Source organism: Narcine bancroftii, chromosome 8 (assembly GCF_036971445.1).
Source record: "Narcine bancroftii isolate sNarBan1 chromosome 8, sNarBan1.hap1, whole genome shotgun sequence".
NCBI lineage: Eukaryota > Metazoa > Chordata > Chondrichthyes > Torpediniformes > Narcinidae > Narcine > Narcine bancroftii.
In genome coordinates this window covers 17,140,802-17,417,970 of record NC_091476.1, presented here as the reverse complement: position 1 = coordinate 17,417,970, position 277,169 = coordinate 17,140,802, and the positions used below count along the sequence as shown (strand labels likewise).

Below are 277,169 nucleotides of genomic sequence, written 5' to 3'. Positions count from 1 at the left end.
GAAGTAGCTGCTGAAATATAATTTCAATGTGGAAAAGCTAGAAATATCAAATTATGGTTTGATGCAAAGGGGAAAAGGGAGAAATAGAGGGAAATCAAGATGTTTCGGGGGGTTTCTCAAATAGTTAAATAATGCTTCTCATTTATAAGAGGTGATATAAACATTTCACTGGCCTCAACTGAAAGAATGGATTCAATTTTCCACCACTTTGCAGAAAGGATGCAAAGGCATTAGAGAACAGAAACTTTGCCAAGAATAATTCTTGGAATGAGGCATGGCAGTTCCAAGGAAAGGCTTTAGAAAGGTCAGGGGGGTTTTGGACAAGAGAAGGGGACAATTTATAGACAATATGATGGATAGAGAGGATAGTGGCATGACTTAAGAAAAGAATTTACACTGCATGTGGTTGGAATCTGGTATGCACGGCCTGCAGATGTGGTGAAGGTAAGTTCCACTGCTGCTTTCAAAGGAAGTTAGATAAATACAGGGTTGAGAAAAATTTGCAAGGCTCTGGAGAGAGGACTGGTGGAATGAACTGGAGTGTTACTCTGGGAGAAAGCCAGCATGGATATGAAGGGTAGAGTGGCCTCCTTCTGTGCTGCAACCATTTTATGATTCCATGATACTCCCTTCTCAACCATAATAAACATGTCCATTAATCTTTTGAGCATTTCTATCAGAGATATTGAATGCACTTAGACGTAATTCATTGTTTATACTAGGGGAATGGTGTTAACATGTGTTGAAGACTGTTTTAACCCATTCCAGACATAAATGATTGACAAATTGGACCAAGAGGATGGGGTAGGTTTCATTGAAAACTTGAAATTGCTATACATTATAGAGCAAGGTTTAAAAAAAATAGTGTCATTAAAGCTGGACCAAGGAGCCTGAAGAATTATTCACAGTACCTTCTTCCTCCAATCTATTGGTTATAAATTAGTTTTTCATGAGATGTAGGTTTGTAGCTAAATAATGAAACACGCATGAATTGAGCTTTTCCCTATTCATAGCCATAGTTTATTGATATTAATCACATGAAGGACATGCAAATGGAAAGGAGCTCAGATAATTAAAAAGTATTAAAACAAAATTGGTTCCAAATTTTGCAATAGGCAGTACAATGATTTGTCTCACTGACACACAAGTGGCAAGCTCAGAGTATGTGATGCAAAGTGATCATGGGTACACTCACTCTGGAGACCATCAGACAAGGCTATGGACACCTTGGTTCAGGAACCTGCTCATACCTTAATGAAGGGCTCAAGCCCAAAATGTTGTTTACCTATCAGTACCTTTGCTATATAAAGTACACTATTTGACCTGCTGCATTTCTCCAGCATTGCATTTTTACCTCTTGTGTAATAAGTGGTATAATTTTGAAAAGGGACAGATAGAAAAATAATTTAAACTGTACTGCGGAGAGTTGTGACTTTAATCTGAAACTATAGCAGAGGTTTTACATGTATGCCGATGGCATCCAGCTCCTATCTCACAAACACGTCACCAGATCTCTCTTCTGATTGAAACCTTGACACCTCGTAGTCTGACATCCAGTAATGAATGAGAAAAAAATTTCTTCTAATTAAATATTTGAAAGATACAAGCCATGGTGTTCAGTTCCTAACAGAAACTCCATTCCCGTTCCAGGAAGAAAAGTCCCAATCTATCCAGTTTCTCCTGATAATGCAAACCCCGCAGTCCAACAAGATCCTCATAAATCTTTTCTGCACTCATTCCAGCTTCACATCCTTCCTGTGGTTGGGTAACCAAAACTGTGCACAATACTCCAAGTGAGGCCTCACCAAAGGCCTATACAGTTGCGTCATGACTACCCTGCTCCTGTACTCATGGCCCTGAATGAAGTTGAGCAACACCACTTAATTGATCATTAATTTTGCTTTAATTAACATTACCTGGGCTTAATAAATCCAAGATGCTGGTGTTGAGAATAACAAACAATGATATATAATACTTTAACCACTTTTCTAGCTGTTTTCAGTATTTACTGTTAATGTAATGTCAGGGAATAAGGGTGGATTATGTTGGATGTATGAAGCAAGGGAGATGGTGAAGATGTGAATTTCAAACTATTTTGATATGTTACAAATCCTCAGCCGAGACACTTTTATTTCAAAACAGGATAAGAAGTTCCTGTGCAGATTTTAATCAGCGTCTGGCATGCAGTCCACCATCAGTCTCAGCCCAGGAACAGTAGTTACATTTTTTGTTAAAAATATGAGATCCAGAGTTAAAAATCTCTGTAAAATTGGAAAGATGGAGCTACTTGGTTCCTTTGCCATGGAGTAAAACAAGTTAGATCATAAAAGCAGGGGGATAGGAACAGCTCTTGTACACTGCCTAGTGGTTGAAATTAGAGCAATGGAATAGTGTACTCCCTGTTCTCCTGACTGGCAATAGGTGCTGCATAGAGACTCTAGCTCCTTTCAGGTGACCAGAATACCCTAATGTAAAGCCACCTATTCTACCCGAATGTGGCTGTCGGGAGGCCACCTGAAAGCGGAAAACCTGGCCCCGCCGAGTTCTTACCCAACCCTCCTCGGGGAGGCATATTCTCTGCTTCCGAGCAATCCCCCAAGGCACCTGAAAGCAGCAGTGGCTGCTAGGGGGCAAGCTGATGATGTCATAGTGACGTCGTCAGCCTGAGACACTTTGGCGCGATTTTTGAAAAACTGGAGAGTGGGCAATGCTCGGCATTACCAGTACAGTCACATTTTTTGGCACGTTAGAGGCATTTCTCTTCTCTGCTCCGGGCCCACCATGATCCTGTGTTCCTTTCTGCTTCAGCCTCGACACGCTGCAAATGATGTCACAACAGCGGGCAGGACTACGCCCACAGTCGACAGGAGCCTGCGTTCACTCCGAGGCGCCTCTCCTGCAGCCGGCCCTTTCAGGTGCCAGAACAGCACCTTCAGCCCTGCCACTTGAACATCATTTCGAACACACCCACGGCCGCTTCTGCAGGTGCATTCTCAGAGCGATTGCACCTGAAAGCAACTACCGAAAGGCGGGAGGGTCAAAAATTCCAGTAGTCTCAAATCTATTCACTTGTTGCCCCAAATTCCAGGTAAGTGCCTTATGAATATTAAAGCCCACAAGATCTAATGAGATGAGTCAAGCTGGTTCAGTTGGACCCAAAGAGTAAGGAATATCAGGAGTTTCAGTGACAAGAGATATCTGTAGTGGAGTTACACAGAACCAAATGCTGGAACCTTTGCTTTTAAAGAAATAATGTGGACACATGTAGGAGCCATGATTAAATTTAAATTTTCAATTTATACATACGGCACGGTCACAGGCCAAATAGGTCCATGAGCCAGTGCTGCCCAATTACACCCAATTGGCCTACACCCCCAATACGTTTTGGATGGTGGGAGAAAACCAGAGCCTCTGGGAAAACCCTCGCAGACACGAGGGTAAAAACTCCTTACGGACAGCAAGAGATTTGAAGCCTGGTCCCAATCGCTGGTGCTGTAAAGGCATTGCACTAACCGCTATGCCAAGCATGCTGTCAATTACAAGATTTGAAAATGGTATCAGGACTGGCAATATGGCCAACTGTAAGGAACAGGACAAAGTTCAAAACATTCAAAGTTCAGATTTATTGTCAGACTACATACATGACATCACATACAGCCCTAAGATACTTTTTCATTTTGGCCAAGCAGAATTTCTACTTATTGGTAGTGTAGAAAACTGTACTCAAGAAAAGGTATGTACAAAAGAGAGAAATGCAAACACAGTAAGAAGCGCAAACAAACTGACTGTGTAAAACAGAAAGTAAATATTCAATAATAAATAATGAGCAGAATCCTTAAATGAATCTCTGATTGAGTTTGATGTTGGAGTAGAAGCTGTTTCTGAACCTGGTGGTTCCTCTATCTCTTTCCTGATGGTAGCAATGAGGACAGAATGTGTGCTGTGAGATGTGGATCCTTAATGATTGCAGCTGCTCTCCGACAGCAGCGTTCCCCGTAGATGTTCTCGATTGCAGAAAGAGGTTTGCCTGTGATGTCCTGGGCTGTGTCCACTACCTTTTGAAGGGCTTTACACTCAGGGGTATTAGTGTCCCCATACCAGACCATGATGCAGCCAGTCAGCGCACTTTCATCATACATCTGGAAAAAAATTTGCCAGGACTTCTGATGTCATATCAAATCTCTGCAAACTCCTCAGAAGTTAGAGGCGCTGATGTGCTTTCTTCCTGATGCTATTAGAGTGTTGGGTCCAGGAAAAATCTTCTGAGTTAGTGACTCCCAAGAACTTAAATTTGCTCACCCTCTCCACCTCTGATCCCCCCATGATAACTGGATCGTATACATCTGGATTTCCCTTCCTGAAGTCAACAATCAGCTGCTTTGTTTTGGTGACATTGAGTCCAAAGTTATTGTTGGTGCTCCATTCAGCCAAGTTTTCAATATCTTTCCTCGAGGCTGACTCATCATCTCTTTTTATGCAGTTCACTTCCGTGGCATCATCAGAAAATTTGTAGATGGTGTTGTTTTCATACCGAGCCATACAGTCAGAGGTACAAAGTGAGTAGAGCAGGCAGCTAAGAACGGAGTACTGATGGAGATTGTGGAGGAGATGTTCTTACCAATCCTAACTGATTGTGGTCTAAAGGTAAAGAAATCAACAATCAAATTATACTGTGGGGTCTCCAAGTTTTCTGATCACTTTCGAGGGAAAGGTGGTGTTGAATGACAAACCAAAATCGATAAAAAGCATCACGATGTATGTATCTTGGCTGTCCAGGTGTTCCAGGGTTTTGTGTAGATCTCTGAGAGTGAGATGACATCTACCATGGACCTGTTGCTACAGAAGGCAAATTAGAACGAATACACGTCATTCCTCAGACAGGAACTGTTATGTTTCAACACCAGCCTTTCAAAGCACTTCATCACTGTGGATGTGAGTGCCGCTAAATGATAGTCATTTTGGCAGATTACCACACTCTTACCAGCCTGTTTGAAATAGGTGGGTACCACACCCTGATGGATGTTGACGTTATCCGTGAATACATTGGCAAGCTGGTCTGCACAGGTTTTTAGTACTCGGCCAGGTACAGAGTTGTAGATTACAGGAAAAAGCACTGCTGAGAAGAGCAAAAGAAAGTGGCATAAGTGAAAGTCACTCCAGTGAAATATGTGAAAAGGCAGAACATAAAGAAATGGTGAAGCGCTGAATGTTATAAAGAAATCATGGGACCCTGGAGGTCTGAAACAGCAGGATTAATTGATAATGAGATTGAGAAGACAAATTGTGATGTTTGCCTTTTTTGGCAAAGAAAATTAATATAGGAATTTGGGTAAACAATGACCTGCCATTTCAGAACATTCAATGTTGACACTAGAAGCCAAAATATTACACGAACATTCCATTGAAAGAGCACCTAACATCCTTTACTTTAATAAGAGTTGAAACCTCAAGACTGAAAGAATGATGTGATTTTAATCAGGCAAGAGACCATACGATATTCATCACTTTGACTCAATTGAAAAAGCTTGCTTGGTAGTGCTGCAACACTCCAATTCCATCTCCCAGGACATCCCAATATCCAAGAACTTCTGAGGTTTTCCTACCCGAAATATCATAGTGTGGACCCTGTCACATCATCTTCTTTCTGCTAAAAAGCTTTCACAGACAAGTCTGAATTTGTACTAGAGACGCAAATGATATTATCATTCAGGAAGAAACGATTTTTTCTGGAAAAGTAAATGACATTTGGTCTCTTTAGTTTAAGTTAGCAACACAGCACAGCCCTTCTGGCCCATGAACCCACACCACCCAAATGCACCCATGTGATTAATTAACCTCCCACTCCTGTACATTTATGGAAAATGGGAAGAAATTGGAATGCCTGGAGGAAACCTACAGACAAGTGAAGAATCTACAAACTCCTTACAGACAGAGTCACATTCGAGCCTGGGTCACTGGCACTGTAATAGCATTATGTTAACTGCTATACTAACTAATATCTTCAAGGCAGATTCTCTGGCTTGGAGCTTAGCACCAGAGCACACAGAACCGAAGCAGAGGGATGCACATCTTCCATGTCCCTGAAGACATTTTCTTTGCAAGAATATCGTTCATCAATATCTGCAAGAGTCACACCAAAATCAACACCTTTCTATGGCAAAGGCAAATTTGTCAATATGACTTGATGAAGCAGCTCTTGACCTGGTTTTCTAACTTTATTGACTGGCTTTGCAAGTATCATATGGCTTCTTTGTCCATCTAATTTGTGAGAAGCATTTCTTTGAATTTCCAAGACATCTTTTCTCACAGCCTCTCAGAAGGGCCACTTATTTTCATTCCAAAGTATATCTTTACCATCTAGTGAGAAGCAAAATAATGGCAACAAAATCATGGTCTGCAAAGACAAAATCTGTCTCTGCTTGGAAGTGGATGCAGACTATTTAGACTCTTGAGCCTTTTCTACCATTTTCGGAGATCACAGCAGATCAGCAAGCATATTCCACTTATCTCCCCCTTTCCTCATATTTTATTACCTTTGGTTCATAAAACTCTCTGTCATTTTCATATTTTAAACTAACAATCTTTTATTTTGAGGAAATCTTTTATTTCTGGTTTTCGACCATCCTCTCCGTTTCCTAACTTCTCTCCTAAAAGGGATGATCGTGCACTCTCCAAGCAGTGGAAGGAAGTTATTTCTACCCATCATATCTCATAATATCTGGAAAAATCTCAAATCAGCCCTTAAAATGCTGCATAAAAATATCCAGTTTCCATTGTTCTGGAGAATTTACAATGCATTTTCTCCAAGGCCAATTATCCTTCATAAGTTTCAATGCACCAGATGGGTAAAACCACAGCTGCAGCATTACTTGGATGCACTTGTGCATCTGCCTTCTATGTATTTGTAGGTCATGTTAGGATCATTCTGCTAGAATTCAAGCAGTTAAGTGTTGGCCTCCAAAAGAGGTTGTGTATTTTTGATTTGTCCAAACCACTTCAACTTGAAGCAAATGTAACTTAAGCTGAAAGAAGTGGCATCATTTCTTTGATCCTTTGTAAAGGATTTGGTGCCAGTGCTCCTAATAACTCCAGTGAAGGGGAGTATCACAAGGCTAGTTTAAAAAAGGGGAATTGATTCAATATGACTCATTTTATGTTATTCTAAGATGTATTTCTACCTCAGTTTTTAGCCTACTGAAGAGTCTTCAAACTGACCAAAGTGGAGGATATCAGATAAAAAGTGTGGAAAAAGTAAGCCCAAAATATCACATTTAAATTAAATGACAAGAGAGGCACAGTAAATGCTGTTCTGATTTGTCCAACTGACATTGAGAATCTCCTCACACAAAAGGTGATGGACACTTTGAAGCTAAGGGGGGCTCTCAAATCGGTCACCATTTTCTTTATCATTGGGCTGGTCAAATCAAATCTATTAAAATGAATATATTACCTACATTTTTACATCTTTTTTGGGCTTTGCCTGTTTTTATTCCTAATTCTTTTTTTTTTATTTCCTTGACTCAATCTTATCTTCTTAAATATGGAAGAATAAACATTCTGACCTAAATAAAGTCTATTTACAAACATTTAAAAAGAATGGCGATGGAGCTTTACCAAACTTTACGTTTTATTATTGGACAGTCAATATACAAAACTTTATATTATAATAGCTGTGAAACTGTCCAATATGAATAACTCTGAAACCTAATTCTGTTACAAAATTTGCTCTCCTTTTCTCCTCTTGGATCCTAACTTCCTGTAATCTCTAAATAAATTAACTAATAATCTGGTGGTTAAACAAACTTTGAGAATATGGGTACAATATAGAAAACATTTTAGTTTAATGAGATTTTCCCTTTCTAGTCCTATTTTTTTTCTAATTATTTCTTTAAACCTTCCATGTCGAAGGGAGTCTCACTTCTTTTGAGCAAGTTTCAGTTAAATATGGTCTACCAAATACTCATTTTTTTCATTATCTACAGATTAGAGATTTTTTTATGATCTCAATTACATACATTTCCTAAGAAGACTGATAAGAATTTAATTGATGTAATTTTAATCTATAACCTTGGTTCAATATCTAACATTTATGCTGTGTTGTTGGGAATAAGAGGGGCCCCTTCTGATAAAATTTAAAAAGCCTGGGAACAGGACCTAGTTTTTAATTCTTGAAGAAACTTGGACTATAATTTTCAAATTGGTTAATTCTTCTTCTTTATGTCCCCATCACTCTCTCCTACAACTTAAAATAGTCCAAAGTCAAACCATCTCGTTTTTATGGGATGTATCTCTTTGTTGTGATAAATGCAACAATGGAGATTTCATTAATTCATATGTTTTAGACATCCCAGAGACTTACTGGAATACTGGATACTGAAATAGTGGATCGATGTATTTCAAATTTTTTTAGTACTTTTTAAAGTTCATTTAAAACCTAATCCCTTAACTGCTTTATTTGGTATTGTTGGAGAGAGTGACATACTTTAATGGCATCTGAGCTAATGTATTAGCTTTTATTTCTTTTATGGCTAGGCGGATTGTCTTGCTCAGATGGAGGGATGTTACCCCTCCTAATCATTCTCAATGGCTATGTCACGTCATCATGCTTAAACTTAGAGAAGATTCAATGCTCAATTTCTGATTTGAATGTAAATTTTCAAACACTATGGGGACCCTTTTTGAATTACTTTTATAATATTTGATTTGTTATGAAGGTAGAAATGTTGACTAATGAGGTAATTTATCACTGACAAGAATTCTGTTTTTCTTTTTTTTTGGCCCAACAGCTTATTTCTTGGTAATGGGTTTAAATTTTCCTTTTTAAAAATATAATAAAATAATATCAACACAATATAATCATTTTGATTAAAAAGTGGAGTACCTTGGATGAAATTATATGGACATATGTTAAAATTTAAAAAGGTACATTACACTTAAATTGTATGTACTCTGTATTTATGGATGTGAAATTTCAATGTTTATAAAAATATTGAAAAAGAAAGAAAGACACAGAAGCTGGCTTTCAGAGGTTGTAAAGACCCAGTTTGATTTATTTCTGAATGAAAATAAAATTGCTTAGATTCCAAACTAATTGTTGGAATGAAGTAGAAGATAAAAAGTGTATTTTATCAATGTGGTGTCACAGCACCATAAAGACTTTGGGTAGGATTTTTCAAAGAGTTTAATATTCTGGTAAGCAAACAAGAACAATGTTTTTTATATTATTCTGAACAATCCATATCCTGGCTGCATATCAAAAAATTAAAATTAAGATCATTTCCTTCACATGCTCTTCAGCTATTAAAGATAGCAATAATTCAGAATTTCTCTACCGGCATCATCTACGGCTCCTAGAACGCTTCCACTAGCATTGTCTCCGCTCCATCCTCAACATTCAATGGAGCGACTTCATCCCTAACATCGAAGTACTCGAGATGCCAGAGGCCGACAGCATCGAATCCACACTCCTGAAGATCCAACTGCGCTGGGTAGGTCACGTCTCCAGAATGGAGGACCATCGCCATCCCAAGATCATGTTATATGGCGAGCTCTCCACTGGCCACCGTGACAGAGGTGCACCAAAGAGGTACAAGGACTGCCTAAAGAAGTCTCTTGGTGCCTGCCCCATTGACCACCGCCAGTGAGCTGATCTCGCCTCAAACCGTGCATCTTGGCGCCTCACAGTTCGGCGGGCAGCAACCTCCTTTGAAGAAGACCGCAGAGCCCACCTCACTGACAAAAGACAAAGGAGGAAAAACCCAACACCCAACCCCAACCCACCAATTTTCCCTTGCAACCGTGCCTGCCTGTCCCGCATCGGACTTGTCAGCCACAAACGAGCCTGCAGCTGACGTGGATGTTACCCCTCCATAAATCTTTGTCCGCGAAGCCAAGCCAAAGAAAGAAAGAAATCAGAATGCCAAAAACAAAATCAGGAAGTTAATAGTCAAACATATAGGCATATATCTCTGCTATCTTCGCATCAGTTTTCTCCTTGCAGATTCTGTTTAGAATAATTCAGAAATAGCACTGATCACTGCAGTTTCTGATATTATCATATCACTGATTCACCATAGCTTGCATACTCAGCAGTAACTTTCTTTTTCACAAAAGTTTATACTGCATTTATTTGAAAAATTAAAATAACATTGAAAGGCATAATAACATGAAAATTTTCTTTCTTTATCACTCTTCTGTATCTTCAGAAATTAAAAATAGGTTTAACTGAAGTTTAGATTTCAACTGGCACTGAAATGCTGCCTTAATAATGAAGAAATTGAACGTAATGAATAGGAGCATGAGTAGGCCATCTAGCCTGTTGATCTTTCTCTGCCATTCAATGAGATCGCAGGCCCATGTGATAATGATAGGCTCATCTCCACCTAACCTGCCTTTTCCTCTCATCTCTTAATTCCCCTACTATGCAAAAATCTATCCAACCTTGTCTTAAATATATTTACTGAGGCACTGCTTCCATGGGCAAAGAATTCCATAGATTCACCACCCTCTGGTAAAAACAGTTCCTCCTCAACTCTGTCTTAAATTTACTACCCTGAATCTTGAGGATATGTCCTCTAGTTCTAGTCTTCCCTTCGGTGGAAACAACCAAATTACCTCTATCTCATCTATGCCTTTCATGATTTTATAATTTCTATATCTCCTCTCATTCTTTTAAATGCCTGTGGGGGCACTCCCAGATGACTCAATCGCTCCTCATAGGCTAACACCCTCTTCTCTGGAATCAACCTGATGAATCTCTTCTGCATTGCCTTCAAAGTCAGTCCATCCTTCCTCAAGTCAGGAGACCAGAATTGCACACTATTCTCCAGATGTAGCCTCCCTTGTACCTTGCACTGGTGTCTCCTAACCTTCCTGCTCCCAAATTCCATCCCTCCAGCAATGAAGTCCAACATTCCATTTGCCTTATTGACAGCCTGCTGCTCTTAAAAACCAAAGTTTTGCAATTTGTGGCCAGGCACTCCCAAGTCCTTCTGCATGGCAGCATGCTGCAATCGCTTTCCATTTAAATAATAATCTGATCTTCCATTTTGCTTTCCAAAATGGATAACCTCACATTGACCAACATTGTACTCCATCTGCCAGACCCTTGCCCACCCACTTAACCTTTCTATATCTCGCTGAAGAATCTCTGCATCTCTGAACAATTTGCTTTTCCACTCAATGTTGTGTAGATGCACTAGACTCTGTCCCCTCTTCCAGATCATTAATGTATATTGTGAACAGTTGCGGGCCCAACACCAACCCCTGCAGCACCCCACTCACCACTGATTGCCTACCAGAAAAACACCCCAGTATCCCAACTCTGCTTTCTATTGGTGAACCAATCCTCTATCCATGCTAATACATCACCTCCAACTCTGCGTCCTTTCCTTATGTACAAGTCTTTTAAGTTGCACCTTATCGAATACCTTCTGGAAATCCAAGCAAACAACTTCCAAAGACTCTCCTCTATCTACCGTGGTCTTAAGGAATAGCCTTCAGAATGGCATTGTAGGTCTCTGATAGGGCCCAAGGTTCAAAATATACCAAACTATAATTTCTCTCATTTCAGCAATCATTATATTCATCAGAAAAGTTTGCTCCACACATTCATCATTTTCTGTGTGAATAATCATCATAAATAAAATCTGAAAGATCGCAAATTGTTCATGAATTGTTCCATTTTTAACTAAAATGACCAGATAGGAATTTCAGTACTGCAGGTGATTAAAAGAGGGAGGCAGAATGATGAAGAGTTTGGCATTTAAGCTTGTTTCATCCACATCTCAAAATATTTGTTTGGCCTTTTAAATTCATTAACCTTTATTAAACCTGTTAGTCGTTTGCAGTACATTGAATGAGCTTCACATTAGGTTAAGGCCAGTTAGTTCTGAGACAAATCAATCAAAGACTATTATGTAAAAGTGGGACTGGTGTCCAGGGTGATGCATTTTGGAAGTAGTAAGGAAGCCAGGAATATTAAGGAACAGAGGGGCCTTCATAAAACAAGTCCACAGATCTTTGAAGGCAACAACAGAGGTAGATAATGTGGTCAGGAAAACATATGGGACACTGACCTTCATTAGTCATGCCATCAAATTCAGAAATAGGGAGGTCATGCTCCAACTTTACACAAACCGTCAGCTGCAGGAACTGTGGAGCAATTTCTTCACTGAGAAGGTAGTGGATCTTCAAAAATTCTCCACTCTGGAGGCCCAGTCATTCTACTCATTCAAAAGAGAAATCAATATATTTCTGGATACTAAGAGATTCTCATGCTTTTTTTACAATAAGGCTGCCTGAAAGATTTTCCTCGAGGCTTTTTATTAAAACAAAGCAGTTAACGTTCTTTGCAGTGCATTTACTTTGAACCTGATCCAGTGAAGTACTAGCTGGATACATTTCCTAAGCTGTCAATCATCTTTTATTTGTTTCAAAGCCCCTGCACATTGATCACCATGTTAATCGATTGAGTCACTGCCTCCTAGCCATTGCTTCCATGTGGGAGATTTGCTACCCTCCACTTTTTTTGTGGCTGTAAAATAATGGAGTTTCATAGCATGATTGATCTATTTGGCTCCAAGAAATACAATTTAGAATCACAGGTTTTCCAGTTACTCAAGAAAGGAATGCCCTCCTTTAAGCATGACTGCTTCTCATTGAGATGAATGTTAGTAAAGAATTTCTCGCTCCATTCTCAATTAAGTAAGCTCCCAGAAGAATGTCAAACACTAACAAAGAGCTCATCACAAATAACTAACTAGGCATGATTCTGAAAGTTGTGTAACTACAGGTCTGTAAACATATACAGTACATGGTAGAGTTAGCACAGCTCTACAACAGTGCCAGTGACCTGGGTTTGAATCTGGCACTGAAAAGAGTTTGTTCGTTCTCTCTGCGACCTGTGTGGGTTGCCCTCCACTTTTTCCTCCCACCCTCCAAATCCTACGTGGTTGCTAGTTGAATGGTCTATTTGGGCTTGGTGGGTTGGAATGGCCCATCACTGAATGAGATTAAAATTTAAATTAATTTAATTAAATTAATGGTTGCAATCAAAGGAGAAAGAACAAAAATATCATTCTGCATCAATACAGCTTTTAACAAGCAGCACTCCTTGGGTCAATGCTGCTCTGGTGTGATAGATTCCAATAAACAAGTTGTAAGCCAATTTGTGTATGATGGAGCATTTCTGGAAACTGGAGAGTTGCAGTTTGTTTGCGATAAGTAGGGCAATCATTTCTTAAGCAACTGGAAAACTGTGATTCTAAATCATGAAATGAAACACCATTATTTTGGAGCCACAACAAAAGTGAGGGATACAGAGCAGGAATGTCATTCATTTTTCAGTTGATGTTTTGCTCTGCAATCTTTGTTGTTTCGCTCTGAAAGTATAAAGCAACTGTGACTGCAACTACAAACTGCTTGCCTTTGTAATTGTGTTACTAAAACATAAATTCAGTTACAGATGATTGACCTCAGCTGAATGCAGATGAGATACAAATCTCTTTTGCAACAACACTCTGCATTATCAAGTGCTTTTAAAATGGAAATATGGGTTCTAAACCTCATCTTCCTGTTACATACATATCATATTATTAATGGCACATTACTTCATAGTAATGATTACTGGAGGTGATCTACTTCTCTTTGCTCTAAATTGAACTGAAAATCCAAACAGCAGCCATGTGGAACTCAGGGAAAAAAAACTTTTGCTTACTTACCTTCTCTTGAATTTATTATTAGTTGGTAGGGCAGGAAGTCTTATGCACACAGAGGTCAACAAATTGCCTACGACGTTGGTGAGACTGCACCTGGAACATTTTGAGTAGTTCAGGCCACCAACTATGGGAATGATGTCATTAAGCTGGAACGGGTGCAGAAAAGGTTCATCAGCAAGTGTCAGAGACTGGTGGGCTTGATTTACAAGGAGAGGGTGGATAGGTTGTGATGGTGCACCCTGGAGCAAAGGAGACTGGGGTGTAACTTGATAGTTCATAAAATCGTGAGGAGCATAGATAATGTGCCTGATCACAGTCTTTTGCTCAGGGTGGGAGAGTCTAAAACCGGATTCAAAAGATTTTAAAATGAGAGGGAACATTTTTAAAAGGGGAACTGAGGGGCAGGATTATCCACAGAGGGCGAGCATATTGAATGGGCTGCCAGAGGAAGTGATAGTGGCAGGTACAATTGTATTCTTTCAAAGATTTTTGGACAGGCTAATAGATGGTTCAGTGGGATATGTGCCAAATACAGGAAATGGAACAACCTCAGGAAGGCACTTTGGTCAGTACGAACAAGTTGGGCCGAAGGGCCTGTTCCTGTGCTGTAAAACTCTTGACTTCAACAAAAATTTTGCAGACCTGAAATGAAACCTATTTTGTCATAAAATTTGAAGTTATGAGCTACTGTTGTAAACGCAGTCAAAGACAGACTCCAAAGTTACCAATTTCCACTCCCAGGTGAGAGGAGGTCCCATTCACAGCTGGTAACTGCATTCAACAAATTACTAACTGAAAAGAGTGCCTTTGAGTAACCTGGACTACTGAAGAATTTAAACATGGAAGATTCAAAGCAGTGTGGCAGTAGGGGAACACACTACTATATTTATAATATTTATTGGTTTAACATGTTCCCCCAACAGAGAGCAGTCTTCTAAGATGCCTGCACTGACAGGATAAAGTTTTTGTATGAAATATTGAACAATGGTTCTCGGTTAATATTGCTCAATCATGGATGGCAAGTTTATCCCCAGTCCCATATTTCCGATGGTGAACACACTTCAGAATTACTTATTGGGTTGTACATTTGGTTGTATAAACTTGTCCCAAGTTTGTGGGACATCTTGAAGAGACTTAATAGAAGCATTATATTTTATGATATCCAAATGAAAACTATGCAGATGTACTTTTAAGAACATTAGGATTTGTATCATTAACATTTTATCCCAAACTACAGATTAAATCTGTGACCTACATTATTGTTTAGTTTCGTATTGGACTGGAGCGTGCATCCACTGTTATTTCCTATATTGAAATGTTTTGCTGAAAGAAAAATCAGCAGTATCTGTACTAAAATGTTTTATGTGCTTGGATTCATTTTTATTTGCAACAAGGACTCAATAAATAGAAGAAAAAAATAGCTCCTTCACAAGAAACACAGCCTGTTGTTATCACCATCCTCAGAGTAATGCTTTTTGGCAAATATTACTTTGAAGCCGCTGGCAAAAGTTGTGGTGATACACCTCTAGCCTACTACAGGTGGCGACCACTGTACCTGCAGGAAGATCACTGGAGGACAGACAACACCTGGCCGGCTGTCAATCAGTCAACCTGAATAGACCAAACCCCACCTGGTCAGCTCCCAATTAACTGCCCGGGATATAAACCACATCCGGCCCCTCTCGAGGTCAGTCACTCGGGAGCAAGGCACAGCTAGCCATAACAGAGACTTTAAGCTGAATAAAGCCTGTTGTTCCACCCTCTGAATCTTGTGTCGGCCTACTGTCACTACAGTGCATCACAAAGGTGTAACTGTACAAATTTTGTATCAACATATTGTGTAACCCTCCACGGCACTCCAACTGTGACAACATTGTTCCTTTAAAACTCCTCAATTGTTTAACAAGTCTAAGCGCAGTAGAAAAGTTATTAATAAAAATGCTGCGTGTGGCGCGCTGTTAGCCAGAATCAGACACACACAAGGCTGTACAACAGGCTTTAATCCACAAAGACTTCCACAGAACCAGGCTGGCTGTAGCTGCAGTAACTCTGAGTGAGCTTCGGGAGGCCAGCGCAGGCTTATATCCTGGAGGGTGATTGACACCTGACTGGGTGGGGCTTGATCCCTTCAGGCTGACTGATTGACAGCTGGCCAGATTTTGTCCTGTCCCCTTACTCTCCTGCAGGTACAGTGATTTCCCCCTGCAGTAGGCCGGTGGTACACTCCTGCAGGTACAGGTGTTGCCCCCTGCAGTAGGCCGGTGTGTGTGATGAGATACTAAATTAAAAAAGAGAAAATTATGGAAATAGCTGACAAATTAGTCTGTACCAGAAAGAAATAGTGTTACTATTTCTGGATTAATTATTTCTTTTTACCTGAAATACTAACATTCTTTTTCTCTTCACACTGAAGCTGCCGAGTTATTCCAGCAATTTCAGGTCAAAATAAAACTACCTTGATCATTAACTTTTTTTTTCATTTCCCCATGGCTATCTCCCGACTTACAGTATTTTATTTCAGACTTTCTGCATCTGGAGTGTTTTTGTTTTGTGGTAAAAATTTACAATTGACTATCCTGGGATGATCCAGATAACTTTTGCTGGGAAGTCATGACTTTGATGGAATGTTCTGCGAATATTTACAGTTTGAGTTGAGACAAAAATGCCCAGGATTTAAAACTGAAAAGTTGATCAGAGTTCCCCCTGCTCCCCCATCCCCCCTGCCCCCGAGTCCTAGTTCAGCAATTCTTGAACAGAACAAAATATTTGACATTTTCTGACTTTGGTTCAGAACAAGTCTTGTGGGAAAGATCAAATCCCTCACTTAAAAATAATTCTCCATCTGTTCTTTCTGATTTATATCCACAGGAAGACATGGGGTTATTGAAGACTCCGTAGAGTCTTTTGCCCAGCCATCTTCAGCTGCCTTATCAATTGCCTTCCCTGAAGTGCAAATATTCACTGATGGTTCCATACACAATTCAATGGCGGAGTTCGACACTCAACATTACCAAAACTAAGGAGCTGATTATTGACTTCAGGAAGGGGTAAAGAGGTGTACAATCCAGTGATTATTGGTGGATCAGAGGTGGAGAGGGTGAGCAAATTTAAGTTCTTGGGAGTCACCATCTCAGAGGATCTTTCCTAGAATCAACACACTAATGGCGTGATGAAAGCACATCAGCGCTTCTACTTCCTCAGGAGTTTGCAAAGGTTTGCTATGACACAGAAACCTTGGAAATTTCTACCGATGTGCAGTGGAAAGTGTGCTGACTGGCTGCATCATGGTCTGGTATGAAGACACCAATGCCCCTAAACGTAAAGCCCTGCAAAAGATAGTGGGTTCAGCCCAGGACATCACGGACAAAACCCTCCTCACTATCAGGAACATCTATAGAGAACACTCCCATGGAGAGCAGCAGCAATCATCAAGGATCCAAGCCACACGCTTTGTTCTCAGAGTTTGTACGTTCTCCCTATGTATGCGTGGGTTTCCTCCAAGTGTTCCAGTTTCCTCCCACCCTTCAAAATATACAGGGGTTGTAGGTTAATTAGGGTACTTGACCAAATGGGCTCAAGGACCGAAAGGTCAAATTGGAAACTTGACCATAGTTTGTAGCCAAGTGGTCATTGAATGATAATGATGCCAATAAATGACTGACTAATCAAATTATTAGACATCTAAACTGCCTTGAATAGGAAAAATAATTTGAGAGGGGAGATTATTTTTTCTTGAACTCAGTGACATCATCCTTGTTCAATGCTCTCTATATCCAGGTCACCACAGACCATAAACTGCACTAGTCACGTATCTACCATGCAAAGCAAGTCAGATATTTAATATTCCATGGTAAATTCCCAAAGCCTTTTTCCATCATCAGTAAGTTGATGTTTTTCATTTGTATGAATTCATCCACGTCTGGGTAAAGATAGCTGCATGATTGGCACTCGATCCATGAAGATAAACATGGATTCCCTTCTCCACTGTGGCCATAGTACAGGAAAACACAAACTAAGTTACAGGGAAAGGTTAAATAGGTTTGGACTTTATTCCCTGGAGCATAGAAGAATGAGGGGAGATTTGATCAAGGTATTTAAAATTATGAGGGAGATAGACAGAGTTAATGTAGATAGGCTTTTTTCTATTGAGGGTAGGTGAGATACAAAGCAGAAGACATGGGTTAAGAGTGAAAGGGGAAAAGTTTAGGGGAACTTCTTCACACAGAGAATGGTGGGTGTATGGAAAAAGCTGCCAGCTGAAGTAATGAATGTGGGCTCAATTTTGACATTTAAGAAGAATTTGGACAGGTACATGGATGGGAAAAGTATGGAGGGCAATGAACCAGGCAAAAGAAAAAAATGGTTCAGCACAGACTAGAAAGGCCAAAGGAGCCAGTGTCTGTGCTGTCATGTTCGATGGTTCCATCTGCAAGATTCACAGCCATTCTTCCATCAGCATCTCTCCAACTCGTATCATCTACCGTCCACAACAGTAAATGTAACAACATTAGGCACCAAACAATGTTTCTCTCCAGGTCACATGGAATTATGGCCACTGTCAAAATCCTGGGATTCCCTACTTCACAGCATGTTGTGGCACCAATGAACGGCCGTGCCAAAAGTGGCATTTTCATCCTATCTGTTATCTACATCCTGTTTATACGTTAGGGATGGTGATGAACCAGTGCCAAAATGGTTTCCTGGTGCTGTGTTGAAATGGCTGCTCAGGCATAGTTTATCTGCTGCCAGATGTCAGTCTTTACTCAAATGAAAGGTCATATCCCTAAATCAGCAGGTGAAGCGTTCAGTTCCACTGTGTTTCCTCAACTCCCAATCCAGAGTGCCACTTTAATGATGGGCTCGGGAAATGGATTTATGACATGAAACAGTTCTTCTAGTTAAACATGATCAATAAACACAGAATATCTGGCAGGACTATGCTGGACACAAATTATCAGCCACTTTTGTTGGACAAAACAGCAATTCAAGGATCTAAGACACTTGTTTTTAACTTTATTAGGCTATCCAGAGGATATAAATAACCTTTACTGATTTCCCAGAAAGAAAAGATCAAGAATGAGTTCAGTCAATGTTCGAAGGGCAGCTAAAATATTAATTTGCTAATCATTTTCTCAGATTAGGGTATTATGAAACAAATTATGTTTGCTGGCAAATTAGTGAAGCATCTGTGAATTAGCTTCTGAAATCAACTAAGGGACAGGAACCAATGTAGGATGCAGGTTAGTTCTAGTGTTTGGTATGAGGCTGGACATCTCTTCAGTCAAAAGGCACTTTCATGGAAAGAAAAAGGCCGACTGTAAAGGCAGAAATTCTCCGCCCTTACGTCAGGAGACTTACCTGTGGCCAGCTCCAAGGTGCTGACTGCAATCCCTCTCGGGGAAGGATAAGTGGCGGAGTGCTGGGCTCCAACGCCTCTCATGAATGTACAGCTGCTGCAAGCAGCTGGTTAGGGGCTGGCCAATGACACTGTCAGCCCGCGACCCACCTCGCCACTCACCCTTCTCCCTCCATGACTCCCTCAAGGCAGGGGCAGTTGGCAGGAACCATCAGGGCAGGGGTGGCCGGCGGAAGCCATCAGGCAGCAGGCGCCATCAGGTCACCATCAGGTCACTATCAGGTCAGGGGCCATCAGGGGGCAGCCGGTGCAGGCTGCGACACCCCAGCCAGCTGCTCCAGCACCTCATGGTTCCACTTTGGTTTTTGGGGCCGTTCTTTGTGGTTGAAAACGCAGCAGAGCAATGGTCGTCTTCCCTACCCATAATCTCCCAGACAGCTGGAACTGTTCTGGGAAACACAGAGCGGTTCCCGCTTTGCGGGGGATTGTGGGTAAGGAAGACGGCCATTGCTCTGCTCCGTATTTATGACAGGTGGCACTACAGCACCAGTCGCCCCGCCTCTATTAGCTCCGGAGGGCGCTATGAGGCGCCGCTCGACATAAATTCAGTCTTTTAGGACTGCTCCATGAAAGGTAAGATTTATGTTTTCCCTCCGCACTTGTAGCCGGTCTCCAGGTAGAGGCCTGGCATGGAAGGGCCTAAAGACTTCAAAACATTGCTGAGTGGGAAATGGTGTACTTTGTAAGATTGTTGTAAACACACCAAAATGTTGGAGGAACTCAGCTGGTCTATTCAGCATCTATACGAAACAAAGGCCTATTGCCACCATTTCGGGCCTGACCCCTTCTTCAAGGAAATATCAGAAAAGGCAGAAGCAGGATATATCAGAAAGTCTCAAAATTCAAACAATGAGGGAGGAATCCAGACCGACAAAAGATGTTAGGGGATATGATTAGGGACTAGGTGAGAACTTATCACATCTGCATGAAAGGAGACAGAGAATGGAGAGACGACAGTGGGGTGGGGTTTAACAAAACCCAGAGAAGTCGATATTAATGTCATTTGTCGGAGGGTGCCCAGTCGTTAGATGAAATGTTGTTCCTCCAATTTACAGGGGGGTTTCCATCTGGCAGTACACGAGACCATGGACAGAAATGCCAGCAAGAGAGCACGATGTAGCGTCTGCAGCCGATCGTGTTTCACTCTACTTTGTAAGATAGAATAAGGAAAATAAATTTACCTAAGAAATATTGGGATTCATTCAAGTTTTGTCAGCTGTTCAGCATTTAGTGACCAAACTCCACCAACAATTTGTTTGCTGCTTGCCGCTGTCAATCTCAACACTGAAGAAGAAACTTGCTGGAGTTCTGTAGCATTCCTACTAAAGCAATTGTTCTTTAGGCTGATGCCAGCTTCATTCAGGCACAAAATCCTCCACCCAAATCTTCAAATGGATTTTTATAACTTGGCGGATTAACCTTTACATGGTTGCTTTCAATTGTTCATTTTTTAAAAAAATATATTTTATATTTCATTCTTAATGGTCCGATCCAGGCCCATCAGAATATTTGAAAAGTTTTAACAATTTTTAAAGACGACAAAACAAAGGGCACAACTTTGTCTTCAGCCAAAGTTTCTCAGAGGAGTTTGTTCTGTGGATGGGGTTTATTTTGGGAGCACAGTTTTATTCTGCCTCGGAACCCCCTAGCCTGCAGGATTCACTTTTCAAGCTCAGACTAAGGTCAAATTATGCGTACATTTCAGCGATATGTGCAAACAAAGCAAGTCAACAGCAGATGCACTGCAATTTGTTCTAATTAATGTATTGCATCACCCAGAAAGTGGAACGTAACATGTTACCAAATATATTTCATTTTAAAGTGAAATATAGACAACCAAAAAAAAATATTCACTGCTCTGACAGGACAATCAACATCTTTCAAGAAATACACAAAAATATAATGGAAATCAGAAATTTGCAAATTCTAGAAAGCTGAAATAAAATCCAAAAATGCTGGAAAACCTCAACAGAGTGACAGTATCTGTGGTATTGGAAACGTGTTTCAGATTGAAGACCTTTTGTTTTTTCCAAGTTATCTACTTCTCTTACCAAAAATGTTGTTTTTTTTCTAGCATTTTTATTTCAATAATTCAAGGATTGAACTGAACACAGGAAAAGTACTGAACCAGTAGTCATTATTCCACCCTCTGATTTTCTGTGTATACAACACTAGGGCCTCTCATTGGGCACAGACAGGAATAGAAAGTTTTGCAGCAATCCAAAGGGAGTGCACCTTCAGGAAAACATGAGATGACTCCAACCTACTCGTACACGACATGCGTCACCTGCTCATGTTCCTTCAGCATGATGCTGCCCGCAAACCACTTCAGCCCATTTACGATAGTCTTTTTCAGGTCTTACAATGCCACCTGAAGACTTTTGTGATGACAAGAATGGAAAAACTGACACGGTTTTCATCAACGGACCATGTTCTGCGTCGGACCCAGAGTCAAAGGACCAGTTGCCCCCTTGCCAGTCAGACCGTGCATTACCTGTCTTGCACTATCGTACAGAGTTGGGCTGAACTGTCAGCACCTCTGGATCATTACATAGCAGGACGGTTCCAATCAGTCATCTCCTTGCATGGCTTGGAAGGTGAGGGGTAAGTGGTCACGTACTTGCCTTCGTCAGGAGCGGTGGAGGCCACTGTTGATGATGTAATCGATCCGCCGCACATGAGTAATGGCTCACAGGAGGGTGAACCCTAACAAGTTCACAGGCAGTAGGCCCCGACAGCGTACCTGGCAGGGTACTGAAAATCTGCACCAACCAATTAGCCGGTGTTCATGGACATTTCCAACCCTCTCATTGCTGCAGTTGGTATTTTCCACCTACTTCAAAAGGGCATCAACCTTCCCGGTACCCATTGCCTCAATTACACCTCCAAGCAGCACTAACTTCTGCTGTGATGATATGCTTCGAGAGGCTGATCATGGCCAGAATTAGCATGCATCTAAGCAAAAATCTGGACCCACTGCAATTCACCCATCATCACAATCGCTCCACAGCCCATGCAATATCACTGGCTCTCCACTCAGCTCTGGATCACCTCAAAAACAGCAATTCATGTATACAGCTGCTCTTCATCAACTGCAGCTCAGCCTTCAATGCTATTATTCCCTCAGTACAGGAGGGAGATAGATCAGCTCTTTGAATGGTGTAACGACAACATCAGTAAAACCAAGGAGATGATTGTGGACTTCAGGAGGAAGTTAGGGGAACATGACCCAGTCCTCATCGATGACTCAGTGGTGGAGAGGGTCAAGAACATTTCTGGGTCATACACTTGATTTTAGCCAGAAGGCCGAAAAAGCTTTTTGCTTCAAATTCCTGGATATCACCGTTTCCGAGGATCTGTCCTGGAGCCTCCACATTGATGCAATCACAAAGAAGGCTCACCAGTGGCTATACTTTGTGAGGTGTGTGAGGAGATTCAATAAGTCACCAAAGACTCTCATACACTTCTACAGGTGTACCATGGAGAGGATTCTGGCTGGTTGCATCACTTATGTAGGCACCAACTCTCAGGACAAGAAGAGGATTGTTAACTCAGCCTGTGACATCACAAGGAACTAGACTCCTCCATCGAGGACATCTGCAAAAAAGCAGCGTAAGACACCCCACCTAGGCCATGCCCTCTTCACTCTGCTACCATCAGGAAAAAGGTACAGGAGCCTAAAGACAAGCACTCAATGCACAAGGACAGTTTCTTCTTCACTGCTGTCAGATTCCTGAATGATAAAGAACCATATACACTGCCTTACTTTTTGTGCAGTATTATTTCTACTGTTTTATATTACTGTAGTAAGATGGTAATAATAAGAATGTTTGCACTATAATGCTGCCACAAAACACCGAATTTCATGATTTGTTCATGACAATATAACCATATAACTATTTACAGCACAGTCCTACTAGTCTGTGTCAAACATCTTCTCCCACCTAGTCCCATTGACCTGCATTTGGCCCATAACCCTCCACACCTCTCCCGTCCATATACCTATCCAATCTTTCCTTGAATATTAACATCAATCTTGCTTCTACCATCACTGCCAGAAGTTCATTTCATACCCCCACCACCCTCTTCGTGAAGAAATTCCCCCTTAAGTTTCCCTTAAACTTTTCCCCTTTTACTCTCAATCCACATCCTCTTGTTTGAATCCTCCACACTCTTAGTGGAAAAAGCCTATCCACATTGACTCTATCTGTCCCCCTTATAATTTTAAATACCTCTATCAAATCACACCTTCTACACTCTAAGGAATAAAGTCCCAGCTTGCTCAACCTTTCACTGTAACTCAAACCCTGAAACCCCGGCAACATTTTTGTAAACCTCCTCAGCATTCTCTCTATACTGCTTATATCCTTCCTGTAAGTCGGCAACCAAAACTGCACACAATATTCCATATTTGGCCTCACCAATGCCTTATACAATTTCAACATTACATTCCAACTGCTGTATTCTATACTCTGATTTATGAAAGCCAACATACTAAATGCCTTCTTCTCCACCCTATCCACACGGGATTCAACTTTCAGTGAATTATTTACCATGAATCCTAAATCCCTTTGTTCCACTGCACTCCTCAATTGTCTACCATTTAACATGTATGTCCTATTTTGATTAGTCCTACCAAAATGTAGAACCTCACATTTATCAGTATTAAACTCCATCAGCCATCTTCTAGCCCACTCTTCTAACTGTCCTACGTCATCCTGTAAGCTCTGATAATCTTTCTCGCTGTCTACAACACTGCCAACCTTTGTATCATCTGCAAATTTACTAATCCAATTTGCCACCCTATCATCTAGATCATTAGACAAACAGCGGTGGACCCAGTATCCTGAGGCACTCCACTCAACACTGGCCTCCAATTTGACAAACAATATTCCACCATTACTCTCTGACATCTCCCATCCAACAATTGCTGAATCCATTTCACTACTTCATAATTAATACCTAATACTTCCATCTTCCTTACTAACCTCTTATGGGGAACATTATTAAAAGACTTACTAAAGTCCAAGTAACAACATCTACCGCCCTCCCCATCAATCTTTTTAGCAACCTCCTCAAAAAATCTATATTTGTTAGATATGATCTACCACGTACAAAACCAAGCTGACGACTCTGAATCAATCCCTGGTCTTTCCAAATAGTTGTATATATCATGTCTAAGAACCCTTTTCATTAATTTACCCACCACTGACATCAAACACACAGTCCTATAATTACCAGGTTTATTTTTGGATCTTTTTTGAATAGTGGAACAACATTAGCCACCCTCCAGTCCTCCAGGACTTCTCCAGTGGCCAGTGACAGTTTAAATATTTCTATCAACACCCCCACTATTTGTTCACTAACTTCCCTTGGGGTCCTAGGGAATATTTTGTTAGGACCTGAAGATTTATCCACCTTGATCTTTTTCAATATAGCCAACACTACTTCCTCATTAATTCTTATATTATCCATGAGCTCCCTACCATATTTCTTCACTTCATCTGGCTCAATATTCTTTTTCTTAGTGAATACTAAAGAAAAAAAAATCACTTAAAATTTCACCCATCTCCTCTGCCTCTACCTGCACCCCCCCCCCCCACCCCATCTTCAACGGGTCCAATTTTATCCCTCACTGTTCTTTTTCTTTTAATGTACCTATAGAAACCCTTTGGATTTACTTTTACTTTTCCTGCATACCAGCTTCATATCACTTTTTAGCCTTTCTAATTTCCTTCTTAAGATTTTTTTTACACTTCTTATATTCCTCAAGCAGTTCATCCATTCCCTACTGTTTATACCTGTTGTACACATCCCTCTTTCTCTGAACCAAGTTCCCAATATCTTTTGAAAACCAAGGCTCCCTACAGTTTCTAAACTTTCCTTTAATCCTCACGAGGACATACCAACTCTGTACTCTCAGAACTTCTCCTTTGAATATCCTCCATTTCTCTGCTAAATTTTTCCCTGAAAATATCGCAATCCACACCCTCCAAATCTTTTCTCATCCCCTCGAAATTTGCTTTCTTCCAACCAAGAATCTCAATCTTTGGCCCACCTCTATTCTTTTCCATTACTAGCCTAAAACTAATAGTATTGTGATCACTAGACTCAAATACACTTAACAGACACTACCCCATCCAGCCCTCTTACTGTATGGGTGTCCCAGTTAATGTTCGGAAAGTTGAAATTTCCCACAACTACCACCATGTGTTTATTACACATATACACAATCGCCTTACAAATTTTCTCCTGTAATTCCCTCAGCCCATTTGGTGGTCTATAATACACTCCCATTAATGCATTCATGCCTCTGACTCTAACATACATTGGTGTGTTAAGCATCAGTATACGGGTGATGGATCTCAGACACAGGAGAAGGGAAGTAAGAGATTTAGGATCACCCGTGTGTCAGTGAGCCAATGAGAAGTTCAGAGAAAAGAATTATTAGGTTAAATATATTTTATTGGTACCAACATCATTTTGGAAACTTGGAATTAACTGAAATGTCAAAGAATTTCCCCTTCCTTAATTACCAAAAAGGAAGGATTATTGATTGAATCATCTTTCTGTAAGCTATCATGTCAAACATAATGTTGGTGGCATATTAATTTACAAGAAGATTTAGCTGGCTTGACAGATGAGTTCTTCTATAAAGAGCCTATTCTGTAAATGAGATCTATTGTCAAAACACAAATTGTATTACTCAAATGACTGAAACTACAGGATGGAGTTCCTTTTATCTTGGAAAGAACAGGGTTTTTGATGAAAATTTCCAGCAAGTCATTTAGTTGAAGAAATGGGCGTGAAATATGATGCACCTGATGACTAAGAATTTCAGGGTCAATCTGGTTTAAGAAATATGAGTATAAAGTCATTTAATTTGTTTCATCTGGTACTAATAATCCCACAAACAATTTGCTCTTCTGCCCCCACCCCCACCCCACCCATTTTATGCTCAATACATTTCCTTTTCAAATATTCACCTATTTTTTTTTAAATTCACTTATCTTCCTCAGCTGGGCCCTTCAGGATGGTGAAATGAGTAATCATCAAAGAGAACATATTGTTTAATTTATTCTCGTTGAATCATTTCATTGACTTCACGAGCTTAAATATGCAATTTCTTGCTTAGTTCAGGAGAAGCCACCCCCCAGGGCTCAGCTCCTCATCTGGATATACAACTGCCAGCAGGAGTTATTAGCAAGGAAATCAAATCTGCAGAATTGTTGTATTTTCTTTGCTCCTATGAAGAATTGTATTCCCTTAACTATTAGTTTTAGCTAGTGACCCGTTTACTTTCTCCATTGTGATATTTGTCACAAAGCCAGCTTTCATCCCTGTGTGACCTGGGTGTGAGTAAAAACACAATACTGGAGAAACACAGCAGGTCAAAATGTCTACTTTATATAGCAAATATAAAGATATATCTGCTACATTTCAAGACTGAACCCTTCATCAATGTATCAGCAAAATGCAGGCCGGAGCCTGAGAAAAATGGTGGAGGGAGAGGAGCACAGGCCCATAGGTGAGGTAATAGGTGGATAAGGGCACAACAGCAAACAGGGGAAGGGGGGAATAGTTCTGTGAATGGAGTGGGAAGGGGATGGAGAGCTGGAGGAAAGGAGTCAGAGAAATAAGAGGGGAGAGGGAGAATGCCGAGTGGTCTAGCAGAAGCCAGAGAAGTCAATGTTAATGCCATCCAGTGGGACAGTGCCCAGATGGAATATGAGGTGTTGGTTCTCCAATTTACTGGTGGCCTTGGTTTAGTAATACGAGACCATAGTCAGACATGCCAGTGTGGGAGTAGGGCACAGAATTGAAATGATTGGCCACTGGAAGATCCCCGTCATTGATGTGGACAGAGCAAAGATGCTCAGGAAAGTGATTTCCCAGTCTTTGTCCCATCTCTCCAATTAAAGAAGGCCACAACAGGAGCACAAGATTCAGTAGAATCGCCAGGGGCGATTTGTGGAAAGGGATGAGTGGACGAGAGAGTCATGGAGGGAGAAGTCCCTTTGGAAAGGGGAGAGGGGAAGATGTGTCTGGTGGTGAAATCATATTGTAGGTGGCAGAAATAACAGCGGATAATGTGTTGGATGCAGAGCTTGGTGGGGTGGTAGGTGAGGACAAGGGTTATCCTGTTTTTGTAGCTTCTCATGGTGAATGGGCCAGGGCAGATGAGCAGGAAATGGAGGAGATGCAGACAAGAGCTGAGTTGATGATAGTAGAGGAGAAGCCATGTTTTTTGAAGAAGGAGAACATTATTGATGATCTGAACTGGAAGACCTCACCTTGGGAGCAGATACAACAGAGATGAAGGAATTGAAATAAATCCCCTCCTTCCAGGGGACTGGGATTGAAGAAGTGTGGTACAAGTAGGTGTGAGAGTCGGTAGGTTTGTAAAAAATACCTGTGTAGTGCGCGTCAAAAGAACCAAAGACTTGTTGATCCAAACCAAGGCTTTTATTAACTAAAAGAATGGAGCATATCACAAGTAGGTCGACCAGTCCAGAATGACCTGGTCTGGCTAGGAGCAATCCTTTTAAGACCTGCCAGTAGGTGTGGCTACACTCTCAGCCAATCACAGTCATCCTACACTACCATCTGTACATATGTACATATACACATTGGTGATAGAATCTGTACTATTATAACCTGTAGAAAGTTTGTCTCTGAGAAGGAGGTAGAGAGATCAAGAAAGGGAAAGGGTCACTGGAGATAGACCAAGTGAATTTGAGGTTGGGGTGAAAGTTAGCAGCAAAGTGACTAAATTCGTGAAGCTCATCATGGGTTGTTAACTTTGCTTTCCTCTCCACACAGTCTACCTGACCTGTCATGTTTATCCAGCATTCTTGTGAGATTTTTTGTTAGCGGGGACCTGCACTCCAGAACTAGACATGCCTCCAGCAAAGCTCATCAAATGAAATCTGAATGCTAATGTGGAAAAAGTAGGAATGGTTCAAGGGGGAAATGTAATAGCATTCAAGTCATCCTGTTGGCTTTGGAATTGGTATCCTCAGTGCCCATGTCACACAGACTAGGAGGAAGTTAAAGCATTGTATACACTCAGTTTTTTTCAAAATATATTGAAATGTTAATATATGAATACTGCTTTTATGATATTATTAAAGCTGATTCAGTGTGCAAAAAATCTATGCAAATACAATTCAATATGCGTAAGAAAAAAATGTTACTACAGTATTAGAGAATGGAATGTTCTTCTTGCCCCACCCATCAACAGAATATGTCAGTTGCACCATGCGCTGGAGGCAAATCAGTGTCTTATCATTCATTTGTGGGATAATATATTCACTTCACTGTCTAAAAGCATCAGATGCACTGGCATTCCATCCAAATATATCTGTATACAAGGTGGTGGTGAAGCAGGAACAACATTTAAAAGGATTCTTGAATGAGTATGGCAGAGAAGTACATGGAATTAATGCAGTAACTGGGATTAGTATTGGGAGGCACTAAAAAATGAATGGAATAAATTGGGCAGCACATTTAACGTTGCAATTAGCATACAGCTATTACAGTGCCAGGAACCTGGGTTCAAATCACTGCCTGCAAGGGATTTGTACATTCTCCCCGTGGCTGTGTGGGTTTCCTCCCGCCCTCAAAAACCATACGGGGTTCATCGGTGCTGCATGGGCTTGTGGGCCGGAAGGGCCTGTAAATTATAAGTAAAAATTCAAACTCAAATTAAAAATTGACTAGATCTGTGTCCTATTCAAGGCTACTTTTTCTAGAATTCATTGTGCAGGTCAGTGATGAATTCATCATATCCAGATCTCTTACCCTATGCACTGGTTTCAAACCAAAGATTATTGCATCCAGGGTTGAATTTGCCTGAGTGAAAGCAGGATTGAGACAGACACAGAGAAATAACTTTCACCTTAAGTGTCTGAGGAGTAAAGATCAATGTAATTGATAATCAAGCAGGATCTATTATGGGCAAGGAATTCATTTTTAGTTCACTGTTAAAAGGAAGGTATGGAGTTTAAATTTGATCAGTGATTAAAGAAAAATATATAGAGACATCAAGTACAATCCATGAAGAGTTTGGTTCAATTGGAAAATGCACCTTCCAAAAATGGTCTCCTGGCCCACAGCGGATGCAAAATGAGATTACAGTTGTGAATGTTTCAATCCAATGTCTCACTTTTATTGACAGTGTAAATTTATCTGAGGTAGCAAACATCAGTGAACATTTTACCATCCCAACTGAAGCTTTGCACATCCATTCCAAAGAGAAAAAAAAAGTTAAATTCATGCAGTGACGGAAACCAACAATTTGAGAGTCTTTAAACAGGAACATTGGCAGATGCTCGGGTTGTAGTGCAAAACACAAAAGTGCGGGAGAAACTCAGCAGGTCATGCAGTATCTGTGGGAAGTAAGGGGGTAACCAATGTTTTGGGCCTGAACCCATCATCAAGCCTTTCAGGCCTGAAACGTTGGTTATCCTTTACTTTCTATAGATACTGCGTGACCTGCTGAGCTTCTCCAGCACTTTTGTATATTACAATGCATTTTCCTGTTGCATTACAACATTCATTACAATTGATCACAAGCCAAGCTAACTGTGTTTTTTTTAAAGTAAATGACTTGCACAACAATAACAGAGTGGGTTAAATGCAAAAAAATGCTCTTCCATACTTTCCCAGCTCAGGTACAACGTGGATAAAATGGCCTCTCCTGTTAGACTTTATGAATTACACCTGGGTTTCATAACATTCATGGAGGTTTACAATTACTTTCGAAAGATTACATCCCTGTCGTTGAGTGTCATTGATCAAACTTCAAAAGGTGAAGATATTCCTGATCGTCATCCATTCATATATAGGCGACACCAGATAACAGATAAGGCCTCAAATGAGCTCAGGTTTGATGTTCCCTCTGATCATCTGGGCAGCCAATATCTATGGAACTAACTGCAACTCAATGAAATTATCAGGATTCGAGGCCAGACATTGATGGGATAAATGATTAACACACATTGCTTCTTTGTATTGCATTCTTAAGCAGGCCAGTTGCAACCTGATTATTTGTCATTACAAGAACATGGAAATGATTGAGAAATGTTACCCAGCCAGTTAGAAATTGCAGCAACAAGGTGAAATTAAACTGCTTGGTGATCCTGCAGCTACAAACTTCAATAAACTCACACACTCTTCAGCAGACATTTTCACAAAATATTGTGTATTAACATAATCTATTAATATAAACAAGACATTTATCTAATAAGCACCCAAAGCAGAACCTCTATAACAGCTGCAGAAACTGTCATCCCTCAAAAATCCACATTTTTCATGGCAAACTGCCAAAGTTTTCTTCTTTTAAAAGAGCACATTCAGATGCTGACGGACACAATTTCATTTTCTATTGTGAGATCACCAATCACTCACCCAATTGCTGAGGTGTGTCTGCTGTTGAAAGAGGGAGACACAAAAAAAATGACTTGGAATGGGGACACAGCTAGAAATTAAATCCAGCACCAACCCTTTTGAGTCCCATCTTAAAAAGGATTCAATACTTCTCAGAATAACATGACAACAGCAAACCAATTTAAGTGTAGACACGTTGCTGCTAAAGTTTCAGGGTCAGGATCCACACATGAGATCACATACAACACTGAGATCCTTTTCCCTGTGGGTGGGGCAGAATTACCACTTATTGGTAGTAGGGTGGCCATTCCAAAGGAGGACATGGCCATAGGTTACTATATATATTGCATTTGTTGTTTTTGCAATACCGTTTAAATCTTAGAAAAAAAGTATTTTAAAAAACTGTGTACAGGTAGAACTCGACTTCCAACCTACACTAGTTACATCCACCCGCACATGCAATCAAATTTTTAAAACTCTTTATTAAAACTACTGTGCAAGATCATATTTTGTATTAAAAGTACTGTATAGGGTGGTTCCCACTCCCATTCCCCACAGCAGTCCAAGGTCTCATTCCCCAACTTACGACCAACCTGGGTTACAACCAATCCTTCGGTCCCAATTATGGTCATGTCGGAGAGAGAGTCAGAGAGTGAGTGTGTGGTAACCTATGACCACGTCCTGCTTTGGAATGGCCACCCTCACCGACTGAGAGGAAAAAAATCAATAAAGTGAAAAAAAGTCATTAAACGAATATAACTGAGTTTGTCATTGAGAAGTCTGATGTTGGAGGGATAGCAGCTGTTCCTGAACCTGGTGGTGCAAGCCTTGTGGCATCAATACCTCTTTCCTGGTAGTAGCAATGAGAACAAAGCATGAGGTGAGTAGTGTGGATCCTTGATGATTGCCGCTGATGTTCTGACAGTGAGGAGAGTTTGGCCAGTGATGTCCTGGGCGGTGTCCACTATCTTTTGCAGAGATCTATGTTCAGGGGTATTGGTGTTCCCATACCAGACCATGATGCAGCCAGTCAGCACATTTTCCACCACATGTCTTTAGAAATTTGCCAGGATTTCTGATGTCATTCCAAATATCTGCAAATTCCTGAGGAAGTCAAGGCACTGATGTGCTTTCATCACAATGCCATTTGTGTATTGGGTCCAGGAAAAATCCTCCAAGATAGCAACTTCCAAGAACTTAAATTTGCTCACCCTCTTCACGTCTAATCCACCAATAATCACTGGATCTTACACCTCTGGTTTTCCCATCCTGAAGTCAACAACCAGCTCCTGGGTTTTGGTGACATTGTGTGAGATGCACCATTCAGCCAAGTTTTTAAATCTCCTTGCTGTATGTTGAGAAGAGTATCAGGTTCGGTGGGTTCACAGAAAGAGGAGTCTGGACACTGTGGTGATATGTAATTACACCACTAGGTCACCAGGGGTCATCCCGGTGACCTTGTATATAAAGCAGTCCAGAGCTACAGTCTAGCCTTCCATGTTTGTCTTGCAGAGAGACAAGACCTCTTAGTGTACATATTAGTTTATTAAAGTTGTCTTATACTCACACTGCTGGTGTGGTTATTGTCAGTACAATTTGATAAACTAATATGATAGCTACTAGGAGGAAGCTGCTTCTGCTCCAACGCACATTTCTGACCACCTGGAGATTCTTCCTGAGGAATGGAATCCAGGAACGACTAGCACGCACGTGCTACCGAGGATAGAGACAGTGAGGAACCACTGTACTGGAATCGTGGTGGAATCCAGGGAAGACTACAGAAGTACGATAGGGCAGGTCAGAAACGGCCAAGAGCCTTGCCTGCCCGTGGGTTCGCCGGTACAGGCGCCACTGACCCTAAACCCCAGTCCAATCAGAAAGGGGCCACTACAAGTGTGGGTGGAAGCATCTCCACAAGTTGTGCTCCCGATCACCACGTGTGTGCAGAATTCTCAACCACTCCAGAGCCAGGGAAAGCAGACACCACTACCGTCACTCCCTCAGCTGCAGTTTCCCCAGTACCACAGAGACCTGACGCTACCGCTGGGATCCCCCCTAAGCCCACTGCAAATGTCCCAAAGCCAGAGACTCAGCCAACAGCCCCAAGCACCCAGGTTACTCCTCCAGCAGACACAAGCCCCACACAGGCTCTACTAGCAGCTCCCAGTACCCCAGGGTCCACCCTTGCTACACCTAAGGGACCAGAGACTACGGCTTAGCCATGTGCTGCAACCAGACAGGCTGAGCTCGATCCCAAAAATCCCGGAGCCAGCACACACTTTGGCCACTGGCAGAGATGCTTTCTGAATTACGTGGAGGGTGCTGAGGCATCGGATAAAGAGCTATTAATGCTGCTGTTAGCGCAGCTGGGAGACCACCCTTAGTCCCTTATACAGGATGCCAGGTCCTACCAAGAGGCAATGAGCATTACAGAGGCATTACAGTAAGGGGCATAGTGAACTCCACTCCTGGTACAGACTTATGACCAGGTCACAACAAGTAGGGGAGTCTGCCAGGGACTTTATACTCTCTCTGAAAGACCTGGCAAGAGGCAGCAACTTTAAAGCAGTATCAGCTCAGGAGTATGCGGAAGACCTTATTAGGGACAGAATTGTTGCGGGCATATGGTCCACTGAGACGAGACATCGATTGCTGGAGAAAGGAATGGTGGGGCTAGATAAGGCAGAGGCTATTGCAGAAGCTTTAGAAAGCACAGGAAAGAATTGGAGGAGTACTCACAGGACCCTGGGGCTTGGACACACTGCTGGACTCTCTATCCCCACGAAAAGAAAAGTTTGCTGCCTCACAGGAATCCACAGCAGGAGCAGCACAACTTGAGGGTCCCAAGTCCTTTTTCTATGGACAAAGAAAGCACCCCAGAGCCCTCTGCCCTGCCAGAGAAAATGTCTGTTCCAACTGTGGAAAACGTGGGCATTAAGCAAAAGTCTGCAGAAGCCCCAAGGCCACAGCCAAGGCCCATTCTCATGCTAATGAGAGGTGGGAAAGCTCTTCTTTCTCCACAGACAAACAGAAGAAGAATGCCATGTGCAGCCGGCCATCTTGGACAAATGCTACAAAGCAGAGGACACAGTCTTCAGGAGATGAATATGACGCCGAGTACTATCGGATGAAAGGACACACTAGACTTGCTTCCCTACGCATGAATCAGGTGAGTCCACTGTGTGCATCAAAATTAATGATGTGAAGGTAAACTGCTTAATAGATAGTGGAAGCACTGAAAGTTTTATTGACCAGGGGTCAGTCAACCACCTTACCCTCCCCACACGCCTGAGTAAGCACCAGATCCTGTTAGCAGCCAGCAGCCTTGCAGCTGAGGTAAAACAGTTTTGCAGGGTTACTCTAGAAATCCAGGGCACAAAATACGAAGGGTTTAAATTACTAGTACTCCTTCACCCCTGTGCCCCGGTACTATTGGGGTTAGATTTTCAGTGCCAGTTAGAAAGCATTTACAATAGTGCACAACGGGCCTCACCCCCCACTACGCCTTACAAAGAAACAACACTGCAGCCTGTCTGTCCTGGACATAGAACCCCCTCCGCACTTCACACACCTGACCCCAAAATGCACACTAAAGAGCAGGAGGTACAGCCCAAGGGATAGAGCCTTCATTAGTACAGAGGTCCGCAGAATACTACAGGAGGGCATCATAGAGCAGAACACCAGGCCCTGAAGAGCCCAGGTGGTTGTAGTAAAGTCAGGAGAAAAACTGTGCATGGTAGTGGATTACAGCCAGTCAATCAACAAATTTACACAACTAGATGCCTACCCCCTGTCACGCATAGCAGACATGGTTAACAACATTGCGAAGTATAAGGTTTTCTCCACCATAGACCTGAAGGCAGCATACCACCAACTGCCCATTAGAAACAGCGATCGCATTTACACGGCATTTGAGGCAGACGGCAGGCTGTATCAATTTCTGCGACTTCCCTTTGGTGTCACCAATGGAGTGTCCCTGTTTCAGAGAGAAATGGACCAAATAGTAGATGAGTTCCAACTGAAAGCGGTGTTCCCCTACTTAGAAAACGTGACAATCTGTGGCCACACTCAGGAGGATCATGACACGAATTTAAAACGCTTCTTCCAGGCATCCGAGGAAAGGAACCTAACGTACAACAGGGACAAATGTGTCTTTAGCACCATGAAGTTGCCAATCCTGGGCTACATAGTGCAGAATGGGGAAACCAGCCCAGACCCAGCCCGTATGCGCCCTCTCCTAGAGCTCACAGTGCCACACACGCTGAAAGCACTAAAAAGGTCTTCGCTTACTACGTCGACAGGGCCCAACCACTTATAAAAGCCTCAGTTTTCTCACTGTGCCCAGCAGCCACCAGAGCATTCAGAGACATTAGGGACCATATCGCTAAAGCTACCGTCCCATTTCAAGAAGAAATGGATGCATCCGATGTTGCTCTGGCAGCCACCCTAAACCAAGACGGATGACCGGTGGCCTTTTTCTTGTGAACCCTACAGGGGTCAGAAGTAAGACACGCAGCAGTAGAGAAGGAGGCCCTAGCTAGCCATTGTGGAAGCAATAAGGCACTGGCGACATTATCTGGCGTGCAAACACTTCATCCTCGTCACGGACCAATGGTCAGTGGTTTTTATGTTCGATAACCAGAACAGGGGGAGAATTAAGAATGACAAAATCCTGCACTGGTGGATAGAATTGTCTACATTTAACTACAACATTCTATACCGCCCCAGGAGACTCAACGAGCCCTCGGATGCGCTGTCCAGAGGCACTTGTGCCATCCTTTCCTTAACCACATGTCCCAGTTGCAGAATTTGCACAATGAGCTGGGCCACCCGTGGGTCGCTAGACTGTTTCACTTCATTAAAACCTCAAACCTCCCATTTTCAGTAGAGGAATGAGGTCAGTGAACAAGAGCTGCCCCATCTGTGCAGAATGCAAACCGCAATTTTACCGGCCAGACAAAGCCACCCTGATAAAAGCTACCACACCTTTTGAGCACCTCAGCCTTGATTTTAAAGGCCTGCTCCCATCCAATAATAGAAATGTCTATTTCCTAAACGTAATAGATGAATATTTCCATTTCCCCTTCGCAATCCCGTGTTCTGATGGATCAGCAGCCATGGTTATAAAATGCCTCCAACCCATCTTCAGCATATTTGGGTACCCGAACTACATACACACAGACAGGGAGCTGCATTCATGAGCGCAGAAGTACAGCAGTACCTGTACGAGAGAGGGATTGATACCAGCCGCACTACAAGAGGGATTGCTACCAGCTGCACTACAAGGGGGAATGGACGTCGAAAGGGAAAATGCCACAATCTGGAAAACGGTCCTCTTGACTTTAAAAGCAAAATACCTGCCTGTTACTAGATGGCAAGAAGTGTTGCCAGAAGCCCTACACTCTATACGTTCTTTGTTGTGTACTGCCACTAACATGACCCCACATGACCATATCTTTTCTTTCACAAGGAAAGCCACGATGGGCACAGTGCTGCCTAAATGAATGATGACACTGGGACCTGTTCTCCTCCAGAAGCACTGCAGACCCCAACGAAGCGGATCCACTGGTGGATCAAGTGGAGTTGAGGCACGCAAACCCTCGGTATGCCTTCGTCACATTCCCAGATGGAAGAGAAAACTCGGTGGCCACCAGGGTTCTCGCGCCGGATGGATGTGTGAACAACACGGAAGAAACACAGATGTCTACAGATCAACAAGGAGCGCAGTAGCAGTCACTAGAACAGTCGTCCATCGAGTCACCCCAGAGGACTATACCACCCACCCCACAAAATATCACCACCCAGACTTGATGGCAGGACCTAATCCCATACAAGAGGATCCCCAGCCCACACGACCAACCAGTAATTCCCACTCCTACACCTCCACCAAGAAAGGCCGAAAGGCAGACTGCACTCCCCACCCCTATACCACTACCGAGGAGGTCCAGAAGGAAACGGAAGCCACAAAAAACTTTGGACTTATGAACTTACAAACAAGGGAAGAAGGACAGGGGGAGGGGGGGGGGTAACAATTTTTTAGTGGGGGGTGAATGTGGTGATATGTAATAACACCATTAGGTCACCAGGGGTCACCCCGGTGACTTTGTATATAAAGCAGTCCAGAGCTACAGTCTAGCCTTCCAGGTTTGTCTTGCAGAGACAAGACCTCTTAGTGTACTTATTAGTTTATTAAAGCTGTCTTATACTCACACTGCTGTTATGGTTATTGTCAGTACAGACACAAGTGTTACAATCACACAGAACTTTAATTAAAGGAGGAAAAACCCAACACCCAACCCCAACTAACCAATTTTCCCCTGCAACCACTGCAACCGTGTCTGCCTGTCCCGCATCGGACTTGTCAGCCACAAACGAGCCTGCAGCTGACATGGACATTACCCCTCCATAAATCTTCGTCCGCGAAGCCAAGCCAAAGAAGAAAGAAGAAAAGAAAGGGAGACAAACAGGGGAGAACGCTAAACAGTACTCGATTACTATTTCACTTAAGCAACGGTATAGACATTCACCTCGAACCTAGGTTGGACTCAGACAATAGTGAATCTAACTCAATGTGCTCACACACACTACCAACAGGGACTTTTACACACACCCAGTTCCCTGTACCGATGGAGGTGCAGCTCCATTGCAATATTATGGCTCAGCTTCACCTGCAACAATTCCAGCAATGTCCACGGTTGCGACCTGGTGTGGAGCAATATCTGGAGCATGGACCATGAGGTGGAGGGAAGGAATGTGCTGTGAGTTGGTGTTACATACAGTGCTAATCTGTGCTTCTTGCCAATAATGACCCTAGGTGATTTAAATTAGCCAATAGCAAGGTGGCCAGAGTCTAACCTTAATTAGCAGGTGATGTAACTTCTGATTAAATTTCAGACGGGGAAGACAAGTGACCACCTGCAATCCACAATATTCCAGACAGGCAGGGAGGCCACGTTTCCTCCACACACAACATTCCACCCCCCAGAAGCCACATTTACTCTGCAACAACTATGAAGATAATCAATAACTATGCACACGTTATGATAAAAAAGGAAAAGAAAAAAAAGCACATTAAAAAAACAATACCAATCAAGTGGATCAATACACAAGTGTCTTCTGTATGCTGGACAAGGCACAAGGCACATTATCAAATTCGATTACAACACCTCATCAGCCCCCCCGCCCAACCCCACTCGAACCAAACAGGGTCACTGTGTTTGAGATGGAGCAGGGAGCTGTTCCCCAGTGCCAGAATGGAGGCTAGAGAAAGAAATTTGTCTAGTTACCAACTCGCATGGCTGGTTTCTCCACCTTGGCTGTCAGATGTGAGCACCCTTACCACCAACGTCCGCAAGATCATCCACCAGGCTCCAGAGCCCTTTCTTGGCTTGGGCACTCCCTAAGTGCAGCATCCAGATGGGTAATTGCTATGCTATCCCTTGGTGAGGTAGACTGGCAAACGTATATCCAGGGTGTACCCTGGCTAGCCTGTTTCCCTGGGATGTCGTCCGACTCCAGCATAAAGTTCCTGCTCGCGATCTCTTTAAACAGGTGCCACAAATGCTTGTGTTGAATCCCTGTAACAATATCCGGGAGGAGTCAGGACTGAAGGTTAGCTAATTTGTGATTTTAAATTAAAGCTCCCGAAGCCTGCATCCCATGAGATAGTTGTTTCTGATAAAGGGAGGGCCTGGGCGATGCTGCCTTTGTCAAATGAAACAAAATATACACAACGTTTATTTCTATTGTTTGATCAATGACACTCAACTATTTATAAATTATAACTTTGAATCTATGACTCTCTACTTATAAAATGCAACTTCAATTCCATGAGTGTGCTTAAAGACATCATTCCTACAGCTCAGGCTGATTAAAAAGGAGAAAAACAACACAAATGATCCATTACAGAGTCTGTACCCAATATGCAAAACAATAGATGCAATCGAATGTCCAATGCTGAGGTTTAGGTTTCCATGGTGACAGCTCTTGCCTGTCTTGCTGAGAGTTCGTTTCATAATAGAATACAAAAGCTGTTTCTTGCTGGTTGCTAGAATAGTGCCAGCTGAAATGAGTGATGGGATCACAGCAGTCTGTTGAGATGAGTGTTTCGTAGACCCTCACATCGAGAAGAGGAACAGCTTGAAAGGTAGTCTTCTCCTGTGTGTGTGTTGGGGGGGGGGAGGGGGGGAGGGGTGTTTGGGAGACCTCACAAGATAGATTAGTGAGGGGCCACCTCTGCTGGGGGAAGGCCAAAGGGGAGGCTGGTCCCAGTCAGAGTAGATGGTGTATGGGAAGCTCCACCCTACAATGTTCTTTCCAGAGAGTGTACACGTCTCTGTAGGTCACCAATGGGGTGACATCACTGAACTTCACCTCAGCCCTGCTCCGTGTACTCGGATCCCTCCAGGAGGATAACAGCTTCCCAGACTGTTTACCCAGTTGCCAGTCCTATGGAAGGGCAAGACTACCCATCTAAGGTGCTATGATAACCAAATACCCTGCCAAGGCACCTTGATGCTCTCTGGGAAGTGCTGCTCACAGAAGCTACCCAGTGCCCATTCTCTAATAACCCATGTCACCAAGCCAACAGTGTGCCACTGTGGCCAGCCATGTAGGCCACATTCTATAGTAGGGCAAGGAACCTGGACCAGACCACAGTCGCCACCTGTATCCAATTGTCTGTTGGGCAGACAGACTGCCATGTTCACTTCCCTCTGAGAGATAAGGAAATTGAGGGTCCCCTCATCCCACAGACATAGCAGCAGCATGGCTAGGTGTTTGCCTGGCTGCTGATGGAATTGGTCCTCTCACCCAGTTAGATCCTCGTTGGACTAGTCCCGGAACTCCATAATTTCACAGTGACCACATATCTGCCCACCCGAGGTCCCCCATTATTAGCTACCTCCCTGTTTTGGTGGGTCAACAGGGGGCCCTCGTGGCAGGTCTGGGATCGCATGGTCACTGGTCGGGCTTGAAATGGCTTTGGCATGCAGGGAGGAGGATGTGCATTGTGGGTCTCAGTTTTCTCATGGTTATCATCATCCATCCACACATACCCACCCCTCAACCACATGCAATACCCTCCCCTCACTGGATAATGGCTCAGGCTTTTCCTAGGACGAGCTGCGAGCCAGACCAGCGAGCTGCTTGCAGCTGCTATTTCAATTAACTAGGAAGTTGCCACTATGATTTCTAGGTTGGTCACTTGTACTTACTTGGGCGATCTGCACCATCTCTTGCAGTGCACATCAGTGATGCTGCAGGGATTCTGTCTCCCTACTTGTGCCCTGATTACTTAATTCAGGCACCTAAGTATGGATATCAATAACCAGTGATCCCCACAACTCCCCCTGGCCTCGGGAAACCCCACAAACCCCAGGTGGGAGACGACATGGTGCCCTATCTTTTTTCATAGGTGTCTAACCTGTTGAACCAATCAACTAGCATGACTTGCCAACTATGCTGCCAAACTGGACCCCTGATGGCCATCAGTCCACCTGGGGATTTTATAATCTGATCCCAGGCTTCTTTCCCTATCTGTGGGTTGCCTCCTGATGCCCCATTGATGTGCAGGTATATAATCACACATGCACCCGAGAGGACACCCACATTTGTTAACACGATCTCCACATTGTTAGTACAATCTTCCGCTTCCACATGGTTAAGACTCCACTTGTGTACAGATAAAATGTTTTGAACCCTACTCACTGCTCCAATTGTAGTGTTGGGAAGAGTTTCAGATCTGGTGGGTTCACAGAAAGAAGAGTCTGGACACAATTGTTACAATCACACGTAACTTTAATTAACACATGAGAGACAAACAGAGGAGAACATTAAATGATACTTGATTACTATTTCACTTAAACAAGACATTCACCTCGGACCTAGGTTGGACTCCAACAATAGTGAACCTATACTTGACATGCTCACACACTTGTGTACATATACTACAAACAGGAACTCTTACACACACCCAGTTCCCTGTAACAACAGGGGTGCTGAGGCACAACTCAGTTTCTGTGCAGTGTAAACCTTACCCATGACATTTCCACCGAATGTCCACAGTAGTGACCTGGCATGAAGTGATGTCTGAGGCTAGGACCACGAGACAGAGAAAGAATGTGCTGTGAGTTGGTGTTATATTCAGTGCTAATCTGTTCTTCTAGCCAATAATGACCCTAGTGAATTAAATTAGCCAACAGCAAGGTGTGCACTAATGGGTGTCTGGAGTCCAACCTTGATTGATAGGTGATGTGACTTCCAAAGGAGTTTCAGACAAGAGGACACTTGACCACCCGCATTACACACATCCCAGACAGGCAGGGAGGCCACATATATAGGGATTAGAGCAGGGAGTAAGAATGCAGGTCTATGGTGCTTCAGCACTGAGAGATGGTGGAGGAATGTTTCTAACAATCCTCACCGATTGTGGTCTGTAGGTGAAGAAATCCAGGATCCAATCACACAATGGGTGCTGAGTCCCAGGTCTTAGACTGTGCTGATCATTTTTGAGGGGATGATGGTGTTTTAAATGCCAAATTGTAGTCAATATTGAGCCTCCTGACCTATGCATCTTTGCTCTCCACGTGTTCCAGGGCTTTGTGTAGAGCCAGTGAGATAGGATCCACCTTAGAACTGTTGCTACCAAAGGCGAACCAGAATGGATCCATGTCGCCACTCAGACAGGAGCGGATATGCTTCAACACCAGTCTTTCAAAAGACTTCATCACTGTTAATGTGAGTGCCACTGGCCAATAAGATTACCACACTCTCCTTGGCACCACAGTGTAACTGATGCCTATTTGAAACAGATGGGTATCAGATGCAATTAGCGACTAGTTGCCTCAATTTAACATTTAATAAAAATACTTCTAAATTGCTCCAAACACTCCATTCACCACGTTTTTGGCCACCTGAAAAGTTATTTTCCCTAACATTGCTGTTTTTATTTTGTATTCATTTTTTTTAAAATAAATCACACACACACAAAAAAATCCTGTTTTGTCACAAGGATTCCTTGCTGTGCATATAATAAATAATCTATCCAATATGTACACTTCTTAAGGAGGTTGAGAAGGGCAAAGCCTTCATCTTGACAACTTTTACAAGCATGGTGTGGTAGCTGCAAAGCACTGGACTGGAGGTCAATCCAGAGGAGCATTAAAAATGGCTGAGAATAACACTTTCCCTGTTTAAATTGTAGATTTTAGCAGAGTTACAGGGCCTTTCATCCCTCAAGCCCGTGGCACCTCTTTACGCCAAACTGACCTACAACCAGGTACAATTTGAAAGGTAGGAGGAAACCAGAGCAACTGGAGGAAACACATGAAGACATGGAGAGAATATATAAATTCCTTACAGACAGCGTCAGATTTGATTCCCAGTCCCTGGCACTGTAACAGCATTGTCCTAACCACTATGCTATCCTTTGACAATGTATACCAGGAATGTTAATTTAAATAGGCCCCAAGGAAATATTAGGGATCAGTACCATCCATCACACAGGATCTTTGACCTACCACCATCAGGAGTATCAAAATCTGGACTGCTCAGCTAGGAAATAGTTTCTTCCCACCAGCAGTGAGATTGATGAACAGTATCCTTAGGTAACAGTAACTTAAGGTCTTATAAATGGGAATGCGTAAATTATTTTTATTTTATATAGTGTATAGGTGTGATGATTGTGTGCAGTATATTATGTGCATATGTGTGTGCAATGCAGTCCAGTGCTGGTGCTTCAAGAACGGTCAGGTGACAATAAACAAACTAAGTCTTTGCAAAGTCCTTGTGCCGTCATATAATAAATAAAGCTGGTCTGTGAATTTGTCAGTTCCAGTCTAAGCCATGAACGGGCACGAATTTCATAGAAAACTCTTACTACCCTCATGCCCCCCTCCTCTCTGGAAATCCAATGAACTCCTACAAAGAGCTTGGGTGACCTACAAATGCACACATTGCAGGAAACTACAAACTCCTCAAACACATCTGAATTCTTACCAGAAATTATGTAATGTATTATGTCTGCGTTGGTGGTTTAATCAATTCTATGTAGCTGCATGGGAAGTAGAGGGGGTTTCCACTAATTCATACATCAATGAATAGAGCTTTGTTCCAGAACATCAACAGGATCTCACCATCTCTCTCCAATGAGCATACCCTGGTTCAATGCCAAGTGACTGTCAGCTTGAGGTAGAAATTGCCTGCACTGGGACCAAAGGTTTCAAAGGCAATGATGATATATTCCAATTACACTCTTTTTAAGTACAACTGCCAAGTATTCAAGGCAGGAATAATTGATTGAAGCAGGCCTAAGCATACCAGACCAGAGATTAAAATATACAACTTCCATTCCAAATACACAACTGATGCAAAATTTGGTGCCAAAGATGCCCAAATGTATCCTCCACCTCACGACTCTGATATCAAATTCACCAACTATTTCCAATATCCCTCTCCCCTTTCTGGATCCCCATCTCCATCTCAGGAGGAAAATTATAGACATTTATTATAAACCCACCATCTCCCACAGCTACTTAGACCACACCTCCCCCATCACAAGCATCACAAGGGACTCCATCCCTTTCAGTTTCTCAGTCTCCACTGCATCAACTCTCAAAGAAGCTTTGCACCCCAGGACATCTCAAAGTACCTTTTCTCACCCCCCCCCCCCCCACTGTAGTTGGAGCCCTCACTTAAATTTCCTCCATTTCCCACACTATGCTCTCACCCTGGCTCCTTCCCCACACCCCCTCCCCCCACCAACCAAATAGGATCAGAGTTCCCTTGGTCCTTCCTTTTCACTCTACCAATCACCACATACAGTACAGCATTCTTCGTCATTTCCACCATTGGTCACATCTTTCCTTCCCCCTTTCCCCCCCCCCCCCCCATTTCTTCATGATTCCTTGGTTCACTCTTCCCCCAACTGCAGGGGAAAGTAATTGTCTCTGCACCTTCTTTGTCACTAGCATGTAGGGATCTAAACAGCTTTTAGGTGAGGCAGCTTCATATGTCCCTCCTCTGACATCATTGGTGTTGTCAATGTTGCCTCCTCTACCTTGATGAAACCAAACATGCATTAGGCAACCACTGTGTTGAGCATCTTTATTGTCCACAAAGCCCAACCGAAGCTCCTGGTTGCAAGTCATTTCAATTCCTTTTCCCAGTCTTACATCAACTTATCTGTCCTTGGCCTTCTCCATTATTAGAACGAGGCCAAATGGAAACTGGAGGGGCAGCAGCTTGTATCATGTCTGCATAGTCTAAAAACCAACAAAGTGAACATAAAACTGACCTACATCAGGTGACCCTTTCTGTTCTTTTCTTTCTTCTGATCCACCTTGGTCCTCTCTCACTCATCCTTCTTTCCAGACTCCTTTCTTTTTCTTCCCCCATATGGTTCCATCTGCCCATCTTGTTGCACTCATTTATCTTCTTGCCTTGGCAGGTTCCATAATGTACAGCCCCTTGTTGACTGCACTTCTCACCTACCACCCTCGTCACCACTCCACCCTTCTCTCTCCCACCTTCCTCTGACTGCCTATTAGCTTTCCCGTATTCTCACGAGCTCCACCTCCCCCTTCCTTATCCTGCCTAGTGCACCTTTACATCCCCCAGTCCTGATGCAGGGCCTGAAATGTCAACCCATCCCAGTGCCACCACAGATTCTGCCAGATCCACTAAATTCCTCCAGCAGTTTGTTTTTCTTGCTTTAGATTCTAGCATCTGGAGTTGTTTCTGTCACTCTTGTTTTCATGGATTTTCACCCAGGTTTTCCCGAAAGAATTGACTTTTTGGTGAGGCACAAATACACTTGTTCTGTAGACCAGATACCTCAAGAGAAACCTCAATTATCTCTTTTTTTTTCTTCCTACTACAGCCCTCCTCCAAGTATCGCTCCACAGGGCAACGAAACATGCTGCAGGGGATCGGTGGATCTGGTAGCATCCAAGGAGAGAAATAGCCAGTGACGGTTTTGGACTGTGACCCTTTAATCACAACAAAAACAGGATGGGGAAGTAACAAGCATAAGAGGTGGGACAGGGTGCTGGGAAGAGGCGAAAAGATAACAGGTGAGCGGGCTGAAGATGGGAGAGGTGGAAGGATAGGTAGAGAAGACGACCAGTGGGGTTTTGTGGGTACTAACTCCTTGTTTGAAAGATGATTCTACAGATGTCACCTTGAACAATAAATGTTTGTAGTTTTCCAACAACTCAATCCGGAGACTTGACCTCTATTTTTGGACCACAGATGTTAACTATTTAATTGTCAACTAGCTATGACTTTGGAAAGGGTACAGAAGAGAAATACAGTAAAACCCCTGCTATCCAGAATTCAAGCCACCAGCAGAAAAAAATAGGTTAAAAATACAGAAATTTAAAATTGGCACCTCGCCATTAGTTTGACAATCACCCAACATGCATTCTCAACTAGAAAATTCGGCACCTACCAATCCCTATAGGCACCAGATACCAGGTTTAACTGTACCAGGACACTCCCTGACTTTGAGGGTATGAATATACAGGGTAAAGAAATGGGGGGGGGGGGGGGGTGGTATGCATCATGTGAGGAGATATTTTCACCGAACAGGATGCCGAATTAAACAATATCATGGGCCACAGAGCCTGTTCCTGTACCACAATGTTCTAACAGTCTATAAAGATGATGACATCAATACAAAATTGTTTTAGCTCAGATGAATAAACCACCTTGGGGTGGGGACAGCAGGGGTTGGAAATTGCCTATAACTTTACCCATTCATCTATTTACAACTCCCAATTGATAGTTTCAGATTACAGAGGGTCTATTATATCATGCACTTTAAAGAGAAATCAATAAACCAGAAAATTGTTTAAGGCAGGGTGGATAATTGTTGAATTTCGACAGCCTGTGCTGTGATACATTCCAAAGACAAATGACCTTCAAATGTCAAAATCAAGTAGAAAATCATGGAAATGCTCAGGAAGTACTAATGACAACTCTCTCTGCCTTACAACGAGCCAATATATCATGCATGTTACATTTTTAATGTATTATAATAGGAACCTTGAAAAGTTAACATTTCAAATCAGAATTGTGTATCTGGGCGTACTCATGGATGAAATAAAGTTTGTATACAAGTAATTTGGAGGAAAAAAAATGAACATTTACCTTCATTTCCAAAGAGTCTAAGAGATCCAAAGAGATTGAATACAAACATATAATAGTCCAGGTGTGACTATATAGGGAATTGGTATCATACCTGGGATTTTTATTTTGCATGGAAGTTTGGTCTCCATACTTAAGAATGTTTGTTGAAGAATCACCAGTTTAATTCCATGAAAGAGTTCTGCTGCAAGTTTGAGCAGGCTGTGCCTATATAAAGAAACATGAGGCAAGTGAAAAATGCAGGATCCTGAATGAGATTGACAGGGCTAATGCTGAAATAATGAATCCAGAAATAGGAACCTGCTTTCAGAACTGAGAGTCGCCCATTTAAGGCAGAGATAAGGAAGAATTTATTCTTTTAGAGGGTGTGAATCTTTTGAATTTCCCACCATAGAAAGCTTTAGAGGCTGAATCACTAAAAATAATCAAGGATATTATAGATTTAGACTATGGGAGGATCAAGTTTTATGGAGAACAAGAAAGTGGGGTTGAGGCCTGGATCAGATCAACCAAGATCTTACTGAACAAAGAAGCTAAGGATCCACAAATCCCACTCAACTTCTATATGTATTTTTCCCCTTCAATCACACAGTATGAGAACTAAGCCTGATCCTTCCTACACGCAACAAACACATCCATTTCGTGGTAAATGAAAATAGATATGGAGCAAGATTAGGAATTCTTTCCCCTTCACCACCCAGGGATACAAAGGATAATGTACACCCCAAATTAAATCTGTTTACCAGAACAAATTGAGAATTATTGCTGGGTCCTTCCCAATATGTATCATCCAATATCATGTTAAATACCATACTGTGCAACTGAGTCATTATTGGGAATCGAGTCGTTTTTTTTTCATGTTGTGCTCTTCTGTGGCAAGAATTCAAACTTCTGAAGGGTTTATAACAATAGACCACAGCAATAAACTTTAATTTCTCATTTCTGTCTGTATTAAAGCATTTGTAAAACTGTGTCTCCCCCCCTCCCCCCACCACCCCACACACTCAAATGCAAACAAAAAAACTTCAAGACTGAATCATATTAATAACAGTTACAGGAAAAGCAGACAAATAAGGAGAAAAGTATTTCCATCATGGACTAGAACATAATGTGCGTATTTACAAAAGAAATTTCATGTTACATTTAAGGCTTTAGAAATCCAAAAATATTCCCTGCAAATACCAGAGGCACCATTCCCAATTGTTTCTTACAGATTATGCTGATTCCATGTTAGTAGAAAGACCTGATCTCTCCACATCCCTCCTCACCAAAAATAATGAAAGATATCTATGTCTTGAATTTGAAACCAACCCTGTCATATTCCATCTCATTTCCAACTTTATTGGTATTATCCTGAGATTTCATTTACATCATTGTCACTACAATACAGTATATACCATATTGGTACCAATGCCCATAGGATCTCTGGATGCAAGCAAAATAGTTCATAACTCTGAACACTACAAACACAAGAAACTAGCGCTTCCAAATTTAGTGATGTAACTCAATGCATTGCCTCTATCTTTCCTCATTGTCTAGAATGATTTTGTCCAAAAAATTGGTGAATGAACTCTTTTGTCCAAGTTACCCAAAATAGCCTAGAGCTAATTCTGTCTCCAGATTTTTCTTGTAGTGGTAAGCAACTTGGACACTGCTAGAGTACAAATTAAAAAGTATCAAACATGTGATAAATGGAGGTGTAATCCACCAATGGAATTAAGTGCAAAACTGTTCTTGCTTATAATTTATGTCAATTCTAAGTCTTTTACAACACATTGGCTATAGAGGCACTGGATCGTTAAGCAACATAGACTCAGCGATAAATCTTTACAAGATGGCTTTCAATACGAGAACATTTACAACTGGAGCCAAAAAAGGCAAACAGAATTGCAATAAAACTGCAAGAGATTAAAAGTTCCGGAAGTCCAGATCGACCGAATTTTAATGGTTACTTCCTTAGAGCACTTTATTTAATTTTGCTATTATTCAGTTAGATTTAGAAAATACAGATGAAACACAATTTTCTTTACTGAGAGAATCCAGAACAACCAGCGAAATTCTAAATTAAATGTAAAACTTCATCCCATTTGGGAGCGGAGCAGCTTTTTTCTCACAAAGCATAGCAGAATTCTGGACCCCCCCCCCAAAAAAAAACAATTGTTCAAGATTGAAGTCAGCAGAGTTAACTAATTTGGAATACATGAAGTAAAATAAAATTGATGAGCAGATATAAATGAATAGTGACCATAATCTAGGGAGAAAATGGCCTCTTCTACTTCTGAGCTCTTAGCTAAACAAGATACATTCAATTAATTTATCTTTGTAGTTCTAAATAGGATTCAGGGAATAAATACATTCACTTGTTAGAATGTCACTCTAAAGATTAGATTTTTAACCCAGGACTAGTAATCTCTGTTCTAAAATCTATTGTGTGTGTTTAATCTGCTTCAGGATCACACTTTAATTAATAAAAATATTACCAGTAAATTGATTTATAGTTTATACCCCACACAAATACATTTCAATCCCAAAGTTAAGATTTAAACAGAGATAATGAATGGTGAGAGAGAGAGAGAGAGAGAGAGAGAGAGAGAGAGAGAGAACGAATGAACTGTGAGTTGACAGTGGAAAAACTAATCATACTTATTCTCACAGCTCTGTTTTTGATCTTAACCTTGTATGTTCTTCATTCTTAAGTGGCTAACCTACTCGCCTTCACACCCATTTTTAGAGGCAAGATCCACCATTATTTCATGGAATATTCCAGATCCAGACAACAGCATACATGTATCCTTCCTCATCTCCCTCCGGATCTTTCAGCCTCTAATCTCTTAGCCAATTTTCCATCTACAACATCGAGAAATCTGATAATCTTAAAGACATTAATCAGTCACTTTGTTATCTTATGTCAGAAATGTTCCAATCTCTCACAAATGAAATCACTCATCCTAGGAAATAACTGGACAAATCTCCTCTATATGACTTCTAGGATCTTCATATTATCCCTGCCACTATATTCCAGTTGACAATTTATTAGCATGGTATAAAGTTACAGCATGGTCCCATTTTGTTTTAATGCAAAATGGTAGAATGTAAAAACAAAAAAATTATCAATCTACCGTGGTGCACTTTTAAAACTATGTGTATAAACACATTTTTAAACATGGTGCCACATATACTATGCTATGATTTCTACATCAAGAATCTTTTTCCCCCTCCCCCAACACCTTTTTACCAGTTTGTCTGCAATGTTCAATATTACACAAAGCCTTTCTTTTCAAAATTACTCTGGTTGCAGTCAGTAACTAGATACTGCAATCGAGTGCTTTTGGAATACTGAAATAATTGATAAAACAAAGCAATGTATATACTCAAAAATTGTAGAGTTGGTTCAAGAAAACAGTGTTGATGAGCTAGCATGCAAAACAATTAGCCAGAATTACACACACAAATTTCAATGTGATAAAGATGAATGTCAATGTATGGGCCACTTTGCATGTTTACGAAGTGATACATTTTCCTTTGCAGATCTTAGAAACTTCTATGTCAGATTTTTTTTGCTCTAACAATACAATTCCAAAGTAGCTAGAATCTGGGAAACACTTCCTCCATTCCAGTAATCTCTGAGGAAGAGGCTCCATATTAAAAGATAGATATGCATTGAGATTTAGAATTGTGGGAATGAGGAGCTCAGGTAGCATCCCCGATACTCATGTTGATCCTCACAGCAAAAAAAAGCTTGTAAACCTTTACGGTGGAATAGATTATTGCTTAGCCTTCTAACATGATTCCATAACTGTAATAAGAAGTTTTCCATTATTTATTTTTCCAAAACTACAATGGTCTTAAAAAAAAAAATTGCCAATTGTTTTGCTCTAAAATAATCAAAGATTCTCAGGCTTTTATTTGAAAGAGGGACAATTCTTGAGAATAAACCATACCATTGACTAGCAGATTAATCTTACTGTTTTCTTAGAAAAATAATTTCTACATGTTAGATTCAGCTGATGAGTCCGTTAACTTCTACAGTTAAAATAATACAAATGAAACAAAAAATCTATGGAGGGAAGCGTGTTCAGTTTTCACCTTTCCCTTCCACTAGTGTTAAATACAACTCCCATCATAATGATTTATCTGGCTCTGTATCCTGGACAAGTTCATACTTTTTTTTTAAAACTTTGCCCCATCTATCATAGCACAATGGCATCTCTAAACAAAACACTATCCCCAATTCACCTCTGGAAGGCACCATAACTTTATAGGGGATAACTATGTGCAATAAAGATCCCCAAAAACATTGTATAAATTTCCTTTCCACATGTATACTAAGGGAGTAAAACTCAATAGATTTATCAGCTTCTTAAACCCAGTCCTGATATGCACATCACAGCAGTCATTGGAATGTTGACTAGAACCAGAAGTTATGACTGATTTCCTATGGTTTTGTTAATCATAGCAAATCCAATATGAATATTTTCTGTCTTAGTTTAGTCCACAATGGAATCTAAGATTTTAATGATCTGTAGGGTTGAGTAAATATATTAGTAAATTCCTCCAAAAATTTCAAAACTCAGCAAGAGAAAAAGATTTTTTTGTCCTCAGATTAAATCTTCCATCCCCCCCCTTCCCATTCACAAGAATCTCAAGAAATGTAAAATTCTTCAATTTTAATACAATCAATTTAAAAATGTTTTGGGCTAGACTGCCAAATTTCAATTTCTGTTAAATTCCTCCAGAGCTGGAAAGGAAATAACCTAATGGCTTTAATCAAAGGAATAAAAGAATTCTGCTCTTTAAGAGTCTTTAAATGCAGTTCCACAGCTTCAATCTTTTCCCCCTGAAGTCCACAAGAGTTAATTTTAAATCACCTCTTTCACAGGTTGTAAGAATCACTGTACATTCAATAATATACAGTACAAACTAAATATAAATTTGTCTTGATCTCTTTGCTGCATAGTGGGCTGCCTCTCAAATAAACAGTCTCCAAAAACCATACAGAAATGATTTTGAATCACTCCGGTTTCATGGTCCTCGCTGTCAAGATAACTGCCTCTCATGCCGATGCATTGGAGATGATCATCCAACTGATGACAAAGTAGAAAAGGAATATTGGGTAAACAGCAAGGGCCTTGCGATTAGATGGCTGGCTATCAGCCAGAAATGCTGTTGAGGCTAGGAAAGACAAGAAAATTAATGAGAACATTCATCTTAATGAAAACAAGTCTCTAAATATAATTTTCTTGATCTTTCGCAGAAAATCCGATTGTAAAATATCCCATGCAAAAAAGATAGGCATTTCCCCAGATCAACCTAGTTCTGAAGATGCCATTTGGTTGGTTTCTCAGATCTACTGGCAGTAAAGCACATAGCATGTTTTGTTGTTCATATAACATTTCTGTATCACTTAATAATACTTTATTTATTCTATTTTTAGATTTGTAGTCTTTTATTTCAGCCTTCTCCTCAAACTTATCACTTTACTAATCCTTCACTAAGTAATGGATCAACAGGAGAGAGAGCAAGCAATACAAGGACAGTAACCCTCCAATAGCATTCCAAGTTAACACTTTTTACAAAGAGTACTCGGGTGCTTGGATTGTGAAAAGTATCCATGATTGTTAGGGATACCTGCTTTCAAAAACTTTCCAACAGCATCAGAACAGGCCTACAATGTGTGCGCCAAACAAGATGCCAAGTTGAACTGTATACAAGTCTGCACATGATCTATATTACTTCATATTCGTATCAAAGCCTCAAATGCTTCCACCACCACGCCTGGTAGCCTAATCCAGGTGCCTTTCATTCTCTTTTTAAAAAAACTTCCCCCACACATCTCCTTTAAATTTTCCCTCTTACTTTAAATGCATCTCCTCTAATATATGATATTTTTACCCAGGGGTGGAGGGTGGAAATCTGACTCTGTCTCTCATCATTTTATAAACTTCTATCCGATCTCTCCTTAGTGTCTGATCCTCCAGAGAAAATTTGTCCAACTTATAGCTCATAACCTCTAATCTAGGCAGCACTCTGAAAAATCTTTTCTGTACCTCCACACCTTTCCAAATCTCCTCAAAGCCTCAACATCTTTCCTATAATGGGGTGACCAGAACTTAACACAATATTCCATGTGTAGCTGTATAAAACTTTGGTTAGGCTGCATACGACTTCCATTCTCATACTCAATGCCCTGCCAACGAAAGCCAAGTATTCCATATGCCTTATTTACCATTCTTTCTACTTGTATGGCCATACCCTTAAACCACCATGCTCTCTCTGCACAACTATCCCACCCAACTACAAAGAGAACTTTTAATTTTCCTTATCCTCTCTACTTCACGTATGGCATTGCCGCAGAAAAATATAGATACAATTTGTTCTCAAGATTAAATCTTCCGTCCCCCTTCCCATTCACAAGAATCTCAAGAAATGTAATACTATCTGAATAACTTTTTTTTACAATATAGAAGGTAGGAGAATTTGTTGGGTCGAATGTGACTCCAAGAGAACACTTCTGGAAATAGACTCAGAACCTAGAAACCCCATCACTCCCTTTTGTAGATATAACTTGACTTTAATGTCAAGTTCAAATGATTGGATGCTATGAAGCACTAGTAGAATAAAGATTGCACCAATACTGAGGCAATTGATTTCCAAGTGAGCTGGCATGTAGTTAATTTTTTTTTTTTTAAAAACCAATATATTCACCAAAACAAAAGATAGCAACAACAGTTTAAGATCAAGTATGACAAGAGTATACTAAGCATTAAAATAAAAGTATGATCAAAGAAAGATATTAAAGCAATTCAGTGAAATGGTGGACAAGGCAAAGCAGGGTTAAATATTGAATATATTTTGTCTTAAGCTCTGCATAGAGATTGCAAAGTAATGAATGGACTCATTTTACTGAATTTTTTTTAAAAATCTGCATAATGAGGTAATCAATTACATACTCAAGCATTCAAGAGTGAGCAATGGCCAGAATACCACAAGAACACACTTAGCAAGCTGCTAAGAACGCAGAAATCCAAGGATTCACAGCAAATCTCATTTCCCAAATGAGAGGACCCAGCTTCTGCCTCACTGTCAATTTACAAGAATCCGAGATAAACTTAATTTGAGCAATTGCAAAATTGCCCTGGAATTTAATTTTTTGGAAGAACAGTTTAATTATTTCACTCCCAAATCAACTTAAAGTCCAAATGTCAAATATGCAATGTTTATTTTCCACGTTTTTTAAATTGAATGTTTTCTGGAATGTTCTGATAATTCATCCAGACAACTATTTCATTATAATCTGCTTTCCTCCTCAGCTCGTTAAACTGGGATTTAAATTATGATAAATTTTTATTCATTAATTTTAATTTCTAACATCTGTTCCAAGAATTCTGAACATCAAATGCCTAAATTCGAACCTGAATAAATGTATAAAGAAAGCAAGTTCCAAGACAATAAATTTTGTGAGTAACTCTTTTCCTCTTCAGTGAACTCATCTTTTTTTTTGCCCAGTGTTAACTGCTGAGAATTTTGGCAAGGCGAGGCGGAAAAATGGGAAATCAGATTGTATCCTACTTCTTTGGTGCAGCCAATAACAACATGCACAGCCCACAGAAAATGGGTTCAGATCAGATTTCCCACTTTGATGTTGATTTACTGATGCTGAGTATGTCTGTTAATTTTCTACAATGTCCAGTTACTTGAAGGAGGCAGTTAATTACTTACCAAACGTCGACCAGCCAAATGCAGCCAGCACAATTATAAAGCGAACTATTACCACTCCCATCGGGATTTCTGATGTGCTTGAATGAGGAGCCAACCGGATGAGAGAGCAGATTATCAAGGCCACAGTAAGTGGTAATATGCAGTAACCTAGCACACAAAGGCTTTGAAAGAAGGAGCTGGGAAGGCAAAAAAAATTCTTATCAGAACTGCATTCTCAATCTTCTCAGAACTTCTTTCGCATTTTTCCTTTCAGCCACTGCCCAGAACCTTCAGGAATCCAGAAATCTTTTTCAGCGTTCATTTAAAATGATAAAATCCATTTACAAAAAAAAAACCCTTCATGAGGCTCCATCAATAATTCATGTAAAATCAATGTTCAACTAACACGCTCCTTCCTGTTTTATATCCCATTCTGTGCCAAGTCAGCTGGTATTGGGCAAGGTTAAAAAAATGCCACAATCAATAAAGGAAATGAGAAAAGGGAATGGGCAAGAACAGTCAAGATTCCTGATCCGAATTAAAGAATCGCAGAATGCTATCCATGTTGGTTGTTTGACCCTCAGCAACACATAATTCAAATGCCTTTTCCCTTAAAGTCCTGCAAACATTCTCTTCCCCTACCTTGCCAGTTACTGACAATCCCTCTTGAAAGTCAAACAAACTGGAAGGCAAATTATTGCAAGGCCAAACAAATCCTCACTGCATAAAAAGGTTTTTCTTCACATTTGAAAAAAAAAAATCAGTGTCATTCCATCCCCCCCTTAATGTTTCCACCAATTAAATCAATTTCTCTATCAAGATTATTAATTATTTGTTAACATCTCTATCACATCTCCTCTGAACTTTTCTATTCCAAAAGGAGAATAATTCTGCTTTTCCATTTCTAAGACATCCTGAACCAGTGGAACCATTCAAGTAAACCTCTCGAGAGCCTTCACATCCAAACCTTCCCTCCCTAAAGTGCAGTGGCTGTCAAACCAAGTAATCAAGTAATGACCAAACCTCATTTTATAAAAGTTTATTACAATCTCCTCCCTTTTGGACTCTACCAAAAGGTAGAAAGCCCTGAAACTCACTTGCTCTTTTTCAAACTACCCTCCTACATTCATAAATTTTACATCTCTCAAGATCTTTATCTGCTCTAGAACTGTATCCTTTCTCATGTGATCCAAATGCACTTGGCATTTCTCTGCATTCGATTTCATCTGCTACATATGCTTTCCAAATATTATTATCCACACCGCAAGGCATTTTGTTAATCTTTTCAGATATTTCCATATACATTTCTATAAAGTGTAGAAAACTGCATTACATGCAGTGAGTAGAGCACAAGAAGTTTTTAAAAATTAATTTGCAATAATGTCTCAAAATGTGATTTGTGTCTTGCTCAAAAGGATATTTTCTGTGAGAAATAAAACCAGGGGTAAGATCCAGACAATAGGGCTGAGAATGCCTTAATACTAAATGTGGGCATAGGAAGATCAGAATAATACAAAAATTATGATGCAGTTACTCACAGTAAAGCCACACTGTGGCAGTGTACATAATGTATACCCACAGGCTCAACACATTATGAAGAGACACTGTTCAAATAAAAAGTCTTCTATTGTTATGGATTATTACTCAGGTGCAGTACAAAACCAAGTGACCAATATACATCTAGCAGAGATATTTGTACTAGGTGTGTGAGTATATATAAAATATGCATTACACATTACACATACACACGCAAGAACACACACATACAGATTACGAGCCTATGTTTCCACTGTAGTTCAAAAACATCCAATTCACTCATGAGCGTGAAAATGAACCAAATTTATAAGTATTACATAATAAAGTAGTCTCAGTGTACAAAGTCTCTTTTTGTTTAATCTTCTTCAGAAGGGGTCAGGTTTGAAACATCAACTGCAGCTTGCTTTCTATTGACGTAGCATGACCTGCTGAGTTTCTCCAGCTCTGTGTACTGCACCAGACCCCAGGATCTGAAGCTTTCAGATTTACCTACATGCAATATGAGCTCTGCCAATATTCATGGCATTAGCTCCTCTAAACTAAAAAAAACTATTTATTTTCTGCCTTTAACATAGGAAATACATGCCCCAAAGAGCATCACAGATCAGAAAAAAGTTGGGAAGAGGTGCAAGAAGAAGAGTGGCTGCAAAAAAAAATTTCAGATAGGAGGCGGAGTCTTGGGCTACCTTGGCTTCCCTAGCAGGGTGGCAAGATTGGGGAAGATGGAAAAAATGAGGAGGTCAAGTGGTACTAGAAAGTATTGGAGAAATAATGTGGAGCTGTAAAGGGGATTGAAACTCAATAAGTGTAAAACTCAACATGATGAGAAACAGTGAATGTTGGAAAAGTGGTTAAGATGCACGTTTAAATAAACTGTGGTTAGAGTTTGGTGAGATGATGGAGTAATACAATATAGATGTGGTAAAAGTTTTGTTCTTTTTTTAAAGTGATTGGAGTGTCGTAGATGCAAGAGCAAAAATGGAAATATTTTTCTGAGGGCTCAGATACCCCTATTCCAAGTAATTTAATTCCTAGTTTTTAAAATCTGATTTCCTGTACCATATACCAATTCATGTATTGAAAGAATAGGGACAAGACCTATACAATGCAATAAACCACATTTCCAAAATGCACAACAGCATCCACTTGAAATCCAGTGTCCTCTCTCTGCAAAGCACATGCTCCCTTTTGACAAAATTCAGCCACAACAAGGGAACTGCAAAAATACACAGTGGCATTGCAGCAACAAAAAAGGCTTAAACACACCATTTTTCATTAGTATTTAGCCTGCGGGGTTCACTTAACACAAGGGTGGCCACCTTTAATTTTTAATTTAGACATACAGTACGGTAAAAGGCCATTTTGGTCCACGAGTATGTACCGGGGGTGTAGGTTAATTGGGCAGCATGGACCCATGGGCCAAAATGGCCCGTTTCCGTGCTATATGTCTAAAATAAAAATTAAAAGTTTGTCCATCCTTTATTTAACAGTATTCAAATTAAAGAGATAGAAACAGATATACAAGTGTAATTTAACAAAGATTGCAATTCACTAGTACAAATAACTAATGGGTATACAGCTAGTTAAAAGCCTGTATAAATGATCTGTAGCAGTAATCTGGAAATTGTAGCAGATAAAAGTTGCTGTGTAATGTGTACCTACATAATAATGGAACAAATTAATTGCATGCTGTCTGACTATGGACTCAAGTTGGAAAAAAAAGCAAGTCTGCAGACACCGTGGTTGAAGTAATGCTAGAGAACTCAGCAGCTCAAAGAGTTTCCTTTATATAGCAAAGGTAAAGATACGTAGCCAACATTTTGGGCTTGAGCCCTTCATCAAGGTGTGGACAAAATGTGGACAGGTGCCCGAACAAAATGATGGGAGTGGGGGAGGTTGGGGGGAGAGAAGAGAGGGGCAGTGGGAGGAGCACAGTCCCACAGGCAGGAGGAGAGGGTACACCAGCAAACAAGGGGAGGGAGGTATGGCGAGGAAAGGGTTTGGAGAGCTGGAGGAAAGAAGAGGGAGGGATGGAGAAGAGAGAAGAACAGGCTAGCAGAAACTGGAGAAGTTGACGTTATTGACTCATTTATGGAAGAAACAATGAGAACATCCTAATAAACCTTTGCAAATCAATGCTATAGAAACAATCAAAATTGACCTTGTAAAATAGGAAAATAAATAATTGAAACAGCATCATTCCAATCTAATATTTACACACAATACCTGCTGTAAGTAAGCAACCAGTCTGATTTAATACTGTACCAAACATACTAAGAATATCATCTGTACTGGTAGTAATAGGAAGGTTGAAACTTTTAAACTTCAATGTCCTAAGTCTGGGTAGGGAAAAAAACAAACAAGTCAAGCCCCCACTTCCTGAGGACACGAAGAACAACTACCTGAGAGTTGCTGGTCCCTGTGGATCTGCAGCTGAGTGACAGACTTTATAGAGGACGAAAGAAATCTGGGGGGGGAAAACTCACATTGTGCCACCAAGCAGTTTAGAGTTTAATGTAATGACGACTGCGCCAAACCACACGATGACAAACACCTCAGCAAACTGTGGACCGCTGTCATGTTTATTTTCAACGGAATTCCCTTGCAACAACCTGCAAGAAAGACAACAGGTCACTACACCCCAATTTGCAGTTACGGAAATTAGATTTTTTTTTTTTGCAAACCATGGACATGATTAAAAGCTAATTCAAACAGATGGCCTACAAATATCCTGCTGTTTTGTAAGTGTTACGAGCTCAGAGGACCCCAAAACCCACCAGCAATAGATATTCACTAAGACAAATGGTTACTTATACAAAAGTTGCCTTTAATTATCTTTAAACATGAAAATAGAATCAAAATTTAACTTATCTTAACTAACCTAACTTAATTCCTTTCTAATTCTAAGCGCACATCTGTGTAATGTGTGTAAGTTCAGAAAAGTTCTTTTGTTCACAGTCCAATCTCACTTCTCATTCCTCCAAGTTCACTGGTTGCAGCCAATTCTTATGCTGTGCATAGAATTTAACATTTATAAAGTTCACAATCCTTTGGTGCTTGAAAGGTAAATGGTTAATGCTCAGGAAGGTTCTTGTTGGTTTTCAGAGAGAGATTTGTTGTACATTTACTTCTATCAGCCACTTCAGTATCTTGCTGACGAAACTTGCCCCTTCAGGGTTCCCCAGATTATAACCTCTTTCTTTCAGGTCACGACAGAGTTATTTTTTATTTCTCTTATTCCAAGTGAAACATTAGACAGCCAGTCCTCTCTTCTTGCATGAGCCATAAGAGCTTTGACCAGGCCATCTTCCAAACGGGCTTGTCCTGTTTCAGTCCCAGCTCTTCTGCTGGCTGTAACACTGCACAAGTGATCTCTGTGTGTGTCTCGCTCACACACAGAGAGAAAAGCCTGTTTCACTCTCTCTGCTTGCAAAACCACAAGGCCCTCTTACAACAGCTCCGGACAGAAGTGGCTCCAACAAACTCTCATCTGTTGCCTTTTGTAAACAACAATCCATTGACCACTCTTCAAAGCTCTTGCAAAAGATGTGGAGCTGATATGTCTAGCATTAGCAGAGCTCCAGTATTTCAAATAAGATCTGTTTTAAAGTGTTTGTATGTAACCTACTCCAACAAACCTTTCCCCAATTTATCTCCCTAAAACATATCTATATACTCTGTCATATAAGCAATTGAAAGAATTGATAGGAAGGGCTGAGAAAATGGGGTTAACAACCTCAGAAATTAAAAGTGGAAGGGGTATATACCCCTAGAAGAGTCCTGTGGCTGAAGAAATAAATAGGACATGTAATGGTACAGTACATGCAAGGCAAAAACTAATCAAAACCAAAAGATACACAAATGTAGAACATGAATACTTGACACATAGCAGCAAAGCCGAAAGGTGCAGCTGTATAGACTCTAAACAAGAGAGCTGTAGGGAGGGCAGAAAACAGCCGATCAGTCTTGGCCTTCAGTGATTCGCATCTTACATTAATAATCCAGAGGAGCACGCAAAATGTAAGAAATCCAAATTTACCAATATAAGGAGGGATAGGTCAGAATGTTGCAATGAGGATATCTGGACTTTGCAACAAGATACAAACAGGTTCAGGGTTGAGTGGGAGGTTCTCATGTTACAAGGTAAAAGGGTAGACAGTTAAAAACTATGGTGCACAGAAATGGATTGTGGAAGAAGGCGCATCTCCAGAATTCTCAAGCACACAAGATTGTTGAGGCTAGATTTATTTTTTTTTTTTTTTTTTAAAAAAAAAGAGGAATTGGACAATTTTTTTTGAAAGATCAAGAAATTGGGGGCTTTGGAAAATTGTCACAAAACGGGTGACAAGAACTGATATGATGGGGAAGGTTTGAAGGGCCAAATGGCCTATTCTGTTCCCATTGTCTTATGTTCTATTATAACAAGGTTTAGAATCAATAAATATTCTGACTTGTGCAAGGACATTACTTACATTGCTAACAAAACACATAGTACGAGAGGTCCCCATAAATCCCCTGTAATAAAGAAACAGAGGAATTATTCACAATCATGTACAAACCAGATTTTCTATATTAAAAAACATCACTCCATCATTTTAGATATACAGTATAAGTCCAAAAATCCAGACTGCTCGGGGATTGGCTTGGTCAGTACTTTTAAAATTAAAATTTAAGGAGAATAAAGAGATAAATAAGTACATTTTGATAGTTTATTCATTAGCAAATACAGCATGCTTCATTTATCAAAGTGAACAGATTTAAAGAAAAATAAACACTTAAAATGTAAATCACATTTTTTCCACTACAAAGAGTGCAATGTTTGAAATTATGTTTAAAATTTAATATTGTAAAAGAAAAATACAGTATACAAATGAATAACTTTGTGATTACTTGTATTTAAGCACGGTTACCCACCCACCCATGTTTGAGAGTCCAGACTCTCAGGTGGTCCAGATATTTTGGGACTGTCTCTGCAAATACCTCACCCAGTTTGCAGAAGAGATTCCAGACTCTGTCACTCGATTGAAAGGAGTCAATTTAACATAAGGCGGTTAGAACCCAGCCTCCTTAATTATTTTGAAAAATCAAACTGACCATGAAAACCATAGGTCAAAGGTTCAAGATGGGGGGGGGAGGGAAATTTAACATGAACCTAAGAGTCATTTTCCCCCAAAAAGAGGGTGGAGGGTGGATGGAATAGGCTGTCAGAGGCTGAGGCAGCAAAATTGCAATGTTTAAGAAAATAATTGGACAGAGTCATTAGAGCAGGGGTTTTCAAACTGTCCCCCTAAACTCACATTCCACCTCAAGAAGTAGTCCCTATGCCACAAGTGCGCTGTGATTAGTAAGGGAATGTGAGTGGTAAGGGAAGGTTGAGAATCACTGCTCTAGGCCCAACGGTTACTGAAATATTTTACTTCAGAAAAATTGTCATTAGCCCATTTCCTTTGGAGTTATGAATCCATGCTCATAACGAGTCAATTAGGTACAATTAAAACAGTGTTTACAAACTTTTTCTTTCCACTTACATATAACCTTAAACAATCCCTTACTAATCACAGAGCACCTATGGCATAGGGATTGTTTAAGGTAGTATGCGAGTCTTATGGGTCAAAAGCAGGGAGGTTAGCGTGGACAAGAGAGGCCAAAGGATCCGTTTCCACGCCATATGACTAAATCACACCATTTCAGATATCAAATAGTTCCAAATTTTAAACCAGGTAATTTTTACTTTATCTAGCTGATTGTCCTGGAACCACATATACTAATGGATTATAGTACCAGAAATTCACAGAAGATGAGCCCTATATTCACTACGAGACCAAATTCTAAAAGGTCTCCTGTTAACCCATTCCTATCAACTAGCTCACACAATATAGTTTGCCATCAACCTTTGAGATACAAAAGTACCAAATTAACCAACAATACAAACATTTCCCCACAAAGATATGTTCCATGACAATTTGTTCAAGAGGTTCTGTTCAATTGTACTCACAGTCTCGAAGGAGAGTGCTGCTCTTTCTTGGGTACATAACGTGAACAAACTTCTTCCCAACAGCCTTCAGGTCTCGCATCTGAGAAACAAGGGAAAAGTAGATTTATAACAAAGAATATTTGAAATCGTACTAATGCATTTAGGTCAGACATGTTATGACTGAGAAAAGTACTTTTATTATGTAACTGTTTATATTTAAATTAAAAAAACAATCTGGAAGAATTAAAATTAGTAGAATCATAGAGATTTATGATTCAGAAGGCAGCCAAGTAGCCCATCGTGCCCCTTAAAAGCCTAGAATGAACATTGCCTTAACCTATTTTGCCACTATTGATCTAAAGCCTCACAGGTTTATGGCTCGTCAACTGCTCATTCAGGTTCATTTTGAAATGTAGTAATGTGTTCTGCCACCACTAATCTTTTGGGCAATGAGTTCAAAGACCTTCACCATTGACAAAGTCAAGTACATTTTTCTCAACTCCCTTTTATCCTTCCACCAATTAACTTAAATCTATGTCCCACTATTGATCTAAAGCCTCACAGGTTTATGGCTCGTCAACTGCTCATTCAGGTTCATTTTGAAATGTAGTAACGTGTTCTGCCACCACTAATCTTTTGGGCAATGAGTTCCAAGACCTTCACCATTGACAAAGTCAAGTATATTTTTCTCAACTCCCTTTTATCCTTCCACCAATTAACTTAAATCTATGTCCCAGTGTTACCGACTTCTCTGCTAAAGAAAAGCCTGCCTTAGCCTTTAGTGCAATTCCAATATTACTAAATATCATTACAACTTATAAGATTGTTCAATATTTTTGTACCAGACATTTTTTTTCTTTTTTTTTTAAATGGGTAAACAAGTCTTGCAATGATTTTCATTATTTTCTATCTCAGAGCTTCATTAAAATCTAGAGCCAATGAACGGTTTAGGAAGTAATATTACACCATCACAAACAAACTAGCTAAAATATATTAAATGAGCTGTTCCCACTATTCCATCTGTTTTTGTTGAAGAAGGATGTTTAACAATCACCTACTCTACAAGAGGTGCTGACAAAATTTAGCTTCATGGTTTCTCTTGGTCAAATCTCATTGAACAACTAATTTTCTTATCCATGCTGACTTCCAAGTTACTTTATTTCAATTCCCCCATCAACCCCCCATATATATATTTGATTTTAAATGACTCAGCTTCCACAATGGCGGATTAACCATTATGATGAGTAGGCTGAAGCGTAGGGGTCTGGAAAGTAAAGGGGCCCGTCACAGGCCGGAGCAGTGCTGCCAGAGCAGAATTCTTAACATGGGGCACAGCAAGAGAAATATCAGTGTTTTTACCCACTATGCAAAATGCGTTGCAGAAACTGTTCCATCTCACCCGCCTTAAAAATACACAAACTGAAACTAAACCACATGATTTCTCATATGAAATCATCACACGCAGTGCCCGCCCAATCATCCCCACTCCCTATCTTCCACCAAAGCTCAATTTCAGAAACATCACTCTCTTGGACCCACCTTCAGGCTAATCATCACCACGTGTCCCATTCTCCCCATTTGGATTCTGCAATGAAAACTGTCAATAATGCTCCATCACACCTGCACGTTGGGCATCCTGAGGGGGAGGGGAGACCGGGCTTCTTTTGCAAAGTTAAAACACGGAAATGCTGGAGGAACTCAGCAGGACTCGCAGCATCTACAGGAGGGTAAAGACTCTTAACTATCACTATATTTCTGTGGGGCTGAAGTTTACTTTTTTTTATATAAAAAAAGATACTCCCTTCTCCAGTGTCATTTTGTATCAACTTTTTTTTTAAGAACTGATTTTATTTATCCTTCTGTAACTAACATACTTTTCAAATTATTCAGGATTAGCAGATGGCTTCTGTAAGGCAAAGTTTTGTTTGACTTTAATTAAGCTTGGACATTTTGACATTAGCAGGTAAGGCTATCACAATTTATTCACTTTATTATGAAGCGAGAAGTGGTGCTTCAGGCTGTCTTGCGGGACCCTGCATTCGAGACAGCAGCTGTTGATGTATCACCTCAAGCTGACCGACACGGCACCATGGGCGCTGGAGGCTTACCAGCGCTTGGCAGTGAGAAGCAGCAGATGATGGGATGGAACCTGTTGCCCTTTCAGGGTAGTGGAGGCAGGTAGTCCCAGGGCTGGGGACCGAACACTAATACCCTCGTGATCCCCGATCACCATCCGCTCCCAGTCCCCCTCTGTCACCCGGTCGGTTTCCCCCAGTCCCGTTGACTCACTGACTCAGTCATCTCTGGTAAGCCTCCAGTCTCCAAAGTGCCATATCAGTCAGCATGACGTGATAGAGCGACAGTCACTGTACCGAATGCAGGGTCCCACATGACAGCCCAAAGTGCCACTCCTCGCTTCATAGTACCGCCAAGAAGCAATTTTAATCAATGCTTAATATTTATTGCACGAAAACCAACAATATTATAATAAATTACATGCCATATCTGTCGCCAAACTGCAGATGCCAAATATTCAAGGGAATACTAAAGTCTTTTTTTTTGCTAAAATGTCCAGCGTCCAACTGTGGGCACCAAAATGGCCGATTAGGCAACTAAGCACCAACTGGTGAATTCCCAGCACATAAATTTAGAATTTGTGAGGGCATCTCGGCAAAAGGAACAATTTCACTTTATTCTATTCAACAAAGGGTGGGGGTCATGGGACAGGGAGCAAAGTCGAGAGAGGGGGGAAGTGACTTACTAAAGCTCAGTCTAGGTGCCCGGGTGGTAGTTAATCTGCCACTGAGCTTCTAATAACAACAGGATTGAAATGGAATTAATACCAGTGGAACTCTTAGCATTACTAAATCAATCTCAAGAGCACTTAATTAATTTCCAAGCCAGCGATGTGTAACTCTATTTCTATATATAGCTTAAATATTATTGTATAAGAATATCACACAATGTATTACTGTTTTTTTCTCTCCAGAGTACATTACAACCTGTTGAAATACCTGCTTGCCTCATCCTCTACACAATTAGAAGACAACTTTAAATTTTCTCCCTCTTACTGATCAGAAAAACCTGCAAAAATATTTGATTTTACATTTATCTCCTCACTCCCTCTCAAAGCAATCAGACACTGTCTACTTCATTATCAAGCACTCAAGATTCTTTCAAGTGATGGACATTAAATACACATTTTAACCAGTTAATTTTATGACATGTCAATAAAAATCATACCTTATTATTCAAGTTAACCAAGATTAGAGGTAGAATGTGTTGTGCAGAAAAATAAATGAAAATAGGCAATATAAATCATTGAGATATTCTAGAATCAGTCCTGTCATGCATTTGAACAATTATTTTGATAATTGAATTAGATTAGAATTTGAATTGAATTTGATTAGAAAAACAATAAAAGACTTCCTGGAAGACTCAAGTGACAAAATGCATTATTGCAGCCAGTATTTATAACTTCAGACTATACTGCAATAAAGTACTGGAAAAATAAAATGGGCAAATTTTGTACTGGAAAAATCAGGATACATCACCTGCAAAAAATCTTTGCACCTTTTAAGAGTCATTCAGACCTTCTGAATCAATCACAATGACAGCTACACTGTAGGTGATAAAAGCTTGTGCAGAAAACATTCCTTCAATTATTTAGTTGACAAAAACAATAGAGAGGATCCCAGTTTCTAGTGTTGGCCCATGCTGAATTAGCTGATCACAATGAAAATACCAATTACAACTCTACCTCTGGGATTAAAAAAAAAATCAGCCAGCTTCCTCGAACTATTTTCCAATAATGCCTGCTGGAACTGTTTCAATGTGAATACTGGGCATAATTGGAATATTTTCCACAGATAAATAATGGGTGATATTAAAAAATTACAGAAAATATTTAGCATTCAGAGCAGCAACATCAAGGCATGAGATTCCATCATCAGTAAAAGACAGTTTGGGAGAAATACAATAATACTTACAATTGTGTCCTTGACAGGTTCATCCAGAGTGGAGTAGTCATCCTCCTGAGAATGGGTATCGACAGGAACTGTGATTTGTCCCTCCACTGGGACATCATTGGATATTGACACATCAGCCAAATCTGAAAACTAATGCCAGAATGAGATCATCTGCATATTTTTAAACTTAGAAAATACTAAACAATTTTACTAAGTCATCTTCCTCCCCAAATCTAACTATGAACAGTTCAGCTACTTCCTTGGTTAATACATTTCTGAATAATTATTCCAAGATTTTTTAAAAATCTCATTTACAGAGTGAGGCTTCAAAATCCTGCAATTCATTTACAAATACAATCTACAATGAGAGTTTTGTTTTACTTTAAATAATTGCATTTTTTAAAGAATTTTGAGGAGCAGGGCCCACTACCCAATAAATTCTACAGAAACAAAAAAGCATCACAACAAGGCAGTGTCATTACAAAAGATTCAATTGTTTCACACAGAGCTTCAGTTACCCTGCAATATGGTACAATATTACAAAATTTAATTGGAACAACTCAAAAGCACGAGTACATTCTTTAGATCTATGGGACATTCCAATGGTTTGGTGCCACAAGAAACATGAACATGCAGGATCATCTCCGTTTAATGCTGAGCTAAGTCAGGGGTTTGTAGAAAAGTAAAATTTCGGCGATGGAGTAGTGGCCGGACGGTGAACTCCAGCCCTCTCCAGAAAAGTCGGGAAAAACAAGAGAAAACACAAAGGCACAGAAATAAAAGTTACAAAAAAGTGAGTATAAAGGTGGAAAGAAGATGGCGACAAAAAAAGAAAAGTCGAAAGCAACGGTAAGAAGAGAGGAAGAGAAGACAAAGGAGGGAAAAGGTGAAGGCCTTACCTGTCCGAAGAGGCCCGCTGCGGAGAGAGAAACCCGCTCCCTCAGGTCGGTAAATAATGGACTACAAAAATGGCTCGCAGAGCCGAACAAAAGTGCGCAACCGCGCATGCGCGAAGTTTCGCGCATGCGCGATGCGAATGAAAAAAAACACACCGACGGGAGGGGGGACCAGCTGGGGAGTCGATCTCCACAGCCGGCAACGACAGCTGCAGAACACCTGCAGCAAGAAGAGACCACAGAAGACAATAGAAACAAGATAGAAGAGGAGGAAAGGGCACCAAAGAAACAACAGATGGTCAACCCAGAGGAAGAAGAAGAGGAAGAGTATGGTGAAATAGAAGAAGAAAAGAGAGGCAAGGTAAAGGATATACTTGCTCTTATTAGAGGATACATGGAATCATTTAAAGAATGGCAAACACAGGAATTTAAGGATTTAAGAAAAAGAATAAACAACACAGAGGAGAAAATAATTAAAATGGAGATGACCTTAACAGAAATGGGAAAAAAAATGGACAAGATGGAAGAGCGGGCAGTAGCAGCAGAAATGGAGGTAGAAGACTTAAAAAAGAAATTGGAGAAATCTAATAAAAAAACTAAAGAGACACAAGAACTACTAGCTCAAAAAATAGATACAATGGAAAACCATAACAGAAGAAATAACATAAAGATAGTGGGCCTTAAGGAAGATGAAGAAGGCAAGAATATGAGGGAGTTTATAAAAGAGTGGATCCCTAAGACCCTAGGATGTCCAGAACTACAGCATGAAATGGAAATAGAAAGGGCACATAGAGTATTGGCCTCTAAACCACAACCACAACAAAAACCAAGATCTATTGTAGTAAAATTCCTAAGATATACTACAAGAGAAAAGGTACTGGAGAAGACAATGGAAAAAGTAAGAGAGGGCAACAAACCACTGGAGTATAAAGGGCAAAAAATCTTCATTTATCCAGATATAAGTTTTGAACTCCTAAAGAAGAGAAAAGAGTTCAATACAGCAAAGGCGATTTTATGGAAGAAAGGGTATAAATTTATACTAAAGCATCCAGCGGTATTGAAAATATTTATTCCAGGACAACAAAACAGACTATTCGCGGATCCAGAAGAAGCACGAAAATTTGCAGAACAATTACAAAAATAGACTGAGGGAGGAAGACGGGTAATGAGAGTTAAAATGATCACGACTGATATGTATGTGGGTAAAGACAAAAATAGACTGAGGGATGAAGACGGGTAATGAGAGTAAAAATGATCACGATTGATATGTATGCAGGTAAAGAGGTATAAGAGTGAATAGAGACAATGAGCATACATGAATGTATCTGTACTTAGAAGAAAATATAGATAGTATAGACAAGAATTAATAAGGGAAGGTAATGGAATAGAGAGAATAAGGAGGGAATTAAAAGAGGGACCTTTGTGACATATGAAAAGTGAAATCTTTTCTGGGGGAGGCGGGGTGGGGGGAAATAGCGGTCACTGCACAATCAGTTGACGCTTGCGAGTGGATTCGCAAATCCAAATGGAGAGGGGAGATGTGGTTGTCCGACAAGGGATAAAGGACAACTCAGGAGGTGAAGGGGAGATTGGGGATAAATAAGATAGAAATAGGAGAATAAGGAAAATGTTAGATGTTGTAGGAATGTTGTCTTATAAAGAGTTGAAAATAAGAAAACAGAAATGGAAAAGGAGGAAAGGTAATGATGGAAAAACGGAAAGAGAAGATAAACAAAATATAAAAGGGCTACGCTGAACTATATGTCTTTAAATATTAATGGAATACATAACCAAATTAAAAGGAAGAAACTACCAAATTTAAATGAATAAATGTATTCCATTAGAAAAAAATAACATATTGGTTAAGAAATAATATTGAAATATTCGAACAAGTATAGGAGCCTTACATTAAATACAATAGCGAAAACCTACCGGGGACAAACATTACCTAAGTTGATGGAAGGAGAAGGAAAGAAAAGAATGGACTCAGTAGAATTTCTGGTGTAATTTTGTTGAATGACAACATTGTCTGACTGGATTAATGCAACCTAGATTGTATACCTAAAATGGATGAGAGGGGGGGGGTGGGGGGTGGTTTGGGAGGAAAGGGGGGGGGGGAGAAAAAGTCACTGTATATGTGTGAAAAGAAATAGTGTATATCATGGCTAATGTGATTTATGGTGTGAAAAATAAAAAAATTTTAAAAAAAAAAAAAAAAAAAAAGTAAAATTTCAGCAATGTGAGGTACTCTTTCAAGGCACCTCAGTGAAAGTCTAAAAAGGACAGAACAAGTAAATCAGGAACCAGAAGTTCAGGGAATGTTATTTTTTTATGACCCCCATACATATGCAAGATAAAGTTGGATATAACATTGAGAATAAAATGGACACGCACAAAAGATATCTGAAGGAAGAAAACACAATAAATCAAAACGGTGGAAGGCAACTTTTCATTATTGGAACCACAGATTCAAATTTCTCTGATTTTGAAATGAGATCATCTGGAAAATGTCATTTTATGGAACAAAATTATCTTATTTGCAGTAAGATTTGATAGAAACATTTCTGCCCTACCTAGCCCCAAAAGGTCTCTGAAGAATTTGGGATTGTTCTACGTTCTCTCTTTCATTATCATACATCACACAGTAAATAAAATGAGTCAATCACAATTTACCTATCACAATGTAATGTTTACATGAAATCTTTACTGACTTTAGTGTTCAGTTGCAAGACACTGAATTTAAATGTATTTTCCTAACTGTTGCACCAGGTGACCTCAGCCAACAGACTTGGAACAGTACTGTAACAAACTTAATCACCTGTACAAGAGAACAATGTTTTGTCCATTCTTTGACTTGGCTTCGCGGACAAAGATTAATGGGGGGGTAATGTCCACGTCAGCTGCAGGCTCGTTTGTGGCTGACAAGTCCGATGCAGGACAGACAGACACGGTTGCAGTGTCCTGGTGCGAGAAAGAGACAAACGAGATGTGCTCCACACCAGGGTCATGCCCAGCACAGAATGCCACACTGACCACCAGCTTGTTCGCTGCAAGCTCAACCTTCACTTCAAGCCAAAATCCAGGAACAGTAAGAGGTTCAATGTTGGAAACTTGCAGTCAGACGAAGTGAGAGGAAACTTCCAGGCAAACCTCAAAGCAAAGCTCGAGGATGCAATCCGCCTCACGGACTCGTCCCCTGAAACCCTCTGGGATCAGCTGAAGACTGCCATACTGCAATCCACTGAAGAGGTACTGGGCTTCTCCTCCAGGAAAAACAAGGACTGGTTCGACGAAAACAACCAGGAAATCCAGGAGCTGCTGGCAAAGAAGCGAGCTGACCACCAGGCTCACCTTGCAAAGCCGTCCTGGCCAGAGAAGAAATGAGCCTTCTGTCGCGCATGCAGCCATCTTCAGCACAAACTCCGGGAGATCCAAAATGAGTGGTGGACGAGCCTCGCCAAACAAACCCAGCTCAGCGCGGATATTGGCGACCTCAGGGGTTTTTACAAGGCTTTAAAGGCTGTGTACGGCCCCTCACCCCATCCAAAGCCCGCTGCGCAGCTCAGACGGCAAAGTCCTCCTCAGCGACAAGATCTCCATCCTCAACCGATGGTCAGAACACTTCCAATCTTTTTTCAGTGCCAACCGCTCAGTCCAAGAATCCGCCCTGCTCCAGCTCCCTCAACAGCCCTCAAGGCTAGAGCTGGATGAGGTCCTCACCCGGGAAGAGACATAAGGCAATTGAACAACTGAAAAGTGGCAAAGCAGCAGGTATGGATGGAATTCCCCCCAGAGGTCTGGAAGGCTGGCGGCAAAACTCTGCATGCCAAACTACATGAGTTTTTCAAGCTCTGCTGGGACCAAGGAAAGCTGCCTCAGGACCTTCGTGATGCCATCATCATCACTCTGTTTTGTCATTATTTCTTTATTATAGCAGCAGCTAAGATTCCAGAACCATTGCCAAATTAGGATTGTAACTGCAGTTCTTCACACATTCCTAGAATGGTCCTTGTATAAACATGTTGAGTTAAATGAGCAGATGAAAAAGAATTTGCACAATTCACATCATTTGTTGAAGGTTGATTCAAAACTGCAGCCATGAGAAGAATACAGTTTGTTTTTTTTTAAAGCTTGCAAAGATTAAGTAGACAAACCAGTTTGGCACTTAAAAGCTAGAGGAGAACTGGAAGAGTAAAAATTTACTTAAAAGTGCCTCACTGGCTGCCCATGGGGGAGAAACTGGAATAATTCTCTCTCTGCAGTGAATTTGTAATTCTTATCTGAGCTAACACCAAAGTGTCAAAAAAACTCAGCAGATCCTGTGGCATCCATTGGAGGCAAGAAAAAGCACCAAAGTTTCAGGCATAAGCCCTTCGTCGAAGTATGTGCAAATTTTTGCTCACAGACGCTCCAGGATATGCAGAGATTTTTCCAGCACTGTTGTGGATTTAACCATAATCATAGCGCCTGCTGAGCATTTTTCCCCCACTGTATCAGAGTCGCTGCATTTAGCCTCACCACATCCGGCCTCAACCCCAAAAGTCTTTACTGTCAATCATTGCTTATCAGCAACTGAATTCCATGCATCACCCGACCTTAGGCTTTGAGACGTTATCCTTGTCCAGTTTGAAGCTCTCACCACAGTCACATTATGAGAAGAAAAACTTTCATCCACCACCCTAAATAATTCTTCTCCTGAATTGTTCCAACAGAAAGTTTCTCTATCCTAACAACTAATTAATTCAAAGACCTTCAATCAAATTATTCCTTAGTCTTCTGCATTAGTTCAAAGTCTCTGCGCGCAACTTGGCCCAGACACCCAGAGCAACCGTCCTTGTGTCTGGTCCGTAGGATAACGAAGCACACTCTTCACGGAACCACCTTTGCGAGCCGACACCATTCATGGCGTAGAGTTATGGGTCCTTTGTTCATCTTCCCATGGCTCCTACTTGAAAGTGCAGCGAGGACAAATTCAGGTCGCTCACTGTTAACGATGAAACCAGGCCAGTGCAGGGGGGGGGGGGGGGCAGAGGATGCCCATCAACGTGTATCCCAGCAACAGCCAGCACCTCCGCTGAGTGGGCAGTCAGCACCCCTGGGCGCGGCCACCTCCACCTCCCCCCTGATCGCAACTCTCCCGGACATATGATCCTCAACCCCCGCCCGAATCCTTCGCCGCGCCGCTCAAGCTTTCGCTCACTCACCAGCGGCTGCTTGGCCTCACTCTCCACCTCGGCCATCTTCAGCCCCGCTGACATGGAGACCACGGCTGACGTCACACAAGCGACCGTTTCCCGGTCACTGCTGACGCCCACAATCTACGTCATTTATCCGCCCGTCTCCAGCCCGTGACGTTCAACGACGCGTGGAAGAAACCAGCGGTTCTCGAAGTGGGTGCAAAATGACGTTGTGAAGAAGAAACTTATTGCAAAGCAATACCCAAAATGGTGAAAATATTCAGCAGGTCAGGCCGCACCTGTAAGAAAATAAACTTCAGGTCAGAGATCATCATAAGGACTGAAAAGGAAAAAGGATCTTATAAAACTGCAGGGAGAATGAGGAAGGGGTTGTTTCTGGGGTGAGGGTGGGTTGGGGTGAGGGGGGGAAGAACTGCAAGAGATTTGCTGCCCACCTGTTTGGATCCCAGGTGGTTGGGAAGAGAAGGAGAAGTAATGCAACACTTCTGCTTGCAAGGTGTGAGAAACACGGCTCACTGATTAAATAATTTCTCAGAGTCAGTAGGTGAAGCGATTTTATCCAACGTTCTTGCCAGAGCGGGTGTTCTTCCGACAAGGCACACTCACTGCTATTCAACCTCCTCTTTTCATCCACTTCTTTGTGTTCATAACCACTCCTTTGTTGATTTAATTGGTTAACTGAGTAATTGATAGGTTAGTTTGACCTATCAAATGCTGGTCCTCTCCTCATCGTAAAGCCCGCCCTTGTTTACTTCTCCCATTCCCATGGCACCCCCCCAACTCTTATTTATTCTTATCCTTATTGGGTATGATGCTTTGTCACAGGTTCCCGTTCTTTCGCAGTTTTCTAATATATCAAGTTGGCCTTGCTTGCAATCTCTTGCAGGAACTGTCCTTCCTTTGTATTGTAGCAGACACTCTCCCCCACCCCCTTTTCTTCTCTCACGTCTCATCTCGGTACAGCCATTGTTAACATTGATCATTATGTTTTGCTGAAACATCACTTTGGGTAATTCCCACAAAGGGAAAATGCCATAACAAATTGGCATTTTGGTGGAAATGGAAGAGAAGAGAAAGGTCCGTGCAAAATGCTGAAAGGGGGAGTTGACTTGAAGGTGTGTTCCGTAATGGTGGAAGGAGGTACTGGAGAATGGATAGGGTCATGAGCTCAAGGTCAAGGTTCAAAATTGGCAAGTTTATCATCCAACTGTACCAGTACAAACAGCTTTCTTCAGTCCAGGGTACAAAACAGTGCAAACTCACATGCAGACAAGTGGAGCATACATAAAATGTATGCATAAATTGAAAATAAACATTGTTAATAAATAGTAAAGCCTTGTTTTCGCAGTTCATTCAACAGTCTCGCTGCCTGGTGGTTCTGGCTCTAATATTTCCGTATCTCTTACCTGATGGGATAAGCTGGAAGATGCTGCACACAGACTCGAGGGACTTTACGAGCTCTCTTTAAACAACAATCATGAGAAATCACATCGATTGAGTGAGGGAGACCTCAGTGATCCTCTCTGTTGTTTTTGTGGTCCTGTGGATTGACCCCATTCAAATGTGATCTGAGAAAGTGAATGGAGTAGGTGGAGATATTCAATGTGAGAATAAGTTGTGTTGGTTCAGGGGCACTTGTTGGACCTCTGCTCAAGTAAGATCTGATGACCCTATCAGATAATCCTGAATGAGGTGCAAAGTGATTGTACATCCATGGTAAAGATAAATCTTCTGGAACCAGAAACTGGAAATAAGTGGAGAACACAGATATAAGTGGGACGGAATAGTCAAGGATGGAGAAAATGGGTTTGCTTGTACAAGAACAGGCTGAAGTAATGGATTTGCCTGCAGAATACTTTCATAATTTTCTGTTATTGTTTTAGATTTGCAGCATCTGCAATTTTAAACATTTACATTTACAAAAAAATGAACTTCTTCCAGGGTGATAGAGGTCCTTTCTGATGTTGGTTGCCTTCTTGAGACAACATCTCACATTGGTAGTCTTCAATAAATGGGAGATCAGAGTGTGTAATGGACTTGGCTATGTTTGCCATCTTCTGTGTTGTTGGGCACTTGAATTATCAAACCAGGCCATGATGCAACCAGTCAACATACTTTCCACAGTTCACCCTCAGAACTCCATTGTGATGCAATCACTAGGTTCACCAGCAGCTATACTTTGTGAGGTGTTCGAAGACTCTTTAAAACTTCTGCAGGTATACCATGGAGAGCATTCTGGCTGGTTGCATCGCTGTCTGGTACGGAGGTGCCAATGCTCAACACAGGAAAAAAAAAGGTTCTTAACTCAGCTTGCAACATCACGGGCACCAGTCGTAAATCTATTGAGGTTATCTACAAGAGACAGTGTCTTAAGAAAGCAGCCGCTATCCTCAAGGACCCCCACCATCCAAGCCATACTTTCTTCACTTGGCTACCATCAGGAAAAAGGTACTGGATCCTGAAGATTAGGACTCAGCAGCACAAGGCCAGCTTCTTTTCCTCTGCCATCAGATTCCTGAATGAACATTGAACCACAGACACAACCTTACTTTGACTTTTTCTTGCACTATTTTATTTTGTAAGGTGGTTTATAGAAATGTTTTCTTTGTGATGCTCTAAATGGTTTACTTATCTTTAAGGTCTCCTGACAGTCTGTGACCAACAAAAGACAACTGCATCTCTGGGCCCCATGGTGGAATTTAGATTATGCATACATTATTCTCAAAGTAGGTTACTGATACTCAGCCTTGCATAAGCAAAAGCATGGTTTAAATCCTCCATTACATTCCACCCCTTGGTCGCAGTCTGTCACCTTCGAGACCTAACAAACATTTGAGTACAGAAGAAGCGAAAAAGAGAAACCATAACTACAATAATCACAAAAATAAGCAATAATGCGAGCAACCAACGGAGAATAGTGTGGCCCAAATGTACCAGTTAATCATGAAAACATGTCCGTTTTAGATTGGTCACAGTGTTTGAGGTATCGAAAGAAAACAGAGACACACGCCGAGAGCACTTCAGTTTATACAAATCTTTATTACTAAATCTAAAGCTGATTTCAAACTACAATATGCAAGCCCTTCCCAATTATACTTATCAACGCCTGGACTGGTCCCAACTGCCGAAGCGAGGCAACGACCGCACACTTGTAGTAGGTTGTCAGGGCGCCCGTAGCAGCTTCTCCACCTCCCCCAACCGGGACGTTGGTTGGACTCTTCTTGCTGAGAGACGTTTCCACCCCTCAGAGAGTCTCAAACTTCTGCAGCTGGACCATGACTTATATTACCCAAAATTTGTTTACTTATAGCCCATCACCCCTGAATAAATGGTTTACTTATTATCTTCAAGGTCTCCTGACAGTCTGCGACCAACAATAGACAACTGCACTCTGGGCCTCATGGTGTAAATTAGATTATATCTGCTAATTCATATGTATCTCTGGGCCCCATGGTGGAATTTAGATTATGCATACATTATTCTCATTCTCAAAGTAGGTTACTGATACTCAGCCTTGCATAAGCAAAAGCATGGTTTAAATCCTCCATTACATGCTGCCACAAAACAATGAATTTCTTGACAATAAATTCTGATTGCAGTTTGATATGCCAAATGTCCTCAGGTTCATTAGAAAGTAGAGGTGTTGGTGTGCCTTTTTCATGGTCGCCTCACAGGAACTTTCTAATCCTTTCTACCTCTGTTCCATCAATGTGGACAGGTGTGTGTCCTTTGGCCCTCCTAAAATCCACAATAAGCTCCTTCATCTTGAAGTTGAGAACGGGATTGTTGTTCTGGCCCTACTCAATTAGATTCCAATCTTCATTCTATGTTGTTTCTCATCATTCCTGTTATTTAACCAGCAACAGTGGTGTCATCAGTGAGTTTATGGATTGTGTAGGGGTGGAACTTGGCTGCACAGCTGTGTGTACAGGGAACAGAGGTAGCTAAACACCCAGCCTTAAGGTGCCCGTGTTGATGGTCAGCAAGGAGTAGTTGACGTTAGTGATCCAGACTGACTGGGGTCTGCTGATGAGCAAGTTGTGCATCCAGTTGCAGTTTCGGACCCTCAATGTGTGGCTGCGGTAGGGGGGGGGGGGGTGCAGAAGCTTTGGAGGTGAATCTACAGCCACTCGGAGACCCTGGGGGAACACTTACTTCTCTCTCAACTCTAAAGCCGGATGCAGATAATGCACCGTCAGACGCGGCTGGGGGAGTGCAGCTGGGATGTTCAGGTGGCCGCGGAGAAGACGCCTTTCTGTCACCTGAACGTGCCGGCTTAAGGAGAGCCGCGTCTGAGCAAAACGCTGGCTCCCGTGGCCCGAGTCCCTCTGCTGCTTTCAGGTGCAACGGGGGATTCTCCGAGCCGGAGAATATACCCACAGGAGGAGGGTTAGGTTAGTGAAACTCATTCCACTCATGACCCCATCTGCACTTCCCTTCCTGCACCCATTATAAATATAAATGCTTGCCAACAATGAATTTATTTAAACATTTCGCCCTATTTCCACCCCATTCACCCACATTCCCCGCCTCGTTTCGATCGGTGGGAGGAAAGCGCTGCCCCGGGGAAGCCCCACCCAGACACGGGGAGAAGGTTACCCCCCCCCCCCCCCCATTATCTCAGCTACCATTCTTTCAAATGGTTGGCAGGCTGAGCAAAGATCTTGAAACTAAACGATGAAACCCATCCTCCCCCTCAACCTGCAAATAAGTCCCAAAGGAACAAGTTTCAGATGCACCAGGGCAAAACGCTGCCAAAGGTCATTGACGCAAAATTCTTCCATTCTTGATGGCAGAAACCTCCCAAAGAAGTTATTGCAAAGAATTAGACTTTGTTAAGTGATGCATCTGCTGCTCACCTCTTCCGGAAATGCGGCGGTTGAAGTTGGCGCTGTGTTCCGCATGAGCTGGTCGGATGCACAACGTCGGCACAACAACCAATGGCTTTGCAGCCTGTGGCGTAATTATAATAATTTATGCGTTTTGATTTCAATTTTAATTTGTCGAAAATAATCCATTTTTATTACAAAATACTTTGTCAACATTGATGTTTAGTGTTGATTCTCAACTGTATTGTCGCATTACAAAAACTAGCCGGGAACTTGAAGTGGTTACGAAGGTCAAGCCTTATATACGTCAGGGTTGCGCAAACGTCGGTGTGTGGGGGGAAGCTCACTGTAGAGGTCACGTGCTGAGTGTCCAATCACTCATTCATTGCTCCTCCTCGGGGAAGGTCTGAGACAAGAGCCAATTACTACCCTAGCAGGGTATCACCTGATGAGGGTGAGGAAGTTACCAGGCATATGTGGTCTGGGTAGCAGCAGAAAGCAGGAGAAACAGTCAATGATTGGATACATTCTGATCTGATTGTGGATGCAGCTTCTACCCAGAGTGGGAACGGCTTCCGGCTGGCTAATTGAGTTCAATGTGTGAGATGAGACAAGGAAGCCTCACAACCCAATTCAGACTACTCTCTCCCCACACAGCTTTTGCTGGTCTTAATGGGGTAATGTCCACGTCAACTGCAGGCTGACAAGTCCAATGCGGGACAGGCAGACACGGTTGCAGCAGTTGCAAGGGAAAATTATACTTTACTGTGAGAATTGGGACCCTGCTCTGCAGGGTTCAACTGTCTGGTCTTAAAGCCGATGGCTCTGCGCAAACTTAAAAAAAACTATTAAATGGGCCAAGTGTTTTTTTTTAAAGAAACGTGCAACCCAAAAAGTACCCTGTGCTGAGCAGCATTCCATGAGGAGTTGCAGACTCTGGGCAAATCACACCAAAAATTGGAAGAATACCTTAGTTGAGGGACTCAGCAGTTGGAGGAGTCACATATGCTGTGGGCTACTGGTGACGCTATTGAAAGACCCATAGAGGCTTTGAGCTGCTGGAAACTAGCTCATGGGAACTAGGTATCATAATCAGATTTCAAAAGGGTGCTGAGGGCAAGAGGGGCTCCCAAAAGACCTCAGGTACTGAAGGTACCTAATCATATCGAAAGTTTGGATTTGGAGCTCGGGTTGCTGATTGAACTGGAGTCTGTGCAGCTGGAGGTGAATCCATGGGCATTCAGTATCTCTTAAGGGATTCTCTTTTGTTTCTCCAATTGTGAGGGACACTAGACAGTCCTCATGGGAACCCTTTGTTTGCCTTATAGCAGACAAATGTTGGGAGTATATCGTGTAAATTACATTTTTAATGTATTATTACATGACAATGAAAGGAACCTTTGAGCCTTCGAGCATAGATTTTCTTTACAAGTACCTGTTCCACTGCAGAAAGTAATTATTTGGGTGCATATGTACAATTGTTCAATGTGTATAATTAAATGTGAGCCTGCAAGCTCACACCAAGACACAAGAGAAACTTGTCCGTGAACTACTCTTTGCAGATGATGCCGCTTTAGTTGCCCATTCAGAGCCAGCTCTTCAGCGCTTGACGTCCTGCTTTGCGGAAACTGCCAAAATGTTTGGCCTGGAAGTCAGCCTGAAGAAAACTGAGGTCCTCCATCAGCCAGCACCCCACCATGACTACCAGCCCCCCCACATCTCCATCGGGTACACAAAACTCAAAACGGTCAACCAGTTTACCATTTCATCAGATGCAAGGATCGACAATGAGATAGACAACAGACTCGCCAAGGCAAATAGCGCCTTTGGAAGACTACACAAAAGAGTCTGGAAAAACAACCAACTGAAAAACCACACAAAGATAAGCGTATACAGAGCCGTTGTCATACCCACACTCCTGTTCGGCTCCGAATCATGGGTCCTCTACCGGCACCACCTACAGCTCCTAGAACACTTCCACCAGCGTTGTCTCCGCTCCATCCTCAACATCCATTGGAGCGCTTTCATCCCTAACGTCGAAGTACTCGAGATGGCAGAGGTCGACAGCATCGAGTCCACGCTGCTGAAGATCCAGCTGCGCTGGATGGGTCACGTCTCCAGAATGGAGGACCATCGCCTTCCCAAGATCGTGTTATATGGCGAGCTCTCCACTGGCCACCGTGACAGAGGTGCACCAAAGAAAAGGTACAAGGACTGCCTAAAGAAATCTCTTGGTGCCTGCCACATTGACCACCGCCAGTGGGCTGATAACGCCTCAAACCGTGCATCTTGGCGCCTCACAGTTTGGCGGGCAGCAACCTCCTTTGAAGAAGACCGCAGAGCCCACCTCACTGACAAAAGGCAAAGGAGGAAAAACCCAACACCCAACCCCAACTGCAACCATGTCTGCCTGTCCCGCATCGGACTTGTCAGCCACAAACGAGCCTGCAGCTGACGTGAACTTTTTACCCCCTCCATAAATCTTCATCCACGAAGCCAAGCCAAAGAAAAAGATAATTAAATGGGGTAAATTATTCCAGAACCTTTATACACATTTATTTTGTATTATATTTTTATGCATTTATGTGATTTTCTGGGGGGAATCATTTTTTCCAAGACTCATACAAAATATTATTACATACATTATACAAATAGTATTTTAAAATTACAGAGTCTCATATGATTTCCTAAATCTCAAATCCCCCCAACCAGCAAACTGCTAATATTAAAAAGAAGGGGTGTTTGAGCTGCCTTCATTATCTTGATCTTCAAGAAACCAACACTATTAACCTAATTATATTACTTAAACCTATTTGGGGAATTTAATTATATCCTTAAGCCAGTATGATTCAAATAGAGTTGCCATATTTTAACGAACACATATTTCTTTCTAAGATTATGTTACCTTTTCCCGGGGGGGGTGGGGGCACAACTTTAATTTGGGGGGAGTTGGACTTCCATGTAACCAGCTAGACATTTCCTGGCTATTGCTGGTGCAATCCTCACAAACTGTATTTGCTAGTTTTGTGCCAATAACCATATAATTGCTCAATGATTACAGTTCTGGTTCCAATGGATAATCCACTTCAAGAATTTTTGTCAAATTTCTGCCAAGTCATACCAAAAGGATCTTACTTTCATGCATAGCCAGGTTGAATGTATAAATGTTCTCTATCACACCTAAAACACGAGTCCAAATTTTCAGATTTTAAACAGTATAATTATTTTGAGGTGTATAGTATAATTGGTGCATAAAATTGATTTGTACCAATCTATATCTGACAATTATGTCATATTATTAGAGCACAATTTTGTCCTTGAATCCTTTTCCCCAAGTCTGTCTCCCACCCTTCCCTTGATTTGGGCTATTGCTCTGCAATAGGAAATACATCATAGATCCAAATTCACTCATGACCCCCTTTGGAAGAGGAGCCTCCACATCACTGCACATTGGCAGGGTCATGGCTAGTCCTAAACTATCTCTTCAAAAGATTTTAATTGAAGAGAGCAGAAGAAAGTTGTATTTGGCAAATCATATCTATTTTTTAGCTATTCAAATGTCATAAATTGTCCTTGTTCATTACAATCCTCAATACACTTGACCCCCTTACAGTGCCAAGTATTCAGTATTTTATTGCCTAATGTCATTGGTATTAACTCATTTTGATACAAGGGTGTTTTTGAAGATAACCCCCACATTTAGACCCATGCATTTAATAGTTTGTTGCCATATCTAAATTATGTGTTTTAGAATGGGGTTAGAATTGTCTTTCCAGATAATAATTTAATATTCCCTTTGTAAATTAAATCTTCTGATATCTTCTCACCCACCATCTGTAGACCAATTTGACCCCAATCAGGAATATTCCCCCCCTCAAAAGAAATGCCATAAATTTTGATTGGGCAGCCAATAATATTTTTATTTAAATAGGTTAATCGTAGTCCACCCATTGAATAATCCCAAATAAGTTTTTCCATGGAGACTCTTGGCATCTTAGAATTCCATATAAATTGTTTGACGTGCTTGATAAGTCCTTTTAAAAAAAATTGTTGGTATAAGAATGTGCAAGGATTGAAAGAAATATTGCAGTCTTGGCATCACTTTCATTTTAATACAACTGATCCTGTCCATCAAAGTAATGGGCAAGCTCCTCCATCGACGTAAATCCTCCTCAACCTTTCCAAGCAAGGGGTGGTCATTCAATTTATATAAATTCCGCAGGTTATTGTCTCCCCTTATCCCTAAATATTTAATACCCCCTTGTGGCCAAATTTACTTCCTTGTTGCAACTGTCTATAATCTCCTTTTGTTAGGGGCGTCATTTGGCTTTAAATTTATGCGATTATTATGTGCTGTGAGAAATGTATTACATGTTAACACCATGGTCTGAGAAAATGTTGTTTTGTCTGGCTGTATATGTACAGTCAGATGACAATAAATTCACCAACATCACCATCAATTATACACACATTATGTTCAGAGTTTTGTTCTCCTTATTGCAATAAGATGTACTGGTCTTGGAGGCACAGCAACAAAAAAAAATATTGGGGCAGAGGGTAATTTTGTGGGAAAAGTGATGAGAACCTTCCCTTTATCTCATTTCAGACATGAAAATTAATTAGCCAGCCAGCAGCATTCCCACTTTGGGTCGAAGCAACACCCACAGCCAAACTCATCTCATCACTAGATTCTCTACAATTTGGACTTCACTCCCGAGAGTGCAGAAAATGAATAGTGATCTCACTGAAATTCTTAAAGAGCTCATCACAATGGATAATGAGTTGTTTTTTTTTTGGCAGGGAACATGATCATGACAGCGGACCAGCAAGCTGCACAGCGGGTGAAGGACCCACATGGACTGCGGGCCATTGATGACTTGCGGTCAAAGAATTCGAGCAGATTGTGGACTACTGGAGACTGGTTCATGGTAACGAGGTATCAGAATGGGGATTTAAGAGGAAGCTAAGGGCACAGGTTTTTTGTTTCAAGATTCAAGATTATTTTATTGTCATGTGATAAAACAGAAAATGTGATATTACACAAAATTTCCTTTAGTCTGCCGTAAAGCAGACAAGGATTCGCTGTCAGCAGAAATTGCCCAGCGCCCCTTACAGTCAGAGAAAGGGAAGCAAAAGAGAGATCCCCTCGCCACCCAGAGTTACTGAATGTCCATAGGTTCACCTCCAGCACTCCCACCACCACACAGCCTTCAATCCAAACCATCAGCAACCCAAGTTCCAGACCTCTGACATGATCAGGAAGGCTCAGTACCTCGGTTGGCTGTAGTCCAACCATTTACAACCAGTCCATTTACAACCAGTCCATTTACAACCAGTCCATTTCAACTGTGAAATATTAACTGGTGTCCAGAAGAGAATTACTATAGCATTGACGCCAAGAGGGAGCATTTGCCAGCATCACCTCCCCCCCATCCCAACCACGCATGGTGACGCATCCACCTGCAGGCCCAGCCTTTAGCACAAAACGCACAAAACTTTATTCATTAAAATATACTTTTAAATATTAAAATTTCTTGTTCTCTAAAATAATTTAAATGAAATACAAACAGAAATAGGAAAGGAAAAATATTTACGCTTGTGACGTCAGAAGGGAAGTTGTGTGTAATGCGTGCCACACGCATGCGAACGTGACGCCTTACCGCAGCATCACATTTAAGAGGGGCAGGGGGAGTAAGGTTGCGGCAGCATGCGGAAGCAGGTAGGCACTGCAAGCAACCCCCCTCCCCCACCGCCCACCGCTGAGCGAGTTTTAGAGCAGAAGAGCATGCCCCACACAGATATCCAATCCCCCGCCACACACTTCCTCTGGCGCCAATCCTGAATTACCATGAGTAATCCAAAACTTTTTCTGCTTTACAAGAAAGTAGCCGTTTCATATTGATCAGTTACAAGACATGCTTCATCTGCATTTCAGAGGACAACCATGCCAGTGGTTCTGGAGTTACACATTTACCAGGTAGGAATGGAAACTTGCTTCTTTCAAAGGCAGGAATGAACCAAATGAGTTTTGTGACATTCTAGTAGCTTTTATAGTCACTTGATTGATACCAACTTTTGTTTAAGATTTATGTAATGTCTTTTTTTTTTATTTTTATTTTTTTATTTTTCACACCATAAATCACATTAGCAAGATTTATGTAATGTCTTGAATGTGGATACTTCAGCTGCTGCTGAGGCTTAAGGAGCTCATTAGTCCACGCATCTGGTTAGTACTTAATCACTATACCACCATGTTCATGCTCCAATATTCCATTTGATGAGTGAAATCTATGGCCAGGCACATGGTGATGAGACTTCTGTGTCACTGTGATTGGTATGTTGTATCATTGTGGTCTGAGCAACATACCTACAGGGGCAGAATGATAAATGCTCCTTACAATCCTTCAAGGCATTATGGTTTTAACAGCAGAAAAGTGTGATCTTTTTGAAAAATTAGTTTAATTTTAACAGTACAAGGTGCAGAGAGCCTACTGCAATCAAAGATAGCATTATGTGACTTTTTATTACCCTTAGATTATTTTCACATACAACATTAGATTTCAGATTTATGGTCAGAGTATATATATATATATATATATAATATATATTTAGATATATATATATATATATGACATCATATACAATCCTGAGATTCTTTTTTCTGTGGGCAAAGCAGAATTACCACTTATTGGTAATGCAAAGAAAAACTGCATTTAACGTACACATGTAAACAAACTGGCTGCCATATAGAGAGAAAAAAAATTAATAAAGTGCAAATGTGCCTGACTAAATTTATTGATGAGGTGTCTGATGGTAGAGAGTTAGCAACTCTTCCATAAGGTACAAGTCTTGTGGCACTGACCCCTCTTTCCTGATGGTAGCAGCGAGAACAGAGTATGCACTGGGTGCCTTGGATCCTTGATTATTGCTGCTGCTCTCTGTCGATGCTCTCGATGGTAGGAAGAGGTTTGCCTGTGATGTATCCACTACCTTTTCCAGGGCTTCATGCTCAGAGATATTGATGTCCCCATAGCAGACCGTGATGCAGTTGGTCAGCACACTTCCCAACACACATCTGTAGAAATTTGCCAGGGTTTCCGATGTCATACCAAAAGTCTGCAAATTCCTGAGAAAGTAGAGGGACTGACGTGCTTTTTTCACGATGCCATCAATGTGCTGAAATTTTTTGGAAAATACTGCATTCAATGAATTTTTTTCAGGAATCTGACAAAAATGAGTAATATTTGGCACAACTGTTTCTTGGCCATTTCTCAGAATAATCCCAAGACAAACGCTTTGAAGGCAATATCACACAGATTGCATTTGGAGAAATGTTTGCTGTGGAGCTTTCTCTCCTACTGATTTAAAGGAACAGGCACATGAACACAGTCACTGGGCCATATGCCAGGTCACAAGAACTCAATGTGAAATTATAGATGTACAGGAAATTCTTGTTCCCAAATGGGAGTTGAAGTATCACATCTGGCAAAGTGGCAACCTTCACATGCAAGTATCACATCCTGAAGGTCAATAGATTATTTATCAGAAATCGCATCGACCCCAGTCTTATCCTTGTGTGATGCCCACAGAAATGTACTCCCCGACTTATAACCAACTTGATTTACTTCCATCACACATATGACCAAATTTAAAATATTTATATAACAAAAAATATAAAATTTATGCAGTTTATGTTGTATTGGAGTTCAGATGGCGCATGTGCATGACTTAAGAACCCTGATGTTAGTGAAATCACACCCTTTACTCTCATGTATGCACCAACCGAACTCAAATTTGTGAACACTCATGTATGCGAACAGGAATCAAGATGGCCACATCCAGCCTATGAAACTTGGAAAGCCGACTAACAAGTTTGTCAAATACAGCAAAAATCTACGATGAAAAAATATTTGATTAAAAAGTTTGCTCCACACGCTTAGGCAAAATTCCGACAAATTTATTCTGAGATATGACCGATCCTTCAGTCCCAACTCTGGTTGTAAGTCAGAGAATATCTGTACTGCACGGACATCTCTGGAACATTATCACTGCCCTCTTTCCAGACTTTGCATTTTTAATGTGACTTTCCATCAAATCAGCCAACACTGTAAACTGGAAATCAGACGATAAGTCCACAGCAGAATGAATTAACATTATATTCATGTACCACTATTTTCTTTGAAATACTAGTTTCTCGAAGTAATACTTATAGGTAGCAAATTTTATTTTTCAACACTTTTGTAGAGAAATGCACTTGCCTTTTGCAGGACCAAATCCAACCACCAGAGAACAGAAGAAACCCTCACTGAAACATGTATTTCTAATACCATATTCACTTTTGATGTTCATTCATATAATGCTCGTGTCACTATACAAATTAATAGAATCTTACAGTAAATTAATGCAATCGTCTTGAATTCTTTCATCATATTATATCTTGCCCCTTGGTCAGTTTTTCATTTTTCCTGAAATCACCGATAACATTAACAGCTAGTGGATGGAGCTCTCAACTCCATTTCCTCTATTTCCTGCACATATGTTCTCACTCCCTCTCATCTTGGAGTAGAATAAAAACATAGTTCCTCTGATACTCCCCTTTTCCTCCACCAGCTTTTGCATCCAGTGCCTTATCCTTCACAATTTCCACCAGTTTCAATATGATCTTCCGACCAGACCCTAATGCATTTTACAGTTCGAGCTCACACTGTGACTCTTCCATCCCACCCTCCATTCCCCGTCCCTCAATATCTTCCCATGCCACCGGAGGTGATGCAACCTGTCCCACTTCCCTTCCCACCATCCAGGGATCTAAACAATCATTCCAAGTGAAACAACAATTCACTCAATTTCTTCGAGTCGAGTTCATTGCATTCACAGTGTGCCTCCTCCTTCACTGGAGAAGCCAAATGCAAATCGAATGATCACTGTAAAGAGCACTTGTATTCAGCTCACAGGGTCACAGAGATCTTCTTGTTGCAACCTATTTTAGTTCTCAACCCTGCAGTCCGCAGTCTTACCTATTGTTATTAGTGACGCCCAGCATAACTCAGAAAAAAAATATTTTATCTTCCATCCATTACAACCTTCTTTAAAATGCCTCCCTAACACTCAGCCCTTGTGCTCCTTTGATTTGTCTTAGTTTACAGGTACTCCCTGACTTATGAGCGTAATTGGGACCAAAGGATCAGTCATATTTCGAAATGGACACAAGTCAGAATTTTGCCCCATGTGCTTGGAAGACCAATGTCTTAAAGCAAACTTTTTTAAATCAAATGTTATATTTGACAAACTACAGGGCATATAAAAACCAAAGTGTGCGTACTTACTTTGTTAGTCAGCTTCCTGGGAACCAGAGGCTGGGCACAGCCATCTTGATTCCTGTGCGAGTCTTTGGTTGGCACAGTGGGTTCAATATTGGAGTACAGTTGGAGCATGTGCAAGAGTTAGGGGTCCTCCAAGTACAATATTGTCACGGCGCGTCACTCTTTCATGCTCTGTATCCCTGCTATAAATTTGGTTGTATGTGCGGATGGATGTAATTCACATAGGTGGCAAGTCGGGGAGTACCTGTATTTGCTTTTAGTTTTTTGCCTATCACTTCACTGCCTCAACGCACCCTAGCGTTATTTTGAAAAGTGACACTGTTCCACACTTAGCCCAGTTTTGCAGAAGAATCATTAACTGGCTTCTCATTCCACATAAGCTGCATGACAGCCAAGTTTATCCAACATTTTCTTTTGTTCGATGACACTGCTTTGATCGCCTTGCCTCAGATAAACTGTGGACAGGACCTTGTACACCAGTCAATGCCTTTGCTTGTCACTGCAATACAGAGACAGCTGCCTTCAATTACATTTATTTTCTTATAAAAGTTCAAAGAAGTCACATATCAGATCCTTCAGATGTTTACACAAAATTTCCCAGAACACTACATGATTGTGAAATTTGTACCATTCTGAGTATACAAAGAATTCAATTATTCAAGTAAAACAAGAATTTCCAGAAGGAAATATTTGAGTTTTGTAACTACAAGGACCTTCAAATTCTATTCTATTTGTGTGGTGGTACACCACCGGCCTACTGCAGGGGGCAACCTCTGTACCTGCAGGAGTGTAAGGGGAAAGGACAACACCTGGCCGGTTGCCAATCACTTGGCCTGAATGGATCAAACCCCACCTGGTCGGGTGTCAATCACCCTCCAGGATATAAGCCTGCGCTGGCCTCCCGAGGCCTCACACACAGAGTTGCTGCAGCCACAGCCAGCCTGACTCTGTGTGTCTTTGTGGATTAAAGCTTGTTGTACAGTCTTTACCTTGTGGGTGTCTGATCCTGTCTAACAGCGCACCACAACTTGTATGTTTCTTCCTGTGACCAACCAGAAACAGCTGGGGAACTTTCTTTCTGGGTGACTCACTTGTAAAGATTAAACAAGATTAAAAGAAGTAAGAAATTAAAAATGTAAACAAACTGACTGTGCAGTACAGAGAGAAAAATAAAATCAATAAAGTGCAAATGTCAGACTTAAGGACTAGAGTCCCTAATTGCATTTGTTGTTGAGGGATCTGATGGTGGAGGGGTAGCTGCTGTTCCTGAAGCTGGTGGTTCAAGTCTTGTGGCACCTCCTGATGGCAGCAGTGAAAACAGCAGGTGCTGGGAGGTGTGAATCCTTGATGATTGCTGCTCCTGTTCCCTGCAGATGTTCACAGTGGTGGAGAGGGTTTTGCCTGTGATGTCCTGGTCTGTACCCATTACCTTTTGCAGGGCTTTATGCTCAAGGGTATTGATGTCCCCATACCCAGACTATGATGCAGCCGATCAACACACTTTCCACCACACATCTGGAAAAAGGTTTCTGATGTCAAACTTCCACAAACCGCTAGGAAGTAGAGGCGCTGATGAGCTTTCTTCACTAGTGTGTAATGTCCAGGAAGAGATCTTCCAAGATAGTGACTCCCAAGAGCTTTCGTTTGCTCACCCTCTCCACCTCTGGTCCATCAATGATCACTGGATCGTACAACTCTAGTTTACTTTTTCTGAAGCCAACAATCAGCTCCTTGGTTTTGGTGACACTGAGTGTGAGGATGTTGTTGGTGCACCATTCGGCCAAGTTTTCAATCTCCCTCCTGTAGGCTGACTCATCTCCCCGTTTTATACAACTGCTAGCGAAATTGTAGATGGTGTTGTTGTCAGACTATGCCACACAGTCATAGGCATATAACGAATAGAGCAGAGGGCTAAGAACGCATCCCTACGGTGTTCCGGTATTGAACTTAAGGTATCATAATTAAGGTCCTCAATGATTTCATCCACAGTAGTCCAGGAATACTGAGTTCTTTAGAAATTTCCCATCACTGTACTGTATGTACTCAGGACAAACTTGACATAGAAACTTCTGTAATTTGTGGTCCTGAAATCTACAGCCTTTTCTAATTGAGATATTAGGAGAATTTAAAGTGCAAATTTTAAATCACAAATTTCAAAGACCAGGTTCTGATGAAGTTTTTTATTTTGCTTAATGAAAATATTTAATTTGAAATGGTAGGAATTTGGTCCAAATGATCTCAAAGAGAAACAATTTGTTAATTTATAGTGGGCTGCCAAAGGGTACAGCAGAATATAAAACCGTCATGAGCTGAAAAATGGAAGATGGGCATTTAATCTGAGCAAATTAGAGATAATTTGCTAAGAGTGTAGGAATTTAGATGAACTTAGAGCATGGATCAGTACATGGAATTGCAATGTTGTGGCTGTTACAGAGACTTGGCTGGCGTGATAACAGGATTGTCTGATGCAGGTATCAGGGTTTATGTATTTTAAAAAAGATAGATTGAGAGGTAAAGGGGGGGGGTAACATTACTGTTTATGGATAATATCACGGTTGTACAAAGGGAGGATGCTGTAGAGGGAGTGTCTACTGAATTGGTGTGGGTGGAGTCAGAAATAGGAAGGGAGCAATCACTGGACTGGGGTAGTCTATAGGCCTCCAAATAGCCCTTGGGATATTGATGAACAGAGAAGTAGGTAGATTTCAGAATGGTGCAGAAATTACAGGGGTGTAGTAATGAGAGACTTCAATTTCCCTAATATTGACTGGAACCTCCTGATTGCGAGGGATTGATGGGGCAGAATTTGTCAGGTGTGTCAAAGAAGGTTTCCTCACACAGTATGGGGACCTGCCGACGAGGAGAGGCCATACAGGATCTAGTACTGGGTAATGAACCTGAACAGGTGACAGAACTCTCCATGGGGGAGCATTTTGGTGAGAGTGACCACATCAGTGTGAGCTTAATCATAACTATGGATGGATAAAAGCAGACAAAATGGGAAAGAGCTTAATTGGGGAAAAGGCTAATTACATTGGGTGAGGCAGGAACTAGGAAGAGTAAATTGGGAACAGATGTTCTCTGGGAAAAGCACAGAAGTAATGTGGAGGATGTTTAGGGACCACTTGCGTGGTGTCTGGATAGGTTTGTCCCACTCAGGCCCTTCACCCCTCAATGTTGTACTGACCTATATATTCCTACCAAAAACAAAGCCCTCCCTACCTCATGACCGTTTATTTTTCTTTCAGCCATGTGCCTGTCAAGGAATCTCTTAAATGCCCCAAATATTCCAGCCTCCACGACCATCCCTGATAAAGCATTCCAGGCACCCACAACTCTGTGTAAAAAAAAAAACTTTCCCCTAATTTTCCCCCTAAACTTTCATCCCTTCACTTTGTACAGTTGTCCATTAGTGCATGCTACTCCTGTCCTGGATAAGGCAGTTTACTTTTTCTACGTTCTACGTTAATATGCAGGAAGTGAAGGGATATTGATCATGTGCAGGCACAGAGATTTAGTTTAATTTGTCATCACGTTTAGCACAAATATGTTCTGACAATAAGATACTTTGAAAAATACTCGTTCCAGGAATACTGTTGCAAAATTGCTGTCAGAAAATCATATTTGAAACAAAATACATGATTCTTGATACTAAGTTTAACATGGAATGTTATAATTCCCCTTGGTTTTCCATTTGATAGTATTTATCACCTGTCAACTGTATCACTCTCCGGTGATCCCCACCCATGTTAGAAAGCATTGGTTGCCATGATTCAGACAACTGCCTGTAGCGTTTTTCCCAACTATTTCTTCACTTGAAACTGACAAAGCTCTTTTATGCTCCTTCCTTTTGGGTAAACAAGATCTAGTTTAATGGTGGCATTACATGAGCACATGATAAAGCTCAACTGTTGTCTGAGAAGTAGGTCAGTTGTATCCCTCCCACAGTTGATAAGCCCTGCTGATTATTTAATCCTCATAAATAAAGAATAGCTACTTGGTGATGGCTGTACAAATGTTAGTGTCAGGTGCCTTCTGCTCTTCTCACTACAATTTTCAATTAGTTACCCCGAGTTACAAACCATGGCCCTGAATTTATAGATACAGTTTAATCCCTGCAGTTATTTTGATCAAATGAGTTATCAAGTGTACTAAAATCCTACGCTCTCACTCTTGTACAGCTAAGTTTCTGCTTGCAAGTATATGCCCATTCATGTGATACAGAATATTTTGGGTGGATGTAAGAGTCAGCAAGCTCAGGAGAAAATATTTGCGGAGAGGGAGCGACATTGATACAAGTATGCACATGCATTTTAAGATAGAGTATTGATTTCCTTTCATGTATGTAAAGCAAATCCAATGCAAAAGTCAACTCCACCTTAATAAAGCTCCAAATGATCATGAAAGTAGCAACAGCTCAAAGCTGTGATTCACAATCATAAGGAAATTATAGGCGTGGACCCGTCAATCAACATTATTTCCCTATTCTGAATACTTAGGATGCAACAATTATTGTTTTTCTTAAATTCGTCAATCCACTCTGAGCGCTTTGACTTATTTTTATACAAAGAAAAACATCTGAATGCTAGACCTAAAGTTACTTTGTGTAACTAAGTTTATGTCTCCTTGTTCTCAGAACTTAAAATAATTAACCTCTCCACGCAATTCATCATTTTATACATCTTTCCAAGACCACCTCTCGGGAAATTCGGTATGTCACAGAAGACTCTTGTAAACTACAGGTGTACCATGGAGTGCGAGCATTCTGATTGACACCTCTATACAGGACAGTGATGCAACCAATGCTCAGGCCAAGAGAAAGAAAACTCCAAAGGGTTAGCAACTCCGCCCATGGCATCACGGGCACCAGTCTCCACTCTATCGAGGACGTCTACAAGAAGTGGAGTCTTAAAAAAGCAGCCTTTTATCCTCAAGGTCCCACACCATCTTGGCCATGCCCTCTTCACTCTACCGTTGGGAAAAAGGTCCAGGAGCCTGAATACGAGCACCTCAGCAACACAAGGACAGCTCTTCCCCGCTGCCATCTTCTTTCTTTGGCTTGGCTTCGCGGACGAAGATTTATGGAGGGGGTAAAAGTCTGCGTCAGCTGCAGGCTCGTTTGTGGCTGACAAGTCCGATGCGGGACAGGCAGACACGGTTGCAGCGGCTGCAGGGGAAAATTGGTGGGTTGGGGTTGGGTGTTGGGTTTTTCCTCCTTTGCCTTTTGTCAGTGAGGTGGGCTCTGCTATCAGATTCCTGACTAAACACTGCCTTACTTTGACTTTTTTCTTTTTCTGTCATGTGGTTTATATAAATGTTTGTACTGCAATACTGCCACATAATAATAAATTTCATGGCATGTTTATTTAAATGTAGACAATGCAGCACATTAACAGGACATTTTTGTCCACGAGTCTGTGCCACCCAATTTACACCTCTTTTAACCCTACACCCCAGTACGTTTCAAACGGTGGGATGAAACCAGAGCCCCCAAGGAAAACCCACCCAGACATGGGGAGAACATACAAACTCCTTACAGACAGCGCAGGATTCGAACCCAGGTTCTGATCGCTAACACTGTAAATGCATTGCACTAAGTGCTATGCCAACCGTGGCATGTGCATGACAATAAATTCTGATTCTGATGTTCTCTGTCTAGGATGGAGTTGGAAGTTGTATCAATGCAAGATAGGAGGAGGAAATGAAGTCTGAAGGCTTTTTAGAAACAGGAGGTATGTGGAGAATCTGAATGTGGGATTTTCAGAATTTTTACAAAGTCCAAGGAAGAGACAACAACCCTTTTACAGCATGATTGTTCTAGGTTGCTCTACCACAGGTAAACAGGAGGACAAAATATACTAAAAGAGCATTACATGGGGAAAATATGGTTCTATGCACATAGTTCTTGGGAGTCACTATCTCAGAGGATATTTTCTGGACCCAACATACTAATGGGATTGTGAAGAAACCACATCAATGCCTCTACTTCTTCAGGAGTTTGTGGAGGTTTGGTAATGACATTGGAAACCCTGGCAAATTTCTACAGATGTGTAGTGGAACGTGTGCTGACCAGATGTATCATGCTGTGGTTTGGGGACATCAATACCCCAGAGCATAAAGCCCTGCTAAAGGTAGAGGACACAGCCCAGGACATCACAGGTAAAACCTTCCCCACCATTAAGAACATCTATAGGAAACATTGCCAATCCTCAATGATCCACACCATCCAGCACATGCTCTGTTCTCGCTGCTACCATCAGGAAAGAGGTCTAGGTGCCACAAGGCACATACATCCAAGTTCAGGAATAGCTGCCATCCCTCCACCATCAGACTCCTCAACAACAAACTCAATCAGAAACTCATTTAAGGACTCTTACTTGTTCACTTAATTGATTTTTGAGCCTCTATATTCCACAGTTTGTTTACTTTTTTTTAACATATATATGTTGACTAGTTTTCTTTGCATTATCAATAAGTGTTAATTCTGCCTTGACTGCAGGAGAAAAGGATGTCATGCATGTACTCTGACAATAAATCTGAAAAATGGCAAAGAAATAATTCCATTGGTGAAAGGTATGCCTGAAAGTACATTGTTTAATTTCCAAATTGATTGAATTTAATCCAGAAATGCTTGCAATCTTGTTTTACACTGAAAGTAACTGATTTTCATTTACAAACCACTGCAGAAACTGGGTACAAATTAATTTACATGCCCTTTAGCCTGACATAAATCCCACCATCATCTGTACTAGAATTCTTCAATGTAAGTGGAAATGGTTCATTTACAAAAAGGTTCTGACAAATTCAGCTGTGGACCTTTTGGGGGGGGGGGGGGGATGGAGGATTTACACCAGCTTATGCAAGAAGGGATGCAATTGCATCAGAAGACATAATGTCAATTCCACCATGGGGCCCAGGGATGTAGTTGAATAGGAAGACATTATCTAATTTACACTATGGGGCCCAGGATGCATACATATGAATCAGTAGACATTATCTAATTTCCACCATGAGGCCCAGAGATGCAGTTGTCTATTGTTGGTCACAGACTGTCAGGAGTCCTTGAAGATAGATCATTTGTTCAGGGAGATGGGCTGTGGGTGGGCAGCTTTTGGGTGGTGTAAGCCATGGTCCCACTGCTGAAGTTTGAGACTCTCTGAGGGGTGGAAATATCTGGGGGAGGTGGAGAAGCTGCTACCGGCGCCCCGACAACCTACTACAAGTGTGCGGTCATTGCCTCGTTTCGGCAGTTGGGACCAGTACAGGCATTGATAAGTATAGTTGGGAAGGACTTGCATATTGTAGTTTGAAATCAGCTTTTGAATTTGTAATAAACATTTGTATAAACTGAACTGCTCTCCATGTGGGTGTTTAATTTCTTTCGGTAGCTCTAACACTGACCAATCTAAAACAAACAAAGTGAGAGGTACAAGTTTACCCAGGACGGGGCGGGGAGGGTAAAAAGACAGCCATTAAATCAAGGAAAAAAACCCCCACTGAATTGGGAGGTAGAATTATCAGGAAATTCTTTGCAGCCCCTCATCCTGTTCATTTGATGAAAATATTCATTCCACAGGAAAAAGAAAATTCAAATAAAAAGTCTTGGAAAATGAAGGATATTGTAATATTTGTTTCCTTGTTCTGTCACAACCATTATTATTTGTGTTGGAACAAAGCTGCTGATGGATTCCTGGAGCCTCACACAAGTGGAAATTTGCAGCATTATATACAACTTTCACTCTGACAGAAAATCAGGGATGATTTTCTCCTGAAGCATTGCTAAGTACAAACAGGCAATTTACAATTTGAGGGGAGGACAGGAACAGATGAAAAAAGCTTCCAGAAGCAAAAGCTGACTACCCGAGTTGCATTCAGATTCCTGGAATGGGATCAGCACACACTTGCTGAAAATGTACAGCAAATCTTGCGTGCATCACATCCGGCAGAAAGAGAATAACAGCTTTTGATACTATAGAAGACCCAGCTTGGACCATCAGAAGGTCTTTGAGAGAATATCTGTCACATAAAAGATGGAAGTGGTCTTCAAAATGGGGTTTGGGAAGGGAATTCTGAATAGTTATCAGTAGTGCAATCAAAATTATTGGGTAAGAAATAGAAAGCTGAGACAAAGTTCCCAACTGTCTTGTTTATGTGTTGTGTCAATCTTTTTTTTTTTTTTTTTTTTTTTAAATTTTTTATTTTTCACACCATAAATCACAATAGCCATGATATACACTTTTTCTTTTCCACACATTTACAGTGACTTTTTCTCCCTCCCCCCTCCCTCCTCCCAAGCCACCCCCCCATCCCTCCCCCCTCTCATCCATTTTAGTTATACAATCTAGGTTGCATTAATTCAGTTAGACAATGTTGTCATTCAACAAAAATACACCAGAAATTCTACTGAGTCCATTTTTTTCTTCTCTTCTCCTTCCATCAACTTAGGTAATGTTTGTTCCCGGTAGGTTTTCGCTATTGTATTTAATGTAAGGCTCCCATACTTGTTCGAATATTTCAATATTATTTCTTAAACTATATGTTATTTTTTCTAATGGAATACATTTATTCATTTCTATATACCATTGTTGTATTTTCAAATTATCTTCCAATTTCCAGGTTGACTTGTGTTGTGTCAATCTTGAAGTGAACCCAACAAGACGAATCAGACATAGGGGGTCAAAACTCGCATAACATTGTTATCCACCATCAATTTGGAGAAAGATGAGCATCTGTAACAAAGTTAAGCTGATCTCAGGAGCCAAAGTGCAGAGCAGCAAAAAACAATCTGATTTTTGTTTTGTCAACTGGTCTCTTACTGAATCTTTGGATTGATTACCTGAAGGTCATGGAAATATATTAAAGCTTCATTGTGTTTAGTCACAATGAAACAAACTGGAGTGTGCAAAATATTTTGTGTTGCTGTAGGTGGCACAGGTGTGAGCCACACCAAACTTCTGATACCGAAGTCTCTCTTTTTTTAAATTTTTTTATTAATTTTTTTATTTTTCACACCATAAATCACATTAGCCATGATACACACTTTTTCTTTTTCACACATATACAGTGACTTTTTCTCCCCCCACCCCCCCCCTACCATCCATTTTAGGTATACATTCTAGGTTACATTAAACCAGTCAGACAATGTTGTCATTCAACAAAAATACACCAGAAATTCTACTGAGTCCATTCTTTTCTTTCCTTCTCCTTCCATCAACTTAGGTAATGATTGTCCCCGGTAGGTTTTCGCTATTGTATTTAATGTAAGGCTCCCATATTTGTTTGAATATTTCAATATTATTTCTTAAACTATATGTAATTTTTTCTAATGGAATACATTTATTCATTTCTATATACCATTGTTGTATTTTCAGATTATCTTCCAATTTCCAGGTTGACATAATACATTTTTTTGCTACGGCTAGAGCTATCTTAACAAATCTTTTTTGTGCATCCTCCAAATCAATTCCAAATTCTTTGTTTTTTATGTTACTTAGGAGAAAGATCTCTGGATTCTTTGGTATATTGTTTTCTGTTATTTTATTTAATATCTGATTGAGATCTTCCCAAAATTTTTCTACTTTCTCACATGTCCAGATTGCATGAATTGTTGTTCCCATTTCTTTTTTACATCGAAAACTTCTATCAGATACTGTTGGGTCCCATTTATTTAACTTTTGAGGTGTAATGTATAGTCTGTGTAACCAGTTATATTGTATCATACATAGCCTCGTATTTATTGTATTTCTCATCGTTCCAGAACATAATTTCTCCCATGTTTCCTTTTTTATCTTTATATTTAAATCTTGTTCCCATTTTTGTTTAGTTTTACCATTTGTTTCCTCATTCTCCTTTTCTTGCAGTTTAATATACATATTTGTTATAAATCTTTTGATTAACATTGTATCTGTAATCACATATTCAAGGTTACTTCCCTCTGGCAAACTCAAACTGCTTCCTAATTTATCCTTCAAGTAGGATCTCAATTGGTAATATGCCAGCGCTGTATCTCCAGTTATATTGTACTTATCTCTCATTTGTTCAAAGGATAAGAATCTACTTCCTGAAAAACAATTTTCTATTCTTTTGATCCCTTTTTTCTCCCATTCTCTAAAGGAAAGGTTATCTATTGTAAAAGGGAGTAACTTATTTTGCGTCAATATTAGTTTTGGTAATTGATAATTTGTTTTATTTCTTTCTACATGAATCTTCTTCCAAATATTGAGGAGATGATGTAATACTGGAGAAGTTCTATGTTGTACCAATTTTTCATCCCATTTATGTAATATGTGTTCAGGTATCTTTTCCCCTATTTTATCTAATTCTAATCTCGTTCAGTCTGGTTTTTCGCTTGTTTGATAAAAATCTGATAGGTATCTTAATTGTGCGGCTCTATAATAATTTTTTAAGTTTGGCAATTGTAAGCCTCCTTGTTTATACCATTCTGTTAATTTATCTAGTGCTATCCTCGGTTTCCCCCCGATACCGAAGTCTCTTGAGCCACTTTTCATCTGGATATTGAGAATGGATCATGTCCACAGTGAAGTAATGATCAAACCTCCAAAGAGGGAGAAAATACCCACAGGACCTTCTATCTTTGTGTGTATCTACATCAAGCTGAACAGGGAACCTGGTGTCACTATGTTTTGAGTCTCTATCTTTCCTTAATTTTGTGAAGGACAGTTCTGAGCATATTGTCTTCAACATTTCATTCATTTAAATCATGGGGTACCACTTATCCCTCTTGGAAAAGTTTATGTACTAATAATACCTTTAAACAGAAGTCAGTAGAACAGTAGACTGAACAGAATGTCCTCAGGGCACTGCAAGATCAGGAGATGGTGGATCCAGTCAGATGGATCCCCGAGATTGTCAAAGTAATTTTAAACCATGTCTCAGACCAGAACATTCAAACATCAAACACTTTCTTGATTGGCTGATGGTGAAAAAGGCCCTTCCATATGTTCCTTCCTGTATAGCTTGGACCTCATCATCACTGCACATTGCCCTCAAGGCTACTACAGTGGAATGAAACCATCATCTATTTACTATGGAACATATGTTTATAAGGGAGATCTGAAAAGAGATCCAATGGTTTTTATTATGGTTCACAGTAAAGGACACACCAAAATCTGGTGCAGCTACTGCAAAGAACATAGACTAAGGCTCTCCTGTGGAAAAAAAATCATTTGGAATGCAAGTTAAACAAAATATTGATACTATGACGTACAGTAATTAAAATCTTGCGAACAAATCTTTGCAGTTGTGAGAATGGTATCATATGAATGCACTGAATATTTACAAATGTTTTGAATTGATTTTTTTTGGTGAAAAAGGATCAAAGGAATTTTGAGATTTGGTAGGTCACTGAAACATCTCGAAAATTTCTACATGTCCACTGTAGAAAGCATTCTGGCTGGCTGCACCACTGCCTGGTACTGAGGCGCCAAATCTCAGGGAATAAACTCCAGAGGGTTGTTAACTCGGCCTGTGACATCACAGACACCAGACTTCACTCCATCGCCATCTACATGAGGCAATCTTTAAAAAAAATCAGCCTCTATTCTCAAATATCCCCAACACCCTGGCCATACCCTCTTCACTCTGCTACCATCGGGAAGAAGGTACAGGAGCCTAAAGACGAGCCCTCAGCGGAGCAAGGAAGGTGTTAGATGGTTATAATATGAACGTTTGCACTATATGATGCTGCCACAAAACACTGAATTTCATGACAAATTCTGATTCTGAAGAATGGCACCTGAGGGTCAGCCTTTTGCAAAGATCTGACAATGCTGTGAAGCTGTTTCTCTGACTGGAGAGGATGGAACAAAGGGGCAACATCACTATAACAAGGTGGGGTACTATAAGGATCTTAAATTTGTCCACCCATACAACATATTCTAGCTCCTTGATGCATATAAAATCAAGTGGTGAAAATGAGTAAAGGTGATATTGAATGGCAGAGCACACCCAAGGCCAGATTCTGCTTCTATTTTAAATTCCTTTTTAAAAAAAAACACTGCATAAATACGAGCATAAATATGTTAGGGTGGGTACTAAATAATGTGTTTACCTCAAATAATGCAGAAATGTTTGAATAGGAGGTTTAAAATTTGAGCTGCATAGCTTCCAATAAATCTGGATACTGGCAAAATGATGTTAAAAAATGCACATCTGGAGTATTTGAAAATTAATTTCAACAATCTATTTATTTAGTCTGTAGTAATGCATCATGCTGTGAACAGACCGATGTCTACCAGATGTCAAAATGTTAACTTTTTTCTACCTAAAATACAGTGAGTAATCACTGTGGACAATGGTAATTTCCTTCTCCTGTTACTTAGATACTTCCTGATTCCATTCATAATAAATGTCTGTGCACTTCCTTAACATCTTGCTGGCCATTGTGCTGAATATCTTTTGATGGGATTACCATGGAATAATGTAAATGACATAAAAGGAACACCTGTATTTGTACAATGTTTTCCCATCCTCAGAATGTCTCAAGAGACCCGATAGAAGTGAAGTATTTTTGAAATGTTGTTAATGTTGTAAAACAGTTAATGCAAGTTTCAACAAACAGCAATGTTGCAATGGGTCCATGCATCTTCTGCTAGCCACACGACTCTTGAATGGCAAGCCTCAAGTAGGCTGCAGACTGACTGGCCGTTTTTTTTTGTTGGCCTTCTGACACATTGTTCTTTCCGAACAGCATTCCACTATTTTCAAATATTTCTGATAAATCACACATATGGAAACAATTGAAAAAAAATACAAAAAGTGTAAATTATTTTTAAAAATTGTAATTAATTTTAAAGTAATGCTACATGAAACTGCCAACAATCCTTGACCTTCTTGGCTTGCCCTATTTGCCTGTATTTGGTAAAACTGAAAATTTTTTTAAAGTTTAAAAGTGTATTTTAAAATATTAAATAATTAAAACATAAAAAACAGCACAATAAAGAAAAAAATCTTAAACAAACATATCTGTTAAACAAAAATGGATAACCCTATTCAAATGAAAGTAAGAGAGCTAGATGGGCATTTGAGATTGGTGTGAATCCCAGGGATCAGATACTCAACTTACAGAACATACCCTGACTCTGTGCTCATGACTGCAGCCAGCAATTCTCCACTGGTGAGCAGTGCATTCCAGCCTATTCATGGTGTTGTTGCAGGATATTTTTTTGCCTAGCCACCATTGAGATCTTGTCGTTCTTTGTTAACAGTATTATAATATATGGCATCATCCTGAGATGACAGACAGTTAACATGCCAAATCAGGAAATAACTTGGAACACAGCATGAAGAAATTAGTTGTCCTAACTCCTGCAATGGAGATGTCTAGTAACCAAGAGTACAAAGCATTAGATTCCAACTGACCACTGGATTTGGTGATCCTTTACTTTACAAGTGAAGTTTAAAATCTATTGATAGTAATGTTTATTTAATGAAATCCAAGACATTCACAATACCCAAAAACAACCATACTGTATGATCATGTTAACCATTCTGCATAACATTGTCAATAATTCTTGTGACCCCAGTTTGTTTCATATCAGAGTTTTGAACATTAGATGTTGTCATCTTACTATAATGTCCATTAAACGGAGTTAAGATATTAACCCAATTATTGTCGATGTGATGAACCCCATGACATAAACTGAACTGTACTAAATTTTATTAACTAAATTAATTGTGGTACATCAACGCAGTAATTAGGATGGACAATATGATGCAAGGCCACATCCTCAGAACAGATGCAACAGAGAAATTATGAGAAAAGGAGTCCTTAAAAGGGGCAGGAGTGGAAAAGGTATAATCCAGGCATTTTAAAGAGTCCATGAGTTTGCAAAAAAAAATCTGTAAATAGTTAGTCCGCTGAGATGGAAAGAGAGGTAGCAAGGAAGGGGAGGGAAGTGTCAGGAAGAATCCAGGTATATTCAAAGCCCAGACAGTTAATTTAAAAATTGTCAAGTTTGGTGCAGGTACAGGAGTAGTTCTTCATCTCCAACCTTTCAAATAAAATAGATCAGAACTTGGGATATTTGTACAATGTTCAGATCCACTTGAAACATGTCATATACTGTGTTTAATTTAAAAATTCATATCCTAGCTTTCAAATTCATACATGCCTTTAATTCCTCTCCATCTTTGTCGCATTGAAACTTCGAACCTCTGCATTCTCTCAATTTTGAAATGTTGTGCTTCCTCCATGCCAGCCCCCAAGGTCCAACCCCCCCGAGGTCCAACCCCCCCGAGGTCCAACCCCCCCGAGGTCCAACCCCCCCGAGGTCCAACCCCCCCGAGGTCCAACCCCCCCGAGGTCCAACCCCCCCGAGGTCCAACCCCCCCGAGGTCCAACCCCCCCGAGGTCCAACCCCCCCGAGGTCCAACCCTCCGAGGTCCAACCCTCCGAGGTCCAACCCCCCCGAGGTCCAACCCCCCCCCGAGGTCCAACCCCAAGGTCTATCTGTGTTATCAGCTGCCTAGGTGCATATCTATAGAATTCTTTCCCTAATCACTGCCATTGAGATCACATTTCTGTGATTTGTGGCTAATTTTGTTTGATAGTACAGTACGATTGCCGCCATTCACAAGTACCTTGAAAAAATTGACTTGCTTGAGACTCTGCATTAATGCTAACACATCATCATATTTTGTCGTCCAGTCAGTGCAATCTAATGGAATTATTTATTGTAGTGACTTGTAGGATGTGCTGTTCAGGCAAGTCAATCCATACAGCACATTTATTTGGCTTGGCTTCGCGGACGAAGGTTTACGGAGGGGGTAAATGTCCACGTCAGCTGCAGGCTCGTTTGTGGCTGACAAGTCCGATGCGGGACAGGCAGACACGGTTGCAGCGGTTGCTAGCGAAAATTGGTGGGTTGGGGTTGGGTTTTTCCTCCTTTGTCTTTTGTCAGTGAGGTGGGCTCTGCAGTCTTCTTCAAAGGAGGTTGCTGCCCGCCGAACTGTGAGGCGCCAAGATGCACGGTTGGAGGCGAGATCAGCCCACTGGCGGTGGTCAACGGGGCAGGCACCAAGAGATTTCTTTAGGCAGTCCTTGTACCTCTTCTTTGGTGCACCTCTGTCTCGGTGGCCAGTGGAGAGCTCGCCATAGAACACGATCTTGGGAAGGCGATGGTCCTCCATTCTGGAGACGTGACCCACCCAGCGCATAGTGCAAAAGTACAGATAAACAGTGTCATCTTTTAAAAAGGGTAGGGATGGGTCTTTTGATGAACTGGCAGCTTTTCAAAGATGGGGCGTTGTACATTGCTCCTGAGGTCTTGGCAGAGGAGTCGAGGGACTTGAGCTGCGAGACCTCCAGGTTGGATACGTTCCAGGTTGCATCCCTAAGAGACCGAGGAATTTCTGTCGGCTTTCTTGGCCCGACCCTGTCGTTCTCCCTGACCTGTCATGGTGTTCAGTGACGCCCCTCTCCGTGACGTGGAGTGAGCCAGCGGCAACCCACTCCGTTTCATTGAGAGGAAAGGCGGGCGAGATCGCGCTCCCTGGCTACTTCATCGCAGCAAAGCTAAACAGTGAGTTAAGAATCGGGACAGTGGACTGATTATTGTTGGGAGTTTGGGCTTGAAAACGTGGCGGTGAAAAGCGAGACTTCGCCGCGCTCGATGGAAACGCGTTGGGCGAAATGCGAATGAATGGGCTGATTGGAACTGAGTGGTTGAACCGGGCCCCTTGGGAAATCTCACTCGTGAGAGCGAGCGGGACCGATGGGCAGGTTCGCACCGGACTGTGTTTTTGGCGCCGAAATGAGAGCGGCCCGTTTTATTCACGATCACTCGCTGCTTCCGAGACGTTCACGTGTCGTTTGGATATTCATGTGCATTGACCGCGGAAGGAAGTTTAAGCTTAAATGCGTTTTCATGCAAGTCCACGTCAGGATGCAAATCGCTCCGATGGTCTCGTCGTCCTCGCACCTCGCGGTGTAACAACCCTTTGTTTAGGGGAGGAAAGACGTTAGTTTTGCGTGGAGCGGCAGCGGGACCCCCCCCCCCCCCCCCATCCTCCCCTCCGAGCAGCTGTGCTGGAGGCTTGTTACATCAGCCTGCCCGTCAGCGTTGACGTGTCCGTCCGTTCCCCCCCCCCCCCCCCCCCCAGCCGCCAAACCCATCCACAGTTCGGTAGCTGGCCACAAACACCTAGCCCGGCCAGCATTTCAATCTGGTCTTGCTTTCCGCATGGAAGGGCGGTCGCGTCTGATGCAATTCATCGAAATACAATAGCGTTTGCGACACGTGGATTGGCTCACGGGGGGGGGGGGGGGGGAAGCAGTGCGCTTGTAAGAGAGGAAATGCCCCCCCTCCTTCCCTCCTCCCCCCCCACTTCCCCCTCCCCCTCCTCCCCTCCCCCTCCCCTCCTTCCCTCCCCTCCTTCCCTCCCCCTCCTCCCCTCCCCCTCCTCCCCTCCCCCTCCTCCCCTCCCCCCTTCCCTCCCCCTCCTCCCCCCACTTCCCTACCCCCAAACCCCCTCCTCCTCCCCCATCTCTCCCCCCCACCCCCTCCTCCTCCTCCCCTCTCCCCCTCCTCCTCCTCCCCTCTCCCCCTCCGCCTCCTCCCCCCTCCGCCTCCTCCCCCCACCTCCTCCCCTCCCCCTCCCCCTCCTCCTCCCCTCCCCCTCCCCCTCCTCCCCTCCCCCTCCTCCCCCCACTTCCCTACCCCCCAAACCCCCTCCTCCTCCCCATCTCTCTCCCCCACCCCCTCCTCCTCCTCCTCCCCTCTCCCCCTCCTCCTCCTCCCCTCTCCCCCTCCTCCTCCTCCCCTCTCCCCCTCCTCCCCTCTCCCCCTCCTCCCCTCTCCCCCTCCTCCCCTCTCCCCCTCCTCCTCCTCCCCTCTCCCCCTCCTCCTCCTCCCCTCTCCCCCTCCTCCTCCCCCCACCTCCTCTCTCCTCCCCTCCTCCTCCTCCCCCCCCTCCCCGGTAAAGGGGGTGCCTGGCTCTGTTGAGAAAAACTGACGCAATCGGAAAATGACACACACAGAATTACACGGAAATGAGCCAAAAAACGCCTCACCTGGTCACACCAAGAGCTTGCGGTGGAATTTCAGCACCTCTGGAAAACCTCCCAGTCACTCCCTGATCTGGGCCCTTCCTCGTGTCCTTTTCAATTCATGTTGGAATCCTTCAGTGGATAAACTATGCATTGGATGGGAATGAGCCGCACCCACCTCTCTGTCCAGCTGTAAAAACTGACCCCGCACTCGCCACCTCAGCTGGTTCGAGTTCGATTTTGAATACAAATTCATCTTATAACGTCGGATTGAAAAATGCATTACAACATTTTACTGAGAGCTTTGGAAAAATAAAGATAAGTAATGCATGGTCTGTCTGTCACAGAGCAAGACGAACGAGCAGCAGTTGCCTTTGCAGGAATGCTCCTTGTACTTGTACTAACCGGTAGAAATGCCAGTGTTTGATATCCCTCAATTTTGTCCAGAAACCCGACATTTCTCCACATGAAAGCAGGAGGGATTGGACGTGCACAGAGTTGAAGGGAAGGGCAAAGTCGGGATGGGGGTCCCAGGCGCAAGAACGTTATGATTGAATGGTTTTTGATGCTGTTCAAGAGGGAAGGGACAGCAAATTAAAGTGGGCTGGGATTGTGAGCTATTTTCTGAGTTCGAATTCACCACTTGGTGGATTTTTCAAGGGGAATGCAGGGGTGGCCCAACTTGCTTAGCGCAAGAGCCACATAGGATAAACTACAGATATTTGAGAACTGCAAAGCATGAAAAAAATTACATTCTCTTAAATTTGCAACATGTTATAACTAAAGAAATCCATGTACGTAATTAAGATGCATGTCGTTTTTACAGCGCTAATAATCATTAAAATATACCTACCATATATACTCGTGTAATCGTCAAACTTTGTGGACCAATTTTTAGGGTAAAAGTTAGGGGGTTGACTACTTTTGGCCGCGGTCAGGCATCATTTGGGGCCTCGGGAGCTCGGACGGGCAGGCGGCCGAGACCCGGTGGTAAGCCCGCGTTCGAGATGTCGGGAGCTCCGATGTGCGGGTGGTCGAGGCGTCAGGAGCTCAGATGGGATGGCAGTCGGGACGTCAAGAGTTACGGCGGGCGGGCGGCTGGGGCATTGGGCGCACGGATGGACGGGTGTCCAGGGCGCTGGGCGGGTGGCCGGAGCGTCGGATGGGGCAACACGGCCACATGAGCCACCATCTCGCCCACTAGCACTACACGGCCAAAGTACCTCCGTGAGCTGCTCATTCATGTCAAAGAGCCCCGGTTTTCCACCCTGCAATTTTACATTTTTATAAGCTTATCAGACCCTATTTGTTAATTAAAGCATTTTGTTATTGCCTACAAGGTCATTAGTTTCCCATAAACAAGAAGCAATGACAAACAAGAACCTTCTCCCTTAAATAATTGGATAAAAACATGAATTGTCACCAAAGAGAAAGGTAAAATTATTCTGTGATGTAACTTGGAGATGCTTGTTTGGAGTGGACCCCAGGACACATAGCCAGTGGTTGCATGGTTATAGGTTTGCACCTTTATTTATATTAACACTTACATTGATACCAAATCAAATCCTTGTGTTGTGAGTGTGGGTTGGGCTAACCTACTTCCCTGGATGAATGACTGTAATGCATGTTATAGATGGCATGTCATGCAAACACTGGACCGCTGCTGGAGGTGCGAATGATTTTGAGTAGCGAATGGGTTGTTGATCAAGTAGGCTGTTTTGCCTGGGATAGCGTAATGCTTCTTGAGATTAGAAATGGGAATACTTTCACTGCTGGTGGTTGAGCTTGATTTTTTTTTCTTTCACTCACATGCCACTTTAAGTAATCCCTATGCAATCGGTGTTCTGTGATAAGTAAAGGGGTTGTTTAAGGTGGGATGTGAGTGAGAAGGGAATCACTGCTCTCGACCCAATTGTTACTGAAATATTTTGCTTGAGAAAAATTATCGTTCGCCCATTTCCTTTGGGGTTATGAAACAGTTCACATAATGAATCAATTAGGTATGATTAAAACAGTGGTTTTCATCTTGTTTCTTTCCACCCACGTACCATTTTAAGCAATCCCTTACTAATCGGAGTATTAACGGCATAGGGAATATTTAAAGTGGTATGTGCGTGGAAAGACTACCAGCCCCCCCACATCTCCATCGGGCACACAAAACTCAAAACGGTCAACCAGTTTACCTATCTCGGCTGCACCATTTCATCAGATGCAGGGATCGACAATGAGATAGACAACAGACTCGCCAAAGCAAATAGCGCCTTTGGAAGACTACACGGAAGAGTCTGGAAAAACAACCAACTGAAAAACCTCACAAAGATAAGCGTATACAGAGCCGTTGTCGTGCCCGCGCTCCTGTTCGGCTCCGAGTCATGGGTCCTCTACCGGCACCACCTACGGCTCCTAGAACGCTTCCACCAGCGTTGTCTCCGCTCCATCCTCAACATCCATTGGAGCGCTTTCATCCCTAACGTCGAAGTACTCGAGATGGCAGAGGTCGACAGCATCGAGTCCACGCTGCTGAAGATCCAGCTGCGCTGGATGGGTCACGTCTCCAGAATGGAGGACCATCGCCTTCCCAAGATCGTGTTATATGGCGAGCTCTCCACTGGCCACCGTGACAGAGGTGCACCAAAGAAAAGGTACAAGGACTGCCTAAAGAAATCTCTTGGTGCCTGCCACATTGACCACCGCCAGTGGGCTGATAACGCCTCAAACCGTGCATCTTGGCGCCTCACAGTTTGGCGGGCAGCAACCTCCTTTGAAGAAGACCGCAGAGCCCACCTCACTGACAAAAGGCAAAGGAGGAAAAACCCAGCACCCAACCCCAACCAACCAATTTTCCCCTGCAACCGCTGCAGCCGTGTCTGCCTGTCCCGCATCGGACTTGTCAGCCACAAACGAGCCTGCAGCTGACGTGGACTTTTTACCCCCTCCATAAATCTTCGTCCGCGAAGCCAAGCCAAAGAAAAAAATGTGCGTGGAAAGAAAAAGGTTGCGAACCACTGGTTTAACCCTGACCACCAAGAAGGACAAGGGTGCCAGACACATAGGAACATCATACATGCAAGTTCTCTTGAAAGACCTACACTTACCTGATTTGTAAGCATACTGCTGATTTGTCATTGCTGGATCTAGAAATCAGTGGTTTTCAAACTGCCCCTTTAAAGTCATATTCCATCTAAAGCAATCCCTATACTCTGCGACGAGTAAGGGATTGCTTAAGGTAATATGTGAGTGGGAAGAAAAAGTTTGAAAACTACTGGATTGACTGATTATGTGCACTGTTTCCTAACTCCAAAGGAAATGGGCCACTGACATTTTTTCTCAAGCAAAATATTTCAGAAACAATTGGGTCTAGAGCAGTGGTTCTCAACCTTCCCTTCCCACTCAGAAACCACCTTAAACAATCCCTTACTAATCACAGATTGCTTAAAGTGGAATATGAGTTTAGGGAGGCAGTTTGAAAATCACTGGACTAGATCCTGGAAGTCCCTGTGGGAGTACCTTCACCAGAAGTAATGCAGCAGTTCACCACCTCATGAACAGCAATTAGTGATGAGCCACAAGGGCTGACAATAAGTGATCAGATGGCAGAAGTGAATGTGGAGAAAAAAATTAAGCCCAGTCTTTAACATTTCAGCAACAAATTTTTGTTTAAGAAATATTACCATAGGCAAAATTCAATTGTGCACAATCATTGAGGAGCACAGCTGATTTGAACTTGTAAAAATAATTTCCATCTCTTGAGAATATACCTGTTTGATTTAGTTTTCAATTGCAAAAGTAAGCTTACAATATCTAAGTCAGTAAAGAATTATATTATTAATACTGTGCTAGTGCCATTTTACATCCACATATAGTCATTTGTTTAGTGTAAATATTTGATCATTTTGTTACCTGAGAATCGAGGGTTGTTGACACATCAGACATTCCAGGTTATAAAGCATCCAGGATATTTCCAGTGCTGTAAGTTGGACCTTTGTGCAGATTTTCAGGATCTTGAAATAGTAATACCTATAAGACAGGTTCCAGGTAAATATTTTGGTTTAATCAATATGAAGCCTTTTAGTGAAATAGGTGATGTTGGTGCCTCAAGAAAGAGTTTATCCTATGTGGCTCAAAACGAGCTGTGATTTCTGCAGTTCATTCAGTGACTCTTGACAAAAATGTCCCAAATGATGTTTGCATTGGAAGAAGTTGGGACCAGGTGTGACGATTCTTCTCCTGAATGCCCCCCACCAAATACTTAATGAATAGGATAAATGAAGGTTTCTAACTGCCGAATATTTTTATTGGTCCCATTGCAACTACTCAGCTACACCACACTTCTCAGTGACCAACTGATGTGGGGATCTCCAAGTTCAGCATCTCAGATGAGAATGTTGCATCAGAATGAGCTGGTATAGGATGAACCTGCCTTGTGTAAAAGGAAACAAGCCAAATTTAATTTGGAGGGAAATAAAAAGAGAAAATCCAGGAAACACTTTTGTGAAACACTACGAATACTCTGTTTTGTTTTGGTCACCTGCACCCAAGGAAGTATTTGCCTCAGGGTCACTGCAGTAGAATGAATGACTGAGATTGGCCAATGGCCACAGAAGTTTATTGAGACATTCAAAATTGCAAGAGGGCATCCTCATGAATCTGGAATCAGGTGATTTGTGCAAAATAATTATTTGGCCACTTAAGACGGATGTTCACATGGAGGGTTGTAAGCCTTCAGAATTCTCTTTCTCAGAGGCCATCGGTATTCTCTTGTTCAATATGTGCAGAGTTGAGGTCAATGGGTATTAAGATAGATAAAGTATACTTGAGGTACAGGTTCAGCCAAGATCTTACTGAATAGCAAAGCAGGATTGATGGGTAGCGTCTTCTATTATGAAGGAGCGAGGACAAGTTAACACTTTGTGTGGAGGCCACCTGTTAGGTTCCATTTGGTTCAAGAATTATCTCTGGATAAAAATGGAAATCTTTTGATCCATCAGAATTCCACCATGTCTCTGTATTTTATTTTTCCCCTGGCTTCCTCTTTCAGCATTCTTTACTGAAGACAAAAAAGACTGAGGATACTGAAATTTAGAACAACAACAAGAACAGCAGAAGAACTCAGTGAGTCAAGCAGTATCTGTAGAGAAAAACAATGTAAGTGGATGTTTTGGGTTGAGACCCTACATATGAGGGGGATCAGGAAAGATTGCCATTATAAAGTAGTATGAAGGATGGTGGGGGTGGGGCATCTGCTCTGACCACTACTCCTTTTCCCATAGTGGAACAGAAATAGAGTTCCCTTGGTCCTTGCCTTTCAGCCCACCAGCCTGCATATTCAGTCTATCATTTCCATCAGGTCTAATGCAATCACATCTTCTCTCGTTCTGTTTGCCAAAGGGAAGGCGCCACACTCTTCAGGATTCCCTGGTGTGCTCGTCCTTCCGAACCTGCCCATCCCTGTTCCCAGCACGTCCCCTACAACCAGAGGTGTTTCACTTGTCCCTTCACCTCTTCTTATGTCACCATCCAGGGATCTTCCAGGTTTTCCTGTACCTGGACCTCTTCCAAACTGCATTCCATGCTCATGTTGTGGCCTCATCTATATTTGTAAAACTAAACATAAGCCGCTTTCAGGTGCATTTACTTCAAGAATGTGCCTGCAGAAGCGGATTCAGACCTGTGTAATAGTCGTTCAGGTGGCAGTGCTAAAAGTGCAGTGCTGGCCACCTGAAAGGGACAGCTGGACGGGAGGCACCTCCAGCTTCTGTCCCTTCAGGCTGTCAGGGTTGGGGCAGCCGGTCCAGACTGTACCACTCTGATCCCACTGCTATGCCCGCGCCGGCCGCCCCAGCATCCCACACCTGCCGCCCCAGCGCTGACAGCACGCGTCGACCACCCCACAGTGAGGGGACTGATACAGGCCAGTTGGATCAGTGTGGGGACAGCCCGCGGTGGCCACCCCAGCGCTGACAGCCCGCGCTAGGGGGGGGGGGCAGGGGCAGCAGGGATGAGGACTGTCAGGCGCTTGCCAGCTGATTGTCATCCGCTTAGCAGCCGCTCTCAGGCAGCTGCATTCAGGTACCAGAGGGGACCTCAGTGCTCCAGCGATTGTCCCTCCCGGAGGAGGGTTACCAAGTGCACTTCGCAGGCGCCTCCTGTGCTTTCAGATGGCCTCCCGACAGCCACATAGAGGTCAAATATTGGGCTTTACAACGGGGTATTTTGGCCAGTGGACTTAACTCTCCTTCCCTACTCCCTCATTGATCTGACTTCAGCCTTCTCCTTTGCTACAGAAATGTGACATGCAGATTGGAAGAATGACCTTTCATATTCCACCAGGGTAGTTTACAGCTCAATGGTCTGAACTTGAGGTTTTCAATTAGACATAATCCAGACACTCACCCGCAGTGCCCTTTTCCACACACACACTCGACTGTCCACCTTGTTTTCTTTTCTCCTTCCTTTGTTCAGCTCTCTCTGATTTCATCATCCCCTCCCCATCTGTTTCTTGCCAGTCTCCATCTCACCCCCTTCTTTTTAAAAATTTTTCACACTATGAACCATATTAACCAAAATACACACAAACATTTCCCTTTTGAATATACACAGTGTCATTTTCTCCCCTTTTCCCCCCTCCCTTCCGTCCCTCCTTCCCACCCCCCTCCCCACCCACTTAATGTTCAACATACACAATACAATAAACCCATTAAACAATGTCATCACACAATGAAAATAAACAAGAAAATTGTGTCATCTACTTTTACACATTGGGTCAGGTCATTTCGTCTTCTTCTCATTCTATCATTTTAGGGGGTGGAGGTCCGCAGTAGGCCCCCTCTGTTGTGTTCCATGTACAGTTCCCAAATTTGTTCGAATACTGTAACTTTATTTTTTAAATTATATGTTATTTTTTCCAATGGAATACATTTATTCATTTCTATGTACTATTGCTGTACTCTCAGGCTCTCTTCTGATTTCCAGGTTGACATTATACATTTTTGCTACAGCTAAGGCTATCATAATAAATCTTTTTTGTGCTCCATCCAAATCAAGTCCAAGTTCTTTATATTACTTGGAAGAAAGATCTCTGGATTTTTTGGTTTGTTGATTTTTGTGATTTTCTTTAATACCTGATTTAGATCTTCCCAAAACTTTTCACTTTCTCACATGCCCAAATTGCATGTACTGTTGTTCCCGTTTCCTTCTTACAGCAAAAACATCTATCTGATACTGTTGGGTTCCATTTATTTAACTTTTGGGGTGTGATATATAGCCTGTGTAACCAGTTATATTGCATCATGCATAACCTCATGTTTATTGTATTTCTCATAGTTCCGGAGCATAGCTTTTCCCATTTTTCATTTTTTATCTTTATGTTTAGATCTTGTTCCCACTTTTGTTTGGGTTTGCAGCTTATTTCATCGTTCTCTTTCTCTTGCAGCTTGATGTACATGTTTGTTATAAATCTTTTAATTATCATTGTGCCCGTAATCACATATTCAAAGCTGCTTCCTTCTGGTAACCTCAGCCTGCTTCCCAATTTGTCCTTCAAGTAGGTTTTCAGTTGGTGGTATGCAAACATTGTACCGTGAGTTATACCATATTTGTACTTCATTTGTTCAAAAGATAATAAATTATTTCCCAAAAAAACAATTTTCTACTCTTTTGATCCCTTTTCTCTCCCATTCTCTAAAGGAAAGGTTATCTATTGTGAAAGGGATTAGTTAATTTTGCGTCAATAATAAATTTGGTAGTTGGTACATTTGTTTTTTTTTCCTTTCTACGTGAATCTTCTTCCAAATGTTGAGCAGATGGTGCAGTACTGGTGAACTTCTATGTTGCACCAGTTTTTCATCCCACTTTTAAAGTGTATGTTCTGGTACTTTCTCCCCTATTTTATCCACCTCTAATCTGGTCCAATCTGTTTTTTCCCTTGTTTGATAAAAATCTGATAGCTATCTTAATTGTGGTGCTCTATAATAATTCTTCAAGTTTGGTAGCTGTAAGCCTCCTTGTTTGTACCATTCTGTAAATTTATCTAGCGCTATCCTCGGTTTCCCCCCTTTCCCTAAGAATTTCCTTATTATTTTCTTTAGCTCATTGAAGAATTTCTCTGTTAAGGGAATTGGTAACGATTGAAATAGCTATTGTATCCTTGGGAAGATATTCATTTTAATGCAATTTACCCTTCCTATCAGTGTTAGTGGTAAATCTTTCCAATGTTCTAAACCATCTGATTTTCTTCATTAGTGGCTGATAATTTAATTTGTATATCTTCATTAGTGGCCTATCTAGTCTAATACCTAGGTATCGGATTGCTTGTTTTTGCCATTTAAATGGTGATTCTTTTTTAAACTTTGTGAAATCTGCATTATTCATTGGCGTCCCTTCACTTTTATTCCCACCCCCTTCTTTACTGCTACGGTCTTTCCTGTTCCCTTTCAGACCTGATTTCAAGTTTGTCAACCGTCACAAATGTTGCTTGACCTGCTGAGTTCTTTCAGCTATCTGTTTTGTCTCTGCTAAAGGCACTTTATCATGCTGAAACAGAGAGTTAGTCTCTAGTACTGAAGCCAATCGGCCATTCCTCGTGGGGACACTGAATTGCTGCCAGTCATTCAGTCTACCTGTCGGGCTTTCTAATAAGATATTAGTTGCATTCCGTAATAAAGTACTTTACATCTTGCGACAGCAGCTGTTGTGCTTGAGGAGCTTTTATAAATATTTTTCAAAATTAAATAGGCCACGGATCAAAAAATTTATTCAAGAGTCATGTAGAGAATAAACAACACAATTGACATTGAAATTAACTTCAGTACTGATGCGCTCTCAATAACTCCGAAGACTAGAAGTTACCTGAATGATAGGCTTTTATTACCATAAACAGAAGGCACATCTCATGTTGCTGACTTGAGCTTGTTCTGGGGAGGGGTTATAGTGTTGCTGCCTTTATTAGAGGAATCAAGGGGGAGGAGTCAGCAAGGGACAGGCCAGCCATACACATACAAACAGTATTAACAGTGGTTCCACCACAAGTACGACCTCTCACTGGATTTAAATATCAGACACAATGTTTCCACTGCTCTTGTGTTTCAAGGGCTCTAGATTAATCAGTTTGGGATTATGTTATCTTGACAATTTACATTACAAAATCATTATATCTGAGGTCTCCCCTTACATTTCCTGCCAAAACTTTCACTTGACATTGAGCTAAACAATTATTCAGTTTGTTGAAGTTAACTTTGTATTCCCTCGGTAATCACCCTTGGCTTAAAGAACTGAGCATTCTGCTTCAGCTAAAATCGGGTTTGGCTATAGTATTCACAGAAGTCTCCTGGTAGAAAGGCTCTGAAGCAAAATGTCTCATGGCTAGAATATATTTCAAAGCCATTTATGTTGAAAACCACCTTGATTTGTTAGCATTCTTTCAGGGAGGAAATCTGCTGGATGTTCTCTTTCCTAACCAATCAGTGTGGTTTGATTCTTAAATGCCTTCTGAAATGCCTTAGGTAATTATTTCGATCAAGAGGAAATGGGAGATGGCTGATAAATTCAGACAGGCCTTGAAAGTGAAAAGATGAAAAGAAAATTTCAGTTTCCCACCTTCAGAAGATCATACACACTTTTGATTTAACACGAACTATTGCCTGTGTGCTGATGTGAACATCAACCTTTTGTCACATTTTTTTGTCAAGTCTACTTTTGCTATAGGTATAAGTCTGGATTTTTTTAATGTCTGGCTCTGAATCATGGGTCCTTTACCGGCATCACCTACGGCTCCTAGAACGCTTCCACCAGCATTGTCTCCGCTCCATCCTCAACATTCATTGGAGCGACTTCATCTCCAACATCGAAGTATTCGAGATGGCAGAGGCCGACAGCATCGAATCCACGCTGCTGAAGATCCAACTGCGCTGGGTAGGTCATGTCTCCAGAATGGAGGACCATCGCCTTCCCAAGATCGTGTTATATGGCGAGCTCTCCACAGGCCACCGAGACAGAGGTGCACCAAAGAAGAGGTACTAGGACTGCCTAAAGAAAGCTCTTGGTGCCTGCCACATTGACCATCGCCAGTGAGCTGATCTCGCCTCAAACCGTGCATCTTTGCGCCTCACAGTTCGGCGGGCAGCAACCTCCTTTGAAGAAGACCGCAGAGCCCACCTCACTGACAAAAAGACAAAGGAGGAAAAACCCAACACCCAACCCCAACCCACCAACTTTCCGCTGCAACCGTGTCTGCCTGTCCCGCAGAATTACAGCAGTAGATTTGAAGCATAGTTAAGACTTATTTGGGGGTAGTTACTGGAGAACTACTGGCTGTATCTTGTTCATCACTTGGTTCTCTGTCAGCCAGACTTTTGGCAGGAAATGAATCAGAAGATAAAATTCTTATGGATATTGTAAACTGTAGCAATGCTCCTATATCCTGAAGCATAATTAGGAAGAAATGTTTAATCCTTTACAATGTAATATGTTATTTTGTAAACAAAAATCAATTGGATCAACCTCCCATTCCTTATCCAGTAGTAGCATATATACCAAAGTTCAGCTCATTGCTATAGGAAAGTGTAAGTTTCAAGACCGTAGGGAGTAATGTGACTTATTAAAACCATTCTCCTGATGTCAAAGCAGCTGCTCAAACCTGTTATATTCTGGATATGTCAATGCATGGAATAGCGGAGAGAGCAGAGATGGCACAGAGAGCGACAAGTGACTGAAAGAGTGACTGGATGAAAAAAGAAGCTCAGCAAAAGGTGTGATCTTGCTAAGGTACTCAAGATCATTTTCTGACTTGAACCTCAGTGGAAAGCAGCGTGGGAGCCGTCTGTACTTCAGGAAAGAAATCTTTGAAATCTACCACAACTACTTTAAGCACATCTTCACCTTTTAAACAGTGGGAGAATTGTGCAACGGGTATAATGATAATCATAGAGCGAAGGTGTAGGCCAATTGACCATTTTTAAGTGGCCCCAAATGAATTTTAAAAATAAAATGGAATTTGGCCAGTTAGAACATAGTCTTCAACAATTATGTACATTGCTCTTATTTTCAACACTTGACGCTGCCGCAGAATTAAATAAATATATAAAAAAGCTGAGCAGTTTTTTCTTGCAGTGTAAACCTGCCTTGTTTTATATTGTTTGGCTCATGGCTCCTTATATTTTTCTGAATGTGGCCCACAACTGTCATCGACTAATGAATTTTTTTTGTCCTTTCTGTTCATCTCTCACACACCTCGAGGTAATTGCAACATCTTGATTGAAGAACGTCATTGCTAGAGTCTTTTCATGGACAGCTGACCACAGTCTTATACTTTCCTGCCAGAGAGTAGTTTGCAGAAAAAGGATGCAATCTTTTGAAGATATGGTTACTGTTGATTTCACATCGCTCTGTGTGTGTACCCATCCACTCAGTGAGACTCCGCAATTAAATGGGATTACATTTTCAAAATCCAACTGTTGTGTGACCATGGGTAACAGGTTATTCAGTTGGATGCCCAGTATTCTGGCAGGAGATAATGTTTCAATCTATGGCAATCCACTCTGTCATCTTCCATAGACGCAGGAGGCAAACTAAATGGTGTCTACAGGGGATCTGGGTTATTTATTGACATCATGAATGTCAATAATGATGGTGTTATTATCAGCATTTACACGGCCTGATATCAGGGGAAAACCACTCCAATAGTTGGAGTTTCACGTCACACCAAGGAAAGTGATTGTGTTTGTTGAAAGTCATATTACTGCATTAGTTCTTAAGCTCCTTCAACAGTGACATTCCTTCCCTCATAAGAAAACAAGTGGGAATGTTTGCCATTGACTGAATAACGTTCAGTTCCATTTACTAATCTAACAACATTCCAAAAGCTCGAGAACATCCTGACTAAGGCAACCTGGTTGGATTGTACCCTTCCCACGTCCACACAAACTTTTAATCCCTCCAGCACCAGGTACTGTGGGTACTCTTGTACTATCTGCAAAATGCACAGCATTTAATCACCTCAGCTATTCGAACAGCATTTTTCTAAGCTGGGATTTCTACCCACCAATAGAGATGAAGATTTCAGGCCCATGGGAACACTATTAGCTGTATGTTTCACCCATCACCTTCCCTAATCACGTGCCATCCTGACTTGGAAATGCATTAACTTCACTTAATGAGTGGGTCCAAATGCTGAAACACATTGCCCTGTGGGAGCACCTTCATCAGAAGACTTTACTTGTTCAAGAAGGTTCTCCAATATTCAGAAAATGGCACTTGTCCGGTCCACCAAAGATGAGCTATGAGAGATAATTATACGTAAATATGATGTACAGGTGTGCCAACATTCTTACTTGATGTAGCCACACAAGTATGTAAGATATACCAACAACAACAGGATAAATTACATTTTTATGAGAAAAGGTTTGGCCACAGTCTATTCAATATACACAATGGCAGTGAGTCTCCAACCCACATTTTGAGTTGAACCTGTGCAGGACCTAAGTGATTTATTATTTCTGTGTGCATTTTATCTCTTGTTATTATTCAGTTATACAAGCTATATTATCTGAAACTTTTTTCAGTTTTTAACTTGAGGCGGACTCGCATGACAATTTTTATATTCAATTCAGTTGGTATAAAATCCAATGTTTGTGTGTTTTCATCTAAAACTTTAAGAATATTCACCAGGATCAAAAGCTTTTCATGATAAATCAGTACATTATTAATTGTCAACAAACCTTGAAGAGGAAGTACAGTAGCAAGGGAGCAAAAATACAAGTAAACTTTCCTGTAATCCAATGACCCCCATTGCATAAACTTATCTCTAATTGACTTCCTTCTGGCAGAAAGCTAAAACCTTCTTTTATCCTTGTAGCCATTTTGAATCAATCAATTATGAGGGAAATGTCTCAGTACATAATGTCTCAGTAAAGCAGTTTGCCATTACCAGAGGAATGAATGGCATGCAGATCTAAAGGATGTAGGAACTTTATAAATGGATAATGTTGTTTGAGAGCTTTAGTGCAACCTTTATTTTGTGCTTAAAAAAAGCAGGGTGGGAAATTTTTAACATGAACGTGAGCTTCAAAGAGGTGCTGCTCTAGCTTCAAGATACCCAAACGCTTGGGCACAGTAGAATAAACCTTGCGTTCCAATTTGTGATCAAAGGCTCTCTTGAGTCTCCTTCAAAAGGGAGAATGTGTGTTGGAAATTTGGGATTATCTTGGATGGGAGAATATTAAACAGAGGGTCTGAGTGGTTGAGTGGGAAATGGACACGTTGTAGAATGACATTTAGTTAGAGGTGGAGGCTTCATATTGAAGAGGGAATTATAAGACAACCTACTCATTATGCTTGTGAACTTCAATCCAAGTTTGTGACAAGTCAGGGATCTCGGGAATGATGTTACTCCAGCATGTGTTTCAGATCATTATTGAGAAATTCATCAGAACTGGGGGAAACCTCCGATGGAACATGATCACTCCGAAACTTCTCTCTGCACAGGACCTGCTTGATCTGAGTATTCTTATTTCAGATCTCCAGCCTCTGCATTTTTTTTATGACTTCAGAGGAGTACAGATTAGAGAAAACTATTATAAAAACAGGTACACACCAAGCTCTTAGTAGAGACTCCGATAGCTCAATGGTTAGAGAGCATTGGTCTTGTAAACCAGTTTGATCCTTGCCGTGGCCTCATTTCTGTGAGGGGGATGCTGGACAAAGTGGCAACTCTTACAGTAGATAAAGTTAAAGAATTTTACATGTTACATTCTAAATATCGTAAGTTCCAATAATGGAAGCTTTACCTTTCCATTCCTACCCTTAACATTTCCACCACAAGACTACTCAAAAGGGAACCTTTGTGCCAGGTTTACACCTGAAATAGCATCTCATGAAGCTTGCCGTGAGATATTGTCTGATATGGCTCCTCCGAAGCATCTTAGAATCCTTGATTTGTATTTGTACTAGCTACCCTTATTAGATTAATACTTACAAGACTGCATGTTGTTGCTTGAGTGTTCAGTCCTGATGTGATACACTGGCTCATTAAGAAATGGGAATGCATAAAAAAGATGGCATGGGGAGTGATTCTTGGCAAAACCTCACAAGAAAAAGTGACTCATGCTCAATTACATTCCAAACCAATGTTATAGCTTGTCCTGTTATTGGTTCTAAATGAATGAAGGAGAAATTGCAATTAGAAATGAGGGAGCCATTTCATGTGAGGATTTTAATAGTGTGCCCGAGGGATGTGTCACCAAGATGGAGATATTTTTAATAGTAAACAGAAAGTGAAGATAATTTGTGAACAATATGCTATGGAGAGTATTAGATAAATAGACCTTACAGCCCACTGCGCAGATCATCAAACATCTTTTTGCGTAAATTCCATTTTTCTCCCCGTATTGCCAACAGCTACTCCCAGATTCTGCAACTACACGCTACTTACTAGGGACAGTTTACAGTGGCCAATTAAATCACCACCCTGCATACCTTTGAGATCTTGGAGGAAACCAGAGCACCAAGAAAGCATGCAAGCTTCACATAGACAGCATTGGAGGTCAAGATTAAATTGTAACTTAAAGAATACATTTCTACTACCTACACCTCTGCGCCTTCCCATTGAATTAGAGTCTTTTTTATCTGGCCCTAAATAAAATGGTACATACCCTGTTAAGTAAACATCTTGATGCAAGTTACATTTTGTACCTAAGGAATCTTTCCCTGCTTGGATATTGGACTTGAGATGTATGTAATATTTGCCTCTTTCTGGGGATCCGATGTACCACTCCCGCCATTCAGGAATAAACATCGTAAACAGCAGTTTGATGGCCTGATCAAAAACCACTTTAATCATTTAGCAATCTAACAAAACGAGGGAAAACTTCAGCTTTTCAGTTTGTTCATGACTGCTGTCTGTGCTGGAAGGCACAGGCATGACTGCACCTTGTATGGGAAGAATCAGGCTCAGCTGTGACTCTTCCTTGCACACCTTATCCCTCAGCCCTTTAACCGTGGGCAGATTTCAAGTTTATTTAATATCCAATTATACAAGTACAACCTGATGAAACAGTATTCTCCGGTCCTTGGTGTAACACACTGCAAACACACATACAGACAAATGATACATATGCACAGTACTTGTATACAAATATTAAAAATACAGAAATATTATTGTTAAATAGTTGATTTATGGAGAATTTGTATAAGCAGTTCATCAGCTGTTCAGCAGTTACACTGCCCATGGGAAGAAGTTGTTTCTCAGCCTGGTGGTGTTGGATGTGATGCTCCTCTATCTCTCCCCCAATGTGAGTAGCTGAATGATGCTGTGTGGGGGTGGGGTGGTGGTGGAAGAAGGGGTCCACAATGATTTTGCATGCCCTCTTCAGTAAATAACATCAATGGAGAGGAGACCCCAGACATCCTCTCTGGCACTCTTATGGTCCTATGGATTGATCTACCATCTGATGCTCTACACTGTGATGCAGCCAGACAAGATGCTCTTGATAAAGATCTTGTAGAAAGTTGACAGGATGTGGTGGCTGGTAGCCTTGCCCACCTCAGTCTTTTCAGGAAGTGGAGTCATTGTATTTTCCTGACAAGTGAGGAGATGTTTTGCGTCCAGGGTAGGTCACTTCTTAAATGGACTACGAGGAACTTGATGCTTTCCACTCTCTCAACTACTGAGCTATTAATGTGCAATGGATGGTGGTCAACCTGATCTTACTGAAGTCCATGATCATCTCCTTCATCTTGTCCACATTGAGTCTCAGATTGTTTACTCTTGCACCACTTCACAAGATTTTCCACCTCTTTAGTGTGACTCATCATTGTTGCTGATGAAACCAACAACTCTTGTGTCATCTGCAAATGTGATGACACTGTTGGGCCTGGTGAACAATAATAGCAGGCAGAGCACAGCCCTGAGGTGCAGCAGTGCTCAGCAGGCTGATGCTCCACATTCTGCTGCCAACCTGGACAAACCAGTCTTTCCATTAGGAAGCCCGGAATCTAGTTAGAGAGTGGGTTGTTGAGTCCCGGCAGGGACAGTTGACATCTTTACACAGAAACTTCAGAATTATTCTGAAAAAAATTAGTATACTTCCCTCCGGTATGTCCCATGTGGTCATTTACACAGAGGCACTTTTACACAGCCTTCCTGTGTTGTGGAGTTTGTCGGAGGGAGAACATCATGTTCATTAGGCCTGTTTCTTACGGAGTGGCTGTGGTCAATTTACACTGCAACAGCTCCATAAAAATGTGTAGGGGTACGAGTGGAAAAATTACAGGATGGAATTTGTATAAAAATTTCCGTCCTGACATTCTTACACTCCCATCAGAGCAGAAATTTTCTGCTGTTTAGTGGCCGTGTAAAAGTGCCTAGTTTCTCCACCAGGCTCTGGAGTATGTTCATATTAAACACCGAGCTGAAGTCAATAAATAGTAGGCTGGCAATATAAGGCATCGTTCTCCAGGTGGCACAGAATTGAGTGGAGGAACAAGGATATAGCATCATCAATGGAACAGTTCCATTTGTAGGTGAATTGAAATGGGTCCAGTCTCTCTTGGACGTAAGCTTTGATGCGTTCCATCACCAGCTTTTCATAATGGTGGAGGTGACTGCCATTGGGTGGTAGTCATTGAAGCCTGTGACTATCACCCTCTTTGGAACAGGGATGAAGGTGGATGTCTTGAAACCCACGGGGACGATGAACTGCTGCAGTGATGTGTTGAAGATGTCTGTAAGGACCGACTGTTTATGTTATCTGGTCCCACTACCTCGTGTGGGTTCACCTTGGATAGGGTTCTCCTCACCTTGGCCGCGGCTATGCAAGGGGCTCATTCATCAGGGGAGACGGCGCCATCTTTGGCATCAGCCTGCTGTTCTTGTCAAACTGTGTGTAGGTGTTCGGTCTGTCCAGAAGGGAAGTGTCACTGTCTTTGACTCTCCACTGGCCAGGCTAGCTTTGAGTTTGCTATCCCATTGGTATAGGTTTATAGGATGAATGTATGTGCCTGTATCTAATTGTATCAAGACCTAAAAATACCCAAGCGTGGATCAGAAATTAATGTTGGGCTCATTCAAAGAAAGGTAACTTCTTAAATTGTTTCTTGTTTCAATTTTGAAACTTCTCAGAAAAAGTGATGCAATATCAATTACTGTAAAACTACTTCCTTTTAAAAGATTATTTCTGGAACAACGAAATGAAAATCACATGCCCGCATTACCCAAATCCCATTTAAAGTTTTCAGTTTCCTCAAAGATAATTTCCTCAAGGATCAGTTATCTGTGCTGTTGGTTTCTTATTTTGTCCTCATCTTAAACATTTGCCTACTTGTTTAAGATTCCTCTACCCTGGGAGAAAGGCTGTGACCCTCATAAATTTATACACCTTTATAAGTCACCCATATGCTCCAGTGAAAAATGTCCCAACCTCTCATTATAATTCAAGCCCTCCAATCCTAGTATCATCCTTGTAAATCTTTTTTGCTCCCTAGTTTAAATACACACTGTAGCTGCGCAGCCAGAACTGTGTAATGCTCCATGTGCCCTCATCAACATCTTGTACAGTTGTAATATGTCATCCCAACTCCTGTTTTCAATGCCCCAACTAATGAATGTAAGCATCCCAGGCTTTCTACTAATGTGGGGATTTTTGTTTTTGTTTTCAAATTTACTATTAACATAATTGACATGTTCTTCATTTTTCTAGAATTGATCAATATTGGAAACCACTCAGTTAAGAACATATGCTGATTCACAATGACTGCACAATTTTTTTTCCATTCCCATTAAGGAATTTTTGCCAAGGAATGGCATTAATTGCAACTTTCAAATTTTAAAAGTTTCAAAATGTTATACCTGTCACCAAATTGGAAGCAGTCTTTTGCCTGTTGGAGATTCTGCAATCGCAGGCTAAGAAATATTTACTGGTAACTAAATAGATTTTTGTGGAAGTATCCAGGATTTTTTTTGTTGCTTATTTGGATAAATCCTAGTGAGTCTCCTCTGTGGAAATTGAAAGTAAGCAACTGTCTTTGCCCCATTTACAGCATTATATTTCCCATCCTTACTGAGTTGTATTGTCAATGTCAGTCATAGAACCTATAATAAATATAATGTATGGGGTTAAATCAATATGGAGTAAAACACAAACATATGTAGAGACTATGGTTGAAGTAAAAAGACACAATGCTGAAGCAAGTCAAGAAGTCAAACAGTGTCCTTTATACAGCAAAGGTACATGACCAATGTTTCAGGCCTGAGTTGCTTGTTATGGCCCAGAGGACCCCAAAACCCAGCAGCAATAAAGATTCACCAAGATAAATGGTTACTTAAACAAAAGTTGCTTTTAATTATCTTTAAACATGAAAACAGGATCAAACTGAGCTTATTACTATTAACAACCTAACTTAAACCCCTTCTAATTCTAAGCACACGTGTATATAATGTGTGTGTAAATTCAGAAAAGTTCTTTGATGCAGTCCAATCTCACTTCTCAATCCTCCAAGTTCACCTTCACCTGTATCATGCAATTCTTATACTGTGCACAGAATTTAACATTTATGAATTTCACCAGGCTTTGGTGTTTGAAAGGTAAATGGTTACTGCTCAGGAAGGTTCTTGTCGGTTATCAGAGAGAGATTTGTTGCTCGTTGGACACAAACTGATTCCTTCCGATCAGCCACTTTAGTGTCTTGCCGAAGAAACTTGCCCCATCAGGGTTTTCCAGATGATAAACTCTAAACTGTGGCACCAGACCAAATCTTCTGAGTCTGTTCATCTGTTGCTTTCCAAAATAATAATCCATTACTCCACAGCATATCCAATGAACACCTACTTGTGAAGTCCTTATAGGCATTCTTCAAAGTTTTTGCAAAGGCACTCGGAACCTGGACTGTCTGGCTTGAACAGATCTCTGGCATTTTAAATGAGATCTGTGTTGTGAAGTGATTGTTTGTGACCTACACTAAAAAAAACACAATTTATTTCCTTTAAAACATGTCTATATACAAATAAAATATAATCCGTCTCACCTTCATCGAGGGCTCAAGCCCAAAACTTTGGTTATGTATTTTTGCCGTTGCAATATAAAGGACACTGTTTGGTTTGACCTGCTGAGTTTCTCCAGCTTTGTGTGTTTTTAAATCAATATGGAGCTGCCAATAACACATTGTTGTCATGCAATCTGAAACACTGTTCTCCTTGTTGAAAAAACTGGTGGCAAAGCAGCTTTGATGTAATCGGATGTAACTGCAATATACTCTGCAAAGGATCAAGTAAGCTTTGAAATATTTCTCAATGAATCAAGTGTTCTTGTCTGCGTTGCAAAGAGCCCTCCCTCTCAGCTTGGAGAGGTGGATTTAGTGACTCAATACTTCCTTTAACTGGAAGTATAAACTAAACGGCTTCACTTCGCAATTAAATAAGGACATCAACCGACAGAAAAGGCAGCTGCAAAATCTGTGGACTCATTGGGAGATTCAAGAGGAGTGAAGGTAGTAACGAAAATTTGAATACTTTAAGAGAGGTGTACACGTTGGGCCAGGAACAGCTGGTCAGGATGTGCTGCATGACGAGGTTATTGTGAATTTAAATCTTAAAGGGAGATGCTAGAGATTTGCCAGCAGGATAAAATTGACAGTGAAATTAACAGGGTTTTTGTTGAACTCCTGAGCACTGTGAGAAAACCAATAAGATCATTTGTCAGGTCATATTTTTAGATGTGGCTTGTGACTAATGGACCTAACCAGAAAACAAGCTTGAAAATCAGCATTTGAAGGCAGTGTGGGTGCCTTGGAGTACATTAGAGAGCAGCTTTTCACCTGGTCAAACATTTATTGTCAGAGTACACACATGATATCACGTACAACCCTGATATTCTTTTTTCCTGCGGGTGTGGCAAAATTACTACTAATTGATAGTGCAAAAAAAACCTACATAGCATAAACATGTAAACAAACAAAGAACTGTAAACAAATAACAAATGTAAACTGACTGCAATACAGGGAGAACAAAAAGAAAGTCAATCAAATGAACAAGTAAGAGTCCTTAAATGAGACCCTGATTGAGTTTATTGTTGAGGAGTCTGATGGTGGAGGGGTAGCAGCTGTTCCTGAACTTGGTGGTGTGTGTCTTGTGAAACCTATACCTCTTTCCTGATGGCAGCAACGAGAACAGAGCGTGTGCTGGGTGGTGTGGATCCCTGACAATCGCTGCTGATGGAGAGCAGCAGCGTTCCCTGTACATATACTCAATAGTGGGGAGGGTTTTGTCTGTGATGTCCTGGGCTGTGTCCACTTCCTTTTGGAGGGCTTTATGCTCAGGGTATTGGTGTCCCCACACCAGACCATGATGCAGCTGGTCAGTGCACTTTCCACCGCACATCTGTAGAAATTTACCAGGGTTTCTGGTATCATTCCAAAGCTCCCCAAACTCCTGAGGAAGTCGAGGCACTGACATGCTTTCTTCACGATGCCATTGGTGGTTGTATCAAATGGCAAGTAATTGTGTAGGAAAGTTGAAAACTCATTGAGGAAACGCAGTCTAACGTGTCCTGCTTCTTTGTTTCTTGTAGTGGTTAAAGAATGTGTAGTAGTTGCTGTGTATAAAGGTGTATCCTTAAGATGAATTATTTAAAATATTTAGGTTGTCTTGGACTAAAGGCAAATCCGTGTATTAACTGACCTTTTACTCATTTGCAGAGATGTTTTGGGTGTTTGGCGCTGGGCAGACTGTACAAATGTTCCTGGGGTGCAACTACAGAGTGAATCAGAGGAATATTGTTCCTTAAATGGATCTCTACTCAAAAAAAAAATCTTTAGTTGCAAAAGTTTTTATTTTGTTACTTGGGTTTGTTGTGTCTTCTACATTTGTGATCATCAGATTTAGACAGAATGATGAAACTTTGCATATTAGGATGTTTATATGGAGCCTTAGTTGTTTTACTGGAAAGGTGCCCTTGAGGACAGCTCGTGCAGAACTTCCTTGAACTGTCCAAATTGCTAGCTCATCTAAAGATAGGGAAGTAGATAAATGTCAAATTAATTGTGTGTTCGAGTTTTTGTATTTTGTATATGGTGTATCTTGCTACTTATTCCAAAATCCTCTACCCTTCTTCTGGTTTTAATGATTAAACAGAAACTCTTCCAATTCTAACACCTTCAGGTGTTAAAAACGGTTGATGTTTCCCATTTGTAGTTAAAATATTGTACATGTCGATGATAAACAGACTAACAACTGTAATTAAGCAGCATGGATTGGAACTTAAAATTTTGTTGAGCACAAGCTAGAACAAAATAATAGAAGTTAATCAAATAATGAACCATGTCAGACAGCAAAATTTTCATTTCCTATATCGGATTGTGATGTTGCTTGTCTCCTCACTTCTTCAACCATCTCTTCTAAATTCTGTTTTTCAGATCCAACTTTGGTACCTTTTAAATTCTTTTTTTTTTTTTTTTTTTTTTTTTTGGTACCTTTTAAATTCTAATGCATACTTTTTTAATGTTGAACATGGCACAATGGCTATCCTTAGCACAGACTCCTTAATGTAAAAAAAAGACTGATCAATAATCTAAGTTGTTTTAATATCAGCACATTATTTTGAATCCAGCTGATATGTTTCTACTCGGTCTCTGTCTTTATCCCTCATGTTTTATTTTTGAATTTTTGTTTCTACCATGTGTTTGGGTGTACCACATACAAAAACAACTCAAAGTCAATCACTGTGTTAGTTAAAGTCACCTGATATTCTCCTAATCCTACTCAGTCCATGACCAGATCCTTTCTGAATGGCTTTGTGATATTTTGCACGTGTGGATGGTGTGAAAATTTTAAACAGTTTATCACAGATGCTTTTTTTTAAATACAGCGCATCAATTAATATGGCAAACAAGATCTTGAAAACTTTTGGAAAGAAGTTGATTCGTAGAAGAATTGTTGACTGCAACACAGATGAAACCCGTTTTGTCAGATGCCTAACAACGTTGGACCTAATTGCCCTGGGGGTTGGCAGTACTCTCGGGGCAGGTGTGTATGTTTTAGCAGGTGAAGTAGCCAAGGACAAGGCAGGTCCTGCTATTGTCCTGTGCTTCTTAATCTCTGCGCTTGCCTCTGTCCTTGCTGGCCTCTGTTATGCTGAGTTTGGAGCCAGAGTCCCCAAGACTGGATCTGCATACCTCTACAGCTATGTCACTGTGGGTGAAATATGGGCTTTTATAACTGGATGGAACCTGATCCTATCATATGTACTAGGTAAGTTTGAGGTTTTTCTGTACTTCCTCTTCAAACTGGTTCAGGGATTAAAGCTGAATTTCGGTGTTTAATTTTATGCTCTTGTAATGCGAAGGATATAAATTTTGTGTGAATTTTCCTTGTCATCCACTGTAAATTGAACTAAATTGACATTTTGCAGCTTCTTTGGCCCACTAAATACGGAAGGTGATCAGGAGAACCCTCATTGAAAATCTACTCTGTTAGTTAAGTTGATAAGAAAGGTCACTAATCAAGGATTACTGTATTATTGAAAATGCATTCATACCAAAAAGAAATAAAATTGAGATTTGTGTACCCTTTTGGATGAATCTGAAACATCCCAAGGTGGAACTCTAAGAGTGGAAAGCTCCCAGTATTCTTGCCAGTATTGATTAGTTAATAAATCCAACAAAATGCAAATAAATTGGATCATAGCTCATGTGGACTCTTCAATGTGCAAATTTGCTGCAGTGTTTTCCTTTGAAATGATACTGCAGGTACACAATCTGGAACTCTTGGGGGACAGTGTGTTCCGAATTTTGGATTTTTCCAGATTTTTCTGCCCCCCTCTCCTGCCCGACTCGCGCTGCCAGTCTCTCGCCCACCCGACTCGCGCTGCCGGTCTCTCCCCCTAGCCCGCCTGACTCACGCTGCCATCTCTCTCCCCACTTTCCGGATTTTGGAGCTTTCCGAATTTTAGATGTCCGGATAAAGGATTGTGTACCTGTAGTTGCGCAAATAAATTACAAATTGGTTGTAAACAGTTTGGGGACACCCAGAAGACTTGAAATGGGTTTTATAACTGAACTTAGTTCATATTCTCTGTAACTAAACTATTTAATGCATTGGAGTAGATGCTTAAAAGGTCTGAACACAACACTGGAAAATAAGGAGCTTATTACTGAACACAGACTTACTCCTTTTGGAGCACTGTTTATAATTCTGTTCCATGAGAAATAAGCTTAATTAATATCAGGACTGAAGGAGGATGTTAACATTCATACTGTAAAGAAAAATGGATTAATAATGACTGGAGAAGGACTGAGTTGGAATATGCTGAGTAATCTGAGTTGTTAGTTTATTTGGGTAAAAAAAAAGTGATTGAAGGGTAAAAGAGACCAATTTTTTTGCCCTTGGATTTTGGCAATGGCTGATCTTGTTGGTCAATGTATAATTTGATGATGTGAATTGTGCAGTGGAGAGAGTTTTTGTGTCTTTCACACAGAGCAATATCATTGCCGCAGAATGGAAAACTTGTCTATTTCAGCTCTCCCCTCAATCCCATGTTCAGTGAGATTATAGAAATAAAGCAGAAAGCTTTTCTACTCTCTGCCAACCAGAACTGACATTGTCTCTTGCTTCTCAGGTACAGCTAGTGTTGCTCGAGCATGGAGTTCCACATTTGACAGTCTCATTAATCATAAAATTTCTTCCTTCTTCGGAAACTACCTGAACATGAACTCTCCAGGTGTGCTTGCAAAATATCCAGATATTTTTGCCATCATTTTAATCTTGCTTCTTACAGGTAAGGCACCAATCAAAATACATAGTAGTTGTGGCAGTTAAAGAACAACTAGTGTGTCTGGGCCTAATGTCATTGTGCCCAGCTTGTAAGTTTTAACGGGAAATTGCCAAAACCAATTTAGCAACACAAACCACACAAATAGTGAAATTTCCTTTCATCTTATTTTGCTGCCATTCCAAGATTAATTCTGTTAATAAGGTGGATTCAAAGTTCAAGATTCCTTTTATTGTCACATGATAATACATCAAAGATGTAACATACAAGATATATTTAACTTTTGTCTGCCATAAGGCAAACAAAGAGCCACCATGAGAATTGCCCGGCGCCCCCCCAACAATCGGAAAAAGAAGCAAAAAGAAAGTCCCTTCAGAGTTGCTTAGTGTCCATGGATTCACCTCCAGCACTCCTGCATCCTCTAGCCACAGAGATCCCTGTTTGATTCATCAACAAACAGAGCTCTAGATCCAAACCTCCAATATGTTCAGGAAGTCTTCAGCACCTGAGGCCCTTTGGGAGCCCTCTCTGATCCCCATTTCGATAGTTGGTTCCCATGAGCCAGCCTCCAGTAGCCCATAGCCTGTGCAGGTGCTTCGACCGCCAGGCACCAGCAGCCACTGAGCCCCTCGCTAGTCCACTGCTGTAGTCACTGTCTTGTAGGGCCATCTACTCTTGCTTCTTCTTCTCAATGGGGAGACAATTTTGGAGTCCTGCACCAAGCCACTTCTCCCCAGAGTCTACAATCCCTCATGTCCACTGACAAGCATAAGTGTTACCATCTTGATCACAAGGCTGTGGTTGCATGATTTTAGTTTTAAAACACCGTCGCCTCCTCCCACAGACCATTTAATACCTGTACAGAGATCCCGGCATTAGGAAGGGCAGTTGAACCCTTCGGAGCAGCGCTTCCTTCACACATTTATTGCTAAAATTTACTTTCTCTAAAATGAACTCCATCTGGTATTTATGTGTCTTTAGTCTTAAACCAAGTACCCGACAAAAGCCGAGTAGTTTAGAATTTGTTTTGCTTTTTTTAACATCAAAAAGTGTTGGGAGACTTCATTTCCTGCCCCACCATGCATACCCATCTGCAGAAAACAAATTCTGATATTGACCAACTCCTGTTTGCATTGTTCCTACTCTCCCTTCTGCTCTTCCCAAGCAAATTTCTGGGTTTGTGGTCCACTAAAAATAAAAAAAAACACCAATATTGTTAAAATAAGGGGTGGCGTGGTTAACACAACAGTGATTCAATGCTAGCAATCAGGACCAGGGTTCGAATCCCCTGCTGTACATTCTCCCCATGTCTGCGTGGGTTTCCTTGGGGTGCTCCAGTTCCCTCCCACTGTTCAAAACGTACAGGGGTTCTAGATCAGATGTAATTGGGCCTGTTACCATGCCCTATGGCTTAATTAAACAAAATTGTGTTGTTATATAACGTCCAATGAAATTATTTTGTCTTTGTGTTTTTAAAAGGTCTTTTGGCATTTGGAGTGAGTGAATCAGCACTAGTAAATAAAGTCTTTACTGCCATAAACTTAATGGTCCTGAGTTTTGTTATTATAAGTGGGTTTGTGAAAGGAGACATCAAAAACTGGCAGTTAACAGAGTCTGACTACAATGAAACCTTAATCAACAGGTATGTTCTTCTCTTCCAAAGTTTAGTTTTGGAATTCTCTCCCCTTTCACTTGAAAGTGATTTATTTTTGACCCCCAATTTAATTAATATTTTTATTTTCAATCTGCTCCAAAGGGTTCAACTGCCCTTCCTAAACCCCAGCGTAAGCCTAATAATATCAGTTGCATCACAGTTCTAGAGAGCCTTCCTTCAGATGGTGTACTTCATCCAGCATTCAGAATTCCACCCCCTCCCCATTATGCAGCTACTCAGGGTTGCTGCATTTAAGGAAGCCAATTTAAAAAAAACATACATGTGGTTCCTTTGTAGGGTTTGACTGCGTTATAGTTAGAGATATGGACCCAAATTTTCTTCATCTCAGCTTCAGTTTTCTAAAGGTGATAGTGAAGAAAATACTTATTAAAATCTAATGGTCTATGTGCAACTGTGATAATGGGGGGACATTCTATTTCATTTCAAATCTTTTGGAAATTAATCTAGATGCCTTTTAGCATTTTTCACTTCCTTTCGTGTTTGGCACTAAGAGAAATTGTATCAAGCAGTGATGTTGCAGAAATTTTCGGTCCATGACAGAGAAGCAAGTGACACCTGGAGAAAATATTTCTGATTCTCCTTAACCACATTCAGTACCATGAAGGCAGTATCATACAGATATTGGGAAACACAGCTGGCATTAATTTTAAAAAAATTATGCTACTACAAATGTATGAAAATCGTTTCAAATATATCAATGATCAGCCCTTGGGTAAGAGCTCAATGGCCATCCACCCTTTGGTCCATCTTCATTAGAATCATAAATGGGATTGAGTTTGAACCTTTTTGCACCTTTCCGCTGAATCCAAACTAGCTTGTTTTTGGGGGGTTCAAATATACATGAAGGGATGCTTTTGGAATGTGCAATTGTTTAGTTATGTGTTATTTTTATACACAGGTACATTAATAATATAAATATTTTGTTTGTGTCTTTCTTAGCACTGAAACTGAACCAGGAAAGTTTGGTTCTGGAGGATTTGCTCCTTTTGGAACTTTTGGAGTTCTCACAGGAGCTGCAACGTGCTTCTATGCCTTTGTAGGATTCGACTGTATTGCATCTACAGGTACAGACCAAAGTTTTCTGCAACTTGGGTGCAATCTTCTGAAAGTAATAAAGATGAGGTTTTAATGCCTATTACACAGAGCTCATGCTCTTGCATATCAACCCCAAAGCACATGATGTGTCACCTTGATGTTGGAGCTTGTGAAAATAAAGTCTGCCCAAATGTGCAGAGAAGCCTAATTATTATGAACTAGCAGGATACCCGGCATTGCCTGGGAAATAAAACACTCAGTGTTGACTATATGATTGAAACAAAATACCCAAAATACTTGGGTCCTTGGACTTTAAATGTTGGCATGAAGTCCCCTTCTGTGATGATGTTGGGTCCAAAAGATATCATCTGAAATGCTGAGTTGTAGGCTCTGATCATCTTTAGGAAATGTTTGGACTCTGCAGTGGTGACGAGCAGCAGCCTTTTCAATAGCTGCGGAGGCTTGGCCAGTAGAGGTATGCTCGGTTTTCCAATGGAACAACATATCAACAGCATTTCACCGTTCCACTTCTTTGCTGCTCCACAGTGTTGGCATACCTCTGACATGGAGCCAATTCCAACTATAATTAATGGAAGAATACTCAATGTCAACTGAGTAATTGAATGCAGCATTTAGCAAGTTGGCTGGAGTAAAGGGTGCTGCCCTTCGGCTGGTGGCTTTTGTTCTCATTGCTTGTTCTTCCTCAGCAGACTCTTGTTGTCTGCTCATGGAATGCCTGGCGGCATCGGCACTGAGGTGGGCTTGGCATTGTTCCTCAGTTTCCTGCTGCCTGCTCCTTATTTGGAGCCCTGAGCATGGAGGTGGGCTTGTTGTTGCTGTTCAGTTTCCTGCTGCCTGCCTGTTTCCTGTCTGGAAGCCTGAGCACTGAGACGGTGTATCGCTGCTGTTTGGTTTCCTGCTGCCTGCTCTTTGTCTGGAAGCATCAACAGTGAGCCGAGACTGATGCTCCTCTACTGTCTCTTGCTTCTTCCTTTGTCTGATTTTATGGGCTTGTGAAGAGCTTCTGCCAATGTTCTTCTCTTTATTGGGGCCCATATTGAACTTGGTTTGGCCACTTTGTTTTTTATTCTGTATGTACATTGATGCGCAGCACTGTAACTAATTGAGGTGTCCCTGGTGCAAGTTGAATTTTTTTTTTGAACTTCATATGACCTTAAACATTAAATTCAATGTGGTCATGACATTCAGCACCAAATGTTACCCCTACTGAACCCCCTTGGACATTTTTAGAGTGCTCCATATTGATTTGCATGAAGAACAGACAAAAAAAAACAGACATACATGCACAAATATATTTCAAGTCAAAACCCGAATTGTTAACTTGCACAATCTATGTATTTCCGTCACCTCATGGTTTCATGTCAGGTTTTTAGCATTCCTATTCCATTACTGTGGTTTTGTATTAAATTTGTTTTTGTGTTTGCTGTTTTTAGGTGAAGAAGCAAAAAATCCTCAGAAGTCGATTCCTATTGGGATAGTGGTTTCCCTGTTGATCTGCTTTGTGGCATACTTTGGAGTGTCTGCTGCTCTCACACTTATGATGCCTTACTACATCCTGAACAAGAAAAGCCCATTGCCTGAGGCCTTCCTGCATGTTGGCTGGGAACCTGCACGGTACATTGTGGCTGTTGGCTCCCTCTGTGCACTCTCCACCAGGTATACAGAATTTTTATTCAGGGAAACTACTCAGTGAACCACTAAAAAGATTTTCCTGTCAGCTTCAAATAAATTCTTCTGAATAATTCAGTGGGTTTAATCAGCTAGGAGCTGAGCCATACAGATAAGTGCTCAAAAAGCTTTTTAAAAAATAAATACCCCTGGAAGCTAGACAACAGAAAATGCAAGGAAAAATCCCCGGAGTTCTGATAGGTCATGAAGCTGAATCATTAACTTTGTCTTCCCACAAATACTGCCTGACCCGATGAGTATTTCCAATGATTCTTTTGAATACTTTGTTTAAAATTTTAAGCCACATTACATTCAAATATAAAAATTCATATAGAGAAAACAATGTGGTATGTACCAAATCCATCCTCCCCCCACTCCCTCCCTCTCCCTATTACCCCCAACCCCAAAAATAGAAGAAAGAAAGAAAGGAAATATAACTATCAATTATATAATTAAATGCCACGGAATAGGATAACTAACCACAACGTGCTGAACAAAGTTCAAAACTTTAAACCCATATAATCTAAATAAGGGCTCCACATTTTCCAATTTAAAAAAAAAGAATTATATTTTGGTTCTTTACGTGACCAGATCTTGGGATATGCCAATTAGTGTCTCCAGGGTGTTAAATTTGTTAATAATGTCTTTATGGAGGAATCTGTGGGAGTGATTGCTCATCAGTCCTAACCATGGTGCTGGTTTCCCCTTTCATGATTTCTCATTGTTAGAAATGTGCTCATGTCACCATTGTCGGCAGTCATTGTCTTTCCTTGTGACTCCTTACAGACAGCAAGGGATTAGAATCCCAGTCTGCTGCTGTAACAAAGTTGCGCTAACCGCACTACCCCGCCAAATAATGCCAGTAGCTCTAGTTCTAGAATCTTGTGCATCTGCAACCAAAAGAAACAAATAAGACAGAACTTTTTGTGTAACAAGAGCACACAAACTTAGAAATGAAGTAGGTTCAACACTGAGTGGTCCTGATCTCTTTACTATTGTCCCTTTCTCTCGTCTAGTTTACTGGGCTCTATGTTTCCTATGCCGCGTGTCATATACGCAATGGCTGAGGATGGGTTGCTCTTCCGCTTCCTGGGGAACACACACAAAAAAACCAGGACGCCAGTGCATGCAACCATTGTTTCTGGGATTGTGTCTGGTGAGTAGAGAATAAAATCAGCATCCTAATGAGCCATTTTACAGTGAAACACCACTCTCCTGGTAGTTGGTCAATTTTAATGAATTCCCTGCTCAGTAACTAAAAATGCAAATGTATGGTAGTTAGATGATGAAACCTGTATCACGTTTGTGCTGTTCCACGGTGTGCTCTCATTAATGTGAAACTCCTGTAACTTTTCTTGAAACATTTAATAAATATTATTTTGTTTCACAGAGGTTGAAATGACCAAATAAATGAATCGATCACAGTGTATCCACGTGTAGATGTGTTTGAAGTCACATTTGTTTTTGTTTTGTTCATCAGCTATTATGGCCTTGCTCTTCGACCTGGATGTTCTAGTTGATCTCATGTCTATTGGTACATTACTTGCTTATTCCTTGGTGGCAGTTTGTGTTCTTATCCTCAGGTGAGTGAAGTGGTTCTTCTTCAGCCAGAAGCTAACAACTTATTGCCATGTTACTGCAAATATGTTGCTGATAGACAAAAATAATTTTTCAGACACAATTAATATTGTGTTATTATTCATTGACGGGACGAAGATCAGAATTGATCGCCTTCATTGATTGACCTGGTTAAGATGGCAATGTCATCTTAAATTACTACCGTGCATGTGGCCAGTTGGATTAAAATTCCCATTATTTACACCCAGCAACAATGAAACAGCAGCAATATATGTAAAGGTCAGAATAGTGTGTAACTGAGGAACTTCCAGGTGGCATCACAAAGGTTTAATTCTAGCTTTATTCTGTTCCCAGATATCAGCCTCCTCAGCTTATGAAATCTGATTTGTATGAAATGACTCCATTTGGAGAAAGCAAAGCCAACCTGGAAACTCAAATCAACAGTGAAAATGATCAAGATGAAGATAAAGCTTTGATGTCATTAAAGTTACTATTCTACCCAAAAGGGAAAAAACCCACAAAAAGTTCTGGATTAATAATTTACATCTGTGTTGGAATTCTTTGTAAGTACCCTGAGATTGAAACACTGTGACTTTTATGTGGAACATTCTGTGAAAATGATCTTTTGATTGCCAGTGATATCACTGGTTCTGCTTGTAAAGAATGTACTCTCCTTGTGCCGATGCAGATAATAGAAATTGATATTTATGGTTTACTTGTGGATTTAGGATCCAATTATTAAAAGGAATATGGGTGTAAGTTCATGCGGGGTTTGGAGAGCAGCCAGGGCATTTAATTGTTCAACAGCTTGACATTTTATTCCCAAGGTATTCCTCCTGTGGAAGAAAGAATAATCACGTGTGGTTAGGGTAAAATATTGTTTGTGAGTAAATCGAAGTATTCTCTAGGCCTTGTGTGTGCCACAAAAAGTCAGCCTGGCTTAATTCAACACAAGTCCAATTGTTATTTTTTTCCTATTGATTCACATTGTCTCGCATCTAAGATTCCTGTTTCATTATTTCCATTTCAGCAATCGTCTTGACTTGTATTGCCATTATTATTGCCAAATATCACAGGGAAATATTGGATGGACAAGTCCTCTGGGTAATGCTGCTTGGGACACTTTGTCTGGTGGTTGCAGTTATTACGTTTGTGATCTGGAAACAGCCACAGAGTAAAGTGCCACTTACTTTTAAGGTAAATCTTTCAATCTTCGTAATCACTAGGAACAGTGGAAAGTTTGCCTTAGTTTTTGCACCCTAATTTCAATGTTCTAGTTTAAAATGGCCATGAAATCAATGAAGAAGCAAAATTAGTTCCCTCTTGAATGGCAGACAATAAAAATTATAGAAATATTCAGCAGGTCAGGCAGTATGTGTGGAGACAAAGCCAGAATTTGAATGAATGCAGAAAAGCTATGTGAGCCAAATAGTTCAAGCATGCACAGCATTTTGATTCTGTGAGAAATGTTGTTTTAATAGTTGAGAGAAAAATAAAATCAGTATTTTCCCTTTGCCCTTTCAGGTACCATTCCTTCCCTTCCTACCTATCGTCAGTGTCTTTGTAAACGTTTACTTGATGGTGATGATGGATTTGGGCACTTGGACGATGTTTGCAATTTGGATGCTTATAGGCAAGTATAAATGAACTTCTACCGACTTATCAGACTCACTGTATAAGTAAACCATTAAAATAGTACAGAAAGTAATACTGTGAAATTCATCATGACCCGCTTTCTGTTTTGAAATTAAATTTAAAACTGCAGATGTTGTAAGTGTGAAATAAGAAAAAAAATGCAAGAGACATTTGGGCAGCATTTGTGGGAAGAGAAACTGAGGTTAAGAACTTTTGTCGGAGCTAGGAAGTCGAGAAAATGTCAGGTTTAATTTTCAGAATAAGTGTTTCAGAGGTGGAATGTAAAATAGGGTTTGAGGGTGTTAGCTCAAAATAAGCCCAGACCTCCCCCCACCCCCCCCCCAAAAATTTGCTTTTTATTGTGTAAAATGTGCAGTCAGAACAATCATCTGACTTTTTACCATCCAAGATAGCATGGAATATTCACAGCACAAAATGGCTCTTCATCCAATTCTATTATCTCAGTCCTATATTCCTTCCTCCCTTGAATATTGACCAGCCACCACTTAACTGTGTCCATGCTCACATCACCTTCCATACTCTCAACACTGTTTGGGTAAGGAAATTTCTTCTGAATTCCCTTTTGTTTGATGACAGTTTTTAAATGATGGTCTCAGTGAAAACATTCTCTGCATTCTACAGCACAGAAACAGGCTCTTTGGCTAAACCTCTCCATGCTTACCAGGCTAATCCCATCTGTCTGCATTTGGCCAATATCCCTCTGAACCTTTCCTATCCATGTACCTGTCTTATCAATATTACAATTGTCTCCACCTCTACCACTTCCTCTGGCAGCTTGTCTCACATTACCTGTCGAAATAGATGCCCATTTGGGTTCTTTTAAAAATATTTCCCCTCTTGTCTTAAACCAATGCCTTCTAGTTATAGATTCCCTGCATTTGGGAAAAACTATTTACCTTTTTCTATGTCCCTCATGACTTTAAAATAACTGTAAACCAACATCTACTTCCCTGCCCTCATTAATTTACTCTTATCAGAACCTTTAAATAACTTATTGAGTTATCTATTTGCAAATTCAACAACAGTGCTTCAGGTTACTTTTCCTGTTTTGTAAGATATTTCTTATTTCCTGATAGGAATAAAATATTTTGAGAATTTTTCTGAAATGTATGTTGCTAAAATCTTTATTTTTCTCTAGGCTTTTTGATCTACTTTGGTTATGGAATATGGAACAGCTCCAAGGGTCAGAGTCCCTATTGTACACCTGTGGACTCAGGAAGCCAAGAGAAAATGGAAAAAATGCAAGAATGCAACACTTTAATAAGTGTTGAAAAATTCAAGGAAGCAGACACTGCATGAATACAGAAAAACGTACGAGAGGAAAGATCCCTGCAAAGTTAACTTCCTTCCAAGTAATCTTCGATGATGCAGTTTTTTTTTGCAGAAGTAGCTGTGGCTGCTTTACATTTTGGCTACCATTAATTAACCAGTTCTTAAAAGTACACTTATCGATATACTTGGGGGTAGCCTTGTCAAAGGTTCAAGTGTACTCTTCAATTTTTATAAAGGTGATCTATTTTTTGAAAAAAAAAATTTTAGCTTGTTCCACATTTCTAAAAATGTGCATATTATAGAAATGGAACATACATTTTGCTGTGTTAAAGTGGAAACAGAAAATGCATTGAAATTACATTTTAGTTTCTATGTACCTACAGTGGGCCAGACCATTAGAAGTGGTGAATCACTGAATCATTAAATGACTTAGGAAAATAACAATCCCAGTCTCAAGTATTCCCTGTGATGAACCTCTCATTTTACCAGTGCAGGTGAAACCACCACTCGAAATAACCTTGGAACTCCCCTACTGTTTTTGGGAAAAGTCCATGCCCAGAGTTACAAATTAAATACATATGCACATTATTGTTATATCCTGCACATTTCAATGGATCTGTTTTTGCAGTGTTTACCTTTCAACATTTGTTACCTTCTAAGTCCCTTGAAATATTGCTTTTGTTTTTACAAAGAGGATGCTGTTTTATTCGGTTTCAATTAGCACAGATATTCGAATATGGGTAGTGGTTGCTCAATCTGCCTGTAAGATTGAAGAATATCACAGCTGTATTCTGTAAAATGTGACTGTCTTTGTGATACAAAGTTGCTCTTCAATATTCACCATAAAAGACAAAGTTATTACAAATGTATATACCCTCTCCCGTTGTTGTGTTTTAAATTTTACGAGAGTGGGAGAGGATTGTTGAAAATGTTTGTCAGCCTGTGGTTGTAAATTAGATCTAAGCTTGCTCCAGGGCTAGTCTTATAAGTATTTTTTTAAATGCAGACATGGGAGTTTGCTTGTATATATTTAATGTAAATGTTCAAATTTTGTAGATATATTTTGCATTAAAATCAAAAATCATGATTTGGGGAAACAAATATATGTATGTATGTAGTTGGGTCTCTATCTCTCATGTTGAAGCAGAAGGTTCGGAAGCGAAGGTTAAGAATGTTACACATTTTTTTTTAACCTGCTGAAAGGGAATATAACTGCTTTTGCTGGTTCACTCTAATGAATCATTTATTGAAGTAAAACCAGTTAGGGATTTCTCGCGGACAACTTATCAGGAGTGTTCATTTTGTATCCTCCCCACGAAGGCACCAAAATAAATATCTACTTCAATGAGTTTGTCACACTCAACAACTGAGAAAATTGCCCTTTTTAACGTGTAAAAAAAAAATTGGTTCTGCTGTGAGAAGCCATTCACAAAGATGAACGATGCTTCTCATTGCAAAATAAAGTTTGCTTGCTTCACTGCAACTGACTTATTTGCCAGGGATTTTACCCTGAACAAATACCAACTTAGCTTCTTTTGTTTTTATTTGCCTAGTTATTTTTAATATTTTTTGTATTTTTAAAACATAACAGGTATTTTAAAAGTTAACAATTCTAACCATTTGTTAAATTAGCACCTGCTGATGTTGTGCTAATAGGATGGTGTTTCCAATGGTACATGTAAATCTCGATCAGAACCAAAGATAATCAAACCATCATTTTGTTTATAATTTTTTTACAATTTTCTTGTTTAGCTCATACAAAATTAAACGATTCTTTGCAAATGCAGTATTTTAAATAAGATTTCTTATTACTTTGAGGCAATAGGTCACATGTTGTGGATAACTTGAAAATCCATTTAAGACAAGTTACTGGAACATGTAACAAATTGTGTATTTGTCTCCCCATATAACATTTGAAAATACTAATAATCAGTAAAATTGTATATATTTTTTGAAGTGCATTGGCTTTTGATCAGTCAAAAATAAATGGATTCTTCTAATGTCAGGATTTATTTATTAAAGTGACTTTTTAAAGAATGTTTTATTTGCTATTATGTCTTTTATTATTTTATATTATTTTTATTATGTATTTTAGTCTTTGAATACAGAGAACTACCACAAAATCTGGTGTAGTTCCACAATAGCAGGAGAAACTGGGGATAACCACAGAACCAGAGGAGTTCGATTATACGGTCATATTGACAGAATTTTTCAAATATGGACAGTAGCTGCTGAATCTGCCGGTAACAAGAAAGAAATTATAACGTAATTTTGTTAAACTTTGCCAAACTGGGTGTCACCGGGAAGAATGAAAATCAAGTGTCTTGCCCATTACAGGACACTACAACTCAACCACTGTTGTATTTCATTATTCTCCAATTATGATTTGGGTTATTCTGATCGTGAGGTTATTTACCTGCTCTATATTTATTTCTCATCCAACAAACTCTCTGCTCACAAGAACATTCATTTTTACTGTGATATTATTCCTTTTAAGAACTCGACATCTTTTGCCACAATAAAAGGAAAACTAATTTTATGTTTGTTTTTGAGTTAATATCTACTTCATAAATACATTGTTTTATTTGAGAAAAAAAATTGATGAATTTGTGGATTCTGTCATTGTTCTCATATCAAATGGAATACTTTGTCCCGTATACTACATATCTAAAAAGTTTAACAGAAAAATCACGTACCATATATTTTGGCGTATAAGTCGGCCTTGAGATAAGTAGGGTCCCCATTTTCATGATTTTATCATTATCAGGCACATGTCGACTCTCCAATTTTCTGCAAGGAACGTGCCAGAGACTGAGGTCTGGGCTTCAACCCAAACTTTGTTACAACACCCCAATTGTCAAGTAACAATCTGTAAATTAAGCAATTTTTAAAAAATAAAACCCCTTTGTTTTGTCTGGGAAGATGCCAAACGAAGCTGGGTCCAAGTCTTTAGCATCAGCTGCAATCGGAGTCTTCTCAACTTTGGGTGCGATGCCATCCACATCAAACAGTGCTTGGTATAGGAACCATGGCTTCATATCAGCTCCCAGGCAGGAGCGGGGACCTCAGCCTCTACGAGGAAGATGTTTTTGGCGGTGGGAAAGTGTCGGGGAGCGGCAGTGCCATCAGTGGGGAGGTACTTGGGTCGTCTTGTACGCCAAATCTATGTCGTTTTTTTAAAAAGTTGACTTTAAGGTCTCATTTTTGATTCTGGCGTACTAATCAAACCCTGATTTTTGAGTACTTTTTGAGGGTTTCAAGATTCGACTAGTACACCAAAATATACGGTAGTTAATTTACCGTCACTGCTGCAGGGTCAGATTTGTATCTGTTCACTGGTAATCATCAACTCCAATGCTGTACCTCTCATCAAGAACATTATGTGAGCCAGTTTGATCGCAGGTACTCTCCTGGTAAAGATGCGCGTTGGCTTCTCAAAAGCAAATGTAGAAAAGTTTTTTTTAATTTTGGGGTTTCACTGAATTAGCAGATTTGAGCCATTCTGTGACTCAAGTTCTTTCAGAAGGCTTTAATAGACCAAAGCTGAGATGATAAAATCAAAGAACATTTATTTGCTCTCATCATCCAGTGATAATGATCACACACACTTAATGATACAAATTAGTCATGGTTTCACTGAGTAATCTTTCAATATCTAATTTTGTATCACTTTGAATGAAAACAATTGTGGAATCATATCCCACTTGCATTCAGCAAAGTTCACAAAGTAAACAATGGGAAATTGCAAAACCAATGGATATGGTTTCCAGCCAGCAACTAGTCAGTAAATACTTCCAAAAGATAGGATGAGAAAGATTTACTTAAAAAGTCAAGTTACAACAATTGTTCATTGCAAACAAAAGTATTATTCAATTTTGCATTCAAGTGCAGTAAACCAATAGGTCTGAGTAAAATAAAGATCAGCAAATCATTTCAAATGGAACATGAAAGCTATTGATTTGCTTTAGTGAAAAGTACAACAAAAGCCTACAAAGTTGTAGATAGTAATTTATGCACTTCCAATTAAACATTAAATTATACTTTCCAAAACAACCAAAAAAAAAATGGAAAAAAAACCCCCAGAAAATTATGGGAACACTGAGCAGATGTCTTGGGGAGACCAGTTGAGTGTTTTAGGTGGAAGATCATTCATGAAAAATTGATTTGGGACAAAATGTTTCTCTTTCCACAAAACAAATCTTTCACATTTGTTGGCATTTCCAGCATTTTCTGCTTTTACTTCAGATTTGTAGCAGTTAGATTACAGTTAAAAACAGTATCAACTTCTACCGTCGTGTTTTGTGTTTCTCTCTACGTTGGTGTCTGTCTTCATCTTTATATCGATCTTCATCTCTTTGGCGTTTATGATCCCTTTCCCGACTTCTGTATCGCTCCCTGTCTCCACTATGCTTTTCTCTTTCCTCACCCCTCTCCTCTCTTCGCCTGTCCCGATCTCGACCTCTTTCCCACTGCCAATTATCCCTTGCTCTATCCAGTTTGTCAGCTGGTCCTTCAGTGTAAAATTCTGCTTTCAATGCTGGCAGGCTGAAAGGCTTCCTAAACGGACGATCCCGCCCACCAAACCGCAGCTGGCCAGATTCCTTTTTACCTCCTAAGCCTCCACCAAATCTCCGTGGAACCCAGCCTTTCAAAGTGCGTTCCAATTCAAAATCCACAAATATTTCATTTTGGTCCACCACTAATTTATTGCTATCCCGATGTGCCTTTAATAATGAGCGTTCATCCTTGTATTCGATGAAACCATAGCATTTGGAAAATCCGGTGACAATGTCCCGCACAAGCCTCAGTCTACGGATGTCTCCAAATCGTGAAAAAGTATCTTTCAATTTTTCTTCAGATGTCTGAGGATTCAATCTAGCAACAAAAAGGGTCAGGTGGGGATCTCCTATAACACCCTTATTCGGTCTGTATGTGGCTGCAATTGCCCTTGAGACAGCTCGGTCATGGGGCTCTTCATCTGTGCCATCAATGCTTCCAGCTTTTAGTGGGTTGTACTGCTTCGCAATTGGAGTCCAAAATTCACTCATCATGCTGAAACACAAACAAGTACTGAATTAAGCGACAAATATTTTTTTAATTATCAGTGTCCCACTCAATTAAAAATGCTTGCATCCAGGTTGTGATCCCAGAAAACTGGTACAAGCAGATACAGTATCAATGTAGGCAGAAATTGAATGCTGCATTGACCCTGTGCAGAACCACCAATCACAGAAATGGATGATAAAACTGTATCACAGTTCAAGCAACCTTTCCTTCACATATTAATGATGCATGATCTCTTCAATAAACGATATACTGGAACTATGAGCACTTTACAATTCCCAGTCCAAAAAAAAGTAATGAAAAGCCACTTTTATTTCCTGACATGAAAGACTGAGATAGTTCAGGTCAGCCCTGCCTTAAATTCAATCCCTTCTATAATTTACCACAGACCATTGCCGTAAGCTGAAAATGTTTGTCATTGGCTATTGTGCTGAAGGTGTTTGTCTTTGCCTGTTGGATTGATTTTCCTAATCATTTCAAATTCATGTTTTATTAAATCTCTCGGTTGCTCGAAGGTTATCATACAAATGTGAAAAAGGAGCACAAATATTATTTGCACCAAATTCCTGCTAGTTCAGCCAAACCATCAAGTACTTAGTGAAAAATCTACAACAGTATGCATTAAAAAAGTTTATCAATACAAAATATAGATAATAAATATTCAGTTAGCATAGTGCAGCTTTGCGTCGACAACCAGTGACTACAAAGGGTTTTATGAAGCCCTGTGAAGGCAGCGTACTGCCCGTTGCACCAGAGTCCCTTGTGCTTTGCAGACAGCCAGGTGCTCCTCACAGACAAGGTGTCCACCGTGAACTGGTGGTCGGAACATTTCCAGACTCTTTTCAGCACCAACCACATGATCCAAGACTCAGCAATTCATTGTGTCCCACAACAGCCAGAAAAAAAAACAGAACTGGACAAGATCCCAACCCTAGAAGAAATTGTCAAGGCCAGAGAGCAGCTAAGAAGTTGTAAGGCAACAGGAGTCGATGGAATCCCACCAGAGGTTTGGAAGCATGGGGGCCCAGCATTACACTCCAAACTCCATGAGATCTTTGTCTGCTGCCGTGAACAAGGCATTACAGGAGCGCTGTGATGCCCTCGTCATCGCTCTGTACAAGAACAAAGTTGTCTGCTCCAACTGCCGGGGGATAACTCTGCTCTCCATCGCAGGAATAAACCCTTGCGCAAGAATTCACCTGAAAAGACGGATGGCCATCACTGCAGAACACCTCCCTCCCAGTCAGGGTGGCTTCAGAGCCAACAGGAGCACCATCAACGTGGCATGTGTTCTCAGGCAGCTCCACGTGTACAGAACAAGGGATTATTCAAATGGTCGCCCTACCTTGACTATTCAGTGAAGCGACATTCCATCACTTGGTTCAAGTCCGAAACATCCACTCCTTTATGCTCTCCCCGAATGCTGGGGTTCTCCCAACACTGCACAGGACCCCACCATCGGCAGATTTCGTGATGACTAATGTTATCCCTTTTGAGGTAGCAGGTGGGCATTAAAACAACGCGGTCAAATAATATATCCTCTGCATCTGAAACCAGGAAGCTTGGCTCCCATTGAAAATACTGTACGTGGACGGCGGAAGGCACGGTCAGGAGCCGGCAACGCAAAGGTCCTCAGGTTTTGTTGCAAATAAAGATATATTTGCAACATGTGTGCATTAAATGCAACAGAAGCAGAGTTGGCGGGAGGTGCGACGTCCCGCTCCGGACCCCTGGGAGGATGCACACCGAGAGCCACTGCAAAGGCCGGGCGGTCCGCCCGTTCTGCCTTCCCCCGACCCGCGAGTTGGTGGCGGCCGCAGGAGATTGTTCCACCCGAGCGCTGGGACTCGAGGTTGCTCTTTACTGTTCCGCCGGTGGAGGGAAAATGCGACAATTGATGATCGATTTGTTGCACACATTCAGTCCATCAAGATTTTTACTTGCTGCAGCTGAATGAAGGCTTTGCAATTATGGGATGCATGAAATCACTGGACAGAAAGAGATAATAGTAGATCATAAATATTCTGTTTCCGTGGTACAAGAAAAGCAGGGTTTCATTAATGCAGACAGGCCTTTTTGTGATTTATGATGAGTGAAGGAAGTTTCAAGAGCTTGATAACCATTGGAAATAAACTATTCTTGAGCTAGAGGTGTTGGACTTCAGGCTTCTGTACCTTCTTCCCAAAGGTATCAGTGGAAAGATTTTGTGACCAGAGTAATGGGAATCCTTTACGGTGTTGGCTCCAAGTGCTTCACTTAGATGTTTCAATGGATGGGATGTCAATAGGTGTCTTGACTCTACAAAGTAAAAACACATTGCTGGAGAAACTCAGCTGGTCAAAATGTCCTATAGCAAAGATACAAAAGATATATAAGCAATGTTTTGGACATCAGATTTGAAAAAATGTTGGCAGGAGCTCAAACAAAATGGTAGGGCGGAGAGTCAGGGGAAGAGCATGGTCCTGCAGGCAAGAGATAATATTAGTGGATGAGGGAGCGAGGGCACAGCAGCAAGCCGGGGGTTGGGGTGTTTGAGGGATGGCTCTGTGAGTTGAGAGGGAAGAGGTAACGAGCTGAAAGAAAGAAGACAAATGGAAAGGGGAGGGAGGGAGATGGAGAGTAGGCTAGCAGAAATCGGAAAAGTCGAAGTTAATAATGCCATCCAGTTGGAGGGTGCCCAGAGGGAAAATCTAGTGTTGTTCCTCCAATTTACAGGTGGTCTTGGTGGAATAATACAAAGCAAAGGTGCTCAGCGAAATGATCTCCCAGTATCTGCCCAGATTCTCAGATGTAGAGAAGGCCACAAAGGGAGCACTGGATGCAGTAGATAATTTCCACAGATACACAAGTGATGTATTGCTTCACTTGAAAGGTCTGTTTGGGGCTTCGAATGGTGGTGATGGAGAAGGTGTGGGTGTAATCGTGTCATTTCCTGCAGCCACATGGGAAGAGGTCAGGGCGAAATTGGTAGGGAGGGATGAGTGGACAAGGGAGTGGCAGAGGGAGCAGTCCCTGAGGAAGGAGGAGAGGGGAAGATGTGTCTAGTAGTCGGATCATGTTGTAGGTGGAGGAAATTACAGAGGATAATGAGTTCGATATGGAGGCTAAGGGATGGTAGGCAAGGGCAAAGGGAATCCTGCATTTGTAATGTCTGAGGGCAGGGGAGCCAGGGCAGATGTGTGGGAAATGGAGAAGATGCAGGCGCCTAAAATACCTAAGCCTAAGGTAGACTTAACTAGGTTTGCTACATTCTGCAACCTTTTGCAAATTTAACTGGGAGCTTGGGTTGGCCAGTGTGGATAGAATGCAGATAGAGCTTCTGGTTGCATGCCATTTCCACTCTCTTTCCCATTCCCACACCAACCTGTCCATCCTTGGCCTTCTCCACTGCCAGAGTGAAAGCCACCAAAAAAAAAAGAGGAACGACACCTCATGGAGTGAAAGTCTGCAGATGCTGTGATTGTAGTAAAAAAAACACTAAAAATGATGGAGGAACTCTGCAGGTCACACAACATCCACTAGAGTAAAGATATATAACCAATGATTCAGCCCTGAGCCTCATATACTACCTGGGCAGTCTCCAGCCCAATGGTATGAACATTTAAATTTTCAATTTTAGGTAACATCCCCCTCGAACTTCTTTCATTCTTCCCCTCCCCAATGACCCTTTCCCACCCACCCGCACCTTGTCTCTCACCCAAACTGAACCCCTCCTTCTCCAGTTCCATCCACTCATAATTCCTGTATAGGATTCTACCCTCTCCCCTCAGGTCCATTTAGTCCCATCCTCCTTTGCTCACAGCTCTCATTTCACCACTATTGTCACCTTATCTTTGTTTGATTCCACCATCATCAAACCTTATATGACTCATCGAGCTGCACCTGACCACTTTTTTTCTCGTCCCTCTCTTCCTATAACACCTGCCAATTAATTGCCTCTGTCTGTCATCATTCACCTCTCCCTGGTTCACTAATTTCCCCCCCCCCCCCCCCACCACTGTCTGACCCCTGTCCACATTATACTGGTTATCTATACTCAGCACTCTTAATCTTGATGAAGGGTTCCAGCCCAAAACACTAACCATTCTTTTTCCCCACCCATGCTGCTCGATCCACTGAGTTCTTCCAATAGATTATTTTTTGCTCCATATTCCAGCATCTGCAGTCTTCCTTGTGTCTTCAGACATTCTTATCTTGGCTGAGAAATGCAACATTCGAGACTGCCTGTTACCCCTTCAGCCAGCTCGATCCAGTTTACAGCAGACTGACACTTGGCAGAGTGACAGGAGAGAGAGAGACCACACAGACTTCCTTCCTCAAAGGAAGACCAGTTTCAAGTTCAAGTTTATTATCATCTGATTTCAGATATATACACACATACACAACCTGACAAAACAGCTTCTCTCCAGACCAAAGTGCAGGCACAAAAACACACACTACATAAAGATCATATCTGGGATGATTGTCACACTTACAGAATACGGTTTATCAATCTCCCCCCTTGTCAGAAGAAGTTATTCCCCAGCCTGACAGTCCTGATTTTGATGCTCCTGTATCTTCTTTCTGATGGTAGGGGGTTGCAGATCAAAGTAAATGTTATCTATAGAGGAAAGGAAGACCACAGTGATCCTCTCAGCTGTTTTAATGATCTGTGCAGCTACCATACCACACAATGATTTAGCTAAATTTGGCTAAATTATTGTGTTCCTGTCAAAGGTTGTCAAGATGGGGGTTGATGGCTTTACTTCAGCCTCCTTCGGAAGTGTAGGCATTGCTGGATCTTCCTGACTAATGAAGAGGTGTTGTGAGTCCAGGATCGGTCATTCCTTATATGCAGGCCAAGGAACTCCGCTTTCCACGGCACAAACATTGATGTGTCGTTGTGAACCATTGACATTCATTCTCCTGAAGTCCATAATCATCGTCTTTGTCTTGTCTCTGTTGAGACTCAGCTTATTGTTCTTGCACCATTTTACGAGCCTCTCCACCTCCTCTCTGTCATGCGACTCATCACAGTTCCTGATGAGACCCAACTAAATCTGCTGATTCTCTTGGAACTGAACTTGGCAGTGCAGTCCTGAGTCAGCAGGGTGAACAGCACCGGGCTGAGCCCATACCTCTGAGGTGTGCCAGTCTTCAGTGTCATGGGACTTGAGGTTTTGTTGCCAACCTCGACAGACATCTTTCCGTCAAGAAGTCCAGAATCCAGTTGCAGAGTGGGGTGTTGAGTCCCAGCGAAGACGCTTTATCCACCGAGTAATATGTGTTAGAGTACAGATTGTAGTCCTGCTGTAAAATGCCACAAATCTCTGTAGTCCATAGAAACGATGCTAGTAGACTGAACCTCTGCTACACTAATCAGGCATTGGATGGCTGTTGCTAAGGCTTAGATGGAAACTGCATCTTTGTTCGATCCTGATGTGCACAAATGGAGTTAACCAATAGTTCCAGGCTGGAATGGATGGGCCGTAAGTTTACATCAATCTCTGAGCTCCGATTTGCTGCTGAACACCTCCATGCTGCTTAACAATGACACGAGCCTTCAAACAGGCTTCCCAATGCATATAATTGTGGGTCATCTAGCCTTCATTTTGAACCAGCCCTACCCAGTCCCATTTAGTCATCTGAACCCCTTGCAGCAGCACTCCAACACGGTCTTACTTTAAACATTCTTCTCCGTGGATGGTCATCTTGTTGTGGTGGAAAAGCCTGTGTGATCCTGTGATCCCAAGAATGATACCATCTGGAGCTATGCTCCTGGTAAGGTCACCCATGGTGGTAAGGCCGATGGTGAGGTCCCTGACAAAGAACAATCCAACCAACTCCTCCATGATGGAACAGGCGAACGAAGTTACTCCGAGTTCAACAGCTGTGAAGGCAGTTGAAAGCTGCAACATATCCATCAGCTCCAATCATTGTGGTTTTCAAGCCATTGAAATTAGTTGATTGATTTGTGAAGTATCTTGTGCTTCTTGGAGTGCAACATCAAGTACACTTTAAACAAATACGCGCACAGGAGTCTTCGCACAGTGGATCAACAGAACGAAGGCCATCATCATCGACGAGAGATAGGCACAACTTCAAACATTAAGAAGTGGTTGTACGAATGAGGTATTTTTTCATTTTAATTTAGACATACAGCACGGTTTATCGTTCATACCACGTTCACATGGTAAAGACAAGATAGCGTTTCTCCAGGACCATATTTACATAAATATTGGTTAGAATAGAAGTTAAACACATTAAAATATTAAGACTTCTACAGGAATAGTGCACAGTACCCTATCCCCAAATATTCTAGGAGTTCAGGAATCTGATGGCTTGGGGGAAAATGCTGTTGCCCAATCTGAACATAAGGGCCCAATTGTTGCAGTACCTCCTACCAGATGGCAGAGGGAGAACAGTTTACTTGAGGGGTGTATTGAGTCCTTCACAATGTTTGCCTTTCACCTGCATCGAGTGTTGTAGATGTCCTTTATGGTAGGAAGAGAGCCCCCCCCCCAATAATCTTTTCCACTGATTTCACTAACCTCTGCAGGGTTTTGCGGTCCGTGGAGGCATAGCTTCCAGACCAGGCGGTAATCCAGTGGCACAGGATGTAGAATGTAGTGAGGATGGAGGGTGGGAGATGAACTTTCCTCAGCCTTCTCAGGAAGTAGAGGCGCAGCTGGGCTTTCTTGGCTATGGAGCTTGTGTTAAGGGACCATGTGAGGTTCTCCGCCAAGTGAACTCCTAGGAACTTGATACTCTTGATGACCTCAATAGTGGAGCCGTCAATGATCAGCGGAGCGTGGTCTCCCCGGGCCCTCTTGAAGTCGATAACCATCTCTTTTGTTTTATTAACATTCAGATACAGGTTGTTGGCCTGATCAGTAAGAAGGAAAAGTCAGCGTACGGAGATGAGGCGCAGTCGCTAACGGACTGGCGAACTTGATGATGTGGTTCAAGCTGTGTTTAGCTGCCCAGTCAATGGATCAACAGAGTGGACTCAGCACATAGCCCTAGGGGACCCTGTGCTTATTGTGATGGTCTTGGAGATGCTGTTTCCAATCTGGACTGCCTGAGGACTCTCTGAAAGAGGGAGAGATTGCAGAAGGAGGTATTTAGACCCAGCAGGCTCAACTTCCTTATCAGGTACTGTGTTGAATGCTGAGCTGAAGTCAATAAACAGCATTGGAACATATGAGTCCTGGTTTTCCAGGTGGGTGAGCGCTAGATGGAGGGCAGTACCGATGGCATCATCTGTAGTACGGTTGGGTCTGTATGCGGACTGCTGGGGGGGGGTGGGGCGGATCCAGTGTCGGTGGCAGGAGGAGCTTGATGCGCTCCATGACTAAGTGTGACAGGGCGATAGTCATTGAGGCAGGACACAGACAACTTCTTTGGCATGAGGACAATGGTGGTTGCTTTGAAGCACTTTGGAACCACGGCGCTTCTCAGGGAGATGTTAAAGATGTCAGTGAGAGCATTTACCATCTGAGCTGCACATCCCCTGAGCACTCTACCTGGAATGTAATCTGGTCCAGCAGCTTTCCATGGTTCTGTGGAATGACCTTGCTTAGCTCCCTCTTCACGTTGGCCATTGTAAGACCCAGCACCTGATCATTTGGAGGAGAGGTGGTCTTCTTCACTGCAACATCGTTTTTCACCTCGAAGCGAGTGTAGAAGTTGTTCAGTGTGTCTGGGAGGGAGGCATCACCAGCACAGGCAGATGGTATAGTTTTGTGGTTGATGATGTCTGGATGCCCTTCCACATGTGTCGCAATGTCCTTGCTGCCAGTAAGTGAAAGCGAATGCACTAGGCATGGGCATGCTTTGCTTCCCTGATGGCCTTAGACAGCTTGGTTCTTGCAATAACTAGAACTACCTTGTCGTCCGCTCTGAAGGCTGCATCTCAGTTCCTGAGCAGCACACGTAACAGGCCATTTTGGTCCATGAGTCCGTGCCGCCCAATTTACACCCAATTAACCTACACCCTGGTATGTTTTGAACAGTGAGAGGAAACTGGAGCCCCTGGGGATAAACCACGCAGTGGCCTCTCTCCCCCCAATCATGGCTGCGACCTCTCTCTCTCAGAACATGGCAGTGACCACTCTCCCCACTTTTGCAACAGCAGTACTTCAGCCAGGGGTTTCCCTGTGACACACACACGCAAGTGCTAACATCATCTGAGTAACTGGGCCGGCCATTTCCCTTTTCAATTTGCGGAGCAGGATGCCCAGGTACATTTTACTGGGTTCCCTGACCACCTCTGAGGTGGGTTTTGACCAGGTTGACCCAGATGGACCCTTTCAAATCGCCATGCACCTGGGTCGCTAACCATGCAAATTGCCGGGTTAACCCTATTTTACATGGTAGTTTGAATGGGCCTAGTGACTCTGGAGGGGCTCTCTTTTGCTTCTCTTTCTCGGACTGTAAGGGGGCGCTGGGCATTTCTGCTGATAGTGAACCTTGTCTGCCTTACATTAGACTAAAGAAAATTTTCTGAAATATTACATTTTCTGTTTTATTACATGACAATAAAAGAATCTTGAATCAGAAAGTGTGATGGAAGCAGAATCAATTATGACAACACATGCATAAGTAATTGATGGTTTGGAGTTTATAAATGACGCAAACTTCTTTGAGTATGAGCCACCTACACACTAAAAAAAATCAAGAACCCCCTCTCCAACCATACAAGAAGAGTGACTTCCTCACGATTTGCTGGTGCCCCTGAAACTATAAATGAAAAGAACATTCAGCATCTTCAGGAAAAGAAAGTGAGAGCTCAAGGTGTTTTCACGAATTTCTGAAATTTAGAACGTGGGAATCGAATTTCTGCTGCATGGAAACTTATGTCATCAAAAGTTTAACATGATGTGTTATGCATGCAAAATGAATGAACAATGCTTATGAAATGAAAGGTTTATTCATCTGTGTTGAATCAATTACACCTCTGTGATGTGATGAATGAATAACAAGATAGTCTTTGTTCAGTCACTCTTATCATTCAATCACATAACACTTATATAAATTAAAGCTATTGAAAATCCTTTCGTGATATTTTTGGAGGCTGCTATTGTAATATCATTGTTCAGCTGAGTACTTGAATTCCTTAAATGCTTTGTATTCAGCAGAAAAATATAATAATTTGATAACCACCGCCAGTGGGCTGATATCGCCTCAAACCGTGCATCTTGGCGCCTCACAGTTTGGCGGGCAGCAACCTCCTTTGAAGAAGACCGCAGAGCCCACCTCACTGACAAAAGGCAAAGGAGGAAAAACCCAACACCCAACCCCAACCAACCAATTTTCCCCTGCAGCCGCTGCAACCGTGTCTGCCTGTCCCGCATTGGACTTGTCAGCCACAAACTAGCCTGCAGCTGACGTGGACATTTACCCCCTCCATAAATCTTTGTCCGCGAAGCCAAGCCAAAGAAAGAATGAATAATACCATATACAATAATTGAATGAGATGAGAAATTCCCATATCAAATGCTGACAATGTAATACTGATACATTTTGTGTGTCAGAACTTGAACTGCAGTTAAAATACCTGAACAACAAAATGAATGATCATCCTTTAAGATGATTTATCTAAAATAGTAATGGTGCTGGGCTGTCATGCTATTGTATTTGGGATCACATTCCCTGCATCTTTTCTCCAGAAAGTAGTGTCTAAGATAGTTTGCCTAAGTATTCCTATTGTCCTCTAATATCTCATTCAAGAAACCATTCATCCTGTATTAAGGTCAACAGATCATTTCACTGTCCATAATGCACAGCCAGATCTAAAGCTGGAAAACAAACATGGCGATCTCTTGTGGTTACATGGAATATTAATGCAAAACTACAGGAGGATCAACAAAATCCAACTGTAGACAAGGATCTCCACATTGTATAAATAAATCCAACGATACATCATCTGCAAATAAATTAATTTTATGTTCTTCTTTTCCAACTTTAATAGCTACAATGATACAGACCCATGCATGAGAGACTCCAATTCTAGTAATCTTATTCACAAATTAAAGAGAAGGTTGGATGTGTACGTGGAGGAGAGGGGGTTGGAGGGTTATTGGCGGAGAGCGGGAGGTTTGAGCTAGTGGAGTTGTTCTGGTGAACCGGTGCGGACTCGAAAGGTCAACCTGACCTGTTTCCGCTCCGTAAATGGTTATATGGTTAACGGCTCGCAGTTCTTCTTTAATTTAAAAAAAAGTCACATTTGATTCACCTCTAGCATTCCGAGCTCCTCACAGTCAGAGAAAGAGAAGCAAAAGAGAGCCCCTCCAGAGTCACTAGCCTCAGCAGCTGCACATCAACTGAACTCCACATCCAAACCTCCGATAGGTGTCTGAAGCCCTTCAGGAGACATTCTTGCCCTCAGCACCTTCTCGAATCCTGGTTCTGATACCTGGTTACCCATGAGCCAGTCTCCAACAGCCCACAGCCTGTGTGAGTCTTTCAACAGTAAGTCACCGTCACCTATGTGGGTTCTTCAGCCACTGAGCTTTTTGCTGTCTGCTGCCAATAGTCACTGTCCAGCAGAGTAGCCTCTTATGGTTCTCTTTCTCAGTGGAGGATGTTATCCCCGTTTCTGATGCCCTGCAATGGTCCACGAATGCCCCCTGGAGTCTGCAACCCCTCGTGATATGTGTGCACAGGCGCTGCCATCCTGAGGGCACATCCATAATTGCAGCATTTCTTAAAAAACCATCAGTTCCTTCAATAGGTCATTTAAAGCCTGTATGGAGCTGTCATAATTGGGATTTGGCAGTAGGGCCCTGTGGAGCAGCTCTGTCTCCACTCCTCACTCTCCCAGGCCGGCACAAGCGGCAGTGTGCCAATCTTTTAATTACTTGGGACATCTGCATCAGCAGAGGGGATTGGACTATTATAGAATGCATATTCTTTTTCACATTGGAAAAGAAAGATCATACGCAGGGATTGAAGCCTAGTGATTCCCAAGTAGGCATGTAATCCTGCTGGATTTGTTATGATCATTATTAGTGTGTACTGGGAAGCTGCAACAATGATCTGTACATTGTACTTAAGATGATGAGAATAAACTCTTAATTCATTTCAATTTTTGTAAAGCAAAAATATCAATGGAAATGGAGCAAATATCATTAATGAGAGATTTTGTATACAAATCAGGCAATGGCCAACCAAATGGCAGAACCGATTCAAAGGAATAAACAGCCTCTTATTTCTGCATTCCACGTCATAACAAGTCAACGGCAAATACCATCTCACTGGCTCTCCATTCTGCATTAGATCACCGAAACAAAAAAAAACCTACATCAGGCTGTAAAACACGGTGATTGAAGTAAAAACACAATGCTGGAGAAACTCAGCTGGTCAAACTGTGTACTTTATAGATCAAAGATAAAAGTACATAACCAACGCTTTGGGCTTGAGCCCTTCAAGGTGTGGGAAAATGTCAGCAAGCATCCAAACAAAATGGTGGTGGGGAGGAGTAAGGTCCCAAAGGCAAGAGGTAATAAGGGAGGGCACACCAGCAAGCAGAGGGAGGAGGGATGGCTGTGTGAATGGAAAGGGAAGGGGGTGGAGAGACAAGGGAAAGGGAAGGGAGGGAGAAAGGAGAGTAGATTAGCAGAAACCAGAGAAGTCGATATTAATGCCATCTGGCTGGAGAGTGCCCAGACGGAAAATCAAGTGTTGTTCCTCCAATTTATATAGGTAGTCTTGGTGGGATAGTACATGAAGCCATATGAGTAAGGGAGTGAGACACAGAATTGAAATGCTTCGCCACTGATGTGTACAGAGTGAAGGTGCTCAGTGAAGCGAACTGCCAATCTGCGTCCAGTCTCATGACGAAGGCCACAAGAGCGGTGGATGTGGTAGATCACCCTCGCGGATACACAAGCGAGGTGTTGCTTCGCTTGAAAGGTCTGTTTGGGGCCCCGAATTGTAGCGAGGGAAGAGGTATGGATGCAAGTGTGGCACTTCCTGTGGCCGCAGGAGAAAGTGCCAGGAGTGGGGGTTTGCTATTTGTTGGAAGGGTGAGTTCACGAGGGCCACTGAGCACTTTTACTGTCCTCATGAGTGATAGGGCCAGCCATTTCAATTCTCTGTCTTACTCCCATACCATGGACAAGATTCAAATAACAGAAGAGACTTTACTTACTGATGTCTTCCACCATCTCATGGAAACTGTGCGTGCACACACGTACGCCCCACAGTGGTGCACTACAGTGAGAAGGGGGTATTCTTCCACGGTTACAAAACAGTTCACATGATCCTGACTACATGCTGTTGGTTTTTGGGAAGGGGAGGTCGAAAGACCCTCGATGGGAATGAGATGGAGAGGGCAATTACCTTCAAGATCTTGGTCTCTTGGAGCCAATACATTAGAAGCAACCGTGAAAAAAGGCACATCAACACCTCAACTTTGGCATTTAACTATCAAACTCCTGCGGGCGAAAGTATCCGGGCTGCTTGCCTACCCTACCTCGCTGAAGGCCAGCTTTTTCCTCTCTGCCATCAGCTTCCTGGATGACCCAAGGACTCCGGCTCACTCCCGACAAGACCTGGCACTCGCGAGTGCGTCTGAAACTCCACTTCCCAGAACCCCCCGGATATGACGTCGGGTTTCCGGGGTCGACGGCCGCCGTGTCGCTAGGTACCCGGCCCGCCCGGGCTATAAACGGAAGTGGAAGGCAATGGGTGAAGCCTTCAATTCGAGCTAGTTCAATGGCCCGCTGAGAGGGAGGGAGCGAGCGAGGGAGGGAGCGAGGGAGGGAGCGAGGGAGGGAGCGAGGGAGGGAGCGAGGGAGGGAGCGAGGGAGGGAGCGAGGGAGGGAGCGAGGGAGGGAGCGAGGGAGGGAGCGAGGGAGGGAGCGAGGGAGGGAGCGAGGGAGGGAGCGAGGGAGGGAGCGAGCGAGGGAGCGAGCGAGGGAGGGAGGGAGCACTCGGGCGTGGTTTGGGGTGGGGACCAGCCTTGTCCCAGCACTTTCCGTGCAGGTGGAGGTCCGCCACGGCCGGCGGCGCGTCGTTCCCGGGCGGGGAAGGGGACGGCTCCGGGTCCGGCGTTTGCCGGGTCTCCCATGCAGGCCGCCGGCTTGCCTCCAGTGCGAACACTTCCACGCTGCCGAGGCGGTTCCTTCGGGGGACCGGGACTTGTCTCCAGCCCTGCCTTCCGACGCAGTCGGTCCTTCTGCCTTCGTCTCTAGCCTAGAAAGTTTCTTAAAAAAACTAAAGCACAAGATGTCATCTGCACCTATTGATAGGGTAGGTTTCTGTTTAGAATTATAATTTGGTTGTCTTATTGAGCAGTTTCACAACTTTAAAATATTGGTGGTTAATTGAAAGAGGAAATAAACTCCCCAAGTCTATCTTAGCTTGTGAGAATGCATGGAAATTGTTCTACCTTTAACAGGATTCAGAAAGAATATGCTGGTCATCGTGGTGTTTAATTACAGTTTGAAAATTGCCTTGCGGTGACTGATGATGTGTGGAGTTTTGCATGTTCTTCCAGTGACTCCTTTTCCTTTGGATACTGAGGTTTCCACTAGCATCTCATTGATTTACAGGGTTTTTTTTTGTGTGTTGTTGTTGTTGGAGGAATTGGTTTCTGTAAAATAGTGTAGGTGGTTTGTAAGCAAACGAGTGGTGCGAGGCGTATGTGACAATAGATTACAGGGAAGTAGGGTAGTGGGATTGATGGATTGCTCTGTGAGCTGGCATTGACTTGAATGTTGCTTCCTGCCTCCAAAGAATACAAATGAGGCTGCTGTCAGAATGTTTATTTGATATCAAAAAGGATGTTGGGCTGGTGGAAAAAGGTCAGATCATCTGGAAGATGGTGAGGATTAAAGGAAATTAAGATTTTCTACTTAGTGCATTGGGAAACTTATAGGGTTGAAAGGGGTGGGGTGGAGGCGGGGGAATTTCCCAAATAGTTGAAGCCACTAGCAAACTTCACGTAAATACAAGTTGTGGAGAATTCTCTCTATGGGAACAATGGGTGATTGAGGAAGCACCATTGATTTGGAAGTAATGGTTATTCCATGCTAAGTAATTAGACAAGGAATGCTGAAAATTGGGATGACCATTAGTAGTCTGCATCTTGAATAGCTTTTAAAAACTTCTTAAATTTTATTATACAATAGTCTATGGTTTCCTTTTATTGAGATGAAATTACAATTGGGCTTCATAATATAACTCTCCAGGTTACAAATTATTTGACTTATGAAAATCCAACTTTCTGCTGTACACTTTCAAAGCATTTTGCAAGCCAGAGATGGTGGATGCTATCTCAGTGGCTCTACATTAAGGTCTGGAACACCTGGACAGTAAAGATGCATTCATCAGGATGCTCTTTATTGACTACAGTTTGGCATTTAACACCATCATCCCCCTCAAAATTGATCAGCAAACTCCAAGACCTTGGACTCAACACCCCACTGTGTAATTGGATCATGGGTTTCCTCCCCTCCAGACCTCAATCAGTGAGAACTAGTAAGAACATCTCCATCAGTACCAGAGGAGCCCAGGGCTGTGTTTGAAGGCCACACCTATAGCTGTGTGGCTTGGTACAACAATAACACTATCTGCAAATTTGCTGACTATGCCACAGAAGTGGGTTGTACAAAGAAAGGTGATTGTTATATTTTGTATTGATCTGTTTTAAAGGAGGCAGGTTTTTTAGTGTAGGTCACATGCAAAAACTTCAAAACTGATCTCATTTAAAATGCCAGAGCACTGCTCAAGCCAGGCAGTCCAGATTCTGGTTGCCTTTACAAAAACTTTGAAGAATGCCTATAAGGACTTCACAAGAAGGTATTAATTGGACATGTTGTGGAGTGATGGATTATTGTTTTGGAAATCAACTGATGAACAAGCTCAGAAGATTGGGTCCGGTGCCACAGTTTGTGTGTGTGTGTGTGTGTGTGTGTATACATACAGTTCAGCAGCTGGGACTAGAAAATGACAAGGTGGCAAGCTTGAGGAAAAACCCCATTTTGAAGACTGGTTGTGAGTTCTTAGTTCAGCCTGGTCAAAGCCCTTGTGGTCCATACAAGAGGAGAGGACTGGCTGCATAATGTTTCACTTGAAATAAGAGGAAAAAAGGAACTCTGGTGACCTGAAAGAAAGAGGTTATCATCTGGAAAACCCTGATGTTCCAACTTTCTTTGGCAAGGCATTGAAGTGGCTGATCTAAAGGAATCCGTTGTGGGTGTGCAACGACCAACAAAACTCTGAAAACTGACAAGAACCTTCCTGAGCAGTAACCATTTACCTTTCAAACACCAAAGCCTGGTGAAATTCATAAATGTTAAATTCAGTGCACAGTATAGGAATTGCCTGCAACCAGTGAACTTGGAGGAATGAGAAGTGAGATTGGAGTCTGAATCAAACAACTTTTCTGAACTTGCACACACACTACATACATGTGCACTTAGAATTAGAAGGGGGTTAAGTTGGGTTAGTTAAGTCAATAGTGATAAGTTAGTGTTTCTGTTTTCATGTTTAAAGATAATTAAAAGCAACTTTTGTTTAAGTAATGATTTGTCTTGGTGAATTTCTATTGCTGCTGGGATTTGGGGTTCTCTGGGCTCATAACTGGAGCTTGCTTTCAATGTCACTAAAACTAAGAAACTGATTGTTGACTTCAGGAAGGGAAAGTCAGAAGCACACAATCCTATGATCATTGGGGTATCAGAGGTGAGCAAATTTAAGTACTTGGGAGTCACTAATTTGGAAGATCTTTCATGGACCGAACACACTAAAAGTACCTCGAAGAAAGCATGTCAACACCTTTACTTCATCAGAAACTTGTGGAGGTTTGATATGACACCAGGAACCCTGGCAAATTTCTACAGAGGTGTGGTGGAAGGTGTGCTGACTGGCTACATGATGGTCTGGTATGGGGACACCAATATGCCTGAGCATAAAGCCCTGCAAAAGGTAGTGGACGCAGCCTAGGACATCACAGGCAAAACCCTCCCCACCATCGAGACCATCTACAAGGAATGCTGCCACTGGAGTGAAGCAGCAATCATCAAGGATCCACGGCACCCAGCGCACGCTCTGTTCTTGCCACTGCCATTAGGAAAGAGGTTATTGGTGCCATAAGATTCGCACAGCACGTTCAGGAACAGCTGCTACCCCTCTATCAGACTCCTCAACAACAAACTCAATCAGGGACTCATTTAAGGATTCTTTCTTGTGCACTTTATTAATTTTTAAAAAATTCTCTCTGCATTGCATATTCAGTTTGTTTAGATTCATTGTCTGTTTACATGTATACGGTATGTATAGTTTTTTGCACTACCGATAAGTGATAATTCTGCCACACCCGCAGAAAAAGAATCTCAGGGTTGTATGTGATGCCATTTATGTACTCTAACAATAAATCTGAAATCTGAGTATTTATGGTATACATTGCATATTGGTTTAATTATGGGTAGTGTTAGGGTGATTATTTGTTGAAATAAACTATATATAGAGAGATGATATGGATCACTTTATTTAAAAAAGAATCTGCTTATGAACACTTCTCAGGGATGGAATTATTGTATAGCCTAAATAATGCCAGTATATTTGGTTTATTTGAGTTCATTACTCTAAATAAAGAAATGTGGTACTTGCATTTTGTTGTAATGTAACATTAGTATGTAGACAATAAGCTTCAGAAGCATTTCTTGAACTTTCAGGAAGCTGGCTGGTTAGGCAATGTATGCAGTACCATCTGTCACATTCTGTTATGCAAAGTTTGAGCTGATGTTGTCGATCTGCTGTGTTTCCTGCTACTTGAGCTTTTGATCAGTTTAGAAAGTTGGAGCAGAATTACAAATAGATTTTTGTGTATTTTGGATAGGTGAAATAATTAAAATCTGACCCCTGTGGTTTTGTGCCCATCTGCCTGTTTCAACCACTGTTGAAGGCAGAGCTGTCAGATATAGAATAATTATATGTTTTTCAAACTTTGACTTTATTTCTGTAACTTTTGAAGTCAAGTCTAATACTTTGCAGTACTGCAGTTTGAAATGTAAACTTATTGAGAGGAAAGAAATCTTTTACTTTTTTAAACTCCAGTTACTTAAGTGTCTTGAACAGAAGCACCAAATTATCTCCTGGAGCGACTGATGGTAAAATAGCTCCAATGAAGAGGCTAAACATTTTGGATCCCTATTATTTGGAATATAGAAGAATGAGGGGTGTCCTTACTAAGATCCTGAGAGAGTTGATATTGCAATCTTTGCACTCATGGGTGTGTGTTAAAGAAAGTCTTGTAGTTACAAGAAAGGAGGACGGGCATTTAATGTTAAATCCATAATTTCTTGGTGAATTTCTGGATTCTTCAAGGTGGAAGTAAATTGTTGAAATACCAGGGAATTGAGGCCAACAAGCTGGCATAGAAGTGTTGAAGCCTGAAGTCTGATTCTTGTCACAAAGAAAAATCCATTTATTCTTCTGCTAAAATTATTCATTGTTCAAATTGCTGTCATCTGTCAGTGACTTTTCAGTGGCTTCTATCAACAATCTTTTCCTTCAGTTTTTAATTTTTATTTTTTGCTTAATATTTTTTCCTAAGAATATAATTGGAGCATACCCACCTTAAGTGGACATGACATAGAATTTGGTCCATATATTTCATGGTTTCTGTGCCAATATCAGCTTTTGCTCATCATCAAGGTCATATGGAACTTTCTGTTTTAACATAGAAGTGTGTTCAAATTGTCAATTCAACTGGGAAAAAAAAAAGTACCTATGTTTTTCAGTTACAAAAATGTTGCAAGAGACTTCCCATTAGGTAAATGGAAAATTGAGAAATTGAGAACATTTGTTGGGTAATTGAAGATTAATTTGAGGGTTGGTTGTAAAGACCATAAGACATAGGCTGAATGGCCTGTTTCTGTTCCAGTTGAGTCCACCCCACCATTTAAGTATGAGTTGATCCATTTTCCCACTCAGCCCACTGCCTTTGATGCCCTGGCTAATCAAGAACTTATCAATCTCTGCCTTGTGTACACCCAATGAACAACAAATTCCACAGATTTATCACCCTCTGGCTGAAGAAGTTCCTCTGCATCTCTGTGCCAAGCAGATGCCCTTCAATCCACAAGTTGCACCCTCTGACCAAGACTCTCACACCATGGGAAACAACCTTAATAAATCTACTGTCCATGCCTTTCAACATTTGAAATGTTTTAATGAGATTCTCTTTCCCTTCCCCACACCCCATTCACCTAAATTTCAACAAATGCAGGCCAAGAATTATCAAATGCTCCTCGCATAATAATCCTTTATTCCCAGAATTATTCTTGTGAACCTCCTTTGAACCCTCTCCAACTGGGTGGGAAGAGATGTAACAAAGCAGAGAAATTAGAAATCCAGAGTGCTCTAGAGAACTGCTTCTGAGACTTTTCTGGTTCTGAAGTACTATATTCAATGATGAATTCAAGAGTTAAAAGTCGTGTCTTCATAACATGGAGCAATGACCTTTACAGGATGGGAGATTTGGATTGTTGCAAGAGGAATGATCAGATCAGCATTGTAGTAAGGTGAGAATCTATCACTAATGTCACTCATGCATGAGTTGAAATGAAACTGGTCTTGGTACCATTCTACAAATATACATTTTTATACTTAAATTTATTTGGAATCCAGGGGGCATATTGATGCAGCTCATAGACCTGCTGCCTCACAGCTCCAGGGGCCTGGATTTGATTCTGAATTCCAGTGCCCCCTGTCTGGCGTTTGCACATTTTCCCTGTGATTATGTGGGTTATCTTCAGATGCTTTGCAATTGTCTCACATCCTAATGATGTGAGTCTGTTTGTTAATTAGTCTCTGTAAATTTTTCCCTCTTGGGCAGGTTAGTTTAGATTTGGTGTAGTAGGTACTTGATTAACGTTGTTGATTTGGTGGACCAATTGCCCTCTTTTGATGTATAATCATCTCTGACAGCTTATGAGGCAGTTTCCAGCATTTGAAGAACTGGCTTTAAGTTTTGTCGTAATCAACTTTTATGAAAAACAACAGCAGAACATTTTAGAAGCATTTAGCAGGCGGAGAAGGAATTGTAGAGTGAAATGAAGTCCATACTTTGGATCAATGGCCTTTTCTGTAAAATGCACAATTTGTAATGGATCTGGTAATGGGTGCATGTTTTTAAAGAAATTAGCAAAGTATTCTGTACATAATTTTTAATGGATCATTTTAAAGAGAACTTTGGAGGGGGGGGGGTGGTGTGTGGCAAGTCTCATTCTGATCTTGGTCGGATTGATTACTTGCTTGGGCATCAGATGTGCTTTGTATTCCAGACAGTAATCTCTTTGCCAACTCATGTTGTGAACCAGAAGGAAGGTTCAATGTTTAAATATCCGAATAATTCAATAGTAATTAAGTTGGGTCAAGGGTATGTAATTTAAATGATTGATTAATTTCTCAATGGAATCTAGTCACAGCAATGTCTTACTTTGGTATTTATTTCCTTTTTGGCAAATGAATAAAATGAATTTGTTGAATGCCACGTAGGTCACTTCTGTCCCAGAGTGGGATTCCTAACTGCTTAGATGCACTACTTAAATGTCACTACATCTATGGAGTAAAGATTTTCAAATCTATTTAGAAAGAAATGGGAGAGCAGTCTCTCTCCACTACAGTTGTTCAGATCCCATTGGTATTGAGTTTATAGATTTGACAGTTTCAATTTTAGCATCATTGACTCGACAATAGTGTGTTGAATTATTTTAATGAGCTTTCTCAAATCTAATCTTGCATTCTAGTAGAAAAGAGTTTAGTTGGCGTCCTTCTCCCTTTGAACTGAGAATCAACAATTATTGAGATTTGCTGAGGGTGTCTGAATGTGTGCCCACCAAATACCATTTAACTTTTCATAGAAGCTGCAGCTCCACTTGCTGTAAAAAGTGTAAATGTATTTGCAGCACCCTACTAATCACAGCTTGGATGTGCACCATCTTGCAGTTACTATCCAATTTTGACGTTCAAAGAATCAACTGCTCATTTCTTTTGAATGTTAGTTGCAGCTGTCAAAGCTCAAGCACGTGCTTTACAGTAAATTGATCTAGTTTTGAATTTGAAATGGCTTGAGCATGGCAGTATCTTCTGATTTGTCAACTGTCAAAATAAGGGCAGTTGCCTCTCAGGATTACTTCTCAATTATTAGATAGAAATTATTGCCAGGAGAGAACTTTGTCAAAGATGTGTTGATAAGGAAGTTTTAATCACTCGAGCACATGCATTGCCATCTGAATTGCTGTGCAACAGTTTCATGAAGTATTAAATGGAAATTGCCTCCATTGGTGTGAAGCTATGGAAAATTACCAATATCTTTTGTCATTTTTCAAATATTGCTTTAACCTTCTAGCATCTAAAATGCTTACCACCACCAAGGTTGGTGGGATAGCAGTTTAGAGCAGAAACCTCAACTAACCAAATCCATTGCCTGCAGTTAATAACATTTCAAAATGGTATTTTCCCCTTGGGTTTGGATGCTAAGGAGAATTTGGGACTTTGTCAACGGCACTTATTCTCGGATGTTAAATTTTAACTGCCAGTTGACTAGTTATTGCTGAACAGTTATTGGGTACATGTGATGCATCTGAAGCTGAAGTGTCTTGGCAAAATATGAAAAAAAACTTTTGCTGTACAGATCATAGTTTTTAAAAAAAGCTTTTAATGTGCAATTGTCTTTTATGATGAGGTGAATAACTATATTCCACCTCTGAACATAGTTCTGTAGTAATGCAAACATATTTATTTCATCCAATACAATTGTACCCAAAGTTGAGTAGGAATTGGATATTTTCTAATGATTGAATTCCAGAATGCAGTGTTGTAAATCCTATCCTTTCTTGGACAGTTCCTTGATGGAGGATTACTCCCTTCTGGATTTGTGGGTTACGAGACGGCTAATGAAGCCAATTGGAGATTTATGAACTCTTCTACTGATTTTTGGAGGGGTGGGGGGTGGTAGCAGTTTGAACTAGTGCACTTTCTGCCACCTAACTAGGTCATTGTGCTCTTAAAGCATGGCCTTCAGGCTCTCAATAGCTCTTGTCCGATCCACTTTGAATAGCCATGTGCTGGAGGTTTCTTGGCATTGGGATGCTGCATTTCGTCAAGTTGCACAAAAAGATTTTCTATGTCCACCTGATAATGTTCTTCTACCACAAATCTCAAAATAAATTCCGTGACTGGTGTCTCCTGTCCATTGTAGTGGACTAAGAAGAACTTGGGTTTCAATACCATGGGTGCGGTTGAGGACTGGAGAAATGTGGAAAAAGTAAGTGTAAAGAAGTCAGAGATAGTGGATTGGTAAACTAGGTGGAAATTAAGCATGATGAACAGTGCTAGTTGATTTGGCAGATGCCAGACAAAAAAGAGAGGGAGCTAATAAAACAGTGATCCGATGGAAGAGGATTAGTTATTCAGGGTCGAAAGTTTGCCAGTGCTGGTGGAATCTGATATGGTGGAATGATAAGAATATCAGATGGCAACAAGGGGGGAGAGAACCAAAGTGGGGGAGGGGGGAAGGGGGAGGAGATGCTGAGGATGGATTGGGGCAGGTGGGAAAGGAGACAAAATGGTGGCAGTGAGAACTGAAGTGGCATGGTTATGAGACCTCTCTTCTATATGCCTTCTCTTTCTCGCCACCCTATCCCTTTCTCCCCACAGGATTTTTCCACACTCTCCTTTCTCTTCTCCTTTCACCCCTAAAACAACCCCCTGTTCCTCTTTTCATCCACAATTCTACCATGAATTCCTTTTGTACTATTTGAAGAACCCACACATGTCATAACTGTCAGGGAGCTGCTGAATCTCCTGTTCTCTTCATCCACCCAGTCTTTTAGGTTTTCTGCTAAACTTTTGCTATTGTTTTCCACCCCCCCCCCCCCGAATAAAAGAAAAGCTTTCAGGGAAGCGAAGAGCCTCTTCATGGGTACCAGTAATGACAGACCAGGGTAGCTCACAGCCTATGGCTGGTTAGCATCACCTATAGGCTTGAACATTGACAAGTTGTATCTGAGCATTGTGTGGGAGCCTTTAAGGGATTTTATGGCAAGGTTTCCATTGACTTTGGGGCCAGGTTGTTGAATGCATCAGTGAAAGGTGAGGATTTATGAAGCACTTTAAGACTTGGTGTTCTTTGCTATGTGAGAGTAGGTATTATAATTGTTTCTGAAGAGTGTAAATCTCTCCACTCACGAATGTTTGATGTCATGTTCTACAACCTGGCCTTGTTTGCCTGAAGTATAACTGTGGGCTCTTGCTGGCATCTTATCCCCATCATATTTAGACCCTTTATTCATTTGAAGTTGGTATATCAGCAAGTTATTAACCATGAATTTGGATGGCATGTATTTCAATGGAACCTAAAACCTGTCTTACTCGAGTAAGCCCAAGTAAGAGAATTTATGGTATATGTTTCAGGGCAAAAAGATTGTTTGAAATTTTTTAATGAGGGGAGAAAATGAGCACTAGTTTTAATTAAGCCTCTGATTTGGCAGGTTGCCAGGCTGTCTATTGTATCATAAAGCCAACTGGTTGGCTTCCCCAGAGTATTAACTTCAATCGTCAGCCACTCTCCTCATCTCTTGATGAAATACATTTGCCCTGCTGGTCATACCATGTGCCATCTGCAAGTCCTAAGTGACATTGATAAAATGAGCCTTGGGCTGGTCAGTTATTTAGAATGGATTTGGAATTTCCTTTAACTCTTCACTTTTGATTTTAGCCAAGGCTGGACTGGAGCATTTGTATCTCAACACACAGCTTTAAATGTTTTATTTTTGCAAGTGATTGGACATGTAGGACATGGTCTCTAATCAAAATGCTAACTGCATTTCTTCATTTGCTGAAACGGTTCCCCTAAAAGGGTCACTGTATTGGAGCTTGAGACATTTTGTTGTCTGGTTGTAACAGATGGTACTGGAAGGAACTGCAAAAAATGGCTGTGATTTAGCTTGAACCAATTATTTCCAGATGTTTTGCTTTTGTCTGTGTACAGTCAATGTCACTAGTTTGTCTCTTGGTTATGTGGCTCTGTGTTAATCATTTCATTTCCTATCCTCCTTTTTAATACTCAAGCCCAAAAACTGAAGTGAGAACATGCAGTCCATAAATTTTAAAAATGCTTCCTTTTGAGTAATAAAACCTTGCAATGCAAAGTCAGCATTCAGTTAATCTTGGTATTCTGAAAAGAGACAAAGAAAAATTTTATGAAGAGAATTCTAGATCTTGAGTTTTTTTCTTTCCCTAAAGCCTCCCATATTCTTTAGTGCACAATCTGAATTTTAAAACATCCACATTCTTTGCATTCTCATTTAATCGGTCATGTGCTAATGTCTTGGAGTCATTAACAGTAGAAAGGTTGATTACTGACATTTTTCTCCTCTGGGATATGTCAATGGGGCATTTAGGCATCTCTTTGTGTTCAACGTTCATTTTTCTAGTGAACTGGAGTTGGAAGGAGAGTGTGGATGCTGGACAGTTTAAGAAGGTGAGAGGTATAAGCTGACCAGCCATTGTGGAAAAGGCCATTATGTGAGCGGGTCAGAGTTGGAATAGTGAACTGAGGCTTTAGGTCGAGATTTTGGCAAGAAGTGGAGACTAAGGTAGGTCTGGTCTGGTGAGAGTTTATTCTTTGACCTGTATTAGTGTTAAGGTAGAATAGTCAGAATGGCAACCAGGTCAGTCGAGTGTTCACCTTGTGAGATGTGGGAATTTTGGCAGACTTTCCATCTCCCTGGTAGCTACATCCGCATGAGATGCGTCGAGTTGCAACTCCTTTCAGACAGTGTAAGGGAGCTGGAGCTGCAGCTTGTTGGCTTTCAGTTCATAAAGGAGAATAAGTGCATAGATAAGAGCTACAGTGAGGCAGTCACACCAGAGCTGCAGGAGGCGGGTAGCTGGGTGACTGTCAGGGGAAAGCAAAAGCAAGGATACAGGTAGTGCAGGGTACCCCTTGTGGTTGTTGTCTTCAAGAAGAAGCATACTCCGATGGATATTATGGTTGTTGGCTGGGGGGTGGGGAAAAGAGGGGGAGAAAACAACCTACCAGAGCAAAGCTGTAGTGACCAGGATCTCTAGCACTGAGCCTGATCCTATGGCTCAGAAGAAAAGGAGGGATAAAAGGAGAATGATGGTGTTGGGATTCAATAGAGGGGCAGAAGGGAGATTTTATGGGCATGAAAGAGACAACTGGACGGTTTGTTGCCTCCCAGGTGCCAGTGAGAGTAAGAATAGGATGATATGGCAGATGAATGTGTGGCTGTATAATTGGTGCAAGGGACAGTGTTTCAGGTTGCTGGATCATTTGGATCCCTTCTGGGGATCTGTAGAAAAAGAATGAGGTACACCTGAAATGGAGAGGGACCAATATCCTGGTAGCAAGATCTGTTGGAGCTGTTAGGGAGGGTTTAAACTAGTTTGGCAGAAGGATGGGAACAAGATTGATAGGGCAGATAATAGAGCAGATGATGGGAAGGTTGATACAATGCAGACTGAAACTGTGAGGAAGGATAAGGCAATGGAGTAGGATAAATAGTGAGTTGGAAGCGTTTAAATGTGTTTGGGAATAAAGGAGATGAACTTAGGGCATGGATCAGTGTGTGGAATCATGATGTTTTGGCCATTAGAGACTTGGCTGACTCAAGGACAAGATTGGCTAATGCAGGAACAAGGGTTTCGAATGGATAGGAAGGGAGGTAAAAGAATGATGCAGAGTGGCATTTTTAATTGGGATAGTATCACAGCTACAGAAAGGGAGAGTGTTGTGGAGGGATTTTCTACTGAGTCGGTAACAGGAAGGGAGTGATTACTATATTAAGAGTACAGAGGAGCAGATAGTGGACAGATTTTGGAAGTGGAAAAAAAATAACAGGGTTGTTGTTATCAGAGACTTCAACTTCCCAAATATTGACTGGGGCACTTCTTCACTGTGAGAGATAGATGGGACAGAATTTGTTAGGTGTGTACAAGAAGGATTCCTGACAGTATGTGGGTAAACTGATGAGAGGAAAGGCCAGACTGGATCTAGTACTGGGCAATGAACCTGGTCAGTGACAGACTTTCAGTAGGAAGCATTTTGGTGAGACTAAAACTCACTGTCCTTTAGCATAGCAATGGACAAGGATAGTAGACAAAATGGTAGTGGTTAATTGGGAAGGGCAAATTACGATGGGTTTAGGTAGGAACTGGGGAGAGTAAATTAGGAACAGATGTTCTTGGGGGAAATCCCCAGCCCTGAAGTAATGTGGAGGATGTTAATGGATGACTTGTGTGGGTTTCTGAATAGGTTTTTATGACTGAGACAGGGAAAAGATGGTAGGCTAAGGGAACAGTGGTTGAGAAGATGTGAGATGACTAGTTAAGAGGAAAAAGTAAGCAAAACAAGGTTTAGGAAACACAAATTGGAAATGGCTCATAAGAATTTTATAGTAGCCAGGAAGGAACTTGAGAAAGGACTTGAGAGCCTACAAGGGGGAATGCATTTTGGAATGTCAAGCTTGAAAGTAGAGTACATGGTTAATGACTGGGGTTCAAATCCATAGATCTAAAGGTTGCAGCTCTGGTTGATAGGGTAGTTACGAAGGCTCATGGTATGCTTGCCTTCATAACCCTAGGCAGGTGGGGGTTGAGTTCAAGAGTCATGAGGTAATGTTGCAGCTCTACAAAACTTTGGCTAGACCATACTTGGAATATTGTGTTCAGTTCTTGTAGCCTCATTACATGAAAGATGTGGAAGCTTTGGAGAGTCCACAAAAATTTACCAGGATGTTGCCTGGATTGGAGAAGGTGTCTTGTGAGGCAAGGTTATCAGAGCTCAGTCTTTTTCTCTTTGAAGTAGAGAGGTGACTTAATAGAAGACTAAAAGTTTGAGAGGCATTGATAGGTTGGACAGCTAGCACCCTTTTGGGCTGAGAGTAGCCTCAGTTTCAGGTGAGGGGAGAAAAATTTAGGAGAGACATCAGGGGTAAGGTCTTTTACATACAGTAGTGGGTGCCTGGAATGCATTGCCAGGAGTGGTGGTGGAGGCTGGTACAATATAGATATCTGAGAGACTTGGGCAGGGATGTGAATGTAGAAAAAAAAAAGAGGGTTATGGGTGTGAGGTAGGGAAGGTTTAGATCAGGGGTGGCCAACCTTTCATTTTTAATTTCGACATGTACCATGCTAATAGGCCATTTCGGCCCAAGAGAATGTAACGGGGTTTAGGTTAATTGGGCGGCACGGACTTGTGGGCCGAATGATTTGTTATCATGCTGTATGTCTAAATTAAAAGGTTGGTCACCCCTGGTTTAGATTGTTTAGGTTTATATAGGGTGGTACAACCTTTTGGTCCAAAGGGCCTGTGAATGGATGTGCTCTGTGAATATCATATAATCATATAACAATTACAGTACGGAAACAGGCCATCTCGGCCCCTCTAGTCTGCACGGATTCTTAGGGGACAAATCATTTTGTGTACTGTTAATTAAAAAAAGGAAAAAACAAAGAAAGATCTGAGTTAATTAAACAGATCAACAATACACAAACTAAAAACTCAGATGTTTACAAAAAAATGGATTGAACTTAAAACTAAATTTGATCTTCTCTCAACATAACCAGTTGAATGCCATCTTTTGAAATCTAAAAGTCAATTTTACATTCATGGTGATAAATCTGGTAAGTTTTTAGCTCAGAATTCTGGCTTTCTTAGATATCAGAATGCTGAGGGTCCAAAATATGGAAATACTTGAAATGTTTGATATTGTGGCTGTAGCTTGTTTTATTTTTTGAATATTTTAATTATAAATTTTAAGCCACAATATCAAACATTGCATTAAATTGAAAAATAAATCAAATAATTATAAAAGTGGTGTGTATGTATGTACACACCCACACATTTCACTCTTTATTTTCTCTCACCCCCCCCACCCCAAAACCCCTTTTTATTTAAAATATATATATATATATAAAAGAAAGGAGGACTGGAGAATGTATCCCACCAAATTGGCTGTTCAATGTCCTGGGATAGAAATGGGAGTTTGGCTTTTCACACTTGTCCACTCCTAACTTGGACACTGAGTGCTTTCACACTTTCAAGGAGCCATCCCCAGGACCATTGAGACACTAGAGAGGATGATTTGGAGACCTAACATTAATACAAATGGACATTCAGTTGACCTAAAAATCCTTCATTCATCTGGAAATGAGCCTGAATGCGAGACAGGTCTCAGAGAACAAATGACTAAACTCCTTACTTGCACTCTTCACTGGGTGAACAACTCTGCTTGTGGTGATACAATATTGTATGGGGGGGTTAGGTGGGTAGGTGAAGCTGTGGGAGCCATTGTTATTTAGTTCAGATTCATTGTATTGGATCAAACATAGACAAGTTAACAAAGTCCTAAATGCCATCCATCAGCTGATTTAAATCCGTGCTCTTCCATGTTCAACAATCTTTCGAAGCAGTGCTGAAAGCACCCAAGCCACAACTTGGATAGGAACTTCACTGACCATCAATAAAGTGACTTGCTCATGGCCAATTTGGTCAGCAGTAAGTCCTGAAAATGATCTATCTGACTGAGTTCTGCAGAATGTTGTGAGCAAATCAACATGAAGGATAAACCTTGACCTCATCCTTGCTGATCTGCTTGATTCAGTGCAGTTGCCCATGATGTCCTGGGTGCCAAAGTAGACCTTGTAGAAATAAAGCTGTCTTTGCATTGAAGATATTTAAATAGCTAATGGGATCGGGTATCTGTAAGCACATGCCTTTCATCAGGCAAGGGCCAACATGTGAGTGCTTGAGAAAGGAATTTAAAAAAAATTGTAACCATGATCAGCCATAAGTGTGAATGATCTACCTTGGCTTCCTCATGAGATGACTGTCAGCACTAGAAGTCAATCTTCAGCCAATTCTCTCTGTAATAGGAGAGTTTGAATCATTTGTTCAAAACTAGACAATAGAAGCCAATGAGAAATTGTGATTGAAATGTACACTGGCAAGCCCTCAAGGAATGTTTTTTTTTCTGATAAAAGGATGTTTTATCTGAACTGAACTGCCTAAAGAAATCTCTTGGTGCCTGCCACATTGACCACCGCCAGTGGGCTGATATCACCTTAAACTGCGCATCTTGGTGCCTCAAAGTTCGGCGAGCAGCAACCTCCTTTGAAGAAGACCGCAGAGCCCACCTCATTGACAAAAGGCAAAGGAGGAAAAACCCAACACCCAACCCCAACCAACCAATTTTCCCCTGCAACTGCTGCAACCGTGTCTGCCTGTCCCGCATTGGACTTGTCAGCCACAAACGAGCCTGCAGCCTACCCCTCCATTAATCTTCATCCACGAAGCCAAGACAACGAAATATTAAAATCAGAAGGCATTTAAAACTGAAACAAGGAAAAATGGCTTCAATCAAAGAGAAATAAATGTATTGAAGGCTGACGAGTGAAGGTTTTGTTGGTGTTCATTTTATGTTTGGCATCTCCAGAGGGTTCCACTTCATAAAGGAGTGGATAGAATGTTGCCCGATAATGGAGAGTGCTTTCCTAAACACAAGCTTCATGTTGGTATCTGTGATACAGTCGGGTGAGACTTCTAAGATGGTGATTGAGTTCCAACTGGAAAAGGTACTCCAAGCTCAAACATGATATTTTGCAGATGCCTCCTGGTCAAGTTTGGAAGTTGGTATTTGTGCTTGTTAATGCTGGGGTTAGATATGGTCAAGTATTTTCTCTGATGAGACCTCCAAAACAAACCTTCCTTTGTCATAACTTTCTCTCTTGCTCATATTTCAGCTGAAGGAGAATACAACCATTTCCACCCACAAAATATCTTTAAATCAAACATTTTTTCCTCATGAAATTAGTTTCTGTTGGAAAAACTTTTATTTGAATTACATTTCAGATGCAATAAATCTTTTAATGGCATGTTCAGGATTCACTCCTAAATCACTGTTGAAGAGACCCAAAGTTGATGATCTGAACAATCCATAATTTGTTCTTGTCATAGTTTTTTTGTTTGATCTCTGGAATCTTTCCAAGGACTTGCATCATGCTGGACACATTCTCCACACATTCACCTTGTGCAGCATTGTAGGAACCATAAATATTTTATACCTGCTTTCCTGTAAACATTATACAGGTACAGTCATTTTGTTGACTCCAGGGTACCCAGTTTATTTGAAATGAATACCTTACATTTTGGCATACAAGTAGAGTCTTGAAACCCTCAAAGCACTCAAAAATCAGGGCTCAATTGTTTTTTTTTAAATTAAAAATGAGACCGTAAATTCAACTTTAAAAAAAAACCCATTCAACGTAGATTTGGCGTATAAGATGATCCGGAAGTACCTTCCCACTGCTGGTGCCTGCCGCTCCCGCCCGGAAGGCTGACAGGTAGCTGTGGTTCCTGCACTGAGCACACTTGGTCAGCAAGGCAACTTCTTTGATGCGGACAGCATTACACCCGACTCCAGCTGCAGCCAGTGCTGAAGACTTGGACCCAGCAACGTTTGGCATCTTCTTGGCCAGAAGCAAAGGGTTTAAAAAAAAACTGATATTGTAATCACTTGCTTAACATTTTTGGAGATTGACTTAAATGCCCGATTTTATGATAAATCCATGAAAATGAGGCTGAAAATGGGGACCCAACTTATCTGAAGGTTGACTTGAATGCTGAAATATATGGTAGTTTCTTGGAAACTATTTGCTCTGTAGTGCTAAGATTCTGTATTACAAATTATTTTATTGGAAGCTTATAAATAAGATTTTCTTCTCCACAAATCTGTGCAGAGATTGGTTCTACATCTATTAACTGCTCTGCTTGTTTTCAACTTTGAGTGACAAAATGTACAATCATCCATTAGATAATTGTTAGAATGGGGTTTAAGGTGATGGTAGTTATATTTCCCTCTTCGTAAATTTAGATTAACCTGTGAATATTAATAGATGCCAAATGAATGGGGAAATAACAACAGAAAAAGCTGGAAATACTTTGGTTAGGCAGTAGTTGTGAAGAAAGAAAGAGAGTTAACATTACAAGTCAACAAAAGATCACACTGAAAGATTAAATTCTACCAAAGCTGCATGTCCTTAAGACTTCCAGTTTTCTACTTCCATTTCTGAGTTTTTTGCTTTTAGCAATAATAATACTGGCTATTTTTCTTGTTTCCTGCCTGCTGTCTACCTTGGATTATTAGATTTGTATTTCTCCTTTTACAATCCAAGAATTTTTTTGAGGTCACGCAGTGCACTAGAGGGTGCATTTACACAACTAAAGCATTGTTGTCTCCAGTTTCTTCATTCTTTGACAAAAATAATTGTCAAGTGGAATATTGATTATTTACTCGGCAGTTCACTTTACCCTTTTCTCCAATCCACAGGTAAATTTGCGCCTTATTTTAGTTAGTGGGAAGACGCAAGAGTTTGTGTTTTCACTGAACGATTCTGCTTCGGATATTGCCAAACATGTTTATGAAAACTGGCCTGTGGGTAAGCATTTCTGGATGGTTTACAAGGTTTTTATGATTAATGTGCCAGATGTCTGATAATATTCCACAAAACAATTTTGTTTTGGGGTCCAGTATTGGAGGTAAAACGAGGGAAATTTGTGATCTAACTGCCACGCAAGTAGTTTTCTGTATTGTAGTGTTTTGCAGATGATTTATTGGTGAGCTTTTTCAGTACATTTATTAACTCGTGTTAAAAGCCTAGCATACCACTGGTCTTGTGATCCTGGAGTTAAATCTGATGACATCAGAGGGTTTTCAATCTGTTAATACAGGGAGAAGCAGATGTACAGTAGTATTTTTAGTAAGAAAGGAAGACGTGTACTGATGTCTTTTGCGTGACACTAATCAAATGTAAGATTTAACTTTGATAGCCTTGAGCGTCAAAACTTTTTAAATCTAAATGCATTATCTATTGAATAAATGGGTCGTAAAACATTTATTGAACAGCTTTGACTAAAAATGCTATACCTACACAATTTTTGCAATGGAAATCTTTGGGAGTACTTGACCATATTGTAACCCATTGATCTTGGAAGAATCTATCATTTTAAACCTGTTCTAAGATATTTAGGAGCAGAAATAGGCCATTTAGCCCATCAAGTCTGCTCAGCCATTCCATCATGAGCTGGTCCATTCTCCTTCTCCCCTGCTTTCTCCCTAAAAGATCTGATTCCCAGACTATTCAGATGCCTATGAATCTCTACCTTAAATATACCCAATGACTTGGCCTTCACATCCACACATAGTAGCAAATTCCAAAGGTTCACCACTCTTTAATCCTCTGCATTTCTGTATTAAATGGGCGCTCTTCAGTCCTGAAGTCATTCCCTCTTGTCCTAGACTCCTACCATGGGAAACAATTTTGCCACATTCGACTTTGTCCAGGCCTTTCAACATTTGAAATGCTTCTGAGGTGTTCTCTCCCCCCACTACCAGTGCTTCTGAACTCCAAGGAGTACATACAAAGAGCCGTCAAACATTCCGAATGTGCTAATCCCTTCATTCCAGGAATCATTTTTGTGAATCTTCTCTACACCCTCTCCAGTTACAGCACATCTTAGAGCCTAAAACTGTGCAACGTATTCCAAGTGTGGCCTCACTAGTGCCTTGTAAAACCTCAACATCACACCCTGCTCCTGCATCCTATTCCTCTAGTTATGAATGCCAACATTGCCTCCCATATTCACCACAGACTCAACCTGTGGTTGAGAATGACCTTCAGTGTATCCTGCACGAAGGCTCCCAAGTCCCTTTGCATCTCTGAATTTTGAATTGTCTACCCCTTTATTCCTTCTAAAACGCATGACCATGCACTTTCTGATATTGTATTTCATTTGCCACTTTACCCCTTCTCCTAACCTATCTAAGCTCTCTGTACCTTGTTTCCTTAGCACTACCTGCCCCTCCACTTTGTATCATCTGTGAACTTGCCCACAAATCTATTTATTCTGCAATCCAAATCATTAACATCACCACATTAAAAAGAAATGGCCCCATCACTGACCCCTGTGGAACATCACTGGTAACCAACCAGAATAGGACCCCTTCCTACAGTTTCCTGCTGATCAGCCAATGCTCTACCTATACTAGTATCATTTCTGTAATTCCATGGGCTCTTGCCTCATGTGCAGCACTCTGTCAAAGGTCTTTGAAAAATCCGAATTTACTGCATCTCCTTTGTGTCATCTACTTGTGGTTTCCTCAAAAAAAAATTTGCAGTAGGTTTGTCAGGCAGGAGTTTCCCTTAAGGAAACCCATGCTGACTTTAGCCCATCTTGTCATACACCTCCAGGTATTCCATAACCTCATCTACTCCAATAACTTCCCAAACACTGATGTTGGGCTAACAGGTCTTTAATTTCCTTTCTACTGCCTTTTTAAATAGTGGAGTGACCAAAGCAATTTTTCAGTCCTTCAAAACCATCTAACAATTCTAGGGATAGTGATTATGGGGACAGTTTTCGCCCATCTTTGCAAGGCAGTAATTTGTAGTTTAACGTGAGCATCACTGCATGGCCCACTCCTAATTTTACTTGTGGATGATGAGCAGCTGTTTTGAGTTGTTGTTACCTTAAGTAAGAGAGAGCTGCAGCCCCAGAGGAGAAACAAGAATGACAATTTTTTTTTTGGTGGCGGCATGATTCTTTCTCAGGAAATTGACATTCTAGTGAATGTTTCAACCGAATGGGATTATTTAAAACTTCCGCAGAGACCGGTTAGAGCACAAACTTGAGGTTGCTATAGATCTGTCCACCCTATAGATCATAGGGTGAGACTGAAATGTTTAATTCTGAGAATGAGGGTGCATGGAAAAATCCCTTTCCAGTGATCATTCTTCATGTGCCCTTCACAACAAGTCACAAAGTTTCTCAGAGGGAATAATTGATTTTTATCCTCTGTCAGCCTGTTCAATAGCAGTGATCACTGGATGGTAATTTGAGAGGGCAGGTCCTTGCAGTGTCTGTCATGTAGAATTATATATTTGTCAGAAGAGTGTAATCAAACTTTTTAATACACATTTCTCAACCTTTTTAAAACACTTATTTCCTTCTATCATTTTCTTCCTCAAATTAAGATGTCGTCCCACCCTTAAATCATTTGCAGTTGATAGGTCAATGTCTTGTTTAAAATCAAACTTGCTCTGGAATGTATTTGCATAAGTATACATATATACACACATATACATATATACATACATATGTACGTACGTAGGTACACACAGAGATCATGGTAACAGATCAATTCAGCCCACTAGTCCATACCACCTAATTTACACTGGATTAACATATACCTCTACATTTTTGAATGGCTGATCGCTGGTGCTGTAAAGGTGTTGTGCTAACCGCTATGCCAACTGTGCTGTCCAAGGTGATATGTGAGTGGTGGGGGAAAAAAGCTGAGAACCACTCGTCTATATACAGGTCTGTAGATTTGAGAAGAGAATGAAAATGCTGTTGTGTATTTAGATATATATATAAAAAATTTTTTTAAAAAAGTTATGGTATATTGGATGCTTAATTTGTTATGGACCAATTTTATTTGCTTGTAGGTTGGGCTGATGAACAGGTCAGTAGCCCTAATATTCTTCGGCTCATTTACCAAGGAAGGTTTCTACATGGAAATGTCACATTGGGAGGTAAGTTTATAAGCTCTCTGTGGCACTACTTGCAGTATAAACAACTTCTTTTGGAAGACAAGGTCATGTTGATGGGAGCATAGTGTATATTTTATGTTGAGGATAGAAGCCTCTATCCTCAAGGACCCCACCCTCCCCACCACCCAGGCTACCATCAGAGGCAAAAGATGCAGGTGCCTGAAGACAAGCACTGAAAGGCAGAAAGACAGCCTCTTCCCCTCTGCCATCAGGTTTCTGAATGATCAATGAACCATAGAAACTACATTTGACTTTCTTTTCCTTGCACTATTTTTGTAATGTCGTTTGTATAAATGTTAGCACTGGTGATGCTGTCACAAAATGATGAATTTCATTGTATTCATGACAAGAAATTCTGATACTATAATCTAAGATGTATAAGACTACAAAAACAACAGCTTTGTTTATCCAGAAACTGTCTGTGGGTGGACAATGTATCTTGATCTTGCAAGTAATATTTGTTCCAAGAATGAATTAAGATCATTCACAATGACTTTGATCTTTACACATTAGCAAGCATAGCTGGTCCCTGTTTTCCTCCTTTGCATTTAGCATATGACACTTTGCCTAGTTAGATCAACATTCAATTTATTTTGCCCATTTATTTAAGCTTCTCCTGTCCCATAATTTCCTGTTCCTAACATATATCGACATGCTGCATTATTCTTGCAATTTTAGTCTCCATACCCAAGGCAAGATGCATGTGCCTTGGAAGTTCTTGGGCTTGGATTCTTATCCTATAAGGAAAAAAAAATTAAGGCTTGTGTGACTTGCACTCTCTGGAGTTTGAATGGTCTTATTGAGGTAGAAAACTCAGAACCTGAGATGTTTCCACTCGCTGCAGAACCTAGAACTGTGGGAATAGCTTATGGAGTATAGATGATTATTTCGGACTGATGTGAGATGTTTAGAATTGTAAACTGTAAAATTTATCTGCTTGTTCAACGCCACCCAAGTTCTGAGCATGCTGGACCATGAGGTTGATGTAATAATAATTTGTTCTCTGGAATGGAGATCCATGCACTTTTAGATATTAAGAAATCGAGATCACTCTGGGTGGGTGGGGAGGGGAGGGGAGGGAGTTTATGAATTGCCTGTGATATTATTGAATCAAGAATAGCTCAGTGGGAGTCTGGAATCTCCAATTACATTCTTGCCCAGTTGTCAAAGCTTCCAATCTTGTTGCATTCTCTTGCCTTTCAATCAGTTTTCAATATGTGTGGTAAGATTGCATGCAATTGCAGGTAATCGGGTATAAAATGTCATCTTAACATATTCTAAAAACCTTCTTTCACAGCCCTTAAGCTTCCTCCTGGAAGGAGGACAGTGATGCATTTAGTTGCTAGGGAAACTTTGCCAGAACCCAACTCCCAAGGTAAGGTTGTCACTTCATATGCTCTCACAGCTGAAATTGTTGAATGAATAATTTTTTTTTATTGAAAAACATTTATTTCTCTTTAGCAATTTCATCTCCTGGAAGCAATAATTCTTGATGTAGTATGATTCTGGGATCTTGACAAATCAATTCAGTTTTTTTAGTAAGTCTTGTCTGAGGTAACTTTATTTGATCCTTGAAGTCGTATACAAATTTGATTTTTGTAACCTGGCTTCATCTAAATGACTAGATTTATCCACTTTCCAACTGTCAGTAAATAATAAATAGGAAGTTGACTACTAATTTGTTGCTTGTGTTGGCTGAGATTGTTGACCAGTTTTTTTTTTGTTTTTTGTTTTTTGCACAGGTCAAAGAAATCGGGAAAAAATTGGAGAGAGCAATTGCTGTATGATCTTATGAAAACTACTTTCCTTGGACTGTCCAAAGGCTAGTCAAAGAACACTTTCTGGAGAAATTTTAGAATTTTCCCAATGATTAACACTTGCTAACTTGAGTGTTTCTCATAATCATGTTAAGGATTTATCCTATGGAAGAGGAACCACTGCAGAAGAATGTTCGAAGTTAATATTGTACAAAAGAGAAAATGTTGCTGCTTTGGAAGAGCAGTAATAACATAGGAGCCAAATCTCTCTTTACTTTTCGGGGGGGGGAGGGGAATTTTTCAATTTTCTTCCCCTTCCAATTGGAAGCACTGACTAATTAGATGCAACCAACCTTGTGAAGGTGACTGAATTGTGTGCTGATTGAATTTTAAGACTATGCTGTTTTTACCCAATGTTCAATTATAAATCTCGCTTCAAAATTGCTAGTTAACTTTCACCCCATTGAATTTCAGAATGAGGCCAATTGTGGAATCTGCTATTCAGTAGGATAAAGTGTTTCTGGTTGCTAGGATTTGGATAGCTTGAGTCGAGAATTCCAAGTGCAATTTCAAGGAGTAATTTTTTAAATTTCATCCCTCAACAGTCACATCAGATGAAGAATTTGGGATATGCTTCACATTTAGTATAATTGTGGTAGCTGTGCACTTCAGCAAACATTACAGCTATTTCAATATGTGTTCTTGGTAATGGGTGGGGTTTATAAAAGAAAAGAAAAAAAGTTGGGTAATATACAACCTTGTTAAAAGTGCCAGGGAACTCTTGATGGTCGAGGAAAATTTTTGGAAATCTGTTTCATGTTTGGGTGCTTTGGGATGTTCAATTCAGAGTTATGTCAGTCAAGAAATCTTGCTTTTCTGCTTTATAATTTGCATGCCGGAAGTTTTCAAAAGAAAAACAATACTGTTGATTCTTATAGAATGAGTTACTGCTGTATTAAATCTCAAAGATTTGTTCTTTTTTTTTCCTTCAATAGTTCTAGAATAGACTAGTATTGATTCTGCATCATTGCATTCCAGCTATACTGCATGAATGTCTTGCTATAGGTTCTTGGATTACTAAAAGATGGGGGAAAAAAAAATCATGCAACTTGTTTCTCAGTCAGATTCCGAATTGTTTCACAATTCAGTTCGATTACGACTGACTTGGACTAACGTCATTTAGATATCTTATTCCCACTCTGCAATGTGTTTAAAATCTCAATCTGTGAGATTCATTACTCAACGCTCTGTGCCATATGTCTATCTTTGGGCCCTTTCTCTTTCACAACTCCAGTGTAGCTCTCTGACACATGCTACTTCATCCCCTGGATCCATTCCTTCCACCAGAATTGTGGAAGTAGCTTCACCAGAAGAATGAGCAATTAAAAAAAAAAAAGTGGCTCGCCATTACTTCAATGTTGAAGTTGAGCAATAAATGCCAACTTGTCAATGATGAGTCACTGTAAATGTGTGGAAAAGAAAAAGTGTATAGCATGGCTATTGTGATTTATGGTGTGAAAAATAAAAAATTTAAAAAAAAACAAAAAAAACTTGTCAATGATGCCAGTAGAAAAAAAATGAACCATTGAAGATGAATAATTTTAATATGTAACAATTATTTTGCTTACTTATTTACCTTCCCTCTTGCCTCTTAATCTATAAGCACAGCACAGTTAGTAAAGCGGTTACTGCAATGTCTTTACAGTGTCAGGGACTGGGGTTCAAATCCTGCACTGTCAGTAAGGAGTTTATACTTTTTCCCTGTGTGGGTTTTCCCCAGGGGCTCTGGTTTCCTCCCACTGTTCAAAATGTACTGGGGGTGTAGGTTAATTGGGTGCAAGTTGGGCGGCACGGACAGGTGAGCCAAAATGGCCTATTGCCATGCTGTATGTCTAAATTTAAATTTAAAAAATTTAATTAGGGTAGCACGGCTAGCGTAGCGGTTAGCGCAATGCTGTTACAGTGCCAGCAACAGGGATCCAGGTTTGAATTTTGTGCTGTTTGTAAGGAATTTGTACGTTCTCCCTGTGTCTGCATGGGATTCCTCCAGGTACTCTGGTTTCTTCGCACTGTACCAGGGTTGTAGGTTAATCGGTGTAATGAGGCAGCATGGGCTTGTGGCCCGAAGGGGCTTGTTACCATGTTGAATGTCTAAATTTAAAAATGTAAATTTAAAAATGAATGTTATCCTGGATCCTGTACCTTATCTAACATTTTCAAAATTTGAAAGTTGAGTGTCACTTTGCAACTGTGCATTAAATCCAAAGGCAGAGCCTGACCCGGCACAAAAGAATGATTTCCATCCTTCCTAATCTTTCTAAACCATTTTATATCATTGGTATGAAGCAGATCATCACCAAATTTGTAGCAAAATTACTAGTTGGTATTTTTCCCAAACTGGCATTAAACTCCACCTGATAGCTAAATTCGTTTTCAATACTGACCCATGGTGTTTGGTTTTCTTATCTGCTCTGAGTCTGAAGCATGGACATGTTTGGATCATGGCAGAAGTGATGCACTTAGTTTTGCTTGCCTTTTAAACTACAGAAGAGAACTTCGGCTGGTTTCTCAAAATATTGCAGCACAACGACACTTCAAACAGGCCCATTGCTCAAATTCTAGGATTGTTTTGTATATTTATAATGAAATTCTCAAGCAATAGAACTAATTTTTAAAAATTGGTTTGTTTTTCTTAATGCATTTGCATTTAATTATCTAAGCTTTTTTTAATTATTCCCATTTCAGGATTTTGTTCCTTTTTCCCCCACTAATCCCTCCGTGAAGTGGCAGGTGGCTCTCTCATGAAACTCTTGTGTATGGTGAACAAATGAAAAGTAGGTTGTAAAGAGATTGTTAGCTGGAATTCAGAACACTTTTTTCCACCCACATGAACTGACCTGTCAAAACCCTGAAGAAATTGAAATTTTAATGTTTCCATTTTCTGTTGTTCAGATTCCTGAAGTCGGAAAATTATTTAACAAAGAGAAACTATTTAGTTAACTAAATTGTGAATAATATATAACATTTAATAATTGTATGATTGAATGTAATATGGGTATATATTGGTATAACATTTATTTCTGTAGATGGATTGGATATGCCTGCTTTTAAATAATTTTGGAGTTGCTAAAATGTGTAAAGCTTAATTATAACCAAACTCTGAATTGTGTGTACTATTGTGTATCCTGAAGATTCAGGCATGCTGCAGTGATTAAATATTAGAATTTTTCCCTTGGTCCAGGTAGCTATTTGTGGTCTGTGGGTTTGACTGATTGGCTGCAATGACAACTGGATCTTTCAAAGTGGTCATTATTCTTATTCACTTATGCAACTTGCAACTCAACCCAAGTGCATGGTTGGCATCACACTTCAAACATGGCTAAAAACAGCTGGTCAAAATGTAGTCTTGATTCACTGCTAAATATCTCTGCAATCTAGATGTTTGATCTATTTAAATTCACTGGAAACACCATTCTTTCTGCACATCGTACCCTTGATGAAAACACCAATTTGAATTCATTCCAACTTTGACCTTTTATCTAATGCAAATTAATCATTTAGATAAAGTTTTTGGTTCCTGCCTAAATGGACCCTTATTTACTTATTTTCCTTCATTTGTCAGATGTTTTTGCTCACTAACCTGTTTTCCAACTTGCTCTCCTACCTATATTTATCATCAATTACCTTGAATGCCTTTATCCAAGTAATTTGTATGACAATCTAGGACATTCACATTTCTCTTAGAGTGAAGGGTCAGACATGCAAGCATAGAGAAGCATTTTTTGGGGGAAAAAAAAGGATCCTCTGGAATTGTGGTTAATTTTGTGTGGAGTCACAGGAGATAGGCAAGGTTCTCAATGGGTACCTCTCTTTGACTATGGAGAAAGATGATGATTGGGGAACTTGGGCCAGACAAAGTAGTGCCATGAGAATGGTCAATTTTACAATTGAAGTGCTGAAGGTTCTGATGTGTATAAAGGTAGACAAGTCCCCTGGGCCTGAGCAAATCTATTCATGCACACTTTGTGAAGCTGGAGGGGAAATTGCAGGTGGCCTAACATAGATTTGTGAGTTGTCATTCAGTAAAGTTATAAAGTCATGAGAGATGTGGTGCCAGAAGACTGAGGGGTGGTAAATGTTGTGCCTCCGTTCAAGGGCTATGGGGGGAAAGCCTGGGAACTATAGGCCATTGAGCCTAACATCTGCAGTTGGTAAGATGGTAAGAGTATTCTGTAGGAGATCTACATGTACGTAGATGAGGGCTAATTAAGGATCGTCAGCACTGTTTCATAAGTGGGAGGTCTTGACTTACAAATCAGATTTTTGAAGCTATGAACAAGAGTTGACAGTTGTCAACTGGAGTGGAGAAGGATGAGGAATGATCTTCTATAGGTTTAGAAGTCATGAAGAATAAATCAGGTGAACAGTCTTTTACCTGGAGTAGGGGAAAGCTGTAAATAAAAGATGATAGGTTTAAGGTGAGGAGGATTTAACAGGAGCTGAAGGGTAATTTTTTTTACTCTGAGGGTGGTAGGCATATAGAATTGGTTGCTGGAGGAAGTGGTTGAGGCAGGTACTATTGCAACATTTAGAAAGAAAAAATGCATGGATAGGTTGAGAGGGACAAAAGTAGGCAACCTGAGAGCCATTTTGGTTGGCATGGGTAAATGGGGCAAAAGCCCTGTTTCCATGTGTTATGACAATGGCTTCATGTTTTGCAGCCAATATTGCATGGAATTGGTGACATTTACCCACAAACACCACCATGGATGTCCTTATTGCAGGAATGTATTGCCAGTGACTTCATTCTTTCTTTTCCCCTCTGATGTTATCTCCCAATGTGGTTCACAAAAAAACCTGGTGGAATTCATTTGCGCTTGTGCTAGTGAATGTGCTCTTGAATCCTGCACTTGGTTAGACTTGCTATGATGTCCATGAGCCCCCCTTCATTTCATTGGTGGTGGTACAGCTACACAGAAGATTGCATTGGTTATATTATTCATGTCCTACATCTCAATGTTGCTTGCTCCAGAATACTCTTGGTTAGCATGGAAAAAAGTAAATTTGGGGGATGAAGACAGTGGTCCCCACTCAATAATTCAGGCAATTGCAACTGTAGATTTGGGGAATAAGAATCAACCAGATGTGGTGGAAAGAAGGTTGGGGGGGGGGGGGCGGTTATAGAAATACTGTTTCCTTGCTCTTTGCTAGTAGCCAATCTTCCCTTGTCCTAAAGAAAAGCTTTAATGATGAACTAAATCATTCTCTTGTGAATTTATGATTAACACATTTTGAGTCAAATATTGGGTTATAAAATATAGAAATGTTTCTGACTTGGTCCGTTTCCCTTCTGCGCTCTCAGCAATAATCCACCCTTCAACCAATTGTATCACTATTTCTCTCAATGTCTGTCAGATTTTGTTTGATCATTCTTCTTTGAAATGCCTTTTAGACTATTTTGCAAAGTTTAAAAGTTGTATCATCTTTGATTTAAAAATATTTTTGATTGGAGTGACAGATGCAATAAATTTGTGGTGAACCTTTAAGATTGCAGCGAGGCATTGAAGTTCTGTGGTTGGGAATTGCTCAGATTTAATACTGGCGAATAAAGGAAGCAGTGAAAGATGGTCCCAATCCCTCTCTATTTTCTCTTTTGTTGCATGGTAAATTTTGTTTATTTCAAACAGTGGACACTGCAGCTGTGCCATATTCTGTTTTTTTTGGGTCTTTTGCACATGGCAATTCATAAAAATAATTTTAGCACATAATAGGCAGTTGTCATCTGAAACTCCTTTCCGTGTCTGATCATGTCACACAATTAAGATTTAAAACAATCTCTGGGGTTATTGTAATGGGTGATTATGTTGGGGAGGAAAAAGATGCACACTTTAAGCTAATTTTTCTGTTCTATTATTTTTGCAAGAATATAGACTGATTAGAGATGAGCAATTGTGTCAACTGCCCACTCATGTTAACCACCCGACCTCGTGTTATTGCTCATTCCTGTGAAAATACTAAATGTTTCTTTTATCTGAAACCTAACTGGAGTGGGAGTCTAACCAGCCTCGTTTCGCTAATTAAAATTTCAGTGGCAACTTTTACCACCCATAGAAATGCAAAGATGAAATGATTACACAGACCTGGAGCATTTCCCTGTTGGAGATTATAGAAAAGCTTGAAGGGTACTGTATATCCTTGTGTAATGGTTAACCCTTTTGTTTAGTTGTGGCCCAATCGCCCATTGGAGCTGCCCATGCTCCAAACATGGACTTAGCCACCCAATCCCAGCCACCTGACTCTTGACGCCTTGAACAACACAGGTACTCAAACGTAGTGTGTGTAAAAGTTTGACCCTCCCCAAATTTGACGCCAAAAAATAAGTTCCTAAAACGTGACTATTACATGAATATATGGTACTTTTCTCCAGGGCAGTTACCTCCAGGTGGAATAAATACTAGGTGATCTAGCTAGGAGAGGTTGAACTAATGCTTATAAAGTTAACAAAATTAATATTTAGTACTTTTATTTTCTTGTGGCAGAGTTTCTCAAATGTTAAAGCATCCCCAGCTGTGGGAGTTCATTTGTTGCAACTAGTAACTTGATGAAGAGACATTTTAATAACCAAAGTCTGTATTTGCCTCAGCGAATGCATTCCAAAGACTTCTCTATTCCCAATTATCATGGGGCACATGACCCTTATCAAATCCTGTAATGACAAGAAATAATAGAGACCACGCCATTCAAAAGAAAACACTAAAACGAAAATAAAAGGTTTTAGGGAAGTCCGACTCCCTGTTAACACCCGCACAATGCAGTTGCACTCCCCTGGAGAAAAATCACATATAATGGCAACTTGCATTGGTATTCTGATTGATGATTGTCCCCCTTTTTAAATAGGGATAACGCCAAATTATCCCAGAGAGGCCAGCAGTGCGACGACAGAAATGGGGCTTGGCGCAGACGCCGCACCTGCCCTTTTCAGGTCCTTGGTTTTTTTTCCCTTTTTACGGTTAAAGACAACCGTGGAGCCTTTACCTTGTTTGCTTGTAAGGTTTTTGTTGCACTGACAAGGAGCGGCCATTCATCCTGCCTGGCCACGGCCAAGGAGCGGCCATTCATCCTGCCTGGCCACGGCCAAGGAGCGGCCATTCATCCTGCCTGGCCACGGCCAAGGAGCGGCCATTCATCCTGCCTGGCCACGGCCAAGGAGCGGCCATTCATCCTGCCTGGCCACGGCCAAGGAGCGGCCATTCATCCTGCCTGGCCACGGCCAAGGAGCGGCCATTCATCCTGCCTGGCCACGGCCAAGGAGCGGCCATTCATCCTGCCTGGCCACGGCCAAGGAGCGGCCATTCATCCTGCCTGGCCACGGCCAAGGAGCGGCCATTCATCCTGCCTGGCCACGGCCAAGGAGCGGCCATTCATCCTGCCTGGCCACGGCCAAGGAGCGGCCATTCATCCTGCCTGGCCACGGCCAAGGAGCGGCCATTCATCCTGCCTGGCCACGGCCAAGGAGCGGCCATTCGTCCTGCCTGGCCACGGCCAAGGAGCGGCCATTCGTCCTGCCTGGCCACGGCCAAGGAGCGGCCATTCGTCCTGCCTGGCCACGGCCAAGGAGCGGCCATTCGTCCTGCCTGGCCACGGCCAAGGAGCGGCCATTCGTCCTGCCTGGCCACGGCCAAGGAGCGGCCATTCGTCCTGCCTGGCCACGGCCAAGGAGCGGCCATTCGTCCTGCCTGGCCACGGCCAAGGAGCGGCCATTCGTCCTGCCTGGCCACGGCCAAGGAGCGGCCATTCGTCCTGCCTGGCCACGGCCAAGGAGCGGCCATTCATCCTGCCTGGCCACGGCCAAGGAGCGGCCATTCATCCTGCCTGGCCACGGCCAAGGAGCGGCCATTCATCCTGCCTGGCCACGGCCAAGGAGCGGCCATTCATCCTGCCTGGCCACGGCCAAGGAGCGGCCATTCATCCTGCCTGGCCACGGCCAAGGAGCGGCCATTCATCCTGCCTGGCCACGGCCAAGGAGCGGCCATTCATCCTGCCTGGCCACGGCCAAGGAGCGGCCATTCATCCTGCCTGGCCACGGCCAAGGAGCGGCCATTCGTCCTGCCTGGCCACGGCCAAGGAGCGGCCATTCATCCTGCCTGGCCACGGCCAAGGAGCGGCCATTCGTCCTGCCTGGCCACGGCCAAGGAGCGGCCATTCGTCCTGCCTGGCCACGGCCAAGGAGCGGCCATTCGTCCTGCCTGGCCACGGCCAAGGAGCGGCCATTCGTCCTGCCTGGCCACGGCCAAGGAGCGGCCATTCGTCCTGCCTGGCCACGGCCAAGGAGCGGCCATTCGTCCTGCCTGGCCACGGCCAAGGAGCGGCCATTCGTCCTGCCTGGCCACGGCCAAGGAGCGGCCATTCGTCCTGCCTGGCCACGGCCAAGGAGCGGCCATTCGTCCTGCCTGGCCACGGCCAAGGAGCGGCCATTCGTCCTGCCTGGCCACGGCCAAGGAGCGGCCATTCGTCCTGCCTGGCCACGGCCAAGGAGCGGCCATTCGTCCTGCCTGGCCACGGCCAAGGAGCGGCCATTCGTCCTGCCTGGCCACGGCCAAGGAGCGGCCATTCGTCCTGCCTGGCCACGGCCAAGGAGCGGCCATTCGTCCTGCCTGGCCACGGCCAAGGAGCGGCCATTCATCCTGCCTGGCCACGGCCAAGGAGCGGCCATTCATCCTGCCTGGCCACGGCCAAGGAGCGGCCATTCATCCTGCCTGGCCACGGCCAAGGAGCGGCCATTCATCCTGCCTGGCCACGGCCAAGGAGCGGCCATTCATCCTGCCTGGCCACGGCCAAGGAGCGGCCATTCATCCTTCCTGGCCAGTAGGACAGGGAATCTCAGGGTTGTACCTGATGTCATGTATGTACTCTGACAATAAACATGAATTTGAATTCTGGAAAGGAGCAGAGGCCATGGTGGCTCCCAATGCTTCAAGCTCCAGCGACAGGAGAAAGCAGCTGCTTTCTTCTGGGAGCCTGCCCATCTTTGGGCAATGCGCAACCCGACCCCTCCCGGGCGCTGCCAGCCCCCCCGCCGCCATTCTTCTTTCGCTTTTCGGACATTTGCAGACCCGCAGCCACTTGCACGGAACCGGATCTGACTCGAAATTCCGGAAAAAGGCGCACAGTAAGGGATCGGATGTCAGAGCTCTGCTCCAACCGGGGTTGCGGGCTCCGCTTTGAACCGCACGGGAACACCCGCGGTGAGTCCAAGCAGCTCCCCACTGGAATTCGTGCCCGGAGCCGCCCTCGTATCTGTGGGCCATTCCCAAAGCTTGGGACGTTTCAGTCGTCGCCGGATTCGCGGCCACGTTCCTTTCTCCGGCCCCCCCGCCTCCCGCTCCGCCCCCCCCCCCCCCCCCCGCCTCCCGCTCCGCCCCCCCCCCCCGCCTCCCGCTCCGGCCCCGCCGGCTCCCGCTCCGGCCCCGCCGGCTCCCGCTCCGGCCCCGCCGGCTCCCGCTCCGGCCCCGCCGGCTCCCGCTCCGGCCCCGCCGGCTCCCGCTCCGGCCCCGCCGGCTCCCGCTCCGGCCCCGCCGGCTCCCGCTCCGGCCCCGCCGGCTCCCGCTCCGGCCCCGCCGGCTCCCGCTCCGGCCCCGCCGGCTCCCGCTCCGGCCCCGCCGGCTCCCGCTCCGGCCCCGCCGGCTCCCGCTCCGGCCCCGCCGGCTCCCGCTCCGGCCCCGCCGGCTCCCGCCGCTGGCAAGTTCCTGCACACGGCGGTAACTCTTGTACCGACGTTCGGACTGTAGAAATATTTATTTCAGTGCCTCGGGCAGCTGATGGTAAATATACCCCGGAGGTTTGCACTAGAGTATTTATATCCTGGCAATCAGTTCTACCTTGACGGAGGTCACTATGAACGCACAAGGCATGGGGTCCGTTGACTGCGCGCAAATTGCCTATCGCATTTCCTCCAGCGGCACCGGTGACTCGAGTTCATTGCTGTCAACTTTTTGGGGACGTCGGAAGTTTAAAGCTCCTCAGAACTGCAAATCTATTGCTGCATATATCATATATTTGTTCTTTGACCGAATAAATAAAGTTTTTGAGAAAAAAAAGAACTGCAAATCTGAATACCAGCCTTCAGGATACATGGAAGGTTTCACTAGTCAGCATCCTAGAAGCAGATTAATGCTGCAGTGGGAGAGAACCCAGAATAATGTACTCTTCCAGTCTGCTTGAGTAGTATTTACATTAAGAAATCTGTTTGAAGGCCCTCTCTTGCAGGATTCTGACAAGTTAGAGTTTGGAGAAAGTACATGTAGATTGTGAGAAGAAAAGGAAATTTCAAGTGTTTTAGGTTTCAAAGTTTAAGTTATGGTTGAACTGTTCAATGTGCCTCACTTTTGTATTGGCCTCGGATAAAAATCATTTATTTCCTCCCCCTCTCTTGGATCAATGGTGCCTTTAGTACAAATGCTCCTGTGAGACCTTGCCCTGTTATTTTAGTAGTAGTCTGCCCTTTTCACCATTGCAACTGGCTCTTTTTGAAATATTTGACTTTTTCTTCAACAGATGCTTGCCGTTACCACCCGGGGGTCCCCATATTCCACGATGCACTGAAGGTAGGTTCAGCGATAGGAAGTACACTCTTTTAGGAGATGCTGCAAGCTTGAAATGGGTGGAATCTGGTTCCACTGTTGCTCCTGTTTAGCTAAACAAGCAGGACAGTGATCCCTGACTTCCATGTAACTTTTGTAGTTGTAGGTTTGCAGTCGAAAGCCAGCGGAGCCATACTCCATCACTCCACATCCAAGATCACCCACCTCTTGCAGTCTTCATTAGGCTTGATATGGTTAAAAGAAACAGGCCAGACAGATTTCTCACAACTATAGACAATGTGTATGGTAATGAAAAGACATGCTCTAATGCAGCTTGAAAATATTAGTAAGTAAAGTGAGAAAGAAACCAGACAGCTGAGGTAAAATCAGCCCAGTCGCTTATTTCTGCTCTGAATACATTTGCTCAGCTCAATGGAGTGTTATTGTCAGGACAGTCTGCTTGGCTTTTACCCTCCATATCTGCTGGTTGGGTGTCATGCTCTTGTTAGGAAATTGGAAGGACTGCATGATTCTGTACCATGGACCTATCGGGAAGCTAAATCCCCAGACTTTTATTCAGTTCCACTGGGTCCTATGCAATGTGTAAATGATTTGACAACATGAAACTCTTCAATCACTTTCGACCTGATTTGAATTTAGCAGGGTGATTATCCTGGGTAAAATGCTTGAGTTTTACCTCCTACTGGCCTGCATTTCTTTAAAGTTTTAAATTAAGACATTCAGCGCCGTGACAGGCCATTTCTGTCCACGAGCCTGTGCCACTCAATTATACCTAATTAACCTACAACCCCTGGTGTGTTTTGAATGGTGGGAGGAAACCAGAGCCCCCAGAGAAAACCCACACGGAAACTGGGAGAACGTACTAACTCCTTAAAGACAGCACAGAATTTGAACCATGGAGCTGATCATTGGTGCTGTAACTGCGTGGTGCTAACCGTGCTGCTTTAGAAACCAGAAATTAACAGGTTTTTCTAAACTTTGCTACCTAGTAATCCTAATACTAAAACTGGAGAATACTCCATGAAAATGGAACAACAATAATGTATTCAGGATGAACCTCTGACTGGGTCTAGTGGTCCAAACCTTCACGTATGTGCCTGGTAGTACAGTTTATTTAAATTAATGCAGCCCTAATGCTCATCAGATCGGGTAGGTGGTTAAGGAAATCCGGGACGATTCTCATGGATTCTTGTTTAACAGGGGTGGTCGTGCTGCAAAAAGAAGACGACTGATTTTTCAGAATTTCTGGCAATACCGGTAGGTAGGCCTCATTTTTCTCATAAAAGTATAATCTCAGTTGAAGACTGATAGAAATATTAACAACATTTTCAAATAAATAGTGGAGCCAGTTTTCATTCCTCATTGAGTGTGTGAACTCTCTCCAATGGAGCATGTACTCAGTTGTATTTGTTGGTCAGGCAATTATTAAAGTTTTAATGCACAACTGAGGCCTCTCAGCTTTGCATCTCTTTGCCCCCTGAATTGCCTGTGGCTTTGTGCTCGACCTAATTGATACGAAGGACAAATTATAGGACTGCAAGCCTTTATAATGGCGCCGTACATTTTCTACTCATCCACTCTTTTGTTTAGGTTTAGATGTTCTCTTGCAGAGGGCAATTTCTGCCAAACTAAAACTAGGCACCGGAGATGGCAGAAAATGTTCACCTGGGGTGGAATATTCCAACACTATGGAGAGACTGGAAAGGTTGGTTTAATTTTGCTGAAAGTGTAGAAGGCAGAGGGAGGACTGACTGAGCAAAGATGATGAGAAACCTCTGCTTTTCTCAGAGGGGCAGCAGAGGTTTAAGGTAAGGGGTTGAAGATTTAAAGGTGGTGAGGACATGGTGGACTGAAGAGGCTCTATTCCATGCTGTATGACTCCAAATCCCAAAAACAAGAGAGCAGGTGTGCTGATAGAATCATTTTCATTTGCCATCACATTCACAAATTTCATGTGTAGGTGTCGTTCTCCAATGTCTGTATGAGACAGTTGCATTTTCCATAGATAATATTTCACATCAATATGTGTTTGTTTTTCAGCATGAGTGAGAGAAGTAAGAATAAGAACCCTTTGCTGAATTACCTTGCCCAACTAATAATAGTTCCTTCACCACCCTGCCAATAATTCAACCTTTCAGTCTCTTATTGATGGATGAACGAAATTAAAATCTGCCTCTCTTCCCATTTATTCCAGTGGCATTTAAGATCCAGGTTCTACTTCATAAGCTACCAATGCATGAAGCATTTTGTGGCCTCCCCATGCTCCCTGAAATTATTGAGAGTGCCTCCTGGTTCAACTATGTTTCCAGCTCTAAGTGAGAATCAACAATCACATTTTGTGCAGTGCAGTCTTAAAAAATGAATACCACGAGTGTCCTCACAACTTGATTTATTGCACTTATCTGAGCAAACAATAAACTGCTGAAGAAACTCTGGGTCAAGCAGAATCCATGGGTAGAAATGGTCAGTCAACGTTTTGGATTGGGACCCTCTATTGACTCCTTCAGTACTTGATCTTTTGTGATATTAATTACTTTTAAGTTCCTCACTGTTATTAAATCTTTGTGCCCTGTTCATTCCAGCTGTATTTATTGTGTGCTGTATAGTGAAAATTACCACAAAATATTTGTTCATATGTTATTTCTTTCCTCCCCATTATAATTGCTTTCACAGAATTTTATTTTTAGTAATTACTGTTCTCCATCGACACCTGCTTTTTAACGTTCATGTTTAAATTTGATTACTTAGAGTATTTTAAAGTGGTGATTTGCTTTATTTATTGAAACATCCATGCTGCATCTCAGGGATGTACCAGAGGCCACCACTCCAATGTGAAGTCACCAGAGCCCTTGAAAACAACAGTAACATGTACCAAGGATGGAAAAGAAGATCTGAAGCCAGGGACTGGCACAGAGAGCATCATGAAGGGTCCCAAGTCAGCAGAACTGATGATGAAAGAAAGACCAAGGTACCAACATACACTCTAATGTTATCTTTAAGCAGACACACCCAACTAATATTTTCTTGACTCTTATTGAAACTAACAGCCACGAATAAAACAATCCGATGAATGACATGGACTCTGCCTACTTAGTACTGAATTGTTGAACCCCATTTGGGAATACTGCATTAATGATCTTGGCTACTGATTTTTCCAATTGCATGAATATTTCTGTAGGATTATTAATCTTATTCAATGTACCTATTCAGAGGGCCAAATTTCCCATTGATGCAAAGAGGAACCATGTTCTGTTAATAATTAAAATAATGTTGAAATAGAGTGGAATTTTATCAGGTAGCTATTGGTATTAGTTCTAAACTCGGTGTCTGATAGAGCACCAGTGTTTTCCTCTACGTTAAATCCCTGCAGCAGCCAAATTTGGAGCACTTTTTGAGTCATGGTGCATAATAGGAGAGCAGGGGGATTATTCTCTGTCTCACAGCTCCTGACATAATGAGCTGGAATGAAATAATAGTTAACCAAGGTTTTAATTAATCTTGGAAGGCAGGGTAAAAGAATCATTGCTACCTCTCCACCATCAGACTCTTAAACAACAAATTCAATCGGACTCATTTAAGGACTCTTATATTGCACATTGTTTTTTGTAAGTACTAAATATTTATTTATTTATTTGCACCGTTAGTTTGTTTATATTTCTCTGTTTTGTATACTTATCTTTTTCTTGAGTGCAGTTTACACTATAGATAAGTAGAAATTCTGTCTCACCCACAGGAGAAAAATCTCAGTTCTGTATGTGATGTCATCACAATAGATTTGAACTTGACATTGTATCTATTCGTTCTACCCCTGATGTGGGGATACTTGTATGAATTCCAGATTGGTTACCCCATTCGTCACTACTGAAATTCAACACACTGAATAGCGAAAATTCACTTGTTAAACTAGTAGATCTGGATATCTTGCCTGATGTTTCTCTGTTAAATATTATTCTAACAGTTCAGATGAACCAATGGTAAAACTGCCTCAAAGAGTCTCCAAGTCATTGCAAGAGTCCTTGGACAAGCTCAGTGAATCAATTCAGAAAACAGACACAAAGAAAGGTAAACTCTTGAGAACCAGTGAATGTAAATTAGCATCTGAATTTCCCCCCTCCCCCCAAAAAAGGCAACAAGCCATTGCATGAAGAACCTGCCTTTGTTGCTTTGGAAGCACCAATGGACAGCAGGGCTCTGCACTCGGTTTGGCACAGAAGAGGGCAGCAGAATGGAGGCCAGAGTTTTCAGCCACATTCCGAACACTAAGTCCAAACTAATGAAGAATAATGGCGCACGTACCAAGGAATGTTCGGGTTCGGGGACAAGGAGCACGAGCAAAAATCTATGCTCTGTAGGGTGGCTCTAAGGGACGTACCAGTGTATAAAAAAAGTGCCCTCCTGCTTGAGAAGAGGATAAATATTTAAGAAATTGTTGTTAAAAATGAAGTGCACACAGGGGAGGCCCAGAGAGAATAGCTGAATATGAATAGTGTCGGTTTAGTGATGACCTTTTCAAGTCAACAGGTCAGTGTTAATTAGTTAAATACAAACTTGGATGAATATTCTGATATCTTGTTGGATTTCCTTAGGGAATCACTTTTTAAAAAGTGTTCCATACAGTGAATAAATAGGTCCTTGTTCATTTGGAAGGAATGGAATTGGAAAACTAAAGGCCTTTTCTTAGTCATCCATTTTTGGTTTGTTCGTGTCTTTACTTTGTCAGCATGTGATTTCTTTAGACCAGAGGAAGATTTTTTATAAATAACGTAATATTTCAATGGATTATAAGGGGTGACCACTTCTCAGAGGAGTTAATGTTGGAAGCATTTAGTGGCAGAGTTTTAGCATAACTCTTAACCAAGTTATGCTAGCAAAGGATTGAGGTAAATTTGTAATGCCTTTTTCAGAGGACAGCGTCGATGGCGGAGTTGAAGTTGGAACTTTGTGTAAAAACAATGGCTGTCAGAAGGTAAGCAACTCACACTTACTTCTCTGCAAGTTGAGACCTCTCTCACCTTTGAGTAATTTATCTCTACAGTCCTGTGGTACATTTTTCACTATCGTGTTAGAGCTGATGAAAAATGGCTTTATTTGATTTTTTAAAACTTTTGAATATTTTATAAAATATTGAATATTTTAAACCACAACAGTAAATTTCATTCAGTAAATAACTTTCAAAAATTATACATGTGGTATCCAACTATGCAGTTCCACATGCTAGCTCTCAATCCCCAAGTTTGTGTCTGATTTTCAAGTTGTTTGCTATCACTTCCTCAAACTGCTGAAGCAATTTGATGCATAGTTTCATTTTGGGTCTTATAGCCCTAATATTACCCAACAGAAATAGCATCAGATCCCGTGGGAACTTAACCCCCGTTATTTGTTCCAAACATTTCCAAATTCCAACCAAAAATGTTTCAAAGTAAAAATGTAAAAATGATCAAATTTCTTGTCCGCATCTAAAACATAAATCTTTTTTAATTTTTGAGGAGTCAAATATAACTGATGCAAAAAATTGTATTGCACCAACCTATATCTAACATTAATAATTTTTATCATATTATCTCAACAAAATTCCATCTAAATTCATCTAAATCTCGACTTATGCACCCCTATTTTGGGGGCTTTCTTTTGAAGTAAATTATACATTACAGAGATAAATCTACTTGCATTATTATTACAAATCAATAATTCCAGTTCACTATGGTTAGGTAACATCAAACTCGAGACTTATTTTATCAGTCAAAAAAGCTTCAACTTGATAATAGCAAAAGAAAGTATTATCTGGCACATTAAATTTATTCTTCATTCGTTCAAATGTTATAAATTTTCCAGCTTCAAAATAATCTCAATATCCATCCACATCCAAGTCCTCAAAAATTGATTATCCATAGAAAATGGAATGTCTATTTTGACATAAAGGCATTTTTCCTGAAATGAAACCTCAAGCATCTATTTCATAATCAATTTCATTCCATAATTCAATCATACTTTTCAAAACAAGTGTATCTCTACTTCCCACGAACAATTTAGAATTCCACTTATAAATAAATCCTGTATATTAATTTCTCCTTTTTTACTAAGTTCTATATTAAATCCAAGCAGGTATTTTATTTACATCAAACAAAAATTAATAAATCTCAGTTGGGGAGCCTAATGAAAGTTATTAAAGTGGGGAAGTTATAAACTTCCAAGTCAATTTTTCCAAAGAAACTCTAATCATTTTTCCCTTCCATAAAAATTTTCTAACAATCCTATTCAAGTCCTTTAAACATTTTGAGGAATTGAGATGGGGATTGACTGAAAAACATATTGAACTTTAGGGAAAATATTAATTTAATACAATTTACTCTATCTACTAACGTTATTTAAATCCTCAATTTTATTAAGTAATGATGAATAATTTAGTTTATATAAATTATTCAAATTGTTATGGACCCGAATACCTAAATATTTAATTCCAGCATCTGGCCACCTAAATTGAATGGCCTTTCTACATTGAGTATAGTTACCCTTGACTAATTACAAAGTATATGAGGTGATCTCATTTTTATGAATTCCAGACTCTGAGTCTTTCTATGTGAGAGTTATTCTGAGGATTTTTCTGCACTTTCAGGTTCTTGTATTTTTACAGGATTTTGTAAGGAGTTAAATCCTGTTTTCTACCTCCTATTCTTTCTCTTCCAGTGAGATGGTGACATATCAAGGGTCCAGTCTGGATCTAATCCATTTTGGCTATCTTTTTTTCTTTCATTGATGAACTATTATTTACCATAGTATCCATCTTTATTTTCCATTTCAATTGTTCAGTATTGTTGTTGGTTCTGAACCAATCTGATATAGGGGAACTGATTTCTCCAAACAATTAACACCACGATCTTGCTCTCCATATGTTTGGGCAGCATAACTTTGGTATTTATCTGTCTTAAATAGAGATCTAAGTTATCTCCTGCTACCATGGTAATGGTCTGCAATGCTTCTTTCTATCGAGGCCCTTGATGTGATTGAATAAGTCTTAGAGTGGACCCTTTTGTTTCATATCTTACGCCAGCCAGCTGGTCCCTTTCCCATTTACAAGGTTCCCAAAACTTTGGGTCTTTGAAAATGAGCAAGAAGAAATAATTTTTAGTTTGTAAGGTCTTTCCAAGTGGTGTTCCTGTTTTGTTTTTCTCTGACAGACATTTCAAGGGCCAGCCAGCGACAGAGAGATGTGCAGTTTTCATCCTGGAATACCCATCTTTCATGAAGGGTAAGTTTTTCAACTTTACAATTCTTCTTAAGCTGTTAAAATGTGCAGACTCTAATTCCATGGACATTTACAAGTCTTGCAACATGCTTTGCATTCATTTGTGTGTAAAGCAGTGAATATCATCAGATCAGACCACTGCAGGAGGGGATATAAACTGCCACCTCCCAAACTTATTTCCCAGGGATGTGGAAAATTAATTGTGATGAATGATTGTTTTTTCTCTCCAATTAACACTCATGCATACTTCAATGAATGATACAAAGATTTCAAAATGTATAATTGAAATCTGCAGGAACAGAGCAGAGGGAAATATGGACTAAAGGGTATAAATGACTCGTTGGCAAGAGTGGGATGGCAAGCAAGAGGATTAATACTCTGCTAGGGAACAAGCCATGAAAGACCTCAACAATGAAGACGGTGTTTACATCCGGTACCGCACGGATGGCAGTCTCTTCAATCTGAGGCACCTGCAAGCTCACACCAAGACACAAGAGCAACTTGTCTGTGAACTACTCTTTGCAGATGATTCCGCTTTAGTTGTCCATTCAGAGCCAGCTCTCCAGCGCATGACGTCCTGTTTTGCGGAAACTGCCAAAATGTTTGGCCTGGAAGTCAGCTGAAGAAAACTGAGGTCCTCCATCAGCCAGCTCCCCACCATGACTACCAGCCCCCCCCCCCCCCCCCCCCCACATCTCCATCGGGCACACAGAACTCAAAACGGTCAACCAGTTTACCTACCTCGGCTGCACCATTTCATCTGATGCAAGGATCGACAAAGAGATAGACAACAGACTCGCCGGCAAATAGCGCCTTTGGAAGACTACACAAAAGAGTCCGGAAAAATGACCACCTGAAGAAACACACAAAGATCAGCGTGTACAGAGCCGTTGTCATACCCACGCTCCTGTTCGGCTCCGAATCGTGGGCATCACCTACGGCTCCTAGAACGCTTCCATCAGCGCTGTCTCCGGTCCATCCTCAACATTCATTGGAATGACTTTATCACCAACATCGAAGTACTCGAGCTGGCAGAGTCCGCAAGCATCGAATCCATGCTGCTGAAGACCCAACTGCGCTGGGTGGGTCACGTCTCCAGAATGGAGGACCATCGCCTTCCCAAGATCGTGTTCTATGGCAAGCTCTCCACTGGCCACTGAGACAGAGGTGCACCAAAGAAGAGGTATAAGGACTGCTTAAAGAAATCTCTTGGTGCCTGCCACATTGACCACCGCCAGTGGGCTGATATCGCCTCCAACCGTGCATCTTGGCGCCTCACAGTTCGGCGGGCAGCAACCTCCTTTAAAGAAGACCGCAGAGCCCACCTCACTGACAAAAGACAAAGGAGGAAACACCCAACTCCAATCAACCAATTTTCCCTTGCAACCGCTGCAACCGTGCCTGCCTGCCCCACATCGGACTTGTCAGTCACCAACGAGCCTGCAGCAGACGGGGACATACCCCTCCATAAACCTTCGTCCGTGAAGTCAAGCCAAAGGAAAGGGAACAACCCAATGCTGGGGGCATGGCTTCATGGTGCTTATCTATAATCTTCAGCACTTCAAATCTGCATTGCCCTTGTGTCATTTGCAGTGGCTGATTTTAATGCTACCTGACATTATGGAATGAGATGTCTTTGGCAAGTCATAAAAGTGAGAAGAAAATTGCTATGGATTGGTGAGAGGGAAGAAATACTGGAATTATTGAGGGAAAGGAATTATTTTTTTTTAAATTTTTTATTTTTCACACCATAAATCACATTAGCCATGATATACACTTTTTCTTTTTCACACATATACAGTGACTTTTTCTCCCCCACCCTCCCTCCTCCCAAGCCACCCCCCCACCCCCCCCTCATCCATTTTAGGTATACAATCTAGGTTGCATTAAGCCAGTCAGACAATGTTGTCATTCAACAAAAATACACCAGAAATTCTACTGAGTCCATTCTTTTCTTTTCTTCTCCTTCCATCAACTTAGGTAATGTTTGTTCCCGGTAGGTTTTCGCTATTGTATTTAATGTAAGCTCCCATACTTGTTCGAATATTTCAATATTATTTCTTAAACTATATGTTATTTTTTCTAATGGAATACATTTATTCATTTCTATATACCATTGTTGTATTTTCAAATTATCTTCCAATTTCCAGGTTGACATAATACATTTTTTTGCTACGGCTAGGGCTATCTTAACAAATCTTTTTTGTGCATCTTCCAAGTCAATTCCAAATTCTTTATTTTTTATGTTACTTAGGAGAAAGATCTCTGGATTCTTTGGTATATTGTTTTCTGTTATTTTATTTAATATCTGATTGAGATCATCCCAAAATTTTTCTACTCTCTCACATGTCCAGATTGCATGAATTGTTGTTCGAGGGAAGGGAATTATTGAGGTAGTATACAGCAGTCGGAAATTGGGGATCAAAGGAAACAAGGAAAGGAGGACATTGGAGAGACTGGCATTGCAGTGAAGGATGCTGAGAACATTAGATAAAATGCACACAGCATACCCTTGTGGACTTGTTATGAGCTTATTATAGACCAGTACTTAAGGATGTAATGTGGCATGGTAAGTAATTGACATGCCAACAAAGAGTTCAAAAATGTAAATTAAACCTAATGTTATATGACAGAAAGGTAACAAGTTTTTAATCTTTCGTAAAAAAAATATTGTGACAAGTTTTGGCCCACAACATTTGGATAAATATATGATTAGAAATACCTTTGAGGAATAAAGGTCATCAGTGGAAAATTGATGTTAAAGAATGAAATTGCTCAATAGACGTCAGCCGTTTTAGAGTTTTGCTTGATTTACTTTGCTGAACATTTACTCTCCAGATTGAGTGATTTGGTAGAGAGTAGGCTTGAGAGATCAATGTTTGGAAGTCCACTTCTTTCTGATTTTTGTTATTTCCTGTAGAATGAAATATTGGAGCTGCTGTAAGATAAAGACGACTGAATTTGATGAGTTCCTTGAGCAGCCTGGCTGTGTCAGGAGCAAGCATATCTGGAAGAAGAAAGAATCAGTAAGCTCGTCCCTTAGACTTTCACAATATTTTAGAGTTTCTTCTTCACGTTGTTTTGGATGCTTGAAACCACTCTAAGCCTTTCTGCTATCGACAAGGCACAAATTTGGGATTTAGTGGAATACACTCAATTTGCATGAATGAGATCAGAATATTAAAAATAATACTCATTTATTGTTTACACTTCATCTATGCCTTACCAGCATAAACATTCATCACCAGCTCACCTTGACTGCCAAGAATATCATTGTAAATTGTAGTACAGTAATAATACCTCACAAACACCCACCACATACATGACACAAGGGAATCCCACTACCTCCTGTACAAAACTGACTTGAAAATGTATAATTATTTCTTCTTAATGGTCCAACGATACTGTGGGAATCTTCAGTGGTCCAATGAAGGAGTCCTCTTTGAAAGAAATTGGGGATGGACAATCACAAGTCTTGTCATGTGGAAACTAATTTAGCATTTTGATTTATTTAAAAAAGAACTTCTAACCAATCTTGCTTACATGCCCCAATCTTTCTGTTTTAGGATAAGAAACTAGTCAGCTGTCGGCATGACTGGCATCAGACTGGGAATCTGGTGGTCCTCACAGTTTATGCAAAAACTTCTAATCCGGTGTACAGCTATGTAGATGCTAACCAGACAATGGTAAGTAAGCCACGGAAAGAAAAGGGTTTGCCTCAGTGAAGAATTATGCTAAGAATGTTATGCAAAAGCAATGAATTTGTGTTAATCTATCATAAGATATCAGTCATATCTTCTGCTTGTACTATAATGGTTATAGTCAGTAGATGTATTCACACATTTGTAATGCTCCTCTGTCAGGAAGTAATTATAAATGTGAAGAAATGGTCTAACTGCTATCAGAAAGTTGTTTTGTATCTAGCAAACACACTAAGCACAGGCTCAATTGACTGTGAATTTTGAATCAAATCTCTTCCAAAATCTCTTTGCATTGAAGTTTAGACTTTCAGTCTATTGCTGCTTTCCAGAAAGGGAAACTTGAAGTCTATCATATTTACTTGTATTTTATCTTTTGCAGTTAACCGTCCATATCATGTTTGAAAAAGATAAAATTTTTCACAAAGTATTAAACCTGTGGGGTGTAAGTATTATTTTTAGATTTTTCATTCTCCCTACTTGTCCCTTTCAAGGGTCTTTTCACTGGCAAAGAAGTGAAAAGAAATAATGCTGCATGACCCTCTGATCAATTACAGTTTGGGGTTTTAATGAATTCCAACTGACCAGCAGAGGGTGATCACATCACAAGTGGTTTCAATGTACAATGAAATTCTGCTGACCTGGACCATGGAGTGTCTGGTAGTGCTGGGCGAGCAGATTTCCAGACCACTGGTTGTAATTCTAATTACTACCCAATTACATCTATATTTCACTTTTTTTTTTACATGTTGCTTAATGGTTCAAGTCAGGATAAATACATTCTCCTTTGAACCTAGTGAATGTAAAGGGAGTGGGAAATACAACTGCACTCCACTCAAAGTCCAGGCCACAGACTGTTCTTGCACCCTAGATCCCAGCTCATGCTCTGGATAAATGAGTGATTCAGGTATTGTCGAGTCAGCATAAATGTAGACATTTTGTTGAACAGTTAGCACACTTTATTTTCAACAAGATGGTGCACGCGCAAATTGAACCACGCCCTTACCACGTAACTTGCGTAATCCCATCACCTGCGCATGCATGTTCTGACTGACCTGTGTAATTTGCGTGTTGACATAATGCGTTCCCATAACAAATATAGTCTGAACAGCTACATGGGAGATTATTGAAATCATAATCTTTGTTGAAATAGAATTTAAATGTCTTATATATTTAGCAAATCCATTTCTGGCAAAGACTCAACATATAGTGAAATATATTTTGCGATCTGGATGTGATATCCCTTTCATGTCCTCCTTTTGGTAGTAATCATCGAGAAGGGAATTAACGGGGAAAGTAACTATCTGGGAAATGAGCAGTCAATGTAAAATACTGTTGGGAAAATGTTGGCAAATCTGGTGGTAAAGCAGCATCTGTGAAGAGAAAAACAATGAATGTTTCATGTTGATGACCTCTCACCAAACAGATTGTATATAGATAAGCAAGCCTAATTGGATATAAACCTCTCTTCCCCCCCCTCAGGTTGTTGATACAAGTAAAAGTTTTGTCAACATAGGCCCAACCAAAGTGGAAATCAACCTTCAGAAAATGGACCCTGTGACCTGGGCCAAACTTGAATTGCCAGCTCATAAAGTTGAAGAGAAGGAAGAAAAGAAAGGGAAAGAAGAAAGCCAAAAACAAGAAGTGAATAAAAGTCCATTTGTAGCCCAGGAGTTAAACGAAATGTACTTGGGAGATGAACCACCTCCTCTAGAAGATGATGAGTCTGATGATAGTTTAGGGCTATCTGATACTGATGAAGAATTTGATTGATGATTCATTGGATACTGGGTAGCAGCATTTGGGATCCAACATCAGAAATAGCAAACTACTGCAATTTTATGCAGTTTCATTTTCAGATATTGTCCATGTGATTATCTTATTCTGAAACATAGCTTGCAATGTGGATGATCCTCTGAAATCAAAGTATTTGCAGAATATATTTAAAAAATCAAATAAATAATAATTCAATGATCATACTCCCAGAGCATTGTCTGACCTCAGAATGAGAGTGAGCGGAAATTTTCTCCAGCTAAGACGGTAGCTACTGCGTTTGGCCAATGTGAAAGGAATGTTTCGGTATTCTTTGAATTCGCCCCACACAGCAATAACAATCCAAGACCACGTCAGGCCAGTTAAAGCCTTGGTGTGATTTGCTTTTTGTGTGTGGTTGGAGATGAGCTTCTGATGACTTGTCCATTTGTCACCAAGTCTGCTGCCTCAGGCTTCCTACTCACCACACCTTTCTGAAACCTTCATCGATCCTTTGTTACAGGCTTCTCAAGACTGAACTTTATTTACCCTTTTGCTCCACTGTTTTTAATTGGTAATCAAACAATTCACATGTGATTAATGTGCACATTCCATATTTTATTTTGTATACATTTTGTTTGCCCTTCCAGAAATTACAGCACTTTTAATACATAGCCCCCTCATTTCAGGGCAATATAATGTTTGGGACATTTAGCTTCATAGGTGTTTGTGAGACTCAGGTGTGTTTAATCGCTTAATTGGTGCAGATATAAGAGACCTAGGCTTGCTTCTAAGCTTTTAATCACCTTTGGAGTCTGTAGTTGCCATTTTTCAACACGAGGACCAGAGTTGAGGCAATGAAAGTCAAAGGAGCCTTTATGAGGTTGAAAAACAAGAATAAAACAGTAAGAACATCACCCAAACCTTAGGATTACCAAAATCAACATAATTAAGAAGAAAGGGCATTCTGGTGAGTTCAGTCATCGCAAAGGGACTGGTAGGCCAAGGAACACTTCCAGGCTGATAACAGAAGAATTCTCATCATTATGAAGAAAAACCCCCAAATGCATGTCTGATAGATGAGAAACACCCCTCAGGAGACAGATTTGTATGTGTCAATGACTACTGTCTGCAGGAGACTTCAAGAACAGAAATACAGGGGCTACACTGCAAGATGCAAACCACTAGTTAGTCACAGAAACAGGATGGCCAGATTACCAAGTACAGTATTTAATAGCCTGCAGAATTTTGGAAAAAGGTCTTCTAGACAGATGAGACTAAGATTAACCTGTATCAGAACAATGGCAAGGGCAAAATGTGTAAGTGTAAAGGAACTGCCCAAGATCCAAAGCATACCACCTCATCTGTGAAAATGGTGGTTGGGGTTTTGTGGCCTGGGCATGTTTGGCTGCCAAAGGAACTGGCACATTTATCTTCATTGATGATGTGGTTGGGGTTTTGTGGCCTGGGCATGTTTGGCTGCCAAAGGAACTGGCACATTTATCTTCATTGATGATTTATTCTGAGGTGTTTATAGAAACATCTTGTCTGCTCAAGTTGGAGCAAATGCCCCCAAACTCATTGGATGGCAAATGCCCCCAAACTCATCCTACATCAAGATAAAGATCTCAAAGATGCTGCTAGAGCAACAAAGGAGTTTTAAGCCAAGTCACTTTTATTTATTGTTCATACCATACTCACATGACGAGATGGTGTTTCTCCAGGACCATAGAGCATATTTTTATAAATATGTTAGAATAGAAGTTACACATTGAAATGTTAAAATATTAAGACGTATACAGTAAAAGTCCATGGTACACTAACCACATATGTTCTAGGAATTCAGGAGCCTCATAGCTTTGGGGGAAAAAACACTTGCCCAATCTGGATGCAAGGGCCCGAGTGCTATGGTACCTCCTACCAGATGACAGAAGAGAGAGCAGTTTTCTTGAGGGGTATGTGGAGTCCTTCTCAATGTTTTTTTTCTCGCCTGCATCAAGTGTTGTAGATGTCCTTCATGGTAGGAAGAGAACTCCCAATGATCTTTTCCGCTGACCTCTATCCTCTGCAGGGTCTTGCAGTCCGAGGAGGTACAGCTTCCAAACCAGGCGATAATACAGTTACACAGGATGCTCTCAATACCTTCTCTGTAGAATGTAACAAGGATGGAAGGTGGGAGATCAACTTTCCTCAGCCTTTGCAAGAAGTAGAGGCATTTCTGGGCTTTCTTGGCTATGAAGCTGGTATTAAGGAACCAGGTGAGATTCTCAGCCAAGTGCACACCAAGGAATTTGATACTCTTGACATCCTCCAACGGTCGAGCTATCAGTGGTCAGCGGATCGTGGTCCCCCTGGGCTCTCCTACAGTCAACGACCATCTCTTTTAAAGCAAAAGAGATTATAACATTCAGATTCAGGTGGTTGATTCTGCACCAGTCTGTTAGCAACTGCACCTCATCACTATAGGCTGACTCCTCATTCCTACTAATAAGGCCCACCAGCAAACTTGATGATGTGGTTCGAGCTGTGTTTAGCTGCTTAGTCGTGGGTCAGCAGAGTGATTCGCAGTGGACTAAGCATACACCCCTGAGGCCTCCATGCTCTGTGTGGTGGCCTTGGAAGTGCTGTTAGTGATCCGGTCTGCTTGAGGTCTCTGACAGGAAGTCAAGAATCCAATTGCAGAGTGGGGTGTTTAGACCTAGAAGGTTCAACTTCCTTATCAGGTACAGAGGGATGATTGTGTTAAATGCCAAACTGAAGTCAATAAACAGCATTTGAACATACAAAGCTAAAAACTGGAAATTTCTTTAATGGCCACCTGATCTAAATCCAAATGAGCATGCCTTCCTTATGCTGAAGAGAAACCTAAGGAGATAAGCCCCTGAACCTAGCAGGAGCTGAAGATGACTGCAGTAGAGGCCTGGCACACCATCACTAGAGAAGATACTCAGCACCTGTGATGTCTATGAATCACAGACTTCAAGCAGACATTGCAGGCAATGGATATGAATGTATGAAACACAACTAATATTCATACCAATGTCATGCCCCAAATATTATGGTGCCCTGAATTGAGGGGATTATGTATATAATTTCTATATGGTCAAACCAAAATATACATAAACACCCTTTAATTAAATCTGGAATGTGCACTTTAAATCACATGCAAATTTAGAACTGCGGAGCACAGGGGCAAATAAAGGAAAAATGTCTTTGTCCCAAACATTTTGGAGGATACTGGGTATCTATTGTGTATCCAGAATTCTGCCACCCATATTTTTTTTGTCTGATAACATCACAGTTTTAAATATTGTTTTCATATTTCTTCCTGGGGTTTTCTCTGCTCAACCCTCTAATTTCCATCATCGTTGCAAACATTCAAGAGATGTTGGCTTTTCTGATTTTTGGCCTCTTGACAACCCCCAAATGTAACTTTTCCACTATTGGCAGCTGCCCTTAAACTGAAATTCGGGTCAGGCAACATCTGTGGATTGTTGACTTCCTCAACTTTGTCTTAGTTAATTTTTTTCCCTGCCTTGATGATGCTGTACCTCCAATGAAGCTTTGGTCCTCTGTCTCAGTATCTCTGAACCTTATATTAAAGGTACTTGTATAAAATGGTTGATTTTGTAGGTTAGTGGACTTAAAGGAGATGGTGCTTCAAATTCATTTGTGAACGGGGTTGGTGTCTGTAGTGTGGATTGTGGAGGGCCTCATCATCTGGAACCTGGCGGGATTGTGGAGGGTCATGTGACCTATCCTGGAACCCAGTCAGAGCTTGTATCACCTGTGGATTGAGGTTGGACTCTGCCCATCCATTAGTGCACACCTGACCATTGGCCCAAATGGGGTTGGTGTCTGTAGTGTGGATTGTGGAGGGCCTCATCATCTGGAACCTGGCAGGATTGTGAAGGGTCGTGTGACCTCTCCTGGAATCCAGTCAGAGGTGGCATCACCTGTGGATCAAGGTTGGACCCTGCCCACCCTGACCACTGGCCCTAACGGGGTTGGTGTCTGTAGTGTGGATTGTGGAGGGCCTCATCATCTGGAACCTGGCAGGATTGTGGAGGGTCGTGTGACCTCTCCTGGAATCCAGTCAGAGGTGGCATCACCTGTGGATCAAGGTTGGACCCTGCCCACCCTGACCACTGGCCCTAACGGGGTTGGTGTCTGTAGTGTGGATTGTGGAGGGCCTCATCATCTGGAACCTGGCAGGATTGTGGAGGGTCGTGTGACCTCTCCTGGAACCCAGTCAGAGGTGGCATCACCTGTGGATCAAGGTTGGACCCTGCCCACCCTGACCACTGGCCTTAACGGGGTTGGTGTCTGTAGTGTGGATTGTGGAGGGCCTCATCATCTGGAACCTGGCAGGATTGTGGAGGGTCGTGTGACCTCTCCTGGAACCCAGTCAGAGGTGGCATCACCTGTGGATCAAGGTTGGACCCTGCCCACCCATTAGTGCACTCCTGACCACTGGCCCATTTCATCGCCTGATGATTGATGACCTGGGCCGGACCCTCGAGCTTACGGCACACTAAACTCCACCCTCTCTTGGGTCCTGAGAGGAAGCCTGCTTCATGAACGGTGGACCCTCCTGGAGGAGATGTTGGGAAGGTGTGCACTGCACAGGGATTGGCGCTGCCTGATAGCATGGGAGCTGGGGCCAGGCTCGAAAGGGAACGGCGGGTGGCATCACGTCGTGGAACCAACGCTCTGAACTACGATGCAGGGAGCTGTCTTTCAACCATCTCATCGGCAATGTCTCATGAGTGCTGCCACCATTAAATCTCCGAGGCATTGCCCTTTTAAATGACTGTGAGGGCTGGGCAGGAGGTGGTCTCGGAGCGGTCCATCGGGTGGAGAGAGCGCATGCGCACCAACTCCTCGGAGAGGAAAGTTTGAAGGGTCCGAAGAGAGGGAGTGAACGCATCGAGCGGGGGCTCCGATGGAGACGGGTCCGAGAGAGTATCTGTTCAAGGTGCTGGTCGTTGGAGATTTGGGCGTGGGGAAGACGAGCATCATTAAGCGGTACGTCCATCAGATCTTCTCGCACCATTACCGAGCCACCATCGGCGTGGACTTCGCCCTCAAGGTGATCCACTGGGAGCAAGACGCCGTGGTGAGGTTACAGCTCTGGGACATCGCAGGTGAGAGCGGGTGTTGGGGCGGGGTCCTAACTTCATCCCGCACTGGCAGCCGGTTTCCCCACGTTCCGGACCCAGTGCCGAGCCCTTCTTCCCGAGGGGAGAGGAGGGGGGGGGGAGAGGGGAGGGGAGGGGGAGGAGAGGGGGAGGAGAGGGAGAGGGGAGTTGAGGGGAGGAGGGGAGGGAGAGGGGAGGGAGAGGGGAGGAGGGGAGGGAGAGGGGAGGGAGAGGGGAGGGAGAGGGGAGGGAGAGGGGAGGGAGAGGGGAGGGAGAGGGGAGGGGAGGGAGAGGGGAGGGAGAGGGGAGGGAGAGGGGAGGGAGAGGGGAGGGAGAGGGGAGGGAGAGGGGAGGGAGAGGGGAGGGAGAGGGGAGGGAGAGGGGAGGGAGAGGGGAGGGAGAGGGGAGGGGAGGGGAGGAGGGGAGGGGAGGAGGGGAGGGAGAGGGGAGGAGGGGAGGGAGAGGGGAGGAGGGGAGGGAGAGGGGAGGAGGGGAGGGAGAGGGGAGGAGGGGAGGGAGAGGGGAGGGGGAGGAGGGGAGGGGGAGGGGAGGAGGGGAGGGAGAGGGGAGGAGGGGAGGGAGAGGGGAGGAGGGGAGGGAGAGGGGAGGGAGAGGGGAGGAGGGGAGGGAGAGGGGAGGAGGGGAGGGAGAGGGGAGGAGGGGAGGGAGAGGGGAGGAGGAGAGGGGAGAGGGGGAGAGGGGAGAGGGGGGGGAGGGGAGAGGGGGGGGGAGGGGAGGAGGAGGGGGGAGGAGGGGGAGAGGGGAGGAGAAGGGGAGGGGAGGGGGCTCCTGTCCTGTCCCCGGTGACTTTCTCCCCAAACAGCCACGGCCCGTGAAACTTCGAGAGCAGAGGCGGCGGTAATTAAGTTGCCCTTCTCTCTCTGGGATGGGACAGTCCTGGTCCCTTCTACCACCTGGCCAGAGAATAACAACGCCCCGACGTCCTGGAGCAACTCAGCCGCTCCTTTCAGCCTCCGTTAAAAAAACACCCAAAGCAATATTGGCGACGGGAACGATGGAAGGGCAGTTTGGTGTGAGTGTGACTGGAGGGCACCCCTTCAGTCCCGCCCCCTGGGCTGTTGGAGGAGCAGCCTGGCAAACTCCTTCCACCCACGGATTCTGCCCAGCAATTCTTCATCATGGCTTCTGTGGGTGAAGAAGCCAGGCTGTCCCACCACACCACAGCTCAGACTGGAGTTGGCAGCGAATGTCCCCCCCCAACCCCCTTGGTCCTCCCGTTCAGGCTCATCATTCGGCACGTTGTGTGATTATTGGATGCTGCTTTTGGATTTGCTGGCAAGTGCACATTTGGAAAGTAGTCTGAGCTGTAACTTGCCCTGCAGAATGATGGGCAATGGGAAATATGATGTAATATTGATTTGGGCAATACTTAATGTGTTAGTGGATCAACTCTGATACTGATGCGATAAGTTTCTTGGTCTCTTACACTTGGGAGGGAAAAGGCGAATCCCTGGGGTATTTTGGACTTTTTCCATATTTCTTGGGTTGGTGTCTAAAGGTAAAGATGGAGTTTTGCTCATGGTTGAGGGATCAGTAAATGAGATGTTGACCTTCTCCACCTTCACAATCCCACCCCGTGCTCCATTCCTGTCTTGTATCAAGAAAGTGGGGGGGGGGGAGTAATAATTGGAGGCATGAAGTCTGCAGGTGATTTCCTCTCCAAAGCGGAGGCACGGGGTGCTTATCAACTCCATTCAAGTCTGTGTGGTTCAGCAGCTTGATGTGTATGAAGGATGTAACTGGAAAATGGACTCCAGTCACACAAAGACAAGCCTTAAAAGGCACTGTTGCTAAAATAAACCTGTGTGGGTTTCTTTAATATTATGATTACTGACCCAAATAAGCATGCAGTATTTAAGGATTTGGACTACATCCAGACTTGAAACTCATGTCTGAATGAGGAGGCGATGCTAAAGTTTAAAGGGTTGATGTCATTATCACGTTGAGGAGGCCTGTGGAGTGAGTTTGAAAATGACTCTAAAATTCCATATTTAATCCGATGGTTAGGATTTGATTGGCCCACCATTAATGATCTGTAATTATAAAGGGTAGAATGTAGCCACAGGATGAATTCTGTTCTATCCATCACCATCCAGTTATTTACACAAAGCAACAGGATTTTAAATCCAGTTAAAATGTCAAAATTCCATGTTCTGTTTAGGGTTTAGATCAACATTATTTGATGCACATTGTTTCAAATAGTTAGTGGGAATAGCTCCAACAGTCTCTTCCTGCATGTCACCAGTATCAATTTGAATTAAGTTAGAGCAAACATTTGTTGTGACATGTAACTACTGAAAAAATAATAGATGCTGCCTAGAAAACTTGTCCCATTAAATCTTTTCCACTGTAACTTTCGTGCAGTGTGGCCCTGCACCAGTCAGTTGTTTAAAATGTGTGCAGACCCAATATTATTATTGTCGTTTACCTTGATGATTGGACCATGTGATCAATGGCTGGTGCTCAGCAGAGTTGGAACAGTTTTTAGAAATTTCCAGAAAGTCTTGTGAGACTTCCTGCCTCTCTCTGGATTAGATACAATGCTGAAAGAAATGTTTTGTCTCTTCATTATAAACTCTCTACAGCAATTTGTTTGTTTTAATTTGAAATCTGAATGACCTTCAATTTTATTTTGGATCTTGGTGCACCCTACCACTTTAAATGAGTATCTTCCTCTTTACTGACTCCTAATTTGCTTGCATGGTTTCACCCAGAATTTGTACAATTCTCTTCAGAATATCAGCATTTGATAAAGCAACTGGAGGCTTTTTGGAAAAGAAAAATGTCTTGTCATCTTTTGTGAAAGGACATTTTCAGACATGCAGGACTTACATTCTGATTTGGCAATTGCCAAATTGTTGTCTATGGACTAAATTTGACTCAGGGCATTCCTTGACTAGGTCCACCAAGAGAAAGGCCAGACAAATGACCCAAGTTCTTGTCCATGGGGTTGGGGGGGCTGGTGGGGGGAGAAAGGCCTTTCCTTTGATATTCTTCCATTATGACATTAGAGGAAATGGGTTGGATAAGAGTTATTCCTGGCAGCAGGCTAGATGGGGTTGGGCTTGGAGCCTCTACCTTTTCTCTTTTGCACAAGAATACATTTCTCAATGGCATTTTGCACAAATGATGTCGGTCAATGAGTTTGCACTGGTTGATATTGCATCATGCATGTCGCAGCCTCTGTACATTAAAGCCCAATTACAAAAATGGCAGCAACAATTTGTCTTGTAATCCTTGTCTCTGATGGAAAATGATTCCTCAAGGCCATTAGGTGTCCGCTACTAAATGGATTCAGCCTTGTACAACCCAGGTATAAGGTTGTGTCCAGTATTTTCTACACCCTATCCTTTTTGAAAAAAACATCCATGGATTATTTTTCAAAAATACTGAAAATATACTAGTTTAGAGAGAATGAAGAGACCAAAAAAAGAAATGGTGGAATTTAAAAATGATGGAATAAAATAATGGGGCTGAAAGCACCTGATTGACTGTTTCCTTGTATTTTGGCGGTGGTAGTTACAGATAATGGAAGCATTAGTTTTTCTTTCAGCATTCATAAATTTTTGGATAACTTTCATAAATTGGAAAGCAGCAAACATAACCTTTTTGAGGGAAAAGGAGAGATCTGGGAACAAATTAATTGGTTGGGCAAGAGTAGGAAAAGGCTTGGATCTATTGTGTCAAGAGCGACAAGTATGATTGGACATAGCGAAGAGTTGGGTTGCAGAAATCTAAAGTTTTTTGGAGTTGTAATTACAGAATAGAGAAATGTGGTATATTTGAAATTTTGGAAGCCACAGAAGTTGCACAAGATTATTATAAAGGTTTTAATGCTGATAGACTGGCATGGGTTAAAGGTCAGTTATTGGCTCCAACACCATTAGACTCTCCCCAGAAAGTCTCCAGTTTATTGTAAATGAAAGCCTATTGTTCTGTAACTCCAGTCTTTTGAGTTATTGATAACGCATCAATGTGTATGATTGATAAACTCCCCATCAACACAGCAGGTCGGGCATTTGTTGAAAGTGTTTCCGAACCAAGAAACTTCAGAACTGGGGAAAAATTAGAAAACCAATTAACCCTCTTGAATTTAAAAATTCTCATTGACATGCACAAAATTCTAAGTTTGCAATCAGGTGTGAAATAGTTGTTGGTCCAGAGTTTCCTTAATTGTGGCCTTTAAAGGGTTGGTCATTTCAAGATGGATGGTAAGAAATCTCTTCTGTATTTGAGGGTTCATCTGTAGAGTTTTAAGATGTTGATGATATGTTTGGATAATAAAGGAAATGGAGAATAAAAAGTTGGTACTGGAAAGTGTAGCTGAGGTTAAAAAAATACTATAATCTTATCCTCACATTGGTATGGTCTGCATGGATGATTCTGGCATCTTGCGCTTGCTTGGTTTTCCACCCTGAAATGACAACAAGCAGGCACTATAAGACCTAACCCCTCCGGCTGAACTGCTTCAAATCTAACCCTTCTAGCCAAGGTGTTCAGTTTAATTAATCCAAGCCAGAAACTGTTCCAGTACTCTAGAAATACTCTTGTCACAGTTAGCAATACATGAAATGAAATATTCCCCAAGGTTGCCTTTGAATTTACTAAAGTAGCAACTTAAATTATACATATACATGCATTACACACGTAAAAATTACCTCAGCATTCTGAAAAGCACAAGGTTTAAATTTGTGCGAAGGAGTGTTCAGCTGAAAGTTTTCATATTTCAACTGAATACGCCCTCTTTACTGGAAATTGAAGTAAAGCAAGGGTTTAATAGCTTGAATCTATTAAATGTTTAATACTAGAATACCATAGAGTTCCCACACAAAAACCGGCCAGAAATGATGTTGAAATCTTCATGCTTGTCCTATGCTTAAGTAGAAATTTTTAGTGGCAGTAAGGAACCTAGATTTTAAAGATCTCCTGACATTTAATAGTGTGTGACTGGTGGGACAGTTGTTTACGGTATGAAGTGTGGCTTGGCTAACTTTTTTTGTTCACCAAGTGGCACTCTCCCAAACAATCAGTCCATCGAAAACCATGCTACATTACCTATCCCTGCCAGACTTGCTATTTATGGTAGAGTTCATACCAATGAATCTTAAGGGAATGTTGTGTTAAAGTAATTGCCATAATTCCTTATTCCTTTCACCACATACCAAGACGGTTAAATCCCTGCTGAAATGCCATATGATCTGGCCTTTTAGTTGGTGACTGTGACATTTATCATGTTTCTGTTAACTTGCTACAGAGCAATTGGATGTTTTTGAAGACTCACCACATTATTTGACAGTAAATTGAAGATGTAGTATATTGAAAATGGTGGTTAATTCTTGCAACTGATCTGGTTGCAGAACCATATTCCTCGCTTTTTATTTTAAGATTGACTTTATTCTGGACAAATCCACATTGTTATATATCAAGGAGGAATTTTTGGTATGTATCAAAGGCTTTTCTTTGAGGCAGTGTGTTAGTTGCTTTCTTGCAGCATGCCTTGTGTTCTGTCAAATGGAAATAGTTAATCGTATTTAGATCTTAGTCCCATGATCTTAGATCCTATGATGACATTAACTGCTTCGTTGTGGAACAGTTGCATTCAAATCGGCCCATTGAAAGGGCAGCCCCCACTAATGCACAGTTTTCTGCCTTGTAAAAATTGGTGTTTGCCCCTTTTAAGTTTTAGATCATTCAGATTAGTTTCTGTTAGGATTGATCTTCCACTATTCCTAAATCTTTTAACTTTGCAGTGACCTTTTGTGTAGAGTGTATCCCTACCACATACTTTGTACTAATCTTCACTGATAAATGTCCTGCTTATCTACAAACGGTAATTAGAAAATCAGCATTATGCTGAACACTTGATTGTGATTTACCTCTACACTTGATTATAACATCTTTAGCGTGTACTGAGACATTTATTATTTATTTTTGGAAGGAATACAGAGTCTTTCTGCAGATTGAATGCTTTGGACTGTCTGTAAAACCTTCAACGAAGCAGGTGTACCACCTCTTGACTCGTGAATAACCATCAGACAGCATGTTCAATACCAGAAAATCTGATAACTTGCAATTATCTTTCATTCTGAGCTTGCAGTTCTGAAGTGAAAAAGTGGGTTGAGTTCCATGCCCCTGAAGGTCAGAAAACATGAACAAGAGCAGCAGAACAAAAATGGTCCTGAGTGTTACAAATCTGTGTGGAGATTCTGGTTGGAGTGGGTGGGGGAAGGGATCGAATGATACTGGTCTAGGTTCTTTATTTGCAACTGACTGAATTGTCCTTGGTGCTTTTGTATTATTTGTTTCAGTTGATTCCCTTGAGTAAGGGGACGTGTAGCTAGGACTACTCTTGTCTTGGTCTCGTGGATTTCCAGCAAGGACCATGGCTGCTTGTGATATTTATGCCAGTTCATTGCCATAGTTTCCAGATGGGGAAAACCAGTCCCAAGTACTCGCATGGATGTGAGTGCCATCAATTGGCTGGAATTGATGTTAGGCCCTGGTTACCCATGTTGCTCATGTGAATGTCACAGCTTAGGGTGACTACCTACACCTCCATTGCGGACATTAATTCTGCTAATCTCCAGAAATGTAAGCTTATTCTCACTTTGATACTGCAAGCACTTAAAAGATTTGACTATGTGCAATTTCTCCATACCATTGTTCATCTTCAATTGACTCTGGGTATCCAATGTGTAATGGCTCTACACATGTTCATTCTTTTTATAATGTTCTTATCATTGATCGCCCATAGACAAGGTGGACTTAAAATCAGAAATGGTTCATTATTCCATTGGAGAGTAATTTGGATTTAATTGGCAGGGGGTGATGGTTAGTTTCCTTTTTAGCTCGATGGAAACCAAAGAGTACAGTTTTCTAAAACTTTTCTCTTTTCTAGGGCAGGAACGGTTTGGTAACATGACTAGAGTCTACTACCGGGATGCAGTAGGAGCATTTATTGTCTTTGATGTATCCAGAGCATCAACGTTTGAAGCTGTTCTAAAATGGAAGAATGATTTGGACTCTAAAGTCAGGCTGCAGAATGGCAGGCCAGTGCCTGCAGTCTTGTTGGCAAACAAATGTGACCAGGCAAAGGAAGGACTGACCAATACTTTGCCAAAGCTGGATCAATTCTGTAAAGAGAATGGGTTTATTGCCTGGTTTGAGACGTCGGCAAAGGTAAGAAAAATTTTTAATTTATTTTGGAGACATTGGTGGCATTTGGTATTTAAGCCTAGACCCCAAGTTTCTGGGTTTGTTTGTTTCAATGTCCTGGGGCAGCATGACTCCAGGATCCCTGATTTAATTCTGAATTGGTCCTCAATGTGGAGAATATGGGATCTTCTTGTGATGGGAGACATGAGATCATGATGTTGTAATCTGGAGCGATTAACTCAACATGGCAGGCAGCATCTGTGGAGGCAGAAAGGTGGTTGACCTTTTGGGTAGAGATCTTGAATTGGGATAGATACAGGGTTTCATCCCTGAAGATCAACCCTCCCTGCCTGATCTAATGAGTTTTTGAGCTATCTGCAATATTGGGTTACAAATCCCACTCTTCCCAGCCAATTCAGAGGCTCTGGTTTCTTCCCACATTTCTGAGACATGCAGTAACTTCATTGCCCCCTGAAAAAGAGTATGTAGTTAAGAGATGGAATTTTGAGAAATTGATGGGAATGTGGGGAAAGTAAATGGATTTGGTGAGTGTTGAAGGATTTGTTTACGTCCTACATACCTGGGATAAAACTGGGATAAACTGTCTCACCAACTATCAATTGAATAATTAACACTGACAAGTATTTGTGCTGGAATCCAATTGTCTCAGTTGGAATAATGTGAGCTGCTCTTAGATTTTGTTAGTAGTAATGTACTAGCCATTCACTGGGAACATTTCTTCTGATAGTAGATTGTGCAGTTGTTTTCAAAATGTACTTGGCAATGGGTGGGGCTGAGCAGAAAAGTTGATTTGATCAATATTGAGCTATCTTGCCATAACTCCATGAATGGATGGGGCTTCTGTCCTCTAACTAACTGGGTTTGTAGTTAAAAACACACCAAAATACTGGAGGAACTCGGCCGGTCTTTTCAGCGTCAATAGGGTACAAAGATGTATGCTGACAATTCAGGCCTGAGCCCTTCTTCAAGGAATAAGCCAGAAGCATGAAATCTCAGTCTCAGAATTCAGACAATGCTGGCTGGGGGAGGAATCCAGACCAACAAAAGGTGTTAATTGAATATGATAAGAGACGAGTGGGGTGGAACACTGTAATACGTGCATTGTACAGGTTGGCCCACCCGATACTGTAACTCCTCCCCCTCAGGATTCCTAATAAAGGCAGTACTGCCCAATCCCCTCCCTCAGTTGCTATGCCTGCACGCTTGTCATTAAAACCTATTAATCTCAACTTCTGGTCTGTTGGATCTAATTGATAGCTCCACAACGAGGTAAGAATTTATTCTGTTTGTGCAAAAGGAAGTGGAATAAAGAAACAGAGATAGGGAAAGGAGATGCAGACAGCATTGAATTCGATACTTGAATGCTGGCACTTTAACAGTAGGCCCAGTTAGCGCCCCACTCACAAGGCATCTTGATAGGGTCTGATCTGATCAGTGTCATTCAAAGTCAACCGGGTCCCTGCCCTACCTTGGAGGTAGTCAGCGAACCCAGTAAAACTTGCCCAGTACACATCCACTGGCAGATTAAACAGCAAAATGGTCGACCTGGTTACTCCTGTGATGTCAATGTTTCAATGCTGGCATCACAGGGGTAACCCTAGGTGAAGTGCCTGCCACGATTGGGGGGGGGGGGAGAGGAGTGGGGTCGCTGCCACAGTGGAGGGGGGGTAAGGAGAGGGGTCACTGCCGTGGTTGGGGGGAAGGGGGAGGGGTTTCTGCCATGGGAAGGAGAGGGGTCAGGGGTGAATGACGGTGGGGGGGTGGGGGTGGGGGAAGACTTACCGATAGTTCCCCTAAATGCGTGATGTGTCACATACCATATCATCATGGGGGTGGAATCCCTCTTAAATCGCCGGGTTGGAGATTTAATGGGTCAATCCCCCTGCAGCTTAAAAGGTGCTGAAAGTACCTTTGCCCCCAGTAATCGCACCTGGGTCCCAGGAGGGCTACCCAGGTGCTGCGTTTAAAAACACCTAGTGTTGCACTAACTGTGTCATCCTTGTGGGCATATCCATATTTTAATTAAAACTGAAATAACAAAATGCAATTTCAAGAATGAGTTCTAATCTATTCCAATTTACTATTTGTGGTTGGATTCTCTATGGTTTTAAGATCACCATCGCCTATGACCTCTGCCATCAACTTCCCATGCGTGGTACTTTAAAAATAAATAAATAAATAAACGTTTCTATCTATCTGTCTATTTATATATATATAGATATAGATATATCTATATCTATATCTATATATAGATATATATTAATATGTACAAGAGCACTGTCAAAGAAAACCTGAGAGGCACTGAAGATATTGAAACCAGTGACTAAAAGCTAGGTACAAAGACTTTAAAGATGTGCATTGTGGTGGGAAGAGGTTTGGGGATTTACATCTGAAATTTTACCTGCAGTGTAAAAAGGAAAAAAAGTTAGATTAGAAATAATTTGCATTCACAGAACCCGAGAACCATAGACATTACAGTATAGATGACAGGCCTTTCAGCTCTTCTAGTCTGCACTGAATTGTTATTTTGCCCAGTCCCACTGAACTGCACCCAGTCAGGAGCCCACTATACCTCTCCCATCCATATACTTGTCTAAGCTTGAATGTTGAAAATGAGCCCACATTCACCACTTCTGTCATAATTTTTGCTCTGTGCAGGGGACAATTCAATCCACTTATGTTTTCTGTTAATTTCTGAATTTTTGGAATATTAATGCCAGTAATTTGTTGTTAGTGATCTTGTTCAGAGACTTGCTGGTCTGAAATAATTGAGACCCATTTTGGACAGTGAACAACTTGATAGCCACAGGTTGGTGATGAAGTTGATAATTGTAGGTTACAAAATGAAATCCATACAATCTAATATATACATTACTATTGAAGGGGAAAGAAAAGTGAGCTGATTTCTCCATTCTCAATTGTGGTAACCATTTGTCCATGAGTGCAGTTTTCCTTATTCTTGATGTAATAGAATCTCTGAAAGTTCAATGTTGCCTCCCTGTTACTATTAATGAGGATTTTGCTGTTGACCAGACTGTCATTTCTTTAATGGCTATTACATTCCCCTAGCCTTGTGTGCAGTTGGGTAATTGCCTTTAAGGTGACCTTCCACAGTAAGAAGTATGTTTGGATAAATCATCAATGAACCGCCTCATGCATTTAGACACATTACTTTTATCTGCTCCAAGATTTGCCCTTCTCCTTTCGGAGCCCAGGATCATAGCCTCTGGATCAACCACATAATACATTAAAATCTAGCTATATTATAGGAATGCTTCTCATGGTGGACTTGAAAATAAGGTTGTTATTGGAAGATGCATCAAGGAGGGTGATCCACTTCATTTGAAATGGTACGGTGGTGATATGTAATGACACCACTAGGTCACTAGGGGTCACCCCGGTGACCTTGTCTATAAAGCAGTCCAGAGCTAGTCTAGCCTTCCAGGTTCATCTTGCAGAGACAAGACCTCTCAGTGTACATATTAGTTTATTAAAGCTGTCTTATACTCACACTTGGTGTGGATATTGTCAGTACAGGTACCTCCTGATCGTTCTGCAATTTTAGTTTGGTTTCTTGATGAACAGAATTTTTCGAATGTTACTTACTTCCAAGGTACTTGGTCATGGTCTCCTCATTACTTGTCATTACTTAATGTCTGTATTTTGTACATTTTTTATCTCTGCCTTTGTTTTTAAGGATAACATCCACATTGAAGAATCCGCTCGCCTCCTGGTGGAACACATCATTAAAGCAGAGAACGATGATGTGGCTCAAGCTGATCCTAAAATTATTACTTCACAGAAACTCTCTCAACACAGTTATCATTCCAGCTGTTCTGCTTGTACAAAATAGTTGTCACTGCCAAGGGGGATGGCGAGGGGTGGTGGGGAAATGGGCTTTGCAGAATATGATATTAAGGCTGAGAGGCCACCAGCTCGCGTGCGGAGATGCTGGAAGGGTGATCACTACCTGGACTCAATCACTGTAGCAGCTGCAAAAACATCTTGGTTAGTAATGATCATTCTGCCTCCATAAATATGATCTATTGATTGCATACTCATTCTATTAATGTCATCAATTTGGTGTCACAGCTAAGATTGTACCTTTTTTTGGTTTGGGATTGAGGGCGGTATTTTTTTTAAACAAATGAAAGGATGTAGGCATTTTTGCTCATTTATAACCCGTGTGCAAACAACTTCTGGTTTCTGGCACTATTGGGATAAAATATATTTTCAGTGTTGCACATTTAGTTTTGATCCTTTTCCCACATCTGTCTCCTCAGTCTTCCAATATAGAGGTTTTTTTTTGGCTTTCCTTTGACCAGACTTCAGCAGTAAGTACCAGAACTACCTCTCTGAATTCCTGCAGTAACAGAGGAAACCATTCCAATTTCTGACCCACTTTGCTGAATCCAGTTCCCTCGCAGTTCTTATGAATCTGAGCTCTGTTCTCCAACTTAGATTCACGAATTGCATCCAACAGTTTTTTAATCACTTGGATAATGTTTTGTCGTCATGTGCAGGGAGAAATTGGTTCTTTTGAAAGAGATTTTGTTTTTCCAAAAATTTTCTGAAAATGCTTTCTCTGCCAAATCCACATTTTTTTTTGGTGCTGTTGCCAAACTGCAGTTGTTCTGTTTTTGTTAGCTTGTGATCAATTGATCCTGAAATAGCACAGATTCTATGTGTCTTTTGCTCACATCCAACTTTGTTCTTGTCCATATATTAGAAGGGGAATGGTGAACAGCAACTGCAATCAAGTGAAGCTGTGGGCATCAGATACACGACACAAATAGAATTGGAACTTAAGTGGTTATAAATTCACACCACATCACTTCTGTTTGAAAAGCCACACTTGAATTTAATTATGGTTTAATGGTCCTGCTATTTTTCACACCATATTTTGCGTTTAGTATAATCACTGGTGTTAATATGGTGACTGCCTCAGTATCAAATTACACGTGAATGGCCTTATTTCCTCACGGCTGTTTTCTGTACATCCTAAATTGGATCATTTGGATCTCTGCAATGTTTTAGAGTGGTATGAATTTTGATATCTGCCACATTCTCCTAATTTGATACATTACGAAGTTGATTATGTTAGTGCAACTTATTTATTAATAAACTTGCTCTGCCTAAACACTTGTGTTGGTTCATCTTTTCTGGGTATTAGTTTAGATTTGTGATTCCTGTATACTAAATGAGCAGACTTCTGCACAAGATCACAGAAATAGCAATCAGATCAAAGCAGTGCTGCCTTTATATTTAAAAAAAGAGGGAATGTTGATTGGCGCTGAAACAACTAGCGGGAGGAAGCCACGCCAACATGTTCTCATCCTGAAAATGCCTCTACCCTCGAGTGCACAACTCCAGACTTGTGTTTGCAAACAGATTCAGTAAAAAGTTGTTGTTTATTCATCTTTCGTCTTGAGATTCCAACTATTTCAAGAAAGACCCAAATTTGATTCATTCCGAATATTAATGACTAGATATAGATACAAGGATCAGACAACATTCTGGCTTTGGGCTTTATATTTTAAAGGAAACTCTGTTCTCCAGTTTCAAATGACATATTTGAGTACATTTAAAGAAGTAGCATTCAAATTGAATTGATTGGATGTCTCCACTAGCTGAAATTTGAGTATGGCCTAGACCCAGAAATGGGCATAGAACTGAGGCCTTCAGCCTACTGCATTTTCGCTGACCAAACACTCCATTTATGCCAATACTGTTTTGTCATTATTAATCCCACCCACAATCTAACACTTGGATATTGGGTGCAGTGTACATCAAAATTTTAAAATTGGACATACAGAGTGGTAACTGGCCTTCTGGCCCACAGGCCTATGCTGTCCAAATACCCCAATTAACCCACAACCCTTGTACACTTTGACAGCTGCGAGGAAACCCATGCAGACATGGGGAGAATGTACAAATGCCTTCCACACAGTCCAGATTTAGAACCTGGGTTGCTGGTACTGTAATAGTGTTGCACTGACCTTTTATATTAGTTTAGAGTGCTGAAGGAACTTGCCAACACTATTAGAATATTGCAATATGCTGGAACACCAGAAGTCCACATAGACACATGGAGAATCTAAATTACCCAGAGGTCAGGATGCAGAATGGGTTGCTGGAGTTGAGGCAGCAGAATCAATTGTGCCACTGAGCCACCCCTACTTCAGCTGTTTCTTAGTGGATCACCCAAGCTGAAGGTGTAGTTGTGCTGTTCATAGATTCTTTCTATTTGAATTCTTTCACACCCTGAGCTTGCACCAGGCATGGCTGTCAATGTTGAGTAGTAATTTCTAACCACATTTTATCCATGAACATGTTTATTGCTGAGCATTTTGGGCCCTGTTTTGACAAACCTGCAAGCTTATCACTATTTGGAATAGAGCAGCCTACTTGGGGGGTGGCAGGTTAGACATCACTTTTTTAAATTCTCTCCTTGCATCAGATAGAGTAAATTCCAAGGATTTATTGCATTTCTGGGAAAATGGGACAGGTAGGGTAGGACCAATAGGGTTAGTGCTCTGTACTGGGTGCCAGATGTGGGAACAATGAGTGACCTCCACCCTCCCAAATGGCCACATTTGCACCAGGTGTACCGAGATGCAGTTACTAAGGAGGCAAATTAGGAATATAGAGTTGCAGATTGATGACCTGCAGCTTGTAAGGGAGAGTGAGGAGTTAATCGACTCAACTTTCAGGGCGGTAAATACTCTAGAACCTGTGTCAGGTAAGTGGGAAACTGTCGGGGGGAGAAAAGAAAAAAGTGAGAAAAATGGAGAGCACACCAGTGACTATCCCACTCAGCAACAGTTATGTTGTGTTGGATTATGTTGAGGGAGATGACCGGACAGAAGATGGCCACGGGCACCAGGTCAATGGCAATGAGCCTGGCAGAGTGGTGCAAAGGAAAAGGAGAAATGCAGTAGTTATTGGGGACTCCATTGTCAGAGGTACAGACAGGAGGTTCTGTGAGCCAGATAAGTATACCCGCATGGTGTGCTGCCTCCCTGGTGCAAGGGTACGAGATATCACAAATCGGGTCCAAAATATTCTGAGAGGAGAGGGAGAGCAGCCTGATGTCTTGGTACATGTGGGTACAAACGACATTGACAAGAAAAGGGAGGAGGTAATGAAAAGGGATTGCAGTGAGCTGGGACAAAAGCTGAAAGACAGGAACGCTAGGGTGGTGATCTCGGGATTACTACCTGTTCCAAATGCAAGTGATGAAAAGAATGTAAGGATAAGAAAAATGAACGTGTGGCTGAGGTGCTGGTGTACAAGGCAAGGATTTGGCTTCTTGGATCATTGGGATCTCTTTTGGAGAAGGCATGATCTTTACAAGAGGGACGGGTTGCACCTAAATCCAAAAGGTGTCAACATTTTGGCAAGTATGTTTGGTACAGCAGTGGGGCAAGGTTTAAACTAATTTGGCAGGGGTATGGGAACCAGAGTGATAGGGAAAAGGGTAGGGAAGATAAAGTAATGGCCAGGAAAAGTAAAATAGGAAAAGTAATGTTGGGAGGAGAAAGTAAAAAATCAGATGGTGCAGTGAGTTTTCGGGTCAATGATAGTGTTAAGAAAATTACAAAGAAAAATAGTGGGCAGAAAAATCAAAAGAAAAGGTTACAGAAGTCACTAGATATTAAAAGGACAAAGAACATAAGGGCACTTTATCTGAATGCCCGCAGTATTAGAAATAAGGTTAGTGAACTTGATGCGCAAATACCCATGCTTATGATTTGGTCGCCATCATGGAAACATGGCTACAAGGTGACCCTAAATGGGAATTAAACTTTCAAGGGTATCAGGTGGTGCAAAGAGATAGGATGGTAAGGGAGGTGGAGTTGCACTCTTAATCAAAGATGAGCTCCAGGCAGTAGTGAGGAATGATATAAGATCTAAAGAGCATAATGTTGAGTCCATTTGGGTAGAAATAAAGAATAACAAAGGGAAAAAATTATTGGTGGGTGTTATCTATCGCCCACCAAATAACAATAGTTTAATGGCACAGGAAATAAATAGAGAGATAAGTGAGTCATGTAATAACGATATGGCAGTCGTCATGGGGGACTTTAACTTCCACATAGATTGGGAAAATCAAGTTGGTCGTGAGAGTCTAGAAGAGGACTTCATAGAATGCATCTGCGATAGCTTTCTTGAGCAGCATGTTAAGGAACCCACAAGAGAAAATGCTCTCCTGGATCTAGTGTTGTGCAATGCTCTTAGGTAGAGTAAATGATGTAATAGTCAGAGACCATCTGGGAAATAGCGATCATAGTATGATTGAATTTCTTATTCAGATGGAAGGGGAAATAGTTAGATCTAAAACTAATAGATTATGCTTAAACAGGGGTGACTACCATAGGATGAGGGAGGAATTGGGCAGAGTGGACTGGGAGCACAGGCTAATTGATGAAACAGTTGAGGAATAGTGGAAGATTTTCAAAGAAATATTTTGTAATGCTCAACAAAAATATATTCCGGTCAGGAAAAAGGGCAGTAAGGGAGGGAAAAATCAACCGTGGTTAACAAAGGAGATAAAGGAGAGTATAAAATTGAAGGCGCAGGTGTACAAAGCTGCAAAGAGCAGTGGGAAACTGGAAGATTGGGAAAACTTTAAGAGACAACAAGGGGTTACAAAGTGGGTAATAAGAAATGGGAAAAAGGATCATGAAAGTAAATTGGCACAAAATATAAAAACAGAAAGCAAAAAATTTTATAAATATATAAAATGGAAGAGGGTGGCCAAAGTTAACATAGGACCCTTGGAGGATGAGAAAGGAAAACTGGTAGCAAAAAATTAGGAAATGGCCGAGGCATTAAACAAATATTTTGTGTCAGTCTTCACGGTGGAAGACACGTCCAGCATGCCCAAGTGCGGAGTTAAGGATGCGAATGTTGAGGAGGGCCTTGATAAAATAGTCGTTACAAAGGAAGTAGTGATGGAGAAACTAATGGGACTAAAGCCAGACAAATCACCTGGTCCTGATGATATGCATCCAAGGGTTCTGAAGGAAATGGCAGAAGTTATAGTTGATGCATTGGTGGTCATATATCAAAATTCCTTGGATTCTGGGCAGGTTCTGGCAGACTGAAAGACAGCAAATGTCACGCCACTTTTTAAGAAGGGATGTAGGCAGAAGACTGAAATTATCGGCCAATTAGCTTGACGTCTGTAGTTGAAAAAATGCTTGAAGCCGTCATTAAAGATGAAATAGTGAAACTTTTGGAATATAAGGGTTCAATCAGGCAGACGCAGCATGGTTTTAGAAAGGGAAGATCTTGTTTGACAAACTTGTTAGGATTCTTTGAGGATATAATGGGTGTGGTGGATAGAGGGGAACAGGTTGATGTTGTATATTTGGATTTCCAGAAAGCGTTTGATAAGGTGCCGCACAAGAGTCTTATCAGTAAGTTACAGGAAAGTGGAGTCCGGGGAAGTATATTGGCCTGGAATGAAAATTGGTTGTCTGACAGGAGGCAGAGAGTTGGGATAAGTGGGAGTTTTTCAGGTTGGCAGAGAGTGGTAAGTGGGGTGCCGCAGGGATTGGTGTTAGGCCCACAACTGTTCATCATTTACATTGATGACTTGGAGGAGGGGACAAAAAATGTGGTGTAGCCAAGTTGAGTGGAAGAGCAAATTGTAATGAGGATGTGGAGAGTCTGCAGAGGGATATAGTTAAGCTGGATGAGTGGGCAAAGGTCTGGCGGATGGAGTACAATGTTAGTAAGTGTGAGGTTATCCACTTTGGCAAGAAAAACAAAAGAGCTGAATATTATTTAAAGAGTGAAAAACTACAGCATGCTGTTGTGCAGAGGGACTTGGGAGTGCTTGTGCATGAATCGCAAAAAGTTAGGTTGCAGGTGCAGCAGGTTATTAAGAAGGCAAATGGAATGTTGGCCTTCATCGCTAGAGGAATTGAATTTAGGAGTAGGGAGGTAATGTTGCAACTGTATAAGGTACTGGTGAGACCGCACCTGGAGTACTGTGTCCAGTTCTGGTCTCCATATTTGAGGAAGGATATACTGGCTTTGGAGATGGTCCAGAGGAGGTTTACTAGGTTGATCCCTGGGATGAAGGGGTTGACTTATGATGAAAGATTAAATCATCTAGGATTGTATTCGCTTGAGTTCAGAAGAATGAGTGGAGATCTTATAGAAACATATAGGATTATGAAGGGTATGGATAGGATAGATGTAGGAAGGTTTTTTGAGCTGGCCGGGGAAACTAAAATGAGAGGACACAGTCTCAAGATTCGGGGGAATAGATTTAGGACAGAGATGAGGAAAAATAGTTTTTCGCAGAGAATAGTGAATGTTTGGAATTCTCTAACCAGGGAAGTGGTTGAGGCTGCCTCATTAAACATATTTAAAATTCGGTTAGATAAATTTTTACATGATAGAGGAATTAGGGGATATGGGGAGAAGGCAGGTAGGTGGAGTTAGGTCATAAATTAGATCAGCCATGATCATATTGAATGGCGGAGCAGGCTTGATGGGCCATTTTTGGCCTACTCCTGTTCCTACTTCCTATGTTCCTATGTACTCACCCTGGGTATAGATTTAAACTACTTGGGTCTCATGACTTTTTGATCCTAAAGTTGCTCTTGCCTCCATCTAATGATTTTAAGTTGTGATGATTATTCCTTGTACTGGCAGCTAAAGCCTAGACTTCTATCTTGATGGTTCTCCCCGTGCTCTTATTTCACTATCTTGATCATTGATTATTGGTTTCAGTACTTTAGAATTGCATGTTTCCCAGATGCAAATTGGTGTCAAACGGTGTTGTCCAAAGCAGATTCAGTCAATTTGCTGTTTTGGACTGCATTATCTCATAAATCTTCAACAGGTGAAGTCAGTGTGTGGTTAAGGGTGGGGTTCATCCATGCACTGGGTGATATTTATTTAGGAAGTCAGAATCCCCTTCCCATGGTCTTCTGGTTCCGACAGGTGCTCTATTTGCACAATTTGGGGATTGATTCCCATCTTGATTTTTCTATGGGTGAAGTGGTGGTAGGGTTGAACTTGGGACAAGAAGAAATACTTCCCTTAACCTCATGAAATGCTGTGAAGACATTTGCCTTCTCTACAAAGCTCATCTTGATTCATTCTCAGCCATCAATAGGTTAACTTGCTTGTCAACAGCAATATTAAAATGTTTAATAGTGACCATTTCATTGATCTTTTTCAACTTTCTAGTGAGAAAAAGTGGATTGAGTGTTTGTATTATAAAATATTTCCATCTGATCTGACTTCAACCTTGTTTTTGTTCTTCAAAAGTTTCCAGAATCTTAATTAAAAAAAAACCTTATTTGAGAACAATCTGTTTCGATTGCAAGATTGGACATAGTATGGTAACAGGCCCTTCTGGCCCACAGGCAATGAGCATCAGAAGTTACACCAAAAAAACACACTAGAAAAAAAAAGTTTTCTTTGAAGAAGTAACAAACCTGGAAGAATCCGCCAGATTTTATCAGAATCCAAGACGGTAAGAGTTCATTATCAGCTCCTTGCTTTAATGAACTTGAATATGGGAGTTCAGACTTCAAGTGAATTCATAGTTTCCCCCCCCCCCCCCCCCCGTGTTCTGAATTTGCATTCTATTGCTTTCACAAGTTTAAAGCTGTTTTCTGTGAGCATCAATGAAACTTGCATTTATAATATTTGGTTTAGAAAATCCCATAACTCTCTAGATTAGGAACATTAAGAGGAAGCTTCTGAAAATGCACACAATCTCAGAAAAAGAACAGGTTAAAGGGAGCCAAGTTATGGATCTGAGTCAGACTGGTTTATAAATGCATTTTTTATCATACAAGTTGCAATGCTTTAGAGGCATTGTTGTCTAAAGTGTCTTTTAGTTTCCAGATAGCAAGCTAAAAAGCACTCAGTCACAGAATTTAAAGCTTACAAACAATAATTTGATCAGCTGTGTGAAAATCTATGTATTGCAGTACATACTGAGCAACATCTTAGGGATCTGACTTTTGCAATCTTGGTTGAATATTTGAAGAAAGTTTTGAATTGTTGAACTGCTTCATCTCACCTCAAACAAAACCTTTTTAACGAGTCCACAGTAGATCAAATAACAAACAGAACAAAAATGTGGAAGAAAATGCATTCATCAGCAATATATTTAAATTTAGCTCAGTTTGTTATAGTATAGAAAGCAATTAAACCATCACCAATCTCTAAATTGAATGTTTGTTATCTCTTGAGTTGAGTTCAAAGCTGTCAACCTTCCTAACCTTTGTCTCACCCTTTGTGTAGCACTGTTTCCTCTCAACAGCTGCCTGCTTTGAACTGAGTGTGCTGGTCAATTGCTGGCTGGCAAAAGTTGGCAGAATTATGGTCATCTGCTAATTCTCTACAGGTAAGGAGCATTGTTGTGGTCTCAAGGATGTCGTGGATAGAAAGGCCCATATTTTTCTTGGCAGGCAAGGACTTGAGTTGATCAATGAAGATGACTTTAATTGTACGTGAGCAACATCAATCCACCTCCACCCTAATAAAGTTTTAGGCCCAGAAGGAGCTGGCGTGCTTCATATAGAATTTTGGACAAAAATATAATAAAACAGGAGTTGAGAAGCTGCCTAAGAATTGTACTTCATTGGGGGGAAAAAATCTTGTGGAAGAATGCAGCATTCTTCCAGGTGCTATTGGGTCTCAAGTCAAGTTGCGTGTTTACTCTGGCTCAGTCGGCCATGCTTTTGCTGAACACCAATAATGAACAGCAATAAATATGCCCAATTTGGAAAAATATCCATTCTTTGAATAAAGACTAATTTCAGCTGGGACATGTTAGTTTAAGTTTAGTTTTCCCTTTTTTCTCCTTGTTACTGTTGGATGTGGTACAAGTGGATGAGCATTGATTCCTATTCATCAATGTCTTGACCGTGGTGAGGAGGGAACTCAAAGTGAATCTTGGCAGTGTTCCAGATTGTGATTATTGGAACAGGGCACGAGTTCTGCATGGATTTTATTCCAAGGGTTCAGCTTGTCATGAATCTTGAATTTACATGTGGGGAATTGGAGCACCAATTGATGGAAGTCATCTATATTTAAAAGAAAATGGTGCTTAAAAATCGCCACTGAAACAATGGCAAAGCAGGGAGATACTTGCTAATTATCAATTAGTTGCCGCTGTCAAGCTTTCTAACAAAATAGCTGTGCCCCTACGTCAACAGCTGTGCAAGCGTATAACTCACTAAGTAGAGACACAGTGTTTTAGAAGACTTCGCAAATGGTAAAAATAGGCTTGTTGAATTAAGGTACTTTCCTCACCACAGACATGTCCCACAACTCAGTGCAAGGAATCCAGCCTTTAAGGGTTTGATAAGCCCTGTACGTAGTTTTAAGTGCCTGTTTCTTGGTGTAAAGTAAGTTGTGGAATAGCAAGTAGGACGTCAGCCAACTATTCTGCACTTTCCACCATCCTAATTTCCAGAGCTTGAAAACAGTCAATGCAGGACTCATCCCTTTCCTCTCTCCTTACAAGTACCACAAGGCAGTTGTAACCTTGTGATTTCTGGTGTAACATTAAAGTTCTGTTTCTTCTGACTCTTCCTGCATTGTTCTAATATTCATGGCTTGGAAAATGAAACAGTAAATACCATCAAAGTAGCTCTTAAACACAGGTAAGATTGTGACCAAATTGGTTCAAAGGCAATAAAATTAACTTTTTATCTTTGCCTCTTATTACACTATCGAAAGTTAGTGAATGATGGGAAATTATCTGAAGAAAAATGGAGAACAAAATGGCACTGCCTAATAAATGATATTGGGAAAGTGGTCTTCAAAACGATTTAGCAATGTAGCTGTGCTCTAGACATGTCTAATCTTTCTTCCTTTTGTACATCTCTTTCTATTTAATGCACAAAGTCTGTGCAAATTGGAAAAAGAACTGTTCACAGTTACCAGACCCAATTCGTGCATCAACTATTGGAGATGGGGAAAAAAGACATCTTGGTCTCACAGGATTTCCCAGGACACTACAAATGAATATCTTTAATCAAACAATTGCCTGTACTTGGTATGCCTCGAAAGGTTTTTACATAAAACTCATCATTCGTAAATGATGGATCTTTAAATAAATCTCACTTAATTTCCAACTTAAAATCAATTTTCAATGAATTGCTGTCATCAACTGGAAAATGGGGAGGACTTGAGCCATGGCTTCTCCTATTTAATTGTAAACTTGTCAGTCTTAACTTGGACATACCAAGATATGATGTAGTAAAATTCCCCAAACTCAATGATAACCTTAATCTCAGAGGAATGCCTTTGGGTCAGGGCCAACCTTCTGTACTCTTGTACAAGGCCTCTTTAACGAACCAACGTGGAGGGAATGAAATTGTTTGGTAGTAGATGTTTGAAAATGGAGGCAGCATTTTGGTATTCCTTGTGACATTAAGTGGTTCAATTGGATTGGCATTCATTGTAATTCCCTTTGATCCAGTAGCAAATCTGTGCATACTTCAGTGGGGTAATGCGGACTGCCACGTTATAATCTTGCTGCACTCCATTTAGGTCCACCCATTGGTGTCCTGAAAATATTCCAACAATTTTCCTTTCCCACTCGTGTTTCTCTGGCAACCACAACTTCGCATACACGCCAGAACCACTAGAACCAGGTTGGGCATCACAGTGCTGGTAAATGAGATGAGGTGTCTCATTGATGATTGGGCAAAACCGATACACCAGTTGCCCAGGCCTGTCACTGTCAAATCCTGAAAAGTGGATTCTGTTGCCAGCCACTTGAGCCGCAGATGACATGACTGTAAGCTCCATGTATGGCTTGGCATGAGGCCTCTTCAGTTCCAGCAGAGCGTAGTCATAATCCATACTGAGTTCATTCTGGGATCGTATCCAGCCTCTTGGCACCCGTGTGCGTTTGACACGTGACCATCTAGTTAAGAATTTTGGTCTAAACTTTGATTTTTTTGACATTTGGTTTTTGATATTTTCTGTTAAAAATCCAACCTTCAATCTTTTTGCTCCTTTGACATAATCTTTCCCATCATGGATGCAATGTGCTGCTGTTAACACGTGTCTCTCTGATACCAGGATACCTGTGCAACCAGTGGAGATTTTCACTGTTGTAGAAAATGGAAAATTGAGCAAGAAATTTTTTCCACGAATATCGAATCTGCCATCCACCCCAAAAATCTGCCTCTTGCGCCTTGATCGCCGTGCAGTGTACCTTTTTGAGACCAGGGAGTTGGAGTCAAAGCCAGAGATGTCTACCTTGGTCAGGGTTCGAGTACCATTGGTGTAAACTGTTTCATAAGAGAGATTTTCCTTCAAGTCTTCTAAGGTTGGGTGAGCTTCTCTCCACAGGCAATCTGTATTGCAGTGGGTCGTCAACTCCAGTTGGGCTTTGGAAGAGAATTTTGGTTTGCCCAACTTTAGTGTTTCTTGGGGAAGGAACATTGGGACCTTCTGCCTGTTCCAGGTTGCATTGGGATGTGTGTTGGATATCCAGCACTGATAGGCAAAATACAGAAGAATCCATAGGATCTGTGATTGGCCCATTGTGAAGATTGACTTCCTGTTCAAACGGAAGAAAAAGTAAATGTCAAACCTGAAAGTAATCTTTCTTGGATTTAAGAAAAATCAAATAATTACAGTTTATAGTAAATAAGATAGACTCATTCAAAGGTTCTTTAATAACACAAGGTGGCCATATATTGTTGGGGCATTCACAAGTAATTTTATCTGCGAGGCAGGGAAAAGGCAGCCAATCTCTCATCAAAAATGTATGTACTTTACAATCATAGAAATAGGTTGAAGACTTGTATAAAGATAATGGTTGTGTAGAGCTCGTCGAAAGACAGTAGGAGTGGCTTAGCTCTCAGCCAATCGCTGTAAGCACAGTCTAGATACTGTAACAATATACACTATGTACATCGGTGATAGATCTGTCCTATCACAGGTTGTTATCAATCAAGTGGATTAATAATAATAATCATGTCACCCTGAACTACATAACACGAATCATGTAACTAAAGTTTAGCACATTTCACAGTTTAATTGTTCTCTTAAAATATTACATCACAATTTTTAATATTTTTTTCATTTACAGAAGCCAATTCTGGCCATTTAAAGCCCTGCTGCCCAATTACACCCAAGTTAACCTACAACACTGTATATGTTTGGAGGGTGGGAGGAAACTGGAACACCCAGGGATTTTCTGGGAGGACATATAAACTCTATACAGACAGTGCCAGATTTGAATGGCCAACAGTCTTTGGAGCTGTAATAGTTTCACCAGACATGGTTAACAGAGATGCCATCTGCAGCCCAAGGGGTTATCAGCAGAATTCACTTCTCATGGATTTGACAGAGACAGTTCATCTTGTACTTAAAAAAAAAACTGCATAATTACTCTATTAAAAAATGGAGGCTGAAATCTTATGAGTATTGAATGTTGTAATACATTGAAACTTGCAACAAATCACTTGTAACAAGTGTGTGTTTAGTATAGAAATTGCCACTTAGTTTAATTATGCCTTATTGGTTTTCTTGAAGTTTAGTAGGCAAGGTAAAAAAACAAATTTCAACTGGATTCTCTTGGTTTATCATGTTCTTTGATATTTAGTACTTTTGCTTCAAATACGCTTAAAAATAGATTGTTAAGTTGGCCAGAAAATGTTGTGATGCAAGGAGATAAAATGAGCAAAATGGTCATCAACACCATTTTATGAGAAATGGCAAATTTGCTTCTTTTCGTATTTTCTTGATGAACATTTAGTGGGTCCATTTTGTTGTTTGGCATTTATTTGAATGCGTCCAATCCTTTCATTAGTTTCTAAAAGTCTCCCACTTGGAATCTGATGGAAATAGAATGCCTACAGCATTTAAAAACACAGAACTACTGGAGGAACTCAGCAAGTCATGCAGCGTCCATAGGAGATAAAGATATATTAGTGCTGTTTCAGGTCTGAGCCCTATTTCAAGGTATTATAAAAAGCCAGCATTAAAAGGCTGGGCAGAAAAGAAGGAAAGGCAGGAGTACAGGCCAAAAGAACAAAATATGTTAATTGGATACCGATAAGATACATAAAGGTCAGAATTGACTGGTGTGGGTTGCTTTTGGCTCTGTGGAAGCAGAGCTGGGGAAAAGAAGACAAGGGGAAAAAGGAAGAGAGAGAGAGAGAGAGAAGCAGCTATCAATGGTTCTTAACCTTTGTCTTTCCACTCTATTACCTTAAGTAATCCCTATGTCATAGGGGCTCTGTGATTAATAAGGCATTGCTTAAGGTGGTATGTGAATGGGAAGGGAAGGTTGAGAATCACTGCTCTCAACCCAATTGTTACTGAAATATTTTGCTTGAGAAAAATTGTCATTGGCCCATTTCCTTTGGAGTTATGAAACCATGCACATAACGAGTCAATTAGGTACGATTAACACAGTGGTTTTCAAACTTTTTCTTTCCACCCACAGGCAAGTGTAGAATGGGTATTTGCATTCTGGGATAGAAATGCCCCAAGTTTTCGTGTGAGTGCAGGAATGTGTAGCGAGAAAAGACTAAAATGCATAAACTTTGCCGTGGAAAAGTTGCAGTGAGAGGGAAAGAGAGAGAGAAAGGAAATAAATAGCAATAGCAGACAATTTTTAAACAGTGTGATAAAGTTGGTAGCTCTATAGCGCACAATTTATAAAGAGAGTGGGGGGAAAATTGATGGCGGACCCGACTTCCCAGAATGCCGTGTGGCAGAGAAACCCCTCCATGAGTGCACCGTGCATGCAGCCTTGCATACAGCCCTTACTCTGAGGCACAGCATTCTGGGAGGGCAGGTCCGCTATTGCATTTCCCCACACAGTCTATAAATTGTGCGCAATAGCGCTACCAACTTTCCCACATGGTATAAATTGTACATGATAGCAGAACCAACTTCCCCTCGCTGTTTAAATTGTGCACAATAGCACTACCAACTTCCCCACACTGTTTAAAAATTGTCCACCATTGCTATTCATTGCTAGCACTTTCCCACAGTCTCTTATAAAGGTTTATATAGATCAGCACAACGACCACAGGAGCGGAAGGACTCATTCTGTGTTATACATAAAGCTTAATTATGTTATAATTAGGCATGATTAATTTTGTTCAAATTATCAGATCATGATACATTGATCAGGATATAGGACAGGTCCACCATCGTTCGATATGTCTTGACATCACCGGTAGAAGGTAGAACAGACCTAACCCCATGGATGGCTCCTTGCAAGTCTGAACGTGTGCAGTGTCCCAGTTAAGAGTGGTCAAATGTAAACAGCAAAAATGCCATTCCTATTCCCAGGACACTGAACGGCCAATTTAGTGGGACGTGTGGTGCACTGAGATAACAGCAAGCAAGCACAAAACTCAAAAGTCTGTACAACAGGTTTTGTTCAGGTAAAAATCTGAACATTAGTTCATGCTTCGGTGGCTCCCGTGTGACTGGCTCAGGAGGGGCCGGCTCAGGTCTAGATTCGGGTTGGCTGATTGACAGCCGGCCAGTTGGAGTCAGCCCCCGAGGGGGTCTATTCAGATCGGCTGATTGAAAGCTGGCCAGGTGGAGTCAGCCCTTAGGTGGTCTTCCTGCAGGTACAGACACCGCGCCCCTGCAGTAGGCTGGTGGTCGTATCACCACAGGGTGCAAGGGTAAAAAGGGCTACAGAGGGAGTGGTATTTCTCATTCCACTCCCTGTAATGTGTTTGTTTTCCTGCAGATGGGAGTAAAGTTCTGGTAGAGAAGCTCAAACTACACTGCAAAAACAGCTTGGCTTGAAACAAAATGAAATACTTTCTTAGCAAAGATTTATATTCCCTGAAGATAGTTGGCTTTTCCTTGTAAGAGATTAGAGTTAAATCAAACTTCTATATTCTTGTACAGCCAGACCAAAGGAATATTCTTTGTAATTAACTTAGCCAGTGGGAGAATTTAAACATTTATCTTGCTCATAACCTATGGTTTTAAATGACTGTTCAGTGCCAAAATAGTGGCAAATACATAAACTAAGTATAGGAGTTTGTTTATTTTATCAAAACTAATGATGAGACCTTTGCCAACACTTACATTGGCTGCTGAGCAGTGTCGTACTGAGCACAGCAAAAGAACAGTTTTTCGATTTGCTTCATTTTGTTTGGATGGAATGTAATCTTCAAGAACTCAGTATCATGTTTTACATCTTTTGGTGCATTATTAAATGCGACATAGGAATGTAAGGCCCCTTAGGCTTGTTCCACTACACTATAAAATCATGGCTGATGCAATCCTGGCCTCAATACCACTTTCCTGCTCTCCTTGACTGCATTGTACTTTGACTATATTATAGGGAGAGACTGAAGACACAGTGTCTGCTTCTCACAGCTCTCTTGGGTAAAGAATTCCAAATATTCATGACCTCTGGAAGTTGTTCCTGCTTGTCTTCATCTAATATGAATGACACCTTGTTCTGCAGCTATGACCCCCTAGTCCTGATTCCCCCCTGCAGAGGGAAAAAAAACACAAATGCTAGAAGAATTCAGCCAGTCACGCAGCATCCAGAGGAGGTAAAGTTATAATAATGGCATTTTGGGCCTGACTTTTATAGTTTCATCCCCTCGAGAAGAAAAAAAGATCATCCATATCTGCTCCATCAATCCTCGAGAGATTATTTATGTCTCAATAAGATAGCAATCAATTATCACAAACCCCATCGATTTAAAGGTCCAATCTGCTCAAACTTTCAGTCTATGCCAACACCTTCATAATGGGAATCAACCTGGCAACCAAAGCAGGAAAAGCATCCCTTAAATATAGAGATTGAAATGCTCTGCAGTACTCAGGGCATGTTGTCAGCTATCCCCTATAAGGTTCCTTTAAAACCTCCCTACTTTTATACTCCATCCTCCTTGCTGAACGAGCCAATATTCCATTAAGTCTTTCTAATTACTTTCTGAATCTGCATCTTGGCTTTTTGGAAATCACATACTAGGTCTCTCTGATTCACTTATATGGAAATATTTTGTAGTTCAAACTATATAAACAATAATTTGTTTTTACATTCTTATATCTGAAGTGGATAACTGCCACTTTCCCACATCATACACCACCTGCCAAATGGGTGCTCACTTACTTAACCTTAACGTAAGCTTAATTGGAAAAATGGGTGCTGTACACTGTGGGGCCATGAGCCAGAAGTGCCTGTTACCGTGCCGTATCTCGATGAAACCATCTTTTTCTCTTTGTCGGCTCTTTGTAACCTCCTTGCTACTAACAAACCTAGCTATCTTTGTAACATCTGCAACTCTGGCTACAGTACACTTAGTTCTTTCATCCATATCATTATATAGCATAAGCCACTGTGTTATCCCTTTCTTTCAACTCTTTTTATTGAGCCACCCCTTTTCATTGACAATATATTCTCTGCACCTCTCCCCCATTTTGTGCAATGTTATTTTGTGCAATGTTATTTTGTGCAGTGAATTTTTGTGTGTCAAATTACTTTTGGAAATTTAAATACACCACATCTACAGGTTCCATTTTATTCAACCTACATTTTACATCCTCAAAGATGTCCAGCAACTGAAGTTCCTCAAACAATCCCATTTATTCAGAGTTCACTCCCAATAAAAGATGCTTTCTTCAGTGATGTCCAGCAAAGAGCCTTCAAATACTATTGCCCTGAAGATTGTTACAGTTTGGTGAGAGAAGAGAACAGAGATCCGTTAGAAAGTAGAGAAAGTAGAGAAATGGCGTTGGCATTTAATGGATGTGGTGAGTATTTGGACAAGTAGTTTCAGCCAATTGTTCTGTATCAGGAATGAGTTGTCGTACTCCTGGGCTGAACAGTTTCATCCAAGAATTGAGGAAAGGAATAGAGCAGAGAAACATGGTCACACAAGAGAAGGGGAAAATGACTGTGGCTGTCCAGACGCACAAGACATTGGTGAAGTACTTGCACCTTAAACAACAGTTTAGATGCAGTCGGGGAAAAAAATTGGACATTTTAAGACAGGACTAGCCAAAATTTTTGAGAGCTACATGAAGCACACTCAGCCTCAGACCAGATGAAATTGTTGATGTTTACAGAGTCAGTCTAAAGATGATGAAAAGCTTATGCAATTTCCAGATGTTTTTAGATGGGGAGCTGTGAGATCATTTATGTGTGGTCTGGCAATGAGAACATTGCAAGAAGCTTGGTGAAAAGCAACTGGTATTGGAAATGACTTTTGGGCAACTGAGGAGTTTCCAGACAGCATGATTCAGGGGTACAAGCAGGAGATGAGCTCAATGAAATAATATTGGTAGCTTGGTTGTTGTCTTCCTTCCTGGGTCATGTGGCCACAACTTGTCTGTTTGGAGGACGTGTGAGTTCGAAACGTAAGACGGCTACAGGCCACTTGGGTGTAAAACGACAGAGGCCTTGAAATGGATGAACTCAATTTGTTTCTGTGTTTAAAAATGGTCAAAATTACAGCATTGATATGTCCTCACCGTCATGAGGTGGCTGATAGCAAGCTTGCACCTGATATTTTTCTGTGGCAAGTTCCTCAGTAAGGGTGCTGTCTGCAACTTGCAGATTTCTAACTGACATTCTTTTCAACTTCATTTGTCAGTCAGAGCTGGTGGCAAGGTCCCAATAGTTTGATTTAGAATGGTGTCAAGAACGCCTGTGTTGCGCATAAAGGCATGCATTAAGGGATCGTCAAGATTTCATTTTTTCAATGAGCCCTGACTCTTGATATTTTTACCTACGTTCTTGGCTTTTGGTTGGGTGGGTCCTTGGATGTTTGAACCTGCGAAGGCCCCCACAAAACTGAATCCACCCACGTCAAGGTGATCAGCAAGTTGCTGAAACTCCTGTCCTCTCTCCACCCATCATCTTTCCTAGGCTTTCTGTTGGACAGCATTAACATACAAGTTGTAGCTTATAATTCAAGAATGCCTTGCATTTGCAGCTAATTAGTGCTTGAATATCCTGTTCGTTCTTGTCAAATCCGTGTTTTCTCGCAGAGAAGCCAAGAGTTTCTTTACAACCCACACACTGTGAGTATTCCTCAACTCCTGTTGGTTGGGAATCATCAGGCTGCGTGAGAAGAGTCATCTTAATGGGGTTTCATGACTTTCAACAGTAATTTTGTTGCTGCAGCTCTTCTTGTTGCCATTGTTGCTCTGGGGCCAGACCACTGGAGTTCAAACAACTTCCCAGACAATGGTCTGACTATGACAAGGATCCACAAAGTGAGAAAGGACCGACTCAGCACTGGGGCTGTTGTGAGGTATGGCAATTGATATGATATTACAATATTCCTTTATTGTCATGTAATATTAGACCATGTAACATTACACAAAATTGCCTTCTGCCCGCCATAAGGCAGATTAAGATTTGCCATTAGTGTCGCCTTCCCCTCCCCACAATTGAAAGAGGAACAAAAGAGAAATGGGGTCAATGAGAATGCATGAGGTCTGGGAAAAGGTCAGTTCCTACAATACTCTTGGCTACAAAATTGCTGAATGACCTGAATCCAGCACAGATTGCATTGGATGCATTCAGAAAGGACTGCAGGATAAAGGGGGAGTTGTTCAAAAGCACGGAAGATCCTGATGGATGTCTCAGCAACCACAGACTTTGGAAGAAGTAGAGGCTGATTCAATAAATATGAGTTAAATAGATTTTTATATAGTAGAGGAATTAAAGGTTATGGAGAAAAGACTGGAAGGTGGCATTGAACCAATGCCAGATCAGTCATGATCTTACTGAATGACAGAGCAGGCTCTACTAGCTAAATGGCCTGCTCCTGCTCCTATTGAGTTCTAAAGTCAACACTGCAAGAACTGAAAGTGGTCATGCCAGAACTGAAAGCATTGGAGACAACCCATAGAGAGAAATTCCGAGAAACATTGAAACTTCAAAAGGAGTTGTGACTTGCATCCTGGCATCTTTTGGCAGAGTGGGAATCAGGATACAAGACAGAGTGAACATAGATTCACAAAGCTGGACAACCTGAAGAAGCAACCAAAATAGAGACTGTAAAAACAACGCTGGAGCAACTCAGCAGGTGAAACTGTGTTCTTTATATAGCAAAGATAAAGATACGTAACCAATGATTCAGGCTTGTAGTACCTGAGTTCACAGTATCCAGCAAAGTACCAAATACAATGTGAAATTGCAACAAATATAGTAGTTAATAGGCATTGTTAATCCTGTGTAGTTTTTATTAAGTGTTTTGAAGACCACAAAAAGATGATGTTTAAGAATATGCAATTCAATACATTCGAAGTAATGATGATAATTATGTTGAAGAAACAGTTGTCTATCAGATGTAAGATATTCTGTGTTGAAGCCCAACTGGGGATCTGCTGGAATGACTAATGGACGGTGAACATTTCTGTTTGGCATGCAGTTTGAGTTCAATGAACCAAAAGATTGAATGAACAACTCCCCCCCCCCCCCCCACCCCACCGCCACCTCATTGAGAAAGAAAGCAAGGGGGGGAGGAGTCACGTGATGGAGTAGTGGCCGGTCGGGGAACTCCAGCCCTCTCCGGAAAAGTTTAAAAAAAACACAGAAAACACAAAGGCACAAACATAAAAATTAAAATAAAGTGAAAGTAAAGGTGGGAAGAAAATGGCAGCGAAGAAAGAAAAGTCGAAAGCAACGGGAAGAAGAGAAGAAGAAAGGACGTCGGAAGAAGAAGGTGAAGGCCTTACCTGTCTGAGGAGGCCCGCCACGGAGAGAGAAGCCCGATCCCTAAGGTCAGTCGAAGTCGCGAGCTCGGAACTACAAAAATGGCTCGCGGAGCCAAGAAAAAGTGCGCAACCGCGCATGACAAAAAAAACACTGACGGGAGGGGGGACCAGCTGAGGAGTCGATCTCCACAGCTGAGAATGACAGCTACAACACAACAAAAGGAAGAGAACATAGAAAACAACGAGAACAAGAAAGAAGAGAGTAAAAAGAAAACAAGGAAACAACAGATGACCAACCCAGCGGAAGAAGAAGAAGAAGAACATAGAGAAATGGAAGAAGAAGGGAAAGGCAAGACAATGGATACATATTTTTTTAAAGAATATATGGAATCAGTAAAAGAATGGCAATCACAAGAATTTAGTGAAATAAAAAGAAGAATTAAAAGTACAGAAGAAAAAATGAATAGATTAGAGATGGTCATGTCAGATATAGGAAAAAGAGTGGACAAGGTGGAAGAACGAGAAACAGCCGTAGAAATGGAAGTAGAGGACTTAAAAAAGAAATTAGAAGAATCTAATAAAAAAGTTAAAGAGACACAAGAGCTGTTAGCTCAGAAGATAGATATAATGGAAAATTATAATAGAAGAAATAATATAAAGATAGTGGGCCTTCAGGAAGATGAAGAAGGCAAGAATATGAGAGAATTTATAAAAATTGGATCCCCAGGGTCCTAGGAAGACTAGAATTACAGGAAGAAATGGAAATAGAAAGGGCACATAGAACATTAGCCCCGAAACCACAGCCACAACAAAAACCAAGATCCATTTTAGTAAAATTCCTAAGATATACAACAAGAGAAAATATATTGGAGAAAGCAATGAAGAAAATAAGAGAAGACAAAAAGCCACTGGAATACAAAGGTCAAAAATTTTTTTTCTATCCAGACATACGTTTTGAACTCCTGAAGAAGAGAAAGGAGTTTAATACAGCAAAAGCGATCCAATGGAAAAAAGGATATAAATTTATGCTAAAGTACCCAGCGGTACTTAAAATAGTAATTCCAGGGCAGCAAAACAGACTATTCTCGGATCTGGAGGAAGCACGAAAATTTGCAGAACAACTACAAAACAGACAGAGAGATGAAGACATGTAACGAGAGTAAAAATGACCACGAACTATATGTATGTGTGTATATGGATATATATATATATTTGTGTGTGTATGTATATATGTGTGTACATGAGTGTATCCGTATTTAAAGGAAAATATATAGAGTATAGAGAAGAATTAATAAGGGAAAGAAAGTGAAGAGAGGAAGTAAGGAGGAAATTAAGAGAGTGACCTTTGTTATATATGAAAATTAAAATCTTTTCTGGGGGGCTGGGTGGGGAGGAGTTACGGTCACTGCGAAATCAGTTGACGCTTGCAAGTGAATTCGCAAATCCAAATGGAGAGGGGAGATGTGGTTGCCTGACAAGGGATAAAGGGCAACTCAGGAAGGGGAGGGGATAGTGGGATTAAATAAATTTTAGATAGGAGAATAAGGGGAATGTTTGATGTTTTAGAAATGTTGTCTTATAAAGTGTTCAAAACAAGAAAGCAGAAATGGATAAGAAGGGAAGGTGATGATGAGGAAACAGAAAGGAAAGATAAACAAAGTATGAAATGGCTACGTTGAACTATATGACTTTAAATATTAACAGAATACATAACCAAATCAAAAGGAAGAAACTGCTAAATTTACTGAAAAAAGAAAAAATTGATATAGCTTTCGTGCAAGAAACACATTTAACTGAAATGGAGCACAAGAAATTAAAGAGAGATTGGGTAGGACATGTAACAGCAGCGTCATATAATTCAAAAGCTAGAGGAGTAGCTATATTAATCAGTAAAAATGTACCAATTAAAATAGAAGAGGAAATAATAGATCCAGCAGGGAGATATGTAATGATAAAATGCCTGATATATTCAGAGTTTTGGAATTTACTCAATGTATATTCACCTAACAAAGAAGATCAAAAATTTATGCAAGATATTTTTTTGAAGATAGCAGACACGCAAGGGAACATACTAATAGGAGGGGATTTCAACCTTAATTTGGATTCAAACATGGATAAAACTGGGAAAAAAAATTAACAGAAAGAACAAAGTAACCAAATTTATAATTAAATCGATGCAAGAAATGCAACTTTTGGATATATGGAGGAAACAGCACCCAAAGGAAAAGGAATATTCATATTATTTGGGTAGACATAAAACATACACAAGAATAGACCTATTCCTGTTATCAGCTTGCATGCAAGACAGAGTAAGAAAAACAGAATATAAAGCTAGAATATTATCGGACCACTCACCCCTGATATTGACAATAGAGTTAGAGGACATCCCTCCAAGAATGTATAGATGGAGATTAAACTCCATGCTACTTAAAAGGCAGGATTTTAGAGAATTCATTGAAAGACAAATTAAAATGTACTTTGAAATAAATACGGAATCAGTGAAAGATAAGTTTATACTATGGGACGCAATGAAAGCGTTCATCAGAGGGCAAATAATAAGTTATGTAACCAAGATGAAGAAGGACTACAATCAGGAAACAGAGCAGTTGGAAAAGGAAATAGCAAATATAGAAAAAGAATTAGCAATGAAGGAAGACACAACTAAAAGAGAACTGGCAGATAAAAAAAAATAAAATATGAAACACTACAAACATAAGGTGGAGAAGAACATAATGAAGACAAAACAGAAATATTATGAACTAGGTGAAAAAACGCACAAAATTCTAGCATGGCAACTTAAGACAGAACAAACTAAGAGAATGGTATTGGCATCAAGGAAAAAAGACAAACAAATCACATATAATCCAACGGAGATTAATGAAAACTTCAGAGAATTCTACGAACAATTATACCAAACTGAAAACGAAGGGAAAGAAGACAAAATAGATGAATTTTTAACTAAAATTGAACTACCAAAATTACAAATAGAGGAACAAAATAAATTAACAGAACCATTTGAAATAGTAGAAATACAAGAGATAATAAAAAAACTACCAAATAATAAAACACCAGGAGAGGATGGATTCCCAATAGAATTCTATAAAACATTTAAAGATTTATTAATTCCTCCCCTCCTGGAAGTAATCAACCAGATTGATAAAACACAAAGCTTACCAGATTCATGCAAAACAGCAATAATTACAGTAATACCAAAGACAGGGAAAGATCCACTCGCCCCAGTGTCATATAGACCAATATCTTTACTTAACACAGATTATAAGATAATAGCTAAACTATTAGCAAACAGATTAGCCGACTATGTACCAAAAATAGTAAATCTAGACCAGCCTGGATTTATTAAAAAAAGACGAACAGACAATATTTGTAAATTTATTAACTTAATTCATGCAGTAGAAGGAAATAAAGCTCCAACAGTAGCAGTTGCTTTAGATGCAGAGAAGGCCTTTGACAGAGTAGAATGGAATTATTTATTCAAAGTACTACAAAAATTCAGTTTATCAGAGAAATATATTAATTGGATTAAAGCATTATATAAGGGGACATTGGAGAAAGTGAAAGTAAATGGATATATATCAAAGCAATTTAACTTAAGCAGATCAACAAGGCAGGGATGCCCACTATCGCCCTTATTGTTCGCGTTAGTTATAGAACCACTAGCAGAATTGATAAGAACAGAAAATAAAATAAAAGGGATAAAAATAAAAGACAAGGAATATAAAATCAGTTTATTTGCAGATGACGTTATAGTATACTTAACAGAACCAGAAATATCAATGAAAGAATTACATAAGAAATTGAAGGAATATGGAGAAGTGTCGGGATACAAGATTAACGCAAATAAAAGTGAAACAATGCCAATGAATAATGCGGATTTCTCAAAATTTAAGAAAGAATCACCATTCAGATGGCAAATGCAAGCAATACGATACCTAGGTATACAAATAAATAAAAACCTCGGCCATCTATATAAACTCAATTATTATCCATTAATGAAAATATTACAGGACGACTTAGAGCATCGGAAAGACTTACCACTAACACCAATAGGAAGGATAAACTGTATTAAAATGAACATTTTCCCAAGGATACAATACCTATTTCAGGCATTGCCAATACACTTGACGGAGAAATTCTTCAAGGAGTTAAAGAAAATAATAAGGAAATTTTTATGGAAAGGGGGGGGAAACCGAAGATAGCACTAGATAAATTAACAGAATGGTATAAACAAGGAGGCTTACAACTGCCAAACTTTAAAAATTATTATAGAGCCACACAATTAAGATACCTATCAGATTTTTATCAAACAAGGGAAAAGCCAGATTGGACTAGATTAGAACTGGATAAAATAGGGGAGAAGATACCTGAACATATACTATATAAATGGGATGAAAAATTGGTACAATGTAGGAATTCTCCAGTATTACATCATCTGCTCAATATTTGGAAGAAGATTCATGTAGAAAGGAATAAAACAAATTACCAATTACCAAAACTAATACTGACGCAAAATCAGCTAATCCCTTTTACAATAGATAACCTTTCCTTTAGAGAATGGGAGATAAAAGGGATCAAAAGAATAGAAAATTGCTTTTCAGGAAATAAATTATTATCCTTTGAACAAATGAAGGATAAATATAATATAACTCACGATACAGTGTTGGCATACTACCAACTGAAATCCTACTTGAAGGACAAATTGGGAAGCAGTCTGAGGTTACCAGAGGGAAGTAATTTTGAATATGTGATTACAGACACAATGATAATCAAAAAATTTATAACAAATATGTATATTAAACTGCAAGAAAAGGAGAATGAGGAAACAAATGGTAAAACTAAACAAAAATGGGAACAAGATTTAAACATAAAGATAAAGAAAGAAACATGGGAGAAGTTATGCTCTGGAACTATGAGAAATACAATAAACACGAGGTTACGTATGATACAATATAACTGGATACACAGGCTATACATTACACCTCAAAAGTTAAATAAATGGGACCCAACAGTATCTGACAGATGTTTTCGCTGTAAAAAGGAAATGGAAACAACAATTCATCCAATCTGGACATGTGAGAAAGTGAAAAAATTTTGGGAAGATCTAAACCAGATATTAAATAAAATCACAAAAAGCAATATACCAAAAAACCCAGAGATCTTCCTCCTAAGTAACATAAAAAACAAAGAATTTGGACTTGATTTGGATGGTGCACAAAAAAGATTTGTTAGGATAGCCCTAGCTGTAGCAAAAAAATGTATTATGTCAGCCTGGAAATTAGAAGATAACTTGAGAATACAACATTGGTACATAGAAATGAATATATGTATTCCATTAGAAAAAATAACATATAATTTAAGAAATAATATTACAATATTTGAACAAATATGGGAGCCATACATGAAACACAATAGATTAAACCTACCGGGGACATCTACCACCTAAAATGAGAGAAGGAGAAGGAAATGAAAAGAATTGACTCAGTGGAATTTCTTGTTTATTTTTATTGAGTGACAACATTGTTTGACGGGTTTAATGTATCTTAGATTCTGAACTTTAAATGAATGGGAGGGGAGGTAGGGAGGGTGGGATGGGAAGAGGGAGGGGGGGGAGAAAATGACACTGTATATATTTGAAAAGAAAAATGTATGTATCTTGATCAATGTGGTTTATAGTGTGAAAAATAAAAAATTTTAAAAAAAGAGAAAGAAAGCAAGGGCCTCAGTGAGTGAAGGACCCACACAGGCTGCAGGCAACTTGTGATCGGGTGACCCGCTTGGGGTACGGGTACGGGCTGCTGGAGATTGGCTGATGAGAACCAGAGCTGGGATTGGAGAGGGTGCTTGAGGGCAAAAGAGCTCCTGAAATGGATCAGGTCCTGAAGGCCTCTTGATTGTATCAGAAGTTTGGATCTGGTATTCGGGTTGCCGATGGAACGAACAAGAGTCTGTGCGTCGGTAGAGACTGTGGGAGTGCTGGATGCTAATTCACAGATACTCAGTTATGCTTTTTACATAGAATTTACAGTTTTTTTTGTCTCATTCAAAAATTTTTCCTACTTTTCAGAATGGCCATTCACACACAAACAACCAAACCTCAAAATCTCCAGTTCCTTACGCGAGTTTACACTGAATACCAGAAATGCAGTAAGAGGCAGGACTTGCAAATAGGTGTTATTTGTTTACCCATTAGTGCAGACCGTCTGCACAGTTCAGTTTAGACCGCAGGCAGTCCGCAATAATGTGCCGCAGATAAAATTTAGAAACGGGAATGAGCCACTCACTTCCGTTCCTATCTTTTTACAGAGACTGCGTTCCGTGAATTTGGGAATAATTTCCTGGAAAGCAACAGCTGTGTTTGTTTAAAATAAATAAATAATTAAAAGAAACAAAAACAAGAGACTCTGTTTTCAACTGTTTCTCTCTTCTTGTAAGAGGTGCTGGGTGACACTAATGGCCACTCTTCCGGCAGGCAAAAGGCTATTTTGTGTAATGTTACGTATTCTGTACTATTACATGGCAATAAACAAATCCTGAATCTTGAATCACTACCAGATTACGTTGTTGTCTGTGGATGATCATGAACTACAAGAAGGTTTTGTAATTGTGTGTGGGCAGGTCCTAGTAGGTGAGTCAGCTTCACTTTGATGCACACTAAAGACTATTTTCTATTGGGAAGAGCTTGTAGTACTCTTTTATTTCACCAGAAGTTTCACCAGCTGGTTTGGCACAAAGCCCTGTCTAATTAAACAGAAATGGAAAAGAGAGAAAACAAAGAAAGATGATTGATGTTGGCATAAATATTCTATTACCAATCTTGCTGTAGGGCTGTTTTAAAAACTAATCTGCAAACAGTACATAGCAGCAGCATTTGATTCCCATTCTCTACGGAGAGGCAGATATGTACGCCAAATTGGCACAAAGACATGGGGAGTTTGCTTGGAAATCTAAAAATTTAATTTTGTTTTAATTAATTGCAAGCTGCTAAGCAATTTTACTGGCTTTGCTAAACCTGATATAAAAAAAAATTAAATTGGAATGAAATGGATGGAAATTTAGTGTTCATGTCATCCCCTGTTTTTAATTAAACACACATGACCAATGAAAGAACGAATTATGCCTTTAGAAGTGCCACCCTTACTACACTTGGATGAAATAACTGCTTCGCATGTGTGGACAGTTGATGTGAATGAAATAATTAATGCCAGTGGTTTTGAATTGTGGCAAATGCTCTGCTGTGGTCGCTGTCCACAGAGAACTGGTTTCACATCACTTGTTCTTGTTTCCCTGTTATTAGAAACAGATAGAAGCATCTCCTTCATCTCATCAACCATAGGGTAGAATTGAACCCATGGCTTTTTAATAAAACAACATTTGTTGTCTTGAAACATGCAGTTTCTACATATGTTGGGAACGTTTACTTTCAAGTTTCTATCCTTTAATTTTCACATAGTATTTGATCTTATATGTTTTGCAATATACATGACTGAAATACTTCTTTTTACATGGGGGGATGGGTGCACAGTGCACTAGATTTGTAAGCACAATGGAATAAGGGACAAGTTGCTCTGGTTTTTTGAGAAAATTATTAAATCTACTTTATCTGATATATAAAGATAGGTTGTTACCCTTTAATTTCTCCAGTAAGCGAAACCAGCCAGGAAGGATTAAAGAATAATCCCTTAAAATGGAGACACACCTCTTCTATAGTGCATTAGTGTTCTACTAAGAAAAAAATAGAATGGTTAGAACCTTGGCCAGAACCTAGAACTAAATCAATCTTTGATTTTGACACAGTAATGTTAAAATGTTTCCCTTGATTAGCTTTCCATAAAGAAAGCTAATACACAAATATCATTGTGAAGAAAGCTCGACAGCACCTCAACTTTTCTTAGGATTTGTGAAGGTTTGCTAGGACATCGAAAACTTGTAAAATGTGTAGTGGAATGTATGCTGACCGGCTGCATCATGGCCTGGTATGGAGGCACCAATACCTTTGAGCGGAGATGCCTGAAAAATGTAGTGCACGCAGCCCATTACACACAGGAAAAACTGTCCGCACCATAGAGAATATCTACAGCAGTGGTTCTCAACCTTCTTTCCACTCACATGCCACTTTAAGTAATCCCTATGCCATCGGTGCTCTGTGATTACTAAGGGATTGCTTAAGGTGGTATGTGAGTGGGAAGGGAAGGTTGAGAATCACTGCTCTAGACCCAATTGTTACTGAAATATTTTGCTTGAGGAAATTGTCATTGGCTCATTTCTTTTGGAGTCAATTCGGTACGATTAACACAGTGGTTTTCAAACTTTTCCTTTCTACTCACATATCACCTTAAGCAATCCCTTACTAATCATCGAGCATCTCTGGCATAGGGAATACTTAAAGTGGTATGCGAGTGGAAAGAAAAAGGTCAAGAACCACTGATCTACAGGGAACACTGCCGTCAGAGAGGAGCAGCAATTATTAGTGATCCACATCACCCAGGACATGCTCTATTCTCACTGCTGCCATCAGGAAAAAGGTATAGATGCCACAAGACTCCCGCCACCAGGTTCAGGAATAGTTGCCTCCCCCTCTATCATCAGACTCCTCAATGACAAACTCTATCAGAGACTCATTTAAGGATTGTTTATCTGCACATTATTTATTATTGAATATTTATTTTCTATATTGCACAGTCAGTTTGTTTGCGCTTCTTCCTTGTTTGCATTTCTCTCTTTTGTATTCGAATCTTTTCTTAATTATAGGTTTTGTTTTTTTGCACTACCGATTGCAGTAATTCTGCCTGGCCTTCAGGAAAAAGAATCTCAGGGTGTGTGCAATGTACACTGACAATCAATTGACACCTCCAGTGAGAAATGAAAACTACAAGATTAGCTATACACTACCAAACACCTTAAAGTTAATTCTTAAGTTAAAAGTGGCTTTATAGATTTTCTGAAATATTTATTTTTGATAAACTGCTGTAGCAACTTATTTTGAATATCTTGAGAAAATCCCACCACATAATTTCTCTTGTGGCTTTTTTTTTTGGCCCAAGTAATTTGATTGTTATTATGAGCAACAGCTCTTTTTTATTAAGTTTAACAAAAGTTTTTTTTGTTTATAGAAATAGTGATTCTTATAAACTATTTTAAAAAATTAAATCACCACAGGACAGCATTAATGCACGCATCAGATTTTTTCTACATTGTGAGTTTCTTCACTCTGAGCAGCACTTGTTGATTTTCATTGTAGTGGACAAATTATTGGAAAGACATCCAAAAATTTTGACTGACCATTTCTATCGATGAATATTCCCTAACCCGCTGAATTCTTCCAGCATCTCAAGATTCTAGCATCTGCAGTTTTCATGTTTCTCTATTTTAACACTCATGTTGGTCATTTGAATTACCTCAAACTATCAGGGAATTCAATTTGGCAAATGTTATCTCACTTCATATTCTTCTATCTTGTCATGCTGCTACTTTAAAAAAAATTGTGTTCTTTATATCATTTAATTGGTCCTAGTGAGGTTAGAAATAGGAGGATAATGCAGCTTCACACGTGGTGCAGAAGGCATGGCTTCAGGTTTCTGGATCATTGGGCTCTCATCCAGGGAAGGTGGGATCTGTTCCAATGGGATGGTTTCCATCTGAACTGGAGAGAGACTTGTATCCTTGCGGGTGGTTTGCTAGTGGTACTCCAGGAGGATTAAGCTAAATTTGCAGGGGGGTGGGAACCAGAATGCCAGAGCAGATAGGAGAGTGGAGGAGGGAAAAGACGATGAGAAAATTGCATGTAATGTCAGAAGTCAAAGGGTTCTACATGGTGGAAATATTCTCAGGTGCCTCTATTTCAATGCAAGAAGTATTTAGGAAAGGCAGATGAGCTTAGAGCGTGAATTGGCACGTGGCATTATGACATTGTAGCCATTAGTGAAACGTGGTTTCAGAAGGGGTAGGACTGGCAGTTCAATGTTCCAGGGCTCTGTTGTGTCAGATGTGATGGAACGGGTGGGGTGGAATGAAAGAGGGAGGAGTGGCATTGCTCATCAAGAAAAATATCACAGCTATGCTCATTGTAAGGTAAAAACATCATGAGATGGGACCGGAGAAGGAGTCACCCAGTACTAAGGAGTAACAGAATGTAGATGTGACCTTGTACGCTCAAGATAAGCTTTGCACTAACAAGAATGATGTGCAGCAGACTAACAGAGAAGGATAGCAACAGTTTATTCATTGGACAATGTCATGGTATGATAATTTACTAAGTACGTATCCTGAGGTATAAAAAAAACACCACTTGCTGATAACGGCAGAATGCGCCTTCTCCAACTAACACTGTTAGTTGCAAGTGTTACAATCCGGCAATAAAGAACAAAGAACCTTGATTTCGACTCAGTCTGGTGTTTGACTCACTCATTCATGAACGCAGCAGACCTAACAATTTGGTGACCCCGACGTGATGGGTGAGTGGACACTGGACGACGGTTTCTGTTTTTCTTGACAATCATCTCAGCCGGCTGATAAAAAGGTCCAGAGAAGCCTGTTTTAACAAAATTCTCTCTTTTAAAATCTTTATGATTGTCAGTAAGAACTGGAGATCGGACAAATTAGATGACCATAATTGAAGGTCGTCACCTGCCGGGATTGTAACACGTAAGTGGTGACAGAGAGAAGAAAAGTCCTTAAGGTGGTTGAGTGACATTTGATAAGTGCTTCGCCGACAAACTACTAGAGTTTAAAAAGTCTTTATTGTGTCGTTGCAAAGTCCAATAGAGTGAGAAGGTGGTCTATGAACAATTGGGGACCTGAGTTTTCTGCCCTAAACTGGTTATTAAAAGGAGAAATCTCCCACGTGAAGGTTGGGCTTTGAAAGAAAACGAAGGTTCAGGCTTATTGGTCTCAATTGTATATAAAGACCCACTTATAAATGTCCGGTACGTATGATAATGTTTGTACACTTGAAAACTTAAGAATTTATTTCCCCAATTCGCCGTGGTGGAATATCACAGCGGACATTAGAGACCTTGAGACGACAAAAAGAGTACTCAGGGACGCCTGCCTGGTGAATAAGGACGACGACGAAAGGCTGCAAAAGCTGTGTCCGGATCAGGTAGGAGAAAGCAATGAAAAAGTTGACAGAATCTTAAGAGACACCCGGTTTATTCGAAGTATTTTTGATAAGTTAAATGAGGATATTCCCAGCATCACCAAGGAGATAAAGTTACGTAAATTCATAGATTGGTACAGGGAAACTGGACAAAAATATAGCCCAAAAAATTTGGTTTCCTAGTTGTAATTTAACTTTCAGACCTCTTTGGGAAAACAGAGAGTGGAAGACGAGCAATCAGAGTACACAGGACAGTCTGAGGTCCACCGGAGGACCAGACTTAGAGACTGTTTCACTAAAAAATTTTTTTCATCCGGCCTGCAAAGAGACATTTTTAAAAGCGATTTTCGTTAACATAGATCCCCTAAACGGACAAGAACCTAAATTAAAAGAGGCATTAGGAAGCGACCCTGCAGCAATGGCTGCACAATTGTCTGCTAAGACCTTTGACCAAGTTATTAGGGAAATTAATCAGGAGTTAGGGAAGCGAAATACCAGTAATGTGGCATTGGAGAAACAAAAAATTCTCCGAAAATGTGTAGATCGCTGGAGGAAGATGGGGTGGTTACCCGGGAGCGCTGAGATGTTCCTGACAGGTGAGGGAAACAAAATTCTAAAGCGTAGTGTCTTAGATAAGCTGGAAGAAACAAAACACAGAAGGGAAAGGAAAAGTGCCTGTTTCCAGTTTCCAGCCACGAAGTGTCCGGGTTTGCTCTCTCCCTCCCTCCTTTCACCCTCCCCCCTCTCTCTTCTCTCCCCCTCTCTCTTTTCTCCCCCCCCTCCTCTCTCACCCACTCCCCCTCCCAATCCCAATCTGTGGCGGTGCTGCCCTGAAATCCCCAGGTTGGGCAGGGCAGAGAAATACAATTTGGTTTTAATTTTGTGCCCACAATTCCAGCTCCGCATCAAATGGGATCCTGTTTTATCCTCTCTCCCTCCCTCTTTCCCGCACCCCCACCATTGCGGGATCAGGGCAGACATTGTGGGCTGACGTGTAGCTCACTCGAGGTGGGAGGGAAGGAAGGAGTGATAGTTCCCAGTGGTGGGAGACCCAATCTGATCCAGACCAGTGATCACAGGATGAGAACCTTTTAAAGGTGTAACCATGAAACGAAAGTGTTAATCTGAAGACTTTTCTCCCAGTGGGGCCAGTGCAAGGCATTTTCTCTCTCTATCTCTCGTGCTCTGTGTATCTGCCTCTCTATCTCTTTCTCTCGCTATGCTCTCTCTCTCTCTCTCTCTCTCTCATAGTCTCTGGATGTATGTGATGTCATGTATGTACTCTGACAATAAATCATTTATAAGTGAGTCTTATACAATTATACAAACGGGACATAGAAAGGAAAATCTTTAATCGAGAGTCTGCACAAAAAAGATGAGAGACAAGGAGATGCAGTACCGCAATGTCCTAGCTATATTCGAAGAATTTGGTCTCCCTGATAACCCACCTATTATGGTCCCTGTAGAAATAGCTCGTAGACCCCCGCCCTATGCATATGTGGAGTCACAAGGTACCCCTGACACCCCAGACGGGACCAAGGAGTCACGTCCCTTATATCCAGATATTGAAACACTGGGACATGACAGGAACATCGGGAATAGGGACACGTCAGACAAGGTACAGGCCCTTATACTAAAAATAGAAGGGGGAGTAATAGATGTCGAGACCCCCGCGGGATCCAATAAAATAGAAAAAGACTTAGAGACGCAGAAAAGGAACATGAAAAAGGTTCAGGATAACATTGAAAACTTAAACAAAGATGTGAATGTGCTGGGGCAGACCAGCAAGGAACAAAAAGAATTAATGGTAGGTGTATTGAGAGAAATGGAAAAGATAACTCCAACACTGTCAGCAGAACTCAAAACTGGAGGAACAGTTATAGGAATAAAGGACGAGAAGTGTAGTACAGATGAGGAAACGAGATACGGCCCACCATGGGAGGGAAGTAGCACAAGAGAACTCGAGAGGGAGAAGAGTAGACATGCCCGCCTGGACATAGTTAGGACGAAAGAGAAAGACGTGAAACCACTAGACTATGACCGAAAAAATTATCTTAGAGACGAGCGTGAACGATGTACCTTTGACTCTGAGACATCAGCACCTGACGGGGACAGTGACAGTAGTGACGAAGAGGTGTCTGAACAGGGTGGAATAAATAGATGTATTCCAAGAGTAAAAAAGGAACAGAAATCCCCAAAATTGAGATATCAATGCCCATTGCTGATCACGGGGCAGGGAAATCAAAAATATGTACCCTGGTCACGAATGGACTTAGAGAGTCTAATGAAAAAACTTCCTCCATTGAGTAATGGGGCTGGTCCATGGATCTCTTGTTTTGAGCAAGAAACTTGTCAAGAACAATTAGCACTCGCAGATGTCAGAACTATCATGATAAAAATAAAGGCAGAAGGGGCCCTGAAGCAAATAGAGAGAATCCTTAGAAGTAGTAAATTGGGGGATGAAATAGAATTTGACCCACTTCGAAATAGATTTTGGGAAGCACTTAGAGAAACATTCCCTACACCCTATAGTTTGGACGCCTTGGTAACCCTCCAACTAAAAGAAGGGAAGACAGAAATGATACATTGTCCATTTATCTTTGTGGGTAAGGAGGGAATAGCTGCTATGGTTGTCATGACAGAAGAACAAATGGAGTGGTTCTGCTTAGGAGCTGAAAGTGTGCCACATGTAACCTTGGGAATTGCCAAAGATCACCACGCCCGACAGTTGGGTCCGATGGTGAAGGAAGCGATGGGGTGTGAATACAGGCAGACAGAAATCCTGGGATATTCCACCTCGGAGGGAGGGAAATTTATCAGACTGAATATTGAAGCATGGGACCGGGTAGTGAATGAGAAAGTAGAAAGAGACCGACCCATAAAAGGAGAAAATATTGATCACGGGGACTCAGACAAATATCTTTCTGATCTGAGTCCACAAATGTGGACAATGCTGAGGGCCCTATGGGCATTCCTGTTGATGGGTTGCCAAACAAGCCAACAGAGTAGTTCGGATCCATGCGGGGCCAAAGTTATTCTGAAGATAGATAAAGACAAGGATAGCACCTTCCAGTTCGATCTATGCTGCACTTCTATCTCTAATAACACAGGGCAGATGGGTCACTCACTAAGGGGCTGACAAAACTTAAGGCATTGGCGAAGGAATTAAAAGCTCAATCTGGAGTCTCTAACCCTGTTTTGTCCTGGTTACATGGAGTGTTTGGGAAATGGGGCACAATGTTGGGACAACTTTTCCTAGGATTGTTCATTTCTGTATCCATTTTTATCACTTGTGGCTGTTGTTGTATTCCATGCATTCGAACGATGGTCACGAGGACCATTGAGAGAGCCTTTGCCAACCACGATGAGCTGCCTCCGAAATATCAAGCTATGCAGGCTGCGGAGCGGGACTATCTCACTTCAAAGGAGGCGTCAAAAGTTGCAGAGATCGATCTGGAGTCTGATGGAGAATGTGACGGGGAGGAGGGTTTATTAAATAGATTGTAGAACAAACATTATGAAATAGATTGTAGACTATATGTTAACTTGGGTAATTACTAATATTTGGGGGGTTAGCTAGTTATTTGCTTGGGGGCAAATGGGAATGAAACTTGTAAACGGGCAATGGGATCGGGGAAACGGATGGGGGGTATACGCAAAGGAGGGTTGGGGGGAGCCCTCGCCCACCAGCCGAACAACCCCGTGAACAGAACCCGTATAGAGCTTGGCAATAGTAGGCGAACTAATGTAACGTGGTGGTAGCGTAGTCAGGGCAAGATTGTCCTCTAAAGAGGACAAAGGAGGGATTGTAAGGTAAAAACATCATGAGATGGGACCGGAGAAGGAGTCACCCAGTACTAAGGAGTAACAGAATGCAGATGTGACCTTGTACACTCAAGATAAGCTTGGCACTAACAAGAATGATGTGCAGCAGACTAACAGAGAAGGATAGCAACAGTTTATTCATTGGACAATGTCATGGTATGATAATTTACTAAGTACGTATCCTGAGGTATAAAAAAAACACCACTTGCTGATAACGGCAGAATGTGCCTTCTCCAACTAACACTGTTAGTTGCAAGTGTTACAATCCGGCAATAAAGAACAAAGAACCTTGATTTCGACTCAGTCTGGTGTTTGACTCACTCATTCATGAACGCAGCAGACCTAACATCATGCAGGACTAGATCAGAGGGCTCATCTATTGAGAATATATGGGTGGAGCTGAGGAATAGAAAAAGTAATACCACACTCATAGGGTTGTATTATAGACCACCCAATAGTCAACGAGATTTGGGGGAGTTAATTTGTAGAGAGATAGCAGACAGCTGCAGGAAACATAAGGTTTTGATAGAAGGAGATTTTAACTTTTCAGATATTGACTGGGACTCCCATCCTATAAAATGTCTGGATGGCTTGGATTTGACAAATGTGTTCTGGAAAGTTTTTAAAATCAATATATGGAGGTACCAACTAGAGAGAATGAAATGCTGGATATCCTTTTCTTATTTTCAACTCTTTACCAGACAACATTCCTACAACATCCAACATTTTCCTTATTCTCCTATTTCTATCTTCTTTATCCCCAATCTCCCCTTCCCCTCCTGAGTTGCCCTTTATCCCTTGTCGGACAACCACATCTCCCCTCTCCATTTGGATTTGCGAATCCACTCGCAAGCATCAACTGATTTTGCAGTGACCGCTCTTTTCCCCCACCCAGCCCCCCCCAGAAAAGATTTCGCTTTTTATATGTCACAAAGGTCACTCTTTTAATTCCCTCCTTATTCTCTCTATTCCATTACCTTCCCTTATTAATTCTTGTCTATACTCTCTATGTTTTCCTCTAATTACAGATACTTTCACATATGCCCATTGTCTCTATTCACTCTTATACCTCTTTACCCGCATACATATCAATCGTGGTCATTTTTACCCTCCTTACCCGTCTTCATCCCTCAGTCTATTTTTGTCTTTACCCACATACATATCAATCGTGATGATTTTTGCTCTCATTACCCGTCTTCATCCCTCAGTCTATTTTTGTAATTGTTCTGCAAATTTTCGTGCTTCTTCTGGATCCGAGAATAGTCTGTTTTGTTGTCCTGGAATAAATATTTTCAATACCGCAGGATGCTTCAGTGTAAATTTATATCCTTTCTTCCATAAAATCGCTTTTGCTGCATTGAACTCTTTTCTCTTCTTTAGGAGTTCAAAGCTTATATCTGGATAAATGAAGATTTTTTGCCCTTTATACTCCAGTGGTTTGTTGCCCTCTCTTACTTTTTCCATTGTCTTCTCCAGTACCTTTTCTCTTGTAGTATATCTTAGGAATTTTACTACAATAGATCTTGGTTTTTGTTGTGGTTGTGGTTTAGGGGCCAATGCTCTATGTGCCCTTTCTATTTCCATTTCTTGCTGTAGTTCTGGACATCCTAGGGCCTTAGGGATCCATTCTTTTATAAACTCCCTCATATTCTTGCCTTCTACATCTTCCTTAAGGCCCACTATCTTTATGTTATTTCTTCTGTTATAATTTTCCATTATATCTATTTTTTGGGCTAGTAATTCTTGTGTCTCTTTAGTTTTTTTATTAGATTCCTCCAATTTCTTTTTTAAGTCTTCTACCTCCATTTCTGCTGCTATTGCCCGTTCTTCCATCTTGTCCATTTTTTTCCCCATTTCTGTTAAGGTCATATCCATTTTATTTATTTTCTTTTCTGTGTTGTTTATTCTTCTTCTTAAATCATTGAATTCCTGTGTTTGCCATTCTTTAAATGACTCCATGTATCCTCTAACAAGAGCAAGTATATCCTTTACCTTGCCTTTCCCTTTATCTATTTCACTGTATTCTTCCTCTTCTTCTTCCTCTGGGTTGACCATCTGTTGTTTCTTTGCTGCCCTTTCCTCCTCTTCTTTCTTGTTTCCATTGTCTTCTGTGGTCTCTTCTTGCTGCAGGTGTTCTGCAGCTGTCGTTGCCGGCTGTGGAGATCGACTCCCCAGCTGGTCCCCCCTCCCGTCGGTGTGTTTTTTTTCATGCGCATCGCGCATGCGCGACTCCTCGCGCATGCGCGGTTGCGCACTTTTACTCGGCTCTGTGAGCCATTGTTGTAGTTCTCTTTCTACCGACCTGAGGTAGTGGGGTCTTCTCTCCACAGCGGGCCTCTTCGGACAGGTAAGGCCTTCACCTTTTTCCTCCGTTGTCTTCTCTTCCTCTCTTCTTTCCGTTGATTTTGATTTTTCTCCTTTTGTCTCCATCTTCTTTCCACCTTTATACTCACTTTTCTTTAACTTGTATTTCTGTGCCTTTGTATTTTCTCTTGTTTTTCCTGACTTTTCTGGAGAGGGCTGGAGTTCACCGTCCGGCCACTACTCCATCACGTGACTCCCGGATATCCTTTTAAGGAATTAAACAGAAGTATGTGTAGGTGGCAGAAGTATGTGTAGGTGAACATTTTGGGTCCAGTGATCTTAATTCCATTAGTTTCAAGTTAATTATGGTGCAAGCTAGGTCTTGGTCCTCAGGTTGAGATTTTAAACTGGAGAAAGGCCAATTTTTAGGAAATGAGAAAGGATCCAGAATGGATGGATTGAGAGGTTTGTTTTCTGTGCAAGGAATGTAGAATTTTGAGAGTACAGTTTGTATGTTCCTGTCAGGATTAAAGGCAAAGTTGACAGGCATAGGAAACCTTGGTTTTTGAGGGATATTGTAGATCTGGTTTGAAAGAAGAGAGAGGTGTATAGCAGGTCTAGACAACACAAAGCAAATGATGTACTTAAAAAATGCAAGAAAAACTCAAGAAAGAAATCAGAAATACTAAGAGGAGACATGAGGTTGCTGTGGCAGACAATGTGAAGGACAATCCTAAAGGTTTCTACAGGTATATTAAGACCAAAAGGATAATAAAGCACAGAATTGGTCCCCTTGAAGATCAGAGTGGTCAGCTATGTATGGAACCAAAAGAGATGGGGAGATTTTAATAGGATTTTTGCCTCAGTATTTTCTCAGGAAACTAGCACAGGGTCAAGGGAAGCTAAGAAAACTAGCAGAGAGTTTGTGGAACCTATACAGGTTAAAGAGGAGGAGGTGTTTGCTGTCTTAAAGCAAATAATGGTGTATAAATCCCCAGGGCCTGGCAAGATATTCCCTCAGACATTAAGAAAGGCTAGTGTAGAAATTACAAGGGCTCTAGCATAAATATTTTAAATGTCCTTAGCCACAGGTGTGGTGTCAGAGGATTTGAGGGTAGCTCATGTTGTTCCGTTATTTGATAAAGACTCCAAAAGTAACCATGGAAATTATAGGCTGGTGAGCCTGATGTCAGTAGTAGGTAAATTATTGCAAGGTGTTCTAAGAGATCACATATAGAAGTATTCGGATAGCCTGGCACTGACTGGGGATAGTCAACATGGCTTTGTGAGTGGTAGGTCATGTTTAACCAATCTGATAGAGTATTTTGAGGAGTTTACCAGGAAAGCTGATGAAGGAAAGGCTGTGGGTATTGACTACATGGACTTTAGAAAGGTCTTTGACAAGGCCCCACATTGGAGGTTAGTCAGGAAAGTTCAGATGCTTGGTATTCATGGGGAAGTAGTGAAATAGATTCTATGTTGGCTATACGAGAGGAACCAGAGAGTGGTGGTGGATGATGACTTCTCAGACTGGAGGCCTGTGACTAGTAGGGTGCCTCAGGACAGAGCTTGGACTATTGTTATTTTTCATCTATATCAATGATCTGGATGATAATGTGGTTAATTGGATCAGCATTTTCAGATGACACTAAGATTGGAGGCATTGTGGACAAGGATTAAGGCTTTCAAAGCTTGCAGAGGGATCTGAACCAGCTGGAAAAATGGGCTACCATATGACAGAATTTTATGCAGACAAGTGTGATATGTTGCTTTTTGGAAGGACAAACTAAGAAAGGACATTTATGGTAAGTGGTAGAACTCTGAGGAGCCCAGCAGAACAGAGGGATCTGGGAATACAGAAACATAATTCCCTGAAAGTGGTGTCTCAGGTGGATAGGGTTGTAAAGAGATATTTTTCCATATTAGCTTTCATCAATCAAAATATTGAGTATAGGAGCTGGATAAAGCTGTATAAGTAGGGTGGCACGATTAGCATGGATGCACGGTTCGTGGAGCAGTTAGTTCAATGCTGTTACAGCACCAGGAATCGGGACTAGGATTAAAATCCCGCACTGTCTGTAAGGAGTTTGTATGTTCTCTCTGTGTCTGCGTGGGTTTACGTCAGGGGCTCCAATTTCCTCCCATCCATCAAATTGTACCGGAGGTTGTCAGTCAATTAGATGTAATTGGGTAGCATGGACTCATGGGCTGAAAGAGCCTGTTACTGTGCTGTATGCCTAAATTTGAAATTGAAATTTAAGACATTGCTGAGGCCAAGTTTGGAATATTGTGCACAATATAGTCAACTAACTAAAGGAAATATATCAATAAGATTGAAAGAGTGCTTACTAGGATGTTGGCTGGACTTCAGGAACTGAGTTACAGAAAAGGTTGAACAGGTTAAGACTTGGAGCATAGAAGAATGAGGGGAGATTTGATGGAGGTATTTAAAATTATGAGGGATATAGGCTGAGTAAATGTAGACAGGCTTTTTTTATTGAGGGTAGGCGAGATACAAACCAGAGAACATAGGTTAAGGGTGAAAGGAAAAGTTTAGAGGAAACATAAGGGGGAACTTTTCACATAGTGAGCGGTGGGAGTGTGGAACAAGTTGCCAACAGAAGTGGTAAATGCAGGCTCAATTTTAACTTTTAAGAAGAATTTGGACAGGTATATGGATGGGAGAGGTGTGGAGGGCTATGTGCTGGGTGTCAGTCAGTGGGACTAGGTAGAAAAATAGTTTGGCACAGACTAGAAGGGTGAAGGGCCTGTTTCTGTGCTGTAATGTTTGATGGTTCTTTGATTAACTTTATATTCTTCATCTGCAATTCTCTCTGATTTATTGTTTACTATCTTTTTTCTCTGTTGTCCAATATTCCTTATTTATGTTCCTCTGGTTCTCTTTGTCTACATTTCATGACTTCCATACTTTTTGATTCATATCTTCTTTGGTCCATCTCCACACTTGAACAATGTAGCATTAGTCTCCAAGTCACTGATCACATTATTCACCTAATATGAACTACTAACTCGACTGAAGCCACAACTCCTGTGGAACCGTCTCACAAACACCAGCAGAGGATGAAATCCTGATACACACATTATTTGTCTTTAACTCATTGTCTGGAGTAAAATCAAATCGAATAAACTGCTCAGATTTCATGGTAAGTGGTAGAACTCTGAGGAGCCCAGCAGAACAGAGAACTTATTTGCAATCCTTTTCCTTTTCAATTTCCGAACAGACATAAGCAATGTTAAATTATTATACAACTAGAAATCTATCTTTCAGAGAGTTGAAATTATTAATCTCTGAAATTTTTCTAAAATTTCATTGAAATTAACTTGATAACAATTGACTTTGCTCATACAGCAAATAGAAAACTACAACTGATTTTGTTTCAAGAAGAAAAAAGACAAAGAAGGAAATAAAAGATTTTGTGTTGTAAATTGCAGAATGGTACGTAATGAGATTGGCTTTTACTAAAGGCCATCATAGCATTCCTGGGCTGTTTAGCTTCACAACGCAGTTTGAGTGAATATTTGATTTTTCTTTCCAGAATCAGTTCTATTGCTACAGAAATATCTTCAACAGTGACAAAGTTACCTATTTTTTAAATTCTAATTTATTCGATAAGCATTGCTATCTTACCTTTTAGATTACAATTATTTCAGAAAATAATAAATTCTACCTCAATGTTTACCATTTGGAACTGAATTTGAATTAACATATTGCTACATCGATTTGCCTTTAAGGCTGAAATCAATACATTTTTGGCTGCTCACCCTCCTTCTTCAGAATGCCATGAACTCAATTTGAGATATGCCAGATCCCAGCACCCGGGAGGCTACATACCATTCACGATTCCTGATCTCTTCCAGAGAAATTCCTATCTGCTCCCATAACTATGGAATCTCCTATCACTACATCTCATCTCTTCTCCTCCCTTTGCATTTTAGCCACAAGGCCAGACTGTGTGGCAAAGACCTAACCACTGTGGCTTGTCCCTGGTAGGTCATCCCCTCAACAGTATCCAAAATGGTATACATGTTATTGTGGGGTATAGGGGTGCTCTGCTCTGACTTCCTGTTTCCTTTCCCTCTTCTGAATGTCACCCAGATACCATCATCTTGCCTTCTAGATGTGATTGCATCCATGTATCTCCTGTCAATCATGCCCTAAGCATCCCAAAGTATCTGGAGTTCAGCCAGCTCCGGCTCCCATTCCCTAACACGGTTTGTAAGGAACTCCAGCTGGATGCCCTTCTCACATATGAAGTTGTTAGGGATACTGTTGGCTTCCCTGACTATCCACATTCTGCAAGAGGAGCATGTCCCTACCCTGGCTGACATTCCCACTGTCTATGAAGCAGAAAGAAATTAGAATTCAAATCAAAAATTATTTTCATGAACATGTCATGAAATTCATTGTTTTTCAACAGCATTACAGGGCAAATATTGCTATAAAATTACATTTTAAAATAAATGTCCAAAAGTAAGAGAAGGTCTGTGGTTCATTGCCCATTCAGAAATTTGAATAGCAGAAGGGAAGAAGCTGTCCTTGTGCTGCTGGGTTCTGGTTCTTGTATCTCTTTCCTGATGGTGGCAGTGTGAAGAGGGCATGGATAGAGGCTGTTTTCTTAAGAAACCACTTCTTGTAGATGCTCCCAATGGAGTGGAGACTGGTCCCTTTGATGGCATTGGCCAAGTTCACAAGCTGTAGATTTTTTGTTGTCCTGTGCATTGGCACCTCCATACCAGACAGTGATGTAACCTGTCAGAATGCTCGCCACGGTACATCTGAATAAATTTGCAAGAGTCTTTGGTGACATGCTGAATCTCCTCAAACTCCTCACTAAGTATAGCCGCTGGCGAGCCTTCAATCATGATTGCATTGACATGGAGGCTCCAGGACAGATCCTCAGAGATGTTGACCCACAGAAACCTGAAGTTCTTAACCCTTTCCACTGATGACCCCCTCAATAAGGACTGATTTCCCATTCCTAATGTTGATTGCACCACTCAACGAGCTGATCTATCTCCCTCCTGGAGGCTTCCTCATTTCCATTTGTGATTCTGCCAATGGCCATGGTGTCATCAGCAAATTTATAGATGGTATTTCAATTGTCCCTAGCCACGTAGTCATGGATGTAAAATCTGCCCTTACCTGTGCCTTCTTGCTGAATTCTTTCTGTTGCTCCATTGGGATGTCCTTACCTCAGCTTCTGCATCACCTCCCCACCCTCTTCTCACAAAAGGCTCTTGAGCCAAAGCCTCAACTCTCCACTCTTATTCTGGTCCACTCACCTGATGGCCACTCCCACAATGGCCACTCTGCTTGTATCTCTCAGTATTTTACTCATCTATTTGAACAAGTCTGCTCTTGGACTCCACCTCTCCAACTCCTGCTCACTGGAGAAGGACACCATCAATGTGCATTGATATGTGGAGCTGTTCTGATGGTGCAGATGGGTTTTGTCGTCCCATCATAATTACGTTGGGTGATTTGTGAACTGAACATTGCCAGCTGGGTTCGTGCACAATTTCTTGTTTTTTGGTTCAGCATATTAGAAGGTTACTGAGGAGGTTCTGTAGTGCCAGAGGTGTGGGCTTTCATGTCCTTACTGAAGTCCTTCTGCAGTAAAAATATTTTATGACATTTCTTGAAGAACAGGGAAATTTTCCAAGTCCCAGTATTTATTTTTAAGAAATCCTAAAATATTTCTTAGATACTGATCCATAATTGTGGCTCACCGCTGTTTAGCAGTTACTCTAATAGTAAAACTATTCTAACTAAATTATACTGTACCATATTTTGAAATATCCTAGACCTCTAAGTGACATGCAACACACTAATCATTAACAGGTTGTTATAGCCGAAGGGTGGGAGTGGGGACGAGCTCCCACTGCGACACAAATGATGTTCATGACCTGTGTTTCAAACAGCCTCTGACAACCAAATCCAACACCTGGCCTTCACAAGTGGCATAGGTCTTATGCCTGGCGGAGCTGTTCTCACTGACCAGAGAAACTGGTGCCTTGAATCCAGTTGCTCTAGGTAGATGGGGCTCATTAACCATGGATGGTAACTCGTCTTGGAGAGGGAAAACTCCGATTTCAAACCTCCACTGCTCTGTGACTATACCCACTTACGGGAAAGGCTTTGGGAGTAAAACCTGAGGGGGGAAAGATCCAGAGTCAGAGTCCTGAAGGCAGCTGAGTGCTGTACCCAGCACCAGCAAGGGAACTCCTGCAATGCTGCTGGCATCAAACTGTATCGACTTTTGTTGTTCCTTTGGACCTGTCATTGGCATGGAGAGGAGGGTCCCACTGCATGGGCAACAGATGGATCTCCACATCAACTCTGTCCTGGCTTGTGCCCTGGAGATGTCACTCCAGCTACCAGAGATGCAGCACCCATGGTCGACCATGACCGACGGAGGCCACAAGAAATTATTAACATTTTCTCTATTGCACAACATACTTCACTGATACTGTATTGGAAGGGACACTGTACGATTGAGGATTTTCTTTTCTGTGTCCTCCCCGCCTCACCTAAATGCACTAATTATTTGAATAAAAAAAAATCAGAGGTATTGGTGGTCTTCCAGAATCTCACCTGAGTGGCTATTCATCAAGTGTGCAATTAAACAGATCGTGTACAAGTCTAACCAATGAATAGTTAATCTAATACTAAAGGAATCATTGTCCATTTCGTGTTTTCCTTTGTACCAATTAAGTGGAAACCCCATTTGGATTTATGTCCATCCAGTTGATTGTCTGCTGGAGTCCATTGTTTTCACTTCCAATGTCACGAAACTAAGTTGTCTAACTGATTATTGTATAGTTTAGCTATAGGTTTGTCCTGTAAAAAACATTTGCCATTATGAGTCCTGTTACCAAACTGGGAAGAAATTCTAAATATTCTTTGATTGAAATGGTTGCATTGGAATGATTTGTCATATTGTGGTAATTATGCATTTCATAATGTGTAACTGACGGTTCCTTCTTATGGAAACTTGTGGTCAAAAAATGCATTGAAGTTAAATTCCCTTGTCAACTGTGTTTTTATAGCGCTCAAAATATTGCATTATAAGGAAATGTCTAGTTCTCATATCTTCCAGCATCAGATACATGGCTAAGTAGTCTAATAGGTGACCTTCAATGAGCAGTCTGACATTATTGAGGCAGAAGTGACCTGCAGTTGCTGGTCTCAGAACAACAGAACTGATGAGTACAGTGGTGTGGGAAATTTGTGCGTGAGTTCTCTCACCACCAATGCCACGCATCATTCCCTCTGACGTTACATTGGTAATTACTAGAACAACTGTTCATACAGCCAGTTCGCATAAAATTTTACTGAGTGAAACCATTTGATCCATGAGTCAGTGTGGCTGTTACCCAGATGTTTTTACTCCATATTGTCTTATCATTAGTTTATTTTATTTATATATCACACATTTAAAACAACTCTCATTGACCAAAGTGCTGTACAGATCATAATTACATCTCAACTTAAGCAGCTATTTATAGTACCCAAGGTCAGAATTGTACATAAAACATAGTTATAATCAACAATCACTTCAAAACGCTTGTGAATAAAAATACAACTTCAACCTGGATTTAAGAATTTAAGGAAAGTGCTGATTTGATGGAGGGGGGAATGTTGTTCCACAGTTTGGGGTCTGCAGTAGCAAAGGCGCGATGTCCCCTGCATTTGCTATTTGAGCGCGGAACAACCCAGCACCCTAAATTGGCCGAACTGAGGGGTCTTGAAGTGGATTAGGGAGTTAGGAGATCAATGATGTAAGAGGGGGGTAGTCCATTTAAGGGCTTTGTAAACAAACTGGAGAACTTTAAAATCTATTCTGAGCCATACAGGCAGCCAGTGGAGGGAGGCCAGAATAGGGGTGATAGGGTCCCTCTTCTTGACACTTGTCAGGAGCCTTGCTGCCACATGCTTCACCAGTTGCAGATGGGATAATGACGACTGACTAATTCCCGTATAGAGTTGGAGTAGTCTAAATGGGAGAAAATGAAGGCATCCACAACTTTCTCAAGGTCTTTCAGTGACAGGAATGATTTGATTTTGGCAATAGTGCGGAGCTGGTAAAAGTTAGCTTTTACTACTGCAATGACTTATTTGTCAAACTTGAAGTTGGAATCGAATATCACACCAAGGGATTTGATGTGTGGTTTAATGAGAGTGGATAAATTACCAAGAGTATTGCAGATAATTTTGGTGGAGTTGGTGGGGTGGGGGTGGGGGGGTGTGCGGTACAAATAGGATGATCTCAGATTTGCCTTTGTTTAGCTGCAGGAACTTTTGAGCGCTCCAGCACGTTATGTCCTTCAGATAGTCATTGAGGCTGGTTATCTCTGCTTGATCGTTGGGCTTCAAGGGGAGATAGAGCTGAATACCATCAGCGTAGCAGTGGAAGGAGATGCTGTGTTTTTGGATGATATGGCCAACATCATCCAAACATGATGGCTATCACATTCTTTAACATGATTTTAATTCCTTCCTAAGTCCGATTATTTGGTTGGAGTAATGCAAGCCATATCCTAATAAACTGCTGTATGAAAATTCCTTTAAAACCCCATTATTTTTCAAAGCTTTTCATTGTTTATAACCTCAGTATTTATCATCTCAAATTACCTCATGATTCTGAACATTTGCATTTAAACCTTTTATTCAATTCTAAAGAATTTTTAGCAGCTTAAATTTAGGGGATGTATGAAGAATAGTGAACCAGGTAGAAATTAAACCTTTATAAGTGAAAGAGTAATGATTTTATAATGCTCCAAAGTTTCTTCACTCAACAAAAGTTTTTTTGTCCCCTCTACCATTCAAACTAATCTTTTACTCAGTGCCACTTTCTTACACAACTCAACTTCTCTTGATTCCCTGAGGAGCTAAACAAAAAAATCTGTCAGTCACCTTCTTAAATATATCAGTGATGATTCCCTGTCCTTTAGGTGAAATTTCTTATCTGAATCCATTTCAGAAGGCTGGTATTTGATAGATTCAAGGAATACTCTTAACATCAAAATGGGGGAGCATTTGATGATGAAAACTTTGAGGGGATATAGATGGACAATATCTTGTAGCATACCTGAACTTTAGGTTCAAGTTTATTAATATCTAACTGTACATGTACAACCTGACAAAGCAGCATTTCTCTGGACCACAGTGCACAAACATACACACATAATGTCATTCATCCATCGTCATCGATGAAGACCTCGACACCATTAGCCACTTTAAGATTGGATGTGGTGTGTCCGAAGATGACTGGTCAGGCCAATTTGGGCGCAGAATGTCCTGGCATATGTTGGGCAGACATGCAGGCGCTGCAGTTGTTGCACTGATGGCTCTGGATTCGGGCTTATGTTGTGCTTCAACTGTGAGCTTTGCTTCTTAAGCTTGACAGCTCACTTGGGTTCGACCACACCAGGTAGAGTGGTTTTGTGCCAGCATTTCCCAGGTGGTTGTGACTATGTCAAGAGACTTCAGGGAGGCCTTTAGTGTGTCTCTGTAACATTTTTTCTGCCCTCCATGAGCATCGTCAGCCTCACTCTCTCTTCCCAATTCCTATCTGGATCCAGTAGCAGGACAAAAGTTGAAACAGCTGGAGATGGGGTAGGCGCAGTGACACACATAATACATAGTACACATAGCCACATATTTTTACTTTAAATTATTTCTTTAAATATTTTAGAATGATTTACTCATTTGCAGGAAACTGTCCATCAGTCTCACAGTCTGTATTCCCCAGCTAGGCAGGTCTGATTTGATGCTCCCATACCATCTCCTTGACGGTAGTGGTCAAAGATACTGTGTTCTGGATAGAAAGAGTCTTTAATAATTCTTTGAGCTCGATTTAAGCAATCATCCCACTGAATGGCATCAATAGAGGAAAGGGAGACCCCCTAGGGATCTTCTCGGTCATTTTGATGATCCTCTGTATAGACTTCCTGTCCGATGCCTTGCAGCAACCATACAGATGCAGGCAGTCAAGACACTCTCAATTGTGCTCCTGTGAAATATTTCTAAGATGGGGGCTGGGAGTCTTGGCCTCCTCAACCTCCTTAGGAAGTGTAGGCACTGCTGCGCCTTCCTGATAAAGGACGAGGTGAGCTGGTAAGACATTTTCTAGTCCTTGACGTTCCCAATCTGATAACGTGAGCTGACTAGCAAGTGTTTCAAGCTCAATAAAGGCCACAAAACTTTTTTTTTTGCTGCTGCTTCATCGTTTTCCCTCCTTTGATGGAAAAATGATTCTTGGTATGACTTCTATGACCTCTCAGGTTATGCTGAGAGTGATATTGTTAGTCGTGTTGTGCCTGAGGTTTTTACTGATGAATACATGGAGCTGCGGGTGAAAGTTGGAAACAGAAAGGGAGCAATCACCTATTGGATGCATTCTATTCCTCCCCCCCTCCCCCCCCACCAGTAGCCTCTAGGCCATTGATGAGCAGATATGGAGACAGGTTTTGGAAAGCTGGAAAAACAGAAGAGTTGTCATGGGTGATTGCAACTTGCTCAATATTGCTTTGCACCTCCTTATTGCAAAAGCATTAGAGGCAGAATTTGTGAGGTGTGTCCAGGAAGGATTCCTGACACACTAGGTGGGCAGGCTGACTGGACAGGTGGCCAGACTGGATGAGTATGAACCCAGTCAGGGTCAGACCTCTCAGATATTCTCAGGGAAATACACAGTGGAAAGGTGGAGATGGTTTAGGGACCACTTGCCCAGGGTCACAGACAGGTTTCTCCCACGGAGACAGGAAGAGTGTTAAGGAACCAGGGTGGACAAGTGGAAGATTTAGTCAAGAGGAAGAAGAAAGCATCCAAAAGGTTTAAAAATTAGGCAGGGTTATTGATAACCAGGAAGGAACTTAAGAAGGGGCTTAGGAGAGCTAGAGAGGAACTTGAGAAGGCATTGGCAAATTGGATTAAGGAAACCCCCAAGGCATTTTGCACATATGTGAAGGACAGGATTAGAGTGAGGGTTGGACTGCTTGGGGATAAAAGGGGAAACATGCCTGGAGGCGGAGGAGGTAGGGGAGGTAGTTAATAAATACTTTGCTTCAATGTTCACCAGAGAGAGGAAATGAGGAAAATGAGGTCAGCAGAGAACAGACTGTGGTGATATGTAATTACACCACAAGGTCACCAGGGGTCATCCTGGTATGCAGTCCAGAGTTACAGTCTAGCCTTCCAGGTTCATCTTGCAGAGAGACAAGGCCTCTTAGTGTACATATTAGTTTATTAAAGCTGTCTTATAGTCGCACTGCTGGTGTGGTTATTGTCAGTACACATACTTAAGAAAGGTGCAGTGTTAGAGCTTCTGAGAAATAGTAGGCAGGATCTTCTTTGGCTTGGCTTCGCGGACGAAGATTTATGGAGGGGGTAAAAGTCCACGTCAGCTGCAGGCTCGTTTGTGGCTGACAAGTCCGATGCGGGACAGGCAGACACGGTTGCAGCGGCAGGATATACCCCAGGTTATTACAGGAAGAGATTGCTGGGGTATTAATGATGATTTTTACATCCTCTCTGGCCACAGGATTGGGACCAGAGGATTGAAACATTGCTCCCTTCTTCTTATTCAAGAAAGGAGACTTGCATCAGTGGTGGGTAAACCTTTGGAGAGGCTTCTTGGGGATAGGGTTTACAAGCATTTGAAGATGAATAGTCTTGATAGGATAGTCTACATGGCTTTGAGGGGCAGGTTGTCCCTTATGAGCCTGAGTTTTTCACAGAGGTGACAGAACAAATTGATGAAGGTAGGCCAGTGGATATGGTGTGCATAAGGCAATCAAAAAACATACTGGGGGTACATGGGGTGTAAATTGAGCAGCATGGGCTCATGGGCTGAAATGATCTTAACCAAAAGGCAAAGAAGTGATCCTTTGCTGTATGTCTATTAAAAAATTGACAAGGTAGGCTCATCCAGAAAGTCTTGAGGCATGGGATCCATAGAAACTTGACTGGTTAGATTCAGATTTAGCTTGCCCACAGAAGGCAGATGGTGTTAGTAGATGGAATGTATCCTGCCTGAAGATGGATGACTTGTATTGTTCCACAGGCATTTGTTCTGAGACCCCTGCGCTTTGTGATTTAAAAAAAATAAATAAATGATTTGGATGAACAAATGGAGGCATAGGTTAGTAAGTTTGCAAGTGAGATGAAGGATGTCAAAGACTATAACAAGAAACGGACAAGATGCTGAGCTGGGCGGAGAAGTGGCAGACGATTTTAATCCAGATAAATGTGAAGCAATATACCTTAGAAGATCGAACTTGAAGGTGGAGTAGTGGTTAATGGCAGGATTCTTAGTAGTGTGGAGAATCAGGGATCTTGAGGTCCAGATCCATGGATCCCTAAATGTTACCTTGAAGTTGATTGAATAGTTAAGAAGGCATATGGAATGCTGGCCTTCATTAATCAGGGGATTAAGTTCAAGAGCGTGAGATAATGTTACAACTGTAAAACTCTGAATAGAGTATTCTGGTCCTCTTATTACAAGAAGGATGTACAGATGGACCTCGACTTGCGATATTCAGACTTACAATACTTCAGTTACGATGATCAGAATCTGTTTTGAATTAAGGTAAGTCGGGGTCTACCTGTATTGTACTTTGACGGATCCAATGACACTTAAAAAAAAAACGGTGATTTGGAACGCATGCGCAGATTGCCGTCACTGAGGAGAGAGAGAGATTGAAGAAGGAGAAAGAGCAATGGCAGTCTTCGCATGTGTTTCAAATCATAACATAGGTTGCAAGATGATGCCACTGCTCTAGTTACTCCGTACCACCTTGGGCTCCCAGCAGCAGCGGGGATGTCGGCCTCTCAGCAGGGACAAGGCAGAATACTACCATTACAGGTAGATGCTTTAGAGAGGATGCAGAGGAGGTTTACCAGGATGCTGCCTGGATTGGCGATTATGTCTTCTGATAAAAGGTTGACAGAGCAAGGGCTTTGCTTTTCTTTGTGGAGTGGTGGGGAATGAAAAGTGACATAATAGAGGTGTATAAGATTATGAGGGGCATAAATAGGTAAAGAGCCAGTACTTTTCTCTTGTTGCAACAAATGCCAATACAAGATGCTATCTGTTTAAGATGAGCGGAAGATGGTTTAAGGGAGATATCAGAGGTTGTGTTTTACATAGAGGGGCGGGTGCCTGGAATGCATTGCCGAGGTCATGGTGGAGGCCGGTCCAATATGGTAAAAGAATCTTAGATAGGCATATGGATGTAGGAAAATGGAGAGTTATAGGCTGTGAGAGAGGGAAGGGTCAGGTTGATGCTGGAGTGGGTTAATATATGTTGGCAAATCATGGTGCCCCAAAAGGCTTATACTGTGCTGTACTACGTTTGTGACCTGGAGCTTACCTGAAAGTACCTGGAGGGCCAGCACAAACCTGGCATCAGCCTCCATTTCTGCAATACCTAACCTGAAGGCTTGATGGGATTGCAGAGGAACCTGGTGTGCTCATGAACCAGTGAGGCAAGGTGGACAGGGGAAGGAAGAATAACAAAACCAACTTAATCCTGCATGTTGAACCCCTTTCATGAAAACGGGCAGATTGATGGTCAATGTTCCTCGATCACCATGAGAACTTCAACCCAAAATGTCAACCATCCCTCTGCCTCCACAGATGCTGCCTGATCTGCAGAGTTTCTCCAGCAGTTGTTCTTTTTTTCTCAAGAATATTTGTAATAGGATTACCACCTTGTTTATATTTGTTTGTGTTGAGACTACATGATTTCTGCGCTCCATAGTCATAGGCTTGTTAGTTTATATTGGAGCTGGCTCAGTGGAGACTAAGCTCGACCTACTGAGGAGAGGAAGTAAATTGTAAACACCTGTCTCTTGGCAAAAATTGTTGAGCTCCAAAGAGCTATTCAGAGCCCTGACGTAGTTCATCCACGTTCACTCTCAGCTGCAGTTTGCATGTGATGTCGAGAAACCAGGGACTAGGGAGGAAATAATCTTCAAAGCAAAAAAAATAACAATTGATGTCTCACCAAGTCCAAGCATCACCGGATATAGTGTCACACTGTACAGTAATGCTGCCTGTTTGTTTTTAGTCTATACTGAATTCACTGATTTGGTCAAAGGAGCTCATTATCTGGACCAAGACATTCGCTTGGGTTCCACTCCAAATCACTTTCAAGTGACTGTGGTTGGATTGTGCATGTTTGTGAGTGTTGGATGAGGGTGACAGCAGCTTTGCCTTTTGCGTCCCATACTCAATAATTCACTATTACTTATTATTTACACTTGGACATGAAAAATGGAAGTTTGGACATGTTAACAAATTGCTTTTGGCATTTGTAGAATCATTGTCCAAAAGTTTCATTTTTTTGGAAGGGGGAGAAAAGTGAGGAGGAGATCAATTTGAACCTCACCACCACCCACCTCCTCTAACAAGAAGTGTAAATAGAATGTACAATCGGAGTACACAGGTGGTATGAACTTGCAATTGCTGCTAACATGCCTACACTATACACTGAAAATTTCAAGGAATTCTGTTACTAATGGCCCAGAAATGTGACATACCCCAACATGGAAATTCCTTCCTGTCAAACCCGACAAAGAAGCAACAATGCTCTTTTAATTTGAAGAGAAAACTTATTGGGAAGAGGAAGACTCTGAGTTATCACTCAACACAATGATGTCAAACTGGAAATACATAATTCACAAATAAACCACAAAAACCGTTTACTAAGCAGCTTTCTTTAGTGAGTCTTGTTAATGTCTTTATTGGTCATTTATAAATTATAGCAAGGTTTATTGTAAACTAACCAGACAAGGCACTTCAATCAATTCTCTTGACTACCAAAGAAGAACTTAAATTAAATAGATACGATGGGAATGTAAATTGGGTTGCATCAGTATCATTTTATTTTGTGTAACAACATTGGAATTTGTGACGATAATTTGACAAGTAAACTCAGGTGAAGATATTAATCCCTTTTTATGGAATGTGAATATACATTTGCTCTTTCAGAAGTGTTTCATCTGAAAAGATCATGACTTACAGGGAACAAAAAGGAAAGAGTGCCTCTCCTAGTATTTAGTACTGTAGTTTGTATGTGCATTTTGCAGCATATTAAATTTCTAGGATAGATTATAGTTTAATCTTGTTTTATCTTTGTGCAATTCTCACAATTATTAAATGATAGAAATTGCATTTTAATAGCACACCTGGGAGAATCCAAGTCTTGAGTGCATAAGACCTGGGGAAACGTTCACCAGATTCATGTGAAAATGACAGGAAAGGGAATGAAAGTAAGAACAAAATGTTCACCCTTAGAGGAGAGGAATGCTTATTTGGCATGAACGACAAGCAGTATGAAATTAATTACAATCACACACATTACTCAGATATTAAATTTAACCAGAGCTAAGCATTTGTTCACATTGTGTGAACTTTCAAATATTTCCTCATACTGTTCCAAATTCAAACGGGACTCTCTTATTACTAGTCAAACTATTAAAATGAAATACAAGTATTATCCTGGAACACAATTGTCAATCACTTTTTCTGTTTTAAATATCTCTTGATGAAATGTGTTTGATCCACATGATGTCAGTACTACAATTTAGATGATTAATTATTTAATGTTTAGAAAATATTTATTCCAATATTTATACAATACAGAAACCTTTGGAAAAAAAAAACAAGTTTAGCATTTTCCTACTTTTGCCTTCTGCTCTACAATTTTATTCATGAGGGTTGCTATATACTTTCGACCATGGTCATTTACCTGTATTTCTTGTGGGGGGAAGAAGGATAATTTTGCCATAATTGTTTCATTTTAGCGTAGATCTCTGAACAAAATGTGAGATTTTCTCCCTCTAATTTTTCTATTGTCTTTTTTTTTGAAAACAGCCTTTGTTTTCAGAATTCAGCCGTGTTAAACGTTAGCAACAGATGTTACAACTGAATGATCCATATTTTTAAAGCTTTCACTGCATTCAACAGTACAATAAATCAAATTCCTTACCTCCACGTTAAAGGAAACAGAATCACTGTTCTTTGTTTAACTCCAGTTTGTGTGTGATAAGACTTAAACTCAAATCAATTTCCATTGCACAAATCACTTGTCTTCTGTCTTTCTCTGTTGCTTTAAGCTCATATCACTTGCAATGCAGACATCCAGCAAAGATGTTTGCCTCTGGGGTTAGATCTGGCGTCCCATGCCAGATCCAGACTGCTGGAATCTCTATTTCTATGCTCGTGAACTCTAGCTATGTTTGAATTCTTGTTCCTTGCTGGCTGTCTGAGTGTTTGCATTACAAATCAGTTGCACTAAAATGGGTTTGAAAGGTTTCCCCATGGTCCTAGTGCCTGAATGCTCTGTTCTGAATTATATAGACAGCCTCAAATATACATTCCACATTTGTTCCAGTCATCTAAATTTTGCTACGTTTGAACAAATACTTTGAGATGTTGTGCTCCATTTAAAAAAAAACTATATATTTATGAGTTGTTTTACATAATTTATTTTGGTTTTCCCATTAGGGCATATCATGGTTTATTCCTTTTGAAAAATCAGTACGTTCATGGTACATCAAAAGTAAACCACGAAAGTCTGCAGACGTCGTGATTCGAGAAACTCAGCTGGTCAAACTGTGTACTTTATATAGCACAGATAACTAATGTTTCGGGCTTGAGCCCTTTATCAAATTATTTACATAATCAATGTTTCAGGCATGAGCCATTATCAAGGTAACTTATCTTTATCTGTGTTATATAACATACCTTGTTTTGAACTGCGGAGTTTCTCCAGCTTAGTGTTTTTCCTTCTTTTTAAAATATTTTTATTGAGTTTAACAAAAACCCTTTACACAAGGTATATGAATAATATAAATCAAATCATATAAATATACAAAATTGAAAATTAAAAGCATAATCATAATTATTACATTAACTTATTTTGTTCAGGACATCAAATTCTATAATTATAATAATTAAACAATTAAATCATCTCATATTATGTCCAAAATCAATATTGAATACAAAAAATATACAAATATAATACACACAAAATTCCCTTACATAAGATATTTTATACTCCTCTGATGTGATCCTGTTGTTCTGTGATATGATCCATAATCTGTAGTTAACCCTCTCCCCACTTCACTTATTAGTCTTAATAATGAAAAGAAAATAAAAGGAAAAAAATAATTCCCCCTACTAATCTACCCCCTCCCTTTAAACAAAGTGATCTATATATATTGTAAATATGAATCGAATAATGCCCCCCAGAAACCAGGCAGGGAATCCCATATTTTTACAATGGTACATCAAAGTATATTTCAAAGATTCCCTTGTCCCCCTAAAAAAAATCTTTTTGCCACTTCCGCATTAAATGTTTTGGCATTCCAAATTTGCAGTATGCTATGCAGTTTTGGTAATCTCACTACAGGAAAGATATCAATAAGATTGAAAGAGTGCAGAGAAGGTTTACTAGGACTTGCCTGGACTTCAGGAACTGAGTTGCAGGGAAAGGTTAACAGGCTAGGACTTGATTCCCTGGAGCATAGAAGAATGAGGGGGAGATTTGATAGAGGTATTTAAAATTATGAGGGCAATAGACAGAGTAAATGCAAGTAGACTTTTTCCACTGAGGGTAGGTAAGATAAAAACCAGAGGCCATGGGCAAAGGGTGAAAGGGGAAAGGCTTAAGGGGAACATTCTTTGCATAGACAGTGGTGGGAGTGTGGGCCAAGCTGCCAGGTGAAGTGGTGAATGTGAGTTCAATTTTAAAATTTAATAAGAATTAGTACATGATTGGGAGATAACAGACTGGGTGAAGGTCAGTGGGACTAGGCAGAAAAATAGATTGGCACAGACTAGAAGGATCAAAGATCTGGCTGTAATGTTCAATTTCAGATTAAAATATCCTGCCAAATCTGAGCATCTGAAGCTCTGTAATGTACAACCTAATAATCTGAATTACTTCAGTGTCCTGTAAGAAGTGGAAATAATCTTGGTCCCTTTTGGTTTAAATGCCACAAAGCAGTGGAAAGATGGATTCACTGTGGAATTGGTGATAAAATATTTGGCACATTGAAGGATCAGAAATGATGCGATGGTCAGCCATTCAATTTTTTTTTTGTGCTTAATGAAAATAGGCTGAAACCTGACCCCCGAACCAAGAACGAGACATTCATGGATAAAAGTTAAAAAAGTGTACATATTGTCTCTAGAATTTAAAAAAAACACTATTTATTTCAAATGTGAATGAAGTACTGAAGGTCAAATATATTATTGAAACATTCAAAATGTTTTAAAGAAGCAGAAAATTTAATAAGGGAAATTAATTCTAATAGGATCTCTGAAATGTACAATATTTCCAGTTCTGGCAAATTAAACCAGAACTTGATAATGTCTGAACAACTTCCAGACCTGGAGGTTTAAAATATAACTGCTAAGACATCTGTAATGAGAACAGATGCTAGCATAAAATGGGAATTGTATATTCCTTTAGAAGAAGAATTTAAGCTTTCATTAGTGTTACATCTCCCAAGAGAGGTTTGGTTGCAAAGAACAATCCTGTGAGGGTACTAAATTAAATGATATTTTGATTTGAATATCCTTTATTAGTTGCGACAATAAGTTTTGAGTGAAATTGGTGCAATTGTGAATTAAAAAGGAAGATTTTGGGCACACCTAGCAATCAGAGTTGCAGTTGTACTACAAACTGTGACTGATACGAACAGCACTTTGGTTAGAAATGGCCAAACCTGTGGAAAAAGAGAATAACCTTTGAGCAGGGCAGTGAATTAGTGCTGAAAATGCAACGGAGCACTCAGAAGAAACAAAATATCCATGACTAGGTTCTTCTTCTATTATTTCTCTTTTCCAATACATTGTGAGGCTTGTAGAAAACCTCATTCATCATTCTCCAGTTGCTGGATTAACTTCTTCACCCTTGAGCAATGGAATACTCAGATCTATGCTGAATATATGGGCAGATTTGGTTACCAGCAGGTGTTGCTAGGTGTTCAATCCTCTGTTAACCCTTCATCACAAACATACGTCTCTTAAATGTGAATGGCTGTGGGAATACCTGTGAGTTCAATTCTATTCCATTTTGAATTCTTCATTCACTCCAGCACAATCTGTTACTGGCAGGCTGAATTCCCTGAGACTCAACTGTATTGAACCACAGATTTACAATGTACTTATCATCGGAACTTCAACATAAAGCACTGCTCTCAAACATGCCTTACATATTTTTAGAGAAGAATTTCTTTGTTCACCAAAACCGGCACTCCTTGTAAATTTTATTTCTTGTTCATGCCTGATTTTGCCTAGACAACAAACTGAAACATTGAAAGTTGTTTTGTTCATAGTTAATGCGTCAAGGCTGAAGTCAGTCTCCTTTTAAGTTAAAAATTGTGTGTGTGTGTGTGTGTGTGTGTTCCAAAGTTTCCCATCTCCACAGCTTTAACTTTGCTGAGTCTTCTTGCCCTTATAGGCAAAGTGTGCTTGATAAATAGATATGACTCATGTCTAATCCTGTACAGCATGTGCCACCCATTATCAATTCCTGTGTAAATTTGGACCAAGTCTCACTTACTTGAGATTTATACTAAATTCCACATAAAAATTAAACAATGGAGCTACTCTTCCACTTTGTCTTCACCAGAGAAGCAGCAGAACCTTAGGAAACTGGGTTTCCATTTCTGGTAATGTGACAGTAGAATGCAGCTTCAGTCAGAACTTCTGGTCCCTGGACTATTATCATAATCTTAAAATGTTGTGTTGTTCTGGAATGTTTTTCGCTGTGTTGTCCCTCTCCAAGTTAGTGTCACATGTCAACTTTCAACCTTGCTTAGAGGATGGGTTTTGAAATTTTTTTCTCTCTTTCCTTTTTTGGGTTTTTTTTTGTAAATTTGACTAATATTTGTTATGATTGTGGATTTCCTTACCATGAGATTTATTTGTAAATTTTTAAAAATCGTGTAGCACATTGTGTAATCATATTGTTTAATTGGTTATACTGTAAAATATTTTGGTCCAGGTGAAATGTGCTTTGCTTTTCAATCAGTGTGAGATTAATAGTAGTCCTACGGTGACAGAATATGACAGCATGTGCGCATGTCTTAGTCCCACGCCTACATTAAAAGTATGTTTGTAGTATAAAGGAATAATTTAACTTGAGAGCAAATTCATTCAGTGTGCATCGCATTCCAGGATTTCCATCTTTACCTGCCATAGAGTGAAGTGGGTTTAAAAACAAGTTCTAGAGCACAATGGGTTAACTTAAACTCCCAATCAAAATTACAAATTTGTGGAGCTTACAGAACTAAGTAATATTTCAGATGTTGTATCTAAAAGCTCCTGTTATGGACAAGAGCAGTTTGGTATTTAAGTGATCATTTGATGCCACTTTTACTGCATCAGCTCTTTGTTTGAATTTAGCAGGGCTGTTTGCTAAATTGAACTTCAATGAATTGAATGAAACTCATGAAATGTATGTGCCAGATACTTTGACTAAAATCTGGGTCAGAGTCCTGGGATTTTTAAAAAAAGAAAGAGCTATAAATACATTGAATAACATTCATTCTTTGAGTATTTTTTTAAATTATTTAAAACAGAAGTACCAGAGCCAGGTCATTATTTTTCCATTAAAAATCACGAACAAACATCAGCAAAATTCTACATATAGTATGGTTGAAATAAAAGTAATATTTAAATTTAGTGCAAATTCATTTATGAAGGTATGAATTATGTAGACAAAGAATCTATAACAGTGAGAGAAGTTTGCTATTAATTTGATCATTTACGCTTATTGCTGTATCAACTCTTTTTGATTTTAACAGTGTTGTTTTGTGAATGTTTATTCAGCGTGAACCAATGTAACAATGTTTTTTTACATCTCTGCGTCTTCAGAAAGATTGACAACAGTTAAACATGTTCAGTTTCCAATCCAGATCAGATAGGAAAGTATATATTTCTATTTCAGAACTTGGCGGTATATTTTTCCATCAAAGTAAATGTGAACATGAGAGAATTTGAGAAAATAACAATTTCAGAGTGAACTACGATTGGCTGCAGACGTTGTGATTGTAGTAAATGCACTGAAACGCTGGAGGATCTCAGCGGGTCTTTTCAGCATCTACAATGAGACAAAGATATATAATCTTCCCAATGTTTCGGCCCTGAGCCCTTCTTCAAGGAATAAACAGAAAAGTTAGAAACAGGATATATCAGAAAGTGTCAGAATTCAAAAAATGGGGAGGAATCCAGCCCAACAAAAATTGTTATGGTCCCATGTGCTGCCAGGCTGAGACCCCCCGTAAACTTGTCCTCACCTACCGCATCCAACACATCCTCCTCTTTCATTTCCCTTCTCCTCCCCTCTCCACCTTCCGCAGGGACTGCTCCTTCTGTGGCTCTCTTGTTCACTCCTCCCGCCCCACCTATCGTCCCCTTGGGACCTACCCCTGTGACCGCAGGAGATGCTCCACTTGTGCCCACACCTCCTCCCTCAGCATCATTCGGGGCCCCAAACAGTCCTTCCAGTCCAAGTGAAGAAAGATTTCACTTGTGAATCTGGAGGGGTCATCTGGTGCTCCCGTTGTGGTCTCCTCTATGTCGGAGAGACTGGTCGCTGACTGGGAGATCACTTCGTAGAGCACCTCGGCTCTGTCCACCGCAATAGCATGGATCTCCCAGTGGCCATCCATTTCAATTGTTCATCCCATTCCCTTGCCAACATGTCTCTCCATGGTCTCATGCACTGCCAGACTGAAATCACCATAAATTGGAGGAACAACACCTCATTTTCCAACTGGGTACCATCCAACTGGATGGAATTAATATAGACTTCTCTGGCTTTCGTTAAGCCCCATCCCTTTACCTGTCTCTTTTCACACAGACATGATTAATTCTCACCTAGTCCCTAATCATATCCAATAACATCTTTTGATTCCTCCCCCATTGTTTGAATTCTGAGACTTTCTGATATATCCTGTTTCTGCCTTTTCTGATTCTTTTTCCTTAAAGAAGAGAGGCCAGAAATGTTGGCAATATATTTTTGTCTCCTATAGATGTTGAAAACACTGGCTGAGTTCCTCCAGCATTTCAGTGTGTTTACAAGTAACAATGGCAGCCTGCATTTGTACAGGTGTGTTTCAATTTAAATCTGCTTGTATGTTAATGATTGGTTCTATTTACCTGGCATGTGTTGCACATATGGATGAGATATACCGGTAGATTAAAATGAGATTAATTGCTCACCTTGACTCATTTCTCTTTTCAGGGACAATGGGATAATTCATAAGAACTTGGGAACAAGAAATGGACGCAAATGTGGGTCAAATTGCCTTTGTGTTTAGTTCTGCTCTCCGCATCTCAGGAAGGGTGTGTGGCTCCTGTAAAGATTAATCGGAATAGTTCCTGAGATGTTAAACTACTATTACAAGGATAGGTTAGTAGGGCTGAGACTGTTTTCTGTAGAGAAAGGAAGACCGAGAAGAGGCTTGAGAAATGTATCTAAAATACCAAGAATTCTGACAAGATAGAGAAAAGGGTTGAGGACTGAAAATCACAAGTATAAAATAAAGGTAACAAGAATGGAGAGTGATGTGAGAAAAACACAATTCCTCTCAGTATTCAAGAGATGAAAGATTCAGGATTCCTTTAAAGTCATGTAATAAAACATCTGTTTTATTACATGAAATTTGCTCTAGTTGGCTGAGAGGAAGACAGATTTGCCATCAGCAGAAAATGCCGGGTGCCTCTTACAGTCAGAGAAAGAGAAGTAGAAGAGAATCCTTCAGAGTCAGTAAGTATCCATAGATTTCCCCCCAGTATTCCTACTGCCTCCAAGACACACAGACTTCAGTCCAAACCATCCGCAACCCGAGTCCCAGGTCCAAAGCTCTGATGTGATCAGGAAGTCTTGAGCACACTCAGCACCTTTTTGTATCTCAATACCATTTCAGCCAATCTCCAGCCTGGCGTGAGTCCTTTGATCTCAGGTCGCTCGCAGCATGCATGGGTGCTTCGCCTCAAGCTACCAGCAGCCTGGCACCTGTGTATCCTTCAAACACAGAACCCCTCACTGTCCTGCTGCCGTGATCACCATCCTGTTGGGTCATCTCCTCTGCTTCTCCTTCTCAAACGGCACCAGCATTCTGCCCCCCCTAGAGTCAGTAACCCCTCGAGACTGCTGCTGAACACAGGCCCTGGCATCTTGGGCCCAGACCCCATGCTCGCAAGATTTTAAACTAAACCACCGGCAGCTCCTTTAACAGGCCATTTATAGCCCACACTGACCTGCTGATAGATGAACAGGGTGGTAAAACCCTGCGGAGGAGTGCTGTGTCTCCTCTCCTCGCTCTGCCCGAGTGGCAACGCTGCCATTACAACTCTGGCAGTCCCACCATTTTTGTTTGATCACCCATCAATCTTCCTCCGTATAAGATCTGGTCATTTCTTTGTTACAGTCCCCTCCATAGATTGTGCGGTAATAGATGATTTTCCTCCTATCTGTTCCATGAGCTCCAGCACTGTCCTTAATTATCTCTTATCTCACAAATCTCAGACTCTGGGCAACAATTTTTTGAACTTGTTTCAAATCTGTCTGGTGACTCAGGCTTCTATTGCAATGCTCTTTAAAGGGTAGAGTGGTGGGGTGTTGGAAATAGGTGGGATAGTATTAGAAGTGATGGACGTGGTTGTTCAAGGTCCCTTTAATTGTCACGAAATAATACATTAATATTAGAACTTTTAACTTTAACTTTTATCTGCCGTTAGAGTTAGGGTTGCATTGCCTGTCACCCCTAACAATAGGAGAAAGTGAGGCAAAAGAGTGTCCCTTCAGAGTCACTGAGTGTCTGTGGATTTGCTTCCAGAGCTTCTGCAGACACACAGACTCCGGTTTAAACCATTGGCCACTCAACCTCGGGATCCAAACCTCCGAAACAATTCAGAAGCCTTCAATGCCCGAGTCCCTACGGCAGCTCTCCTTGTCCTCAGGGCCCTCTTGAATCCCGGCTGCAATAGCTGGTTCCAATGAGCCAGTGTTCAGCAGCCCGAAGCCAGTGCAGGTCTCCCGTCCGTAAGTTGCTCACGCCCTTTGGGAATCCTTCAGCTGCGGAGCCTCTCGTTGGCTTGCTGTCATGGACAATGTTGTGTCAGGTGATCTCATCTGATTCTCCTTCTCAATGGAGGGGTTCTTCCTGTTTCTGGTGCCCTGCACCAGTCCCACTGCTCACCTGGCGTTTGCCACCCCTCGGGATTGTGGCTGTGTACATCAGCAAGGTTTTTTTTTAAGTCAAGGTGCAACATTATCTTGGATCACCATTACTTGCAATCACTCATTTATGCTGAAGGGTCCATCTAGTCTGGATCTGTCTAATTCACTGCCTAACTCAACAAGAGCATAAGTGACGATGTCGGTGCTTGGGAAGGATGGAGCTCAGGGTGCTGCGACCTTAATAGATTTTCCCTCTCGGGTCTACTCATCAGGGACTTGCACCAGAGAAGGATATAAAAGAAAGTATGGCTATATATCAAAGGTCTAGCCAGCTTTCTGCAGGCCAATGTGTGAAGAATTTCAAAACTTTATTTCCTTTTAAAATCACTTCCACTTCCAGAGAGAACTCCAATGGGACCAGCTTGGTCAGTATGGACAATACAAGCCAAAGGAGCTGTTTCTGTACTGCAAAACTCGGTGACTATACTCGGAAAATAACAAGCAATTCTACTAAGGCTTTATATTACCTCCTCAGACATAACCTGTGCCTCTCTGTCTCCTTTCCTACAGCTCTCCACCCCTTCCCTCTCCATTCACAGAACTATCCCCCCTCCTGTTGTCTGTTGTCCCTTCCATCCTTAATCCACCCATTACCTCTTGCCTTTAGGACTGTGCTCCTCCCCCTGCTCCTCCCCCCCAGCAGTTTATTCAGACACCTGCTTACATTTTGTTCATGATGAAGGGCTCAAGCCCGAAATTAGTTAGATATCTTTATCTTTGCTCTATAAAGTATGCTGTTTGCCTCATTGAAGCAAAGACCCAATGCTGTTGAAACTCAATCACAGCATCTGCAGACTTGTAAATGAACTGAAATTTTTCCGTCATTAAAAAAATAACTTAATTTCAACTAATACACAGCAAAAGTTTTAAGTTTTGCTGATGGATGTCTTCAAGAAGTGAATAAATACAAGTGTTATTTTTCTATTTTCTGAAGGTTGCCTTGTTTTACTCATTTTTATCATGGTGCTAGGTGTGGAAAAATCACTTCTGAAACTTGAACATTTAGCAACTAACTAGTATGGTTAATGCTATTATAGATTAGGCCCTGATTAGAAATGGTAGAATCTCAACTGCTTTTTGACTGTGACATACGAAAATCTTGTTTCAGTCTCCA

At 41.2% G+C, this 277,169-nt stretch overlaps 7 protein-coding genes and 2 long non-coding RNA genes across 25 annotated transcripts; 5 read left to right on the top strand and 4 right to left on the bottom strand.

Annotated features, from left to right (window-relative positions):
* Positions 1-40,302: 40,302 nt before the first annotated feature.
* yipf6 (Yip1 domain family, member 6) lies at positions 40,303-71,550 on the bottom strand. Of its 3 annotated transcripts, XM_069893032.1 has the most exons (8): positions 71,377-71,546; positions 70,949-71,220; positions 64,870-64,998; positions 60,902-60,980; positions 59,379-59,421; positions 57,393-57,518; positions 53,392-53,567; positions 46,697-50,844 (listed from the first exon to the last, which is right to left on the bottom strand). In XM_069893032.1, exons 2-8 carry the CDS (start codon positions 71,000-71,002, stop codon positions 50,726-50,728), a joined length of 726 nt encoding a protein of 241 aa, XP_069749133.1. In that variant the 5' UTR covers positions 71,003-71,220; positions 71,377-71,546; the 3' UTR covers positions 46,697-50,725. The 3 variants fall into 3 exon arrangements, with proteins under 3 accessions (XP_069749134.1, XP_069749133.1, XP_069749135.1); XM_069893033.1 differs by lacking the exons at positions 46,697-50,844; positions 53,392-53,567 and adding an exon at positions 40,303-45,879 and having other exon boundaries at positions 71,377-71,550; XM_069893034.1 differs by lacking the exon at positions 57,393-57,518 and having other exon boundaries at positions 71,377-71,548.
* Positions 71,551-81,680: 10,130 nt separating this feature from the next.
* LOC138740423 (uncharacterized) lies at positions 81,681-95,721 on the top strand. Its single transcript, XR_011342899.1, has 4 exons — positions 81,681-81,748; positions 90,754-90,826; positions 91,594-91,667; positions 95,552-95,721. It is a non-coding gene; the product is annotated as an uncharacterized lncRNA (long non-coding RNA).
* A 4,736-nt stretch (positions 95,722-100,457) lies between these two features.
* LOC138740419 (cationic amino acid transporter 3-like) lies at positions 100,458-136,799 on the top strand. Of its 3 annotated transcripts, XM_069893011.1 has the most exons (13): positions 100,463-100,636; positions 107,141-107,247; positions 123,954-124,336; positions 125,703-125,861; positions 127,335-127,497; positions 128,470-128,594; positions 130,020-130,242; positions 131,271-131,410; positions 131,735-131,837; positions 132,187-132,395; positions 132,863-133,029; positions 133,357-133,465; positions 134,627-136,799. In XM_069893011.1, the coding sequence occupies exons 3-13, from the start codon at positions 123,967-123,969 to the stop codon at positions 134,785-134,787; spliced, it is 1,929 nt and encodes a 642-aa protein (XP_069749112.1). In that variant the 5' UTR covers positions 100,463-100,636; positions 107,141-107,247; positions 123,954-123,966; the 3' UTR covers positions 134,788-136,799. The 3 variants fall into 3 exon arrangements, with proteins under 3 accessions (XP_069749113.1, XP_069749112.1, XP_069749114.1); XM_069893012.1 differs by lacking the exon at positions 107,141-107,247 and having other exon boundaries at positions 100,458-100,636; XM_069893013.1 differs by lacking the exons at positions 100,463-100,636; positions 107,141-107,247 and adding an exon at positions 121,473-121,578.
* Positions 136,800-138,309: 1,510 nt separating this feature from the next.
* snrnp35 (small nuclear ribonucleoprotein 35 (U11/U12)) lies at positions 138,310-152,541 on the bottom strand. Of its 11 annotated transcripts, none has more exons than XM_069893021.1 (3): positions 152,282-152,541; positions 141,170-142,122; positions 138,310-139,812 (listed from the first exon to the last, which is right to left on the bottom strand). In XM_069893021.1, exon 3 carries the CDS (start codon positions 139,809-139,811, stop codon positions 139,047-139,049), a length of 765 nt encoding a protein of 254 aa, XP_069749122.1. In that variant the 5' UTR covers position 139,812; positions 141,170-142,122; positions 152,282-152,541; the 3' UTR covers positions 138,310-139,046. The 11 variants fall into 11 exon arrangements, with proteins under 11 accessions (XP_069749122.1, XP_069749121.1, XP_069749115.1 ...); XM_069893020.1 differs by lacking the exon at positions 152,282-152,541 and adding an exon at positions 151,958-152,140; XM_069893014.1 differs by lacking the exons at positions 141,170-142,122; positions 152,282-152,541 and adding exons at positions 143,189-143,278; positions 143,907-144,070.
* Positions 152,542-152,953: 412 nt separating this feature from the next.
* On the top strand, positions 152,954-180,760 carry LOC138740422 (ubiquitin-like protein 3). Its single transcript, XM_069893026.1, has 5 exons — positions 152,954-153,060; positions 170,175-170,283; positions 173,353-173,439; positions 174,755-174,832; positions 175,200-180,760. The coding sequence occupies exons 1-5, from the start codon at positions 153,037-153,039 to the stop codon at positions 175,250-175,252; spliced, it is 351 nt and encodes a 116-aa protein (XP_069749127.1). The 5' UTR covers positions 152,954-153,036; the 3' UTR covers positions 175,253-180,760.
* A 3,362-nt stretch (positions 180,761-184,122) lies between these two features.
* Positions 184,123-198,735, top strand: LOC138740416 (cysteine and histidine-rich domain-containing protein 1-like). The gene is made up of 11 exons (XM_069893008.1): positions 184,123-184,459; positions 185,769-185,818; positions 187,016-187,072; positions 188,620-188,783; positions 189,774-189,877; positions 190,720-190,781; positions 192,991-193,061; positions 195,979-196,084; positions 196,625-196,744; positions 197,139-197,201; positions 198,239-198,735. The coding sequence occupies exons 1-11, from the start codon at positions 184,138-184,140 to the stop codon at positions 198,527-198,529; spliced, it is 1,410 nt and encodes a 469-aa protein (XP_069749109.1). The 5' UTR covers positions 184,123-184,137; the 3' UTR covers positions 198,530-198,735.
* Positions 195,851-212,398, bottom strand: LOC138740418 (uncharacterized). Of its 2 annotated transcripts, none has more exons than XR_011342898.1 (3): positions 212,251-212,398; positions 208,029-208,084; positions 195,851-196,065 (listed from the first exon to the last, which is right to left on the bottom strand). It is a non-coding gene; the product is annotated as an uncharacterized lncRNA (long non-coding RNA). The 2 variants fall into 2 exon arrangements; XR_011342897.1 differs by lacking the exon at positions 195,851-196,065 and adding an exon at positions 207,487-207,725 and having other exon boundaries at positions 212,251-212,392.
* Positions 203,406-215,970, top strand: LOC138740417 (ras-related protein Rab-38-like). Its single transcript, XM_069893009.1, has 3 exons — positions 203,406-203,655; positions 210,569-210,849; positions 214,544-215,970. Exons 1-3 carry the CDS (start codon positions 203,454-203,456, stop codon positions 214,697-214,699), a joined length of 639 nt encoding a protein of 212 aa, XP_069749110.1. The 5' UTR covers positions 203,406-203,453; the 3' UTR covers positions 214,700-215,970.
* Positions 215,971-222,627: 6,657 nt separating this feature from the next.
* Positions 222,628-268,043, bottom strand: LOC138741675 (serine protease 23-like). 2 transcript variants are annotated; one of them, XM_069896013.1, is made up of 2 exons: positions 267,782-268,043; positions 222,628-226,408 (listed from the first exon to the last, which is right to left on the bottom strand). In XM_069896013.1, the coding sequence occupies exon 2, from the start codon at positions 226,390-226,392 to the stop codon at positions 225,277-225,279; it is 1,116 nt and encodes a 371-aa protein (XP_069752114.1). In that variant the 5' UTR covers positions 226,393-226,408; positions 267,782-268,043; the 3' UTR covers positions 222,628-225,276. The 2 variants fall into 2 exon arrangements, with proteins under 2 accessions (XP_069752114.1, XP_069752115.1); XM_069896014.1 differs by lacking the exon at positions 267,782-268,043 and adding an exon at positions 242,163-242,237.
* Between the last annotated feature and the right edge of the window lie 9,126 nt (positions 268,044-277,169).

Excerpts from the sequence above, each read along its gene's own strand:
- yipf6 (XM_069893032.1), bottom strand. The coding sequence starts at position 71,002 with ATGTCAGCGGGGCTGAAGATGGCCGAGGTGGAGAGTGAGGCCAAGCAG. Across the intron at positions 57,519-59,378 it reads CTATGTGTTTTGTTAGCAAT|GTTGTTGCAAGGGAATTCCG; the intron begins GTAAGTAATGTC and ends TCTTTCTTGCAG. Across the intron at positions 50,845-53,391 it reads ATTTGGCTGGTCGACGTTTG|CCTCAACAGCATTTCTGGCT; the intron begins GTAAGTAATTAA and ends TGTCTTTCCTAG.
- LOC138740419 (XM_069893012.1), top strand. The coding sequence starts at position 123,967 with ATGGCAAACAAGATCTTGAAAACTTTTGGAAAGAAGTTGATTCGTAGA. Across the intron at positions 127,498-128,469 it reads AATGAAACCTTAATCAACAG|CACTGAAACTGAACCAGGAA; the intron begins GTATGTTCTTCT and ends TGTCTTTCTTAG. Across the intron at positions 132,396-132,862 it reads CATCTGTGTTGGAATTCTTT|CAATCGTCTTGACTTGTATT; the intron begins GTAAGTACCCTG and ends TTTCCATTTCAG.
- snrnp35 (XM_069893014.1), bottom strand. The coding sequence starts at position 143,983 with ATGCTGGAATATGGAGCAAAAAATAATCTATTGGAAGAACTCAGTGGA. Across the intron at positions 143,279-143,906 it reads ATGGGTGGGGAAAAAGAATG|CATCTGCAGACTTTCACTCC; the intron begins GTTAGTGTTTTG and ends CTACAATCACAG. Across the intron at positions 139,813-143,188 it reads AGAAGGCCAAGGATGGACAG|CATGATGAGTGAATTTTGGA; the intron begins GTTGGTGTGGGA and ends TTTGTGTTTCAG.
- LOC138740422 (XM_069893026.1), top strand. The coding sequence starts at position 153,037 with ATGTCATCTGCACCTATTGATAGG. Across the intron at positions 170,284-173,352 it reads TTATGAAAACTGGCCTGTGG|GTTGGGCTGATGAACAGGTC; the intron begins GTAAGCATTTCT and ends ATTTGCTTGTAG. Across the intron at positions 174,833-175,199 it reads GCCAGAACCCAACTCCCAAG|GTCAAAGAAATCGGGAAAAA; the intron begins GTAAGGTTGTCA and ends TTTTTTGCACAG.
- LOC138740416 (XM_069893008.1), top strand. The coding sequence starts at position 184,138 with ATGAATTTGAATTCTGGAAAGGAGCAGAGGCCATGGTGGCTCCCAATG. Across the intron at positions 189,878-190,719 it reads GAAAACAGACACAAAGAAAG|AGGACAGCGTCGATGGCGGA; the intron begins GTAAACTCTTGA and ends TGCCTTTTTCAG. Across the intron at positions 193,062-195,978 it reads ATACCCATCTTTCATGAAGG|AATGAAATATTGGAGCTGCT; the intron begins GTAAGTTTTTCA and ends TATTTCCTGTAG.
- LOC138740417 (XM_069893009.1), top strand. The coding sequence starts at position 203,454 with ATGGAGACGGGTCCGAGAGAGTATCTGTTCAAGGTGCTGGTCGTTGGA. Across the intron at positions 203,656-210,568 it reads ACAGCTCTGGGACATCGCAG|GGCAGGAACGGTTTGGTAAC; the intron begins GTGAGAGCGGGT and ends TCTCTTTTCTAG. Across the intron at positions 210,850-214,543 it reads GGTTTGAGACGTCGGCAAAG|GATAACATCCACATTGAAGA; the intron begins GTAAGAAAAATT and ends TTTGTTTTTAAG.
- LOC138741675 (XM_069896013.1), bottom strand. The coding sequence starts at position 226,392 with ATGGGCCAATCACAGATCCTATGGATTCTTCTGTATTTTGCCTATCAG.